The 288,358-nt window shown below is 36.0% G+C and overlaps 2 long non-coding RNA genes and 3 pseudogenes across 4 annotated transcripts; 2 read left to right on the plus strand and 3 right to left on the minus strand.

Annotated features, from left to right (window-relative positions):
• Positions 1 to 47,591: 47,591 nt before the first annotated feature.
• Positions 47,592 to 71,284, minus strand: LOC134761524 (uncharacterized). Of its 3 annotated transcripts, none has more exons than XR_010140224.1 (4): positions 71,079 to 71,284; positions 68,186 to 68,284; positions 55,597 to 55,708; positions 47,592 to 47,901 (listed from the first exon to the last, which is right to left on the minus strand). It is a non-coding gene; the product is annotated as an uncharacterized LOC134761524 (long non-coding RNA). The 3 variants fall into 3 exon arrangements; XR_010140226.1 differs by having other exon boundaries at positions 55,597 to 55,674; positions 71,079 to 71,283; XR_010140225.1 differs by having other exon boundaries at positions 55,597 to 55,677; positions 71,079 to 71,283.
• On the plus strand, positions 71,285 to 204,012 carry LOC134761525 (uncharacterized). Its single transcript, XR_010140227.1, has 4 exons — positions 71,285 to 71,370; positions 186,248 to 186,392; positions 198,311 to 198,363; positions 203,545 to 204,012. It is a non-coding gene; the product is annotated as an uncharacterized LOC134761525 (long non-coding RNA).
• LOC112133812 (methylosome subunit pICln-like) lies at positions 76,845 to 78,213 on the minus strand (annotated as a pseudogene).
• LOC100460253 (large ribosomal subunit protein uL16-like) lies at positions 197,722 to 198,378 on the minus strand (annotated as a pseudogene).
• A 14,512-nt stretch (positions 204,013 to 218,524) lies between the features above and the next one.
• LOC100460621 (small ribosomal subunit protein uS2B-like) lies at positions 218,525 to 220,603 on the plus strand (annotated as a pseudogene).
• The last annotated feature ends 67,755 nt before the right edge of the window (positions 220,604 to 288,358 follow it).

Genomic DNA, 288,358 nt, shown 5'->3' on the forward strand with positions numbered 1-288,358 from the left:
TGCTAACAACAATTTTATCATCATATATGTTAGAGTACATTTGTTACCTCCTTAAGACCTGTCCAGGCAATATTATGCTGATCATTCTTCAAAAATGCCTATGTTCTCCTAAGTACTTGAGGTCATCTTTTAAAAATGCTATTCCCCCAATTCACTTATTTTTACTAGTAAAATCTGATTATCTTGCAAGACTCAGCTTATATGTCACTTCTCTCAGCAAGACCTCCCTGATGACTGTGGTTCAAGAGACCTCTACTTCTAATGTAATCTTGGTCAAGTCTCTGCTTTTTTTCTTGAAGCAAACAAATACCTAGCTCACAAAGCTAGGTGTCAAATGACATAATAGGCAGAGAAACACATTATGAATTGTATTTCTTTTACAAAGATAAGCTTTTTTCACATCCTCATTATTCATGTGTGTAGGTGATGTGGTAAGATTCATGTTGACATATTCATGGGGACATGGGATAAGTGTCACAATTCAGATAATCTTACTTTCTGATTGAAATTTTGCCTTCTTATTAAAATTTCAGAATCAGTATTAATAAAACAAAACTACTGACTGTAAATGTCATAGCCAGATTGCCTGAAGGAATTATTGAATGGAGTAGATGAGCTAATTGCTCTTGAAATTTTTCTCCAACTCTAGTTTCTATTATTCTTGCTAAGTATTGGTTAAGAGTTTGGAGAAAGAGACAAAGTTTTACTCTTAAAAAATGTTGTAATCATTTAATTTCTTTAAAGACTTATAACCAAAGTAAGAGATACTAGTATTTATAACTGCAATAAAATATATGTTTATGGTAAAATTTCTGACTTTTTAAAGAATTCTTATTAGTTATATACCCAATCAAAACAATTATCCTGTGAAGTGTATCAAGATACTAGATAGTTTTAGAAATAGTAATTCTATAGGGTATCAAATTTGGAATCTGATAGGAATTAGAAATCACACCTGGTAGAATATGGGCAGTTGCTTAGCAGCTGAAGAGTTTAGTAATTAATAGCACGGACTGTTTGAGTTTTAGCCCCAACTTTGCCAGTGACTAGCTGTGTGACCTTGGGCAAATTACTCTAAGCCATAGTTTCCTTTATCAGTTAAAATGGTATAATAACAATAAGGAGTATTAATAAGATCTGTGATATCTTGTAGTGATTTTGTGTGGTTTTGATATTAGGGTAATACTGGACTCACAAAATAAATTGGGAAGTATTCCTTCCTTCTCTATTTTCTGAGAGTTTGTTAGTTGTTATAACTTTCTGAGATTTTTGATAGAATTAATAGTGAGAACATCTGGGCCTTGTTTTCTTTTTGAGAAGAAGCTAGATTATAATTCAATTTCTTCAATGATATAGGGCGATTCAGATGTTCTATTTCTTTTTATGTCAGTTTTGGAAATTTGTGTCTTTGAAAGGATTTATTTATTTCAACTAAATTATTATATCAATTTTATTGGTACAAAGTTGTTAGTGACATTTCCTTTTATCATTTTAATATTTTTAGTTTCTATATCCAAGTTGCTTTGCTTCATTTATTTTTTACTGTGATATTAACATATAGCATGAAATCTACTTTCTCAATAAATTTTTAAGTATATAACACATTATTGTTAACTATAGGTACAATGTTGTATAGCAGATCTCTAGAGCTTATTCAACTAGCTTGACTGAAATATTAATTTCTGCTCTAATCTTTATATTTCCTTCTTTCTGCTAACTTTGAGCTTAGTTTTTCTTTTCTCCTAGTTCTAGAAGGTTTAGAATTTAGAAGGTTTAGAATTGAGATCTTTCTTGTTTTTTTAATATCAGCATGTATCACTATAAATTTCCATCTTAGCACAACTATTGCTGCATCCCATAAGTTTTGGTTGTTGTATTTTCATTTTTGTCTATCTCAAGATATTTTCTGATTTCTTTTAATTTTTTCTTTGACCCATTGGTTCTTCAAGAGTGTTGTTTATAAATTTCCATATGTTTGTGAGTTTTTCATTTTTTAAAATTCTGTATATGTTTGTTAGTTTCATAGGTCTATAGTTTTATTCACACCCTCTGTTTCCTTATTGATTTTTTGTCTTGATGTTCTGTCAATTATTAAAAGTGAGATATTGAAATTTCCTACTATTATTGTGTTGCTTTCTATTTCTCTCTTCAGTTTTGTCAACGTTTGCTTTATATATTTAGGTGCTCTGCTGTTGGATACATATATATTTATAATTTATAGATCTTCCTGGTGGATTGAACTTTTTATCATTGTAAAATGTCCTTTCTTATCTCTTATGACAGGTTTTAGCATAATGTCTATTTTATTTGATATAAGGATAGCCACCCTACCTCTCTTTTGGTTACAATTTAAATAAAATGTCTTTTCTCACCCATTCCTTTTAAGCATACTTGTGTCCTTAAGGCTAAAGTGAATTTCTTGTAGGTAGCATACAGTTGAGTTTTTTTTTTCAATCCATTCAGCCACTCTATGACTTTTTATTAGGAATTTATTCCATTTACCTTTAAAGTAACTATTGATAGGAAAAAAGTAACTATTGCCATTTTGTGAGTTGTTTTCTGTTAGTCTTGTAGTTCTTTTGTTTGTCCTTTTCTCTCTTTCTCTCTTTGTATTTTGTTAATTTTTTGTATCTGAAATGCTTGAATTTCTCTGTGTGTGTGTGTGTGTGTATGTATGTACATTCTATAGGTTTTTTTATGCCTTCCTTGGCACTTAAGTAAAATATTTTATAATAGTCCATATTAAGCAGGTAACAGCTTATGTTCAATTGTATCCAGTAACTCTAACTTATTTTCTCCCTACACTTTATATTATTGTTGGCACTATTTTCATTTATTCATATTGTATATCTTTTACCATATTTTTATTTATAGTTATTTTAACTAATTTTGTCTTTTAACATTTATATTTGAATTAAAAGTGAGTTACCCTCCATCATTACAGTAATATTCAGTATTTGTCTATATATTTTTATTTACCAATGAGTTTCATACTTTTCTATGCTATCATGTTGCTGTCTAGCATTTTTCTATTTCAAGTGGAAAAACTCCTTATAGCATTTTTAAAGGCCAGTCCAGAGATGATGAACTTCTCAGTTTTTGTTTAATTGGGAAAGTCTTCATCTCTCATTCATTTTTGAAGGACAGTTTGCCTAGTATAGTATTATTATACTATTATTGATTGGCAGCTTTCTCTTTCAGCTCTTTTAATATATCATCCTACATGCTTTGCTTATTCATTGTTCTTTTAAACTTGGTGGACATATTTATGAGTTATTTTTAATTATCTTTCAAGAAAATAATATAATTTCATTTCATAAAGACCTGTTTTTGGAGGTCATTTTGTTCCTTTCTTTGGAACATTTCTCCCTAATTTTTCATTTTTCTTGACTCTTTTTTTCTTGACTGGTTTCTGTGCATTAGCAAAACAGGCCCCTCTCCAAGTCTTTATGAACTGGCTTTGTACAGAAGAAATCCCTATCAATATGTCTGGTCAGAGATTCTGGAGGACTCTACCATCTGTTTCCCTCCCTAGGAAGAAGCATGTGGCTATGGTTTTTGTCCACTCACTCTGCTGAGCCAGAAGCAGAGCTATAGCATGTACCAGCCCAAACCTCTATCTCCATTCTTCCCTGGGAAGCTAGACTGTAGTGGCTCATCTGAACTTCAAGACTGGTGAGATAGATGCTAGTTCATGGATAGCCTCAGAGAAATTGGCATACTCTACGTACTGACAAACTCTTTCCTACCCAAGAGAAGGCTGAGAGCTGAGATTTTTTTATCCACTGTCTCTGTGCTGAGCAGTGGCAAGGATGAAGATTACCTACCATCCCAAGCCATTATGTTCATTCTCCCTGGCTAGCTACATTGTGCTGGACCCATCAGAGCTCCAGGACTGGTGAAAAAGTTGCTAATTATTTGGACAGTCCTCAAGAAACTTGAGGTGCCAGACAAAGGGGTTAACTTTTTCCTCCTCAAAGGGAAGCTGAGAGCTGGAATTTCTCATCTGCCTGCTCTGTGCTGAGCAGAAGGGAGGATCAACCGTGTCTATCAACTCAAGTTGCTATCTCTACCCTCCCCTGAGTGACTAGACTATGCCACACCTATCAGAGCTCCAAGACTGGCAGGACAAAAGCCAATCCTCTAGGGAGGCCCCTTAGGAAATATGGGGAACTAGACACAAATACCGACATGTTCATTCTCCTGGGTGAAGCTGGGCACTAGGAGGTCTCTTCCTGATTATATGGTGCTATGCAGGGAGTAGGGATTCTAGAATATGTCATAAATCTCCCTACCAGCTACAGTGAGTCTGGTTTCACATTCTCCTGGGGTACAAGGGCCTTTTAATTGATTTCTGTTTTCTCATAATGAGACTGTATCTGTGAATTGTTGTGGAATCAGTATGTTTGTCAGGGAAGGACAGAGTTCAAGGCTTCCTTCTCCACAGTCTTAGTGACATCACTTGATTCATTCATTCTTAATATTTGTATCATTCATAACTTCGCATTGTGCCTTCTTTTTATAATAAATCTTATTTAGAGTTTGATAAAAATTTTACAGATCTTTATAAACAAATTTATGTTTCACTGATTTTTTCTTTAATATTGTCATTTTCTATATAATTTACTTTCATTCATTTTTATTTGTTTCCTTATACTTATTTTTGGTTAAATTTGTACTACTTCTTAGTTTCCTGGGGTAGAAGCATGATCTATAATTTTAAAACTTTGTTTTTATAAAATAAGCACTTACAGTTATAACTTGTCTTTAAAAAGTATTTTAGTTACACTCTACAAATTTTGTTCTGTAGATTTGGTTTGAAATAATTTCAAATTTCTTTTTAAAAAATCCTTGATGGCTTATTTATAAGTGTGTTGATTTCCAGATATTTGCCACTTTCCAGGTATTATTTTGTTAACGGTTTTTAACTTAATCTCAGCCAACTCCTGGTCAATCTGCAAGTTGACTAGGAGAGTAAGTGCAAGTTTTTTAAAGCTATTAGGCTATGGCCTGGGTTTCCTTCAATTTCCAGTTATCAAAATCAGTCAGTCAATGATTAATCCTTTCATCATTTTTTGCTATTAGATTTCTATTAAAATTAATGAGATATGTCTCCTTTCTTCTAAGTTTTATCTTTCCATTTGTAAACTAGATCTCATTTTCTTTAACCTAATCAGGGACTTTGTTCTAGCTGTTATAATAGTTTCTCCTGCATCTTCGATCTCTCCATTTTTGTGGTGAATTAATATTAGCATATCAACATGCTCCAGTATGCTTTGTTCTAAAAAAAATTCCATGTCCCCTTCCATCTACTTCTCTTTATTTTTACATTTTCTTCATAATCAAATTTCATGAAAGACATATCTATATTCATGGTTTCCACTGTATCAAACTATTCAGTCTTCAGTTTGCTGCAGTCTGGCTTCCGCTCTGACAAGTCCACAATTAGCCAGAGATTTAACTCCTTGTATATGAAGTCTTGACATAAAAATATTTGTATAAACCCCACAATGTTCCATAAATGCTTCCAAAACAGACAGAAAAGGAAAAAATAAAAACTACCTACAATTTCCTATGCCTATATCGATAGGCTTTTAAAACAAACTTTTCAAACATTTATAAAATTTAAAGACCTTTTAGAGAAAATTTAATCAACAGAATATGGTCTAACTTCTCTTTACAGGTAAAGAATCAACATTCCATAGGGGTAAAAACTGTGTAGTTATACAGTGAAAAATCAGGACCATAATTTTTATTTCTAGAAATCTGGATTAAATGTGTTCCTACTCTTTCAATCCAGACATGTTCATTAGAAACATTCACAAAATATGAAACAATCCTTGGCAACCTAACAGATTTATAACATATACTACACTTACATAGACAGTAAGGCAGATAAATCTATAAAAAAAGAATTTAAATAGTTTGCAATGAGAACACTTCAGAAGATGTTTAAGTGAAAAATCTGCCTTTTGCTCTCACTATCCTCACACACCAATGTAAAGATACACAAAGGAAATTAACTCATAAAGGCAATGAGAAAGTGATAAGTTGAAAATCATCAGTGAATAAGAGATTACCAGAATATTAAATTAAAATGACCAGAATATTAAGTGAGAATAATACAATGACCAGTGAAACAAACAGAGCAAACAGCTACCAAGAATATGCTGTAAGAAACTATAAAAGAGATGGAAGCCAAGCATGCGTGAAACTCTGGCATTTTGGGGGGCTAAGAATCAACGCATAGTGAGAGGGATGTGAGGCTAAAAAGAGGTGACTAATGTAAGTTTATTCATGCAGTAAATGAATATTGGAGTCCCAAGAGAAAATATGCAAACATCTTGGGGGAACTTGGTTTCAAATGTAACTCCTTGGCTATTGCAGTATTTTGGAAACCCATAGCATGATAACCAACTTCCTGTCTTGTTATTCTATAGTAATGCCTGATTGTTGACATGCCTTACCATATTGAGTTTCATGACTCCTTAAAGATGTAAACAGGTCATTAAACAGAAATGGTGGTCTAAGCAAGAGGAAGTGATGGTGGAACCACTTCGACTCTTGGTGTTTAGCATGCCAAGGACTTGAGATTTTTCAGATATTTACTTGAAGTGGGTAAATATTGGAAAATAGGTGAATGTGGATTCGCTTGTGTGTACTCAATCTCAGGTAAGCGGTTATCTAGCAGGAGAGCCCAGCATCAAGAAGCTGTCTAATTCTAGCACAGAAGGAAACTGGTATGAACCTATCTCCTAACCCAAAACAAATAAAGCATTAGACAAAATATACAAAATTGTTTTCAGACATGGAGACAACAGATAGTATAAGAGTATTTCCCTCGAAAAGAAAAACAAATAAAATTAATTCTATTATCACTTTAACTTTCTGTCTAAAGGCAATTTCTTGAAGAGAGAGAGGGAGGGAGAGAGAGAGAGAGAGAGAGAGAGAGAGAGTGTGTGTGTATGTGTGTGTGTGTGTGTTGGGGAAAGTCCAAGCAGAGCATGAGGCTCTTGCTGAAGTGAGGAGACAAAGAGTAAAGTTAAAGAAGCTGGACCAGCTAGAGTTTACAAGGCAGAGAAACAGAAATGAGGGAGTTATACATAGAAAGACCTCCAGAAATCTACATGCCAGTTTTCTCGAATCTTTGGCTGAACGCTAATCTGTGCATACCTAGGGTAAAACTTCAGAAGACTTGGCAAGAACAAATGTCGGGAAGTTATAAGATGATCAGTTTCTCAAGTTCATACAGAATTAGGAGATATTTAAATTTAATCCAATCAAAATAGAGAAAGCTCATTGAAAACTTGGGCAATCAGTAGAGGTCATAGAAGGGTCATATTTTAGTAGGTACAACTTTTCCCTAGAATAAAGACTACTAATACTAAAGTACTAAAAAAATAAATCTTTTTAAAAGATTTTTAAGTTCAGGGGTACATGTGCAGGTTTTTTATGTAGGTAAATTGTGTGTCGTGAGGGTTTAGTGTACAGATTATTTTGTCACCTAGGTATCAAGCCTAGTATCCATTAGTTATTTTTCTGATCCTCTCATCATTCACCCTCCAATAGGCCCCAGTGTGTGTTGTTCCCCTCTATGTATGCATGTAGTCTCATCATTTAGCTCCCATCTGTAAGTGAAAACATGCGGTATTTGGTTTTCTGCTCCTGAATTAGTTTGCTACAAATAATGGCCTGCAGCTCCATCATGTTCCTGCAAAGGACATGATCTCATTCTTACTGATGGCTGTGTAGTATTCCATGGTGTATATATGTATCACATTTTTAAAATCCAGCCTACCATTGATGGGTGTTTAGGTTGATTCTAAGTCTTGGCTATTGTGAATACTGCTGCAATTAACATATGTGTGCATGTGCTTCTACGATAGAATGATTTCTATTCCTTTGGATATATAACCAGTAATGGGATAGCTGGTTTGAATGGTAGTTCTATCTTTAGGTCTTTGAGGAATCTCCATACTGTTTTCCACAATGGTTGAATTAATTTGCACTCCCTCCAACAGTGCATAAGCATTCCTTTTTCTCCACAACCTTGCCAGTACCCGTTACTTTTTGACTTTTTAATAACATCTATTCTGACTAGTGTGAGATGGTATTTCATTGTGGTTTTGATTTGCATTTGTCTAACGAATAGTGATGTTGAGCTTTTTTTCAGATGCATTTTGGTCACATGTATGTCTTCTTTTGAGAAGTGTCTGTTTGTGTCCTTTGCCCACGTTTTATTGGGGCTGAAAACACAAGACTCTTAAGGATTAATCTTATCTACAAATAACTTTCTGCCAAAACAAACTTCTATACTCTTTAAAGAAACACAAATATATGTAAACACTCAGCAAGGTAATATTTGCTATGTTTGAAATTCAATAAATACTTTCTAAATACATTAAGAGGTAGTAAACTGCCACTCAAAACTGAGAAAAAATTTAGTTAATATAAACAGACCTAGAAATGACACAGAGCGTGGAATTAATAGACATGGCCTTTAACATAGTTATTATAATGCCATCCATAAGTTCAAGCATTGAAAGAAAAATATAAACACAATGAAGAAAGAAATGTATCATAATAAAAACAACCAAATGGAACTTCTGGAGATGAAAGTCAAAATACATAAAGAAAAAAATCACTGGATGGCTTTAACTGCTAATTAGACTACAGAATAAAAGGTCAGTGGACATGAGAAGAGTCTATTTAAAATTAAGCAGATAAATGAGAATGAAAAAGACAGTGCCTCAAGGACTTGATATTAAGTGGGCTGATGTCTACGGGATTCGAATTACAGAAGGAGAGGAGAAGAAGGTAGAAGCCAAAAATGCTGAAGAAATACCGGCTGGAAATTTTCTAAATTTTATGAACAATATAAATTCATGATGCTCAGAAGACTGACAAACCCCAAGCAAAATAAACACAAAGAAAATCACATAATAGCATATAATAATAGAATTGCTGAAGACCCACGATGCCTCACTCAGGTATCTGTGCTCAACCAGCCGGTCATCTGTGGATTAGCTTGCTCATCTTGGCTGTGTTCTTTCAGATACCTGCAGCTTGGCTAGCACGAATTCACTACTCAGATCCATGTGGTGGTTCATGCTTCAGCAGGCTAGCCCAGGATTCTTCACATGGTAGTTTTTGGAGTCCGAGAAAAAAAGTAGAGATGGACAATGCCGCATGAGGCTTAAGCTCATAATTGGAACATTGGCTCTTTGTTTCCTATTGACAAAATCATGTAGGAAAATATACAGATTTTTATATGTATGTGCACACATATATACACACACATATACATATATATGTGTATGTACACATATATACACATATACATATATATGTGTATATACACATATATACACATATATATACACATATACGTATATGTGTATATACACATATATACACATATACGTATATGTGTATATACACATATATACACATATACGTATATGTGTATATACACATATATATACACATATATACGTATATGTGTATATACACATATATATACACATATACATATGTGTATATACACATATATACACATATACATATATATGTGTATATACACGTATATACACATATACATATGTGTATATACACACATATATACACATATACATATGTGTATATACACACATATATACACACATACATATGTGTATATACACACATATATACACATATACATATGTGTATATACACACATATATATACACATCTACATATGTGTATATACACATATATATACACATATACACACATATACATATATATGTGTATATACACATATATACACATACACATATACATGTGTATATACACATATATACACATATATACACATATGTGTATATACACGTATATACACATATACGTGTATATACACGTATATACACATATACATATATGTGTATATACACATATACACATATACATATATATGTGTATATACACATATACACATATATACACATATACGTATATGTGTATATACACATATATATACACATATACATATATGTGTATATACACATATATACACATATACATATATATGTGTATATACACATATACATATATAGTGTATATACACACATATACATATATGTGTGTATATACACATATATACACATATGCATATATGTGTGTATATACACATATATACACATATACATATATGTATATACACATATATACACATATACATATATGTATATACACATATATACACATATACATATATATGTATATACACATATATACACATATACATATATGTATATACATATATATGTATATACACATATGCATGTATATGTATATACACATATATACTCATATACATATATATGTATATACATATACACAGGCAAAACATATTTTTAGAAAAAATTTGTTTAGAAAAAAATTTCTCAACTGGTGAGATAGTATGGGAAATACTTGGAGGTTTGAAACAGAGAGAAAATTTAAACCCAGAGAGGTAAACTAGTGCCAAGAGCATATAGAGATCCAGTGATGTGCCTGCTGGGTTGGAGACAGGTGACAAACTCCAGGCAGCCAAATAGGAAACATCTCTGCACATTGTATCATACCTGACCCACAGAAGATGACAATTGCAGTGGCTTAAAAAGCTGCCTTTCACATGGCAATGGTGAGACTGCCCATTTGTCCTTGTTTTTGAATAGGAGAATAAACTTTTTTTTTTTTTAAATGAGGATCTCCTTAAAATTCTTTTTTTTCTTTAAAACTTTTATTTTAAGTTCAAGGGTACAAGTGCAGGTTTGTTATATAGGTAAACTTGTATCATGGAGCATTGTTGTACAGATTATTTCATCACCCAGGTATTAAGCCTACTACCCATTAATTATTTTTCTTGATCCTCTCCCTCCTCCCAACCTCCACCCTCCAAAAGGCCCTAGTGTATGTTGTTCCCCTCTGTGTGTCCATGTATTCTCATCATTTAGCTCCCACTTATAAGTAAGAAAATGCAGTATTTGGATTTCTGTCCCTATGTTAGTTTGCTAAGGATAATGGTCTCCATCTCTATTTATGTCCCTGCAAAGAACATGACCTCATTCTTTTTCATGGTTGCACAGCATTCCATGGTGTATATGTACACAAGCCATGCAAATCCAAATGAATGAGAGACGTCAAAAACATCAAACAAAAGAATCAAACCCTAACATTAGAAGTTTAAAAATCTAAAATAAAAAGAAACAAATAACTTATAATAATCAGATAATATTAAGATAATTATCAGAAGAAATAAGATAGCCCCAAATAAAGGTTAATATTGAATATATGATACAAATATGAAGTTGTCAAAATTACCCTGATAATTTTGAAAAATAGTTAAAATATTAAGTGTATAATTATGATATAATAGAGAATAGTGAATAAGTTAAATAGCAAGTTAGACACAATTGAAGGTATTAATAAATTGGATAAAGTACATATATATATTTCTTGAGACTGTCTCGCTCTGTTGCCCAGGCTGGAGTGCAATGGCGCAGTCTTGGCTCACTGCAACCTCCACCCCCTGAGTTCAAGCGATTCTCCTGCCTCAACCTCCTGAGTAGCTGGGATTACAGGCACGTGCCACCATGCCTGGCTAATTTTTGTATTTTTAGTACAGACGGGGTTTCACCATGTTGGTCAGGCTGGTCTTGAACTGCTGACCTCGTGATCCACCTGCCTCTGCCTCCCAAAGTGCTAGGATTACAGGCATAAGCCACCATGCCTGGCCTAAATTGGATAAAATATCTAAAAAGAAATCCAGAAAAGTTAGGAAAAGTGATGGGAAATATCAAAAGGGGTAAATTACATGGATAATAGAATGACAAATTTTGGTGACTATTTAATCTAAATTCCAGATGAAGCAAATAGAGAGATGTGGAGGAAATAATATCTGGCTGCAGAGAGAAAAGGCAGGCTATCTACAAAGGAAAAGCAATTAGAGTGATGCAGGAGCTATCTTTTTAAAAGATATCTCTTTAAAGTATTAGAAGCCAAAAAATAACGAAGTTATGAAATGATAACTTCAAACCCTGAGCAAAAAACACTTATAATCTAGAAATACTAGAGTTCTATAACAAATGAAACTACAGTTAAAATAGAAGTAGAATAAAGATATTTTCAGACAAATAAAAATGACTTTGTCACCTACATATGCACACTAAAGGAAATGCCAAAGGATGTACCTCAGGAAGAATAAAAATAATCCCAGAAGGAAGGCCTAAAATGGAAAAAGGAATGGTTAACAAAAGCTGGAATTTTTGTGGGTAAATGTAAATAATTATTGACTGTATAAATTAGTAGCTGTTCCTAATTTCTGGAGTTAAGACTAAAAAAGTTAAATCTGAAATATTAGTTATTAGGATATAATGGAGAATGGATGACAAGAGTTATGGCATTCTACCATCCATGTATTGCTTGCACTATTGGTAAGACTGTTGACTAACTTTACATTTTGTTAAGTTAAATGTACATTTAAAATTTTAAGATAACACTAAAATATAGTAATATATTTTATAATGTGAAAACCTGTAAAAGGAAAAGTAACAAGAAATATCAATATAGAAAAAGAAAAATAAGAATAAAAAAGCATAGTAAAAATAGAAAGGTCAACATAATACAATATAACAAAACAAAATATGTTATCCTAATAAATATAAATGGCCTAAACTCTTTAATTAGGAAGACAAATTTGACAGGCTAATCATTTATTGAGCACCTACAATGTGCAAGGGAATATGGAATATAAAGCAAGCCTGGCTGGGATGGATATATAAAATACAATCCCTACATTCAGCATGAAAATATTCTATTCATAATTAACCATATTTTTATTTGAGTAGGGTCTATACTGACTCTTATGCAGATTAGCTAGAAAAAGTTCTACAGCATTACAATGAGTTATTCCTGCAGGTTCATGGACCATAACAATTCATACAATGTATCTTTTGTAAAACAGAGTAAAGCTAACATTTGGAGGCTTCTTTGAAGCAGAAAGAAAATCTCTATGCAGCAGCCTAAAAGATGAACACGGTTGTTGCTTCAACCATATCCTATGGAACTATATAGCTGTTTACTGCCTCTTTTTCTCCCGTCTTCCATGGCACAAAATGAATATAGATGGGAGATAAAGAGAAACATTTAGAGCAGGAGACTTGAAGCTGGAAGATGTGATCATATTTCACATTTATTGAGGCCTCTATAAAATATAGTGTCTTAAACTTCTTAAAAAAAGTCTTATATCTAAAATAGGAGCTCAATGATTGAAGTATAGCTCTACATGGAATTTTGACTGCAGTTGAAAGCACAGCAAGTATGACAACTTGTTTTGGAAGCTTTTACTTTCGTCTGATGCAACAAAATTTGACTCATGCTGGAATCAGCATTGCACATGCAATAGAGCAATGATCTAATCCAGCATGACAAATCCTATTTTCCTCTGTGGCGGTGATTTGAACAGAAAATGTGGGTCATCCTGGGTAAAAATATAGATAGGTGATTTTTAATAAGACTTCTGCTTTTTATCTTCCTTCTATCATTTTAGAGTGCACAGAGTGTATCTTCCTGTAATAACTTACTCGCTAGAGCTTTCAATCATATCCAGTGAATACTTACCAATATAATAAAGTCTGCTTTAAAAAATACATTCTCAACTCTCATTATAACATAGCACAAATGTATCCTATAAATTACTTTTTTTTAAAATTTTATTACTCTCACTTATGTACTTTGCCTTTTCTAAACCTTTTCTTTACCAAAATGTTTCTGGTTTAAACCAAATGCTGGTACAAAGTTTAAAATTTAATCAGGTCTGAGTTAAAGTTTACTTCCTAAGGGATGCCTTCCTCAATAACTTTCTTCATAGAGCCCTTTACTCTCAGGTCTACTTCCTGTCTATATTACTATCCATTTTTTATATCCTTCTTAGACCTTATCGCAATCTAAATTTTTTTTGTTAATTTATTTTATTGAATTTTTCTCCCACAAGAATGTCAGTTTTTTAAGATCAAAAACATTTTCTTTCTTGGTCATTCTGTACCCTCAGAACCATAAACAATGACTTATATGCACTAGGTTTTCTGTAAATATTTATGAAATTAATAAAATTGTTAAATCAATTTTATTTAGGGCATATATATGCTATTATTGTTTAACAACTTTTTAAAAATTTTTTAGCTACAGCCTCCTAAGACCCTAAGGTAATATATCTCAATTAGATCAGCTGAATTTATAGAAATATAAATTCCTAGCATTTATAGAACTATAGCTTGCTCATACAGGTGTCAGTATAGATCTTTGAGTGGTCTAGTTTAACAATCCTACTTTAGAAGATTTTCCCCAGGATAGACTCTGATGTGAAGTGTTAATGGTCCACCTTATAGGAGCACATCATCTAGCTGGTGGTTGAAATTAAAACATTCTCAGCCTCTGTCCTGTGGGTTCTCAGAATGGATTTTAAAAACTAAATAAACCGCTGTTATGCAGGTCTTAAAGTTTAAATAACTTCAAGTGTGACGTTATTTGAAGATTTTGCCTAAAATATTTTGACTTTGAATCCTACATTAAATAAATTGTTGATTTATCTGGAGGAAGTGAGAGGTGAATTCAGACAAGAAGGCACTAATGCAAGAGGGGAACGAAGAAAGATTCAGAAATGTCTGATAATTTTGAAGAAAAAGAGAAATATCAAAGAAAAATTAAGAGCTTGTATATCCAAAAGTCCAGCACAAAAGTTGGAGGTGTTTGGGGAGGTTGATATTTTTTGTTTAATAGGATACTAAAGTAGAAAACAAGTACAGAGGTGTCTCTAAATTCTAAAGTCTTAGACCTTGTTATCCTAATGATATTCAGCTACACCATAGGAATACATTTTACTATAGATAAATTCACAGAAACTTACAACCTACTAAGACTGAAGCATGATGAAATATAAAATCTGAAGGGATCAATAACCAGTAAGGAAATTAGATCAGCAATATATAATCTTCCATCAAAGAAAAGCCCAGACTGGATGGCTTTATGAGTAAATTCTATCAAAAGTTTAAAGAAGAATTAAGGTCAATCCCTCTCAAATTTTTTCAAAAAATTGATGAGGAAACACTTCCAAACTCATTTTAAGAGTATGGGATTACCCTGACACCAAAAGCCAGGCAATGACACTAAAATAATAATAATAATAATAAGAAGAAGAAGAAGAAGAATGATAATAATAAAAGTACAGGCCAATATGCCTGAAAACTTGAAGCTTTTCCTCTAAGATTAGTAAAAAGACAAGATGGCCACTCTCACCACTTCTATTCAACATTGTACTGGAAGTCCTAGCCAGAGCAATTAGACACAAGAAAGAAATAAATCAAGGCATCTAAATAGAAAATAAAGAAGCAAATTTATCTCTGTTTGCAGATGACATAATCTTAAATTTAGATCATAGACTATATATAAAGAAAATTCTAAAGATTCCACCAAAGAACTGTTAGAACTAATAAACAAAGTTGCAGGATGTAAAATTCACATATAAAAATCAATTGTTTTCTGTACACTCACTAGGAACCATTTGAATAAGAAACTAAGAAAATAATCCCATTTACAATAGCATCTAAAAGAATAAAATACTTAGGAATAAACTTAACCAAGGAGGAAAAGTTTCCATACACTGAAAACAATGGAACATTGATGAATGATATTGAAAAAGACACAAATAAGTGAAAAAGTATCCTATGTTCATGGATCAGAAGAATTAACATTGTTAAAATGTGCATACTACCTAAAATGATCTCTAGATTTAAAGTAATTGCTATCAAATTTCTATTGTCATTTTACATGGAAATAGAAAAAAAAATTCTAAGATTTGTATTGAACTACAAAAGACCCCAAATAGCTAAAGCAAGAAGAACAAAGCTGTAGCTATTACACTGCCTAACTTTAAAATATACTACAAACTTAGTATGCAAAACACTATGGTCCTGACATAAAAACAGATACATAGGCTGATGCTCAGAATAGAAAGCCCAGAAATAAACCCACATGCACATGGTCAGAGTTACCTAGAATACACAATAGGGAAGGAATAGAAGGAATATTATCATTAGTAAACGGAGCTGAGGAAACTGGATATCTGCATGTGAAAAAAAAAAACACACACACACACACAAAAAAAAAAACTAACAAAACACAAGGATGTTTATTTTACACCATACACAAAATCAACTCAAAATTTATTGAAGACTTAAATGTAAGATCTAAAACCATAAGCTTCCTGGACAAAAACTTAGGGGAAAAGTTTCATGACATTAGTCTTGGCAATGATTTTTTGGATATGACACAAAAAGCATAGGCAATAAAAGCAAAAATAAATACATCATACTACATCAAACTAAAAAGTTTCTGCACAGTAAATAAATTAATCAACATAGTAAAAAGGCAACTCGTGGAATGTCAGAAAATATTTGCAAACCATATATTTAATTAGGGATTAATATCCACAATATGTGAGGAACTCATGCAACTCAATAGCAAACAAAAACAAAAAACTTGATTTAAAAATGAGCAAAGAACCTGAACTGACCTTTCTCAAAAGAAGATGCACAAATAGCCAACAGATATTGTATATGAAAAAGTGCTCAACATCACTAATCATCAGGAAAATGCAAATTAAAACCACAATGAGACATCAGCTCATAATCATTAGCAGGACTATTATCAAAAAGTCAAAAGATAAATGTTGGCAAGGACATTGAGAAAAGGGAAACTTTATACATTGCTGATAGGCATGTAAATTGGTACAGTCATCATAAAAAAAGAATATGCTAGTTCCTCAAAAAATTAAAAACAGAACTATCATATTATCCAACAATCCCACTTCTGGGTATATATCCAAAGAAAATGAAATCAGTACATAGAAGATATATCTGCAATCCCATTTCTTGCAGCATTATTCACAATAGCCAAGACATGAAATCAATCTATGTGTCTCTGAGCAGAAGAATGGATATGATATGAAATCAACCTATGTGTCTCTGAGCAGAAGAATGGATAAAGAAAATGTGGTATGCAATGGAATACTATTTAGCCTTAATAAAAGAAAGAAATCCTGCCTTTGCAACCACATGGATGTATCTGGAGGATATTATGCTGTTAAATAAACCAGACACAGAAAGACAAATACTGCATGATTTCACATGTTTACATGTGGAATCTAAAAAAGTTGAACTCATAGAAACAGAAAGAAGAAAGATGGTTTCCAGGAGTCAAGTGATGGAGGAAATAGGGAGATGTTAATCAAAGTGTGTAAACTTGCAATTTCAAAATGAGTAAGTTCTGGAGATACCATGAACAGCTTCGTGACTATAGCTAATAATAATATACTGTACACTTAAACTTGAAATTTGCTAAGAGAATACATCTTAAATATTCTTATCATACAAAAATGTAACTATGTGAGATAATGGATATGTTAATTAATTTGATTATAATTATCATTTCCCAATGTATACATATATCAAAACACCACAGTGTACACATTGAATATATACAATTTTTGTCAACCGTACCTCAATAAATCTGAAAAACAAACAAAAATTCCTCACAAAACCCCAAACAAGCAAAAGAATAGATTTTGCTGTTTCAAGGCTAATTCAAGGAAATAATATTTTGCTAAGACTCTTAGCCATGATCTCCGTCCTACATAAATATTTCTCCGTGTTCTCTACCATTACCATAAATCATAACATTCTAAAATTTGAGTAGATTTATTGGGACAAAAAGCAGTAAAATCAGCTTCTAATGTTGTCATTTGAAGGCCTTGCCTCCTTTTTGACGTTTCAGGACTACAGCATAACAGGGAAATCATGTGGATTACAGATGTTTCCCAATAGTTCAAGCTTCCCTTACTTTATATTTTAATTTTGTGTATGTCTTCCCCAACAGCCAGTAGCCATTCATCAAAATTACTAGAGGAAAACTAGGTTCCTTCTCCAGAGAGCAGTAAACATTGTGGATAAAAAGAAATGTAGAATGTGGTGGAACCAAAGAAGGTCATTATGCAAATGATAGGTCACCCTGGTCTATTCCATTTCTTGTAGATTCCTAAGACACAGAAATCAGAAAACTATTTTGGGGGGAGAAGGTTTATGTTGCCCACCAACATAAACAATTTCAAATATCTTTAAGTATCAAGACTCCAGGTGGTAATATTATGCTGCTATAATATTAATAATTTTTACAGTGATGACCTGAGTCATTAAAAAAAGGTTTCCATTTCTTTTAGTAGCCTCTATTTAATTTGGCTGCACTACTTCAGTATAAAGCTCTTGATTTAATAAGAGGCAGCACTGAACTGTTAAGATATACCAGTTATTGCTCCACAAAACACAGCCACTATGCCAGGGAGGCTGGTGTGCTAACATCATCTCTCCTCCTGTACACTCTGGCCCTTAGGTTGAGCGTCAGACTTACTGCCATTCAAGTGCATCATTGGTGTCCATCTGTACCAGCAGACTTGGCCAGGAGCCATGAGGGCAGGGCATTGTTTCCTGCTGTGTTCCTAGTATCTAGATTTGTTTGACTCTTAATGGATAGATGAATGAATGAATGAATGCATGCACGAATTCACCCAGTTATCCCCCAACATTGGATGTCATGAAGCATGACTGGAAGTCTTGGACTTTTTCTCTTCCAAAATTATTTAAGCAAATTGTTCTAGCCCTTCCTCCAAGATTAGCTCTATATACCAAAGTGATTATATTATTTTAGGCTGTAAAAGTTAACATTACATTCTTCCTATTGGACAAAAATGCTCCTCACTCTCATTAAATAGACATTATTTCTTAATGAGATCACAAAATGTATTCTTCTCAAGAAAGAGAAATTCTGCTTTAAAATGATGGCTTGTTCTTGTTTTTATGAGGAGGCAGCTAGCAGTTTATCTCACCTTCATAGGGCAGGCTGTTTCTTTGCTGACTTAGCAGACATGCTATTTCAAAGTCAGTTACAACTGTTACATTCATAAAGAGTGCCACTAAAATTGTTTAGTGTTATTATAATAAGGGGCATTTGTATTTATCTGGAAATGTAATATATGAAAAATATTTTATATTTCATGATGCTGGATGAATGCTGAACTAAAATATGGTTTCAGAAAAGAGAATGTTAAGTTGCAAGGTATTTATTAGTGCTTTTAAAATACCAGCAACCCTTGGGTAGTCACATATATACCCCAAAGTTATGGTCATTTATGGCCGAATTGCATGAAAATAAAATGAATCATAGGAATAAAAAATATGCAAACAGAATATTTCTTTTAATTCTATGCATCATCTTATAGGACAGTCAGCTTATGATCAAACTGTAAGAGGTGCCTAAAATGGGTATATCGTTGACAAAATGATATGACAAGGCATTTTTATCAAATTAAAACAAAATTTTCTGATGATTTATATTACTAAAAAGAGGTCAAACTGCCTCTTCTGCCTATGTTCAACCAGAGGCTTTGGGATCACTTACCATGGATGCTGGAAAAGGAGTCTCTGTGTTGGTATGAAGATTTGAATCCATGTCCATTAATATCCTTTGCAAAACAAAAGTCTATGATGACTCTTGTGGCTTTCAGTGTAGTTAGTATTGTTTCTAGTTTAAATCCTAACATGTTTCCAACATATACTGCTGCTTAGAATTAAAAATAAATAAAAATTTTTAACACATGCCCATCTGAATCTTTACACAATGCAGACAGTTACGTATGTATCAACCACACTGCCAGATATTTTTGTGGTGGTTGTCAGTAACATTTGTTTTTCAAGAAAATAAAGTATACCCAAGATGAAACTTAATTTTAGTTTTCTTACCACTTCCTTGAAGAATCTTTCTTCCCTTAGTATGACTCTATTCATCTTTTTTCTTTTTCTTGCTTTTTCATTTATAAACCTTTTTAACTTTTTGTTTGTTTGTTTGTTTTTGTTTGAGGGCATTTGCTGTAATCACAAGAAGTTTCTCTTTCAGCCTGAATCATTTTTTTTCTATGAGTGCATTTTGGTGTATTTTAAATCTGAAAGACAGAAACAGGTATAAACATTTCAATAAATAATATGTAGCATAATGAACCATCCTAAGTATTTTGGATGAATCAAAATTTACCTTTTGAAGGTATTTTGAACCTATTATCTATTGTTTTGTTGTGTTCCTGACATAGTGAGGTGGTGCTCTTATAGGTACTTTATATTATTAGTTATTCTCTAGGTGTGTATAACATAGTCTAGTGAGACCAAGTTTTAATACATCAATGAAATGCTATGCAGTTGTCCAATTTTATAAAATTTGTATCAATACTGTATTTATTTACTTGCCTATTTTTACCTGCCTTGATCCAAGGGACTGTCATGTAGACAGGTTGGTGTTACAGAAAGTCACAAGATTTATGAGGCTAAAAATAACTGAAGACTTACTTCATCATTTTTTGGTTTGGGGCTACTACTATTCTCTCTACTGGGGTCATTATGTGCTCAGAAAATGGTTATGGTTGAGTTGTTAGAGGGAAGGTTTCAGTGACTCCTGCTGAGGGAGCCTGGGGAAAGGCAGTAGGTGGCAAACTTTAGTGTAACTCAGAATCATCTGAGGGCCTTGTTAAACCAGAGTGCTGAGCTCCCTCCCTGGAGTTTCTAATTTGGTAGTTCTGCCTGATAAGTTCCCAGGTGATATTGACACTGCTGGTCCAAGCATGCACTGTAAGTATGACTTTGCTAAGCGCCTTCATCTCACAATTGTGTCTGAGTCTAGCTTTGACCTGTAGCTATAGCTCTTTTCACAGCTTCAAAGTTCTTTCTATGTAGCAATACCTTCTGAGTGTTCACATTTTTCCTTAATCTCATGCACATTTACAGTAAATTTAGTTCATGTCTTCATTTTTCATTGTGAATCAGTCAATGCCAAACACATTTATGTTAGGGTGGGAGGGGATACGTGGGAGAGAAGCAGAGAAATACAACTTTCATCTTGTACTTTGATGGCTTTCAGTGATTCAGTTGCAGGTCATAGAGAATTACCATGTCATTAACAGGGAATGTTTTTCCACAGGAAGATATTTCTCCTTTCAAAGTCATGTTGCCTTAGGGATTTGAAGGTCTACTGAATTCTGAATATTTTACTTGGCCTGGATACATAACTGAATATTTTATTTTGTCAAGTATATTCTTGTCTATTCAGTGCCTTCACTAGCTCCCTCTCCACCTATGCTGACTCCAAAGGTAACCTATAAAAAGCACTTCAGCAAATCCCCAAGTCCCTGGGCACCTTTTTCAAGTCTGGCTCTTTTAATACAAGTTTTAGACCTTCTGGTACTGGTTTAGGGGTCTGTTTGGTCTTTTGCTTCGTTTATATTCTGACTTACTGTTCTCTATAACTTGATGCTCATTGGACTTCCTGATTAGCTTGAAAATTTCAGTTTTCCTCTTTTTTCTGTTCCGTGAAGCCCATATCAATCCCATTTCACTTCTTCCTGTTCACTTCCCAGGACTCCACCATAAGTCTAGGTCTCTAAGTTCTTATTTCTCTCTGTATTTAGATACATCTTAGAATATTTTTTCCATTCGCTAGATTAAAAGATGTTGTAATCTTAATGGGAAAAAAGTCTAATATCTAGTGTTATGTATTATTGAATTTATCATTCATATTCAAGATTGTTTGAACTCAATATATATCCATTACCATATTTTCAGTTTCAAGTGACAGAAAACCTAACCCAGTGTAGCTTCAAGAATATATATTTTATGGGTCACACAAAGTGAGATGCTGAGAAGACTACCTTTAGGTGTAGCTCAAAGCAAAGTTTCAGATTATAACACCAAGGTCTGATTTCTCTCTTTCAGTTTTTCAGTTCCACTTCTGGGTTGATTCTTTTTTTGTAAAGAGGATTTGCCTTAGTGCACCAACTCTAGTCAATTTACATCTTAGTGTTCAGTGGAAACAGAGGCACACTTTCTCTCAGCTGCCCATAATTCCTGAGATCAGCTTTGACTGTCCTGGCTGGGGTCATGTGACCTCCTCTGAACCAATCACTGTGGCCAGTAGAATGTTAAGGCTAATAAATTTAGACCTGTGTTTTATGATCCATCCCAGGAACTAAGTTCTAAGAGTTTCAGTCAGACCATCTGATGAACTGATTGTTGAAGGGCAGATCCACACACAAAAGGTAGAGGTGGCCCTCCCATGTCTACTGAAGCTTTTAGAAAGTATCTCTTCTTTATCTGTTGATCTATTATTCTTTCCCTTTCAGATCACAAGTCAGCAATATTTCTGATGCTTTTTCAGAGTTGAATGCAAAGAAAAATGCTCTTTGTTGCATCAGGATTTATAAGAGACATCTAGTATTTAGAAGGAATGTATTCATACCACAGAATTTTGTGGTTATTTTTTCCTGTTAACTTATTTAAAACCAGATCAAGTCTAGAGTTCAAACACAAGAATTTTGGGATAATAAAAAATAATTACATCAATGACAGTTTGGAAAAAAAGACGCTTCACCTTATTGTTGGCATCAACAGAACATCATATAAGCTTTGTGATCCCTCATGCCAAAAATGTGCAAAAGGGAAGATCAACAAAATTAATTAACTAATTAATCAGGATAACTAACTAGCAAATAATAGCATTGTTTTACAGGAATATTCTCACATCTTAGGAGATCTTTCACATCTCTGCACAGAGGTATCAGAGTGGTGTCTTTTAAAAGAAAGTCAGATTTTGTTGCTTACCTGTTGAAACTCCACTGACATACTTCCCATTTCACTTAGAATGAATCCCAAGTCCTTACTGTGTCTATACAGCCCTGAATGTTCTGGCCCTGTTATGTTGCTAGGTGAGATGTCTGCCTCCTCCTGCTCACTCACTGTGCTAGAGCTACACCAGGTGGCTCTCAATAACTATCAGCGTTACATGCACCAAAAGTGTGAGTGCTACAGAGCTTTCATGTGGCCTACTCTCTCCATCCCTTTATGATATCTGTTTGGCCCCCTGGCTTCCTCCTTCATTTCACAAGTCTCTGCTCCAGTATTGTCTCTGAGACACCTTCTCTTTCCCCCTTATCTAATGTGGCACCCCTAACTTATGCCTCCTTATTCTTGAAGTCTGCTTTATTTTTTTCTCCATTTACTGTTAGCTCTAGAAAGCAAAGGTTTGGTCAGTATCATTAGTGCTGTACACTCAGTCAGAACAGTTCCTAGCTTGTAGTTGGCTCTCCATAACTAATCATTTAATAAATTAATGAATTGACTTTAAATTCTACCTGGTTTTCTAGTAGCTTATAAAGGTTTTCAAAGTAATATTTTACTGTAGGTGAAAATTTGTGAGCTGTATAGAAATATCTTCAGCAGCTAGAGTGATGACAATTCTGGCTCAAGTAGGTTTCCTAGGAGACTGATATTTTCTTCTGCGATGAGGTTTAGTCACAGTTTGAGACTTTGCTGTTATTTTGACATCTGGACCTGGGAAACACTTATTTTCTCCTTTTGAAGGGTTTGGTTGTTTTGTAAGGGCAGGAACTTTTGTAAGACCAGTCTTGAAAAGAAGAATGGTGAAAGACTGCCTTCCAGAAATTCATTTGTAAATTGAATTGCTTCAAAATTGGAATGCTTTTCCCCATACAGACAAGGTATCTGTACTAGTCAGGGTTCCCTAGAGGGACAGAACTAATAGTGTGTATATATATATATATTATATACACACACACACATATATATGCACATATACATATACATATATACACATATACATATACACACACACACACACACATATAAAGGCGAGTTTATTAATTATTAACCGGCATGATCACAAGGTCCCACAACAGGCTGTCTGCAAGCTTGAAGAGCAAGGAGAGCCAGTTCGAGTCTCAAAACTGAAGAAATTGGAGTCCGATGTTTGAGGGCAGGAAGCATCCCAGCATGGGAGAAAAATGTAGGCTGGGAGGCTAGGGCAGTCTTGCATTTTCACGTTTTTCTGCCTGCATTATATTCGCTGGCAGCTGATTAGTTGGTGCCCTCCAGATTAAGGGTGGGTCTGCTTTCCCCAGTCCACTGACCCAAATGTTAATCTCCTTTGGCAACACCCTCACAGAGACACCCAGGATCAATACTTTGCATCCTTCAATCCAACCAAGTTGACACTCAGTATTAATCATCATAGTATCCATGCTGGTTAGGCTCATAGTCCAGTCTCCAGAGGCTGCTCACCCCTTAAACGTTTGAAGTATTATTACTATGATTAAGTCTATACTTGAATCTCCTTCATTATATCATTTTTTGTGGGATATTTCATTGCTAATTATGGATTTCAGCATCAAGCCCCTCAGCTTCCCTCTTTTTGTGTTGCAGGGGACTGGGATTAGAAACCCTTGCACACAATATTTAGGTGTTCACATCTCTTATAACTGTGTAAAGGACCCCGAATGTTCTGAAGTGATTAACACACCAACTGCACTTTTCTTTCCAACTGGAGGATTGAGTGAGAGATGGCTGAGAGTTTCTCCCACAGGAAGCTCTAGACTTGAACCTACATAGGTAAGGATCCGTTTGTAGAATATTTGAGAATTTGCCTGTACATATAAAATAAGAACTAAAAAATTGTCAAAGATTCAAAAGAAATACTTCTGGCCCATTCAAATTGTAATCATATCATACAAGTTAAACAGAAGCATAGGATTGACATGAAACATTGAGTTGGGAGTCAAGGGGGCTAAACTTGTTTTAAGTGACAAGCTGAGGAATGAAATGGCTGCTTTGTAGGTTTTCCAAACTTTTAGGACTTGTCCATTATTAGATAGTGTCTCAAACCCTGCAGCTGACCCCAATTTTTAGGAAACATAGATTTCAGAAAATCAGTCATTTGTTTGGAGTGTGAATCTTTGCCAACACTAATTCATAGCAGATTGGAAAACAAGCTTTAGGCAATAATATGCCAAAAACTTCCTTTCATTGTCATCCTACAAGTCTATGAGGACAGGGATTTGGGTTTATTTTGATCACTACTGTATCCCAGTGCTTAGAACTGGTGCACAGCATATACTCAATAAGTACTTGTTGAATAATTTAGTGGGACACAGTGTGCTCCTTTCACTAAGGAAGTGAAAGAGGGGTAGTCATCTCTATTTCCATACCTGACATCAAAGACACGAATATGTGGCCTAGGCAAAGCCACAACACACACCTTTCAGGACATTTGGACCTGGAGGGAAAGATGCAAGTCAGTTTAGATAATATTCACAGAGCAATATTGGCATCAGTCCCCCGGAGCGGGGGTTCCAGGTCTCTGCGTCAGTGGCTACAGTGTTCTGCAGCATCATGGCAGCAGAAGAGAAACTGGTTTCTAATCAACCCCTTATTGGTTCTGGGATGTGGTTCTCACTGCACAGCCTCCGTGGGCGTCTGACCCTTTCCTAAATCTGATTTTCTGGCTTTCCTACTTAGTCTTTATGGTACCTGTTATTATTATGTTACTGAATGCCATATGTTAGCTCAAGTTGGCTTCTGTTGCATACAGCCAAGAATCTTAACTGATACTGGTCAGGAGATAACAAGAGATCAACAAAAATGAGGAGTTAGGATTAGGAGATTTTTTAGTCCCTTTCAGCTGCTATAAGAAAACATCCTAGACCGGGTAGCTTCTGAACAACAAAAATTTATTTTTCAAAGTTCTAGAAGCTGGGAAGCCCAAGACGAAGTCACTGGCAGATTTGTTGTTAGGTGAAGCCCATTTCCTGGTTCACAGATGGTACTTTTTCACTGTGTCCTCTTGTGGTGAAAGTGGCAAACAAGCTCTCTCAGGCTTCTTTATAAGGGCAGTAATCCCACTCCTGAGGGCAGATCCTCCTGATCACCTCCCAAAGGCCCACCTCTTAATACTCTCACATTAATACTATCACTATATTTTTGTTGTTTAACCCTATTACCTAAGAGGTTAGGAATTCAACATGAATTTGGGGGACACAAAAACACTCAGACCATAGCAGAGATTAATAGGTAGCATATTTTCAATGAACTCCGAAGAAGGAAGCATAGAGGAAACATCTTAATCTTCAGAATTGGAGGAAAGTCTAATGGGTATTTAGTAACAGGATCAGTTGGGTAAAAGTCTAGTTACTGAATCCAGGTACTAGGTCAAGGGAGGACTAGAGGAAAGTTTTACATTAAGACTGATTCATTACTTTACTAGCCTCTATTTGAATCTGTAAGGCAAAGTGCTGGTTCCTGAGACACTTCAAATCAACATATGAACACCATTATCTCTTGCTATCATTTTCTATGATAATTAATGCCATTATCATCCCGCAGTTAACCAAGATAGAAATCCCAACATCATCTTAGACAGCCTCCCACCTCCACCTTCTTTGGCCTATTATCCAATTAATCATCTCTCAATTCCCACTCGAACTGCCTTAGGTCAAGTAATTATCATCTCTCCTGTAACTATTACAATCACTACTTAGCAAGAATTGCCACACCCTCCAAAAACAATTCTCAAATGTACAAGTATACTCATTAGTTCCAGAGTCATTATTCTAAAACAATAATAAGATATTTTTCCCACTTTCTGAAATATTTTCATGGTTCTTTCTTTTTAATAAGTCAACAGGAACACTTTATTATGAAACTTAATATTAAAGCTCTCATTAATTTTTAGTGGGAGGTGGGAGTATGTGAACTATCATGGACACTTTTCAGTTTTTGATATTGCCAGAGAACTATATGGTCAAATATATTTAAATATTTTTAGTATTCATAATACATTTCTAAAATAAAAGAATCAGGCTGTTGGAAATTATGAAGTGGCAAAACTTCTAAAAAATGTACTAAATTGCAGAATAGAGGTGACCTGACTTATATTAAAGTTGAATTCAATGTACGATGATTTAAAAAGGACAAGAATATATAATATAATGAAAAATCCAAGGTAAAACAAACCATGAAGAAGTGACAGATAAAACTTTATATAACAAAGAAAATAGGATCAAAACAGTCAAGGCAAAACTGTTAGCTACACAAAGAGAAACTAGCAATGTGAAAATCCTAGTGGAAATCTTTAACATGACTCTCAGAATTTACAATTCATGCAGAAAATAAAGAATACCTTGTTCAATTTTCTTTAAGCTTCTGATGTTGCTGATAAATTGTGTTATTTTGTGTGAACTCACTTTTTTTTTCTCTCTCTCTGGAAGTGTTCCAGTTCTATTTATGTATAGTCCTGTTAGTTTTAGTGATGGTGTCTATTAATGTGGGTCTTTTTTCACTGTGCTGGTCACTCAGTGGGCCCTATTCATTTTGGAAACATATCCATCAGTTCTGAAAAACTGTTTAAATTATTTATTTGATAATTTCTGGCACTACTAATGCATATTGAGTGTTCTAATCTTGTAATAATATTACTTTTTTTCTGTTATTTTCATCCCTGTATTTCTGTTGTTATTTATTTGCTCTATTTCTCCTATTGAACTTGTTCTCTCATATTTTTATTTTCCAGAACCTAGTTCTTGTGATTTGGATACCCTACTTTGAAAAATTAACATCCTGTTTGTGTTTCATAGATAAAGCATCTTTTCTTACTTTCCCAGTATAGTAATTATTGGTATTTTTAAAAATTTCCTCACCGTCTGTTTTTAATTTTTTTTAATTTTTAATTTGTGTGGGTACATAGTAGGTATATATAATTATGGGGTACATGAGATGTTTTGATATAGGCATGCAATGTGACATAAGCACAGCATAGAGAATGGATTATCCATCCGCTCAAGCATTTATCCTTTGTGTTACAAACAATCCAATTACATTACTTTAGCTATTTTATGTATAATTAAGCTATTATTGACTAAAGTCGCCCTGTTGTGCTATCAAATAGTAGGTCTTATTATTCTGTGTTTTCATACCGATTAACAATTCCTGCCTCCCAGGCAAACACAACTACCCTCCCCAACTCTGGTTACCATTCTTCTCTCTACATCCATGGGTTAAATTGTTTTGATTTTCAGGTCCCACAAATAAGTGAGAACATGTGATGTTCGTCTTTCTGTGCCTGGCTTATTTCACTTAACATAATTGTCTCCAGTTCCATCTACGTTGTTGAAAATGACTGAATCGCATTTCTTTTAATGGCTTAATAGTACTCCATTGTCTGTATGTACTACATTTTCTTTATCCATTCATCTGTTGATGGACACTTAAGTCACTTCCCAATTTTAGCTATTGTGAACAGTGCTTCAACATGGGAGTGCAGATATCTCTTCAATATACTGATTTCCTTGCTTTGGGGTATATACCCAGCAGTGGGATTGTTGGATCATATGGGTAGCTCTTTCATAGTTTTAAGGAACCTACAAACTGTTCTCCATAGTGTTTGTACTAATTCACATTCTCACCAACAGTATACAAGTGTTTTCCTTCTCCACATCCTTGGCAGCATTTGTTATTGCTTGTCTTTTGGATATAAGCATTTTAACTGGGGTGAGATGATATCTCATTATAGTTTTGGTTTGCATTCCTCTGTTGAGCACGTTTTCATATGCCTGTTTGCCATTTATATGTCTTCCTTTGAGAAATGGCTATTCAAATCTTTTGCCCATTTTTGATCAGATTATTATATTCTTTCCTATAGAGTTGAGTTCCTTATATATTCTGGTTATTAATCCCTTGCCAGATGGATAGTTTGCAAATATTTTCTCCCATTCTGTGGGTTGTCTCTTCACTTTGTTGATTGTATCTTGTGCTGTGAAAAAGCTTTTTAACTTGATGAGATCCCATGTGTACATTTTTGCTCTGGCTGCCTGTGCTTGCAGGGTCTTGCTCAATATAGTTTTTGCCCAGACAAATGTCCTGGAGAATTTTCCCAATGTTTTCTTATAGTAGCTTCAGAGTATGTGGTCTTAAGTCATTAATCCATTTCAATTTGATTTTTGTATATGGTGAGAGATAAGGGTCTAGTTTCATTGTTCTGCATATGGATATCCAGTTTTCCCAGTACCATTTATTGAAGAGACTATCTTTTCCCCAGTGCATGCTCTTGGCACCGTTGTCAAAAATAAGTTCACTATAGCTGTGTGGATTTGTTTCTGGGTTCTCCATTCTCATTGGTTTATATGTCTGTTTTCATGTCAGTACTAAGCTGTTTGGGTTCTATTGTTCTATAGTATAATTTGATGTCAGGTAATGTGATTTTTTTTCTGTTTTGTTCTTTTTGCTTAGGATAGCTTTGGTTTTTCTGGGTCTTTTGAGCTTTCATATAAATTTTATGATTCTTTTTTCTATTTCTATGAAGAATGTCATTGGTGTTTCAATAAGGATTGCATTGAATCTTGCTTTGAGTAGATCACTTTGGGTTGTACGGACATTTTAATAATAATGATTCTTCCAATTCATGAACATAAAATATGTTTCCATTTCTTGGTATCTTCTTCAATTTCTTTCACCGGTATTTTATAGTTTTTATTACAGAAATTTTTCACTTCTTTGATTAATTCGTAGGTATTTAGTTTCATGTGTGGCTATTGTAAATGAGATTACTTTTTAAACTTATTTTTCACATTATTCACTGTTGGCAAATAGAAATGCTATTGATTTTTTGTGCTAATTTTGTAACCTGCAACTTTATGAATTTGCTTAACAGTTCTAATAGTTTTTTGGTGGAGTCTAGGTTTTTCCAAAATAAGATCATATTATCTTCAAACGAGGATAATTTGACTTCTTCCATTCCAATCTGGATGTCTTTTATTTTTTTCTCTCTTGTTTGATTGCTCTAGCTAGGACTTCCAGTTCTATACTGAACAGTGGTGAAAGTGGGCATCCTTGTTGTGTTCCAGATTTTAGAGAAAAGGATTTCATCTTTTCCCCATTCAGGATGATGGTAGCTGTGGGTTTGTCATATATAGCTTTCATTATGTTGAGGTATATTCCTTGTATAACCAGTTTTTTGAGGGTTTTTCTTTGTCATGAAGCAATGTTGAATTTTATCAAATGGTTTTCAGCATCAGTTGAAACGATCTTATAGTTTTTATCCTTCATTCTCTTGATATGATGTATCATATTGATTGATTTCTGTGTGTTGAACCATGCTTGCATCCTTGGGATAAATCCCACTTGGCCATGATGAATGACCTTTTTAATGTATTGTGGAATTCATTTTGCTGGTATTGTTTGAGGATTTTTGCATCAATATTCATCAGAGATGTTGGCCTGTAGTCTTCTTTCTTTCTTTGATGTGTCTTTGGTTTTGGTACCAGGGTAATACAGGCATCGTAGAATGAGTTTGGAAATCTTCCTTCCTCCTCTGTTTTTCAGGATAGTTTGAATAGGATTGGTATTAGCTCTTTTTTTAATGTTTGATAGAATTCAGCAGTGAAGCCATCAGGTCCTGGGCTTTTCTTTCCTGGGATAATGTTTATTACAGCTTTTATCTCATTATTTGATACTGGTCAGTTCAGGTTTTGGATTTCTTCTGGTTCAATCTTGGTGGGGTTTATGTGTCTAGGAATTAGTTTATTTATTCTAGATTTTCCAATTTATTGGCATATAGTTGCTCACAGTTGCCATGAGGGTTCCTTTGAATTTTGGCAGTATCAGTTGTAATGTCTGCTTTTTCATCTCTGATTTTATTTATTTGGATATTTTCTCTTTTTTCTTAGTTGGGCTAAGTTTTGCCAATTTTGTTTAACATTTGAAAGAACCAACTTTTTCTTTCACTGATCTTTTTGTATTGTTTGCTTCACTTCAATTTCATGTGTTTCTGCTCTGATCTTTATTATTTCTTTTTTGTCTACTAATTTTGGATTTGGTTTGCTCTTGCTTTTCTAGTTCTTTAAGGTGCATTGTTAGATTGTTTACTCGGAGTTTTTCTCTTTTTTTGATGCAAGCACATTATTACTATAAACTTTCTTCTTAGAACTGCTTTTGCTGTATCCTAATAGGTTTTGGTGTATTGTGTTTCCATTATTATTTGTTTCAAAAAATTTTCAATGTCTTTCTTAATTTTTTCACTGATTTATTGATCATTCAGGAGCATATTTTTAATTTCCATGTGTTTGTACAATTTCCAAAATTCCTCTTGTTATTAACTTCTAGCTTTATTCTATTTTGGCCACAGAATATGCTTGATATTATTTCAATTTTTTGCATTTTTAAGACTTTTTTGAGGCCTAACATATTGTCTATCTGTGAGAATAATCCATGTGCTGAGGAAAAGCATGTATATTCTGCAGCTCTTGGATAAAATGTTCTGTAAATATTTATTAGGGCCTTTTGTTCTGAAGTGCAGATTAAGCCTGATGTTTCTTTGTTGTTTTTCTGTCTGAAAGATATGTCCAATGCTGAAAGTGGGGTGTTGAAATCTCCAGCTATTATTGTATTGAAGCCTATCTCTCTCTTTAGCTCTATTAATATTTGCTTTCTATATCTGAGTGCTCCATGTTGGGTGCATGTATATTAAGAATGGTTATGTCCTCTTGCTAAATTGGCCCCTTTATTATTATGTAGTGACCTTGTCTCTTCTTATAGTTTTAGTCTTGAAATAACATACAATATATATTTTCATATTATTATGACATATAATATGCTTGTATATAATGCATATTTTAATATATTTTGTCTGATATAAGTATAGCTACTTCTGCTCTTTTTGTGGTTTCTATTGGCCTGGAATATGCTTTTCCATCCCTTTATTTTTAGTCTATGTATGCAATTTTAGGTGCAAGATGTTTCTTGCAGGCAATAGAACAATGGATTTTGTTTTTCATCCATTTTGCCACTCTATGTCTTTTTTGTTTGTTTGTTTTGTTTTGTTTTGTTTTGTTTTGTTTTTTGAGACGCAGTCTCGCTCCTGTTGCCTAGGCTGGAGGGCAATGGCGCAATCTTGGCTCACCGCAACCTCCGCCTCCCAGATTGAAGTGATCTCCTGCCTCAGCCTCCAGAGTAGCTGGGATTACAGGCATGTGCCGCCATGCCCAGCTAATTTTGAATTTTTTTTTAGTAGAGACAGGGTTTCTCCATGTTGGTCAGGCTGCTCTTAACTCCCGACCTCAGGTGATCCACCCACCTTGGCCTCCCAAAGTGCTGGGATTACAGGCATAAACCACCACGCCTGGCCCTATGTCTTTTGATTGGAGAGTTTAGTCCATTTACATTCAATGTTATTATTGAAAGGTATGGACTTACTCCTGCCATTTTGTTATTTGTTTTCTCATTGTTTTGTGGCTTTCTCTTCCTTCTTTCCTTTCTGTCTTCCTTTAGTGAAGGTTATTTTCTCTGGTGATATGCTTCAGTTTCTTGCTTTTTATTTTTTGTATATGCATTGTATTTTGGTTTCGGGTTACCACAACGGTTGCAAATGCTATCTTATAACCCATTATTTTAACCTGATAACTACTTAATACTGTTTGAATAAACAAACAAGCAAAAAGAAAACTAATAAAAACTCGATGCCTTAATATTGTCCCTGCTTTATAACTTTTTGTTGTTTCCATTTATGTGTCTTGAAAAATCACTCTAGTTATTATTTTTGATCAGATCATTTAGTCTTTCTACTTAGGATAAGAGTAGTTTATACACCACAGTTACAATGTCATAATGTTTTTGTGTTTTCCTGTGAACTTACTATTATTAGTAAGTTTTGTACCTTCAGGTGATTACTTATTGCTAATTAACGTTCTTTTCTTTCTGATTGATGTACTGTCTTTAGCAGTTCTTGTAGGACAGGTCTGGTGTTAATGAAATATCTCAGCTTTTGTTTGTGTGGGAAAGTCTTTATTTCTCTTTCATGTTTGAAGGATAGTTTTGTTGGATATACTATTCTAAAGTATTCTTTTTTCTTTGCACATTTTAAATATGACATATTATTTATACTGGACTGTAATATTTCCACTGAAAAGTCTCCTGCCAGACATATTGGAACTCCATTTTATGTTGTTTCTCTTCTTTTGTTGCTTTTAGGATTCTTTCCTAATGCTTGATTTTGGGAGTTTGATTATTAAGTGCCTTGAGGTAATCTTCTTTGGGTTAAGTCTGCTTGGTGTTCTACAACCTTCTTGTATTTATATATTGATATCTTTCTCTAGGTTTGGGAAGTTCTCTATTATTATCTCTTTGAATAAAATTTGCACTCCTATCTTTTTCTCTACCTTGTCTTTAAGGCCCATAACTCAGATTTGCCCTTTTGAAGTGATTTTCTAGATCCTGTAGTTGTGTATCATTGTTTTTTATTCTTTTGTCTTTTGTCTCTTCCGACTGTGTATTTCCAAATAGCCTGTCTTCAAGCTCACTAATTCTTTCTTGTGCTTGATCAATTCTTCTCTTAAAAGATTCTGAGGCATTTTTCAACTCCAGAATTTCTGCTTGATTCTTTTAAATTATTTCAATATCTTTGTTTATTTTTTTCTGATAGAATTCTGAATTCCTTCTGTGTGTTATCTTGAATTTTTTTGAGTTTCCTCAACACAGGTATTTTGAATTCTCTGTTCAAAAGATTACATTTTCTGTTTCTCCAGGATTGGTTACTAGTGGCTTATTTAGTTCATGTTGTGAGGTCATTTTCCTGGATGGTGTTGATGCTAGTAGATGTTCTTTGGTGAATGGACATTGACAAGTTAGGGATTTACTGCAGTCTTCACTGTTTGGGCTTGTTTGTACCTGTATCTCTTAATGCTTTCCATATATTCTAAAAAACTTGGGTGTTGTGATCTGAGCTGCATCTGCTTTAGGGAGTACCGCAAGCCTGGTGACACTGGTTCTTGCAGACTTGTAGAGGTACTGCTTTGATGTTCTTGGACAAGATTCAGGAGAATTCTCTGGATTACTAGACAGAGACTCTTGATCTCTTCCTTCCACTTCTCCCAAAAAAATGGAGTATTTTTCTATTCTAAGCCACCTAAAGCTGGCGATGGAGTGACACAAACACCCCTGTGGCCACCACCCCTATGACTATGTTGAGTCATATGTGAAGCCAGCACAGCACTGGGTCTCCCTCAAGGCCTACTGTAACCACTCGCTGGCTACAGCCTATGTCTGCTCAAGGCCATGGGGCTCTGCAATCAGCAGGTGGCAAAATCTGCCAAAACTGTGAACTGTCCTTCCCTTTGGGGTGGCAAGTTCCCCCAGGACCCAGGTGGGTCCGAGGTCCAAGGTGCCATCTGGAAGACAGGGACTAGGGTCAAAAACCTTAGAAGTCTACTTGGTGTTCTATTGTACTGTGGCTGAGCTGGCACTCAATCCAGAAGACACAATCCTTCACACTGTTCCCCACCCTTTCCAAAGGCAGAGGAACCTCACTTTGTAGCCACTGCCACCCAGGCCACAGGGAATACTGCCACACTACTGCTGATGTTCCCTTAAGGCCCAAGGGCAGTGAGCTCCCTTCTGGCCCAGGGCACATACCAAGATGCTACCCAAGGGCTCTGAAGTCAGCTTGTGGTGAATACTATCTGGCCTGGAGCTCACTCAGGGCAGTGGGCTCCCTTCTGGCCCAGGGAGACCCAAAGATGCTGTCTAAGATTCTAGTCCTGAAATCAGGGACCCCAAGAACCCACTTGGTGCTCTACTCCCCTGTGGCTGTGCTGGTATTGAAATGGGAAAAGTTCTCTTGTCCCCCTTGCAGGGTGTGTGATGAGGGTGTGGCTGACTTCTTCAGTGTCCCGCTGCTCAAACCTCTAGGGGAGCATACAGACGGGCAGGCTGTGGAGCTCTGATCCCATGGCAGTGTCTAGGGGTGAATGTTTACAGCTGAAGCCCCAGTGGGCATGTGTTACAGGGTGCTCTTTTAGCTTAGCTGCCCATCAGCAGCTTCTGTTAGTCAACTCAGTTAGATCCCTGTCTTATTGCAAGGATAGAGGGCTTTCTGTATCCCAGGGTTCTTGGCTTCGTGTATGGGAAGAACTGGATCACATGTGGGCTTGGAGAATGACTGCAAGGTTTTCATGAGTGGAATTAGCTCTCAGCAGACTGTGGAGCCAGAAAGGACATGGTTTTCCCCTGGGGTCGGGCCACTTGGCAGCCTGGGCTCTCCTACGACTGCCCCAGCCAAACTCCATGTTGTTCCACCTGTCAATGGCCTGCTGACGTGGTGGTGTGCTCCTTTGGTGGTGTGCTCCTACGCCAGTGTGTTCCTCTTTACGTCTAGCTGCCCATGTGTTCCTCCACTGATATGCTCCTCTAGATGTCCAGCTGCCTCTGTGTGTGCCTGCTAGGGTCTCAGGGTTTTTATAGGCACATAGTGGGGACATAACAGGCCAGGTGGTCTTGGGAAATGCAATATTTGGGCACCAAGGCAGGAGTGCCCATCTTCACCTAGGTCCATGGGCACAGGCCCAGGGGTGGAGCCCTTGCCAGGGACTAGCCCTTCTCCTCCCAGCACCTCCCTGCCCCGCTTCCGCATCAGTACCTAAGGAGCAAAACAAAGTCCCCTTTACTTTGCACTCTACTGTTCTCAAGCTGAAGGAGTTTGGCTCCATAGCCACCACAGCTAGAAATGTGCTGAGTCTCACCTGAAGCCAGCAAGTCTCAGAGGCTCACCCAAGGCCCTCAACTTAGTACTTGGTTATCACTGCTGATGGTTTAGGGCCCAAGGGCTCTTTAGCTAGTAGGTGATGCCAGTACTGGGCCTTTTCATCCAAGGCAATGGCCCAGGGTGTGTCTAGAAATGTCATCCAGGAGCTGGATCCTGGACTGTGGGCCTCACAACTCTGACTGGTGCCCTGTCCTGCTGTGTTTGAGGTAGTATCCAAGATGCAAGACTAGTTCTTCCCACTCTTCTGTCTCCTCTCCTCAAGCAGAAGGAATGGTTCTCTTTTGGAGTCATGAGCTGTGCAGACTAGGGTTATGGGAGCGGAGATGCCAGCACTCTCTTAGCCATCTTAGGTGGTATCTTAGTAGGTCATATGCCCCTCAGGTCCACTGTCTCTGAGTCCAGTTTAGTACTAGGACTTTCCTATGAGTTACAATACTTATGGCCTAGCCTGCCTTTCCAGTTTATTTAGAGCACAAAGCACTTAGCCCATAGTAGTAAAGTTTCCTGGAACTCAAGTTTGGTTCTCTGGGATCAGCGATCCCCTCTGGCTAGGGCTGGTTCAAATGTTTTCTCCATGGGCAGGCATCAACAGAGTATGGTCCACTTTTCCTTTCTGCTGTAACAGGACAGCAGTACTGAGTCCAATGCCTCACCATTACTGTACCCTCCCCCAGTACCCAGAGATTCTCTGCATACCACATTGCCCCTGCCGTGGGGGTGGGGGAGCGGTGGTGTCCGTGATTCGAAACTGTTTTTTCTATCTCTTCAGTGCCTCCTTCAGTGATACAGAGTTAAAACCAGTCACTCACCTGATTTTTGGTTCCTATGAAGGTGTTTTTCTCTTTGTAGACAGCTGTTAACTTGGTGTCCTTGTGGGGATGGAAGACAATCAGTGGAGCCTTCTATTCCACCATCTTGCTCCCTCAATCTCTTTGATTACTTCCTTTTTGTTTGCTTGTTTTTATGTTAGAATATTTCCTTGATGTCTAATGTTTCTTGGATATCTGCTCACATTTATGAGTGAGAAACTTAAAAGTTGTTTGAAGCTTTGGTTGTGTAGGTATTGTTTATTGACTATTGGGTAGGACACTATAGAGTGATTTAACAGAGAACCTGTTGCTATTTTCTGTGTGACCTTCAACAAGTGACTTAATCTTTTCTCTTTTCATTTGTAGAAACTGGTGGATAATGGAGCTCAGTTCAAAGGTTGATTTGGAAATTATATAGAACAATAAATTTACAATGCCTCAAGTGCCTCCCACAGTCAATGTATGATGCCGAACCCCTATTAACCTCAATAAGGAAGGCATCAGGTTCAAGATACCCAAGAAGAGGCCCAGAGCCAGCTAACGAGACATGGGGTTTTATTAGGGGATTATATACAGGGAAGAGAGTCCAGTAGCAGAGAGCAGGATAGGAGAACTGCCTTACATACAGAAACAGTCCAATGGCAGCAGGCTGGACAAGATATCCACCTTATATACAGTCCACTGGTGGTGGGCCTTATGTATCTGCCTTCCTATAGTCCAGTGGTAGTGGGCTATACAAGATAATGGCACAGCCAAGTGGCAGTGGGCTGGGCAGGAAAATGACAACCACTTACAAACAGCTTGCAGTTTATGTAGCATTTTCACTTAATACCTACCCGTTAATGACCTCCAACTGACAGCCTCCATTTAACCCAAAACTCAGGGCCCTAATCCCCTGTATGGCCTGTGTTCCACAGGATGGGGTGAAGGCTCAGATGCTCTTCATGGACAAGGAACAAATCTCCAGGTTGGCCACTCCTGATTCCTTAGCTCAGAACACATATTCAGGTGCATCTACCATACAGGGTTATTTTAAGAATATGCTTAAGTTATTGTTATTGTTATCAGATATGTTTACTCTCCAGATGTATTTGTTTTGTTTGCAATATAAACAACTGTTTAGACAGCTTACTGCAGGATCAGGCAGAAATTGAGTTTTGTATAGTCCTTTGTTTCTCTCCCCAGTTTGTAGGGTTGTCTACTGAACATATGGTTTAGAATATGAATTGCAGATTTGAATAGATTTGTTTTTTGACTCCTGCCCTACCTGTTCTTTAGTGTGTAACTCTGGGCAAGTTACTTTAGCTCTTTGCTTTTCAGTTTCATCATTTCAAATATTGACATTATAATAAATAGTATCTATGTTACAAAGTTTTTTGTGTGGAATAAATGAGATACTGCATATAAGGTGCTTGGCACATAATAGAACTTAATAAATTTGACCAATAATGATAATACTACAAATTACAACAGTAGCCACGTATGTTTGATAAGAATTACTAGTTAATTCATTACAAATGCACATTTTTCAGTCCCATTGTCTTTTTCATTGATGCTCCAAATCCCTTGATAAGGATAGAGATGGCATGTATTCATCAGGTAAACCCCAGATTAAGAATGTTACATAATATATTTTAAAGTAGAGTTTGGTAAACCTTTTGTATAAAGGGCCAGATAGTAAGTATTTTAGATGTTGCTGTCTCTGTTGAACTACTCAGCTCTACTTCTGTGTTGTGAAAATGGCTACAGACAATATATAAATTAATGGATGTGTCTATGTTCTAATAAAACCACTTACAAAAACAGGTGAAAGAGAGGAATTTGGTCCATGGGCTATAGTTGGCCAAACCCTGCTTTATACAACGTGGTTCTAGATTAGAATAACAACAGATTTGACATAGTCCTGTTGCTATTGCAGACAAAGAAGTAGACATTCTTGACACTTTTCTGCATATCTCATTATTGGCTAGATAATTCATTATTGGCTAGATAATTCATTATTGGCTAGATAACTGTTTCCTTTCTAATATGTTCTAAAGTGTTTTCCTATAAATGAACATCTTCAGAAGCTATTTACATTAAGACGCATATGGTGTTAAACCAGTAAGTGCATAGCAAGACCATTAGCAAACAAAAGTTTGTTTCATTTTTTCCCTTATCTTTCTATCTCTAACGATGATGTCAAACCCATGTATCTCAACAACCACTTTGAATCTTTTTACAATTGATGGTAAATGCACAAAAGTGTTTTTCCTCTCAAATTTGTTCTTATAAAAGAGATTCTGATTTTAATGGACTCTGTAAAAGATTATGAATCATTATGAAAAGATGACTCACCTAGAAGGAAAGCAAATCTCTGTAATAGTGCAATTTGGGAAAACATTTTTTTAAAAAGTAAAATCCATATATATAAAACTTAAGTGTCTGGTATAGTTGTATGGGAAATAATTTATATCACATTTGTGAAATATTTTACCCATTTAAGATACAGTTTGACTTAATATCTTTTAAGAAATTATATGTTAATTTGGCATCCTTATGAGAAAATGGGTATGTTATGCCTATTAACCATAGGCCTAGAACATAGACTTCTCTCTGACTACTGTTTATGGTAATAATAGTTTACATGTTGTTAGGCTATATTTTTATAAAATAAAAATATGATAAAATAAAAGGAAAAGTATGCTTATTGATCAATCAACCAACCAATAAGTATTCATTATTAAGTCCTAGACAGAGGGCCAAACACCACACAGGATTCGGAAGTACATGTCATGGTCCTTGCAGTGATCATGCAATAATGGTAACTGTAGGAATTTATAGGAGAAAGAATATGGGGATTGAAATATTTGAGTAGACTTCATGGAGAAGATGAGACTTGAAAGAAAGAGTTCAAATGAATACAGAAGGAAGGACGTGATAGGAACATCATGCCCGAATATGTAAGTATGTCATGACAGGTTTGCTGAAGAGACTAGAACGACTAGAGCATTTGGGGCATGTAGGGACAAGTGGAAGATAAGCCAGATAATTGTTCTGTTCTAAAGAACAGAAGATAATAAAGAGAAGACACATGTCCTCCTGCCTTCAAGAAGCTTAGTCCCCAGGTAGAGAGACAAATTGCATACTCTGGAACCATTTGTAAAAAAGCACAGAATCTGCTGAGTCAACTGAGTGATACAGACAATAGCTTTACCTGTTAAATGGTTACAGAGGAAGAGTAGCTTATTCACTGAAAAATGGATAAGGCTTTAAGGAAGAGGCAGAATGAGATAATTACTTTGAAGAATAATTAGAATTTGATTATTTAAGGGGACTATAAAGTGTCATAGAAGTAATTATGTGGGAAGTCATTGAAGCCTAAGTGTGCCAGACAAATTTATAAGGCAGCAAATAGACTTGACTGCTGAAGTAGAAACTGCATTTTAGAAACTGAAAATAGTTTATGTATTTATTGTGCATTTACTATGAGCCAGATATCTATTTTATATCACTTAATCTAGTCTTCTGTCTCAGGAATTAGAGTATATTACTCCCCTCCTTTGCAGATGAAAACACTGAGACTTTAAGGAATGAAGAAATGTGGATGTAATCATGTACAAACTGATAACCACTGAAGGTTATAAAAAGGAGAGTGATAAATAATTTAGGATTAGTTGTCTGTCATCAGTTTCTCAGGGTGTTATACAAGGTAGCGTTGTAGGATTTTAAAGACCAGACTCAAAGAGGTTAGGGCATAAACAAGTGCTATGTGTCATACGCAGAATACAATCAAGACTGTTGACTAGTATGGGAAAAAGGTATGGTTACTGGTAGAATGGAAGCTAAAAAAATGATAAAATTAAGGGGTTTCCGTTGATAATAGAATATTCAAGTAAAAAGGTCTTTTATGAAATTATACACAGTATAATTTTGAAATGAGGTATTATTTGAAATATAAATTGGGAAATTATCATAAAATATCTAGTTGAAGCATTGAGATGAGATGAAAGCAACGTGAGTATTGAGTTTTGGAACAGGCTTACGAGTTAAGCGAGAGGTATGAAATGGTAGGAGAGGAAGGGGGTGGTTGGATGGGTAGGGGAAGTACTAATCTTAATGCCACAGAAAAAAGTACTTCAGCAAGGAATGTCAATAATAACCAGAGTTAAATTGAATTCAGTGAAAACACACAAGCAAGTATCAACAACAGCAATAACAACAACAACACACACACACACACACACACACATACATATAACCACTAGACAACTTAGCACAGGTGTTAACAAAATGGTGAAGATGAAATTCAAAAAAATAGGAGTTGCAACAAAACTTGGAAAATTCTAAGGATAAATTTGAGGATGTTTGAGAATAAAAAGCAAGTTAAAATATAACCTAGAAGAACATCAAGGTCAAGAAAATGTCTTCTTCCTACCTCCAACTTACTTTAACTATAGGAGACCCTAGCTTGCTTATGTGCAAGGGAAAAGAAGTCAGTTGACATAAAATAGAGTATTAATAGTAATAATAACAATAGCGGCTATAATACAAATAACAAACTGAGTCAGGATCCACCTTTCTATGTATGGAATAAAGAGCATCTATTTGAAAATTGGCTTTATAATTTATAAGCTGTGAGATATTGAATAACTCCCTGATTCATTTTGTCTTAATTCTCTAATCTATAAGATGAAAATAATACTCATTTATTTGCCCCAGATATATTAATTAAGCAATCATAATGTTTCAGACACTGTGCTAGGGTTCAAACACTGTAGTAAGGATATGGGCTTCAGGACATTAATAGTTTAGGGAATGAGATGATGGGTAAATAAACAATTAGATTACAAGGTTAAGAGCAACAATATATATTTGAACAAGGTGCTGTGAGAACACAAAGGCAGCACATTTAAATTTAACTAGTGTAGTTAAATGAACAAAAAATAGAGAGGTTAGTCAAGTGATCATATTAGGGGGCCACTCAAGGCAGAAGGCAAGTTTACAAAGATACAAAGGTTTGAAATAACATGATCTTTTTTTTTTTTTAATACAAAGATGTACTTTGGATGATTACACAGAAAACCACATTAGAGATGTTGTGGAAATTTAGAAAATTGTGATAGGTAGTTTCTAAGAGGCCCTCAATAATCCTACCTCCTAGAATTCACACATTCATGTAATATTCTCTCTATGAGTGCAAGTTGATTTAGTGGCTTTCTTCTAACCTATACAATACAGCAAAGTGATGATATGTCACTTTCATTATTCGATTACAGAGAATTTTAACTTCTATCTTGCTAGAGAGTATCTTTCTACGTTTCATGAAACAAGTTGCCATGTTGGAGAGGTCCACATAGCAAAAAATTGAGGGTAGCCTCTGGCGAACTACGAGCAAAGAACTGAGACCTTTAATACAACAATCCACATTGAACTGAATCTTGCCTATAATGAATGTTCTTGGAAGAAAATTCTGCCCCAGTTGATCTTTGATTGCAGCCTTGTGAGAGACCCTGAAGCAAAGTATTCAGCTAAACATTGCCAAAATCCTGATAGAAAATTTTACAGTTTCTATTTTACATAATAAGTGTGTTTTTAAATGTTCTTATTTTTGTAAAACGTACATAACATAAAATTTACCATCTTAACCATGTTAAGTATGCAGATCAGTGATATTAAATAGACTCATAATGCTGTGAAACCATTGGCATCATCCATTTCTCTAACACTTTCATCTTGTAAAACTGATACTCTGTACCCATTAAACAATCAGAGTCCGTTCTCTCACATCCACCCAACCCTAGACAACCTTCATTCTACTTTCTGTTTTTATGATTTTGATGATGCTACATACCTCATAGAAGTGGAATCATACAGTATTTGTCTTTTTCTGACTGGTTTATTTCACTTAGCATAATGTCCTCAAGGTTCATCCATGTTGTAGCATATATTTGGATTTTCTTCCTCTTTAAGCGTCAATAATATTTCATCATATGCATATACTACATTTTGCTTACCAATTTATTTGTTGATAGTGTCTTGGGTTGCTTCCATGTCTTGGCTATTGTAAAAATTGCTACTATAAACATGGGTATACAGATATCTCTTAGAGGCCCTGCCTTCAATTCTTTTGTATATCTACCCAGAAGTGAAATTGCTACATCATATGATAATTCTATTTTTAATTTCTGGAGGAATCACCACATTGTTTTCCAAGCAGTGGTACCATTTTACCTTGTCACCAGTAATGCAGAAGGGTTCTGACTTCTCCACATTCTTGCCAACATTAGTTGTTTTCTGGGTTTTGGTTTTTTTGTTTTGTTTTTGTAGCCATTCTGATGAGGCTATTATCATTAGTCTCATTATCATAATGTGAGATGCTATCTTATTGTAGTTTTGATTTGCATTTTTCTAGTGATTAGTAATGCTAAGTATTCTTTCATGTGATTATTAGCCATTTGTATATCTTTTTGGAGAAATGACTACATAAATCTTTTGCCTATTTTTGAATCACGTTGTTTGTTTTGTTGTTGTTGTTGTTGTTGAGTTTTATGTTGTTGTTGTTGAGTTTTAGGAGTTCTCTATATACTCTGGTTATCTATCCCTTATCACATATGTGATTAGCAGATATTTTCTCCCATTCTGTGGATCACCTTTTAATTCTGTCGATAGTGTCTTTGATGCATAATTTTAAAAAATGTTCATGAAGTTCAATTTGTTTATTTTTTCTATTGTTGTCTATGTCTTTGGTATCATATCCAATAAATCACTGCCACATCCAATCTCATGAAGCTTTTACCGTATGTTTTAGATATTACATTTAGGCCTTTGATGCATTTTGAGCTAATTTTTGTATATGATTTTAGGTAAGGGCCCAATTTGATTGTTTTGCATGTGAATATCTAGTAACCTAACACTATTTATTGAAGATTGCCCTTTTCCCATTGAATGGTTTTGGAACCCATGTCAAAAATTATTTGAAGAAAAATGAACAGAGCCTAAGGGACCTGTAGAATACCATCTAACAGACCTAATGGAACGATATATATATATATATATTTGGGAATTCCAGAAGGAGAAGGGAGAAGGGGGCAGAGAGAATATTTGAAGAAATAATGACTGAAAACTCCCCAAAGGATTGATAGAAGACATTGAAATAATCATCCAATTAGCTTAACAACCTCCAACTAAGATGAACTCAAAAAAGAAAACCCACACCAACACATATAATAATTATTTGAAAAACGAAGACAGAGTCTTAAAAACAGAGAAGCAACTCATCACACACAAGGGATTCTTAATGAGATTATCTACATATTTCTCATCAGAAACTTTAAAGGTCAGGAGGTCAGTGGGTCAATTTATTCAAAGTGCAAAAAGAAAAAAAAAGTACCAGCCAAAAACCCTATATATAGTAAGACTGTCCTTCAAAAGTGGAGGAGAAATTAAGGCATTTGCAGATAAACAAAAGCTGAAGAAGTTTGTTACCACTAGACCTGCCCCATAAGAAATGCTTGGGGAGCCCAGCAAGTTGAATTGAAAGGACACTAGACAGTAACTAGAAGGCATATAAAGAAATAATAATCTTAATAAAAGTAAATACATGAACTATTATAAAAGCAAGTAGTATTGTAATAATGGTTTATAACCACTTCATTTTCTATGTGATTTAAAAGATTAAAACATTTTTAAAAATTTTAATCTAAAAGCTGTTACTATTGGTTCATAAATCCACTTTTTTATATATAAGTGGCTAATGCATTTCAAATAAATATTAGTTTGGGGCACACAACATATAAAGATGTAATTTTGTGATATCCACCAGAGAAAGGGGTGGGGACAGAGCTTTTAAAGGAGTAGAGTTTTTGTATTTTGTTGAAGTTAAACTGGTATAGATTCAAGTTACAATGTTCTATCTCTAGGATGTTAAATGTAATATCCATGGTAACCACAAAGAAAATAGCTATAGAATATTTACAAAAGTAAATGAGAAAGAAATGTAAATGTTTTACAACAAAAAAAAACCACTAAACACAAAATAAGCTAGTAATATGGGAAACGGGGACAAAAAAGCTGTAAGGCAAATAGGAAACATAGCAAAATGAGAAAAATAAGTCTTTTTTTGCCCAAGCGTGTTTTTTTCCCCCCAATCATATGTTTACCCTATACACAGCACAATACAAGAGCAATCATCAACTTCTACATCCTTTGGTAGGAAGAATTCAAAAATATGTTATACATGGTTCCTCAGAAGGTCACAAGTGGAGAATCTCAGGGGTCCTCAGTTACCCACAGCCATAAATGCAACCTTTAATAACTTTCTTCCTCTTTTACTTTTCCTACTCCCTTACTCTGCCTTCAGGAATAATTTGCCAATAAACTATTTGCACTTATATCTTTGTCTCAGGAGCTCAGATTTGGACCTTTAACAACTGCATACTGAAAGTAATTAAAAGATGATTGAGCAGAAGCCAGCAAAACTAAAGAAATTAGAGTAATCAGAGTGAAAAGTGATGAGAACCTGAAATAATACAGTGGCAGAAGAGATACAAGGAAGGGATTAATTTAAAGATATCAAAGAGGTAAGGAGCAGTGAGAAATTGTGAAATATTGGAGTGAAATACTAACAAGGGAGGAAGAATCAAGGATAATTCTAGTTCTGTGGCTTAGGCAATTAGTTGGATGAGTAATGGGGGAACCACAACAGGAACAGGTATGTGTATATATATGTGTGCTTGTTAGTGGAGACCACATAATGAATATTATTCAGATACCTGTGGAAACTTCACAAGGCAATCTTAAGTAAACTCTTGACCATCTAGTCTGATACTTGAAAAATTTCAGAGATATATATTAAGGAGCTGATGTCTGTGGGACCACCACTGACCAATAGGAGATGGAAGTTGGTAGACAAATACTTTTAACTTTTGTCCCCTGGGTGGACAGTTGTATTTCTCAAGACTTCTGAGAAGACTGCACATGAACAAGAAACAGTTGCTTGTTGGGGTGACCAATTTAAAATTATATCTTTGTACTTGTTTTTCCTTATTCTCTGTTTCATTCTTCTGTTTCTCATATCCTGTCTCTCTCTGGGCATAATCCCAATAAACTATCTGTACAAAATCCTTTATTTCAAGCTCTGCTTTTGGGAGAATCCAGGTTAAGACAAAGAATAAGTTAATGCAGAGATGGAATTGGAAGTATAGATGGGATAATTAGCTTGGAGCAGGAGCAGAGGAGATGTCTTTCAATACATAGGTGAAAATAATGGGTGTAGCCATAGGTGATTTTTCTAAGTGTATTAGTTTGTTTTCACACTGCTAATAAAGACATACCTGAGACTGGGCAATTTACAAAAGAAAGAGTTTTAATGGACTTACAGTTCCACATGGCTGGGGAAGCCTCACATTCCTGGCAGAAGGCAAGGAGGAGCAAGTCACATCTTACATGGATGGCAGCAGGCAAAAAGAGAAAGCTTGTGCAGGGAAACTCCCATTTTTAAAACCATCAGATCTGCTGGGCACAGTGGCTCATGCCTGTAATCACTGCACTTTGGGAGGGCGAGGTGGGTGGATCTCCTGAGCTCAGGAATTGGAGACCAACCTGGCCAACATGATGAAACCCTGTCTCTACTGAAAACACACACACACAAATTCACAAATTAGCCAGGTGTGGTGGCAGGTGCTTGTAATCCTAGCTACTCAGGAGGCCTGAGGCAGGAGACTCACTTGAACCGAGGAGGCAGAGGTTGCAGTGAGCTGAGATGGCACCACTGCACTCCAGCCTGGGCAATAAAAGTGAAACTCCGTCTAAAAAAAAAAACAAAAAAACAAAAACAAAAACAAAAAATCAGATCTCATGAGATTTATTCACTATCACGAGAACAGAATGGGAAAGAGCCACCTCCATGATTCAATTACCTCCCACTGGGTTCCTCCCATGACAAGTGGGAATTGTAGATAAGATTTGGGTGGGGACATAGTTAACCATATCAGTAAGGGATAAAATACTTTTTGTTTCTGCCTAAATATTTTTGGCAAAATAGAATGCAATTTCACCTGCTGAGGTTAAGGGAGGATGTGGCTGTGTAAAGATTTTCTGAGAAATGTGAAAATTTGGAACAGCAACTGAGGGTAATGGAGTAGATACTACCTAAAGATGTGTAGAAGGTTGCCCAGGAGAATTTTAAGACCTAGCTATGATTTATTTATTATTGTTTTTTTTGTAGCATCAATTCTCCCTAGTAGGTCCTTTTCTCCAGAAGAAACTTTAATCACTAGAAAGTAGTCTTCTCTGGGGATTACAAGGTTGGTATGGTGGGTAGAATGGAGAATAGGGTTATGAAGCTTAAAGAGCTGGGTCTTGAACCAAGGCTGCATAGTGAAGGGAGTGAACACAGAACTACACTGATAGATTTGTAACAAATGATATAGCTCTGATGTGGTTGTTGTGTAGAATGACTAAGAAAGAGAAGAGGCTATATAGAGACAAGTGTATCTCTGTGAAAAACTTCAGGAGTGTAGCAGATTTGAGTTGTGATAAGTTCCAGGGTGTGGCTGTGTAAGTGGATTTGGGGAAAGTCATTGGACAAAAAGATAGGCTGCTGAATAAGCCCTGATCATAGACTTTGACATCACCCAAAACACTTGTGAAACTAGAGATGGAATAGACAACTCTAGGCCATATGTAGACCATAAATCCCTGTGGTTGGCAGATGATAGTGCAAAAAAAGGAGGAAACAATAGTGATTCTACCAGACAAGAACCCCAAAGGGGGTTTGGAAATGGTAATGAGGGGCAAGAAAATAACTGAATTTCCTCTTTATTGGTTTCTGGTATCCACAGACTTGGATGGTAGGAAAGGTACAGTTAAGTCTCATTTTGAATATGGGGGCCTGGTATTATTTCTAACTTTAGGACTGTTATGAGGATTCAGTGTATGTGAAAATATTTTGCCAGCAGTAGATGACTACTCTTACATAAGTTAATAAAATACAGAGAGGAAGCAATTGAAAAAGCAAGGTCAAAAAGGATACTGGATGACATCAAGGAATATAAATAGAAGTTGAGAGCAGCATTGTAAAGAAATATGACTATTTTCTCTGGGACTGGAGGGTAATTTGAGAATGTAAGAGTAGAAATGGAGACATTGCTATCCTCATCGATTCTAGAGCACATTCAGGTTCATTATGTGGAATTTGAACATACCTGTCAAAGTGACTGTGTTATGAAATCATTAATTCAGGAGACTGGCTTAGATTTTAAAGCCATTTTGTTTTTGAAATTTATCTTTAATACCGTATTTCTACTTTCAGAGGTAATGAAATAGCTTTGTTGTGTAGCAGTCCAGATATTTAGGAAACATTTAGGCATACTTTCTAGTTATTCATCATTATCCAAGTCCTGGGTGAATTTTGTAGCAGGTGATCATTAAATGCTAGTAGGACGTTAACAATAAGATGGAAAGCTGTGCTTGTGGCGATTGCTGCAAGGCAGGACAGAACTGATCCTTTCCAAAACTGTCAGATTGACTCATTGCATCCTCCTCTTCACCTTGTTTGCAACTGTAAAAATACAAATAAATGGAGAAACTCTGGAAAGAATATTAAACGATTCAGAACAATTTTGTCTCTGTATTTCTTGATATTTTAAATAAAGGTAGAAACATTTTTAATGTTTCAAAATGATTTTAAACTCAAAATATTGCCTGCTTTATACATTATTACTATCATCAAAATATGAATTACGGGATTGGGCAAACACCTTTTCTTCAGAGACTCTTTCAAAAATTTTAATTTTAAGTGATGTCTTGCTTTATTCTTTTCAACAGAGTGAAGGGGAGATCCACTAAATAGAATATAAGGCCCATTTGTCACTTGTGTAAATGCCCTGTTTTGATATAGACTGAAAAAGGTACAGTGTGCATAAATTCAACTTTACAGAGAAGAATTCAAGCTGAAATGTAACAGTGACTCAGTACAGTTCATTACATGTGGTGTAACTAGTTGGCACCATTGGTTAAGTCCAGGAACAAGTGAAGCCTGGGATTACATGATTTGTAACCTAGGACAAATCATCTAATCTGTTAGTGCTGGGGTTTCCTCATCTATAAAATACAACACTGTAAAACTCATAGAACTGTGATAAGGTTAAGGATAAACTGAGAGAGAAAACAGGAGAAGTCGTCAAAAACAGTACCTACCACATATAAGTATTAACTTTAATGTCCACTTGGCTCTCTTATGTATGGTGAGATATATTTGAAACTATTTTTACTTTACTTAATGCTCAATGTTTTAGTATTATATAGCTATTAAATAATATTCTTTTGATGCTTAAATTCAGAAAAAAAATATATTAAATGTTGTAAAAAGCAAAAATTATCCAGTTATTTTAATATTGATTAACACTAAATATATAATCATGTCATCTGCAAACAGGGACAATTTGACTTCCTCTTTTCCTAATTGAATACTCTTTATTTCTTTCTCCTGCCTGATTGCCTGGGACAGAACTTCCAACACTATGTTGAATAGGAGTGGTGAGAGAGGGCATCCCTGTCTTGTGCCAGTTTTCAAAGGGAATGCTTCCAGTTTTTGCCCATTCAGTAACATATTGGCTGTGAGTTTGTCATAAATAGCTCTTATTATTTTGAGATACGTCCCATCAATACATAATTTATTGAGAGTTTTTAGCATGAAGGGCTGTTGAATTTTGTCAAAGGCCTTTTCTGCATCTATTGAGATAATCATGTGGTTTTTGTCTTTGGTTCTGTTTATATGCTGGATTACGTTTATTGATTTGCGTATGTTGAACCAGTCTTGCATCCCAGGGATGAAGCCAACTTGATCATGGTGGATAAGCTTTTTGATGTGCTGCTGGATTCTGTTTGCCAGTATTTTATTGAGGATTTTTGCATCGATGTTTATCAGGGATGTTGGTCTAAAATTCTCTTTTTTTGTTGCATCTCTGCCAGGCTTTGGTATCAGGATGATACTGGCCTCATAAAATGAGTTAGGGAGGATTCCCTCTTTTTCTATTGATTGGAATAGTGTCAGAAGGAATGGTACCAGCTCCTCTTTGTACCTGTGGTAGAATTTGGCTGTGAATCTGTCTGGCCCTGGACTGTTTTCGATTGGTAGGCTATTAATTATTGCCTCAATTTCAGAGCCTGTTATTGGTCTATTCAGGGATTCAGCTTTTTCCTGGTTTAGTCTTGGGAGGGTGTATGTGTCGAGAAATTTATCCATTTCTTCTAGATTTTCTAGTTTATTTGTGTAGAAATGTTTATAGCATTCTCTGATGGTAGATGGTATTTCTGTGGGATCGGTGGTGATATCCCCTTTATCATTTTCTATTGCATCTATTTGAGTCTTCTCTCTTTTCTTCTTTATTAGTCTTACTGGCAGTCTATCAATTTTGTGGATCTTTTCAAAAAACCAGCTCCTGGATTCATTGATTTTTTTGAAGGTTTTTTTGTATCTTTTTCTCCTTCAGCTCTGCTCTGATCTTAGTTATTTCTTGCTTTCTGCTGGCTTTTGAATGTATTTGCTCTTGCTTCTCTAGTTCTTTTAATTGTGATGTGAGGGTGTCAATTATAGATCTTTCCTGCTTTCTCTTGTGGGCATTTAGTGCTATAAATTTCCCACTACACACTGCTTTAAATGTGTCCCAGAGATTCTGGTATGTTGTGTCTTTGTTCTCCTTGGTTTCAAAGAACATCTTTATTTCTGCCTTCATTTCATTATGTACCCAGTAGTCATTGAGGAGCAGTTTGTTCAGTTTCCATGTAGTTGAGTGGTTTTGAGTGAGTTTCTTAATCCTGAGTTCTAGTTTTATTGCACTGTGATCTGAGAGACAGTTTCTCATAATTTCTGTTCTTTTACATTTGCTGAGGAGTGCTTTACTTCCAACTGTGTGGTCTATTTTGGAATACGTGTGGTGTGGTGCTGAGAAGAATGTATATTCTGTTGATTTGGGGTGGAGAGTTCTGTAGATGTCTATTAGGCCTGCTTGGTGCAGAGCTGAGTTCAATTGCTGGGTATCCTTGTGAACTTTCTGTCTCGTTGATCTGTCTAATGTTGACAGTGGGGTGTTAATGTCTCCCATTATTATTGTGTGGGAGTCTAAGTCTCTTTGTAGGTCACTCAGGACTTGCTTTATGAATCTGGGTGCTCCTGTATTGGGTGCATATATATTTAGGATAGTTAGCTCTTCTTGTTGAATTGATCCTTTTACCATTATGTAATGGCCTTGTCTCTTTTGATCTTTGTTGGTTTAAAGTCTGTTTTATCAGAGACTAGGATTGCAACCCCTGCCTTTTTTTGTTTTCCATTTGCTTGGTAGATCTTCCTCCATCCTTTTATTTTGAGCCTATTTGTGTCTCTGCACATGAGATGGGTCTCCTGAATACAGCACACTGTTGAGTCTTGACTCTTTATCTAATTTGCTAGTCTGTGTCTTTTAATTGGAGCATTTAGCCCATTTACATTTAAGGTTAATATTGCCATGTGTGAATTTGATCCTGGCATTATGATGTTAGCTGGTTATTTTGCTCATTAGTTGATGCAGTTTCTTCCTAGCCTTGAAGGTCTTTACAATTTGGCATGTTTTTGCAGTGGCTGGTACTAGTTGTTCCTGTTCATGTTTAGTGCTTCCTTCAGGAGCTCTTGTAGGGCAGGCATGGTGGTGACAAAATCTCTCAGCATTTGCTTGTCTATAAAGGATTTTATTTCTCCTTTGCTTATGAAGGTTAGTTTGGCTGGCTGTGAAATTCTGGGTTAAAAATTCTTTTCTTTAAGAATGTTGAATATTGGCCTCCACTCTCTTCTGGCTTGTAGAGTTTCTGCCGAGAGATCCACTGTTAGTCTGATGGGCTTCCCTTTGAGGGTAACCTGACCTTTCTCTCTGGCTGCCCTTAACATTTTTTCCTTCATTTCAACTTTGGTGAATCTTACAATTATGTGTCTTGGAGTTGCTCTTCTCGAGGAGTATCTTTGTGGCATTCTCTGTATTTCCTGAATTTGAATGTTGGCCTGCCTTGCTAGATTGGGGAAGTTCTCCTGGATAATATTCTGCAGAGTGTTTTCCAACTTGGTTCCATTCTCCCCGTCACTTTCAGGTACACCAATCAGACGTAGATTTGGTCTTTTCATGTTGTCCCATATTTCTTGGAGGTTTTGTTCATTTCTTTTTACTCTTTTTTCTCTAAACTTCTCTTCTCACTTCATTTCATTCATTTGATCTTCCATCACTGATACCCTTTCTTCCAGTTGATTGAATTAGCTGCTGAAGTTTGTGCATTCATCATGTAGTTCTCGTGCCATGGTTTTCAGCTCCATCAGGTCATTTAAGGGCTTCTCTACACTGGTTATTCTAGTTAGCCATTCATCTAATCTTTATTCAAGGTTTTTAGCTTCTTTGCAATGGGTTCAAACTTCCTCTTTTAGCTTGGAGAAGTTTGATTGTCTGAACCCAATCATCTCAGCCCAAAATCTCCTTAAGCTGATAAGCAACTTCAGCAAAGTCTCAGGATACAAAATCAATGTGTAACAATCACAAGCATTCTTATACACCAATAACAGACAAACAGAGAGCCAAATCATGAGTGAACCCTCATTCACAATTGCTAGAAAGAGAATAAAATACCTAGGAATCCAACTTACAAGGGATGTGAAGGACCTCTTCAAGGAGAACTACAAACCACTGCTCAATGAAATAAAAGAGGACACAAACAAATGGAAGAACATTTCATGCTCATGGGTAGGAAGAATCAATATCGTGGAAATGGCCATACTGCCCAAGGTAATTTATAGATTCAATGCCATCCCCATCAAGTTACCAATGACTTTCTTCACAGAATTGGAAAAAACTACTTTCAAGTTCATATGGAACCAAAAAAGAGCCCGCATTGCCAAGTCAATCCGAAGCCAAAAGAACAAAGCTGGAGGCATCATGCTACCTGACTTCAAACTATACTACAAGGCTACAGTAACCAAAACAGCATGGTACTGGTACCAAAACAGAGATATAGACCACTGGAACAGAACTGAGCCCTCAGAAATAATACCACACATCTTCAACCATCTGATCTTTGACAAACCTGACAAAAACAAGAAATGGGGAAACGATTAGAAGAAAACCTAGGCAATACCATTCAGGACATAGACATGGGAAAGGAATTCATGACTAAAACACCAAAAGCAATAGCAACAAAAGCCAAAATTGACAAATGGGATCTAATTAAACTAAAGAGCTTCTGCACAGCAAAAGAAACTATCATCAGAGTGAACAGGCAACCTACAAAATGGGAGAAAATTTTTGCAATCTATTCATCTGTCAAAGGGCTAATATCCAGAATCTACAAAGAACTCAGACAAATTTACAAGAAAAAAACAAACAACCCCATCAAAAAGTGGGCGAAGGCCATGAACAGACAAAAAGAAGACATTTATGCAGCCAAAAAACACATGAAAAAATGCTCACCATCACTGGCCATCAGAGAAATGGAAATCAAAACCACAGTGAGATACTATCTCACACTAGTTAGAATGGAAATCATTAAAAAGTCAGGAAACAACAGGTGCTGGAGAGGATGTGGAGAAATAGGAACACTTTTACACTGTTGGTGGGACAGTAAACTAGTTCGACCATTGTGGAAGACAGTGTGGCGACTCCTCAAGGACCTAGAACTAGAAATACCATTTGACCCAGCCATCCCATTACTGGGTATATACCCAAAGGATTATAAATCATGCTGCTATAAAGACACATGCACACGTATGTTTATTGTGGCACTATTCACAATAGCAAAGACTTGGAGCCAACCCAAATGCCCATCAATGATAGACTGGATTAAGAAAATGTGGCACATATACATCATGGAATACTATGCAGCCATAAGAAAGGATGAGTTCATGCCCTTTGTAGGGACATGGATGAAGCTAGAAACCATCATTCTCAGCAAACTATCGCAAAGACAGAAAACCAAACACCGCATATTCTCACTCATAGGTGGGAATTGAACAATGAGAACACTTGGACACAAGAAGGGGAACATCACACACTGGGGCCTGTTGTGGGGTGGGGGGAGGGGGAGGGACAGCATTAGGAGAGATAACTAATGTAAATGACGAGTTAATGGGTGCAGCACACCAACATGGCACATTTATACATATGTAAAAAAAAAAAAATCTGAAACTTGAAAATGAAGTAAAAGGGTGAGTACCATGTCCTTTAAAAAAATTGATTAACACTTGCTTAATTAGATTTCTGAAACATGTAATTAAAATCATAAGTATATTATATCACATTTAAGAATTTCAGTCACTTAAATAAAGCAGGAAAACATGTGAAATTATCTCAAAATTTTAAAAGATTTATACCTAACCCAGTTACAAAATTATCAATACAGTGGATGTAGCCTTGTTTTCATTGTATTTTTTTTTTATTATTCTCATTCTTGTTAACATGTTCACTCTTAAATTTCTTCTTGGGTCTTCTTGGGGTTACAATAATGTCATCAGTCATACTGTTTATTTCCTAAGGATATAGCCATCTTCCAAGCCAAAAATAAAAGATTATTGTCTCATTGCAGCTGAAGTTGCAAGTTCTGGATGATCCATTGATTCTTTGTTAGCATATGGACTTAGTTGTATTTTCAAAACCTTGGCAGTAATGCTCCAGGCTGGACAACATTTAATTTCTCATCTTTACTTGCTACATCCACAGAACTCCCTGAGCCCAAACACTTCCACTGAGCTTTAGCTTTGTAGATCCTGTTCCCTTTCCCAAAATTGTTTAGAGAAATTTTACTGGGTCATTATTACATCCCCACTGTTTGGTCCTCTTCTATTAATCTGAAGTGTTAGTATAACAGAAAATTAATGTTTGACCCATTAATATGTCATTATAAACAATTTAACCATGACACAAAGGATTGAGTCTGCATAATTACTTCTCCTCTTAAGAACATTTTTAAGCCATTATTTGGGAACACATTGCTAACTCCTTTTTGTTTGGTCTTTGTGTGTACAATGATACATTTTTCATACAGTTACTACATTTCCCAGGAATATTTAGCATAGAGTGTCCTGTTATCATTTATTTATTCAATTGGTAGAGAAAGTTTTCTTCTTGATGAGTGAAAATGTACTTAATAGTAGAAACTGAATACTCAAATACTCCCATACTAATAAAAATCAATGAATCTAATTATATATTATTTGAGCTGCCATTCTTTTGCATTATAAATAACTGTTTAAATGCCTTATATTTATTTTCCTATTTTAGACTTGTGAATTTTCATAGATTTAACTTGTTCTATTTAATTATGATTTTCATTGTGGCTGGGCATTTGACAATCTGATATAGCTCCTTTACAATTTGAGCAATACCACTAAAACCCATGAAATAATTCTTGCTTTTTCTCAAGCTAGTTTAGCTTACCTTGAATGTTCCTTGCTATGAGATACAAAATAAGCTTCTTTCCTTGTTCTCCTTCTTTTAGAAGTATTAGGGTGCACATAAGATGGTCTTAGTCATATTGCTGGTAGCCAAAATGATGCTGTGCCAGGGTATGTTAGTGAGAGGGGTGCAAAAGAGACTTTTTTCTAAAATCATGAATGCACAGTGTTTCCAACTTAGTAGTGATCTCCCTGTATCTCTCATTGTTCCAATATGTATTTTATTTGCATTTTTAACAAAATACCTATTTAACTGATTAACTCCTCAAACAAGCTTTAATTACATTTCCTTTTTATACTCCTTTGAGGCCTCATTGACAATTATTTTTGGTTATTGTATTTGCTGCTGAAATTCCATCTTTTATAATTTTGTATTTTCTGTACCACATTCCATTTTCTATTACTTTTATTGGAGAATCAAGGTATTTCAATGAGATGTTATAAAATATGAAAATATATTGTTAATTTGTCCCAAATTGCTGTATATATGAATATATTCTTTTATAAGTGCTTTCCCCAAAAGGATTGAAATTTCTTTTATACTATGCATGTATTTTATAGATGAAAGGACTTTCATTATCTGCATATTATTTTTGATTGAATAACTATGTTTCTTGTTAAAATAGATTTCATATAGTATTAGCAGAATATTGTACACCTGTGAGTGAATGAATAAAACGTGTACCTGCTCTACACTCTAATTTACCAGAAATTTGAAACAATTTGGGATTGAAATTGTGTAATTGGTTTGGCTTCAGCACAAACACGTTTTAGACATGAAAGAACAGAACTCACCAAGAGTAATAACGAGCTCACAATGGGCCTATCAGTTGGACAGACGGTGATAATTCTGGTTAAGTGTCCTCTTCTGGACTGCTTGGAAGCACAACAGGTATAATATTTAAAACTAGAATGAAACACAAAATCTCAGAACTATGTGGATGTTGAAAATAACAGAGTAAGACTCTACAATAACATCGAGCCTAATTCATAGATAAATTTTAAGTATTATTCTCAATGACAAATGATAGTTTTGAAATCATAATTGAAAATTTGATTTGATCTGATTTGAAATCATGATTTGAAAATTCAGTAAGAGTGGTTATATTTGTGACTATAACTGCCTAGCATTTTATTTGTAATCTTTTGAGTTTAAATGTCTTTCTGAATCTGAAAACCTAAAATGAGAAAATCCTGACATTGGTCCTTATTTTATTCACTGAGAAACATTTAATGGAATTTTATTTTGCTTTGAAATATGATGTTTTATTAGGCCCTGTATCTGACAGGATAACTTCCTGTTCTCTCTTTCCTTCCTCTCACTTCCTCTCCCTTGTTCCTTAAAATAGGAAGACCTATCACTGGGGAGAATGAAATACCTCTCTACCTTCATTTATGATCTAGAGAACTGTTGCTAGCACTACTAATAACTCAGTGGTTGTAATGAGAATGTCTATAATTGAAGAGAGAAACTAGCAGCTTTGCACCTAGTCCAGCCATAGCAGTAGCAAGAATGCAGAAGTCTCTTTAGACAAAGTGTAAGTTGTATAATCGATATTGACTATGTGAGTTTGCTTTGCCAACATTTTAGTAATTTTTCTGATATAGTTACTTGTAGCAAAAAAGATTATATTCTACCATATTTTTTTTCATCACACAGCTATTCAGTAAGAGTGAACAACTACAAGAATGAGTGATTTGTCTTGAGATGAATTCATCTACATCATATAAAGAGCCATGCTTTTTCTCAGTAACACAAAGCATATAGTTCTACTTTTGGTTTGGGTTTTTTAAAGAAACAATTCTTTCTTTTTTCTTTGAGCAGCCAGTGTGCTGAGACTAAATGGGTTTTCTCACCTCTCCTGCATGGCCTTTCTTGCAGCATGGTAATCAGTCACTTTGCAGTTGTTTGTGAAAGGAAATCTGTGCTTTTCCCTACAGATATGAGAAGAGACTATGCTTTTTTAGACTACTTGAGTCAATATGCATTTTCCATGACTTTCTGAGAAGTCCTAGATAAGGAGGGAGAAAACGGAACATATTTCCATTGCAATTAATTTTCAGTTAGCTGGGGTGAGAAAATTGGTCCTAATTAACACATTCAGCTGAGTAGGGAGTAGGCTGTGGTTTTCAAATGTTAGTGTGCATCAGAATCATCTGGAGGGCTGTTAAAATACAGACAGCTGGGCCATCCCTAGAATTTCTGATTCAGTCGTTCTAGGGTGAGGCTCAAGAATTTGCATTTGTATTAAGTACCAGGTGATTCTGATTGTGCTGGTCTGGAGATCCACACTTTAGGAACCACTGCATTAAAAAATACATGCTTCGTGAATCCACTAGATTGTTAGGTTGTGGCCCTCACAGAGCAGTAACTTTCTCTCATCACTCCTCTTCTCACCTAGTATGCTGCATTGAACATGATAAATTCTCACCAAATCAATATTTACTAAACATGTAACTCAGGTGGCCCCTAGATTCCCATCAAATTCCAATTTCCCCCATTTTGCCTCTTGTATTAATCTGTTTTATTTTCTTCATAGAATTTATCAATATATAAAATTATTTTCTCATTATTTGCTTATCTTTTATTATTTGTCCCCCACTCACACACTTACACTAGTATTTAAAATATGCATCTATATTGTTTAATATTGTACTCCAGTGCCAAATAGTAGGTATTAAACAAATGCCTGGGGAATAAATGAATGAACTGTGAAATCTGTTTAACAACTGTCCATTTATTCATTCATTTATGGATATTTATTTATAAAATGCATTCATTTCCAAAATGTCAATCTGACAGTGGTTGCAGCTCATGTTGTTTTGACTCACAAAAAAATCAAGTCAGCTTTAACCAAAATTGAAAAGTACTTAATAGCAAATAGCTCAATCATGTTTAAAATAATGCAAAGATGGGGTTATGGTAAATATGTGAATGTTTATTATTTGCATTCCCTATCCTTTTCCCTACCTTATAGAAACTTCCTGTAGCTTAATGTCCTTCTCTCCCTTCTAGTCATCTTCCTCGCTACTCCCCCACCTCTGCCCTTATTAATTCCATTCTTGATTTCTTCATTCTCACTGGGATATAAAGCAGCTGATTGCAGATTGCTATGTTAACTTTTCCAGCAATGCCTGGATTTTAAAATCAAAGTTTAATCATTCTTAATATAAAGTTAACACACATGTTCATGAAGAGAACAAATGTAAAAAAAAATTGATTCGAAGAAAGAAAAAAGTCACTTCTTTATACAGAGTTGACTACTGTTAACACTTTGATACCTTTTCTATCAAATCTTGTGATGAATTTTCTACCTAACGATGACAAAATAGTATCTATAAAATTATACCATTTATAAAGCCTTTCAACTGAGCATAAATGCAATGATAATCACAGAGTATAAAAATTCAATAATTCGTAAAGGGGAAAAACATGAATAATTTTGTCATTTAGCAGTAACACTAACATTTTGGTGAATTTCCTTGCAAAGGCTTGTTGATGACACATAGAATCTGCCACAGTGTAATTTATAAGTCTTCCTGAGTTAAAATGAAAATAACTTTGTGTTTGAAGTCATTCAAAGATAATGAAAATTATCACTTAAATTTTTAGGTAATGAAAATTGCCATTACGGAGCTCTATCAATCTCTTCTTAATGTGGAGGAAGAAGAGAGAAACAGAGATTTTATTCCCTCCACTGTTACAATATCAAAAATAGTTGAAGTTTGGAACTATATAACCAATTATTGTTTTGATTGGTTGCCATTGTGGGCAATATATTGCATTTGAAACATAAAGTTTGTATAATGAGAAATTATTGGTTGCAAAAGAAGTTGTTTTTTCAAGCATTTCTGCCTCTCAATGGCATCGGAAAAGAAGACTGATTAGTGGAAAGAGGAGTAATCTACTAGCTGCCTTAAACAAGTGGCCACAAAGTAAAATAATAGAGGTCTTTTCTTCTGGTTTATCCAAACCTGAGTCCAAAAGAATGAGAGCTTACAGGATTTTTCAATATATTTGAAGGCAATAATAGATTTACTGGCGTTATATCACAGTTTCTATTGATTGGGCTTTCTAATCCATTTCTCTTTTTTTTTTTCTTAATTTAGTGGAAATTTTGCCATGATTCTGTGAGTGAATGGATAATCAGTCCCACTTTATATAGGGGTCTGTTTTCAAATTGTGTGTGTGTGTAAGTATAACTTCCTAAGTATTTCAGAGGAACATTAGCTGCCTGCCAAACAAATATCAAACTGCAATTCTCATCCTAAACCTGCTTTTCAGGAATCAACATTTTTAACTAAAAAACTGAGACTCTCAATATGCAATTTTGCATATGAGAGAATGGGTGGAAAGTTGTAAATATGGAATAGAGTGGCCTCAAAAGACCTGAAAACATACCACATGGGTGGGTACACACACATAAATCTCTCCCAGAAACATATACATAAAATTATGTGGTTATATGTATATGAAGATGGGCATGTTTATATAAATTAATACTTTATTTTTAAAATATTTTCCTACATCCAGAACAAATAAACAAAACAATATTAAAATTATATCATCAAGAAATTGAAACCAAACTATTAGCAGACACTAGGTAATGAAAAAAGTGGAATAATTTTTAAAAGTAGAGATAAAGTTTGATAAATACCACACAGGTCTGTTAAAAAATGGTAATCAGATGAGTAGGTTGCAAAAATTTTCTCCCATTCTGTAAGTTGCCTTTTCACTCTGATGGTAGTTTCTTTTGCTGTGCAGAAGCTCTTTAGTTTAATTAGATCTCATTTGTCAATTTTGGCTTTTGTTGCCATTGCTTTTGGTGTTTTAGACATGAAGTCCTTGCCCATGCCTATGTCCTGAATGGTATTGCCTAGGTTTTCTTCTAGGGTTTTTATGGTTTTAGGTCTAACATGTAAGTCTTTAATTCATCTTGAATTAGTTTTTGTATAAGGTGTAAGGAAGGGATCCAGTTTCAGCTTTCTACATATGGCTAACCAGTTTTCCCAGCACCATTTATTAAATAGGGAATCCTTTCCCCATTTCTTGTTTTTGTCAGATTTGTCAAAGATCAGATAGTTGTAGATATGTGGCATTATTTCTGAGGGCTCTGTTCTGTTCCAGTGGTCTATATCTCTGTTTTGGTACCAGTACCATGCTGTTTTGGTTACTGTAGCCTTGTAGTATAGTTTGAAGTCAGGTAATGTGATGCCTCCAGCTTTGTTCTTTTGGCTTAGGACTGACTTGGCGATGCGGGCTCTTTTTTGGTTCCATATGAACTTTAAAGTAGTTTGTTCCCATTCTGTGAAGAAAGTCATTGGTAACTTGATGGGGATGGCATTGAATCTATAAATTACCTTGGGCAGTATGGCCATTTTCACAGTATTGATTCTTCCTACCCATGAGCATGGAATGTTCTTCCATTTGTTTGTATCCTCTTTTATTTCGTTGAGTGGTGGTTTGTAAATCTCCTTGAAGAGGTCCTTCACATCCCTTGTAAGTTGGATTCCTAGGTATTTTATTCTCTTTAAAGGAACTGTGAATGGGAGTTCACTCATGATTTGGCTCTCTGTTTGTCTGTTATTGGTGTACAAGAATGCTTGTGATTTTTGTACATTGATTTTGTATCCTGAGACTTTGCTGAAGTTGCTTATCAGCTTAAGGAGATTTTGGGCTGAGACGATGGGGTTTTCTAGATATACAATCAAGTCATCTGCAAACAGGGAAATTGTCATTCTCAGCAAACTATCACAAGGACAAAAAACCAAACACCGCATGTTCCCACTCATAGATGGGAATTGAACAATGAGAACACATGGACACAGGACGGGGAACATCACACACCGGGGACTGTTGTGGGGTGGAGCGAAGGGGGAGGGATAGCATTAGGAGATATACCTAAAGCTAAATGACGAGTTAATGGGTGCAGCACACCAACATGGCACATGTATACATATGTAACAAGCCTGCACGTTGTGCACATGTACCCTAAAACTTAAAGTATAATAATAATAAAATTAAAAAAAAGATAAAAAACAATTTCTGTCTTCACTTTGATCAACATATTTGCCTATTCTGCAGTTTAAAAACTGAGCTTATAATTTTGATTGGAATATGAAACTGATCAATTTCTTTGGCAGCATCCACAAACAAGTTGAGTTATTCCTCAAGAAATCATAGGAAAGTAGCTTTTGGGTAAGAGCAAAGGGAGTAACCAGTAACTTATATGCTAGAGGAAGTACACAATGGGTTCTTTCAGTGCTGGATATTGAAGAGACAATGCTCTTGAAGTTCCCATAAAACATTTTGTAAATTAAGCTAAAATGTCAATGACTTATAAAAACAAAGAAAAATGCCTCCTCTCTCTAATTACCTTTTGGAATCATTAAACATTCTGCAATTTGTTTTTAAGAATTACCTTTTCCACTAGATTTTCGAAGAATTAATGAGAAAAAACTGTGAAATTCTTTTGGTGACTATTATTAAAAAATAATAGGGACTGTGTTTTTGTGTATTCCTGCCTTCCTCTGAGTTCCCTAGGTATTGAAGTGGAGAGCTGGATAAAGTGGACCGAAATAACTATGAGCTTTGTTTTCAGGCACATCCAGAGAAGTTTTAAAAAAATTATTTATACTTAATTCATGTAACATGGGAATGTGACATTCACTCCCCCTCTATCTCCATCTCACCTGTCTGTGGCCTTAAGTGAAAGAAAAACACTTTCCTTTCCTTTTGTTCAAAGCAAAAATTGACATCACCATAGCTTGTTTGTGCCAGTTAAATGATGCATTTGTATAAATAATTAGAAGATTTTTCTGAGGAATATGTAGGAGAAAAAGCAAGATAATCAGAAATACTGTTGTTGCTTTTAGTACACTTTCTTTAATAAAACGTTGTTTAGTATTCATATTATCAGCAGTTATTTGCTTAGAAAAATTTTCTGAATCCTACATAAAAACAATGAGAAGAACATAGATGTGAAGGATATAGAATAACCCATATTATGACCTACCTATCCTCAACTTTCACTTGATATCTCGATATTTGGTAGGCAAAATATTTATAATGTTCAAAATATGTTAGACCATGGAACATTACAGGGTTTGACAACAATGCTATGGGAACTTGACGGTTGTTTCCATTACTTTTATGAGCAAAGTAACAGAACACACTTACCATCAAGATACAAATGGAGTACAATGAATACTGAAGGCTCTCTTACAAACTATAATTTCCACCCAGCTTATATTCTCTCCCAATAACACCACCATTTTAGTCACTCAAAGCTTTTGCAAAAATGACTATCAAACTAAAAAGAGTAATAAGTAATATTTATTATGCATCATGAACTATTCTACTTACTTTATACAAATAAGCTTTTAAAAAAATCAGCCCAAGGAGGTATGTATTGTTATTATTCCACAGCGATAGGCAGAATTATAAGATGCCCCCTGTGATTTCTGCTTTCTGGTATCCATACTTTTGTGTAACCCCCTTCTCATTGATTGCAGGTAGAACCTGTAACTTTTTTTCCTTCTTCTTTTTTTTTTTTTTTGAGATGGAGTCTCGCTCTGTCACCCAGGCTGGAGTGCAGTAATGTGATCTCGGCTCACTGCAGCCTCTGCCTCCCGAGTTCCAGCAATTCTCCTGCCTCAGTTTCCCAGGTAGCTGAGATTACAGGCACATGCCACCACACCCAGCTAATTTTTTTATTTTTAGTAGAGACAGGGTTTCACCATGTTGGCTAGGCTGGTCTCGAACTCCTAATCTCAGGTGATCTGCCTGCCTTGGCCTCCCAAAGTTCTAGGATTATAGGTGTGAGCCACCGTGCCCAGCCTAGAACCTATAACTTCTAACCTGTAAACCAAAAATAAAATTCTAAGTTTCCTGCAACCATTCAAATGAACCCCTCCTTTTGGCCAAGGCATTCCGAAGCTAACCTGAAAAACTGGTTCAGGTCATGAAAGGAGGGTCAGAAATGATTCATTATACCCTTCTCCCTTTTGGAGTTCAGGAAAAGCTGACCAACATTAACATTAACACAGACCTTAAGTCTGAAGAGAAACATTTACAATCTATTTCCTCTGAAGCCTGCTACTTAGAGGCTTCATGTGCATGATAAAACTTTGGTTTCCATATCCCTTTACCATCCCAGACATTCCTTTCTATTGATTCCAGGTCTTTGGATAACAGCTTAGCTCAACCAGTTGCCAATCAGAAAATGTTTAAGTCTACCTATAACCTGGAAGCCCCTGCTTCAAGTTGTCCTGCCTTTCCAGACCAAAACAATGTACAACTTACATGATTGATGTCTCATGTCTTCCTAAACTGTATAAAACTAGGCTGTTCCCCAACCACCTTGGGCACATGTTCTCATGGTCTCCTGAAGGCTGTGTCATGGGCCATGGTAACTCATATTTGGCTCAGAATAAATCTCTTCAAATATTTTACAGAGTTTGACTTTTGGTTGACAAACCAATAAAATATGGCAAAGGTGAAAGGATTTTCAGGAGGCAATTAAGGCCTCTAATCAATTGACTCTGAGTTAATAAAAAAGAATATTTTGGGTGGTAATGACTTTATCAGGTGAGTCCTTTAAAAGAAGACTTATACTGTCCCTGAGAGAAGAAACTGGAAGTAGGAGATACACTCTCATGCTGGCCTTGAAACAAATAGCCACTGTGTACTGCCTATGGAGAGGGGCAGTCTATAGATGCTGAGGATTTCAGTCCTACAACCTCTGATATGGTTTGGCTGTGTCTCCATCCAAAATCTCAGCTTGAATTATAATCACCATTAACCCCAATAATCCCCACATGTCAAGAGAGAGGCCAGGTGGAGGTAATTGAATCATGGTGGCAGTTTCTCCCATGCTGTTCTCCTGATAGTGAGTTCTCACGAGATCTGATGGTTTCATAAGTGTTTGGTAGGTCCTCCTGTGTTCATTCTCCCTCCTGCCACGCCTTCTGCCATGATTGTAAGTTTCCTGAGGACTGCCTCAAGCCATGCGTAACTGTGAGTCAATTAAACCTCTTTCCTTTATAAATTACCCAGTCTCCGGTAGTATCTTTATAGCAGTGTGAAAACAAATTAATACAACCTCCAAAAACAAAATCTTGCTAATAACTTCAGTAAGCTTCAAAGAGGACTCTGGGCTCCAGAAGAGAATGAAGGCTGGCCAATGCCTTAATTTTAGCCTAATAGGACCCTAAGCAGAAGATCTTGGTAAACCATGCCCAGACCACTGACCCACTGAAACTGAGATAATAAATGTGCATTGTTTTAAGCCACTATGTTTATGGTAACTTGTTATATAGTAATAGATAACCAGTATACCCCTATTTTACAGATAAAGAAACTAAAGAAATAACCTGCACTCCATTGTAGCTGGTTCATTGGGAAAAAACATGATTCAATCCAAGGCAGCCTGAATCCAGAGCTGCATGGATAATCACTTTATTATTACTTATTGGAAAATTGGTTGAGGACTCAAAAGGCAACATCAGCAGCAATATGAAACATACAATATTGAATGTATAATGCATACTTAAAATTTTTATATCAAATAGTAAATTCTCCATGGGAAATTATTTTGAGGAGTAAGAAATCATCTAAAAATCTGATTTGAGCACTATAATCAAGGTTTTCCTGATTGCAAATTATTGTGACTTAGAATATTCTGCAAATTACCTGTTGCTAATTAAATCATATTCTTAGACCTTCGTTTTTTCAAAATAGTTTAACTTTCTATATATAGAATCTCATTTGGACAGTTTTAGTAAAATTAGTGCATGCTTTGTTTAAAACTGTGTTTTATATAATGGAATAAAAATTTTTTAAATAGAAATATTTGTGGCAAAAACTTCAAGGTTAAGAAAGAGGTTTCTTTGGGAATGAAAGAGTTAACTACTACTGCAATATTTTTAAATTGTAAAGTTTTCAAGGGAAGTTGAGTTTCACAAAGGATTGCTCTTGACATTTAAAATCCCCTCATATTTAAAAATTGAAAGACCCATCTTTATGTCTATTGATATATTACTGAAAGTCTTAGTTGATTAAAATTAAATGATCTATTGTAAAATGATAGGCTGTGAGCAGTTTTACTTCCACTATAAATTTCTTGAATTTAACATCTAAGTAATGTTTTTGTGTGAAGTTGTTAATTAAAGCAAGCCATTTTGATTTATATGTGATATTTATGGTTAGTGAATTTTATTTAAAAAAATCAAACTGATGTTTCAACCACCGGACTTTAGAATTAGAATGGTTAGGATGATCAATCCATTAGCATGACAAAGTAACTCCAAAATCCTGGTACAAATGTCTTTATATAATGCACATGTGTTTAAAGCCATAATCTAGTTAACTACTAACTTAATACACTTTTGATAAACCACTAACCTCAGTTCCATTTGCAATAAAATTTTAATTAAACATTTGTGGGATACCTTGTTTCCTATGTAAATGAAGTGGTTATTACAAGTCACCAAATGTGCTGTAGTAAGAAGACAGTAACTCAAACGCTTAGGAGACCCTTTGCAATACTATAGAAACCCAATTGAGATATGTAAGATAACTCTTCAGACATCAGTAGAGGGAGGTAATTTGATGATAAAGAGTTTTTTCCTGGTCTCCTGCTTATTGAATTCATAACCAAGCCTTTTTTGAATATCCACTCTTTGCATATCACTATATTCTGCTGCTTTTTGGCAAAGATTCATTGAATGGGTGGAGAGTGCATAAACTGGTATCTCCACGAGTTTATGGCAAGAAGATTCTATCACATTTGCACAAAATAAATTATTCTCCTGAATTGTAGGATATTAAAGATGGTTCACATCAAGGTTTCCACCCACCCTCACTCTTCTTTTGCTCACTTAACTTTTCTTATACTGCTTTACCCACTCACTCATTTATCCCAACCCCTAATTTTGAAAAAAAATGTATTTTTACTACCAGGGCCCTAGGTTAGGTATGAATAACTAAGAAAGAAATCTTGAATTCATGGTGAGGAGTTTTCTCCAGCATATTAAGTGAGAAAAACAATAAAAAACAATGAAGCCTCTTAATATGCGGGTCATAAGAGGGCTTTTTGATGAATAACTCGATATAAGATTAATGTAAACAACGAATCACTTCTTTACTTTCATGCTCAATTGTGGCAAGCCATAGGCCACTGAAATCTTTGATCCATTTCATTTTATCTATGAAACAGACCCGTGGCTTTGAATTTTTGAAAATTCGTTTTTTAATGCCTTGGAGATACAGCTGTGGATGATAACGTGGACTCTAGCCAGGTCTTTCTAATTTAATGCTTTCCGTCAATCAATATCAACTCTCCAAGTGAAAAATGACATAATGCCATTTGAAAACAAAGTGAAGCACATTTACAAAGCCAAATACAGAGATAAAGTAGGATCACGCAAAAGTAGGTTTTAGTTCTTAAGTGCTTTGCACAACTGTATTATCAAATACAGTTGCCCTTAAGTGAGAAGTTAGCCTAGAACATAAATGGCTTGCAAAAATCTTGTAGAGGTATAGTTTTTCATGTGACATTTCCTTTTTTTAATAACAAACCCTAAAGATTTGAGGGAGATACCAGAAGTTACACTATCATCTCTGAGGTAGATTTCACTTTTAAATTGCTGGGAACCAAAACAAAAGCCTTTATTTTAAGCAAATTTTGCTTTATTTATTTGCCTATAGATGTCTGTGTTTCTTCTATTCATCAGTAGCATGAAATTATGTTCCAGTTATTTTATGGTTTATCATTTCTGTATCATTCCTGTATTCATTTTAATTTGAATAATAAATCAAGTTGCTAAGTCATAGGAAGCTCAATGTTCTGTGCCAAGGATTCACCAAATAGTGCTTCTCTATGAAGACTGCCTCACGTTTCACAGTGTTTCTCAAATACCGGTATGCAGCAAAATTAACCGGAGGGCTTGTTAAAATGCTGACTGTTGGGCCTCACCCCCAGAGAGCTGTTTAAATAGGTCTGGGTGGGACTCAATAATTTGCATTTATAACATATTTGCAGATGCTGCTGATTTGACATAAAAATGAGAACCATTGCTATATCAACTTCACTGCATTGCTATAAGGTAATATTTTTAAAAGTTTTACTCAACAATACAATAAGTCTGACAACTCAAATCTGTTTTTAAGATATTTTCCTATATGATGTACGTTACCCTAATAATACAAGCTAATATTTATTGAAAAAGTACACCTGCTATGTATATTTATCACAGCACAATTCACAATTGCAAAGATGTGGAACCAACTTAAGTGCCCAGCAGTTAATGAGTGGGTAAAGAAAATGTGGCATATATACACCATCGATTACTATTCAGCCATTAAAAGGAATGAAATAATGTCTTTTGCAGCAACTTGGACGCAGCTGGAGGCTATTATTCTAAGTGAAGTAACACAGGAGTGGAAAATCAAAAACTGTTCTCACAAGTGAGAGATAAGCTATGAGTATGCAAAGGCATGCAGAGTGATATAATGGACTATAGAGACTCAGAAAGGGGAAAGTAGGAGGGAGGCTAGGGATAAAAAAACTACACATTTGTTACAACGTCCACTACTCTGATGATGGGTATACTAAAATCTCAGAATTCACCACTGTATCATTCATGTAACAAAAAACTACTGATACGCCAAAAGCTTTTGACATTTTTAAATGTTCAAAATAAAAATAGTTAACATGTGCTATGTAGTCCTATATGTATTCATTTAATTACAATAATTCTATGAGGCTGGTACTATTATCTTACTTTACAGGTGAGAAAAGTGTATCATAGAGAATTTAGGGTCCTACAGTTAAGAGATGGTAGATTGGTGGTCTAAATCTGGTTATTAACTCCAGAGCTCCCTCTTTTAACTACTACACTGTTGCTACAGACTAACTGTGTCTCCTCAAAATCCATTCATATATTGGAGCCTTAATCTCCAACGTGACTGTACTTGGAGAGAGGGCTTTGGGGAAGTAATTAAGGTTAAATGAGGTCATAAGGGTGCGGTATTAATCTAATAGAATTGGTGGCCCTTATAAGAAGGTAGAGGGAAAGAGATCTAACTCTCCCCACATGTACCTAGGAAAGACTATGTGGGTACACAGCAAGGAGACAGAGAATCCCACCTTGCTGGCACTCTGATCTCAAACTTTCAGCCTCCAAAACTGGGGAAAATAAATTTCTGTTTAAGTCACTGAGTCTATGGTAGTTTGTTATGGCAGTCTAAGCAGAGTAAAACCACTGTTTATCTATCATACAAATATTTTTGGCAATCTTCTTGAATGAAATTAGTCTCTTACTTTCTATATATTTGTCTTCAATGAAGTAATGGCAAAGGGCACACAACTTTCTCACTTACGACAAAAGATTAGGCCAACCTCCTTGGTTTCCTGGGCTCGTCAGAGTATGGGAGAGTCTGGGTAACGAAGGCATTAGAGATCACTTTAATCTGGTACTACTAGAAAGAGTGATGAGAAGATATTAGATTCATTTCCTCTCTGCCACATTGCTTTACTAGGGATTTGATTGCCATTTCTGCTGTAATTTAAATCACACTCTTTGAATGCCATAGAAATGCTTAGTCGTTCAATGGATTTTTGAGCTTCAAAGTGATGCCTTGGTTTAGGCATATTCAGACTATTTAAAACTCTAAATGATCGTTAAGCTGTTGAGAATCAGAAAAAAATTCTCAGAGAAAACAGATCAGAGTAATGAAATAGCAGATAATTAGTACGTAAGTTTCCTACGCTTATCTGGGTAGAAAGAGAAGAAACTGGCAATGTTTGTTAAATATAGGTAGAAAACTGCTTAACAGCAATACAAATTAACTACCTGGAAACAGCAAAAACAAGAAATTTTTAGTCAATACATGTACTGTTTGTGGATTAAAATATATTTTTCATTGAAGTATATATCATATCTGGAGTAATGTATATAAATCTTACATATTATATATAAAATCAATGAATTTTACACCTAGACTATATACTATACAGTATACCCAGACTATACAGTAATCACTATAGTTTTGCTTGTATTTGAGCTTCACATACATGTTCTCCTGTGTGGCTTTTGTTCAACATTATGTCTCTGAGATTCATCCGTGTTACATGCAGCAGTTGTTCATTTAAAAAAATTACTCTAATTTCTGGTTGTATAAATATACCACACTTTATCCATTTCTTTCTAGATGGCTATTTTCAATGTTTGAATGTTGTAAATGAAACTTTGAATATTTTTTATATGCCTTTTATGGGACATAGATTCATTTCTTTTGAGTATATCTTTAGAATTAAAGTTTTTTTAGTTGTATAGCAGGCATATATTTAGCTTTATTAGATACTGCCAGTTTTCTAAAGTGCTTATAAACATTTTATAGTCCCACCAGTAATGTATGAGCATTCCAAATATTTTATATATTTACCAACACTTGGTTTTGTCAGTTTTTACCATTCTGGTTGGTGGCAGTATTCGCTATGATTCAACTTGCATTTTTCTTTATGACTAACGATGTTGAGTATCTTCCCATGTTTACAGCCAATTTGTATATCTTTACCCTTTTGTGAGAAATCTTTTGCCTATGCTGACATTTGTTGACTCCTCTAGGACTGGACATCATCACAGTAGATTATTTTCCATTCTTGTGGTGGCTGTTCCTCTCCCTTTCAGGTTTTCAACATCCACACAGATTTAAACATTCCTAAACTTAAATGTACATAGGAATTTCTTGGGATAGAAGGGAAGTTTATTGAAATACAGAATCCTAAGTCCCACCATACCCTCAGTGAATAAGAATCTTCAGGAAGAGATTTACAAGCTCTCCGAATGATTCTGAATACAGATGTTTTACAAACAAACTTTAAACATATCAGTCTCTATTTTATTGTACATGTTTGTTTCATATAGTGTTTCTTAAAATTTAAAAGTCGATTGTGATATGTTTATCTATTCAATTCTTATTTACACCTCTGATATTTGGATTCTTACTTTCCTTTACAGAAAGATTGTTTATTATATTGGTTTCTGGTTGATTCTATTAAGGTAAATTTTTAAAACTAATTGTTAATTTCTATGTGTTTCATTATTCCATCTATTGAGTGTGCTGGACATAGTTCTAGGTGCGGGAGATGTAGTAGTAAATAAGACAGAAGAAGTAGATCCCTGTCCTCATAGAGGTTATAATCTACCCTCTTCTGTCTATTTTACGGTTGTTTTCTCTCTACTGTTTGCATTCAAGATTATGTTAAATGCATAGTTAATGCATTCTCTCCATTCCCTCTCTAATGAAATTTCTTGAGACTACGATTTTTCTCGTTGAGTACTATTTCAGCCATAATACATACGTGGATTTTTTGTGTGTGGTTCATCAACTATGATTTCACTTCACTTTCAGTTTACATGAGTGTTTTAACTTTCCAGTGTGTTAGATATTGGTGTCGTTTTGTTACTGAGGTCTAGCTCTATACTGGGAGAAGTGTATTAATATTTTTTACTCTAATTATAACTTCATCTGGCTCTCTTTGTATTTCTAAGATTTATGGTAGAAGTATCAAGATGAACTATTAGGAGTAGTATTTATGTGAATTCTATGTATTAAGATGAATATGACCATTATTATATATTCTTTGAGGACTAAACCTTTTACCAATATAAAATGTTTCTTATCTTTTTTAATGCTTCTTTAAATTCAACCTTGCCTAAAGGCCTAATGTTTACATTTTCCTGTCTTTTTTGTTTGTTTGCTTAACATATGCCTGGTATACGCAGGTTTATCCTTTAATTTACAACTTTTCTGCATCATTTTATTTTCAATTTTTTTATTGTAAGCAACCCATAGCTCAATGTTCTTCTTTAATCCATTAGGAAATGTTTGTCTTATATTGCAAAAATTCAATTATTCACATAGTCTGTGGTTAATTAACATTTTCTTTTCCCCTCCCTCCCTTCTTTCCTTCCTTTTTGCTTTCCATGTCTTATGTCTATTGTTTCCTTTTAGTTATTTCCCGTTCTTACAGTAATTACTAAACTTCTATGGTTGCTTATTGTGGTAGTAAACCTATAAGAGCCCAATGATTCCTCCTGGTGTTTACAACTTTGTTTGGTTCCTTCTCACAATGAACCAGGATCAGTCTGTGGGGTGAACAGAACAAGGGAGAACTGACAGCATATCACCTCCAATAATAGGTTGGGCACCCTTCTCTCTCTCTCTCTCTCCCCAGCCCCCGATCTTTGTTCTTTCTCTTATCACTCACTGGGAAAATCCAAATGCCATGTGCTAAAGACACTCAGGCAGTCAACGCAGAAGTAGATATGACAAAGAATTGAAGTATCTGTCCAACAGCCAGTGAAGAACTGAAGTTTCCAAGCAACTATGTTGGTGAGCCTGGAAATGGAGCCTCTGTCCCATATGAGGTCATTCAGCACTGGTTGACAGTTTAACTGCAACCTCAGAACTTCTGAGCCAGAACCACTCAACTAAACCATACCTGGATTTGTGAGCCATGGAAACTGACAGAATGTTATTTTAAGCTGCAGAGTTTTGAGGTAATTTGTTATGCAGCAATAGATAACTAATTGTTGTTTTTGTTTCTTCCTCTGTTGGATTTGAAATTCTATAACCTATTTAAATTTTATGTCTAGTTACTCATAAATTTTTAACACATATTTTAACCCCATTTTTTTATCTGTATTCCTCTGAATTTGGTGGCATTTTTCATGTTTTTACTGTTGCTTCATTGTTCATATGCTAAGATTTCTTGAAATAATTGGAGTTTTATTTCAAATAATAGTTGATTTTATTACACCACATTTTTCCATTTTATAATTCTCTTCAAAATAGTTTTATTTACTAATACATATTTTACATTAACAATTATACATAAAAAGGCTTCACTAACTTCTTTTATCTCAGCTTTTTGTCATTTCCCATTTTAAAATATTTTGATTTCTTATTGTCCTGAGTCTTTCAAATTTTTTTCCCTTAAAATACATTTCAGTGTCATATACTTTGATTCTTTCCTCATTTAATAATTTAGCTAATTGGTTCTCATACATCGGTGATTTTTGTTTATTTACTTGTTTGAATATAATTCTTTCTTTTGTTGTTTTAATTATACTTTAAGTTCTGGGGTACATATGCAGAATGTGCAGGTTTGTTACGTAGGTATACGCATGCCATAGTGGTTTGCTGCACCCATCAACCTGTCATCTACTCTCCTAATGCTGTCCTTCCCCTAGACTCCCATCCCCTGACAGGCCCCAGTGTGTGATGTTCCCCTCTGTGTCCATGTGTTCTCATTTTTCAACTCCCACTTATGAGTGAGAACATGCGGCATTTGGTTTTCTGTTCTTGTGTTAGTTGCTAAGAATGATGGTTTCCAGCTTCCTCCATGTTCCTAAAAAGGACATGAACTCATCCTTTTTTATTTATTGCTGCATAGTATTCCATGGTATATATGTGCCACATTTTCTTTATTCAGTCTATCATTGATGGGCATTTGGGTTGGTTCCAAGTCATTGCTATTGTGAACAGTGCCGTAATAAACATACGTGTGCATGTGTCTTTATAGTAGAATGATTTATGATCCTTCGGGTACATATCCAGTAATGAGATTTCTTACATCACAATTCTTGTCTCTTGATAATGAAATAGGAAAAGTTCCCTTTCAGGGTATGCGATGGGGGTGTGACTCGCTTCTTCAGTGCCCGGCTGCTCAAATCTCTAGGGGAGCATAAGGACAGGCAGGCTGTGGGGCTCCGATCCCACAGCAGGTTCTAGGGGTAAATGTTTACAGCTGTTGAAACCCCAGTGGGCATGTGTTACAGGGTGCTCTTAGTTTGCCATCAATAGGTGGCTTATGTTAACCAGCTCAATTACACTCTACACCTTGTCGCAAGGACAGAGGGCTTTCTGTATCCCAGGTTCTTGCGTTGGTGTACCAGAAGAATCAGATCACACATGGGCTTGGAGAATGAGTGCAAAGTTTTATTGAGTTGAAGTAGCTCTCAGCTGATGGGGGAGCCAGAAGGAAGATGGTCTTCCTCTGGAGTTGGGCCGCTCAGCAGCCCTACAGCCCTGGCTCTCCTCCAACTGCCCTGGCCAAACTCCACTTCGTGATGGCCGGCCGGAGTGCTGGTGGTGTTGGTGTGCTCTTCTGCTGAGGTGCTGCTCTCCACCACCAGCAGCTTGTGTCTTCTTCTGCCTATGTACTCCTCTGGAAGTCTGGCCACCTGTGTGTCTGCCCCTTAGGGTTCGGGTTTTTATAGGCCCAAGATGGGGGTATGGTGGGCCAGGGTGGTCTTGGGAAATGCAACATTTGGGCAGGAAATGCCTGTCCTCACCTAGATCTGTGGGGATGGAACCCTACCCAGGGACCACGCCCTCCTCTACCTAGCATTTTCCTTCCCTTGCTTCCATATTATTTAAAGGGACCATGTTCTTCCCTTCCCAGCACTCCTTTATCAATAACAGGTAGGAATTTTAATATATTTTATTTTGAAGATAATCTAATTTTATTCTGTTTGTTGTTAACCTGTTTATTCTCTCTGGAAACTTACATAACAGTTGCCCTCTTGAAATTTAATAAAATTTATCACATTTTTCTAAAAAGAAATATTCTTTTCATGTCTCCCTCTTTTGCCTTCTTATAATCTTAAAACTTGACTCTTTAGTCACCTTAAGAAAAAAAATTAATTTTATTATTTTCTTGATTATTGCTTCTACTTTCACATCTTTGCCTTCACATATCCAATTTTATAAATATTCCCTTGGATCACCATGTCACATTTTCACTAATTCCTTTTTCTTTGTTTTTTGTTTTACATTCAGAAATAATTCAATTTGTCATTTCAAACAACTAATTTGAGCAGAGTTTTTATTTTTATTTTGTCCCTCTTGAGTTTTTTATAAGCATATTTAATATTTTTGTTCTGAATCTTCTCTCTAGCAAATCACTCTCATTTCATGGATGCAAATTTCTTTGCATATCATTCTGTTGGTAACAAATAGAGATAAAAATAAGCCATGTTCTTTTTTCTGCATATCGTCTATTTTCTTGAGGAAGTAAATTTTAAAAATTTAGCATGTTACTATTCTCTCGTGATATCGATTTTTCCTCAAGTTAATTCTGTATTTTCCATCAATATGATTAAATGTAGGATTAAATTAATCCATATTAATCATTGATAGTTGTTGCTACTTCCTAAAAAATCACGTGGATTATTTTAACATAAATTCCACATAATAAATATACACTTTAAAGTTTGGGAAGTTCTGGCCCCAAAAATATGGTTCCTGGTGGCATTATCACTTAAAAATTTGTTAGATATGCAAATTGTAGAAGCTCACTACAGACCTGCTGAATCAAACTCTGAGGTGGAGCCCAACAATCTGTGTTCTAATAAGCCCTTCTGGTGATTCTAGTGCATGCTCAAGTTTGAGAACCACTGATCTAAATGATACTCTAGAAGGTGACTATGGATTTTCCGATGGTGTGTTCAGGTAGGCAACAAGTCAAAGTATTTGTTGCCCCATCACCTTCATCAAGGAATTAGGAAAAAAGCTGCTATGGAAACTAAGCACAGTAGATTTCCCTGCTTAAGCTACCTGATTGTATCCTCATGCTTCTCATGGTCCAACTTTAGGTAGAGGCCATACCCTGTTTCTTTTTCTGGTCTGTAGTGGGTTCAATTGTGTCCCTTAAAAAGATTTATTCAAGTTCTAATTTCTAATACCTATAAATGTGACCTTGTTTGGAAATAGGCTCTTCTTAGATGTAATCAGGCTAAGAAGATGTCATATTGGATTAGGGTGGGCCCTACATCCAATGAATGTTAGTATCCTTAAATGAAGAACAGAGGACACAAAGATACACAGAGGAAGATGTGACCATAGAGACAGGGATAGGAGTGATGCAGCTACAAACCAAGGAACACAAAGGGTTGCTGGGAGCCACCAGACACTAGAAAGAGGCAGGGAAGAATTCTTCCCTTGAGAAAGAGGACAACCGGGTCCCACATTTTGATTTTTTTTTTTTTTTTTTTCACTTCTGCCTCTGTAACTCAGAATAAACTTATGTTGTGTTAGGTCACCAAGTTTTCGGTATTTCGTTGTGTCAGCTGTAAAATACAAATACAGGCAAAATCTGCCTCCCCACTTCTTCTTGAACCAAAGTCAAATGGGATGTTGGGTAGAACTCTAGTTATAGTACATTATGTCCAGCTAAGTCATCAAAAACAAGGCCATTCAGCCATCTCTTGAAGATATTCCTCTAAAATGGCAGAGATCATTTCCCCACCTCCAGTGAAAACATCTGTTCCCTTTCCCCAATGCTGAGACCTTTGATTCCTTCCATTTTTTTCCTTGCTTCCTCCACAAATATCCTCCAACCTATGTCCCAATTCCCCGACTGTCAACTTTCCCTTATTCTCTTTAGAAATAAAAACCTTGAGGCCTCTGGCACAGCCATGATTTTTTTGACCCTTGTGTAGGATGCAAGTAGGAGTGAGGGTGGTAACAGTCTAGAGAGCAGGAAAAATGAAGGTCAACAATGTCAGCTTGACTCTGGATGGCAGCTTGCCTTTCTTTCATGAGGAATCTAAATATTTTTATTTAAAAAATTAAAGCATCTTATACCCTAGAGTTAATCTCTGTCAATATTTCCATAGCTTCTTGAAATTATGGTGAAGAGTTATCTGTTCCTCTTCCCAACTTTATATTACATTAAAAACACTCATTCTTTTGTCTTTTTCTGGTCTATAAATGGGATGAAGATAGCTTATCCTGCCATAATATTCATTTATGATAATAAAAATATGTAGATTCAATGAAGAACATTTTGAAGTATATAAAAGTGAAAAGCAGAAAATGATTTATTCAATCTCATTTACCTTGAAGTAAACAGTGTTGTATCCAGGGTATACATTATTTAGACCATTCAGAAACATTATTTTAATGGCTTTATAATATTTCCTTACCTAGATGGCTATATAATAATTTATATCACTGAGAAAATAAAAGCTATCATACAGGAGTAAAACCCTAAACTTCTTGTTTCCTGCTTGCAAGTTACCCATTGGCCCTTACCCTGTTCCTTTTTTTGTATTAGAGGGGACATAGAAGAGTTATAAACTTATTCCAAGTTTTATCTAAATTGATGTCCCAAACATATTTTTTCCCCATAAACTCAGGGTACTTCTTGATCACTTGCAGCCTTTCAAGTTTCCCATAATTTCCCCATCTGTCAAGGTTCTCAAAAGAGTTTTGTTATTATTATCTTGTATATGAGTTTGGCATTTATTTTTCTTTTTTTAAATATAGAAAACTTAGGTTTATTAAGCTATTACAAAAACAAAACAATTACCATTTGAAGTACTTTGAGGACTTCATCCCAGACTCACTTGTTCTGTTACAGAAACTAATCTAGAAGGTTGGAAATTAAAAGATATAACCTTATAAGTTATAAGATACTTTGAGGACTTCATCCCAGACTCACTTGTTCTGTTACTGAAACTAATCTAGAAGGTTGGAAATTAAAAGATATAACCTAAGAGATTATAACAGAGCAGCCTGGTAAAACATGATGAAAGAGCCCTCTCTTTCCCACCCAGTCTACCTACACCTCCAAGCTACTGTGCATTTTCACCACATAGGTCTACTAGCTTACAGAAGATGCATACAATGAAGGCAGGAATTATAGGCCTACTCAGAGGGTACTCAGACACATAAAGTTTTGGGGTAAATAATAAACTACAAATACCATCTTGGTTAAGTTAACTCATCAGGTTAATAAAAGTCATAGTATCTATCTTCTGTTGGTGACAACTTGTTATCTCAGTATAGTCTGTCTGAAGAAAGAACTGGTTCAGATTGGGTTTTGGAAAAGGAAAAAGACTTTCATCAACTTTGCTCCAGAGTGGAAAAGGCACCAAGTTCTCTCCTATAGTTAGGAGCAGAATTTTTTTTATTTTCAATTTTTTTTTTTTTTGAGATGGAGTTTCGTTCTTGTTGCCCAGGCTGGAGTGCAATGGCACGATCTCTGCTCACCACAATAGGAGCAGAATCTTAAACCTGCATAAATTATTTTCAGTGATCAACATCTGTATCCTCAAACTGTCCAGCAACTGTTGGTGTGGTATCCACCTCCATCCCATCTTCATAATCTTATTGAATCTTCTGTCCTGACCCCAGCCATATTATACTGGCTGCTCACAGACTGAACATTTCTTCTAATCTCTCCAATGTGGCTTGGCCTTCTGCTGTTAATGGGATAATCCTTCTTCATAGGTGTAAGATTTAGGGATGTCCCCTTGTCCTCGTTCGTGTGCTTCCACATCATATTCTTCTCCATCGTAGTCATCTGAATCTTCATCCTTGGGATCTGGATGCAAGGCCTGGCATTCACACATTGCAGTGAACATTGCCCCCAAGGCTGATTTATCACTAGGTACAAATATAAATTCAGTAATAAGTTCAACATCATCACTGTCTTCCTCTTCTTCATCAGCAACAGATTCTTTGGATTCTTCAAATTTGTCATTCACCATAACATACAAATGTTCTCCTAGACAGTCACTTTGGTCCCTGGATAATGCAAGTAAACTAATGGTGGGTTATTCCAGTGAGAATCCTAATCCAGAGCTATCTAACCAAGACAGGTGGCTCTCAGCGATGTAAAGGGTACCTGTGCGGAGGCCGTTCCTGTTCAGCACAGCCTTGGTGTCTGGCTGCTGCTGCAGGTGCCCCTCTGCCGGCTCAGGTAGCAGGAAACTATTTCGGCATGTATTTTTCAATGTACCACAATGTTAACATTACAGCACCAAAACTACAACTCAGGTCAACAGAAACCTCACTGCAAAATCCAATGGTTACTTTTATAACATATCTGGTTTTATTTTTCTGCAGTATTTAAAAGAGTTTACTATGACCTTTGTCTGCAAATATTTCTCCCTCTTAGCATCTATGGACAGCTATCTCAAAGTATTCCTATGACCTTTGTGTTGTCCTCCCCACACTAGACCCTCCATTTTCTTTGCTGACTATGTACTGGTATTTGTAGGGCTTCAGTTGTGCTTATTTGTTTAGTTTCACTTGACATTTCTATGAAATGTATTAATATTTCGTCTCACTAACTTAAGCCTTTTTCATTTGTAATATGGATTATTGAAACAATTCTCAGTGGTATTCCTTCTCCCAGTCTTCCTCAAATTAATCATCTATATTGCTGTAAGAGTAATACTTCTATGTTAATTAGACCACTAAATTACTCCCATGCTTAAAAAATGTTAATGGGCTCTATACCCTCTGTAGGATAAAAGCCAAATGCCCTCATGGATCTCTCTTGCTAGCCTTTACCCTTCGTCTTCATCTGGTCCCCAATTTGAACTCATTAACCATGCATCAGAATGCCTAGAGCATCCTTTTGACAATTTCTTTTTCCTCAAAAGTTCCCTATAATCTGTCAGAGCTCTGATAAAATTTTATATGACCCTATTTCTACATCCAAAGTTTAGGTTAACTATTTCTTCATATGGCTACCCATTCATAATCATCATAACATTTTGTATACCATATTGCAGTTGACAATTTACTAGTCTATATTGCCCACCAGAATGTACATTTTTTGAGGACAAGGACTTTGTCTTATCTTCATATCTAGTATGGTACCTGGTACAAATTAAAATTTCTGATAATTTAAAAAACTTTTAAATTGTTGTGGGCGCATAGTAGGTTTGGGGTATATTTTGATGGAAGCATGCAATGTGTAATAATCACATCAGGGTAAATTAGATATCTATCACCCCAAGCATTTATACTTCATATTACAAATGATCCAATTACACTCTTTTGACTATTTTAAACGTAAGATTAAATTATCAATTATAGTTACCATGTTGTGCTATCAAATACTGGATCTTATTCATTCTATTTTTTGGTACCCACTTGCTATCCCCACTTCCCTTGCCCCACTATACTTCCCAGCCTCTGGTAACCATTATTCTGTGCACTATCTCCATGAGTTCCATAGTTCTAGTTTTTACCTCTCACAAATAAATGAGAACATACAAAGTTTGTCTTTTTGTGACAGGCTTTTATCACTTAACATAATGACCTCTAGTTGGATTTTTGTTTATGGCAAGAGATAGGGAACTAGTTTTATTCTTCTGAATATGGATATCCAGTTTTCCCAGCACCATTTATTGAAGAAACTATCCTTCCCCAACTGTGTGTTCCTGGCACCTTTGTCAAAAATAAGTTCACTGTAAATGTATGGATTTTTTTCTGGGCTCTCTATTCTGTTCTACTGGTCTATGTGCCTGTTTTTTTGTTTTTTTTTTTGTTTGTTTTTTTTTTTTTGCCAGTGCCATGCTCTTTTGTTTACTATAGCTGTGTAGTATTATTTGAAGTCAGATAATGTGATTCCTCCAGTTTTGTTCTTTTTGCTCAAGATAGCTGTGACTATTCTGGGTCTTCTGTAATTCCATATATATTTTAGGATTTTTTTTTCTATTTCTGTGAAGAATGTCATTGGTATTTTGACGATGATTGAATTGAATCTGTAGACTGCTTTGGGTAGTACGGATATTTTGACAATATTGATTATTCCAATCCATGAACATGAAATACCTTCCCATTTTACTGTGTCCTCTTCAGTATCTTGCATCAGTGTTTTATAGTTTTTATTGGATCTTTCACATCTTCGGTTAATGTCCAGGTATTTAACTTGCTTTGTTCCTATTGTAAATTGGGTTATTTTTTTAAATTTCTTTTTCAGATTATTTGCTTTTGGCATATAAAAATGCTCCTGATTTTTCTATGTTGATTTTGAATACTGCAACTGTACTGAATTTATCAGTTCTAATAGCTTTTTGTGAAATCTTTAGTTTTTTTTCCCCAAATATGAGACTATATCATTTGCAAACAAGGATAATTTGACTTCTTCCTTTCCAATTTGGATGTCTTTTATTTCTCTTGTCTGTCTGTTCTAGCTAGAACTTTCAGTGCTATGTGGGATAACTGTAGTGATAGTGGGCATCCTTGTCATGTTCCAGATATTTAAGGAAAGGTTTTCAGTGTTTCATTTTTTTTTTCTATTCATTATGATACTAGCTGTGGATCTGTCATACATGGCTTTTATTATGTTGAAGTATGCTTCTTGTATAGCCATTTCTTAGGGTATTTATCAAGAAGGGATGTTAAAATTCATTAATTATTTTTCAGCATCAATTGAAATAATTCTATGGCTTTTGTCCTTCATTCTGTTGATAAAATGTATCACATTGATTTGCATATGTTGAACCATCCTTGTGTCCTTGAAATAAATCCCAAAGACGATGATGAATGATCTTTCTATGTGTTGTTGAATTTGGTTTGCTAGTATTTTATAAGGTTTTTACATTAATATTCATCAGGGATAATGGCCTATAGTTTTTATTTTCTTTGATTTATCTTTGGTTTTGGTATCAGGATAATACTGACCCTGTAGAATGAGTTTGGAAGTACTCCCTTCTCTATATTTTGGGATAGTTTGAGTGGGATTGTATTAGTTTTTTTTAATGTTTGGCAAAATTCAGCAGTGAAGCCATTGGGTCCCAGGCTTTTCTTTGGGAACTATTTCTTACGGCTTTGATCTCATGACTTGTTATTCATCTGTTTAGATTTTTGATTTCTTCATGATTCAATGTTGGTAGCGGTATGTGTCCAAAAATTTATCCACTTCTTCTAGGTTTTCCAACTTATTGGCATAGAGTTGCTCATAGCAGCCTCAAATTTTTGAGTTATTCGTTGTAATGTCTCCTTTTAAATTTTTGATGTTATTTGAGTCTGTCTAAATGTTTGTCAATTTTATTTTATTCTTTGTCTAAAGGTTTGTCAAATCTATCTTTTCAAAAGCATCTTTTTGTTTCATTAGTCTTTTGTATTGTTTTGTTCATTCAAATTTATGCTCTAATCTTTATTATGTCTATTCTTCTAAATTTGGATTTAGTTTGCTCTTGCTTTCCTAGTTCTTTAAGATGCCTTGTTAGGTTTATGTGAAGTGTATCTTTTCTGATGTAGGCAATTTTAGCTATAAACTTCCCTCTCAGTACTGCTTTTGCTGTACCCCATAGGTTTTGGTATGTTGTGTTTCCGTAATTATTTGTTGCAAAATATTTTTCAATTTCTTTCTTAATTTTTTCATTGACCCACTGGTCATTCAGGAGTATAATGTTTAATTTTCACGTGTTTGTACAGTTTCCAAAAATTTCTCGTTATTGATTTATTGTTTTATTCCCTTGTCATCAGATAAGGTTTGATATAATTTCAACATTTTGAGTGTTTAAGTCTTGTTTTGTGGCTTAACATGTAGTCTATCCTTGAGGATATTCATGTGCTGGGGAGAAAAATGTTTATTCTGCATGTGTTGAATAAAATGTCCTGTAAATATATGTTAGGTCTATTTGTTCCATGGTGCAGATTAAGTCCAATGTTTCCTTGTTAATTTTTCTTTCTTAAATAACCTGTCCACTGCTGATAGTGGGGTGTCGAAGTCTCCAGCTATTATTGTTTTAGTCTATCTCTCTAGCTCTAATAGTATTTACTTTATATATCTTGGTGCTTCATGTTGGGTGCATATATTTTAAATCATTATGTCCTCTTGCTAAATTGATTCCTTTATCATTATGTAATAATGTTCTTTGTCTATTCTTCAGGTTTTAAGTGTATTGTCACTGGATATACTATTCTCGGGTAGAAGTTTTTTTGTTTGTTTTTTCTGTCAGCAATTTAAATATGTCACGCTACTCCCTCCTGGTCTATAAGGTTTCCACTGAAAAGTCTGCTGCCAGACATATTGGAGCTTTATTGTTTGTAATTTGTTCCTTTCCTTTGCTACTTTTAGAATCCTTTATCCTTGACTTTTGGGGGTTTAATTATTAAATGGCTTGAGGTAGTGGTCTTTGGATTGAATATGCTTGGTGTTCTATAATCTTGTATTTGAGTATTGATATCTTTCTCTAGGTTTGAGAAGTTCTCTATTATTCCTTTGAATAAACTTTCTACCCTTAGCGCACTCTCTCTCTCTCTGCCTCTTCTTTAAGGCCAATAACTCTTAGATTTGCCTTTTGGGGTCTATTTTCTAGACCTTAGATGTGCCACATTCTTTTTTCTTTTTTCTTTTGTCTCCTCTGACTGTGTATTTTCAAAGAGCTTGTCTTCAGGCTCACTAATTCTTCTGCTTGATCAGTTCTGCTACTAAGAGACTCTAATGCATTTTTAGTATGTCAGTTATATTTTCAGCTCCAGAATTTCTACTGGATTCTGCTTAATTATTTCAATTTCTTTGCTAAATTTACCTGATAATATCCTGAATTTCTTCTGTGTGTTATCTTGAATTTCTTTGTTTCCTCAAAACAACTATTTTGAATTCTCTGTTTGAAAGGTCACACGTCTGTCTCTCTATTGGTCCCTGGTGCCTTAGGTGAGGTCATGTTTTCCTGGATACTTGTGATGCTTGTGGATGTTCATTGGTGTCTGGGCATTGAAGAGTGAAGTATTTATTATAGTCTTTATAGTCTAGGTTTGTTTGTACTTGCACTTCTTGGGAAGCCTTTCCAGGTATTTGAAGGTATTTTCATCTTTGCTTCGGTTACTGTAGCTGTATCTGAATTAGAGGGTACCCCAAGCCCAATAATGCTATGGTTCTTGCAGACTCACAGAGGTACTGCCCTGGTGATCTTAGATAAGTTCTGGAAGAATTCTCTGGATTACCAGGCAGAGACTCTTGTTTTCTTCCCTTACTTTCACTCAAACAATGGAGTCTCTCTCTCCATGCTGAGCTGCCTGGAGCTGGGGGAAAGGTGACATAAGTACCCTTGTGGCCACCAATACTGGAACTACACTGGGTCAGACCTGAAGCTAGCACAGCACTGGGTTTTGCCCAAGGCCCACTGTAACTACTACCTGGCTAGCACTTATGTTTACTCAAGGCCCTAGGGCTCTATAATCAGCAGGTAGTGAAGCCAGCTAGGCTTGTGTTTTTCTCTTCAGGGTGGCAAGTTCCCCTGGTCCCAAGTGAGTCCAGTGATGCTGTCCAGGAAACAGGACAAGGAGTCAGAAACCATATAAATCTACCTGGTGGTCTATTTTACTGTGGCTGAGATGGCACTCAAGCCACGAGACAGAGTCCTTCCCACTCTTCCCTTCCCTTTCCCCAGGCAGAGGAGTCTCTCCCCACGTCTGTCACCACTACAGGCCCATGGGGAGTACTGCCAGGGTACCACTGATGTTCACTTAGGGCTCAAGATATCTTCAGTCAACTTGTGGTAAATGCTGCCATTCCTGGGACTCACTTTTCAGAATAGCGGGCTTATCTCTGGCCGAAGGTAGGCCCAGAAACACTGTAAGAGCCAAGGGAAGAATCAGGGACCTTAGGGGCCTGCTTGGTACTCTTCCCCACTGTGACAAAGCTGGTACCTCTGCTGCAGAACAAAGTCTCCTTTATTCTTCTCTCTGCTTTATTCAAGCAGAAGGGGCCTTTCTCTGTAGCCGTCACAGCTGGGACTGTGCTGGGTTATACCTGAAGCCAGCATGACTCAGTTTCATCCAAGGCCCACAGTATGTACTACCTGCTTACTCCTGCAGAATATTTAGAGCCTAAGGGCTCTTTAGTCAGCAGGTGATAAATTTTCTTTTTTTTAAAATTTTATTATTATTATACTTTAAGTTTTAGGGTACATGTGCACAAAGTGCAGGTTTGTTACATATGTATACATGTGCCATGTTGGTGTGCTGCACCCATTAACTCGTCATTTAGCTACGACTCGGTCCTTCCGTTTAAGGAAACAGGTTCTCTGCTGCCCCAGGGTCTGTCCAGAAATGTCATCCAGGAGCTAGGGCCTGAAATAGGGGCCTCATGACTCTCCCTGCTTCCCTACCCTACTGTGGTTGAGCTAGTATCCAATTTTCAAGAAAAAGTCCTATTTACTCTTCCTTCTCTTCTCAAGCAGAAGGAAGAAGTCTCTTTTGAAGCTGCAATGCCTGGGGTTGGGAGCAAGTCATGCAAGCAGTCCCTTAGCTGACTTGGCTCATGTCTCACTAGGTATGTGTGCCCTCCCCAAGTCCAGTGGCCCCAAGCCCAGCACAACACTTAATCTTGCCTAGAATTTGCAATCCTTATGGCCTAGGTTGTCTTTCAGATTTATTTGAGACCCCAGAGTTCTTTTGCCCATTGTGGTGAGGCTTGCCCAAATTCAAGCTGTGACTGCTAGGATGGGTGATTCCCCTCTGGCTAGAGCAGGTCAGAATACTCCTTCCCTAGGTTCCACCTGAGTTTTGTCCAGTGTTGCTTTCTGCTGTGCCACAGCAGCATTGTATTCCAACGCAAAGTCCCACAGTTGCTATCTCTACCTCCCCCAAGGTCACAGACTGTTTAGGGCATACATACCCCTATGACTATAGTCAGTCCAAGCTAAAATGCTTTCTCCATAGACTGAGTCCTAATAGCTTCACGTCTAGCCATTTTACACAGCCTTCTTGTTTAATGCTTAAATATCCTCTGTAGTAACACTTTGGAATTCTTTATCCCTATGTTTTTCATAAAATGCTTCTAATATTAATATTTAGATTTTTAGACTTTTACTTTTTCTTCAAATTTATTTTTATATCTTATATCTGTATTTTCTGTCCATTCCTACTGTTAGCATGTGAACTTCTTACTCGAGGTATTTTTTTAGTAAAAATTCTTTAATGACATTTCATCATGTCAATATTTTGTTTTATAGTCTACCTTTGCCTTAATGGTTGCTTTTGCAGAGATTATTTTAATCAGCTGAGAAGTTTTCTCAATATTTCAATAGTTTTAGTAGGAACATTTTATAGATTTTCCTGTGGTTTTATGCTTATTTTTAAACGGTTTTATTTTTTATGGACCAGAAATAACTGGCATTTCTGCATGGGGTGGAAAAGGTGTGAGCTATTTGTGTGGCTTACTACATTTTCTTTTTCTAGAAAATGATGTTTTTATAGGTACAGTAAAAGATAGCGCCTTTGATTTGAGAGACAGTGTTTTAATACCATGACACTCTTCTGTTTCATTACGATCCTTAATTTCTGCCATTTGATTTTTTTTTTCTTTCTCATTTCCATGATGCCTCCACTTTATAACTTCCCTCTCTCCTCAGAGGTGATGCCTTTCCAAGACTGTTTCTCTCCTCTTGCATATGCAAGCTCCTATCCTTTGATTTCGTAGCAGACAATTCTGATTCACAATGACTCAGTGTTTTCCCCAATCACTGTGGAACTCTCTGAGTGTGACTTTATCTTTAGCTCACTACTGCTAGATCTTTGCTGCATTCTCATCTTTACTGTGTAGTTTCCTTCTAAATTTTTGCTTTGGAATGGGCTCCTGAGCTGACTCTGCTGCTTTTGAGTTTCCAATATAACAAATTTCAAATGGGAATGGAAATTTGTAATATTATATTTTCTTCTAATGGAATTATAAATGTAAGTGACTATTAATGCTCCTTGTTGATTTTTGTAGGACATGTGGGGAGATTTATAATTCAGTAACTTTTTTTCTTTTTCTTTTCTTTTCTTTTTTTTTTTTTTTTTGAGACAGTCTTGCTCTGTCACCAGGCTGGAGTGCAGTGCCATGAACTTGGCTCACTGCAATCTCCACCTCCCGGGTTCAAGCGATTCTCCTGCCTCAGCCTCCCAAGTAGCTAAGATTATAGGTGCCACCACACCCAGCTGAGTTTACAGGCGCCATGCAGCTAGTTTTTGTATTTTTAGTAGAGACGAGTTTCACCATGTTGGCCAGGATGGTCTCGATCTCCTGACCTTGTGATCCGCCCTCCTCGGCCTCCCAAAGTGCTGGGAAAACAGGTGTGAGCCACTGTGCTCAGCCTACTTATTTCTTAAACATCTTATTTTGAAATAATTACACAGATTTTCACAAAGGTATAAAGAACATACAAGGGGATCCCAACACCCTTCACTAGACTTCCCTAATGTTAACATTTTGTACAATTATAGTACACCATCAAAATCAGAAAAATGAATTTGCTACACCACAGAATTTATTCAGATTTTACTAGTTATACATGTGCTTGCTTATGTGTGTATGTGGAGGGGTGTACTCAGTGTAATTTCATTATATAGCCACCACTACAATCAAGACTATTAATTGTACTTCATAAAAATTCTCCCTCATACTACCACTTTATTACCACACATTTCCCCCACCCCTCAAATTCATAATCCCTGGACACCATTAATCTATTCTCCATCTCTATAATTATGATGTTTAATGAATGTTGAACAAATGGCATCGTGTGGTGTCTCCATTTTGTTCCACTGAAATGCAGCCGGAAACACCCCAAAAGTGGTGGGAGAAATGTTTCCACAAAAGAGTGCTTTGAACTGTCCTGTGATGTGGCTGTTCGAGACTCCAAAGAAAGAAGCACTAAACACCAGAGTAATCAGTCCAAAGCATTTATTAGGAGAACTTACAGTGCTACAGCAATCCACATGATAGAGAGCAAAAGAAAAGGGATGTTCGACGTAGATACTATCTAGGTAGTAGATACTAGCATTCGATGGGTAAATGGCTACATACCTAGATATGTTTGCATCAGGAAGGCCAGGTATGGAATTTTTATGAGGGTTTAAGGAATTTGACTCAGGGACAAAGCCAATATCTTTCCGTGTTTGGGGCAACAACCTACATACCTTTATCAGTGTTTGAGAATGTTCAAGGCCTTGATTTGGGGTCAAGCTTGCTGGGAAATACCTGCCACTGTCTAGGTCACAAAGTAGTCAAGGTACTCTGGGAATTTTTAGTCAGGACACAGAAAGTAGGAAGAATTAGGGAACCTTACAATTATCCTTTTATGATTGACTTTTTTCACTCAGCATAATTTCATTGAGGTTTATCTAAGATGTTGCATTATCAACAGTTTTTTTTTTTTTTTTATTGCTGAGTATGAATTTCCTTTCCTTTGTTTAGCCATTTACCCATTGCATGGTAGTATCTAGTACCTAGTCTTTGGCTATTAAGAATAAAGTTTCTATTAACCTATGTATATAAAGTTTTACACGAAAACGTTTTCATTTATTTGGGATATTCTCCAGCCAACCTAAAAAGTTATACCCACACTAAAACCTACACATGAAATTTTATGTCAACTTTATAATTGCCAAAAATTGTAGTGATAAATCAAAGCTGGGGGAGTTCACACCATTAGATCTGCCTTATAAGAAATGCTAAAGAAAATTATTTCAGTTTAAACAAAAGATTACTAAGTTACAACATAAAAACAAATGAAAGTATTTACTCACTGGTAAAGGTAAATATATGTAGCCAAATTCAGAATAATACTGTAATGGTGGTGTGTAAATTTAACTCTAGTATAGAAGTTAAAAAGTATTAAACATAGCTATTGCTACAAAATGTGTTAATGCATAATACAGAAAGGTTAAATGATGGTATCAATAGCATAAACTTATGTGTGTGTAAACTAAAAGTGTGGAATTTTAGTATATGATATATCAATTTTGAGCTAATTATTTAAATAACTATAACACATTTTATGGAAACTTCTTGATAACCATATATAGAAATAAAGTCTTCTATATATACAAAAAATTAATAAAAAGGAATCAAAGCATATAACTGAAACATAGCAAATCACAAAGGAAGACAATAAAAAGAATTACAAAAGCAGAAAACAGAATGAAAATAATGAATCCTTACCTATAATAATTACTATATAACTGAATTAAATCAAAAGATAAAGTGGCTGAATGGATTTTTCAAAAAAGATTCAACAGTATGATATAAAAGAGACTAGCTTTAGCCTTGAAGACACGTGTAGGCTGAAAGTGAAGGGATGGGAAAAGCTATTCCATGTAAAATGGTAAGTAAAAGAGAGCAGGGATGGCTGTACTTATATCAGACAAGATGGACTTTCAGTCAAAATCTGTCATAGGAAGCAAATAAGGTGACTAATTATAAAGGAATCAATTCATCAATAAGATATAACAGTTGTAAATATATATGCAGTCAACATTAGAGCACCTAAATATATAAAGCAAATATTGACAAAAATGAAGGGAGAAATAGCAATACAATAATAGTAGAGAACCTTAATACTTTCAACAATGTATAGATATTCCAGAAAGAGTATAAACAGCAGACTTGAACAACACTATACAAAAAAGTGAACTTAACAGACATATATAGAATATTCCATCCAACAGCAGCAGAATACACTTTTTTTCTCAAGCACCCATGGGACATTCATCAGAGTAGAACACAAATTGGGCCACAAAACAAGTATTAACTAACTTAAGAGGACTTAAATCATAACCAAGTATTTTTCTGACCGTAATAATGTGAAACTAGAAACTAACAAGAAGAATGTTAGAACATTAAAATATGTGGAAATTAAACAATACACTACTGAAATAGATAAAGAAGAAATTGAAAGAAAATCAAAAAGTATCTTGAAACAAAAACAGAAACACAACATACCAAAACTTATGGGATGACCAAAAGCAGTACTAAGAGGGAAGTTTAACAATAAATGCTTAGATTGAGAAAAGAAGACAGGCCAGGTACAGCGGCTCACGTCTGTAATCCCAGCACTTTGGGAGGCCAAGGCAGGTGGATTGCTTAAGGCCAACAGTTCAAGACCAGCCTGGGCAATATGGTGAAGCCTCATCTCTACAGAAAAAAAAAACAAAAAAAACAAAAAAAACTAGATGTGGTGGCATGTGGCTATAGTCCCAGCTACTTGGGAGACTGAGGTGGGAGGATAGCTTGAGCCCAGGAATTTAAGGCTGCAGTGAGCCCAGATCGTGCCACAGCACTCCAGCCTGATCAACAGGTGAGATACTGTTCTCAAAAAACATAAATAAAATTTAAAAAACCTGAATGGCTCAATGATGAGTAAAGAAATGAATCAGTGACCAAAAATCACCCAACAAAGAAAAGCTCAAGACCAGATGACTTCACAGGTGAATTATACAAAGAATGTAAAAAAGAATTAATATTAATTCTTCTGAAAATGTTTCAAAATCTTTAAGAGAAGGAAATACTTTTTTTTAATTTTGTTAATATTATACTTTAAGTTTTAGGGTACATGTGCACAACATGCAGGTTTGTTACATATGTATACATGTGCCATGCTGGTGTGCTGCACCCATTAACTTGTCATTTAGCATTAGGTATATCTCCTAATGCTATCCCTCCCCCATCCCCCAACCCCACAACAGTCCCCAGAGTGTGATGTTGCCCTTCCTGTGTCCATGTGTTCTCATTGTTCAATTCCCACCTGTGAGTGAGAACATGCGGTGTTTGGTTTTTTGTCCTTGCAATAGTTTGCTGAGAATGATGGTTTCTAGCTGCATCCATGTCCCTACAAAGGACATGAACTCATCATTTTTTTATGGCTGCATAGTATTCCATGGTGTATATGTACCACATTTTCTTAATCCAGTCTATTGTTGTTGGACATTTGGGTTGGTTCCAAGTCTTTGCTGTTGTGAATAGTGCCACAATAAATATATGTGTGCATGTGTCTTTATAGCAGCATGATTTATAATCCTTTAGGTATATACCCAGTAATGGGATGGCTGGGTCAAATGGTATTTCTAGTTCTAGATCCCTGAGGAATCGCCACACTGACTTCCACAATGGTTGAACTAGTTTACAGTCCCACCAAAAGTGTTCCTATTTCTCCATATCCTCTCCAGCATCTGTTGTTTCCTGACTTTTTAATGATGGCCATTCTAACTGGTGTGAGATGTTATCTCATTGTGGTTTTGATTTGCATTTCTCTGATGGCCAGTGATGATGAGTATTTTTTCATGTGTTTTTTGGCTGCATAAATGTCTTCTTTTGAGAAGTGTCTGTTCATATCCTTCTCCCACTTGTTGATGCGGTCTTTTTTTTTTTTCTTGTAAATTTGTTTGAGTTCATTGTAGATTCTGGATATTAGCCCTTTGTCAGATGAGTAGGTTGTGAAAATGTTCTCCCATTTTGTAGGTTGCCTGTTCACTCTGATGGTAGTTTCTTTTGCTGTGCAGAAGCTCTTTAGTTTAATTAGATCCCAGTTGTCAATTTTGGCTTTTGTTGCCATTGCTTTTGGTGTTTTGGACATGAAGTCCTTGCCCATGCCTATGTCCTGAATGGTAATGCTTAGGTTTTCTTCCAGGGTTTTTATGGTTTTAGGTCTAATATTTAAGTCTTTAATCCATCTTGAATTGATTTTTATATAAGGTGTAAGGAAGGGGTCCAGTTTCAGCTTTCTACATATGGCTAGCCAGTTTTCCCAGCACCATTTATTAAATAGGGAATCCTTTCCCCATTTCTTGTTTTTGTCAGGTTTGTCAAAGATCAGATAGTTGTAGATATGTGGCATTATTTCTGAGGGCTCTGTTCTGTTCCATTGGTCTGTATCTCTGTTTTGGTACCAGTACCATGCTGTTTTGGTTACTGTAGCCTTGTAGTATAGTTTGAAGTCAGGTAGTGTGATGCCTCCAGCTTTGTTCTTTTGGCTTAGGATTGACTTGGCAATGCAGGCTCTTTTTTGGTTCCATATGAACCCTAAAGTAGTTTTTTCCAATTCTGTGAAGAAAGTCAATGGTAGCTTGATGGGGATGGCATTGAATCTATAAATTACCTTGGGCAGTATGGCCATTTTCACGATATTGCTTCTTCCTACCCATGAGCATGGAATGTTCTTCCATTTGTTTGTATCCTCTTTTATTTCATTGAGCAGTGGTTTGTACTTGTCCTTGAAGAGGTCCTTCACATCCTTTGTAAGTTGGATTCCTAGGTATTTTATTCTCTTTGAAACAATTGTGAATGGGAGTTCACTCATGATTTGGCTGTCTGTTTGTCTGTTATTGGTGTATAAGAATGCTTGTGATTTTTGTACATTGATTTTGTATCCTGAGACTTTGCTGAAGTTGCTTATCAGCTTAAGGAGATTTTGGGCTGAGACGATGGGGTTTTCTAGATATACAATCATGTCATCTGCAAACAGGTACAATTCAACTTCCTCTTTTCCTAATTGAATGCTCTTTATTCCCTTCCCCTGCCTGATTGCCCTGGCCAGAACTTCCAACACTATGTTGAATAGTAGTGGTGAGAGAGGGCGTCTCTCTCTTGTGCCAGTTTTCAAAGGGAATGCTTCCAGTTTGTGTCCATTCAGTATGATATTGGCTGTGGGTTTGTCATAGATAGCTCTTATTATTTTGAGATACGTCCCATCAAACCTAAGTTATTGAGAGTTTTTAGCATGAAGGTTGTTGAATTTTGTCAAAGGCCCTTTCTTCATCTATTGAGATAATCATGTGGTTTCTGTCTTTGGTTCTGTTTATATGCTGGATTACGTTTATTGATTTGGGTATGTTGAACCAGTCTTGCATCCCAGGGATGAAGCCCACTTCATCATGGTGGACAAGTTTTTTGACGTGCTGCTGGATTCGGTTTGCCAGTATTTTATTGAGGATTTTCACATTAATGTTCATCAAGGATATTGGTCTAAAATTCTCTTTTTTTGTTGTGTCTCTGCCAGGCTTTGGTATCATGATGATGCTGGCCTCATAAAATGAGTTAGGGAGGATTCCCTCTTTTTCTATTGATTGGAATAGTTTCAGAAGGAATGGTACCAGCTCCTCCTTGTACCTCTGGTAGAATTCGGCTGTGAATTCATCTGATCCTGGACTTTTTTTGGTTGGTAGGCTATTAATTATTGCATCAATTTCAGAGCCTGTTATTGGTCTATTCAGAGATTCAACTTCTTCCTGGTTTAGTCTTGGGAGGGTGTATGTGTTGAGGAATTTATCCATTTCTTCTAGATTTTCTAGTTTATTTGCATAGAGGTGTTTATAGTATTATCTGATGGTAGTTTGTATTTCTGTGGGAGGAGGAAATACTCTTAAACTAATCTTTAAAAAGCCAGCATCACCCTCAAATTAAGGCAAGAAGATAACACTGCAAGAAAAAATTACAGGTCAATATCCCTGATTAACAAAGATGCAAAAATTATCTAGAGAGTACTAGAAAACAAAATCTAATATCACATTAAAGGACTTGTATACCACAATCAAGTAGGACTTAACCCTGGGATGCAAGGGTGATTCAACATACAAGAATCAATAAATGTGATACGCCACATGAACAGAATTGAGAATAAAAAGTCATGTGGTCATCTCAATTGATACAGAAAAAGTATTTGACAAAATTCAACATTGACAAAAACTCTCACCACATTAGATATAGAAGCAATGTACCTCAAGACAATAAAGGCCATATGTCAAAAGCCTACAGTTAACAGCATACTAAATGGTGAAAAACTGAAAGCATTTTCTGAGATCAGGAAAAGGGCAAGGCCACTCACTTCACTCTCACCAGTTCTATTTAGCATAGAACTATAAGTCTTAGCTGGAGCAATTAGGCAAGAAAAAGAAATAAAAGGCTTCCAAATCAGAAAGGAACAAGTAAAATTGTCTGTTTGTAAATGACATCATCTGCAAACATACAGAATACCCTGAAGACTCCACTAAAAAACTGTTAGAACTAATAAGTGATTTTAGTAAAGCTGCAGAATACAAAATCAACATATAAAGATCAGTTGCATTTCTATATACTCATTACAAACTATCTGAAAAAGAAAGGAAAGCAATCTCATTTATAATAACATCTAAAAGAATAAAATACTTAGGAATAAATTTAACTAAGGAGGTGAAAATCTATTCACTAAAAATTACACAACTTTGAAAGAAATGGAAGACCCAAATAAATGGAACGGCATCATGTGTTCATGGATCAGAATAATTAATGTCAAAATGTCTGTACTACCATACATGATCTACAGATTAAGTGTAATGTTTATCAAAATTCAATTGTCATTTTTCACAGAAATAGAAAAAATTTAAAATTAATAAAGAAACACATAAAACCTCAAAAGCCAAAGCAATCTTGAACAAAAAGAGTAAAACTAGAAACATTTCCTAATTTCAAACTATATTTCAAAACTATAGTAATCAAAAGTAGCATAAAACAGACACATTAGATCAATGGAACAGAATAGAAAGCCCAGAAATAAACACATGCATTAGTTAACCAGTCTTTGACAAGGGCCACAATAATATCCAATAGGGAAAGGATAGTCTCTTCAATAATAGTGTTAGGAAAAATAGATATCCACATACAAAAGAATAAAATTGGATACTTTATCACCATGTTAAAAAAAAGACAAAAACACCTTAAATGTAATACGCTGGATTAAAGACTTAAAAGTAAGGGCTGAAAATGGGGTAAGACCTATGCCTAGAAGACATAGGGGGAGATCTCCTTGACACTGGTTTTTATAGGTTTTGGATTTGACACCAAAAGCACAAGCAACAAAAGCAAATATAAACAAGTTTGACTACATCAAACTAAAACTTTCTGCACAGTAAAGGAAATAACATAATGGAGAGACAGCCCACAGAATAAGATAAAATATTTGTAAACTATATATCCAGTAATGAGTTAGTATCAAAATAAGGAATTCATAAAACTCCATAGGAAAAGAAAAACAAATAGCCTGGTTAACAAATGAGGACAGAATCTGAATAGGCTTTTTTTTCCCCAAAAAGTCATAAACATGGCCAACAGATACAGACTTACCTCAGAGATATTGCAGGTTTTATTCCAGACCACCACAATAAAGTGAATATTGCAATAAATCAAATTACAAGAGATTTTTTGTTTTCTTGTATATATGTTTACAATATATTTTAGCCCATTAAGTGTGCATAGCATTATGTCTAGAAAGACAATATACATACCTTAATTTAAAATAGTTTATTGCTAAAAAAAATGCTATCAATCATCTAAGACTTCAGCATATCATTATCTTTTGCTGGTATAGAGTCTTGCCTCCATGCTGATGTCAACTGACTGATCAAGGTGGTGGTTTTTGAAGATTAAGGTGGCAACAACTTTTTATAATAAGACAACACTGAAGTTTCTCACATTGATTGAATTTTTCTTTTACAAAAGACTTCTCTGTAGCATGTGATGGTGTTTGATAACATTTTACCCAAAGTAGAACCTCTTTCAAAATTGGGAGTCAATTTTCTCAAACTCTGCTACTGCTTTATCAATTAGGTTTATATAATATTCTAAATCCTTTGTTGTCATTTCAATGATGTCCAAGTCATCATCGGGAGTAGATTCCATCTCAAAAAAACAAAAACAAAAACAAAACTTTCTTTGCTCATCCATAAGAAGCAATTCCTCATTCATTCAAGTTTTATCTATCATTAGATTGCAGAAATTCAGCACATTCTTGGGATCCACTTTTAATTCTAGTTCTCTTGCTATTTTCAATATAGCTGCTGTTATTTCCTCTATAAAAGTCTTGAACCCCTCAAAGTTATCTATGTGGTTGGAATCAACTTCTTCCAGGCTCCTGTTAATGTTGATATTTTTACCTCCTCTCATGAGTTACAAATACTCTTAATGGCATCTAGAATGGTGAATCCTTTTCAGGTTTTCAACTGACTTTTCCCAAATCCATCAGAGGAAGTACTATCTATGGCAGCTATAGCCTTACAAAATGTATTTATTAAATAATAAAACTTGAAAGTTGAAATTACTTCTTTTTTTGAAATTACTTCTTGATTCATGGGTTGCAGAGTGGATGTTGTGTTAGCAGAAGTGAAAACATTAATCTCCTTGTACATCTCCAGCAAAGGTCTCAGATAACTAGGTGCATTGTTGATGAGGAGTAATATTTTGAAAGGAATTTTTGTTTTCTGAGCAGCAGGTCTCAACAGGAGTCTTAAAATATTCAGTAAACCATGCTGTAACCAGATATGCTGCCATTCAGGCTTTGTTGTTTCATTTATAGAACACAGGCAGAGTAGATTTAGCATAATAAGGCCCTGAGATTTTCAGAATGGTAAATGAGCACTGGCTTCAACTTAGTTACTAGCTGCATTATCCCCTAATAAGAGGGTCAGCCTGTTTGTTTGTTTTTTAATATTTGAAGCTTAGAAACCAGGCGCAGTGACTTCTCCTCTCTAGCTATGAAAAAAAGGAATGGTAAATTCTTGAAATAGAGATTGTTTTGTCTAGACTAAAAATCCATTTAGTATAGCTATCTTTATCAATTTTCTTAGATTGTATGGATAACTATAAACTTTTATTTTATAGAGATGTCTTCTTTCCTTAAACCTCATGAACCACCTTCTGCTAGCTTCAAATTTTGCAGCTTCCTTACCTCTTACAGCTTTCATAGCATTGAAGATAGTTACAGGCTTATTCTGGATTAGGCTTTAGTTTAAAGGAATGTCATGGCTAGTTTGACCTTATATTCAGACCACTAAAATTTTCTCCATATCAGCAATAAGGTTGTTTCACTTTCTTTTCATTTGTGTGTTCACTAGAACAGCACTTTTAATTCCTTCAAGAACTTTTCCTTTGCATTCACAACTTGGCTGTTTGGCAGAAGAGGCCTAGCTTTCGACCTGTCTTGGCTTTAGACATGCCTTCCTTGCTCATCCTAATTATTTCTTATTATTTAGAGAGCCATGGGACTCTTCCTTCCACTTTACTACTTAGAAGCCATTGTAGGGTTATTAATTGGCCTAGTTTCAACACTGATGTGTCTCTGAGAATAGGAAGCCCCAAGGCAATAGAGAGACACAGGAATGGCTGGTTGGCTGGTTGCTGGAGCAGTCATAACACACACAATATTCATCTATTAAGTTTGCTGATTTATCTGTGCCTAGTTTGTGGTGCCCCCAAACAATTCCAATAGTAACATCAATGATCAGTGATCACAAGTCACCATTAAAGATATAATAACAATGAAATGTCTGAAATATTGCAAGAATTAGCAAAATGTGACACAGAGATACAATATGAGCATATGTTGTTGGAAAATGGCACTAATATACTTGCTTGATGCAGGGTTGCCACAAACCTTAGATTTATAAAAAGTGCAAAATCTGTAAAACTCAATAAAGTGAAGATCAATAAAATGAGGTATGGCTATATATGAAAAGGTGCTCAATATCACTAATCATCAGGGAAATGCAAATGGAATAACATTCCACTCCTGTCATTCTGGCTATAATCAAGAAAAGGATAACAAGAGTTGAGGATATGGATGGATATAAGGGAATCTTTATAGACTCTTGATGGGAATATAAAATGGTCCAGTCATTATGGAAAACAGTATGAAGTTTCCACACACAAAAAAAACAGAACTACCATAGAATCCTTCAATTCTACTTCTATGTATACATCCAAAGAAAATGAAATTATATCTTCAAGAGACATGTGCAATCACAAGTTCATTTTAACATTATTCACAGTCGCTAATATATGAAAACAGCCTAGTTCATGCTCCTAGATAAATAAAGAAAATTTGAGGGTGTGTGTGTGTGTGCACATGTGGGTGTGTGTGTGTGTGTGTGTGTGTGTGTGTGTGATTGAATACTACCAGCCCAATAAAAAGCAAATTCTGCCATTTCAACAATGCAGATGAAACTGAAGGACATCACACTAAATGAAATAAGCCAAACAGACAGACAAATATTCTATTATCTAACATACATGTAGAATCTAAAACACTCAAACTCATAAAAACTGAGGGTAGCACAGTGGTTGAATAGACAAATATTTTATGATCTAGCATATATGTAGAATCTAAAACAATCACTCTCATAAAAGCCGAGAGTAGAAAACTGGTTGCCAGGAGCTAGAGGACTGAGGAAATGGGGAGATATTAGTCAAAGGATCAGACTTTCAGTTTTAAGATGAATAACTTCTGGAGACCTAGTGTACAGCATGGTGACTATCATTAACAGTACTGTATTATTTACTTGAAATTTTCCAAGAGAGTAGATATTAACTGCCCTCACCACACACACACAATGGTAACTATGTGCTGATAGATGTGTTAATTTAATTGTGGCAACAGTGTATGCATATATCATCACATTGGACACCTTAAAAGTATATGGTTTTTATTTGTCAATAATAATATCTTAACAAAGCTGATAAATTCAAATAAAACAGGTATTACATGTATAAAATGTAATATTATTCAGCAATAAAAAAAAAATTAACTTCTTTTACTTAGTGAAAGAAGGTAGTCTGAAAAGGTTACTTAGTAGATGATCCTATTAATGACATTCCTGCAATAGCAAAGCTGGGCAGACAGGATAAAAGAGTGATTGCCAGAGAATGAGAGGCAATGAGGGGGCTGGGGGTGGGGAGTGGGGAGAAGTTTTAGTAAGTGATGCAAAAGAATTTTAGGGTAAAACTATTCTGTATGATACTGTAATTGTGTTTAATTAACATTATGCATTTATCAAAACACGGCTCTGTAACACAAAGAGTCACCCTTAATGTTTGCAAATTTAATAAAAGGACTCCCTTCCCCTAAGAATTCACCATGTTGTCTTTCATCAAGAGGTCCCTAGCCAATCTGCCTTTGTCTGCCTCAGTGTCAGAATCTTTTTACTGTGGTATGTTGAATACTTTTCTAGGTTAGTTAGTTGTGTTTAGAAAGGAGGAACAGGGAAAAGTGAATCTTTTCCAACTTTTCTGGATCTAGAAATTCAATAATTCAATTTTAAATTTTATTTTTAAATTATTGCCAAGATTTTTTCAAATATTATCCTTTTGAATCTTTAAATTGTCTGCTCATATCTGCGCTCCATTTTCTATTGGGAGATTTATTTTCCTTGCTTTGACATGAAAATTATCTGTGTATTGTTTGTTCTGTAGATTTTATAGATTTTCCAAGTGTGTTGGTTATCTTTTAAGTCTTTTTTTTCCACAGAAAGAAGCTTTCAGTTTATAGTATCTTTTATATAGTTTTATGTAGTTTCATTAATTTTGTTGTAATACTTGACAATTTTCCCAAAATACTTTCTTCTAAATCTATTTTTTTCCCAAACTAGGTATCTGAGAAATAGCTCTCACATTTTCTTCTCGTTTTTAATATCTTGATTTTTATTTAGAACAGTAATAAAAATCTGCAAAGAAGTACAACTCTTTCCTCTAGTAGAAAAGGGAGAGTATATCAGGTTAGGTGGGGAATATAAATTTTAAAAACTATATTAGCCTTTCCCTGGATATTTTCATAGGTCTTCTGGAGAATGTGTTATCCTGCTTCTCTTTATGTGAATTATAGCAGATTATGAGAGCTATTACTGAGTATAATGTGTTACACAGGTAAATGTAGATGAACAAAAATAGTTAAGAATCACTGATCAATCTAATCCATTAATTTATCCAAATAGTTAATCAGTTGTAAAATTTTTTTGATTTTTTTCCTTAATCTCATGCTAACTTCATATTTATTTCTATATATGCCAAGATATGTTTTTCTGGATATTTTTTCCATACTACTGATAACATTCTACTTCTAAATCAGTACCCAATTAACTTAATTATTTACGTTACTTGTATTTAATATGTCTTATGGTAAAATTTCCTTATTCCTCTTTTTTTTCCAAATAATTGTATTAAAAATTCACTTAAATATGGCACTTTGAGTTTATTACTTTGATTTCCTGAGATCCAACTAAAATAATTGTGAAAGAATAAAAATGGTATAAACCCAAGAGTGAAAAAAATCCATATGGCAATGGAAGTGAACACAATATCATAAATAAAGAAAGTGAAAAGATAAATGATTATCAATATGACAAGGCAGAAAATCTCAGTCTTAAATGAATGGCAGGGTAATACTATGATAGCTAATTAACTCTGCAGAATTCATGAGATATTAAATATTTGGATGTATTAATTTAGTGAAGGTAGGGTGGAGGCACAGGGCAGAAAATGAAGGGAACTGGTCAAAGGCATTTCACCATGGAGCAGAATATCAGCCACATCCTCCACTAACAGATGATTCCCTCTTTTCCACCTACAGAATGGAAGTTCAGATCTCTTAGGAAGCTGTGAGGGGATTCTCCCAGCAAATCTAGTAGCACAACATAAAGGAGAAAGAGGAGAGCATGGGATCTAGAAAACATGTGTTTCAACCTAGAAAGTGTTAAAAGTTTTAGAAAAAAGACTTGTACAGTAGGCCTGAAACATGAAAACAGAAAAGAGAGAATTCATAGATTCTCAGATAAATATGAGAATTTTGAAGAACAAAATTGCTATTCTTTTTGTAGTGGATCCAATGGAGCACCTTGAAAACTTTACAGAACAGCTTAAAATTATACACTGGGGGAAACAAATAATTAAACTTATTAAAAAACAAAAGCAGGAGGAAAAATCTAAGCACAAACATACAAAGACAATATTTATCCACTCATGATGTAAACACCAAGTTTATTGTATCTCAAATTATGACTATTATAAATGAACTATTATTATATTACATTAAATAACAGGATGGTAGGTTGATTTATATTTGTAGAATTACTAGATTCTTAACTGTCAAAGACTGCTATTTTGTATAGTATGACACTTAATACTTTTATAGCTGTGTTTTGTTTGTTTGTTTGTCTGAGACTGAGTCTCACTCTGTTTCCCAAGCTGGAGTGCAGTGGCATGATTTTGGCTCACTGCAATCTCTCTGCCACGTTCAAGCAATTCTCTTGCCTCTGCCTCCTGAGTAGCTGGGACTACAGATGCATGCCATTATGCCCTGCTAATTTTTTATATTTTTAGTAAAGACGAGGTTTCACCATTTTGGCCAGGCTGGTTTGAACTCTTGACCTCAGGTGATCCGCCCGCCTTGGCCTCCCAAAGTGCTGGGATTACGGGCGTGAGCTACCGTGCGGGGCCTCTTTTAGCTTTCTGATATGTACATGTATTAGACTTTTTAAAAATAAAAACTTTTAGATATTCATACCTATTTAATATTCTAAATGAACTTTAAAATATTTCTATGATAAAATCCCATTGGGATATAGAATTGAATTAAATTTAACTAAACTAGAAAAGTAATTTGTGAAGAATCAACATTTTTAAAATATTGTCTTCCCTCCAGCAATTGTATATTCTTTTTAATTATCTGACTTCAGTAGAGTTTTACATCATTCTTTTCTTCACTGCATGCTCTATATTTCATGAATTGTTACCTAAATATTTATCCTTATTTCTGTTATAAATAAACTTTTAAAAGATAACTTCAACTTTAGACAGGGAAAAAAGAACACTAAATACTATATTACAAGCTTCAACTATTTTTAAACCCTATAATTTTCTAACATTTATTTTGTTCTCAGTTGCTTTACTACATACTTATCAACTCCAATTTTAGTTATTTCCTTAGATTTTGTAAGTATAAAATAACATGGCCTGCATGTGCTAATTTGGTTTCCCTATCTCTAATAGCTTTGTGTTATTTTGTTTTCAAGCCTTATTGCATTGCTATCAAACATAATGAAAATTGACATTTTAATCCTGATTCTAAGTCTATAGCAATGCTACACAATTAAATTATGAATTTACACTGAATTTTTAACTGTTTTCTAAATTTATACTGAATTTCTAGTTTGTTTTTTAAAGAAAAAATTTTTGCCTACTTCCAGCTGAAGCTATCTACTTCATAGCAATGACATTTTTATTCTGTAGGATTTCTAATAGCCATCAATTTTCTTCCATACTAGCTATATTGTTTAAAAGGATAGGATTCAATATCCATAGCTTTCTAGCAAAGAGGGAACAGTTTTGATTTTTTTTTTCTATGTAAGGCTTTCTAACTTTTGAAAACCATAAACCCTACAATATTTTGGGGCTCTCAGGCACATAGTAATATCAATTAGCTATTGTATTCCCACTGTCTATATGATGTGCATTCACATTCATTCATTCACTGAACTACAATAAGCCAGGCATTATTCAAGGTGGTGGAGATACAGCAGTGGGTAAAAAGGCACTCTAAACTCATGGAGCTTACATGCTAGTGAAGAGAGACAGAAAATGAACAAATAAATGTGTGAATAGTTAGTACTTTAGATGATAAGGATTAAGGAGAACAACAAGGCAGAAAAAGCAGGAAAAGGAAAAGATGGAGGATAGATTTAATATTAATATATGGATCAGGGAAGGCCATTCTAATAAAATGATATTTGAAGAGCAAACTCAATTAAGGGAGAGAAAGAGCCGTCCAATTCTCTGGGGAAGAAATAATGTAGACTGAGGAAATGTCTAAGGGCCTGAGTCTGTCTGGGTAGCCTTAGAGTAGATGGAGAAGGGAGACTCATGGGTCTATGTAGCTAGTAACCAGATCACTGGGGCCATGTAAGGCTTTGGATTTTACTCCAAGTGGGATGATGTTTCATTTGGAATTACATTTTTCTTCATGTGATGCAAGTCTAAATATCTGTGGCTAAATCCAAAGTTCAATTTTCTCTCACATAAAAATGTGGAGGAACACAATCCAAGGAAAGAATTTGAGCTCTGATCTGCAAAGTTCTCTGGGAGTTGAGCTCCTTCTAGTTCATGGTTCCAGTATCCCTCAGGCTCTAAGCAGCAAAATGGAAGAGGGAAGATATTTGTAATACAGATTATATAGCAAACCACATTTTCTGTATGTAAACCTGGAAGGTGTTGGTAGAACTCACCTTATTTCAGTTCTAACATTTTTGCTCACAGTTATCAGTCTTGAACTTACCTGCAGTTTTATTATTAGTATGAGGTTTTTCGTTTTCCTTCTTCTTTTCTTTTCTCTCTTCTCTTCTCTTTTTTTTTTTTTTTTTTTTTTTTGACAGAATCTCACTCTGTTGCCCAGGCTGGAGTGCAGTAGTGCAATCTCGGCTCATGGCAACTTTTGTCTTCTGCGTTCAAGCGTTCTTCTGCCTCAACCTCCTAGGTAGCTGGGATTATAGGCACGTGCCACTACGCCTGGCTAATTTTGTATTTTTAGTAGAGATGGGGTTTCACCATATTGGCCAGGCTGATCTTGAACTCCTGACCTCAAGTGATCCACCCGCCTCAGCCTCCCAAAGTGCTAGGATTACAGGCGTGAGCCACCGCTCAAGGCCAGCATGAGCATTTTCTTATATGGATGGATTGGGTTGATGGAGGTTCCAGAACTAAGTATTGATTGACTCCTTGACCTTACCTGCTGTCTGAATCCAGTTTGAAGAAAGTGCCGGCTTTTTTGGGAAAAACTGTATCTTTCATTGAATCCTAACAGTTATCTTGGGAACTCTGTGGGATGGGGTATTGAACTGGAGCATTGAAAAGCATAGATACATTTTCCAATTGGCAAGAGATTAGGCAAAATATAAATGTTAAATCAAATTGAGAAACAACTTCTATTGTTAAATAAGAGAGCGGCTCTTTTGTTAGAAAAACACACATGAATACTTATCCACAGACCCTCACAAACACACATATAAGGCATTCTCTAATTTTCTATGAAAAATCAAATGAAAATATTATAATTTACAAAGGAGTGAATGATTGACAGACTTCATAATTTCAGAAGTTATCTGACTCCTTAAGATAATATATAGGTATCTAGAAATATAATTTAAAGAAATACATAAAATATTAAAAATCATATATTCATATATGTTCATATATAAAAATGTCTGATTATATAAAATATCTGAAATATATATATCCAGATTGATGATACACATATAGATATATATAGAGAGAGATCCGCACACTAGGAGGTTCTCAGGTTTCCATTATTCACTCCAGGTGGCTCCCTGCGATAACTTATCCAGAAATTGACTACATGCCCAGAACTGGCATCCTTTTGAAAACAGCAGCTTTCCTCAGCCTTGAACTTGCTCTATATCCCATGGCTCAGTAAAATTTAAGTGTCATCCCTGTAGGGTAAGAGTGTATTAGCATGTAAAATATTTTAAACCATGAATAAAGGACCTGAAGGATCTCTCATTTCTTCTTTTATAATAATTTAAACTTAAGATATTAATTTTAAGGTCAGCAGATGTGTCACAATAGTGTGTCACATAATCAATGTTCTTGAACTTTACATTTAGGTAATATACCAACTTTTCTGTTCACTGAACTTGCTAAAAGTATAACATACTTTTTTTTTAAATTTGCTGTTTTCTTTGGATTTCTAGGTTTGCTTCATTATTCTGACAACACCCTATAAAACTGTAAAAATGCTAAGGAGTCCATATGTTTTTGCCAACTTTTCATATGAAAGAAGACCACTCCTGAATTCCTTATATTGTTGACAGTAGTAGAATGAACTATTATTTCAGATTATTCTCAGATATCAGGGAAGAGATGGTAACCTAAAACCAGCAAATTAAGAAGACTCTTGAACTTCATTTGAAATTGGCTTAACAGGCAAAGTGTGGGGGCAAGGTACTCATCAACATAATGCCTTACCTTTACAGAGAGGGTGCTCTGTTCCATGTCAAGTGTTCCCACGTGACAAAAAATAAATATATAACTTTGGGTCTGGTTAGAATTTTCTTCCCATTTTTTTGTGTGCACTGTGCTTGTGAACCACTTAAAGGTAATGGCTCAAGAGGCATTAAACGCTGTAATTCTAAAATGTTGTGCCACACATTTTAACTGAAGTGTATACTTGCTCACTTATCCATAAGTCAATTTGATTCATAATCACTGATGGATTCCTATATACTAGACATTGTGCTTGGTTCTTCCCTTATGCTATTTACATTTTAGGGGGCAGCAGGAAACTTGCAGGGTTAAAAATGAATAGCCAAAAATCCAAAGTAGGTAAGTGCTGATAAAGATGACTAGGGTCAAGGAAAAAACTGAGTGGGCACCTATTTTATATATTTTGTTAGAAAAAATGCTTTTATCAGGTGACAATCAATAGTACTCATAGTATTTCATTAATAAAATAGACAAGAGATAGAAATATGGTCCGTACAATCTCTACAGGGAGGGAGAATTTGTTAGTGCACATGCAAAAAGAGAACATGAAGTCAGTGATTTGTTTGCAATCTAATGGTGGAATAGTTACATGTTTCACAGTGGCAGCCCAAGGCTGCTATAATTGAGAAAAAGAGGTATGAGGCACGGAAGCAAAGGAATAAATCAAATTTGTGGATCATGTCTAAGAAAAATATTTTCAGTATTCCTGCTGGCACCAGAAACTCATTAGAAACAAATAGAGTAAAAGCCTACTAAATTTTTTAGAGAATCATTTTGCTAAAGAAATCACAAGCCTAGGTAAACACCAAACTAAACCAAACTAGGTAACAACAACAAAAAAATCCCTAACTGTTCTAGCAACAAAGCAACACTAAGGCCCCCAGATTTACATGAGCAAGGATAAAAAATCATATTCCCAGTGATTATTGCAATTGCGGTCAAAGAAAAAAATGAGCAGACAAAAAAATCTTCCAGAAAGTGGAGCTAAGAGCCACAGAAAGATTAAAAAAATACACATGTGCACACGTGCACACACACAGATATTTATATTAAATATACAAATTTAATTATATAAATATATATATAATACATAGATCACCAGATCTAGACCTCAAGGTTAACATTTGGCATCACCCAGAGATCCAGGATTTGAACTGGGTTCAGAGACAGGATGAGAATATGCATGACTTTTTTCTTTCTGGGAAGAGATTTCTACAGGTTTGAAGAAGGGATGCATGGACATCTTGTGGCCAGATGTGTAACCCTTTATTTTATTGATGGATACGTTTGATCTCTTTGAAGATCATTTGTTAGGCTGGCTGTAAAGTAGTCATTACTTTTGGGCTACAGTAACTCTGTTTCTATAAATAGAAACAAATAAATTGGGCTGTATTAACAAACGAATATTATAGCCTCTCTGATGTTGAAAAGCTGAAAAAAAGAACTAACATTTAGGACATTTTAACATAATATTGGGATTATATTCTCTCAGGTTAAAGAAAAAAGAACTCTAAACAATTATTGGAGTCCAGCTGGTAGGCTTCTTTTTATTCAGAGGCCTGGATTAGTAATTCTGAAACTATTTTCCATATACTTTGGAATTAAATACGTGGATATCTTGAGACTAGAAGACAGATTTCTATTGTTGGTAAAAGGATTTACAAACATGGAAAGGAGAAGATAGAGTGAACCCAGTGATGGTAGATTAAAATTAGAGATACCAAAATCTACTCAAAACTTTTAATAGGTAGACACATAAATGTAGACATAGATATGTATGTCTGTTTGTATCATGTGTGTGTGTGTGTGTGTGTGTGTGTGTGTGTTTTATAGGTGCTTTGTACAGAAGATTTAGAAACAATAATGCTCCAGAAGCAATGAGCACAACTTACCTGGATCTCAGACCTAGGTTTCCAAACACCATTTTCTATTAAAAAAACGAGACTCTTAGAAGAAATGGCTGATTCTACTGCTGGAGAATGGGAAGTTCATGATGAACTTGGAATATTTTCATTTGCCAGAACATAGCAAAATGTTTAAAGAATGATGAAGAGATGTAAAAGCATTTATGATTCAGTTTCAGGGAATTCCCACTTGCCAAATCTTGGATAATTTGAGCATATCATAATATTTTTAAAATATAACTCACCAAATAAGAATTCATAAGTCCACCTAGACAGAAAGACTAGATGGAAGGGAAGAAGGGAGGGAAGGTAGGTAAAATCTTTTGTTACAGTACCATGGCAAAAAATAAATGTGAAAAAGTATAGAATTAAAAATCACCATTTAGCGAACATAATCATCTATTCAGGCAAGGATCATCAGCCAGATGGTTTAATTAGATTGAAAGTTTGAAAAGCAACAGGGATTTACATAATCTCAAAGTATCTTCCCACAAGGTTCTTATTAGTTACAAAAGGAGTAGTAATACCATTATAGTAGAAATAACTGGCAAACATTATCTAAACCAAGTGATCAAAGTTAACATCACTAGTAAATGGGATAAATCAGCCTCATTTGCCTCTTGATAGCATGCAATAATATCAGATCACTTTTGTGGGATACCTGCCAAACGCCTGATGCTACTCATGAGGAAACATCAGACAAATTGAAATTGAAGTACATTCTACAAAATTACTGGCCTGTGTCTTGAAACACATTAAATGACTGCTGAAGTGTTCAAGATTAATTTAGCAGTCTAAAAAAACATGACAACTGAATGTAATGTGGACCACATATTTTCTTTTGCTATAAAGGATGTTATTGAGACAATCAGAAAATTCAGAATGAGGTTCACAGATTAGATAATAGGATTGTATCAATAGTATTATCCTGATTTTGAAAATAATTCCTTAACTATATGATAAAGACTTTGTTTTTAGGAAAACCACACTAAGAAATTTAAAAATAAAGAGGCATGATGGCTGCAAGTCAGTCTCAATAGCTCAGAAAGAAATCACATAGGTATGGATAGAGCAGAATAAAACAGACATGATAAAATAGTCATATTAGCATTTGTGAAACCTGAGTGAAGGACATAAGGAAAATTTTTGTACTATTGCAACATTTTTGTACATTTGATATCTGTTAAAAAAAAAATGGCAGCCTTCTTCACTGTCCTCCCCTGAAAGCAAGTAGCCAGCCTACTACAGATTCTATGTGAAGAGGCTGGCAAAGGTACATCCTTTGAGTACAGATTGAAGTATTGCTTAATATATTAGTCTTGACAATATAATTTCTTTGTCAAGATTGTTTACAACTCAAACCACAGAGTTTTCTATTACCTGCAAGTCTCCAGAAAATCATGGATCCTGTCAGTTTGGTCTTTCAGCAGAGAAAATCTTTCTCTAATGAATAAATTTTAGGCAAACAGTAGAAGACAAAAAGTTGCATTTAGATTCCAAAAAAATAGATAGATACCAGGTACATGTGATTTCTGACACTTGTCACTAGAGTGATATCCGATTGGAAACCCTTTCTAAACTTATGTACATTTGATGACCTGCTCAAAATTGTAGTTGCTACTATAAAAGTCATCCACATAGTTTATATTAAGTAATATCAATTTATTAAACATTTATTAATTTTTTCCTTCACAGAGAAACCAAATCCATAGCATGAAAATCTGACACCTTGTTAAAATTAAGGCATGTAATCTTTCATCAAGGATGAATCTTTTAAGGAGGCATTCATTCAAATAATAAATGTAATCACTTATCTTACCACTTTATTTTATTTATATCTGTCATTTCCACAGGAGTTTTGCCTAACTAAAAAAGAAGAAAAAAAACTACCTCCCCATCACCCCCCCAAAAAAATCTCCCCTGAAACAGGAGCAGTATTCCCTTCATTTTATTCATAAGGAAGTTAACATAAGAGAAATTTGACTTTCCCAAGAGCCAGTAGGTAAAGCCTTATGTTAAATCCAGTCTTCTATTCCTTTCTTCTTGTTCTGAGAGTTGGTTTTGTTCCACTTCAATATCCTATTTTGAATATAAATAATCATAATAACTATATGCTGTTGTAGATATCCACTTTTAATCTGTTTATATTTTGGTTTTTTAAATATAATTTTGATGCTGAGAAGGCAGTTTAAGGAATGCAGCTATCTGTAAGTATAAAAGGAGGTTATTTGTTGAATTTTGTTTATCTAAATGTGAAACAAAGATCTGTGTTTCAGTAATTACTACATTACCCATCTGTCCGTATCTTGGCTTAGAAGATTCATATTCACATTAGATTAAAAATCTTAATCAGTTAGTTTGCATTCAATTTTGTTTTTTAAAAAGATGAGAGAATTGGCACATCAGAAGTCTTAAAATACAGAATGGAAAAATTAGAGGCCAGCCCACATTTGTGTTCTTATTTATAGTACTTTATAGAATGTCATGTTTAAAATGTCATCTAAAAAATAGGATAACTAGTAAGAAAAATGGATATTTCATTTATACTTCTAGTTTAAAATTTAAAATGCATTCTGTAATTCACGTCTTTTTTTTAAGCTTTTATCATGTTTTTTGACAACGTAGTTAAAGAGACTTTACCTTAATGTTGAGGTAGGATCATGTCATTTATTAGAACATGTTATATTTGCAAGAGAAATAGCAAAGAAAATGTTAATATTGGCAAAAAATATTTTGAGTAACAATGCAATCTCAAAAATGAAAAAAAGTAGAGTTCTTGAAAAATAAGTGTGCCACTTTTTTTTTTCTCAAAATTACCTGTATAGTCACCTTATAGCAGTAGAATTCTTTTTCATATCAGTACATTTCATGGAGCCCATCAATAAAGTAAATAATGGCTGGGTGTGGTGGCTCATGCCTGTAATCTCAGCACTTTGGGAGGCTGAGGCGGGCGGATTACTTGAGGTCATGAGTTCCAGACCAGCCTTGCCAATATGGTGAAACCCTTTCTCTCCTAAAAATACAAAAATTATCTGGGCATGGTGGCAGCCACCTGTAATCCCAGCTATTTCAGAGACTGAGGCATGAGAATTGCTTGAACCCAGAGGTGAATGTTGCAGTGAGCTGAGATGGCAACATTGTACTCTAGCATGGGAGAGGGAGACTCTGTCTCAATAAATAAATAATAATAAAAAATAAAGTAAATCATACAATTAGTGTAGTTTTATTTTATAAGTTAAAATTTGAAAGTCTCTTTTAATGTTAATAAAGGTCTTGGATATAATCAAAATTTTGCAAGTAGAATTCTGGATGATAGTTCATTATTCTAACTTGAACATCTAATTTGTTTTGCTGTTATTGTTGTTATTCTGTTTGTAAAGCTTCATAATTCAATTAAGATTGGGTAGTAATAGAATAGACATATAGCAACTGGGGCAAGGAACTGATCATCTGAATCCTGCCAGTGAGTAACAAAGTCTATCTAAATGGTGCCAAGAAAAATATATCCTCAGCTGTCAAATAAATAAAGGAACATTTTATTACCAGCTGATGTTCTAACTTTTATCTTCAGAATAAATCTCTAATGAGCGATGTTAGATTCTAATGAAAACCTTTGTTTCATTTAACTTTCACTCCCACTCCACACTTACACCAAAATTGCTCTCAAGACGATCACTATCATGCCTTCCTGCCTTTGGGATACTCTATTCTGATTCTTTCCTTGCTATGCACACACATGCTACATTCCATATTTCCCAGTCATTTCTGCTGACTCCACCTTCTCTATTAAGTTTCTAAACATTTAAGTTTCCCACCTTTGGATGGGGTATACCCAGGATATTTTTTCAATTAAATTAATGTTTGCTTTCTACATGATTCCCTCATCCAGTATGTGATGTTAAATATCACCTCTGAGCAAATGACTTCCACATTTGTAGCTATCCCTGGTGTTTCCCTGGTATCCAACCTCATAATCAAGTTTTATCCAAGGAGCCAACTTCAAATCAACTCAACATGTCAGAAAAAAACCTCTTCATATTTTCATCTTCTATGCTGTTCTCTACTATCCCTGTTCTTCTCTGACTCTTTACACAACACCTTGATCTAGCTGGAGGCTCAAGCACAAACATAGGAGTCATTCTCATTTATTCCTTTTTCTTATCTACTGGTGACAATCATATTGCAAAGTCCTCTAATTTTACCTTCAAAATACATCGCTTACCTATTTATCTCTGCTGATGCCATGCTAGTTCAAGTCACTTCTCTTCTGGACACCTGCAGCTGCTTCATAACTCCTCCACTTATTTGCTGTCAGGGTCCTGGTAAGAAATAGATGGTACATCACAAGATGAGGGCGTCATTGAAGAATGAACAAGGGATGAGAAAACAGTGTCTGGGCCAGCTCAGGGCCATATGGAACAAGGAAAGGAAGTAGTTACTGAAATCTGGCATGAGCAGTGACTATAGGAAGTCCCCCAAACCTGGGCCACTGACAGCATCTGAGGCCTTAGGTATGGGAGCATGAGAAATGTCAAACCTCAGCTCAGCAGATATGTTATTGGGGGGACAAGTTCCTTCAATTTCTTTCTCCTTTCGGCCAAATCCAATGGGAAGAGAGATGGCTAGGGTGTCTGGTACTGTCTATAATGATCAGCCTTCCTGGATGGATAAAGGAGGAAGGTAGATTGGGAAGGCCAGGAATATCCAATATACTCTACCACAATCCTTTTTCTATACATTTAAAAATGCAACTTTTAAAAAAATACCATTCAGACCTTGTGAATCAAATACGTAAAACACCCATTGCAATTAGAATGAAATTAAAAATTTTACCATGCTGCCTTGTGTTTCTTTTCATTTAAACCTGTCCCTTCTCCCTCTCTCTTTTCACATGCTCGTGAACACACACACACACACACACACACACACACACTGCATTCCAGCTTCACTGGCCCAGAATGCAGATCTGTGCTGACTAAAAGTCCTTACACTTACACTTCCTCATGTTCAGGATGCTCTTTCCTCCTCTTTAGCAAACCACAAAAAAATAAGTCAACATCTAGAGCAATCAATAGCAATTGACATCTATGATGAATAACAAACAAGGCAAGGTGGAAAGGGACAGAGGTGCTTTATTATTTTATATACTGTAGTCAGTGAAGAAGTCTCTAATAAACTGATGTGTAGTAGAGACCTAAAAAGGGAGAGAGGGAGACATTCAGGAACACTCACTGAATAGCATTCAAGGCAGAACAAATATAAAATTTGTGATATGAGAGTAAGTTTGTCATGTCTGAAAAATAAACTATAGAATGACTGGCTCAGTGGTGGGAGGGAGAGCCATAAAAGACACATCAGAGAGGTAGCCAAGGCAAGATCACACAGGGCTTTAAAGGCCATTGAAATCATGTTGGCTTTTATTGTGAAAGAAATGGGAAGTTATTGGAAGGTTTTTAGTGGGAGAATTATAGGACCTACCTTAAATTTTATGCAGATCACTGTCATAGCTGTGTTGAGAATAGGCAACAGGAAGACGAAGATGGTGGCTAGGTGACTGGATAGATGCCCACTGCTGTACCCAGGCTAGTGAAGATACTAGCTCAGACAAGAGAGGTCACAAGAAGCACTTGAGTTTTAAATATTTTGAAAGAAGTGCCTGCAGGATTTCCTGATGATTGGCTATGGAGTTTGAAAAAAAAATATGTCAAAAATGGCTCCAACGTTTCAGCACCAGATTGCAAATCCTAACATTGCTTTAGTACTTGGTTATATGCTCTTTTATAGATTTCAAATTGTTTTATGTGAATAGATATTTATCTCTAATGACATAGCCAGCATCCTGAAAGAGAGGACTCAATGGGGTTGGCCTTAATTGCCTAACACAGTGTGTGGCACTTTGTAGACACTCCGTAATTGCTTGCTAAATGGATGAATGTGGTTTTTCTTTTATTTTGTTTGTTTCTTTGTTTTTTGGGGTTTATTGAGACAGTATCATTTCATCACCCAGACTGAAGTGCAGTGGCGTGATCTTGGCTCACTGCAACCTCTGCCTCCTGGGTTCAAGTGATTCTCCTGCCTCAGTCTCCCAAGTAGCTGGGATTACAGGTGCATGCCATCGCCTGGTTAATTTTTGTATTTTTTAAGTGGAGATTGGGTTTCACCATGTTGGCCAGGCTGGTCTTGAACTCCTGACCTCAGATGATCCACCCACCTCGGCCTCCCAAAGTGCTGGGATTTCAGGTGTGAGCCACTCTGCCTGGCCAGATTGCTTTTTCTTTTTGATGTCAACCTTGATGATGTACTATTACTGACATAGTATTCAGGCTCTTAGATTGTGAACTAACAAAAAACAAACATAACTTTCCAGGTAGTATCCAGAGAAGATATTATAATTAGCAGCTCTTTCAGGCTAAGAGAATTTTATAGTAGTAGAAACATAAAGCTCTAAAAGTGAGTATGACTTTCATTTCTCCTAAAGTATCCAACAAGTACCAGGCTCAAATAAGGTACTCAATTGTTATTTGCTTGTATTTAAATGAAATAGTTAATAGTAAGAAGTTTAAAAATGTCTTTGACATACATTCCAGTGAGTTTATTTAAAATATTTTTTTGGCTTCTTTCTGGATCTCTACTTGTGAATCATACTTGATACTGACGTGGTTAAGGCACGACCGATACATACGTCACTCTGATCTGGTTAACGAAAGTTGGCATTGTAGGAGAATATAACAGTGGATCAGAAAAAAAAAAAGCATTCATAAAAAAAGTCTGGATAGTCTTTGGGGAACAAGTGATTCAAACATTTTTAATCTAAGCAGGTTCTTATAACCTGTAGTGAAACACATGTACGTATCCAAAATTATTTTGAAAAATTTCTGTGCCTACTTTGAGTTATTAAAAAAAATCTACTTTCTACCTGAGGTTATTGAATGAAGAAAACTTTTTAATCATTGACAGATTTTGTCCCATCTTTTAAAAAACCAGGTTTAAAAAAACTACCTTTAAAAGCTACATATATAATATATATACCTTTGTATGTGCGTATGTGTGTGTATGATTTTAAAGCTTCATAGTTATATACGTATACATAAAACATACACATTTATATATTTATATATAGAGAAGGAATATTGTGTTAATGGTTTTATTTTTTATATAATTCATACTTCAGAAATTATGCAGTTGACATTTAATTTTAGTTATAATTGAGCTGTTTAGACAAAAAAACCTGATGTGTAAATGAGCTTGAATTTAGTTATGTTGAATAGAAATTAATGATTAGTAATACTTTTTTGTTACTCAAAATAGCCTCAAGAATTTCAGTATAATAATCACAAGATCCTTGTTATTGAAATTACATATGGAATCATTAGTTATATTGACAATAAATGGTAAATAATTTCAATCTTCTTCTTACTATTTTATGACATTTTTTTCTGATAATATAATTACAACTAACTTTTGAATTTTTCAGTACACAATAACATATTTATCCTTTTTAAAAATGTATTTATTGGCCGGGCGCAGTGGCTCACGCCTGTAATTCCAGCACTTTGGGAGACAGAGTGGGGCAGATTGCTTTGAGCTCAAGAGTTCGAGACTAGCCTGGGCAACGTGGTGAAATGTCATCTCTACTAAAAATACCAAAATGAGTTGGGCATGGTGTGTCACATGCCTGTAGTCCCAGTTACTTGGAAGGCTGAAGTGGGAGAATTGCTTGAGCCTGGGAGGTAGAGGTTGCAGTGAGCTGAGATTGGGCCACTACACTCTAGCCTGGGTGACAGAGATCCTGTCTCAAAAATAGCAAAAAATTAAAAATAAAATTGCATTTCTTTTCATCATGCAACTGATTGTTTTCAGTGTTATAGAAGTATGAGGGAAATGTATTTCGTTCAATTCACTGTTTACTATTGATTAAAATCCTGAGATTTAGTGAAGTTACATATTAACTTTGATTTTTATCCTATAGAGATCAGATTATTTCTGTCTGGTAGAATAATTTCAAAGCTTCTAGTTTATTGCCTTTTAAAATTCATCTAGTTTTTAGATCAGCAATTTTATCTTAATATTGCCTATCAATATTGAGCATCTCAAATGCTTTGGGGACCAGTTGTGTGTGTGTTTGTGCACGTGTATGAGTGTTAACAACAAAACATTATTTGAAGGCAGGCGGTAGGTTAGATTTGGCCACAGCCTGTAGTTTGCCAATCCCTGCGGAATAGTTTTCCATTGTAGCACAAGATTTTTATCAATCATCTGAAAAATAGCTCCCCTTGTCCAGGTTTTCTCCCCTGCTACCAGGCAGTTAGGGTAGTTTGGCTTTCTCCTAGACATATGAGCTCAGAATTCAGTCTCTTCAGGGGAAAGGCATATAGTGACTAGGGGCCCCCATGACTTTTAGACTCCACATCACCACAGCACTTTGGCACTGATGTCTGTGTCTGCTCTTCTCTCCCCATCTCAGCCATAGTGAAGGCAGGGGCATTGTCCTGCTCTTTGGAAATATCTTTAAGTCAGTTTTAACATATTACTACTACTTTATTAAATGAATTGAATAAAATATTTGACGTGTTTTTAATTTGCCTAGGACTCATGCTCTTACATACATAAACTTATTCTGTAACAGCATAAAGAAAATCAAACTTTTAATATAAAGAATCTGTAAAATGCATAATCTCATATAAAATACACTCCTAACACAATAGCCACTGTTTTCATTTTGACTTTTTTTTCTCTAATGGGTTGAATAGTATCCTCCCAACATTCATGCTTACCTGGGACTTCAGATAATGACCTTTTTGGAAATAGTATCTTTGCAGATATTAATATATCTTATATATAATATGTAAATTGTATGTATAACTAATATCAGATATAGTTAAGGATTGTGAGATGAAATCATCTTGGATTTAGAGGGGACTGTAAATGTATTGAGTGCTTTACTTATAAAAAGAGGAGAAAACAGAGACACAGGGAAGAAGCCCATGTGAACTTGAAAGATTAAAGTTGTGACACCATAAAACAATGAAAGCAAGGAGCCATCAGATGCTTCAGGAGGCAAGAATGGATCCTCCCCTCATACCTTCCAAGGGAGCGTGGTGCTGCTGAAAGCTCGATTTTGGACTTCTGGCCTTTGGAACTGTGAGAAAATAAATGTCTATTATTTTCAACTGCTTAGTTTGTGGTAATTTGTTATGGTAGCTTAAGGAAACTATACACTATTCATTTTGTCTTTTTATTTTCTATGATTCTCTTTATTGTCACAGGAAAACCTGGGGGCTTTCTAAATCTGTGAAATAATCCCATGTATTTTAAGACAGCCAACTTTTACCTTTAAAATTGACCTCTACCCATTCTCTTCAAATAAGATTTTATGATGTCAAGATTATAATTGTAAATTCAGATCTAATTATAAAATTTTCTTTTTTATTAAAAAAATTAGTTTTCATAATAGAGAATCCAAAAATAAAGCCATATACCTACAACCATCTGATGTTCGACAAAGTTGACAAAAATAAGCAATGCGGAAAGGACTCTCTATTCAGAAAATGGTGCTGGGATAGCTGGCTAGCCATATGCAGAAGAATGAAATTGACCCCTATCTTTCATCATATACAAAAATTAAGATGAATTAAAGATGTAAATGTAAGACCTTAAGCAATAAGAATCTTAAAAGAAAACTTAGAAAACACCTTGGGAAAGAATTGATGACTGTCTTCAAAAGCAATTGTGACAAAAACAAAAATTGACAAGTGGGACCTAATTGAAGAGTTTCTGCACAGCAAAATAAACTATCAAGAGAGTAAACAGACAACCTACAGAATGGGAGAAAATATTCTCAAAGCATACATCTGAAAAAGGCCTAACATCCAGAATCTATAAAGAACTAAACAATCAAGCAAAAAACATCTAACCCCATTAAAAATGGGCAAAAAAACATGAACAGACACTTCTCCAAAGAAAACATACACATGGCCAACAAACATGAAAAAAATGCTTCACATTACTATTCATCAGAGAAATGTAAATCAAAACCGCAATAAAAGAACATCTCATGCCAGTCAGAATGGCTAATGTTAAAAAGTCAAACATATGCTGGCAAGGCTTCAGAGAAAAGGGATTGCTCATACACTATTGGTGGGAACATAAATTAGTTCAGCCACTGTGGAAAGCAGTCTGGAGACTTCTTGATCTGAAAACCGAACTACCATTTAACCAGCAATCCCATTATTGGGTATCTATCTAAAAGAAAACAAATCTTTCTATCAAAAAGACACTTGCAATCACATGTTTATCACAGCACTATTCACAATAGCTGAGACATGGAATTGACCTAGGTGCCCATTTTAATGGTGGATTGGATAAAGAAAATGAGGTACATATATACCATGGAATACAGCCATCAAAAAGAAAATCATGTCCTTTGCAGCAATGTGGATGTAGGTAGAGGCCATTATCTTAAGCAAATTAAGGCGGGAACAGAAAACCAAATACCACATGTTCTCACTTAAGAGTGGGAGCTAAACATTGGGTAACTGTGGACATGAAGATTGCAACAGTAGACACCAAGGTACTATTAGAAGAGAGAGGAAGAGGTGGGCAAGGGTTGAAAAACCATTAAGTACTAGGCACAGTAACTGGATAACAGGATCATTGATACCCCAAACCTCAGCATCATGCAATACACCCAGGTAACAAACATGCACAGTTACCGCCTCAATCTAAAATAAAAGTTAAAAAGTAAGTAAAAAATTAGACTTTTTCTAGTAGTAGTAAAAATTGTTTTCTTTAATATCATTTCCATTATCTATAAACTAGTCTGTCTCATAAAAAATACTTCAATTTCTTTAACTCTTTTCTTATTTTTGGAAATTTGTGTTTTATTTGCTATTATAAGGGTTGTCATGTACATCAACTTTTGCTTGCCTATTTTCTTAAATGGATATTTAAAGAAATGGAAAATAGTCAAATGTATGAGCATTTTTAAGTCTCTTAATTCATGTTGAAAAATGCTGTTTCCTCATACACACCCAAGAGCATTCAGTATTAACATTTTAATTGCCAATTTATTTTGTGAAAAATAAAATTGTATTACTTAAATATGCATTTTCAAATTATCAGTAAATTTTAATTTTAAAACATTAGTTGTATAATTATTTTGAAAGTTTATCTGCTTCTTGCCCATTTATGATTTGGAGTCTGTATTAGTTTGTTAGGGCCGCCTAACAAACTATTGCAGACTGGATAGCCTAAACCGGAGAACTTTGTTATTTCACAGTTCTGAAGGCTTCAGGTCTAAGATCAAGTTGTAAGCAGGTTTGGTTCCTTCCAAGGGCCGTGAAAGAAAGATCTGTTCCACACCTCTCTTCTAGTTTTCAGAGATTTGCTGGCAATCTTTGGTGTTCCTTGGCTTGAAGATACATCACCACCTCCACTCCTCCATCTGTGCCTACGTGTTCACATGGAGTCTTCCTTGTGTACATGTTTGTACCTAACTTTCCCTTTTTTTAATAAATGCTTCTGTAACATTGGATTAGGGCATACCCTAATGATCTCATTTTAATTTATTTACTCTGTAAAGATTGTTTTCAAACAAGGTCACATTCTCAGTTAATAGGGGTTAGGGCTTCAACATATCTTTTTGTTGGGGGGCCATAGGAGTGATGATTAAACCCAGAATGGAGTCTGAGTGTTTTACTTTCCTTTTTAAAATGCTAAAGACATTATATCTTTGTAATATTTTTGCAAATATATTTTTGCAAAATATCTTTGTAATATTTTTGCAAATATATTTTTGCAAAATATCTTTGTAATATTTTTGCAAATATGTTGTCCAGGCTTCTTACTTGAATTTTGTAATTTAAAATTGTTTTTTAATTTTTACTGTTGTCTCTGCTATCTTGTTTGTATGTATTTTACTCAAAGAATTCTTATTTTTGTGTGGTCAACTTCATTTATATTTTATTGCTTTATCAATTGATCATTAAGTGGAAAGTTTTATCCTACACAGAGATTTAAAAATTAATTTGTTTTCCCCTCTCCGTTAATAAAAGTATAAGTTTTTTTACATTTCTTTCTGTTTTTTTTTTTCTTTTTAATAATTTAAGTTCTAGAGTACATGTGCTCAACGTGCAGGTTTGTTACATAGGTATACACATGCCATGTTGGCTTGCTGCACCCATTAACTCATCATTTACATTAGGAATTTCTCCTAATGCTATCCCTCCCCCAACCCCCCACCCCACGACAGGCCCTGGGATGTGATGTTCCCCGCCCTGCATCCAAATGTTCTCATTGTTCAATTCCCACCTGTAAGTGAGAACATGCGGTATTTGGTTTTCTGTCCTTGTGACAGTTTTCTCAGAAGGAAACTATCCTGCATGCATCCATGTCCAGCTGCATCCATGTCCCTGCAAAGGACATGAACTCATCCTTTTTTATGGCTGCATAGTATTCCATGGTGTATATGTGCCACATTTTCTTAATCCAGACTATCATTGACGGACATTTGGGTTGGTTCCAAGTTTTTGCTATTATGAATAGTGCCACAATAAACATACGTGTGCATGTGTCTTTATAGTAGCATGATTTATAGTCCTTTGGGTATATACCCAGTAATGAGATCACTAGGTCAAATGATATTTCTAGTTCTAGATCCTTGAGGAATCACCACACTGTCTTCCACAATGGTTGAACTAGTTTACACTCCCACCAAAAGCATAAAAGTGTTGTATTTCTCCACATCCTTTCTAGCATCTGTTGTTTCTTGACTTTTTAATGATTGCCATTCTAACTGGTGTGAGATAGTAGCTCATTGTAGTTTTGATTTGCATTTCTCTGATGACCAGTGATGAGCATTTTTTCATGTGTCTGTTGCCTGCATAGATGTCTTCTTTTGAGAAGTGTCTGTTCATATCCTTTGCCCACTTTTTTTTTTTTTTTTTTTTTTTGAGACGGAGTCTTGCTCTGTTGCCCAGGCTGGAGTGCAGTGGCACGATCTTGGCTCACTGCAAGCTCAGCCTCCTGGGTTCATGCCATTCTCCTACCTCAGCCTCCCAAGTAACTGGGACTACAGGTGCCTGCCACTGCACCCAGCTAAGTTTTTGTATTTTTAGTAGAGACGGGATTTCACCATGTTAACCAGGATGGTCTTGATCTCCTGACCTCATGATCTACCTGCCTCGGCCTCCCAAAGTGCTGGGATTGCAGGTGTGACCCACCGTGCCCAGCCTCGTTTGCCCACTTTTTGATGGGGTTTTTTGTTTTTTTTTTTCTTGTAAATTTAAGTTCTTTGTAGATTCTGGATATTAGCCCTTTGTCAGATGGGTAGATTGCAAAAATTTTCTCCCATTCTGTAGGTTGCCTGTTCATTCTGATGGTAGTTTCTTTTGCTGTGCAGAGGCTCTTTAGTTTAATTAAATCCCATTTGTCTATTTTGGCTTTTGTTGCCATTGCTTTTGGTGTTTTAGTCATGAAGTCCTTGCCCATGCCTATGTCCTGAATGGTAATGCCTAGGTTTTCTTCCAGGGTTTTTATGGTTTTAGGTCTAATATTTAAGTCTTTAATCCATCTTGAATTGATTTTTGTATAAGGTGTAAGGAAGGGATCCAGTTTCAGCTTTCTCCATATGGCTAGCCAGTTTTCCCAGCACCATTTATTAAATAGGGAATCCTTTCCCCGTTTCTTGTTTTTGTCAGGTTTGTCAAAGATCAGATGGTTGTAAATGTGTAGTGTTATTTCTGAGACCTCTGTTCTGTTCCATTGGTCTATATATCTGTTTTTGTACCAGTACCATGCTGTTTTGGTTACTGTAGCCTTGTAGTATAGTTTGAAGTCAGGTAGTGTGATGCCTCCAGCTTTGTTCTTTTGGCTTAGGATTGACTTGGCAATGCGTGCTCTTTTTTCGTTTCATATGAACATTAAAGTAGTTTTTTCCAATTCTGTGAAGAAAGTCATTGGTAGCTTGATGGGGATGGCATTGAATCTATAAATTACCTTGGGCAGTATGGCCATTTTCACGATATTGCTTCTTCCTAGCCATGAGCATGGAGTGTTCTTCCATTTGTTTGTGTCCTCTTTTATTTCATTAAGCAGCGGTTTGTAGTTCTCCTTGAAGAGGGTCCTTCACATCCCTTGTAAGTTGGATTCCTAGGTATTTTATTCTCTTTGTAGCAATTGTGAATGGGAGTTCATTCATGGTTTGGCTCTCTGTTAGAATCCCACACAGTAATAATGGGAGACTTTAACACCCCACTGTCAGTATTAGACAGATCAATGAGATGGTTAACAAGGATACCCAGGACTTGAACACAGCTCTGCACCAAGTAGACCTAATAGACATCTACAGAACTGTCTACCCCAAATCAACAGAATATACATTCTTCTCAGCACCACATCACACCAAAATTGACCACATAATTGGAAGTAAAGCACTCCTCAGCAAATTTAAAAGAAAAGAAATCACAACAAACTGTCTCTCAGACCACACTGCAATCAGATTAGAACTCAGGATTAAGACACTCACTCAGAACTGCATAACTACATAGAAACTGAACAATTTGCTCCTGAATGACTACTGGGTAAATAAGGAAATGAAGGCAGAAATAAAGATGTTATTTGAAACCGATAAGAACAAAGACACAACATACCAGAATCTCTGGGACACTTTTAAGGAGGTGTGTAGAGGGAAATTTATAGCACTAAATGCCCACCAGAGAAAGCAGGAAATATCTAAAATTGACACCGTAACATCACAATTAAAATAACTAGAGAAGGAAGAGCAAACAAATTCAAAAGCTAGCAGAAGGCAAAAAATAACTAAGATCAGAGCAGAACTGAAGGAGATAGAGACACAAAAAAACCCTTCAAAAAATCAATGAATCCAGGAGCTGGATTTTGAAAAGATCAACAACATTGATAGACTGCTAGCAAGACTAATAGAAAACAGAGAAGACTCAATAGACGCAATAAAAAATGATAAAGGGGATATAACCACCGATCCCACAGAAATACAAACTACTATTAGAGAATACTATGAACACCTCTGTGCAAATAAAGTAGAAAATATTGAAGAAATGGATAAATTCCTGGTTAGATACAACCTCTCAAGGCTAAACAAGGAAAAAATCTAATCTCTGAATAGACCAAAAACAGACTCTGAAATTGAGGCAATAATTAATGTCCTACCAACCAAAAAAAGTCCAGGACCAGATGGATTCACAGCCAAATTCTACCAGAGGTACAAAGAGGAGCTGGTACCATTCCTTTGGAAACTTCCAATCAATAGAAAAAGAGGGAATCCTCCCTAACTCATTTTATGAGGCCAGCATCATCCTGATACCAAAGCCTGGCAGAGACACAACAAAAAAAGAGAATTTTAGACCAATATCCCTGATGAACATCGATGCAAAAATCCTCAATAAAATACTGGCAAACAGAATCCAGCAGTACATCAAAAGGCTTATCCACCACAATCAAGTCAGCCTCATCCCTGGGATGCAAGGCTGGTTCAACATATGCAAATCAATAAACATAATCCAGCATATAAACAGAACCAATGACAAAAACCACACGATTATCTCAATAGATGCAGGAAAGGCCTTCGACAAAATTAAACAGCCCTTCATGCTAAAAACTCTCAATAAACTAGGTATTGATGGAACATATTTCAAAATAAGAGCTATTTATGACAAACCCACAGCCAATGTCATACTGAATGGGCAAAAACTGGAAGCATTCCCTTTGAAAACTGGCACAAGACAGGGATGCCCTCTTTCACCACTCCTACTCAACATAGTGTTGGAAATTCTGGCCAGGGCAATCAGGCAAGAGAAAGAAATAAAGGGTATTCAATTAGGAAAAGAGGAAGTCAAATTGTCCCTGTTTGCAGATGACATGATTGTATATTTATAAAACCCCATAGTCTCAGCCCAAAATCTCCTTAAGCTGATAAGCAACCTCGGCAAATCTCAGGATACAAAATCAATGTGCAAAAATCACAAGCATTCGTATACACCAATAACAGATTTTTTTACATTTAATTTTGCCTGTCAGTTAATCTGAAACTTATTTGGGATCCTTTTTAAAGATAATTTTCCTAGGCATATTTTCATGTGTTATACTTGAACAAAATCTTAATGCTCTAAATTTAATATTTAATGCTCTAAATTTAATATTTTTGCTTCACTCAGTATCAAATACAAGGTTCTTTTCATTATCCTAAATCATAACTCTTTATGCTTCAGCTGATTATATTATATGATGTCTAATAGGGAAGTTCTGTATCTGTCACCATTTAGGTGTATGACTTTCAGTAAGACATTTACCGTCTCAGGATTTTGGTTCCATCATTTGTAAAATAAGAAAAATAAACAGTATTTCTATTGATATCTCTCAAGACCTAAAATTTTATGATTTTACCTAACGAGTGTCTTGTAAAATAGAAAGGGTGCATTCAAGTATAGCCAAACACAGAAATAGGGTACTATATATTATGAAGGGTGATAGACTGAGAGTTACAAGATAGGTTGTCTAATTTCAGCTGTTTTGGTGTGCATTTTCAGAAAAGATATTTATTCCTTTTAGAGCCTCCATTTCTTCCAATTTAAAGTAAATGGAATTATTTAAAATATGGTAATCTAAGCAGGTTAGAAATGTCTTTGGAAATGTGGAAAAAATAACTGTTCATAGCATTGAGTGCTTCAGTGATCATTATGGAATGTTTGATGGATAAATGAAACAGAGGAACAATAGATGGGAAAACATCTTTCGACACTTTAAGGGTTGAGTTCATATTTCAGCAAACAGCATTGCCAATTGGATTGTACTTTCTCTAGGTTTTCATATTTACTGTAAATATGTTTCTTCAGCCTTGTGACAAATTGGCCAAATATAAAAAAGAATAAATGAAATCTAGTGGTCAGATTATGTCACGTCTGTCAGAAAAGCTGTTACCAATTATGAAATTAAAAATTCATAATGCATAGGTTTCTTCCAGTTACTCAAAGGAAAAGATACAAATACAAATCGGATAAATTATCCAAATGGATGTTCATTCTATTTTTTTGCCTTGTCACCAATAAAAACAACCTTAAACATCTTATGTGCTCCTCATTAAAATCCTAACCTTGAGTAGTACTTTCTGTGCGGTTCTAAGGGGAGAATCTGTGTCATTGCTCTATCAGTGATGTCAGGCAAGTCACCTCCTGTGGTGGAGCTGACTCTTCCCGCTCTTTTTCTCTCATCAAAGAGGTAGTTTATTAAAAGCCCTTAAAATAGAGTAAATACGATCAAGTGGAAGAAAGTTTGGTGCTTATGATGTATTAGAGTTTCTTCTTTCTCACTTTCTTTTTCCTAGCTCTGAGATTTTATTTCCAAAATTATTTTCCTTATTTTTCATCTACCCATGTGAAGTAAGGGGAAGAAGACTGGAAAAACCATGTAATGCCTGTGTTTTTTTATTCTTTTGTTTTACCTTGTACATGACCTTTTCCTTAATCAGCATGAGACCCATTGTTTTGTATGGTTAGTGGATTGGGGATAGAAACTAGAATTTATTGCAGGAAAAATGCAAAAAGAAAGACATAATTCATTTTTAGTTTCAGACACTCAAAATAGGATTTTCAAAACTCCAAGAAAATTGGCTTGGATTCCATGATTGTATGAATACAACTTCTCATCTATTATATCAAGAAATAGACTTGAAACAGAATTTTGTGTAAGGAAGGTTATGGTCAAAGAGAAAATAAAATCATGGTCTCAATGGACTGAGAAAATAGAAAAACTGGTTAAATGTTGGGATTATCACTATTTGGGCTAAATTATAGGATAATGGTCTCTAAAAACTTATAGATTGTTAAGAGTGAGTTGAAAAGCACAGTTTTCTGCATTTTCTATGGGAAGCCACAACCTCCAGGCAAAGCCCTGGCTGGGAGTCCTTCCCATCTTTGCAGGAACTTAGTGGTATTAGAGGAAGGCAGCTACACAAGAGACTCTGGAGCACTGCTCCTGCTTCCCCAGGGTTAGTGTGTGGTGCAGATCCCAAAGCATTGCAAACCCCACTGATAAATGTAGAGGAGTGCAGAGACAGCTGGTGGGGAAGCAGAGACCTGAGGTTGCAGCAAAGGGAGAAAAACAGCCACAGTATTTAGGAACAAATACTCTTGCATCAGGCAAGTTTCTCCCAAAGGCCAGCTGGGGCCATTCACACCAATGCAACCCCAGGAGCTCTGTCACAGAGCATCTTGAAAACACCACAGACAGTTGAGGCCTCCACCCCAACTAGAGCTGCAAATTCACATTAGCCACATCCAGGATGAATTTAGCCTTTGTGTTGCCTGAAACTTAAAGATTTTTGGAGTATTTTTAGAAAAATAAGAACATTAGGGGTAAAAAATTAGGAATGAAAATGAACACATATTCTGAATGAAAAAACTAATTTACAAAAAAATTAAGTTTCAAAAGTTGTCAAAAGCTTTAGAAAATAGAGGGGGAATGGATATAACTGTTATAATTAGCTGCCTGATTCAACCCTATATTATATTTTCTCTCTATGTTATTGGATGCTTACATTTTAATTGCCTCGTCATGATTTTGGAATACCCCTCTACAGAGAGAATACAAAAGAAACTGTCTTTCCTCTGGCAAGGTTAATAGAAATTTTTTATGAAATTATCAATTTAAAATTCTTAAACTATCAGTTTAGGAAAAGTTTCTTTCAGCTTTACCACTTATAATTAGTAATGCCATGTGCATTTTTACCATTGCTGTCAAGTCTGGAAAGCCCTCTGAAGCTTCTGTCCTATGTGAGCTTTAAAATTTCAGGACATTTCAGGTTTCCTTAAATACTCTTTACACTGACTACATTATTCCTAGAAGACTTTCAAGATTGCCAGCAATAATTTAACTTACACGCAGTGACTGCAAACTACAAAAATATTACTCCAAACTTTACACTGCATATATTCTTAGCTAAATATCCCCATAGCCTAATTGCAGAATTTCCCATGGCCACTCCAGTGCTACTAAACAAAAGGGAGACTATGACAGAGAGGAAATCAGAGTGGAAATGGACAGTCATTTTCATTGGTTGAGGTTAATATATATTAATTTTGCAAGTTTTATAAAGCTGTATCAGCTTGTGAATAGATTCCAGATTCCTGGAAGAGATTCCAGAGTCCCTGCAAAGAGAGATTCCGAGGCTTAAACTTAGGTGATTTTCCCAGTCACTCCAGGTCTGTCTTGGAGAGGATCCCCCAGATTTCGAGAGGAGCAAAAGAACAGGGCATTCTGAGAGAACTGAATTATCTAAAAGAGAAACGTTTAAAATACTTCCAATTTATTCTAGTGGACCAGTGTTATATTGGAATGAATGTGTTCTTTTCTACTTGTTTCCACCACTCTCCCCCTCCTAGCTGTCCCAGAGGTAGGGGATTGGGTGAATATCATATCTGTACATTGAAAATAAACAGCTGTGTTTTCTTTGTGCTTCTGAATATAATATGAATAAATGTGGGACTCTATTACACATATTTTGCAAGTTAATATTTACTTTTAATGTGATCACAGTATTTAGTTGTATTCGTACTTTTTGGAATTTTCTGATTTCCTTTTTGTGTTTGTTACTATGAGACCTGTAGCATAAAGGCTTTAAATTGCTCTATCAAAATTGCTTGATATAATTTTAATGTGAATGTCAAAGGTTGGTACCCAATAACACATCAGGAGTGTGATGAGAACTGGATTCCAGGTGCAAAATTCTAATAGTTCATTGTCCTTTGCAACTACTCCATCTTCTTTCCCCCCAAACTCATGAGCAGATTGAGGTAAATTCATGATGTAGACCAAGTTGTTTCTCCAACTTCTCTTTTTGCTACCCTGAACTTATCTGTGTTGTAGACTTGACAGCTAAGTTAGACTCCAAAATATACAGATGAACTAGTAAAATCACATTGATTAATCCTGGTAAGTTTTCAAGTTGGGTTGCTGACTTAGCATATTCTCTTCATTATGAACATATAAGGAGGACAGGAGAAGAGGTCAATAGCACTATAGGGATGGATTTAATTAATAAGTGTTGAGTACCACATATATGTTCTTATTTACTGAGCACCTACTTTCCCCAGTGATAACAGAGTAGAAAATAAAATTGTAAAACATTTAGTTTTGTTTAGGAAGGGTGTGATGTTCAGGCAAGGCCTTCTAGAGCAGGTGTTATCTAGGTTGAGATTTGAAGTGGAGGAATTAGGTAGTAGAATAATAGGTGATTCAAGGCAAATGGAATAGCATTTCAAAAGTGTGGGGGCGGGAACATTCACATTTTCAGTTGAGAAAGAAAACCTGAGCTGCAAGCTGGACATTAGATTGAAGGGGGTGATTGCAAAACAATTGGAAATTGACTTTTTTTTTTACTGGGGAAGGTGTCCTTAGTGGTTGGTGGAAAGGGTTAGTCCTTCTCACCCCATAGAGACTTGAATACTTGATTAAATAAGGAGAGAGCAGAGTAACAGTTATATCTTGCCACTTGATTACCATAATTCTCCTCTAAACTTGAAATCTACTATTTGTATACATTCAGAGTGAAAAAAAATGGTTAGGTTTTGTTCATAAACTCTAATTTCCCTTGACCTTGGTGATTTACATAGTTTGTATAGCATTTAAACAGGTTAATACTTTGCAGAAACTAACGTGGAAAAAAACCTATCTTAGGTAGACACTTTCATATGTTATCTCATATAATCCTTACAAAAGGATGCTGAATCATCGTGGGTCTTTTCTAGATTAAAAAAGAAGCTTAAAGAGCTTGAGCTTGAGGTTAAACTAACACATAGAAGAAGAGTGAGAATCTCAACTCAGGTCATCCACATTAACCTGTCTAATAAAGAAAAATGTAAATTTTGGACAAAGTTTAATTTAGTTCAGTACCACAAAGCAAGCCCCTAATACTTTTTTAGTGTTTCAAATGCATGTGCTTATGAACTAAAGAGCATTCATAATAAATTTTTAGTTTAATAATTTTCAAAATGTTTACATTTTGACTGCACAACCTCAAATTCAAAAGAAATATTTACTAGGGAAAATGTATTATGTATACAAGGCTGCATCCCAAATTTCCAGTTATTTTGATGTGGTATGTACTGTGTCTTCAGAACAATCAATTAGACTCTTCCCTCCTGATGTGAATATCTGAATATAAATTAAAAATGAGAAGCATGTATACAACATCAGAATATAGATCAAAACCATTCCCCAGGTTAGTTTGTAATGTTCCATTTAGGACATGATTTTAATCAGAGAAAAAATTACACGTACTCATGATAAAAATGACAAATACCTGCATCACTTAGGAAAAACATAATTTATAGATTAGGAGATATTTTAGAGATGGCTCAGATAAATGATATAGTGTAATATTTAAAGGCACATATTAAGGAATCTCATATAATATATGCTATTGTAATCCACTTCTTTGATCAATGGAGAAGTACATATTTCAAATAGAAATATAAGACTCAGCAGCCCACTGTACATAAAGCACCTGACCTCATGCCCGTCATGCAGTAGTCACAATAGAGTTAATTTCCTTCTTGTATAACAGATGGAGAAAGCATTTCAAAAATCGTCTAAAACCAAAGCAACCACCAAACGTGTTTAAAAAGCAGAAGTTATAGATAGAATTCTATTATGATGGAGATTATAGAATTCTATTATGATGGAGAGAGATTATTAAAGTTTAGACATATTTTATATTAACTTTACTTAATAAAGACTGCTTGAAACAATATTAAACATATACATTTACTACCATGTTAATATATTGCTGCCTCTTATGTGTATTTGTTTTTACATGCCTCTGATTTGAAGGGTAGCTGAATTTAAAAGACTCTTTTTTTTTTTAACTTTTGACTGTCTTTCAAGCCACTCAAAGATTTCAGTGAGTATTGATAGGCCCATCTGTTATATGATCCTGGGGAATTCACCTCCTCTGATTTTGTTTCTTCACCTGCACAGTGGTGATATTACAACTTCCATGCTAATTCATTATGTGACACACTTAGCATGCTGACTAGTATAAAACAACCATTCACTAAACGGCTGCCCTTAGTGCTTCAAATTGGTTCAGAAATAAAGTCTAGCGTGCATTTGAAATTCACCATATTCTTCTAAAAATATTGTTTTAACAATAAACTGCTGAGATTATGCCACCTATGTTGAATAAAACTAATCTTGACAGCCTAGCCACAATTGACTGGATCAGAATTAAAATTCATGACTCAAAGATAACCACCAGTATCTGCTCTGGAAAGAGGCCAATCCATGCTGATGTGGCCAAGATAAAACTCTGCCCAGCATGTGTCTGCATAGTGAATGGTGACAAAATAATCATTTTTAGGATCTATACTAAGTAAAGAGAAGGCAAGTCACTTGATCTCATCCTGCATAGTTTGATGCATATTTCACTCATCCAAACTGAGACCCGAATGCAGGATGACAGCATAGAGACATAAGACATTTTGGGTCACTCTTATAACAATTGTCCTGTACCAAACCCTACTCTCTTCTCTACCTTACAACTTTTTGCAACATATTGGTATGTGGTACTTATATAGTTAGGTCTCAAAGAAGAGACTTCAGACATGAAATGGGATTGGGTGGAACAAAATGGGCAACATGAGATATTCCCATTAATAATGGAAACACATAATTTAGGTTTTGGTAGTAAATAAAAAATAAGGCTATCACCTGATTATGCTGTTGTTTCAGGCGACATACCCAACAAAATCAAGGCTTTGGGCCACAGAGTAGACATATTAGAATGCTTTGGAGAGATTATAATGTGAAAGAATAACAAGATACACTAAAATTTTATGGTAACCCTATGTTACCTATATGAATAAATTCTAATGATAGACAGCTAACAAAATCGAGGACCATTATTGTGTCAGATATGCTTACAGATTACCCAGCAAACAACCTCTCCATTTTTACATTTTTAGGACATTTTTGGCCAAAGATTAAAATGTGAGATAATCATTTTGCCAGCTTTATCTGTCACTAGGTTATGGCCAGGCATCTTAACCCATTGTAGCTAAAGTCTGGTTTGGGATGTGAAGGGCTATCTGTTTGGGTTATGGGAAAGTTTCTTATCCACAATTATATAAATGCTTAATAACCCTTCCTTAGACGGAATGCTATATTGATTGTCATGATGCTTGAAACAGCAGTAACAATCTTCTGACTGTTGAGGGGCAAGCCTAAAGCTGGCTGAGTATGATAGAAAAGGAAGATGGGAAGACATTTGTTCCTCAGTGATGCTGCTGAGCTCTCGGAGCAACACTGGGAGCTCCCTTACCCCAGACCTTCATTGTATAAGGAAGCAAAGTCCCATTATGGAAGCTCATTTAGTTAAATTTCAGACCTTTGTACTCAAAGGTATCCTAACTGGTACAACCACGTCACTCTGTGGAAGAAAACACTTTCAGCTTGAATTTAGTGCTGGCAATGCTGTACTCCAGGCAGTGCAATAGCATAGTGCATAGAGGGCCATGTACAGGTAAGTTGAATTCCCAGTTGCCTTAACTTTTCATGGCTAGGGCTCTGACTGGTAGAAATTTAGAATTTTGATCACTTAAGTATAAACTTTTAGAAGGCTTAAGTGAGCTTTATGGTTGAGATGTCTGACACATCAGGACATTTCTAATCATTTTTTTTTACCACATAACCCCACCTACCACCCTATCTTCCTTTTTTTTTTTTTTGCAGTTACAATTATCTTCCCAGTTATGAGACATATCCAGTAACTAGGGTGGAAGTTTGTCACTGACCTTAGAATCACTATGCAAAACCATACTCAGAAGGAGTAAAAATGTTTCCAGGATGAGTTGTATAAGCTGTCAGTATATTGACAGAAGCTAGAAGAGATGGAATGGACTTTGATTTTAAAGATGTTTTGAATAGGAGACAAGAGCACATATTTGGAGTAATTTGGAGTATGCTTCATTTGGGTTTTTCTTTTTTTTTTTAACTCATTGGAAATACACATTAAAGCACAATGGGCAGATCTGAAAAGTTTTAACAGGTTGCTGGTTTAAGCAATGATATACAATTATACTAAGCCCTGGTTCATGACTACTGTGAAGAGCCAGCATTTGGCATAATTTGGGCAAAGAGATTCAATGGTTTGGGGAGAAAGGATTTATATAGTAGGTATATTATTAAATCTAGCTGCTGGAGCCACGTTATATTTCCTCCACAACGTTTCCAACCCGTTAGTGACTAGAAGGAGAGGCTTATAAAGGAACGAATCTGAAGAGCTAAATGGGCCTCTTTTCCATTCTCCACTTGCAGGAAAGGCTATAATCACAACAGAGTTGTTGATTATAGTGGAAATGGTCAGAGTCAGTAGACACAGGTAGTGACTATCAGCAAAAGCAAAAAGTGGAGATGGTAATCCAATTTTGGGGAATGACAATGCTGGAGACATTTGGTTATGACTTACAAAGCATGAAAGAAAATTTAAGAGTATTCCTTAAGATTCTATTTGATCTGTATGAGAGAAATTGCAATGACTGATAAAAGTGGGAGCCGTGTTTCTCTCATACTAACAAGATATGACCTCAGTAGTGTAGACACACAGCCTTGGTTCAGGTTGCATGTGTGGCTCCATCTTCTACTTGTGGGATTTGGGGCCTCAGATTCTTCAGTTGTGAAAAGAAGATAAGAACACTACTCAAAACAGTTGTTGTGAGATTAATGATAATGTGTAAAAAATACTCAGGAAATTTCTAGGAATAGTAAATATTAAGTTTTGTTATTATGATGTGGATACTTGATCTCCTTGTTTACAATGAGACTAAAGATTGAAGGCCAGAAAATGAAGGTCCCTTGATAAAGGCTACTATAGTGGCTTTATACATACCTTGACCATTTTACTTTGTCTTCTTCAAAAAGTCAAAAAATTATAAAAGAACATGATCACTCTATAGAGAATATTTTAAAAGTTTTCAGACATTTACCACACTGGCCCACTGGAAGCTAATACTGTTAAGCAATAAAGAATTGAGACTTAGCTTATCTCACAATAGATGGGACAAGTGGTTCATATTTTATGCAGTCATCATATCCCAAATTTAGGAGTATATACTTAGAAAGGATATTTAGTAATTAAAAATAAGATCAAGCGGGTAATTCCCTAACTATGTAGTAAATGATAATGAATGGAGTTAGGATGTTGATTACCAGGAGGATGCCATTGGTGCTTCTCCTATCTGTGAAATTTTTAATCAAAATAATATTCCTTCTCCCTCAAAATTCTTAAGATTTTAATCACCAGTGAGGATTTTCCAGACATGGTGATTCTATAAGCTCTCTTTTATTTCTCAAGTTTGATCTGGGTAAAACATATTGAAAGTTCTGGAATATTGCCTTACTTTATCCAAAATTTAACATAAGTTCTTTCTAGAGGTGTTTAGAGACCTTTTTATGGAAGCTGACTAAATACAACACCTGTATATGGCAGGGGCAGATTTCTCTCATGAATTAGTCATGAAGAATATGGACCACATCTTAACCCCAGGACATGATGCTTCTCCATGAATGCTTGGCTGTATGGAATAGAAAGTGGTAAAAATTCTAAATTAAAAAAAAAGATTAATAGAAGTTAGAAATAAAGCCTATGGGAATATATACCTAAGCAAAATTCCTGTCAGTCTAAAGATGCAGCATAAATTTAATTCCCTCCAAAGTTAAGGACGGCTTTTAGTCCTTTTAAACTAGAAGGTAGAATAACATTTAATTGACCTCTTATTTTGGAGTTATCTTATTTTTCTTTCTAGAAATGCTTCACTGCTTAACAATTTATTTTGGCTGTTCTCCTGTACTTCACTGTGCATACTTTATAGAACCACTGAAGAATTTTAAGTTGGTTCAGAATGAAGTATGAGCTGTCCTTCCACTCATTCCCCAAAGTATTGCTCATTTTCAGAGGCCTGAAGTCTTGAACAGAGCTTAATTCCCAAGTGGTAAAATCCCAAAGGACTTCTGGTTGTGTTCCCTAAAATTTAGGCACAAAGTTAGACATCTTGCAGCAGAATGATGCTTTCCTTTTGAGGATGAATATTTGACTTACCACAAGCCTCTAGAAAACAAATGCCTAGTCATGAGATACAAGTGATCCCAAGACATGGGTTGACCATGGTGATCCACCAAACCACAAGTTCGAATATGACTAGATGAAGTCCACCATTAAATGGAAGTGGTCTGTTTAGGATTGAGACTTTCGATACATTCAGTGAACAAACTCTCCCTATATATTCATTGCCTGTATAGGGATCATATTGGCATTCTTCTCTCAACTTATGTCTGTGGATTTGTAGAATATTCTTTCTGTTCAACTTAAAGAGGATTGAAATATTAAGGGATATTTCTAGGGAATTCTGCAAAGCCTGCTAACACTATACACAAATGTATTCCTCTAGCATTAGAGCACTCATAAGAATAACCCTGAAAGGTAATGGAGTAAGGAAATCTTTCCACTCAGCAGAACTTCAAGGAGGACATTTTGTAGTTTGCTGTGCCTGAAAGGAAGCCTAGATTGAGACCCACATTTACTTTGATTTGGAGACGGTGGCAGACAGTTAGCTAACTTGTCAAAGGCTTAGAAGAAGTATAGTTGGAGGGTTTGTGTAGGGTTTTAGATAAGAACAATATGGATTATGCTTTTAAGAGAAAACCCAGAGACTAGTCATTTCAATGGAACATTGTTAACATTTGAATTGATCAGATGACCCACATTTGGCAGTACTTTTTTTCCTCAGCTAGCTCATTTCCTTGCAGTGAACTCAATAATATAGTGATGAAGATGAACAGGGACTATGATTGTGTCTAATTACTTGTTCTCTTATTACTACGGCAATTCTGTCTACAGCCAAATTGGAGGGCAAAATTTATTAAAGACAGCTTTGAATTGTTGATAGAGTACCATACTTTATTGAAAAATAGCTGCTGATGGCATGTTGATTACATCAGATTTTGTAGCATTGCTATGACACTTATTTACCCTCACTGGAAAATACTATTTGTTTCCATATGTTTTGGGGGAACAGGTGGTATTTGTTAGATGAGTAAGTTCTTTAGTGGTGATTTGTGAGATTTTGGTGTACCTATCACTCACACAATATACACTGAGCCCAATTTGTAGTCATTTATCCCTCACCCCCTTCCCGCCATTTCCTCCTAAGTCTGCAAAATCCATTGTGTAATTCTTATGCATTTGCATCCTCATAGCTCAGCTATCACTTATACTTGAGAATATATGATATTTGGTTTTCCATTCCTGAGTTACTTCACTTAGAATAATAGACTCCAATCCCTTCCAGGTTGCTATGAATCCCAATAATTCATTCCTTTTTATGGCTAAGAAGTATTCCATCTTTTATATATGTCACAGTTTCTTTATCTGCTCATTGATTGATGGGTTTTGGGGTTGGTTCCATATTTTTGCAACTGTGAATTGTGCTGCTAGAAACATACAGGTACAAATATCTTTTTTGTATTATAACTTATTTTCCTCTGAGTAGATACCCAGTAGTGGGATTGCTGGATCAAATGGCAGTCTACTCTTAGTTCCTTAAGGAATCGCCACACTGTTTTCCACAGTGATTGTGCTAGTTTACGTTACCACCAGCAGTGTAAAAGTGTTTTCTGTTCACTGCATCCATGCCAACATCTATTTTTTTTTATTGTTTTGATTATGTCCATTCTTGGGGGAAGAAAGGTGGTATCACACCGTGGTTTTGATTTGTATTTCCCTAATCATTAGTGATGTTGACATTTTTTTCATGTTTATTGGCCATTTTTATATTTTCTTTTGAGAATTGTCTATTCATGTCCTTAGTCCACTTTTTGATGAAATTGTTTTATTCTTGATAATTTGCTTGAGCTCGTTGTAGATTCTGGATATTTGTCCCTTGTCAGATGTATAGATGTGAAGATTTTCTCCCACTCTGTGGGTTGTCTGTTTATTCTGCTGATTGTTCCTTTTGCCTTGCAAAAGCTCTTTAGTTAATTAAGTCCCACCTATTTATCTTTGTTTTTATTGCATTTGCTTCTGGGATCTTGGTCAGGAAATCCTTGCCTAAGCCAATGTCTAGAAGTGTTTTCTAATGTTATCTTCTAGAATTTTTATAGTTTCAGGTCTTAGATTTAAGTCCCTGATCCATCTTGAATTGGTTTTTGTATAAGGTGAGAGATGAGAATCCAGTATCACTCTCCTATATGTGGCTTGCCTATTATACCAGCACCATTCATTGAATAGGGTGTCCTTTCCCCACTTTGTTTTTGTTTGCTTTGTCAAAGATCATTTGGATGTAAGTATTTGGGTTTATTTCTGGGTTCTCTATTCTGTTCCATTGGTCTAAGTGCCTATTTTTATACCAGTACCATACTGTTTTGGTGACTATGGCCTTATAGTATTTTGTTAAGGATTTTAGCATCTATGTTCATCAGGGATATTGGTCTGTAGTTTTCTTTTTTGGTTATATCCTTTCTGGTTTTCATATTAGGGTGATGCTTGCTGGCTTCATAGAATGATTTAGGGAAAATTCCCTCTTTCTCTATCTTGTGGAATAGTGTCAATAATTCTTCCTGGAATGTCTGGTAGAATCCTGCTTTGAACCCATCTGATCCTGGACTTTTTTTGTTGGCAATTTTTTTTATTACCATTTCAATTATTGGTCTGTTCAGGATATCTAATTCTTCCTGATTTAAGCTAGGAGGGTTGTATCTTGCCAGAAATGTATTCATTTCCTCTAGGTTTTTTAGTTTATGCGCATAAAGATGTTCATAGTAGCCTTGAATGATCTTTTGTATTTCTGAGGTATCGGTTATAATATCTCCTCTTTCATTTCTAATTGAGCTTATTTGCATTTTCTCTTTTCTTGGTTAATCTTGCTAATGGTCTATCAATTTTGTACATCTTTTCAAAGAACCGGCTTTTTTTTTCATTTATCTTTTGTATTTCTTTTGTTTCAATTTCATTTAGTTCTGCTCTGATCTTGGCTATTTCCTTTATTCTGCTGGTTTTGAGTTTGGTTTGTTCTTGTTTCTCTGGTTCCTTGAGGTGCAATCTTAGATTGTCTATATGTGCTCTTTTGGACTTTTTGATGTAGGAATTTAGGGCTATGAACTTTCCTCTTAGCCCTGACTTTCCTGTATCCCAGGGGTTTTTATAGGTTGTGTCACTATTATCATTCCACTTGAAAAATTTTTAAGTTTTCATGTTGATTTCATTGTTGACCCAATAATCACTTAGGAACAGATTATTTAATTTCCGTGTATTTGCATGGTTTTGAAAGTTCCTTTTGGAGTTGATTTCCAGTTTATTCTACTGTTGTCTGAGAGACTACCTGATATAATTTAAATTTTCCTAAATTTATTGAGACATTTTTGTGGCCTATCATATGGTCTATCTCAGAGAAACTTCCATGTGCACTGATGAATATATATTCCGCGTTTGTTGGGTCGAATATTCTGTAAATATTTGTTAAGCCCTTTTGTTCCAGGATATAGTTTAAATCCATTGTTTATTGTTTCTTTGTTGACTTTCTGTCTTGACGACCTGTCTAGTGCTGTCAGTGGAGTATTCAAGCCCCCCACTATTATTGTGCTGCTGTCTATCTCATTTCTTAGGCATTAGTAATTGTTTTTATAAATTTGAGAGCTCCAGTGTTAGGTGCATATATATTTAGGATTGTGATATTTTCCGTTGGACAAGGCTTTTATTATTATATAATGTCCCTCTTTGTCTTTTTTTTTTTTTCTTTTTTTGAGATGGAGTTTTGTTCTTGTTGCCCAGGCTGGAGTGCGATGGCATGATTTCGGCTCACTGCAACCTCCGCCTCCCAGGTTCAAGCAATTCTCCTGCTGCAGCCAACCAAGTAGCTGGGATTTCAGGCATGAACCAACACACCTGGCTAATTTTGTATTTTTAGTCAACTTGGGGTTTCACCATGTTGGTCACGCTGGTCTTGAACTCCTGACCTCAAGTTATCCACCTGCCTCAGCCTCCCAAAGTGCTGGGATTACAGCTGTGAGCCACCACACCTGGCCCCCTCTTTGTCTTTTTTAACTGCTGTTGGTTTAAAGTTTGTTTCCTCTGATATAAGAATAGCAACTCCTGCTTGCCTTTGGTGACCATTTGCATAGAATGTCTTTTTTCACCCCTTTACCTTAAGTTTATGTAATTCCTTAGGAGTTAGGTGAGTCTCTTGAATGCAGCAGATAGCTGGTTGGTGAATTCTTATCCATGATGCAATGCTGTATATTTTAAGTAGAGCATTTAGACCATTTACATTCAACATTAGTATTCAGATGTGAGGTACCGTTCCATTCATCATGTTATTTGTTGTCTGTATACCTTGTTGTTTTTTATTATTGTATTTTTGTTTTATAGATCCTGTGAGATTTATGCTTTAAAGAGATTCTGTTTTGATGTGTTTCCAGGTTTTGTTTCAAGGCTTAGAGCTCCTTTCAGAAGTTCTTGTAGTGCTGGCTTGGTAATGGCATATTCTCTCAGCATTTGTTGGTCTGTAAAAGACTGTATCTTTCCTTTATTTATGAAGCTTTGTTTCACTGGATACAAAATTCTTGGCTAATAATTGTTTTGTTTAAGGGAGCTGAAGGTAAAGCCCCAATCCCTTCTAGCTTGAAGGGTTTCTGATGCGAAATTTGCTGTTAATTTGATAGGCTTTCTTTTATAGGTTACCTGGTGCTTTTGTCTCACAGCTCTTGATTCTTTCCTTTGTGTTGACTTCAGATAACCTGATGATAATAAGCCTAGCCAATGATCTTTCTGTGATGAATTTCCCAGATGTTCTTTGAGCTTGTTGTATTTGGATATCTAGGTCTCTAGCAAGGCCAGGGAAATTTTCGTTGATTATTCCCCCAAATATGTTTTCCAAACTTTTATATTTCTCTTCCTCAGGAATACCAATTATTCTTAGGTTTGGTCACTTAACATAATCTCAAATTTCTTGGAGGCTTTGTTCATTCTTTCTTATTCTTTATTTCTAAATTTGCTTCCTGTGGCCATGTTGCATTTGCCTATGATATAGATTTATTCTCTCATGTACCACTAAGTTCTTCCATCAATGTAATTTCTGTTTGTAGAACTCATTTCACAGAAAAGAGGTAAAGCAATCAGCTGATGCTTGTGAAAGGAACTACTCCTATTATTTTCACACCATGGATAAGTAGTCAGCCTTTTACAATGATAACTTGACCTATTGAAAACTTATTTGCACTTTCTCTTAATTAACCATACTAGACTGAAGATCTGCCTTGTCTTATTTTGTATGGTATATGATCTGTGACAATAATTTATATAGAATGCTGCCTCTTCCATAGCTAAATGCATAGGTCTAGAAATTGAGGAGGAGGAAGAGTAGTAGCTTTTAAAATCTTACCTGATATGCCACTTTTGGAATAATTCTATTTTAATCCCTTCATTCTGAGACCTTAGGCATGAAAGTGACAGTATCCAAAGGAGGCAGCCATATTTTATATAAAATATGAAAAAGGTTTTACCAAATTGCAACCTGTGGTTGGCATCTGTCAATCTTGGACTACTCATGTCATGATAATAGCGAAAAGAATCATTACCACCTTGAAAGGGACAATAGGTCTAATTACTCCAAAATAGATCTTGAAAAAAATCATGGATGAACTAAAGGATTATTTGGGCACTTCCTTTTATTTCCTGCTGAAAGTCATTAAGAAAATACAATATCTCTAGACCTTTTAGAAATTATGGTTTGTGCTATTCTGTGAAGCAAGGGTCCTAGATCAACTGAGCAATTAGCTAAATAAGAGACAGAGAATAAAAGTCTAATATTAAAAATGGCCTTGTGGCAAATTGCATATATGAGGTATTACTTTAAAAATTAGAAAGCAAGTGAATATAGAGAGAGTAGATTTTACTTTTAGTTTAGTTTTATTGTAAATTAACAAATTATAGGTGTATATGAGAGTAATTTTAATATTAGACATTATCTTCAGAATAATTTAAAGATACTATCTTTGTAGAAGTAAGCCATAATTTTGGTTGCTATTCAGATGTGACTTTGGTTAGGCATGAACTAGCAATATTACAATGATAAATTGATGATGATACTTTTAGAAGTGTAGACCTAGAAAAAAAGATGCTGAGCCTAGCAATTGGGAGATTTAGTGTAGGAGACAATGAAAATACCTGCCAGTTACATTGCTACCTTTTTAGGAAAACTTCTAAATGGTGCTCTTTGTTTAAGCAACTGTGACTCTTGTCACATATGTGTTGACTGAATTGAAATCCATTGTCCTAGTCAAAAGTAATTTTGAAGGCATCAGTGTGGTAATAAAAGTGAAACAATTTTTTTTTTTTTTTTTTTTTTTTGAGACAGAGTTTCACAATGTTACCCAAGCTGGAGAACAGTGGCACCATCTCAGCTCACTAAAACCTCTGCCTCCCGGGTTAAAGCAAGTCTTGAGCATCAGCCTACTCTAGTAGCTGGGACTACAGACATGTGCCACCATGCCTGGCTAATTTTTGTATATTTAGTGGAGACAGGGTTTCACCATTGTAGCTTTACAGGACAAATATAATCTGACAACTTCCAAATTCCTATGTCCAGACACAAACTACAAATCCTACATTTTCAACTGCCTACTTGACATTTTCATTTGGATGTCTAATAGAAATCTCAAACTCAACATGTTTGCAAGGTTGGTCTCGAACTCCTGGCCTCAAGTGATCTGCCTGCCACAGCCTCCCAAAGTGCTGGGATTACAGGAGTGAGCCACAGCACCCAGCTTGTGAAACAATTTTTATCCAACACAGTTTTTTTGCATTGCTTGGCTTCAGTATCATACAGGTTCTCTTTACCCAATGGCAAGGTGGCTGGAAATTGATCATACCTTCCTCCATGAAACCACTCTGTCCTCATTTGCCTCCTACCTTACTGGTTGCTCTTTCCTTGTCTTTCTCACATGTTCTTCCATGTCTCCCCAACCTCTTATTTTTGAAAGATCTAAGGCTTATATCTTTCCCCTAAAAAGGAAAGATCTAAGGATCTAAAGGAACACATCTAAAGATCTGTTCTTTCCTCTCCCTTTTATAATATTATTCAGTATTGTAGCTGTACAGGACAAATATAATCTGACAATTTCCAAATTCCTACATCCAGACACAAACTACAAGCCTAAGTTTTCAACTGCCTACTTGACGTTTTCATTTGGATGTCTAATAGAAATCTCAAACTCAACATGCCCCAAATCGATGATCCACTAAGTCTGCCCATAAGATAGACTTCCCCATATCATTTAATGACTATTCTATTATCACAGATACTTAAGTCAAAAATTTTGAAATTCTTCTTGGTTCCTTTTTATCATATAACTCATTCAGCACATCAGAAAATCTCCTTGGATCTACCTTCAAAACTTACCCTGTATCTCTCAGTTTCTACCATTTCCAATGCTGCTACTCTAATCTGAGCTTCAATTTTCTCTTCTATGTTAAAGTTTGTTCTCCACTTAGATGTCAGGCTGTTCTTTCCAAAATATATCAAATTACATTCCTCTTCTACTCAATATCCTGCGATGCTTCCCATTTTACATATGGCAAAATCCAAAGTCTGTAAATGGCCTACAGAGCACCACGTTTTTCTCCCACGGCCTCTCCGACCTCAATTCTATCTGCTGTACCACCCATTGAACATTTTGTAACAACCTAATTGGCCATTTCACCATTCTTTGAACATTGCTTTATTCTTGCCTCAGGAATTTTATGGTGGCAAATATTTCTGCATGCTATACTTTACACCCATTTATCTGCATGGCTAACTATTTTCTCTTTTAAGTCATTGCTTAAATGTCTTTTTTTTTTTTTTGAGACAGAGTCTCGCTCTGTCACCCAGGCTGGAGTGCAGTGGCGCGATCTTGGCTCACCGCAAGCTCGGCTCACCGCAAGCTCCGCCTCCCAGGTTCACACCATTTTCCTGCCTCAGCCTCCTGAGTAGCTGGGACTGCAGGTGCCTGCCACCAGGCCCGGCTAATTTTTTGTATTTTTAGTAGAGATGAGGTTTCACCGTATTAGCCAGGATAGTCTTGATCTCCCGACCTCGTGATCCGCCTACCTCAGCCTCCCAAAGTGCTGGGATTACAGGCATGAGCCACTGTGCCTGGCCTTAAATGTCATCTTTTTAATAAGACCTATCCTGACCACCAATTCTGCTTACCTTGTCCTATTTTTTCATTTTCATGGCTCTTGTTCCATGAAAATGTGTGTCAGTTATTACTTATGCATTTTATTTACTGTTTATTATCACTCCATGATTAGAAAGTAAACTCCATAAGGCATGACCATTTACCCTATTTGGTTCACTGATTTATGTCAACAGACCAGACCAGAGCCTAGCATATAAAAATACTCATTAATATTTATGTAATGAATGAATGAATAAATGAATGAATGAAGAGCCTGAAGTTAAAGAGAAAAATGTTGTGCTTTTCCTGACAATAAAGTCTCTGGGAAGAATTCTAGTCTCCAAGATATGGCTACATGGTTATATCTAAACTAATCGAAGGCCAGGGATTTTGGCCAGGTCTGGATAACATGATCACTTCTGGCCAGATGGTGGCAGGATAAACTCTAACCAAATTAAGTACCGGAAATGATGTTACTATGGAAGAGGGAAGACGTGATGTCCCAAAGAAGGGAATCTGGACAACCAACTACCTGTGTAGTCTGTGAAGGTCAACTACTTCTAAAGTGGCTTGAATAAAACTTTATCCAAAAAGGAAATTTCACATTGACTCATGAAAAACATGTTCAATTAAATTATATCCCCTGAAAGTAAAAGTTGTAGATGAACAAGGAAAATAAAAAAACAAGGAAAATAAATGTTGTAGGTGAACAAGGAAAATAAAAGTCTTTGGTGGTAACTTAAACTATTAGTTGCTGTTACTGTATTAATTTTCCAGGGAGCATGTGTATACTCCAGAAACACAGAGTGCAGGATAACAATATGGCCAGAAATATCTATGTTCATCAAGGATATTGGCATGCAGTTTTTGTTTGGTTGTGTCTCTGCCAAGTTTTGGTATCACAAAAATCTTGAAAAAATACTAGCAAATCAAATCCAGCAGCACATCAAAAAGCTAATCCACCATCCATAATGGAGTAGGCTTTATTCCTAGAATGCAAGGTTGGTTCAACATATGCAAATCAATAAATGACTTATCACATAGAAAGAACAAAACCAAATAATATGTAGGTATCTCAATAGAAGCAGAAAAGTCTTTCAATAGAATTCAACATCCTTATATGTTAAAAGCCCTTAACAAACTAGGAATCAAAGAAACATACCTCAAAATAATAAGAGCCATCTATGAAAAACTTACAGCCAACATCAAATTGAATGAGCAAAAGCTGGAAACATTCCCCTTGAGAACCAAAACAAGACAAGGATGCCCTCTCTCACCACTCCTATTCAACATAGTACTGGAAGTCCTAGCAGGTAAGTCAGGCAAGAGAAAAATGTAAAAGGCATTTAAATAGGAAGAGAAGAAGTCAAACTATTATTGCTGTTTGCAGACGATAAATTTTCTAACTAGAAAACCCCACAGTTTCTGCCCAAAATCTCTTAGATCTGATAAACAACTTCAGTAAAGCTTCAGGATATAAAATCAAAGTAGAAAAATTAGTAGCATTTCTATACACCAATAATGTCTAACATGAGAGCCAAATAACACAATGCCATTTACAATCACCACAAAATAAAACAAAAAACCTAGGAATACAGTTAATCAGAGAGGTGAAAGATCTCTATAGCAAGAATTGCAAAACAGTACTGAAAAAAATCAGAGATGACACAAACAAATGGAAAAATGTTCCATACTCACAGATAGAAGGAATCAATATTGTTAAAATGGCAATACTTCCCAAAGCAATTTACAGATCCAATGCTATTCCTGTCAAACTACAAATGACATTTTTCACAAAGCTAGAAAAAACTATTTTAAAATTAATATGGAACCAAAACAGAGCCCAAATAGTCAAGGCAATCCTAAGCAAAAAGAACCAAACTGGAGGCATCATATTAGCCAACTTCAAACTATACTAGAAGCCTACAGTAACCTAAACAGCATAGTACTGTATAAAAACAGACACATAGACCAATGGAACAGGTTAGAAAACCCAGAATAAAGCCTCACATCTCTAACCATCTGATGTTCCACAAAGCTGACAATAATAAGCAATGGGGAAAGGGCACCCTATTCAAAAAAATGGTGTAGGAACAAAAGAAAAAATTGACAAACCTAAGAGCTTTTGCACACACACACACACACACACAATAAAAACTATCCACAGAGTAAACAGACAACATACAGAAAGGGAGAAAATATTTGCTAGCTGTGAAAGGTCTAATGTCCAGTATTAGTGTAAGGGTCTTAAATTTACAAAAAAAAAAAAACTGCAATAAAAAGTGGGTAAAGGACATGGACACTTTTCAAAAGAGGATATACATGTGATGTGACCAACAAACATATGAAAAAAAAGCTCAATATCATTGATCATTAGAGAAATGCAAATTAAAACCGCAATGAGATACCACCTCACACCAATCAAAATTGCTATTACTAAAAAATCAAAAAATGGTGAAGTTGTGGAGAAAAGGGAACAACATATGCTGTTAATAGAAGTTTAATTCAGTTGAACCATTGTGGAAAGCAGTATGGCAATCCCTTGAAGAGCTAAAAGTAGAACTACCATTTGACTCAGCAATTCCATTACTAAGTATATGCCCACGGGAATATAAATTATTCTACCATAAAGACACATACCTGTGAATGTTTATTACAGCACTATTCATAATAGCAAAGACATGGAATCAACCTAAATGCCCATCAATGACAGATTGTATTAAGAAAATGTAGAAATGAATCCTCACCCTTCGGTTGAGGGAGCCAAGATGGCCATATAGGAACAGCTCCGGTCTACAGCTCCCAGCATGAGCGACGCAGAAGATGGGTGATTTCTGCATTTCCATCTGAGCTTTGAAGACAGCAGTGGTTCTCCCAGCCTGCAGCTGGAGATCTGAGAACAGGCAGACTGCCTCCTCAAGTGGGTTCCTGACCCCTGACCCCCGAGCAGCCTAACTCGGAGGCACCCCCCAGCAGGGGCAGACTGACACCTCACACGGCCGGGTACTCCAACAGACCTGCAGCTGAGGGTCCTGTATGTTAGAAGGAAAACTAACAAACAGAAAGGACATCCACACCAAAAACCCATCTGTACATCACCATCATCAAAGACAAAAAGTAGATAAAGCCACAAAGATGGGGAAAAAACAGAGCAGAAAAACTGGAAACTCTAAAAAGCAGAGTGCCTCTCCTCCTCCAAACGAATGCAGTTCCTCACCAGCAATGGAACAAAGCTGGACGGAGAATGACTTTGACGAGCTAAGAGAAGAAGGCTTCAGACAATCAAATTACTCCGAGGTATGGGAGGATATTCAAACCAAAGGCAAAGAAGTTGAAAACTTGAAAAAAATTTAGAAGAATGTATAACTAGAATAACCAATACAGAGAAGTGCTTAAAGGAGCTGATGGAGCTGAAAGCCAAGGCTCGAGAACTACGTGAAGAATGCAGAAGCCTCAGGAGCCAATGCGATCAACTGGAAGAAAGGGTGTCAGCGATGGAAGATGAAATGAATGAAATGAAGCGAGAAGGGAAGTTTAGAGAAAAAAGAATAAAAAGAAACGAGCAAAGCCTCCAAGAAATATGGGACTATGTGAAAAGACCAAATCTACATCTGATTGGTGTACCTGAAAGTGACGGGGAGAATGGAACCAAGTTGGAAAACACTCTGCAGGATATTATCCAGGAGAACTTCCCCAATCTAGCAAGGCAGGCCAACATTCAGATTCAGGAAATACAGAGAATGCCACAAAGATACTCCTCAAGAAGAGCAACTCCAAGACACATAATTGTCAGATTCACCAAAGTTGAAATGAAGGAAAAAATTGTTAAGGGCAGCCAGAGAGAAAGGTCGGGTTACCCTCAAAGGGAAGCACATCAGACTAACAGTGGATCTCTCAGCAGAAACTCTACAAGCCAGAAGAGAGTGGGGGCCAATATTCAACATTCTTAAAGAAAAGAATTTTCAACCCAGAATTTCATATCCAGCCAAACTAAGCTTCATAAGTGAAGGAGAAATAAAATACTTTACATACAAGCAAATGCTGACAGATTTTGTCATCACCAGGCCTGCCCTAAAAGAGCTCCTGAAGGAAACGCTAAATATGGAAAGGAACAACCGGTACCAGCCACTGCAAAATCATGCCAAAATGTAAAGACCATCGAGACTAGGAAGAAACTGCATCAACTAAAAAGCAAAATAACCAGCTAACATCATAATGACAGGATCAAATTCACACATGGCAATATTAACCTTAAATGTAAATGGACTAAATGCTCCAATTAAAAGACACAGACTGGCAAATTGGATAAAGAGTCAAGACCCATCAGTGTACTGTATTCAGGAAACCCATCTCACGTGCAGAGACACACATAGGCTCAAAATTAAAGGATGGAGGAAGATCTACCAAGCAAATGGAAAGCAAAAAAAGCAGAGGTTGCAATCCTAGTCTCTGATAAAACAGACTTTAAACCAACGAAGATCAAAAGAGACAAAGAAGGCCATTACATAATGGTAAAGGGATCAATTCAAAAAGAAGAGCTAACTATCCTAAATATATATGCACCCAATACAGGAGCACCCAGATTCATAAAGCAAGTCCTGAGTGACCTACAAAGAGACTTAGACTCCCACACAATAATAATGGTAGACTTTAACACCCGACTGTCAACATTAGACAGATCAATGAGACAGAAAGTCAACAAGCATACCCAGGAATTAAACTCAGCTCTGCACCAAGCAGACCTAATAGACATCTACAGAACTCTCCACCCCAAATCAACAGAATATACATTTTTTTCAGCACCACACCACACCTATTCCAAAATTGACCACATACTTGGAAGTAAAGCTCTCCTCAGCAAATGTAAAAGAACAGAAATTATAACAAACTGTCTCTCAGATCACAGTGCAATCAAACTAGAACTCAGGATTAAGAATCTCACTCAAAACTGCTCAACTACATGGAAACTGAACAACCTTCTCCTGAATGACTACTGGGTACATAACGAAATGAAGGTAGAAATAAAGATGTTCTTTGAAACCAGTGAGAACAAAGACACAACATACCAGAATCTCTGGGACACATTCAAAGCAGTGTGTAGAGGGAAATTTATAGCACTAAATGCCCACAAGAGAAAGCAGGAAAGATCCAAAATGGACACCCTAACATCACAACTAAAAGAACTAGAAAAGCAATAGCAAACACATTCAAAAGCTAGCAGAAGGCAAGAAATAACTAAAATCAGAGCAGAACTGAAGGAAATAGAGACACAAAAAACCCTTCAAAAAATTAATGAATCCAGGAGCTGGTTTTTTGAAAGGATCAACAAAATTGATAGATTGCTAGCAAGAATAATAAAGAAAAAAAGAGAGAAGAATCAAATAGATGCAATAAAAGATGATAGAGGGGATATCACCACCGATCCCACAGAAATACAAACTACCATCAGAGAATACTACAAACACCTCTATGCAAATAAACTAGAAAATCTAGAAGAAATGGATAAATTCCTCGACACATACACCCTCCCAAGACTAAACCAGGAAGAAGTTGAATCTCTGAATAGACTAATAACAGGCTCTGAAATTGTGGCAATAATCAATAGCTTACCAACCAAAAAGAGTCCAGGACCAGATGGGTTCACAGCCGAATTCTACCAGAGGTACAAGGAGGAACTAGTAGCATTCCTTCTGAAACCATTCCAATCAATAGAAAAAGAGGGAATCCTCCCTAACTCATTTTATGAGGCCAGCATCATCCTGATACCAAAGCCTGGCAGAGACACAACCAAAAAAGAAAATTTTAGACCAATATCCTTGATGAACATTGATGCAAAAATCCTCAATAAAATACTGGAAAACCGAATCCAGCAGCACATCAAAAAGCTTATCCACCATGATCAGGTGGGCTTCATCCCTGGGATGCAAGGCTGGTTCAATATATGCAAATCAATAAACGTAATCCAGCATATAAACAGAACCAAAGACAAAAACCACATGATTATCTCAATAGATGCAGAAAAGGCCTTTGACAAAATTCAACTACCCTTCATGCTAAAAACTCTCAATAAATTAGGTATTGATGGGACGTATCTCAAAATAATAAGAGCTATCTATGACAAACCCACAGCCAATATCATACTGAATGGGCAAAAACTGGAAGCATTCCCTTTGAAAACTGGCACAAGACAGGGATGCCCTCTCTCACCACTCCTATTCAACATAGTGTTGGAAGCTCTGGCCAGGGCAATTAGGCAGCAGAAGGAAATAAAGGGAATTCAGTTAGGAAAAGAGGAAGTCAAATTGTCCCTGTTTGCAGATGACATGACTGTATATCTAGAAAACCCCATCGTCTCAGCCCAAAATCTCCTTAAGCTGATAAGCAACTTCAGCAAAGTCCCAGGATGTAAAATCGATGTACAAAAATCACAAGCATTCTTATACACCAATAACAGACAGAGAGCCAAATCATGAGTGAACTCTCATTCACAATTGCTTCAAAGAGAATAAAATACCTAGGAATCCAACTTACAAGGGACGTGAAGGACCTCTTCAAGGAGAACTACAAACCACTGCTCAAGGAAATAAAAGAGGATACAAACAAATGGAAGAACATTTCATGCTCATGGGTAGAAAGAATCAATATCTTGAAAATGGCCATACTGCCCAAGGTAATTTACAGATTCAATGCCATCCCCATCAAGCTACCAATGACTTTCTTCATACAATTGGAAAAAACTACTTTAAAGTTCATATGGAACCAAAAAAGAGCCCGCATCGCCAAGTCAATCCCAAGCCAAAAGAACGAAGCTGGAGGCATCACGCTACCTGACTTCAAACTATACTACAAGGCTACAGTAACCAAAACAGCGTGGTACTGGTACCAAAACAGAGATATAGATCAATGGAACAAAACAGAGCCCTCAGAAATAATGCTGCGTATCTACAACTATCTGATCTTTGACAAACCTGAGAAAAACAAGCAATGGGGAAAGGATTCCCTACTTAATAAGTGGTGCTGGGAAAACTGGCTAGCAATATGTAGAAAGCTGAAACTGGATCCCTTCCTTACACCTTATACAAAAATCAATTCCAGATGGATTAAAGACTTAAATGTTAGACCTAAAACCATAAAAATCCTAGAAGAAAACCTAGGCATTACCATTCAGGACATAGGCATGGGCAAGGACTTCATGTCTAAAACACCAAAAGCAATGGCAACAAAAGCCAAAATTGACAAATGGGATCTAATTAAACTAAAGAGCTTCTGCACAGCAAAAGAAACTACCATCAGAGTGAACAGGCAACCTACAAAATGGGAGAACATTTTCACAACCTACTCGTCTGACAAAGGGCTGATATCCAGAATCTACAATGAACTCAAACAAATTTACAAGAAAAAAGCTAACAACCCCATCAAAAAGTGGGCGAAGGACATGAACAGACACTTCTCAAAAGAAGACATTTATGCAGCCAAAAAACATGAAAAAATGCTCACCATCACTGGCCATCAGATAAATGCAAATCAAAACCACAATGAGATACTGTCTCACACCAGTTAGAATGGCAATCATTAAAAAGTCAGGAAACAACAGGTGCTGGACAGGATGTGGAGAAATAGAACACTTTTTCACTGTTGGTGGGACTGTAAACTGGTTCAACCATTGTGGAAGTCAGTGTGGCGAATCCTCAGGGATCTAGAACTAGAAATACCATTTGACCCAGCCATCCCATTACTGGGTATATACCCAAAGGACTATAAATGATGCTACTATAAAGACACATGCACACTTATGTTTATTGCGGCATTATTCACAATAGCCTTGGAACCAACCCAAACGTCCAACAATGATAGACTGGATTAAGAAAATGTAGCACATATACACCATGGAATACTATGCAGCCATAAAAAATGATGAGTTCATGTCCTTTGTAGGGACATGGATGAAATTGGAAATCATCATTCTCAGTAAACTATCGGAAGGACAAAAAACCAAACACCACATGTTCTCACTCATAGGTTGGAATTGAACAACGAGAACACATGGACACAGGAAGGGGAACATCACACTCTGGGGACTGTTGTGGGGTGGGGGGAGGGGGGAGGAATAGCAATGGGAGATATACCTAATGCTAGATGACAAGTTAGTGGGTGCAGTGCACCAACATGGCACATGTATACATATGTAACTAACCTGCCCATTGTGCACATGTACCCTAAAACTTAAAGTATAATAATAATAATTAAATAAAAAAAAGAAAATGTACATATACACCACAGAATACTACACAGACATGAAAACCAAGACTGTGTATTTTCTGGGAACATGGATGGAGCTAGAGGCTATTATCCTTAGCAAACTAATGCAGGAACAGGAAACCAAATACCACATGTTCTCATTTACAAGTAGGAGCTAAATGTTGAGAACTCATGAACACAAAGAAGAGAACAACACACACTGGGATCTACTTGAGGGTGGAGGGTGGGTGGAGGAAGAGAAGTAGAATAAAATAACTAATGGGTACCAGGCTTAATACGTGGTTGATGAAATCTGTACAACAAACCCCCATGACACAAGTTTACCTATATAACAAACCTTCACATGTACACTTGAACCTAAAATAAAAGTAAAAAAAAAAAAATGGTGTTGGGATAACTGGCTAGTGATTTGCAGAAGAATTAACCTGGACCCCCATCTTTCATCATATAAAAAAATTAACTCAAGATGGATTAAGGATTTAAGGATCGAAATGTAATACCAAAAAGCATAAAAGTCTCTAGAAGAAAACCTAGCAAATACCATTCTAGACATAGAATCTGGCAAATATTTCATGACAAAGACTCCAAAAGCAATTGCAACAAAAGCAAAAATTGACAAGTAGGACCTAATTAAACTAAAGGGCTTCTGCACAGCAAAAGAAACTATCAATGAATAAACAGACAAGCTACAGAATAGGAGAAAATATTTGCAAACTATGCATCTGACAAAGGTATAATATTTAGTATTAGTATAAGGAACTTAAATTAACAAGTAAAAACCAAATAACCCTATTTTTTAAAATGGACAAAGGACATAAATGGAATCTTCTCAAAAGAAGACGTACACATGGCCACCAAGAATATGAAAATATGCTCGGCATCACTAATCATTAGAGAAATGCAAATCAATACCACAATGAGAATTCATCTTATACCAGTCAGAATGGCTATTATTTAAAAAGTCAAACAGTAGCTGCTGATGAGGCTGCAGAGAAAAGGGAACACTTATACACTGTTGGTGGAAATGTAAATTAGTTTAATCACTGTGAAAGCAGTTTGGAGATTTCTCAAAGAACTTAAAACAGAACTACCATTTGACCCAGCAATCCCATTACTGGGTATATATCTAAAAGAAAACAAATATTTCCACCAAAAAGACATATGCACTCACATTTTCACTGCAGCATTATTCACAATAACCAAGATCTGGAATCAATCTAGGTGCCCATCGATGGTGGACTGGATAAAGAACATGTAGTACATATACATCATGGAATACCATGCAGCCAAAAACAAATCATGTCCTTTGCAGTAATATAGATAGCAAGAGGCCATTATCCTAGGCGAATTAACACAGGAACAGAAAATCAAATACCGCATGTCCTCACTTATAAGTGGGAAGTACGCATTAACTATGTATGAACATAAAGTAGAGAACTCTAGACACAGCAGTCTATTGAAGGTGCAAGGTGAGAGGAGGGTGAGGACTAAAAAACTACCCACTGGGTACTATACTCATTACCTGAGTGACAAAATGATCTGTACACCAAACCCCAGTAACGTGCAACTTATCAATGTAACAAATCTGGACATATATGCCCTAAACCTAAAATAAAAGAAGAAAATAAAAAATAATGTGGCCACAGACAATAATATATACTTTACTATATTAAATATATATCTAGGTAATAAACACCCAGGACTGAAGACAAACCAAATGTCCCTCTCCCTTCAAAACTTAATGTTCTCGAGATATTCTCCAGATTATGTTGTAGGGTTTAAAATAACTGCTGATTCATAAAACAAGTTCTTAGAGACCAACAAAGAGACTTAGACTCCTACACAATAATACTGGGAGAAGTTAACACCCACTGTCAATAGTAGACAGATCAACAATAGAGAAAATTAACAAAGATATTTAGGACTTGAACTCAGCTCTGGATCAAATGGACCTAGTAGACATCTACAGAACTCTCCACCCCAAATCAACAGAGTATACATTCTTCTCAGTGTCACATAGCATGTATTCTAAAATCGACCATGTAATTGGAAGTAAAACACTCCTCAGCAAGTGCAAAAGAACAGAAATCATAACAGTCTCTCAGACCATAGTGCAATCAAATTAGAACACCGGATCGAGAAATTCACTCAAAACTGCATAACTACATGGAAGTTGAACAACTTGTTCCTGAATGATTACTGGGCAAATAATGAAATTGAGGCAAACATAAAGAAGTTCCTTGAAACCAATGACAAAGAGACAACATGCCAGAATCCCTGGGAAACAGCTAAAGCAGTGTTAAGAGGGAAATTTATAGCACTAAATGCCCACAACAGAAAGCTGGAAAGATTAAAATCGACACCTTAACATCACAATTGAAAGAACTACAGAAGCAGGAGCAAACAAATTCAAAAGCTAGCAGAAGACAACTAAGATCAAAGCAGAACTGAAAGAGATAGAGACAAAAAAACCCTTCAAAAAATTAATCCAGGAGATGTTTTTTGAAAAGATTAACAAAATAAATGGACCACTAGCTAAAGTAATAAGAGGGAAGGATCAAATAGACACAATAAAAAATGATAAAGGGGAGATCACCACTGATTCCACAGAAATACAAACTACTATTAAAAAATACTATAAACATCTCTATGCAAGTAAACTAGAAAATCTAGAAGAAATGGATGAATTCCTGAACAGATACACCCTCCCAAGACTAAACCAGGAAGAAGTCAAATCCCTAAATAGATCAATAACAAGTTCTGAAATTGAGGCAGTAATTAATAGCCTACCAGAAAAAAAAGCCCAGGACCAGACAGATTCACAGCCCAATTCTACCAGAGGTACAAAGAGGAGCTGGTACCATTCCTTCTGAAACTATTCCAAACAGTAGAAAAAGAGGGACGCCTCACTAACTCATTTTATGAGGCAAGCATCATCCTGATTCCAAAGCCTCGCAGAGACACAACAACAACAACAACAAAATTCAGGCCAATATCCCTGATGCATATCGATGCGAAAATCCTCAATAAAATACTAGCAAACTGAATCCAGCAGCACACCAAAAGCTTATCCACAACAATCAGGTCAGTTTTATGCCTGGGATGCAAGACTGGTTCAACATACACAAATCAATAAACGTAATCTATCACATAAACAGAACCAATGACAAAAACCGCATGATTATCTCAATAGATGCAGGAAAGGCCTTAGATAAAATTCAGCATCCCTTCATGCTAAAAAGTCTCAATAAACTAGGTATTGATGGAACATATATCAATATACTAAAGGCTATTTGTGATAAACCCACAGCCAATATCATACTGAATGGGCAAAAACTGGAAGCGTTCCCTTTGAAAACCGGCACAAGACAAGGATGCCCTCTCTCACCACTCCTATTGGCCAGGGCAATCAGGCAAGAGAAAGAAAAGGAGGGTATTCAAACAGGAAGAGAGGAAGTCAAATTGTCTCCGCAGATGACATGATAGTATATTAAGAAAACCCCATTTTCTCAGCCCCAAAACTCCTTAAGCTGACAAGTAACTTCAGCAAAGTCTCGTGATACAAAATCAATGTGCAAAAGTCACAGGCATTCCTATACACCAACAATAGACAAGCAGAGAGCTAAATCTTGAGTGAACTCCCATTCACAGTTGCTTCAAAGAAAATAAAATACCTAGGAATACAACTTACAAGGGATGTGAAGGACCTCTTCAAGGAGAACTATAAACCACTGCTCAAGGAAATGAGAGGACACAAACAATACTATTCCATGCTCATGGATAGGAAGAATCAATATTGTGAAAATGGCCATACTGCTCAAAGTAATTTATAGATTCAATGCTATTCCCATCAAGCTTCTAGAGACTATATTTACAGAATTAGAAAAAAAAATACTTTAAATTTTATATGGAACCAAAAAGCACATATAGCCAAGAAAATCCTAAGCAAAAAGAACAAAGCTGGAGGCATCATGCTACCTGATTTCAGGCTATGCTACGAGACTACAGTAACCAAAACAGTATGGTACTGGTATGAAAACAAGATATATAGACCAATGGAACAGAAAAGAAACGTAAGAAATCACACCACACATCTACAACAATCTGATCTCTTCAACAAACCTGACAAAAACAAGCAATGGGGAAAGGATTCCCTATTTAATAAAAAGTGCTGGGAAAACTGGCTAGTCATATGCAGAAAACAAACTGGACCACTTCCTTACACCTTATACAAAAATTAACTCAAGATGGATTAAAGTCTTAAATGTAAAACCCCAAACCATAAAAACCCTAGAAGAAAACCTAGGCAATATCATTCAGGACATGGGCATGGGCAGTCTTCATGACTGAAACACCAAATGCAATTGCAAGAAAAGCCAAAATTGACAAATGGGATCTAATTAAACTAAAGAGCTTCTGCTCAACAAAAGAAACTATCATCAGACTGAACAGGCAACTTACAGAATGGTATAAAATTTATGCAATCTATCCATCTGACAAAGGGCTAATATCCAGAATCTACAAGGAATTTAAATTTACAAGAAAAAAACAATCCCATCAAAAAGTGGGCAAAGGATATGAACAGACACTTCTCAAAAGAAGACATTTATGCAGCCAAAAAACATATGAAAAAAGCTCATCATCACTGGTCATTAGAAAAATGCAAATCAAAACCACAATGATATACCATCTCATGCCAGTTAGAATGGCAATCATTAAAAAGTCTGGAAACAACAGATGCTGGCGAGGATACAGGGAAATAGGAATGCTTTTACACTGTTGGTGGGAGTGTAAATTAGTTCAACCATTGTACAAGACAGTGTGGCAATTCCTCAAGGATCCAGAACCAGAAATACCATTTGACCCAGAAATCTCATTCCTGGGTATATACCCAAAGGATTATAAATAATTCTACTATAAAGACACATGCACACGTATGTTTATTGCAGCACGATTTACAGTAGCAATGACTTGGAACCAACCCAAATGTCCATCAATAATAGACTGAATAAAGAAAATGTGGCACATATACACCATGGAATACTATACAGCCATAAAAAATAATGAGTTCTTGTTCTTTGCAGGGAGGGACATGGATGAAGCTAGAAATCATCATCTTCAGCAAACTAACACAGGAGCAGAAAACCAAACACCACATGTTCTCACCCATAAGTGGCAGTTGAACAATGAGAACACATGGACACGGGGTGGGGAACATCACACACTGTGGCCTGTCAGGGGGTAGGGAGAAAGAGGAGGGAGAGCATTAGGACAAGTGCCTAATGCATGCAGGGCTTAAAACCTAGATGATGGGTTGATAGGTGTTGCAAACCACCATGGCACATGTATACCTATGTAACAAACCTGTACATTCAGCACATGTATTCCAGAACTTAGAGTGTTTTTAAAAAATGATATTTCAATGATTATCTTACTTGGGAAAAAGAGGTCATAAGAAAGTATACAATGCATATAGCTGGAATATACCCTTTTAATAAAGGCATCAGATAAAATGTATTCATTAGCAGATGTTTCCCTATTTGTTTTAGTTTTGATAAAATTTGCTTTATTATTCAAGATACAGCAGCTGAACAAATTAAAAAATAGATGTCCTTTTAATAAGTTAGTCTTAGGTGAATTAGCCAAATAGGATTAAGCTACTCATCCTAAAATATCAATCATAGATAACAGGGGCCATGGAAGACAAGTCCCTGATGCTGATATTAGAAGTGAAATGAAAAGATTAAACCAGGAGTCAGCAGACTTTTTCTGTAAAGAGCCAACTTTGATTTATAGGCCCTACAATTTCTGTCTTAACTGCTTAACGCTGTTGTAACATGAAAGAAGCCACAGATGTTATATAAACGAATGGCCATGGCTATTTCAATAAAACTTTCCTTAAGACACTGAAATTTGAATTTCACATAATTTTCATGTGTTATGCAGTATTATTCTTCTTTTGATTTTTTTCTCAACCTTTTAAAAATTTTAAAACCATTTTAGCTCATAGGCCATAAGAAAACAGGCAGTGGGCTGAATTTGGTTTGCCAACCCTTGTACTAAACCGTGGATTTGCTCAGGCTCAGAATGATTGCACATCCTACTTGTTTGGACGATTTTTCTAACTTGAAAAGATGCAAGTTTCAGAAATATGCAAATAATGGTCCAAGATGAGTCACTGGTTTTCCATCTTAATCCAGTTGTATTCTTTCCAAAGAAAAATGAAAGCAAGATGGGAGATTAAAGGATACCAGTAGTTGGTAAGATCACTGGATCCTCAACCCCTCAATCCATAATACAGATCTTTGTGTTGAGCATGAGTATTGAGTGCTTATTTTGATCGGCTATATCAGAGGCTTTAGCAGGTCTTTAATCCTCAGGCTGACTGTGAGACCGTTGAGAAAAATAGGCTCATTTCTGGTTCTTTAGTGTTTAAATCATACAATTCCTTGCTTTTAAGTATGATAAACATAAGTAAAAACTAGAGCAAAATATAAACAGTGGTTATCTTTGACTGTTGGAATTATGGTTCTAAGTTTATTTCTTTGTTTTTGCTCATCCGTATTTTTATCTTTATGCAATAAATGTTTATTGTTTAGTAAAACATAATCATTAAAATTTAAAAATTTTAATTGACCAAACTCATTACACTCCAAATATACCACTTTTCTTTTGGCATTTTTGAAAGTTAGACATCTTCCATACATATTTAATGAAATGATGTTTTTCTTTGCTTGAGAGAGAAAGAGAACGCTCATTCAGAGGAAAGCCAGGCAAACATTTTAACTTGCAAATGCCATCTGCACAATAAATTAATTTCTCCTTATATCTTAGGCTAAATTGAAATTAATCTCAGCAAAGGGAAAAACCTCACCTGAATGTAAAAATATAGTCTATTAAGTTTTTTCAGAAGTATTTTTTCAGGTATTTAATTTCCTTTTCTTAGGAGTCAAGATGTGTGAGGCAGTTATCTAGGCACCATGAAAGAGATAAGGATGAATAAGACATGGCCCCTGTTGTGACAGGAGTTTTCAATGTCCTGAATCATGATTGATTAATTAGGTAGTTCATGTGAGCTTTACAAGTATTATTGTTTCTAAGCTGCGAGAAATGAAACTACAGATAATTTCTTTCTTCCTAGAGGAGAAACTAATGACTAACACCTTTTATTTTCTTTATTGTATGAAAGTTTTTGTTTTTAACTTGGCTTATTCAGTTGTATCTTTGTATGGAAACTAAGTATCAAGTCTTAAAGTACATGTCTGTAGGTAGTGCTCTCTGATGTTGATAAAAGCCATACCAAAATAGGGATAATAAATAGAAATAAATATAATTGAAATTCTAGCAAAAAGCTTCATTCCATTAAATGGTAAACAGGCTCTGAAAGGTGTATTTTACTTATTTATTTGGTCTAATCTTTTTATTTTGTGAGATAAAATCTTGAGAACCTGAGTGGTTTAACAATTAGCTTTGGGTCAGATTGATATAATAGAATGAGAACGAATATGTCAATTAAGAATATGTACTTTAATAGTAATTATCTCAGTGGCAGGATTAAGGATGATTTTTAAGTTGGGATTTCTATTTAAAATCTCTTCTAGCTTAAGCACATTAATTTTTTAATAAAAATACATTATTATAAAACAAGATTTACAATTTCAAAAAAAGTATAGTGAACATATCTTTTTTTCTTAAAAAATTATCTCAAGAAAAGGAGAACAAAGAACAGAAATATGAATTCTGAATTCAATGAAGCCAGGGGAATTCTATAACCCTCTTATCCCAATGCATGATGATGCAAGGCAGATGGGAGAAGATAAATATTTACCAATGTTCTTGAAATTGTTGGGGTGGTTTGGTGAGAATCATGGCAATCTGCTCTATGGAACCCCAGAAAGGCCCAGGAAGTTGGTGTAATATTCAGTATAAAATTTGTGAATGTTTGGGGGCTAAGAAATTCCATGAAAGACTTTATTAGGAACAGTTGTACCCTTTGGGTTTCCACTGTAAACAAACATAGCTGACTCCCCTTGTTTAACCCCAAGGAGACAACGTGTTTAATCTCTGAAGAAAACTGACCAGAGAAGTTCTAAATATAAAGAAGGTAAGCACACAGGAAGTCAAGGAGCAAAGTGGACAGGGAGAAATTAGGTAAATGTGTGCATACAGAATAGTGTGAAAACTTCCTCTGTCTTTCAGAAGGTGGCTTTAAAATTGCTTGTGATAATACTGGAGAATCCTTCTCTGGAAAAGCTGAACAACCAAAGGAAACAGGATTTATAGATATTGACATAGGACATCCTTAGAGAAAAAGTAGCTGTTCACCCTGTCACCCTGCAGGGAAGCTTTCTAGTCCAGGAGCCGTACCCACTGACAGAGCTACCAATTTAGTTTGGCATCTCGCTCTTAAATATATCCACATAGTCAAGAATCGCCAGTCAAATGAGGAAATTCTTTAACACCAAAATAGCCACATAATAAGTAAACAGAGAAAATACTTAGGGAAAACAAAGAAAATGTAAGTCAAAGCAATTGTATATACTATCCTTAGAAAGGTAAGAGAAAATATAACATTCGTTGAAAAAAGCATAAAAAGGAAAATTACAAAAGAAAACTCTTTGTGAATTAAAAATATGATAACTAAAATAAGAAATTTTGTATAGGAGATAAAAGACACAATCTAGGAACTCTTTAAGAAAATAGAAAAAAACAAAAGACAAAGATTAGGACAATAACACAGGCCCCTGCATGACTCCTGACTCCTGACTCCTGACTGGCAGCTCAAAGGAACATGAAAAAAGGAATCTCCAGGTATCCCTTGGCCAGAGGAAGGGGGAACTATTTGTTTTTAATCTCTTTATGCCCAAAGCTTGCCTCCTTTTCTCACTTTTCTATACTGGTACTGAGAACTCCCATTTTCTTAACTGAATATTCTGGCATGCATGAATCACAAAAATTAATCTTAATACCAAATAGTAAATTTCTCTCAACTCTACGTATTCAGGTTTTAGTCTGGGGGCATCAACAGTCATAGGTTTGGAACTTCCCCCAAAAGCAATGATCAGGTCTCTGTTTAATAGTGCATATTTATAGATGCCTACAGAAATACAACCATTTTCCCATTTCAAAGGTGTCTGCCAGAACTCCAAATGAGGCTTTTCCAATGTCAACAATTTTACTATCTAATCTTAATCAGGCAACTTGCTATTTTAAATGCAATCAAGCAATTTTCTGTAATATCAGTAATTATCTCTAAACCATTGGTAATATTTTTTACAAACCCAATTCAATAAAAACAGAATCATAATTTTCAACTTAGAATAAAGGTACTGAGAAAATATAATTTTTAAATTTTATGTATCACTAATCGATATTTCCCTGCCAACCCCCATGCATCGGGTAGTAAAAAAATTAGTTGTTAATCCTATCCAATTTAGAACTAAGTTCATACTAAAAAATTTAAAAGGTGGCTTTTTATAATGCTAGCCTTTCTTTGAAATAATTCTAATCTGTCGTATTTCTCATCTTCTACCCTTCATGATCAGCACTTTCACAAGATGACTCCTGAGCAGCTAGGAAGAATTGTGTAGTTTTTATAGCCTTATGGGGGAGGGGAAAAGTAACAATTATAGGGTTTTGTGTATTCTGGCTCTTTGTCACATTATATTTTCTAAAAATGGCCTAAGATATAGCCGATCTCATAAAATATTCTTACGTATGACATTGAAACAGACATGCCTCCATCAAAATGTGTCATCTGTGTTCCCTTTAACCAGGGTATGCATTTGAAACTACCTCAACCTATAGAATGTGGTGGAGATGATGCCACGTGACTTCCACGGCTAGTTCATATAAGGCAAGAAGGCTTCCTCCTGGTTCTCTCGATGTATGTCCATAGAACCTAGCCACAATGTGGTAAGAAAAATTGGGGCATATGCTTCAAAGGTCACATATAGGTTTTCCAAGTGACAGCCCAACTAGGGCCTCAGCTGACAGCTGACATCAGATGCCAGTCTGAAGGAATCTTCAGAAGATTCCATCTCCATGTAGGCAAGCAGTCATTTTCATGGAAAGAATAACACTGTCTTTAAGTGAAATTGCCATAATGCCAGTATTTGACTCCTACACACCAGTGTTCTTGCAGAGAGGTCAAGAAACAGTACCTGTAGCATAGATAACCCCTCATAAAGATATTTCTCGAACCTCTCCAGTGGTCAGAGTTTCACAAGAGTGTCTACGACCTGAGCAGCTTCGTTTATTTACTAAAAGAAGTTTCTATAGAAGAGGTACTTTATGGAGGGCAAGTTCAGGGATTCATTTTCTCTCAGTGGCCTAAGGTCTCACTTCCGTTTTAAGTCCCTGTTAAATGTTTCTCTCTGAGGGAAAAAAAAAAGAGAAAATTTCAGTCTCCAGCCTACAAGTGTTCCATCTGAGCCCTAAGAAAGACAGTATGAGCGATTGTCACTTCTGTGCCTTATCTGAATTCCTAAAGCTCAGAAACTGTGGAAGCAAAAAAGAATAAAATACCTAGGAATAGAGCTAACTAAGGAGGTAACAGATCTCTACAAAGAGAACTGCAAACCACTGATCAAATAATAAGAGATGACTCAATATCGTAAGAATGGCCATACTGCCCAAGGTAATTTATAGATTCAGTGCCATCCCCATCAAGCTACCAATGACTTTCTTCACAGAATTGGAAAAAACTACTTTAAAGTTCATATGGAACCAAAAAAGAGCACGCATCACCAAGTCAATCCTAAGCCAAAAGAACAAAGCTGGAGGCATCACACTACCTGACTTCAAACTATACTACAAGGCTACAGTGACCAAAATAGCATGGTACTGGTACCAAAACAGAAACATAGATCAATGGAACAGAACAGAGCCCTCAGAAATAACACCACATATCTACAACTATCTGATCTTTGACAAACCTGAGAAAAACAAGCAATGGGGAAAGGATTCCCTATTTAATAAATGGTGCTGGGAAAACTGGCTAGCCATATGTACAAAGCTGAAACTGGATCCCTTCCTTACACTTTGTACAAAAATTAATTCAAGATGGATTAAAGACTTAAACATTAGACCTAAAATCATAAAAACTCTAGAAGAAAACCTAGGCATTACCATTCAGGACATAGGCATAGGCAAGGACTTCATGTCTAAAACACCAAAAGCAATGGCAACAAAAGCCAAAATTGACAAATGGGATCTAATTAAACTAAAGAGCTTCTGCACAGCAAAAGAAACTACCATCAGAGTGAACAGGCAACCTACAAAATGGGAGAAAATTTTTGCAACCTACTCATCTGACAAAGGGCTAATATCCGAATCTACAATGAACTCAAACAAATTTACAAGAAAAAAACAAACAACCCCATCAAAAAGTGGGCAAAGGACATGAACAAACACTTCTCAAAAGAAGACATTTATGCAGCCAAAAAACACATGAAAAAATGCTCACCATCACTGGCCATCAGATAAATGCAAATCAAAACCACAATGAGATACTGTCTCACACCAGTTAGAACGGCAATCATTAAAAAGTCAGGAAACAACAGGTGCTGGACAGGATGTGGAGAAATAGGAACACTTTTACACTGTTGGTGGGATTGTAAACTGGTTCAACCATTGTGGAAGTCAGTGTGGTGAATCCTCAGGGATCTAGAACTAGAAATACCATTTGACCCAGCCATCCCATTACTGGGTATATACCCAAAGGACTATAAATCATACTGCTATAAAGACACATGCACACGTACGTTTATTGCAGCACTATTCACAATAGCAAAGACTTGGAACCAACCCAAATGTCCAACAATGATAGACTGGATTAAGAAAATGTGGCATATATACACCATGGAATACTATGCAGCCATAAAAAATGATGAGTTCATGTCCTTTGTAGGGACATGGATGAAATTGGAAATCATCATTCTCAGTAAACTATCACAAGGACAAAAAACCAAACACCACATGTTCTCACTCATAGGTTGGAATTGAACAATGAGAACACATGGACACAGGAAGGGGAACATCACACTCTGGGGACTGTTGTGGGGTGGGGGGAGGGGGGAGGGATAGCATTAGGAGATATACCTAATGCTAAATGATGAGTTAATGGGTGCAGCACACCAGCATGGCACATGTATACATATGTAACTAACCTGCCCATTGTGCACATGTACCCTAAAACTTAAAGTGTAATAATAATAATAATAATAAAGAATCAGAGATGACACAAACAAATGGAAAAACATTCCATGCTCATGGATAGAAAAAAATCAATATCATGAAAATGGTCACACTGCCCAAAGCAATTTGTAGATTCAATGCTCTTCCCATTAAACTACCAGTGACATTCTTCACAGAAATAGAACTATTTTAAAATTCATATGGAACTAAAAAGAAGTCTGAATAGCCAAAACAGTACTAAGCAAAAAGAATAAAGCTGGAGGCATCTCACAATCCAACTTCAAACTATACTACAGAGCTACAGTAATGAAAACAGCAAGGTACTGATGCAAGAATAGACACATAGACCAATAGAACAGAATAGAGACACCAGAAATAATATTGCACACCTACAACTATCTGATCTTTGACAAACCTGACAAAAACAAGCAATGGGGAAAGGATTCCCTATTTGATAAATGGTGCTGGGATAACTGGCTAGCCATATGCAGAAGATTGAAACTGGATCCTTTCCTTATACTATATACAAAAATTAAGATAGATTAAGACTTAAGCTTAAAACCCAAAACTATAAAAACCCCAGAAGATGACCTATGCAATACCATTGAGGACATAGGCAGGGGCAAAGATTTCATGATGAAGATGCAACAAAAGCAAAAATTGATACACGGACTCTAAAGAACTGCTTCACAGCAAACAAAACTATCAGCAGAGTAAACAGACAACCTACAGAATGGGAGAAAATTTTTACAAACTATGCATCTGACAAAGGTCTAACATCCAGCATCTGTAAGGAACTTAAATTTACAAGAAAACAAAATGTCCCATTAAAAAGCAGGCAAAGGACATGAACAGACACTTATAAAAAGAAGATATACATGCGGCCAATAATCTTATGAAAAAAAGATCAACATCACTGATCATTAGAGAAATGCAAATCAAAACTACAATGAGATACCATCTCACACCAGTCAGAATGGCTATTATTAAAAAGTCAAAAAATAACAGATGCTGGTGAGGTTGTGGAGAAAAAGGAATGCTTATACACTGTTGGTGGGAATGCAAATTAGTTCAACCATTGTGGAAGACTGTGGCGATTCCTCAAAGACCTAAAGACAGAAATACCATTCAACCCAGTGATCCTACTCCTCAGAATATACTCAAAGGAATATAAATTGTTCTATTATAAAGGCAGTGCATGTGAATGTTCATTGAATTTGCTATTGTGAATGTTCATTCACAATAGCGAAGACATGGAATCAACCCATATGTCCATCAATGATAAACTGGATAAAGAAAATGTGGTATATATACACCATGGAATACTACCCAGCCATAGAGAAGAATGAGATCATGTCCTTTGCAATGACATGGATAGAGCTGGAGGCCATCATCCTCAGCAAACTAACACAGGAACAGAAAACAAAATACCACATTTTCACTTACAAGTGGGAGCTAAAGAATGAGAACACGTGGACACCTAGAGGAGAACAACACACTGGGGCCTATTGGAGGGTGGAGCGTAGGAGGAGGGAGAGGATCAGAAAAAGTTACTGATGGGTACTAGGCTTAATACTTGGGTGATGAAATAATCTGTACAATAAATCCCCATGACACACATTTTGCCTATGTAACAAACCTGCACATGTACCCTTGAACGTAAAGTTTTTTTAAAAAAAGAAACTGTGGAAGATGGTGAATAATTATTGTTTATACAATGAAGTGTAATTTCTGATATAGCAATAGAAAGTAGAAAATAGGCTTCTTTAGTTTAGTAGCTGCTTCTCCAAACAACACTTGCATTGAAGTTTATGGCTGGTCATGGCACTGGGCAGTTTCCTAACCTACTCAGCCTCACTTTATCTCCTTTGGATACTGCAGACACCCCCTGAGGGCTGGCTGTGACTTCCATTTAGCCCTATTCCTAATGAAAATATATATTTTCTAAGGGCTTTATCTGCTTGTTTCATATTGATCCTTTAAACAACCATAAGAGGTTTCTATAACAGGTATTATTAATCCAACTTTAAAATGATAAAATAGGTTTACAGAGTCAACGCATCAGGAGACTCCAGTAATAGGTGACATTGTGGGCATTTGACTCCAGATCGCCTGACCTTACATTTATTGCTTCTCCATCTGTTGACAATTTGTAATACTTAATATATCAAAATACTGTATTGTGATATAGTAAGGTCCCTGCCACTTGCCTTTATTTTTTTCACAGATACAATTTCTTATATTTTCTCATCAATAAATTCTTACCAACTGGACTTTAACAGCTTAAGTAATGAGAGAAAAGCCTTAATAATATGCATACTTGTGGGTCCAGAATTTGCACTTTTAAGAGTTGATCTGAAGAAAATAATGAGGACTGTGTAAAAATATTTAGTTTAAGAATGTTTGAGGACTAAAACATCAACATTTCAAAAATAGTTTGATAGCTAAATCAATTATGATCCAATGCAGATATCAAAAATGAATGATGAGTATCTTTGACAACATACCAATATGTTAAAAGGTTTATAAAACATTATATAGGACTTAGGTGAGGGGAAATAAAGAGTTGTTTAATGGATATAGAGTTTCAGGTTTGCAAGATGGTTCTGCAGACTGGTTGCACAAAAGTGTGAATGTATTTTAACACTACTGAACAGTGCATTTTAAAATGGTTAAGATATTTTGTTATGTGCATTTTACTACTTAAAAATGTATATACTGCATTACATCAGTTTTGCTATGTATCTATATCTACATAAATAAAATTCAGAGGTACATCTGACAAAATATTAGCAAATGTTTTCTCTGACATTGAGAATATAGATTATATCTACTCCTTCATTTTGGTTTTCTCTATTTCATATGACATCTATTAATTGTGTATTAATAAAACAACCATGGAGATACTTTAGAAAGTAAAAAAAAAAATTTCTATGAAGAAAACAATTCTGTGTTTGAAGGCTCTAATTTGTTAGAAAGGTCTTCCTAAGTTATATTTGTGAGCATAAAGCTGGTTCTCAGTATTGCTTTATTTTCCTTTTAGTGTCCCTAGAATCTATGGTGATGACTCCTCTTTCATTTCTGATGTTAGTAGTTTGTAGCTTCTTTCTTTTGTGTTAGTCTGTTTAGAAGTGTATCAGTTGTATTGATCTTTTCAGAACAAGCTATTTTTTTTTTGTTTTTCTCTATTTTTTTTTCTTACCATGAACTTCTCTGATTTTTATTATTTCTTTGCTTCTGTTTGCTTTAGACTTCAACTGATCTTTGTGTTTTTTCCTATAGTGGAATCTTCGATATTTATTTTTTTAAAATATATATTTGAGTCTATAGATTTTTCTCCAAGCACTGCTTTTGCTGCATATGACAAATTTTGATACATTGCATTTTTATTTTCATTTAGTTCAAAATACTTTTAAATTTCTTTTGATATGTTCTTCAGTCATGTGCTATTTAAAAGTAGGTTCTTTGTTCTACAAATACTTGGAGAATACACTAGCTTTCCTTTTGCTATTGATTTGGAATTAATTCCACTGGATATGATATACATACTTTGTAATATTTCAGTTCTTCTATATTTGTTAAGGTGAATTTTAAGGCCCAGGTTTTGGTAAATCTTAATGAATGTTCCACGCCAGCTTGAGAAGTATATGTATTCTGCTGTTATTAAATCAAATATTCTATAAATGTCAGATCAAGTCAATTAACTGTTTTGTTCAAGTCAAATAAATCCTGATTTCAGCCTGTTTGATTTATCCATTACTGATTTTTGAAATCTCCAACTATAAAAGTGGATTTGTCTATTTCTCTTTGCATGTTTTATCAGTTTTTGTGTCACATTTTTTTTTCTACTTTTTTTTTTTGAGACAAGGTCTCACTAAGTTGCTCAGGCTGGCTTCAAACTCTTGAGCTCAAGTAATTCTCCTGCCTCAACCTCCTGAGTAGCTGGGATTTCAGGTGTGTGCCACCACAGCTGTCTCACATGGTTTTAATCACCTATTGTTAAATGCACTTGTATTAAGAATTACTATGTCTTCTTGGAGAATTGACTCCTTTATCATTATGTAATACCCTTCTTTATCTTTGATAATTTTGCTTGTTCTGAAGTCTGCTGTGTCTGAAATTAATATGAGTATTTCAGCTTTCTTTTGTTAGTGTTAGAGTGCTAAATCTTTATCCATCCCTTTATTTTTACTATATCTGTATCATTATATTTAAGGTAAGTCTCCTGGAGTCAACAAATACTTGGGTCTTTTTGTTTGTTTGCTTACTTGTTTGTTTTTAATTCACTCATACACTCTACACCTTTTAAGTGGTATGTTTGGATTACTCACATTTGGTATAATGATTGATATAGTTGGACTAATATCTACTATATTTGTGACTTTTTTCCATTTGTTTTGTTTCTATTTTTTTTTTTTGTCTTTCACTATTTTTCCACTTTCTCTGGTTTTAATTGAGCGTTTTACATGGTTATATTTTCTCTATTCTCTTAGTATATCAGTTATACATGCTACTTAATAAAAAATTAATTGTTGCTATACATTATACATTTTGAATGAATCTTAATCCACTTTGGAATAACACCATTCTGCTTCACATGTCATGCAGATATATTTTAATAGAGTATTCCCAATTCCTCTTCATCACTACTGGACTTACTGTCATTCATTTTACTTAACCATGTGTCAAAATCATACAACACCTTATTATTCATTTATTATTACTATTACTCCTTTAAACGGTTATCTTTTAGACCAACTAAGAATAAGAAAAGTAAAATATTTTCTCTTATGTTCATTTCTTCTTCTCCAAAGTTCTTCCTTTCTTTATGTAGATCCTCGTTTCTGACCTATATGCTTCCTTCTCCCTGAAGCATCATTTCTTTTAACATTTCTTGCAAGGCAGGTCTGGTCTGCTTGTTTGTTTGTGTTTTCTGAGAAAGACTTTAGCTCTCCTTCATATAGATAATTTATCTGGATAGAGAATCCTATCCTGGTGTGGTCTCCCAACCCCTCTACCCCACGTCTTAGGACTTTAAATATTTTATTCTACTCTCTTCCTGTGTATATGGCTTCAGATGAAAGTCTTGAAATTCTTTTCCTCACTCCTCTATAAGTGGGTATCTCCCCACCTGCCACTCCACCCCACTCCTTGCCAGCTTCTTTCAATATTTTCTGTTATCTTTCATTTTCTGCAATTTAACATGATGTGCCTAGGTGTAATTTCTGTGGGTGTGTTTATCCTGCTTGTTCTCAGAGCTTCCTGCATCTGCTGTAATTCTTATCCTTGTTCCTCTATAAGTAAAGTGTTTTTCTCCTACCTTCTTTTAAGATTTTTACTTTGTCTTTGGTTTACTGCCATTTGAATATAATACGCCTACCTACAGATTTGTGTGGTATTTATCCTTCTTAATATTCTCTGAGCTTCTGAGATCTATGCTTTGATATCTGTAATTAATTTTGGAAAATTTTTGGCCAATATTACTTCAAATATTTCTTTGCCTCTGTTCTCTTCCTTCTTCTGGTGTTCCAATTATGTGTATTTATACCTTTTGTGATTGTCCTCCCATTCTTAGATATTTGGTTCTTTTTTTTTTTTTTTTTAATTTGTTTTTGGTTGTTGTTCTTTGCATTTCAGTTTGGGAAATTTCTCTTGGTGTGCCCTTAACCTCACTCATTCTGCATCTATTTCCAGTCTACTGATAAGCCCTCCAAAGACATCTTAATTTCTCTTAGTGTTTTGATTTGTAGTATTTCCTTTTGATTCTTAGTTTCCATCTCACTACTAAATTAGCCATCTCTTCACATATATTGACTATTTTTTCCTTAGAGGTCTTAAAATATTATAGTTATTTTAAATTCTCTGTATGATAATTCCCAAATCTGTGTCATATCTGAGAATTCTCTTTGCTTTGTCTTCTCTGCTTGTGTTTTTTCTTGCCTTTTAGCATGTCTTTTAATTTTTCACTGATAACCACACATGATGTATTAGATAATAGGAATTGAGTAAATAGACTTCAGTGTAAGGTTTTAAGTTGATCTGTCTAGGAGTTAGACTGTTTTTAATGTTTGTTGTAGCTGCAAGTGCCAGGGTCTTCAAATTACTCTAGTGCCCTTGCTTTTTTCTCTCCTCCTGTCTTTGGAATTTTCTGAGAGCCTCTTCTTAAATACAGTCTGTGTCTTGCAGCTCTTTCAGCTTTAATCCACTGTGATTGTACTGGAGCTCTTTTAATACAGTGGTAAGTTATAGGGAAGGGGAAGATTCTACAGCATAATCTTATAATTGAATCTCAGTTTGTTACTACCTCTGTGTCCATGGGTTGTGACTTTTACAAGTGTTTATTGTAAAAAACACACTTATAAAGAGTCAATAAGAGGGGAAATGTCTTTCTTCCAGATGGGTAAGGATCTGATAAAGTACCTTCCCATGAAGAATATACCTTCATTATGGAGAATTCTCAGGATGCACTTCACAAAGATTACTTTTCCTCTCTCTTTCTCTCAGAGACACAAGGGAATCTTTCTGGTTCTTTGCTCTGAGGACCTGGTGGGTTTCCTGGAGGTAAAATGCATGAAAGTGTAGTGGTCCCTCTAAAACTGTGGCCCCAGGAGTTTCTTACTCTCACACTGGGTTAAACTCAGCCTCCAGCAATTTATCAAAATTACCATTTAAGTGTTCCCAGCAGTTTATAGTTCCTGATTTTCTGCTCCAAGTAAGCAGATATCTGCTGTGTCTCTCTGGGTATGCCTTTCTCTTTAGATTTTGTCCTACAACCTCCGTATCCCGATGGGGCCAAAACAGGTTTTTGATTTTCAACTTTTAGCTTTTTCTAATGGTAAGATCAGAGCTGAAACTAGAGGTCTCCTGGTGATTTTTTTATAGATCATTTACTTATTTTGAATTTTAACTAATGCTTGCCTGTATTTTACTTTCTATAGTTTCAAAAGGTTTGTTCTTGTCCGGGAAGTACACAATAGAAGTCTAATATTCTCTTTTTCCTTTGCTTTTTAAAAATCTTTTTCTTGTATTTCAATAGGTTTTTGGGTAACGTGATGTTTGGCTACATGGATAAATTATTTAGTGGTGATTTCTGAGATTTTGCTGCACCCATCATCCAAGCAGTGTACCCTGTACCCAATGTGCAGTCTTTTATGCCTCACCCCCCTCCTACTCTTGCCCCAAAGTCCCCAAAGTTCATTGTATCATTCTTATGCTTTTGCATCCTCATACCTTAGCTCCCACTTACAAGTAAGGACATACAATGTTTGATTTTCCATTCCTGAGCAATGGTCTCCCCTTCCATATAGGTTGCTGCAAATGCCATTATTTTGTTCTACCTTATAGCTGAGTAGTATTCCATTTTATATGTGTATATATATATACATACATACACATATATATTCATATATATATACACACACACCCCCCACATTTTCTTTATCAAACCCTTGTTGATTGATGGACATTTGAGCTCATTCCATATTTTTGCAATTGCAAGTTGTGCTGCTATAAACATTGTGTGCTAGTATCTCTTTCGTATAATGACTTCTTTTTCTCTGGGTAGATATAGTAGTGGGATTGCTGGATCAAATGGTAGATCTACTTTTTTTTTAAATTTTTTTTAAGGAATCTCCATACTCTTTTCCATAGTAATTGTACTAGTTTACATTCCCACCAGCAGTGTAAAAGTGTTACCTTTTTACCACATCCACACCAACATCTATTTTTTGATTTTTTGATTATGGCCATTCTTGCAGGAGTAAGGTGCTATCGCATTGTGGTTTTGATTTGTATTTCCCTGATAATTAGTGATATTGAGAAGTTTTTCATGGTTTTTGTTTTTGGCCATTTGTATATCTTCTTTTTAAAATTTTTTTTTATTATACTTGAAGTCCTGGGATACATGTGCAGAACATGTAGTTTTGTTACATAGGTATACACGTGCCATGGTGGTTTGCTACGCCCATCAACCCGTCATCTACATTAGGTGTTTCTCCTAATGTTATCCCTCCCCTAGCCCCCCACCCCCAGACAGGCCCTGATGTGTGATGTTCCCCTCCCTGTGTCCATGTGTTCTCATTGTTCAACTCCCACTTATGAGTTAGAACATGCAGTGTTTGGTTTTCTGTCCTTGTGATAGTTTGCTGAGAATGATGGTTTCCATCTTCATCTGTGTCCCTGCAAAGGAAATGAAGACTTCCTTTTTTATGGCCGCATAGTATTCCATGGTGTATATGTGCCACCTTTTCTTTATCCAGCCTAACATTGATGGGCATTTGGGTTGGTTCCAAGTCTTTGCTATTGTGAACAGTGCTGCAATAAACATGCGTGTGCAGGTGTCTTTATAGTAGAATGATTTATAATCCTTTGGATATATACTTCTTTTGAGAATTGTCTATTAATGTTCTTAGCCCACTTTTTGATGGTATTGTTTGGTTTTTTTCCTTGATGATTTGAGTTCCTCATAGATTCTGAATATTAATCATTTGTTAGATGCACAGTTTGTGAAGATTTTTACAAACTGTTTACTCTGCTGATTATTTCTTTTGCTCTTTTTTTTCTGTTTACTCTGCTGATTATTTCTTTTTCTGTGTAGAAGATTTTCAGTTTAATTAAGTCCCATTTATTTACCTTTGCTTTTGTTGCATTCACTTTTGGGTTCTTGGTCATGAAGTCTTTGCCTAAGTGAATGTCTACAAGGGTTTTTTCCAATGTTATCTTCTAGAATTTTTGTGGTTTCAGGTCTTAGATTTAAGTCTTTGACCCATGTTGAGTTGATTTTCATATAAGGTGAGAGATGATGATCCAGCTTCATTCTTCTACATGTGGCTTGCCAATTATCCCAGTATCATTTGTTGAAAAGAGTGTCCTTTCCCCACTTTATGTTTTTTGTTTTTGTTTGCTTTGTTGAAGTTCAGTGTACTATAAGTATATTGCTTTATTTCTGGGTTCTCTATTCTGTTTCATTGGTCTATGTGCCTATTTTTATACCAGTACCACGCTATTTTAGTAACTGTAGCCTTACAGTGTAGTTTAAATTCAGGATGTGTTGCCAGACTTGTTCTTTTTGCTTAGTCTTTGGCTATGCGGGCTCTTTTTTGGTTCCATATGAATTTTAAGATTGTTTTTTCTGAACAATCTTTCTGTGAAGAATGGTGGTGGTTTTTGATTGGAATTGCATTGAATTTGTAGATTGCTTTTGACAGCATGGTCATTTTCACAATATTGATTCTTGCTATCCCAGTCAGTGTTGTATCTAAGTCTTGTAAAGCATCTTTCCACAGGTCTTCAGAAGTCTTTTGGTAGATTTAGGTGTCCACACTCATTGCACACCTTTGCCGCCTTTACCACTGCTGTGTTATAATATATATTGGTTTTCATTCATGTTTCCTGGTTCATAACAGATATAGCCCTTGTTACAGTCTTTTATTATAATGTTGAGTGCGTTGGGTCTCAGGTTCAGGCCTCAAGAAACAGAATCTCCTATTTTCCTCTCACCTGCTCCAAGGCAGGACTCTAATCTTCCCCCCCCCTTTCTGATTGTGAGTCTTAAGACCCTTCAGAGAGGGTCCCGTCCTGTACACTTAGGGAAGGAATGCTGACATCATGAAGCTTCATAAGAACCCAAGAGACTGCGTTCAGAGAGCTTCGGCATATCTGAATGTGTGGAGGTACCTGGAGGGTGATGCCCCTGGGGAGGGCATGAAAGCCCCATGCCCCTTTCCCTATCCCTTTAAAATATCCTCCTTAATAAACCAGTAAACATAAGAAAGTGTTCCCCTGAGTTTTGTGAGCCCCTCTACCACATTAATTGGACTCACAGAGAGGATTGTGGGAACCCCAACTTGAAGCCAGTTGGTCAGAAGTTCTGGAGGCCCAGACTTGTGACTGAGGGAAAGAAAGGCGTTCTCTTGTGAGGCTGAGCTCAACCTGTGGGATCTGACACTATTTCCAACTACGTAGTATTGGAACTGAAATGAAGAACACCCCGCTTTTGTCTGCTGTGTGGTGTGTAGGGGACAACCTCCCATATCTTTAGTCACAGAAGTCTTCTATGTTGATAATTGTTGTGATGGTGTGAGAGCAGAAGAAAAACACGGTAGGAGAGAATTTTTTCCCCACAAAACTACTGATTTTCAAATTCTCATAAAATAAAATCAGAAATAAATTACAATAATGGATAAATCTAATGCTCATTTCTTTTAAAATATGCCATAGAGTCCTAGCATAGACAATGCCACGTATCATACTTGTATCTGAACATGCAGCTTGACTGCAGGTCCTTAAATCCAGTGTAAATATCCTCCTAAGCTCAGGTGTTGTATGACTCCAATTTCTTGCTTCATTGCTTTAAACCAGATATGTCCCAAAGCCTCAACTAGTAGGTCACAAATGTATATGGTAAAAATTTATTTTTATGGTATATCTTTATCTTAAATATGGAATGATGGAAAACTTTATCAATAAGATAATTAGATATTTGAGGTTTAGTGAAGTTAATCGAAAAGATTTTAAAGATTTTGAGCTTTAGCCACATACTTCCAAGAGGAGTTGTAACTGCCTCATCCAGTTTTTCAAGTTCAGTGTCTTTTCTTCTTCATATTATACACATAATTTAAAAGGCAATTATTGCCAAATTTAACTTTAATGTCATTTTTCTTTTGTGTGGCAACATTAATCTTATTCCAGATTCTTATTCTTATGCTTTCCTTCTGGACTTTCACATCATTCCTCTGTTATCACATTCCTGCCTAATGATCTTTTATAGGTGTCCTTTAAAAGTCCAAGCCGATCAGTCCCATGGGATTTCCCTATTTGTCTTTTTTATATGTACCCCAGTGTTTCTCTCAGATTCTTTCTTTTTTTTAACTGATTAATTTTTCCTTTTTCTTTGAAGAGTGTCTTAATCTTCAATTACTTTCCATTTTGGTGTCTCAGGTCATGAGTTCAGATGTACTTTCTCAAGTTTTTTTCTTTTTTAAAAAAAATTTGTCTAAAGTCAGGCACAGAGTGAAAATTAGAGTAACATTGTGCTATTTCTGTATAAAGTAAATAGAAACTGGCTGTTTCAAAGAAAGGAGCAAGATGAAGCTAGAGTAAAATGTCATTGCCTAATTGCCATATGTAATATTTTCTTGATTGGTTTAGCACAGGGTTTTTGTAGAAAATGATGTTTTCTCTGATTTTTAATTCTATTTGTGAAATATATTAACAGATGAAAGCAGCAACAGAATGACCTCTGATATGGAAAAATATCAGGGATTCTGGATTCCTGGGAGAGTAAGAAGTTTGAATTATTTAATGTTTTAGGTATAATAAGCAGATTATATATACTTAGAGATTTTTGACAGCTGACTCAGGTCAAAAGATTACACAAGGAAGTTCTGGAATATTAAAGCTTGAAGGATTTCTAGAGTTCACGTAAGAACAAAATCTTCTGTAGATAGGAAAAACTAAGAGACTATTTGCAAAAATGCCAGATTAATTCCAGGTGTCAGTTTATTATAACTAGGTAGTTTGTGCCTTTCAATCAAACTCTATACTTTATTTTTATAAAATAAGGTGATTGTTATGAAATATATAATTTATGCAATTGAGTGACTTCCAGTTTACCAAAATACAGGTTGATTAAGCAAAGCTAGGTTTATTCCTACCACCATCAGGGGAACACCATTTTGACAGCCTTAAAACTTTCTCCAAAGGGGTGTAGTGGTCAAGAAGGATATTTATAGGGTGTAAGGGCCTGAGCTAGAAATTTAAAGCCCAGTTTAAAAGCAAGAGCTGATCGGGATTTAGCAGATTTTATCACATAATAGCTTGGACTTCTGAGCACAATAAGGGAAGAGTCTTCAAATAGTAGAAGCTGTTAGTCTTGATAAGTTAGCTTTTATTTTGGTTAGTTCACAAACATATTCTCAGTGCAAATATTCCTTGAAGTAAGTAGCTAAATTATTTTTGCTTAAATCCAGTGTTTTTTAGCATAGAAATGGTAAAGTATACCCGGTCCCAATATAATTTAACACAGAGACCAAATTATATTTATTTTAGTTCTCACTACATTCTCGAGAGTTGCTCTACTCCAGTAGTTCTCAAGCTGAGCTACACATCAGAATCATGTACGCCACTCTAAATATTTACAGGTGTAAAGGCTCCCCTGAAGATATTCATTCAGTAAGAAAGGCTTCTGTATGCTTACAAATCTCCATACTTTATTCTAATAAGAAACCAGAGTTGAGCATTTCCAGATATTGCATAAACCTTAGGCATGGCTTAGAGTTAACTCATGGGTCATGGAGGCAAACCAGCCACTATAGAGTGTGCTAGCATGGCCAAGTCCATTAGGTGCAGACATCCATAAATTTGAAGATACATTTGCAAGTAATAAGAGAAGTACCAACACTTATCACAGTCTTATCCAACTGGCCTGGGGTTCTCCCACTGGGACAGCAAAGCCAAATGCTGACATGGAGATAGCAGTAAAAGTGAGGCATTTATTGCAGGGCACCAAGCAAGGGGAATCAGGCAGTTCATGCTTCAGACCTGAACTCCCAGATAGCTTACAGGTAAGGACTTTTTTTTTTTTTTTCCTTTTTTTTTTTTGAGATGGAGTCTCGCTCTGTCACCCAGGCTGGAGTGCAGTGGCGCCATCTCGGCTCACTGCAAGCTCCGCCTCCCGGGTTCACGCCATTCTTCTGCCTCAGCCTCCCAAGTAGCTGGGACTACAGGCGCCCGCCATCACCCGGCTAATTTTGTTTCTGTATTTTCAGTAAAGACGGGGTTTCACCGTGTTAGCCAGGGTGGTCTCAATCTCCTGACCTCGTGATCCACCCGCCTCTGCCTCCCAAAGTGCTGGGATTACCGGCGTGAGCCACCGTGCCGGGCCACAGGTGAGGATTTTTAAAGGCAGGAAGGCAGAGGCCACAGGAAAAGTTATAAATCAATACATGGAAGGTATACATTGGTTTGACCTGAAAAGGCCAGACATCTGAAAGAGAGGGCAGAAGGATGGGTCACAGATGGATTCAAAGATTTTCTGAATTGCGATTGGTTAAGGATATAAAATGTTGCCTAGAATTTGGGATCAGCAGAAAAGAATGTGAGCTCAGGCGGGTGGGCATGACCTCCTCTAGACCCCTCAGGAGGAAATTACAAATAACCAGTGGTCAGAGTTCAGTGCTCAGTTTCCTCTTATCTGAAGTCTACGTGCCAGCGAATCTTCTGTTTCGTGGGATTTGGGTTTCTGAAGAACACGTTGGGGACTATACGTTAAGATGTTATCTTCAGTTTCTACAGGGAGCAGAAAATTTTCTGATTCTAACTTCCCTGGCTATTGTTTTAAGATACTATTTCCTTCTTGTTTATTCAGTTGTTCATTTACTTCTCACAGCTAGCTAGTTGCCTGATATTTCCTTTGAAAGAGCTCAAAATTTTTATTTCCAAGAGATACTTCAGCTCCAGTAATATATGCTATCACTGGCATTCTTTCTTCTAAAAATTCTTTTCTGTAATGATAATGATAAATTACAGGTGGGTGCCTTGTATAATTTATTTTTTAGTAAGCATTACAGAGTTGATATTAATCTAAATATTCCTGAGCAACTATCATTTTGCCTTTTTATAACTAACATTCATCCACTTCTAACATTTTTATGAGCATCTGAAATGATATTTCAGTTTTTCTTCTTTTAGAATCTGATGTATTTCCCCACTCTTGAAGATCAACTACATAAAAATAAATAATAAATGAAATCTCCAGACTTTCAGAAACAATACATAAACTATGGTCAAATGCTTTCTTATTGTGTTATTACATATAATCGGCACCTAAAAAAATCTGTTGAATTAAAGCTAAGTGACTCGGTTTAATGTCTGAAGTTCTTCATAAACTAGCTTTTCACATCCTTTTCTTTGTCGTATGATCTACAATAGTGAGGCTTAACTTGCTGCATATAGAAACTATTTTCTGCTCATAAATGTTATCCAGGTTGGAACATGTTACACTCTTGTTGGAAGGTATAGTTTTTCAAATCTACAAAGCACTGAGATTTAATTCTGTGAATGAGGGTTGCTAATGGCCCATTCAGTTCAAATTAATTAGTAAGCATCTAGCATATCTTCTGGGAGGGGAGCTTAAGGCAATTTAGAAGCTGTCTGCCAGAGAACTTGCTGGTTGGGAAAAGACAATTACAGAATTTTCATTCAGACTAGAGGCTTCATGCTGCTGCGTAATTTTTGTCTCCTTCTGTTTTGCCAAGAGGAGGGGGAAGAAACGTGGATGTCAGGGGGAATACAGCAGGGATGCTTGGTGTTGAGCAATCTAATTTAGAATGCTAAAAAGACAACTTAATGCCTACTCTCTGATGAGGATGGAATTGATCAGCTCTCTCCCTAGAGAGAAAAAAATGAAAGAAAGCTACCTTTAAAAAGTTGGGAAGAGGTTCTGGAGTTTTGGGAAAAGGCAGGCATGGAAAACATTAAGAGATAAGAATGAGTTTTATTATAAAAGGTGTTACATTTAAATATAAAAAGAAGAATACGGTGAAAAAGAAATGAGTGAAACAGAAGCGTTCCAAGGTATAAATATTTTTACAAAATATATTTAACTTCTAAATTAATTGTTTAAAAAATTAGTAATTGTGTTTGTTTATAAATGTCTAAGTATTGTAATGAAAAAGAAAGGTAGCTTTGTTAAAGACAAAAGAGTGATTTACTAAAGCTTTTGACACCTTATGTGGCAGGCCAGGTCTCACTAATACAGGCCTCCATTACAACTGTCCCAGCGCTGACTGAGTAACTAGGTCAAACATTAAAAGCTGATTGAGCCAGTGCTCTTATACAAAGGCTGGACTGTAACAAAGAGCCCACAAAGAGTTTTGCCTAGGCTTTTCCTGGGCCTTGAAGCATGACAAGATAACAAAGGAATTCTTAACAGGATTCTTTAAGAATTAAACAAGTTTTATTGGGGGTCTGAAGAAACTTCCCAGGCCTGCACAAACAAGTTTATTGGGGCCTAAAGAAACTCTCAAAACCTTTATGATTTAGTAGGAGAAATGATAAGGGTAATCACCCCAGCATCAAGACCCATTTAGATTAAGTAAGCTTACTGAGGCTCCAGAGAAAGTTCTTCCAGACTCAGACCTCAGTTATAGGTTAAAAGAAGTTAATCACTTATGTCTTTAGATGAATGCACACTTAGATGTAGACATATAGCTTAGAAGGTATATAAGCTCTGGAGAAGTTTGTAATATTGAGTTGGTCTGGCAATAATTTCTAGGCCTTCTTAACCAGTTGCAGTTGCAGAAAATAAAACTTTCTTCATCTACATCTCATTATTGGGCCGCAAGAAATAGCAGCCCAACCCTCAGTTTGGTCTGGGAACACTTGGACATTCATTGGTATCTCACTTTTCTATGAATCCCCCACGATGCCTGTTATAGAGCTTTGCACTTAATAGAAGCTCAATACACATTCTTTCTTATGTATGTACATGTGTATGCATGTAAACTTTACATACAATAAAATGTATAGATTTAAAACACACAATTCTATGTAACCAACACTCTAATCAAGAGATAGAACAATTCCATTACCAAGTTAATTCCTTCCTGTCCCTTTCTTGTCGGTCCTCACTACCCATAGGTAGCACCACTGTTCTGAATTCTATGGTCATAGATTAATTTTGTCTGCTTTTGTATGTCATCCAAATGGAGTATAGTATGTTTGGCTTTTTTTGTTCAGCAGGTTTTTATATATATCCATGTTATTGCTTTTATTAGTTCATTGCTTCTTTTATTGCTGAATAGTGTTCTGTTGAGTAAATGGACCACAATTTGTTCTTCTATTCTCTGTTAATGGAACTCAGTTCGTCAGGTTGTTTCTAATTTGGGACTGTTTTTAATAAAGTTCCTATAAATATTCTTGTATTCTTCTTTTTATGAATGCATACTTTCACTTCCCTCGGGTAAATACCTACAATTGTAATTGCTAAGTAGTAGGGTAGATGTATGTTTATAAAAAAACTTTGAAGAGTTTGGTACTATTTTACATTCCCACTAGCAATGCATGAGAATTCCAGTTTTTCCACAGCCTTGCCAATGTTTTATGTTGTTAGCTTTTTAAATTTTGTTTCTTCTAGGGGCTATGAAATGATATCTCGTTGTGGTTTCAATTTGAATACCTATGATGATCAAAGCTATTAAACATCTTTTCATGTGCTTAGTGGCCATTTAAAAACTTTGTTTTGTGAAGTGTCTTTTTAAAGCCTTTGCTTCTTTTTAATTCGGTTGTTTGTCTTCTTATTACTGACTTGAAAACATCCTTTATATGCAGGAAACAAGTCTTTCATCAAATATGTGTATTTAGAATGTGTTTTTCCAATCTTTAGCCATTCTTTTTTTATTTTCTTAACACTGGTTTTTGATAAGCAGAGATGTTTACTTTTGGTGAAGTCTAACATATTATTTTTCTTGTAGTTCTTCCTTATTTTTATTTTTTTAGAGACAGGGTCTCATTCCATCACCCATGCTGGGGTGATATGGCACAATCATAGCTTACTGCAGCCTTAAACTCCTTAAATCAAGCATCCTCCCACCTCAGCCTCCCAAGTACTTGGGCCTACAGGTGCAAGCCACCACACTCAGCTAATTTTTTTATTTTTTGTAAAAGTAGCAGTCTCTCTTTGTTGTCCAGGCTGGTCTGGAACTCTGGGCCTTAAGCAATTCTCCCTTCTTGACCTAAGTACGGGAATTACAGGTGTGAGCCACCATGCCTGGCCTATAGTTCTTGTTGTATTCTAAGAAAACTTCAACCAACCCATAGTCACGTAGTTATTGTCCTATGCTTTGTTTTAAAAGAATTATAGCTCCCACTTTTGTCTTTACATTTATGCTTCATACTGAATCAAATTGTGGATTGTATGAGTTAGAGCTATCTACTTGTTCTAGAACCATTTGTTGAAGAGATTAATTTATCCTCTGAATTTGGGCCAGTACCTTTGTTGAAAATCAATTGACAATCATTATTTTTTCTCTTCCATTAGTCTATATCTCCATTATTTTGCCAACATCATGCTGTTTTAGTTACTATTGCTTTTCAATAAGGCTTAAAATCAGAGAACGTGAGTCTTCCAATTCTATTTCTCTTTCATTAAAAATCTTTGTTAGCGTTTTCTAAAGTTTATTTTCTCTGCTGAGATAGCTCATCTCTTTATTTATTATGTCCATTTTTTAAAGTCCTGAATATGTCTATAATAGCATTTTGAAAAATACATGTCTGCTAATTCTAACATCTGAGTCATTTCGCAGTATCTCTTTATTGACAACTCTTTTCTCTAATCATGGGTCATCTTTTCCTGGTTCTTTGCATGTCCAGTAATTTTTATTGTAGACTAAATATTGTGGCTGATTCATTGAAGGGAGTCTAGATTGTATTGCTTTTCTTTAGTGTTAAATTTTGCTCTGGCAGACAGTTAAATCACTAGAAAATAATTTTGATTCTCTTAGTTTGGATTTACTTGTTGTTGGGGTAAGTTTGTTTCAGTTCTTCCTAGTCCTTGGGTATTGTCATTGTTTCAGTAGGTGATTCTTACTCAAAGTATGGTCTTTCCAGGTTTTCCAGTGGAATTCCCATAGTGCTCAGTAAGGTCTGTCTATCCGAGCTGGGTCAGAACTCTAACATATCCTCATCCTACAAGTCTTCTGGTATTTTTTTTTAGCTCCCAGACCCACTGCAACCACCCTATGCTACGTATTGTAAACCCTTTTCCTGGATGTGTGCAATTCGGTCCTCAGCCAAGGACCTACAGGGAATCACTTGCAGACTTCTAGGGTACCTTGTGTGAAGATTCTTCCTCCTTGATTGATACTCCTACTAATTCTCTAGTAGCCTCTTCCGCAGTCCTGATCTCTGATCTGTTCTTCTCATCATGAAGTGCTCCATTCACTGTTTGAGCCTCACCTCCCATTTGGGCTGTTTGGGAAATTGATCCCAGATGAAAGCTTGAGTGAATGTGGGCTTATCTCTTTTAATTCCTTTCTCTCAGAAAGTTAATTCCTTTCTCTCAGAAAGTTCTGAACTGCCCATATTCAATGCCTGAAAACAATTGCCTCATATGCTTTGTCCAGTTTTACCGTTTTTAACACTGGGAGAACAAGTCTTTTACCAGTTGCTACATCCTGGAGAGATGAATTCAATAAACACTTTAAGCATTTTAAGGGAATCAATGCTGTGATTGTAAATGGAAACGCCAGAGGAAAGCAACCAAACTTCTATGAGCATCCATTGTAAGCACATTTTGTAAAATAGCTCAGTGTCCACTGAACTTGTATTACTACAAAACAATATTCAGTGTCCTTAAAAATACTTCGTTTACCTAAAAACTAAATTTATAATTAAAATTCACCTTTACCTCAAAGACTTAAAGCTCAAAGTTTATCTTCTCCACAAAGATTCTCAATACTAATCACTTATGTTGCATTATTTTTGTTTTTTTCTTCCTTAGATGTCAAATACTTGCTTTTTATCTCTTTGTTTTGTATATAGGTTGCTCCAATTTTTCCTCGGTTTACAAGTTCCGTTAGATAAATTCATTTTGTGTAGCCTGCACTTCATTCAAGAGGTGGCCTTGTTTAGAATATTTGTGAAAAGGGCAGCTCTAACTCTTCTTCCATGCCTATGATCAATGCAATACTTTTGAATGCTTCATTAGTCTAGAAGCAAACAGAATCAATTCCCTGTTCTTAACTAGTACTGACACTTGGAAAATTCATCATATGTTTTAATCTGTAGGTCTCACCTTTCTACAGGGCTGAAGACAGATTTTTAAATATCTGCTGAGTGACTTTAACTGGATGTTCTGCTGGCACTAACTCAAAAGTCCAAAACCAAAATTTCCTCTTTCTACTCTCCAAGATTTCCTTTCTTCCTATGATTTCTGTTACATCCCCCTGGAAATCCAAATTAGAAACCACAGAATGTTTTTTTTTCTCATCTTCTCACTTACTCCTCACTTGCAATATGATTTATTCATTGTATTTTGGAATTTTTTATCCATTATCTTTTCATTCCTATTGCCATAATCCTATTTGAGGCCTTATCACTACTTCCAGCAGGATCATAGCAATAATTTCCTGAATAAATTTGTACCTCCCTCCTTCACATGCTGCCAGGCTATGTTTCTAAAGTAGATTTATAATATCATCTTCTTACACAAAAATTTTTGCTAGCTCACTGTCAGTTGTGGGAAAAAGACCAAGTTTCTGAACATAGCATTTTCACTTTTAAAATTTCACTCATACCTCTTTTTCAGGCTCACTTTCCACTCTGTTTGTTTTTCCTCTCTATCTGGGATGGCATGTTCTTGGCATGCCTATTATCAGTTCTAAGTTTTGCTACAGGTGTTACTCATCACAGTGCACACTGCTATATTCTGGGAGTCCACTATCAATGAATTAATTTGCTGCTTCTCCTCTTACTATAAGTTGCTAACCAGGCACTTCCAACCCATTCCTCAACTCTGATTAAACTGATCAACTTAATAATACAAATGCTCTGAAATCTTTGCTATTGTACTTCTACTTCTGCTGTTTTCTTATACCAGAAAAGTATTTTTTCAATGTGTTCTTCATCCAAAACCCTCATAGTATTTTTTAATGTAACTTTTTATGTTTTCACTGTTTTCTTCTAAAAAATATTTATTAAATTAATTAGGCTTTATCTGTATGCCAGGTAATATGCTAAATGCATCATGCATTTTTATTATTTCATGAAATTCTCAAAAGAATACAAGGTACTTGATATGGTGTGGCTCTGTGTCCCTACCCAAATCTTGTCTTGAATTGTAATCTTCAAGTGTCAGAGGAGGGGCCTGGTGGGAGGTGTTTGGATCATGGGGGTGGACTTCCCCCTTGCTGTTCTCATGATCGTGAGTTCTCAGGGGATCAGATGGTTTAAAAGCGGCACGTTCCCCTTCTCTCTCTCTCTCTCACCTGCTTCTCTGTGGTAAGACATGCTTGCCTCCCTTTCCACCATGATTAGACATTTCCTGAGGCTTCCCTAGCCATGTGGGACTGTGAGTCAATTAAACCCTTTTTCTTCATAAATTACCCAGTCTCAGGTAGTTCTTTATAGCAGTGTGATAATGAACTAATACAGTACTCTTTATTGTTTTTTGTATCATATTTTATTTAGTTAGGTAAATGTCCTATATTTACTCCTAGATTAGAGATTCTTCCAGAGCAGGATTCAGGTCAAGTTTATTTTTTTCCCTCCCATGTAACTGTGACTTGCAATATACAACTTGCTGAACTAAATTTGTCTTCCTCTTTTTCTTGCTACCTTATTGCTTTCTCTCTCTTCCCCTGTAATTTTTTCCTCTATTTCTAGTGCATTTACTGTTTGGAGATTTTTTGGGTAATTTTAACTAAAGTTTCCTGGGGTTTCACCAGTCTATGAACACAACCTGTGAAACAAGTTGATAATCACTTTTCACCAGCTGTTATAATCATCGAGTTGATGTCACAAATTTCTATGTATACCCAAGGTGACTCATTAGTTTTTGAATAGTCCTCTTATGTTCTTTGTTATTCTCTGAAGTTTTTTAGGGCCATCTTCCCACTAATGATGCTCCCAGAACACATTATTTCCTGGCTCTACTCAAACTATATATCTAAAGTACACATCCTATCCCTCTACTGAAACTAACTGGTATTCTGAGAAGATGAGTGGAGAATATACTTACAATACCTGTTGTGACCTACCTTGCCACTTTTGACATCAAATTAGAACTGCTTTTACTTTTGAGAAAGTGTCCTGTTAACACAATTACTGTACCTTCTGCTTATTACTTCTCCATAGGGTATTATTAATAGACTTTTGTGTTTGCCTTTTCCAGCCTCCATTCCACAATTTTCTCCCAATAACCCCAGTTTTTAGATGAGCATCAGTTATTCAAAAAATTTTCAATATCTTCTGTGTGGGGCTCCATACCTCTGCTACCTGCTTGAGCACCTGACTCAAGCCAAAGTCAATCTAAACTATCCAACGTTATTGTAGTCACACTATCAGTTTCACATGTTAAAATGTAACTTAAGGCAGTCTAACTGGAATAAACCTTTATATTTCCATGGGGGCTACTAGGAAAGAGGCTTGCCATTTCCAGTGGATTTAAAACTACAAAGATGGAGTTTCTGCAGCCATTTTGGCACCAAAATGAAAGTTTTTGTTTAAGAGAAGAAGCCCAAAGTGAAGCGAAGCCAAGAAATGGAGAGAGAGAGAAAGAAAGAGAATACTAGAAACGGATGGTATCATGTTAACACCTTTGTATAGCTGAATCTAAAACTAGACTTTTCTGTAATGCTGGACAATAAATACCTTTTTGCCCAAGCCAGTTTGGTCTGAATTTCTCTTACTTGTAGCAAAGGAGGCTAACTGAAATGGATTTAGGCATGAATCCACCAGGCTATTCTCTAATATGGAAATCACTGCAACCACATGGTACAAATTGAAAATGCCATATTCTTACTAATACCATTTCAGACCATCCGACCATCTACTCTCAGAAACAGACCGTTTTCTCTGAGATTGGTGCTTAACTTAAATCAGACAATTATAAAATTTTTTCCTGGATTCAAAATTGGGGCCAGAGATAATGAGGCAAAGTCACCTCTAGTAGCAATGTTTTCAGCCATGTGGCACAAGCCTGTCTGATTGAATAAAACCTAGAAGGAGAAGAGAAGCAAAGTCTAGAAACATGTGGACTTTTCAATAAATTCCTTTTCCCCAAGCCAGCTTGAGAACAGATTAAGACAAACAACAAGGAAGTGATTAAGCAAGAATTAAATCCACGTCTGTTGGATCCCAAGGCATATTACATCATTACTTTAATACAGTGATACTTCCTTATGTTTGCTTAGTGCCTGATACGGTGCTTGGTAAAGTGAATCATTTTTGTTAGATTTGTATGCTACACTTACATTTGATAAACTGTTTTCAAAAAGGTTTATCTAAAACTGTGTAGGAATCCCTGGAACAAATGCCACTTGGTTATATTTTCTATTACCCACTTTACTGGAGAAGCACCCTGGCTATAAGGATGGCATTTGTGTCTGTTTCCTATTGGGAATACCCTTTGGGGCCATATTGCACTCCCTGAACTATAAGCTGAGATCCTGCTCTCAGGTAAAATTTCATATATTGAACAGCATCAAGTGATTCTATATGGAGAAGTAAATGCATGATAATGAAAAGGAAAAAAAAGCTTAGAATGGGAAGAGTCTACCTGCTCTTTTGCAGAAAGGCCACAACTTTTAATAGAGCAATTTTTTAACAAATATTTTTTCTCCTCCATAATTGAAAAAGTATGTTTAGTCTGAACTTCCAACACTGGCAGACTCTGAGTGATATGTATCATTTTTATGACCATAACTAGGTCCAATGATAAGGTATAATATAATTTCTGTAATTTATTTCTTTTTCTGCTTCAGCATATAATGATCTGGAGAAGAAAATTAAAAAGTTGTATTTACATTAAACTTCTAGCCTTACACGATCTATTTAAGTTCCCTGGAGAAAGAAAAAAAAGTTCCTGAAAATGAGTGATTAATGCTTCCAAGAAAGGCATATTGAGGGGTCAGCTCACAAACAGGCATTTTTATAGAGAGGGTCTGAAATAAATTTTTAGAACCTCCTTCTGTCTCAATTTAATCGTTATGGAGTGGGTAAGTAGTATACTTTGTCCAAGAGGATTAAACCTAGTTTTTCTTCATTTTTTGTAGCAACTTATAAAAATATCTGAAGAGGAATTGAGTTAAATTTTTAAAATTCTGTATCTCCTGCCATTCTGATTAGTAATCTTCACCCATTCTTACCTAAGGGGCAGGGGTGTCTCTCAGGAAATCTTACTCCCGTTTTTCTCCATGAGAAGATTAGCAATCAGAGCAAGGGTCTCTTGGGAAAGCAGGTTAAAGTGGAAAAGCTGATGAGAATCCTCCGGATGGAGTTTCCTTCTCAGTGAGCTTCTCAAACATAAATATGTTATGGTTGATAATTTGGAATAAGTGTTTAATGGAGAAAAAATTATCAGGGAGGAACATTCTGTAATGAATTTCAATAGGTAATACACAGATTTTTCTATTCTATTTTTTTCTGCCATATCAAATTTCAGTAGGCCTGATGCAAGAGAGAGAACATGAACAAAAAAAAATGCTAACTTAATTTCACAGAGAACCAGGATATATATATATGTAGTTTTAGGGGAATGTTCTAATTTCTCATTTTTTAGCAATCAATGTTAGCTACTTATTTAGCATCCACTTTTTTTTGACTCTTGAGATATCTCTATTAGAATAACTGAAATGAAATCTTTATAAGGAAGTAGAAGAGACTTTGAATGTGTTGCAGAAGCTGTCTTTATCATCATATTTTTAACAGGGAATTGAAAAATAAAGATGTGAGGATCATCTTTTACGTTCTGCAATCTGAATATCTGAATCTGAAAGCAATTAATTTTTACCTAATTGCAGTTAATTCTGGTCTAGATTGCGAAAATAAGTTTTCAAACAAATTCCTTACAGTAGTCTATGTTGCAGCATACTGGCTCAATCCTAATCTCTACTATTACAATTTAATACAAAAATACGGACTTGGCAGAAAAATTAAGATAGCATCAAAAAAACAGGCATAGAACTCTTATTTCACAATGCCCATGTCCCACTGCCCCGACTCCCACTGACTGAATTCAAGCTCTGTTTCTCTCCGGAAATGGAAGGTTAGTATAAAAATCTAAGGGCACACATTTGATTCCTTCTCTTTCACAACTCCCTGTGAGAATGCTCAGCTGAACTTTATCACAACAGTGCAAGACACAAAGGAACTAAGGGCTTCTCTGGAGCCAGAGCAGGTGAGGGGTGGGGAGCCCATCCAACTCCTCACTGCCTGCCTATTCTCCTTGTCTGGAGCTTGGTCGTGAACCTTCACTGCCACCTGTTTACCTGTTGACAATCTCTTCTGGACCCCCAGAGTCCTTTAGGAATTTACAAGGACATAAGGACATGATGAAGTCACTCATATGTGTTAATAAGAATTCATATCGATTTCAGTCTAGAAAGAGATGTTAAATATAATAATCATAATAGCTAACCCTTGTGTCGCTATTACTATGGGTCAAGTAGTATCCTAGCACAAAATTATACATTTTAATAGTGTGTGTGGGTTATAATTAATTACAGAGTATGACTAAGGCTGATATAGTTAGCATTTATTCTCTTTTTTGTGTCTTTCTGTGCTATGGAGTCCAGAACACTAAAATTTATTTTCCATACTCTGAAGTCATGGTTTTGGATAAAGCTAGTTTCTACCAATTAGATGTATTCATATGAGATTTTGAAAGCAAAATAAAACTGAAGCTCTATTTTTGCTGCCGCTTCTACAGGCAAACCATGTTGTAGTGATATGGTGATTCATAATAGTTTTTCCTTTGATACCTGAATTGTTGTAACAATGGTATACCCTCGAATTCAATAATTATAGTGATAGCCTCCTGGTCGCTGCTTCTCTAGCTCTTCAAATGATAGGACCTGTTTCTTTGCACTAAATTCCTTTCTTCTTAAAAAAATTTAGTGTAATTTCTGTTTGAGTTGGAACTTGACTAATACCATATTAGATATGAATTATCTAATTCCATGACTAATACCATATTAGATATGAATGTCTTCATGCAATAGACCTGTAGGAAAGGACATCTGTAACTGGTATCTAACCTGGTAGGAGCTGAAGACAATGCTAATTAGCTTGCAGTTGGAAAATAACATATTGGCCCATAGAATGCAAAGGCAAAAAAGTTACTGAAATTATTGTTAGTGATTGCCTGTAAGAACATTCCCATGGAAGGCAGGTTAAGTGAGAGTAAATATAGGACATAGTGTGAATGGGGATCACAGGTACTGTGGAGTGGGCAGATTCTCACAACACTGGCAAAATAAAAAAAAAATTATTTAAAGAGGATGTAAAGAAAAGCCACGGACTGGGAGAAAATATTTACAAAATATATATCTGATAAAGGACTGTCATCCAAAATATCCAAGAACATTTAAACTCTAAGAACATTAAACAATAAGGAATCAAAGAACCTGCTAAAAAATGAGCAAGAGATCTGAACAGACACCCATCTCACCAAAAAAAAATAAAGATTGCAAATAAGCACATCAAAAGATGCTCTATATCATATGTCATCAGAAAACTGCATATTAATCAGCATAATATAACACTCTACACCTATTAGAATGGCCAAAATCTAGAACACCAACACCACCAAATGCTTGTGAGGATGTGGAGCCACAGGAACTCTCATTTGTTATTGGTGGGAATGCAAATGATACAACCACTTTGGAAGACACTTTGGTAGTTTCTTACAAAGCTAAATATATTCTTACCATATGATCCAGAAATCATGTTTCTTAGTATTTACACAAAGGAGTTGAAAACATACATTCACACAAGAAACTATGTATATATGTTAATAGCAGCTGTTTTCATAATTGCCAAAACTTGGAAGCAACCAATATTTACTTCTGTAGATGAGTGAATAAATAAACAGTGGTGTGTATCCAGACAATGGAAGAATATTCTATCCTAAAAAATTAAAAAATGAATTGTGAAAGAAAATGGGGGAAACTTAAATGCCTATTATTAAGTTAAGAAGCCAATCTGAATACATACTATATAATTCCAGCTGAATGTCATTTTAGAGAAGGCAAAACTATGGAGACGCTAAGATAAGCAGTTGCCAGGGGTTAGGGAGGAGGGAGTGATGAATAGGCAGAGAGTGAAAATTTTTTAGGGCAGTGAAACTATTCTGTATAATACCAACATGGTGGATACATGTTCTTATGTATTTTTCCAAACCCACAGAATGTATATCCCTAAGAGTGAACTCTAGTGTAAACTATGACCTTTGAGTGATAATGATGTTCCGGTGTAGGTTCATCAGTTATAACAAATGTAACACTCTGGTTTAGGATATCCATAGTGGGAAACCTATGCACCTGTGAGGATAGGGGAGCATAATGGAACTCTCTTTACTTTCTGCTCAATTTTGCTGTGAACTTAAACTTCTCTAAAAAATAGAGTATATTTAAAAAACAAAAACAAAAGAAAAATTCATAACTCTTTGCATGATCAGAGGACTAGGGATTTTCTATCGATGGTCTAAAGGAATCTTACAGCTAATATTTCTGAAAATGAGACCGTCAGATACAATGGATTAATGAAACAATGTAAATTGAATTAATAGCTTCACTATATCTTTTATGTGAATTTTTGGATATCTATTGCGAAGGATAGAAATACTAAGAAATTGAATTTGAGTATTTTGATAAATAAGTCTGAGCACTGTGAACCAAAATGTCCTATTGAGTCCTCCTTGATAACAAGAGTGTTTTTTTTTTTCTTGTTGTCTTGGTGTGCTAGTCTGACCTGCCTGAAGACTCTTCAGTGACATCAACTAATATATTTTCTTGAGGAGACATGAACTTTCCTCATGCCCATGTCTTACCACTCATTGCCTCCAACATGCTCCTCTACCTCCTACTTGGCCCTGAAGGCCAAATATAAGGTATGACCCAAAATAATTACAAAATTTTTCTAAATTATGTGTGTAGAAACTTGAGAAATGTGAGAATCGATTCTAAGAGTTCCAGACCTAGGAAAAAGGAACATAGGTTTCAATTAAGTTGAGTTTAATATGGGAGCACATGCCAGAGAGATTATGGATTTGTTGTACTAGCCCAAGTGGGTGAGAGTGGCTCCATATGCTTTTTGGTTGACTCAAGTCTGGATTCAATGGTGATCTGCACTAAATACAGCTCAAGTACTGCAAGTCCCAATAGGAGAATTATAGGGCAAGACACAGGGTCATGAAAAAAAAGCCGTGACCTCTTTTACAGATGACTGTCCCGTTTTGAGAAACAATTCCTGGCTTGACATTGGTTCCTGACAGAAGCCAAATGCCTGACCATGAGACATCAAATGATCACATGACTATACGGGACCACTATCTGATCCACAAAGTCACAAAGTTAGGTATCAGCAGCAGCATTCCATTTGAAAGTGAAAATTCAATTAAAAAATGGTCAAATTCAAGAAATCATACAATACCAAACAATAACAATGAAACAAGCAGCACCAACAATAACAAATTAGAAAATTTTAAAAATAAAAAATATAATAGATAATAGAAAAAAATAATTACAAAAGCAAATAATTTCAAAAAGAAAAAGAATAACAATCATAACAATCAAATGCCTAGGAATAAAGATAACAAGAAATGAGCTGGGCTGATATTTTAAAAAATCAATTTCTTTGGAAAAGGTTAGTGTTCAAAGACATTAGTTTTAAAGAAAAAATATACAGGCAAATACTAAGGTAAGCATTGAGTAAGCTATCAATTTTTGTCAAATTCAGCTATAATTTTACTGGAATACTAATATGAATACAGAAGAAAGAGAATGAGAGAGATAGCAGAGAGAGTCATAAAAGGAGGGAATTAATGTTTCAGGATGAGAAGCTTCAACACCTTGATATGTACATTGTTACCAAAGGTAAACTAAATGAATTTCTCCAAAAATGGCAGTAGATATGAGTTCCTCTTTCATCATTCTTTCTCTATTTTTTGTAATTTTTGTCTTTCTTCCTTTGAGGTAAGGGATTTCACAAAGTGGTTATTTAGGTGAAGACATTCGTTGAGTAACCAAGTTAATTGTCAGAAAGATATCAATAAATATTATAAGGTGCTAGCAAGTAAATCACTGTGGTATGTTAATATAGAAATAGAAACACATTAGCAAACAAAATGTAAAGTCCAGAAACAGGTCCAATATAGATATGAGAATTTAATATTAGATATATCTGACATTACCAATAAGTGGAATAAAAATGGATTACTGAATAAATGGTTTGAGGATATTTGACTATCCACTGGGAAAAAAGTATCTTTTGCAAATACAGAAGAGAAAAAATGAATTTCAGATAAATTAAAAATTTAGAGAAAAAGTAGAACTGTAAATGTCATGTACTTGAACTGTAAATGTTCAAGGATATGTTTATAATCGTAGGTTAGAAATAGCCTTTTTGTTCTGACTTCAAGGTGCATATTTTTTTAAATGCTGCATTTGGTTCATATTTTTAAATTATATTTTTCAGGAGACATGAACAAAGTTGAAAAATCAATGAAGAAGTGAAAATATGTATATTTATTTTAAGTGTTACAAAATGTGACTCTCCTTAGAATATGAAGAGTCTCTACAAATTATTAGAAGAATGACAAATAGCCCAAAAGTAAAACAAAGAATTTAACTTTGAGAAGATGTTTGTCCTGTTTTTTGTACAAATGAGTAAAAATAACAGAAGTAAATATAAATATCAAATAAAACAGATGAAGGGTTGCTATTAACTATGGGAATGTAAATCAAAATAAGAAAATATGACTTTGGATAAAATTGAAAATCGTTTTCATGCCTCGTATTATTAAAGGTGATGGGAAACAGACACTCATACAGTTGGGTTGGGGGTACAAATTGGCTAAAAATTACAGAAGGACAATTTTGATAAGTGTAATAAATGTAAAATGTGACTAATCAATTATAGATCTAGGAATTTCTTAAAGGGATACTGATAGAATCTGTTCAAGATGTTCAGGGCTATTCATCATAACACTGATAGCAATAATTAAAAATTTTAAATATTCATCTATGAAGAATTAAAAACGTACAATACATCCTTAATATAAACTAGTCTTTAGCTGTGAAAAAATAAGATATAGCTGTTCCTTATATACACAAATGGAGACATGTATACAATAATTAAGGCAAGAAAACATGGTGCAGTATAGTAAATATGTATGTATACACATAGGTAAATTCATACACATAGGTGTCATAAATATTTTATATACATAAAATTCTCGTATGATGTATATTAGACTGGGAACAGTAATTTATATTACTGTTGAGATTTTAGGGGAACATGTTACTCTATTACCAATTTTTGTAAAAATCTGTTTTACATATATAATTGTAAAATTAAAACAATTAAGTATTTTAGTTATTGGGAAATGAACCTCATTCCTAACTAATCCAGTACTGTTGAGAATAATGTTAGCTAACATTTATTGATATCCAGTTGTGAAGCACTCTTGTCAAGTTTTTGTTTGTTTTATTTTTGTTTTGTTTGTTTGTTTGTTTGAGACGGAGTCTCACTGTGTCGCCCAGGCTGAAGTTCAGTGGCGCGATCTCGGCTCACTGCCAGCTCCACCTCCTGAGGTTCACACCATTCTCCCACCTTGGCCTCCCAAGTAGCTGGGACTACAGGTGCCCGCCACCACGCCTGGCTAATTTTGTTTCTGTATTTTTAGTGGAGACGGGGTTTCACCGTGTTAGCCAGCATGGTCTCGATCAGGATCCTGACCTCGTGATCCACCTCTCTCGGCCTCCCAAAGTGCTGGGATTACAGGCGTGAGCCACCGCGCCTGGCCTCTTCTCAAGTATCTTACATGCCTAATCTCATTACTCCTAACAATAGCACTGGGAGTAAACTCCCCAGATTTCAGAGAAGAAAAATGAGTCACACAATACTTTAAAAGTTTGCTTGATCGGCCCGACACGGTGGCTCATGCCTGTAATCCCAGCACTTTGGGAGGCCAAGGCAGACGTATCAAAAGGTCAGAAATTGGAGATCAGCCTGGCCAACATGGTGAAACCCCGTCTCTACTAAAAATAAAAAATAAAATAAAAAAAAAATTAGCCAGGCATGGTGGCGAGCGCCTGTAATCGCAGCTACTCGGGAGTCTGAGGCAGGAAAATGGCTTGAGGTTGCAGTAAGCTGAGATCATGCCACTGCACTCTAGCCTGGGCAACAGAGCAAGACTCCATCTCAAAAAAAAAAAAGTTTGCTTGATCAAACAACTAGGAAGCTTGGGAGCCAGAATTCAAAACTAAGCAGTTCAAATTAAGAGTTATTTTCTAAACATCTATCTTGTATTGAGGGTGAATAAAAAATATCATATTTTATTTATAAGATGGAGTTAAGAGGTGTCCTGTCCTCACCCCAAAGATGTATCTTCTTTATTTAGATGATGGCGCAACCTTTGTTAGAAAATATGCAGGAAACCAGTGCCTACATAGTCACATAGACTGACATAGGCCAGGCATGGTGGCTCATGCCTGTAATCCCAACATTTTGGGAGGCCGAGGTGGGAGGATTGCTTGAGGCCATGAGTTCGAGACCAGCCTGGGTAACATAGCAAGATCCCATCTCTACAAAAATAAAAAATAAAATTAGTGGAACGTGATCATGCGTGCCTGTAATCCCAGCTACTTGAGAGACTGAGACAGAAGGATTGCTTGAGCCCAGGAGTTTGAGGTTACAGTGAGCTGTGATTGTACCACTGCATTCCAGCCTGGGCAACAGAGCAAGATTCTAATCTCTCAAAATAATTAAAATTAAAAAGAACTGACATATTTAATTGTAGTGTAAGCTAGATTCTCCCTATAGTTCTCACCTATTGATCCAAGTTCTAATGTCTAAAACAACAATGAATCGAAAATAAATATACTCCTTTTATATTAGTCTTTTAATCTCTGGATGAATAGATAAATAGATTTCTTCTTTGTCTTAACTTCATGCTAAACAAACATATCTTTATTTCTAATATAATATTGTTTCAAAATTGTACAGCCTGGTATCCTTCCTGGATATGCCAGTTTGTCAAGTCAATAATCCGGAGGAGACAATTCCTTTCCTTTCACCACAGTCCTTAGGCTGAACAAAACGAGTGGAATGGCAAGTAGACAGAAAAAATAAATACAATCTCAGAGTCATATAAAAATACAGTTAGCTCTTTCCACTGCCAAAATGCACAGACACCAAAATTCACTGAAACATAATCATTAAAGTAACATCTGACAGCATCGGTGCACGTGAAGATTTGCAATGGATGTTTTCTAGAGTAAAGAGAGACCAGTATTAAAGGAATTCATCTGTCTAAAAGTAAGCAAGGAAACAAATGGAAGGCACCTCTGTATAGTGTGGGGTTAGTGGAATATACAGGAAATTAGAAGCAATAAAAAGCACAGTATATCTGTGATGCTAGAAAGTATTCTTGTAGAAATTACTCATGTATTCACTATACATTGATCATCTTCCATGTGCCATACACTATACCAATATCCCAAAGAGCTGATAATCCGGTGGGAGCAGATGGATGCATATAAGTAAACCAAAGTGCAATGAAAGGTGGGAATACAAGTATAGACAAAGTACTGTTGGAGCCCTGAGAAGGCACATGTACTTGCCCAAGAAGGTGGGGTTTGTTGGTAGAGAAATAAGAAGCCATAATCAAGAATTATCATTATATTGAGAAAGAAGTTTAGAAGTCATTCCCAAGTTGTGAGCAATAGGGTGATGAAATGAAAATTGCAACTCGGGAAATACTTCTACGATTGGGTATAGGGATAAGCAGAAACAGGGAGACAGCTTGTGGCCTTTTACAAAATAAACACTAGAACTTAAAGTAAAACTATATAAATGGAGAAAAAGTAGAGAATCAAACATCAGAGTTGGGAAAACAAAGAGTATATTTAAACCTATTTAAATTATAATGTAGAATTTTAATCTAAATGTTTACTTAGGCAGCCAAATTACCAACTATATTGGTTTTCTTTTGCTGATGCAATAAATGACCAAGTATTTAATGGTTTAAAACAGCACAATTTTATTATCTTCTAATTCTGTAGATCAGAAATTTGGCATGGATCTCAATGGGCCAGTAAGGCTATGTATTTTTCTGGAGGCTTGAGAGGAAAGTCCATTTCCCTGTCTTTTCTGGCTTCTAGAGGTCACCCACTTTCTTTGGTGTATGGCCCCTTCCTCCAGCAACAACTGGTGGAGTCCTCATGCTGCCACCCTCTGATTCTTCCTCTTCTGCTTCCCTCTTCCACTTTTAAGGACTCCTGTGATTATATTGAGCTCACCTAGATAAACCAGGATAATTTTGCTACTTTAATATCAACTGATTAGCAACGTCAATCTATCTACAACCTTAATTTTTCTTTGCCAAATAACCTAACATACAGAATAAGACTTGAATATCCCTGGGGGCTGTTGTTATACTTTCCATCCCAGCAAACCAATGAATCTTAATAGCTCTAATACAGGCTAAATATACAATGATAACATTTATTTAAAAACATGACTTCTTTTTGTCAAGCTGAAATACAATAGTTACCCCTTATCCACAGGGAATACATTCCACGAGCCCCAGTGGATACCTGCAAACTGAGAATACTGAACTGTATATATACTATGTGTTTTTCCTACTCATACATACCTATGATAAATTTTAATTTCTAAATTAGGCACAGTAAAAGATTAGCAGCAATAACTAGTAGTAAAATAGAACAATCACAAAAATATGTTAGCATCACTACTCTTGTGCTTTGGGGCCATTATTAAGTAAAATAAGGGTTATTTGAACACAAGCACTGAAATATCATTATAGTTGATCTAATGACTGAGAGGGCCACTAAGTTATTCATGGAAAGGGAAAGTCTACAATGTGGATCTGCTGGACAGATAATTCATGTCCAGAGGGGGAGAGTGCAGGATAGCCAAAATTTCATCATGCTACTCAGAGTAGCACAATTTAAAACTTGTGACTTGTTTATTTCTGTAATTTGCCATTTGATTTTTTTTTTTTTGACAGTGAGTGACTGAAACCATGGAAAGTGGAACCATGGTAAAGGGAGACAACTGTTTAGGAATATTTAAAATAATAGATCAGGCCGGGCATGGTGGCTCATGCCTGTAATCCTAGCACTTTGGAGGCCAAGGCGGGTGAATCACTTGAGGTTAGGAGTTCGAGACCAGCATGGCCAACATGGTGAAACCTTGTCTCTACTAAAAATACTTAGTAGAGTAAAAATACCAAAACTTAGTAGAGCATAGTGGCGCATGCTTGTAATCCCAGCTATTTGGGAGGCTGAGACATAAGAATCGCTTCAACCCAGGAGGCGGAGGTTGCAGTGAGCTGAGATCATGCCACTGCACTCCAGCCTGGGTGATAGAGCGATACTTTTTCTCAATAATAATAATAACAAATTAATAGTTCAAATAATTGCAAAAGGCAGAATGAATTAAATTGATATACAAATAAGATCATATAAGAATTCTGGACCTCCTGAAAGAAGTTTAATGCTCTAACATCTTCATTAACCGAGCTGCTTTTATTTCAAAAATTCTAAAAGCTACACATTAAAAATTATTTACAAGAAATAGGGAAATAAAAGTCTGTGAGCACTAGAAAAAGGAACTTTATAATGTTAAATCTATTTCTCCAACACTGACAAGTTATAGTTATTAGAATATGGATTTCAAAGATTAAAGAAAACAAATTTTAGGCTGGGTGCGGTGGCTCACGCTTGTAATCCCAGCACTTTGGGAGGATGAGGCAGGTGGATCACGAGGTCAGGAGTTCGAGACCAGCCTGGCCAAGGTGGTGAAACCCCATCTCTACTATGTAAAAATACAAAAATTAGCTGGGTGTGGTGGTGGGCACCTGTAATCCCAACTACTTTAGAGGCTGAAGCAGGAGAATCATTTGAACCCTCGAGGTGGAGGTTGCAGTGAGCCAAGATGGCGCCACTGCACTCTAGCCTGGTCAACAGAGTGAGATTCCATCTCAAAAAATAAATAAATAAAAAATAAATAAATAAATAAATAAATAAATAAATAAATTTAAACATGGACACTCATTAATTGCCATAATTTTTCAATGTGTCTTCTGAGTCATTCATCCTGTAGAAATGGCACATAATTTTATTTAGATAAAAAATAAGCAGTCCAATGAACTTGAGCTATAAAATTCATAGTAGAGTGATTTCAATAAGCTTATTTTGAAGTGGTAGTGTAAGATCCAACTTTATATGTTTATAAAGATAGTTATTCAATTTTTATAATTTGATATTCTATCTAAGGAAACCATTTCCAAGTCAACCTCAAATGGAATGAGGCTGAAGATATATTTAACGGATTTAAATGACAAAAGGTTTTCTCCTAAGGAAAATTAAGCTGAATGATCTTATGAAAATGAGTTCATAATTGATGTTGTAGGCCACAGTGAAAAATTATAATATTGACATATAAATAGTTTAGAATTAAATAGCATATTAGCTAAAATCAGATGTGATAATTAAAACTTGAAAAGTGGCTTAAGATAGAGAAGAAATGCAGTGTATCCAAGAGAGGAAAAAAACTTAGTTGGAGGAATCCCTAAGCAGAGTATAGAGACTGGTTTGCCTTTACGGGCTTTGGGAGAGCAGTTTCCACTTGATGTAAAGTGAACTCAAATATCTGCGCACGTGCTCTCTCTCTCTCCACACACATACACGCATGCACATGTGCACGCACACACACACTTCAATTCTAGCACAAAATATTAATGACCTTGGTGAATGTGTGTCTTGAGAAGCAGCCAGCTGGATACAGAAGAGTGAAACACAGTGTGAATGAAAGACATTGAATAATGCTTTGAACCTGTGCCCAGTAAATTGAGCAATGAGTGACTATATTTTTATAGATCATCTAATCTCTATTCTATAAATTATTTTGCAATCTATAATAATAGGCTAAGTGTGTGCTCTGTTCTGTGGTGGTTAGGTAAGAGAAGATATAATCCCAAGACACTAAATGGGAGATACATTATGAATAATTAATATTTCTAACAATATTTTGGGATTATCAGCTTGTTGGAAGATTAGTATGAATTATCATAATTTCTAACTTTATGAAGAGTTCAGAAAGTGTTAGTTCTGAAATTAATAGACTTATAAACATTCCTAACACCCATAGCATTTTTCTATCGATGTTTTCTATGTTTGCATAGATTTTCATGATTTTAAAATGCTTTTATAATCAAACTCTTGAGAGAACAAATTAGCCCTGACATTTCAAACTTGTATAGCAGAAATTTCCTGAGAAAACCAATGATGGGAAATTTCATGGGAAGTCATGAAGGAGACTTTTAGGGACTCATATAGTAAAATCACATTGGACCTAAAGTCTTCCAAACAAACCCTTTCTTCATTCCAGTGATCTCAGAGTTGTGATTTATCCAACATTTGGAGGTAATGGCCTCCTTTTCTTCCAATTTCTACTCTCACTATTCCCCCATCCCTGATTATATGCTTCCCTCTTGATTTTCTAGTATATACTCTGAAGAATATAGTGGACCATAGGTTTTGATGAGGCGTCAAGTAAAAGAGGACCCTTAAACATACTTGGTGGAAGTATAAATTGATACTATTCGGTTGGTGCAAAAGTAATCACAATTTTTTGCCATTGAAAGTAACCACTATTACTTTTGCACAAACCTAATATATTTCTGAAAGACAATGTGTCAGTACCTATTGAAAATCTTATTTATTTATTTATTTGAAACAAGGTCTCACTCTTGTTCATCCAGGCTGGAGTGTAGTGGTGCAATCATGGCTCACTACAGCCTCTGCCTCCTAGGGTCAAGTGATCCTCCCACCTCAGTCTTCCAAGTAGCTAGGACCACAGGTGTGTACCACCACACTTGGCTAGTTTTTAACACTTTTTTTTGTAGAGATGGAGTCTCTTCATGTTTCCCAGGCTGGTCCTGAATTCCTAGGCTCAAGTGATCCTCCTGTCTCGGCCTCCCTATGTGCTGGGATTACAGACATGAGCCACCATGGCCGGCCAAGAGGTTTTTATATGTTGACCCAGGAATTGGTATTCTGAGAATTTATCCCAAAGACACAGAAATATGGACATAGTATAGCTACAATGGTGTTCATCACAAAATTGCTTCTAAAGCTAAATATTGGAAAGCAGCCTAAATTTCTAATACAGGACAAATTAGAAAATAAAGAAGAAACCATGGTACATTCATACAATTCATACCAGGTAGTCATTAAAATTTTGTTGTGGTATAATATTTAATAAAATGCAAAGATACTTAAGATATTATAGTAAAAAATTCAGCTCAAAAATAATATGGTTCAGTGGCTCCTTAAAAAAACTGTACATATGAAAGACACGAATATAGACAGGAATATTCTTAGAAGGAAATACGGCAAAATAAGTATAGAGTTCTCCAAAGTGGTGTGTTATATCATTTTTAAGTTTTCTCCATGTTAACTATCAGAATTTTCCAAATTCTTTATGAATAATGAAAACTGTAAATCGGGCATATAAAAGTGAGTATTGAAAAGGAATATAATAGAAAACCAATTTAGAAATGATAACTTTGACAATACCAACCAACATTTCAACTAACAAGTTCTTTGAGGTTTATTTATTGTAGGTGCAGAGACAATGTTTTTCCATAGAAATACTATAACAGGTATTCATCAGTTCACTGAAGCAGGCTGACAATAAGATCTTATAAATATTATCAAGGTAGCAAAGCCATGACCAAACAAGTATGCTCACTCTTGATTGCTGATGACAATGGTGGAGATATTGAAGAGTTTGGTGAGGGTCTGGTGTAGATAAAATATGGAGTGTTATTTTTTTTAGCAAATGATACATATGGCTTCAATAGCAGCTACCTATACTATAAATAAGGAATATTTGAGTACTACATTTATCAGCAATTACATACATTTTAGTTAAATGAAAAGATAGCTCTTAAATATTGTTTTATTTATAATAAACTGCAAAACAAAACAGCATACAGTAAGACTAAATTAATATTTTATTCTTAAGAAAAAATGGAATTTTCTTTTTACCAAGTTTCTCAATTGTGATTCACATGTATTCAAACTAATTTAAAAATGACTTTTGATTATATTGCTATATTCAACCCATTACTGAAAACAGTTAAGTCCATTCAAGTTAAATTAATAATGAGATGTCATATTTAAGATTTATCCTTCAGAATACCCATAAAAATAAGATTGTTATATGATCTAACCACTAAAAGGTTGATAAATAAAATATAAACATAAGAGTAAGATATTATTAGAAACCAAAAATTGATTTAAAAGATTTCTTATCATTAACATCAAAGATAATATTTCTAAACATTAAGAAATTTTTATGGTTCTAAAAATAAGATTGACCCTCTTTCATTTGCATTCTAACTTTTGTAATATGTGTGACACATTGCTGCAAACAAGTCTGTCTGCTCAGAATAATCAGGAATGAATAATTCATCACAGATGCTGCAGATGTTGAGGACATCCTCTATTGTGCCCACCCTTTAACAAAAATAAACTCCAAAGCTGTTTGACTTGCTTCCAGTTCCTTCCAAGCAGAGCCCAGCGAGAAACTGCCATTGATTTTTTTTTAGAGCGAGTTGTGGAGACGGATCAATGCCAAGAAGAATAAAAACTGATTTCACCTTGAAGAATTCAGAAAGTGTTAGTTCTGAAATTAATAGACTTATAAACATTCCTAACACCCATAGGCATTTTTCTTACTAATATGCTACTCATTGTATAAAGCCAACTCTGTAATAGTAATGGGAATACTTCTTTTTCCAGCCAAGGCTTAAGAGTAAAGTTCCTGCTTACTCTTTCTGAAATTCTTACAGTTATCTATCCCAGCTGCTTTGCTTGATTCTGTTTCTGCTGTTGATTTACTTTTGGGCTCAGTATTAACATGTATAATAGGGTTTTGGCTTTTCTTTTATCCCAGGCACTCTAACATAAAACACTAACATAGGACATTTATGGGATAGGTGTTAGTTCACCCTTATCTAAAAGTCTGGAGACTTTTAGGTTTAAGGAAATCACAAGCCCAGCTTCACGAGGCTATTAAATGGTAGATCCATATTTGCTTAAATTTAAGTCTTACTTACTATTTATTTATAGGAAGTAACATTTATTGGTAGGCAGAAAGAGGAGGGGGCACAGTGGAAAGTCTCATGAATGTAGCATCTGCCACTGGTCCAGGAGGCCACAGTTGAGGATGTATTAGGGTGGTGCAAAAGAAATTACTTTTAATGGCAAAACCCACAATTACATTTGACCCTACAGCCATCTGGGATGAGCTGCTTCTCAGCCACCATGCCTTCAAATTAATCTAACTTAAACTTGGTAAAGCCCCACTTCTTTGAGATGTGAATCACCTGCTGGTGAGGTAACTTGAACTTGGCGCTGCATGAGGCTTCAGTCACATGCTCCTTGTTCTGCAGTTTGGTGTGAATGGACATGTGAATTGGCTCATGTGAACCCTGGCCACAGTGCCCTGTGGCTTTCCAAAGGCATCTTCCCTACCCATCTGGAGCCTGTCACCTCTAGCACAGGACAACATCTTGCTGTTATGGATGACTTGGAAGGGGTGGAACCACACTTGGATATGAAAGCAAATTTTGCTGCAAGTTTTTATCATGTATCTGTTGGCCCAAATGTGGGCATCCTCCAGGGCTTCAGAGAAGAACTGCTCATATTCATCTGACGCCATGTGGCCTCAGAGTGTAAACTCATCCATTTTTGCTTTCTTCTGTCCCAGGTCAAAATGTGAATCTTGGCATCAGGAACACCTCTGCAGAAGCCAGACTTTGGGTATGTTTTGTTTTTACAATATCAGTAATACCTAGTGGGGTGTTCCATGGAGATACCAGAATTTTAAGTGGCATGCTAAATGAAAAGTGAGGAAGTCTTATTTAATGTACACTTTTTAATTTTATTTGTGGCATCAATATATTTTATACACTTGAATTTACATAGTATATAAAATAAGCCTTTTTGGGTATCATCTCTTTCTACCAATCCGCCAAATAGCAGAGGTATAGGTTGATTCAGTTAAGAATAGAATAACCTTGGTTAATAGGTGGTTGGCTGGTATCATAGATTTGTATATTTCTCATGATGCCAGTATTTCTCTATTTTTTATTAACTACAATAATTAGAAAATACAGATTTTTGAGAAAATCCTAATTACTCTATGGATAAAGCTTGAAGTAGCATCCTCTAAATAATGTAAACATAAACAAATTATTTGAAGTCCATTATTTAAGCAAGAATATCTCCTTTTAAAAATTATTAGTTTTCATTATTATTTTTAGAGAGAGGATTTTGTTCTGTTGCCCAGGCTGGAGTGCAGTGGTGCGATCATAGCTCGCTGTAACCTCAAACTCCTGGGTTTAAGAAATCCTCCTGCCCCAGCCTCCTGAGTAACTAGGACTGCAACAGGTGGACTCATGCATTCCTTTTGCCTGGCTTCCCAAAGTGCTGGGATTGCAGACGTGAGCCACCTTACCCAGCCCGCTTTTTAAAAAATTGATTTTATCTTTAGAGTAGTTTTAGGTTTACAGCAAAATTGAGCAGAAGGTAAAGAAATTTTCTGTATAACCCCTGCCTTGACATATAAGCAGTCTTTTCCATTACAGCATCAACATCCCCCATCAGAGTGGCACATTTATTACAACTGATGAACCTACACTGACACATCTTTGTTACCAAATCATAATTTATATTAATTAGGGTTAACTTTAGTGTTGTACATTCTATGGGTTTAGGAAAATGTATAAGGACAGGAATTCACCATTATAATATTATACAGAGTAATTTCACTGCTCTAAAAATGTTCTGTGTTCCACCTATTCATTCCTTCCACCCGCCTAGCCACTGGCAACCACTAATCTTTTTACTATCTTTATAGTCTTGCCTTTTCCAAAATGTCACATAGTTGGAATCATAGAGTATGTAGCCCTTTCCTACTGGCTTCTTTTACTTAGCAATATGCATTCATTTCTTTCATGTCTTTTCATGGCTTGATAACTCATTTTCTTTCAGTGTTGAATCACATTCCATTGTCTTTATGGGCCACACTTTACTTATCCTTTAATCTACTGAAAGATATCTTGGTTGCTTCCATGTTTTAGCAACTATGAAAAAAGCTGTTAGAAACGTTCATGTGTAGGTTTTTGTGTGGACATATGTTTTCAACTCTTTTGAGTAAATATTTCTAAGTATTGAGAAATTATTGCATAATTTCTTAATAATAATTAGCAAGGAGCATGATTGCGGGGTCATATGGTTAAGAGTATATTTAGTTTTGTAAGAAGCTGCCAAACTGTCTTCCAAAGTGGCTGTACCATTTGCATACTCACCAGCGGTAAATGAGAGTTCTTGCTGCTCCACATCGTCACCAGCATTGGTGGTGTCAGTTTTTTGGATTTTGGTCTTTCTAATAGATATCTCATTGGTTATTTAATTTGCAGTTTTCTGATGACATATGATGTAGAGCATCTTTTAATGTGCTTATTTGCCATCTGTATATTTTCTTTGGTGAGGTGGGTGTCTGTTCAGATCTTGTGCCCTTTTCTGTTTGTTTGTTTTTTTCTGTCTCTCTCTCTCTCTCTCTCTATATATATATATATATATGTATATATATATATAGTTCTGCACATATGTGCAGAACGTGCAGTTTTGGTACGTAGGTATATGTGTACCATGGTGGTTTGCTGCACCTATTGACCCATTATCTAAGTTCCTCCCATTTCCCTCCAGCCCCCAACAGGCCCCAGTATGTGTCATTCCCTTCCTTGTGTCCATGTGTTCTCATTGTTCAACTCCCACTTATGAGTGAGAATATGCAGTGTTTGGTTTTCTGTTCCTGTGTTAGTTTCCTGAGGATGATGGCTTCCAGCTCCTTCTATGTCCCTGCAAAGAACATGATCTCATTCCTTTTTATGGCTGCATAGTATTCCATGGGGTACATGTACCACATTTTCTTTATCCAGTCTATAATTGATGGGCATTGGGGTTGGTTCCATGTCTTTGCTATTGTAAATAGTGCTGCAATAAACATACGTGTGCATGTGACTTTATAGTAGAATGATTTATATTCCTTTGGGTATATGCCCAGTGATGAGATTGCTGGGTCAAATGGTATTTCTGGTTCTAGATCCTCGAGGAATCACCACACTGTCTTCCACAATGGTTGAACTAATTTACATTCCCACCAGCAGTGTAAAAAGCATTCCTATTCTCCACAGCCTTGCCAGCATCTATTGTTTCCTGACTTTTTAATAATTGCTATTCTGACTGGCATGAGATGGTGTCTCATTGTGGTTTTGATTTGCATTTCTCTGATGATCAGTGGTGTTGAGCTTTTTTTCATGTGTTTGTTGGCTGCATAAATGTCTTCTTTTGAGAAGTGTCTGTTCATATACTTTGCCTGCTTTTTTATGGGGTTGTTTATTTTTTTCTTGTAAATTTAAGTTCCTTGTAGATTCTGGATATTACACCTCTGTCAGATGGGCAGACTGCAAAAATTTTCTCCCATTCTGTAGGTTGCCTGTTCACTCTGATGACAGTTTCTTTGGCTGTATAGAAGCTCTTTAGTTTAATTAGATCCCATTTGTCAATTTGGCTTTTGTTGCAATTGCTTTTGGCATTTTCATTATGAAGTCTCTGCCCATGCCTACATCCTGAATGGTATTGCCTAGGTTTTCTTCTAGACCAGTGGAACAGAACAGAGACCTCAGAAATATCCTCACACATCTACAATGAACTGATCTTGAACAAATCTCACAAAAACAATCAATGGAGAAAGGATTTTATATTCAATAAATGGTGCTGGGAAAACTGGCTAGCTATATGCAGAAAACTGAAACTGGACCCCTTTCTTATACCTTATACAAAAATTAACTCAAGATGAATTAAAGACTTAAATGTAAAACCCAATTATAAAACTTTTGCCCATTTCTTAAGTAGGTTCTTTGTTTTCTTATTGTTGAGTTTAAGTGTTCTTGGATATTTTGGATAACAGTCCTTTATCAGATATAGCTTCTGAAAATATTTTCTCCCAGTCTATAGCTTGTTTTTTCATTCTCTTGACAGTGTATATTTCATAGAACATAAATTTTTAATTTTACTAAAGTTTAACTTTTTTCATGGATCATGCGTTTGGTGTTGTATCTAAAAAGTCATCTTCATACCCAAAGTTATCTATATTTTCTCCTATATTATCATCTAGGGGTTTTATAGGTTTACATTTTTATGTTTAGGTCTGTGATCCATTTTAAGTTAGTTTTTGTAAAAGGTGGAAAGTCTGTGTCTAAATTTACTTTTAAATATGATTGTCCAGTTGTCCCAGCACCATTTGTTGAAAAAAAAAACAAACTATCTTTGCTATGTCATTGGCAAAGATCAGTTGATTGTGTTTATATGGGTCTATTTCTGTGTTTTCTACTTTGCTCCATTGGTCTATTTGTCTATTCGTCTATTCTTTAGCCAATATCACACTGTCATTATCACTAGAACTTCATAATAAGTTTTGAAGTTGGGTAGTGCCAATTCACTAGGTTTGTTCTTCTCCTTCAATAGTGTGTTAGCTAATCTGGGTCTTTTGCCTCTCCATATAAATTTTAGAACCAGTTTGTCAATATCCCCAAAATAACTGCTGGGATTTTGATCGAGATTGCATTGAATCTATAAATCAAGTTGGGAAGAACTGACATTTTGACAATACTGAGTCTTCATACCCATGAACATGGACTATCTCTCCATTCATTTAGTTCAGTTTTCTGCATGTAGATCTTGTATGTATTTTGTAAGATTTATACCTAAGTATTTTACTTTTGTGCATACTAATGTAAATAATATTGTATTTTGAATTTAAAATCCCACTTGTTCATTGCCGGTATACATAAAAGTGATTGACTTTTGTTTATTAACCTTGTATCCTACAACCTATTTTAACTGTTTGTTATTTCCAGGAGTTTTTCTGGTCAATTCTTTTAGATTTTCTACATAGACAATAATATCATGTGTGAACAAAGACAGTTTTATTTTTTTCCCCAATCTGTATACCTTTTATTTTCTTTCCTTTTCTATTTCATTAACTATCACTTTTAGTACAGTGTTGAAAGGAGTAATGAGAGGAAACATCCTTGCCTTTTTCCTGATCTTGTGGGAAAGATCCAAGTTTCTTACCATTAAGTATGATGTTAGCTGTATATTTTTTGTAGATACTCTGTATCAATTTCAGGAAGTTCCCCTCCGTTCCTAGTTTAATGAGAGTTTTTTTTCTTTTTTATTATAAAAGTCATGAATGGGTGTTGAAAATATTATTTTAACAATTCTCTTTTCTCAAGACTTCAGTAGAAATGTTCAGACCTTAGCAACTAAAGTGTAGTCCACAAACCAGCACCATCAGCATCACCTGGAAGCCCATGAAAAAATGCAGAATCTCAAGCTTTACCTCAGACCTACTCAATCAGACCTGCATTTTAATAAAATGCTACAGGTGATTAATATGCATATTACAGTATGAGGAGCAGTGGCCTTGGTCATTTTCTTAATCTTACTGTCTAGATTGTTAGTCCCCTTTCTTTATCCTCTGCTGTTTCAGTGGAAGGATCATTGACATGGAGCCATACTGACATTGAATTAGGAACCCAGCACTTGCCAATTACATAAGCTTTAACAATTAACTCATTTTTTCCAAGCCATGATGCCTCCCTTGTAGAATTAGAACAATACCTATGTTTCACAATTATTGGGTGAATTAAATGGTGTGATGTATGTAAAAATTCAATATAGTTAGTATTTGACAAATGTTACTTTCCTTTCTATCTGTCCGTCATGTGTCTTATGCTAGAAAGACATTGTTTTATAAAGGTTTTGACTCTTTCAAGACAATCTTTTATTCTTCCTTGTCCTTCTCTCCTAATTTTAGTTTACTAGTCTTTCCTTGTATGGCGTTTTGTGTATACTTCTTCTTTTGTTATGCAGGGTTTTGCATCGTGTTTCCCTACCTATTCCAGCCTCCAAAAGTAGACAGCTCTGAACACACTCCGATCTTTTCTGCTTCCGAATTTTCTCCAAATCTTGGCAAGACTGCTTAACACAACCTGCAGCATAGCCTGGGACTACAGGGAAGTTAATATCTGAAGGGGTAATGCTCATGGGGTATGGGAGTCAATGGGCTAAGTATTCTTGTCTTCTGTACTTTAGAGGAACAATATACATGCATTCTACACATTTTGTCAGAGTCATAAATGAGATTGCCTCATTATGTACCACAGTAACCAGCTCTGTAGCTTTCCTTCTTTCCTTTCTTGTCTGACTCTACTCACTCACCTTGGTTGCTGGAATCACTTTCCATTAAACTATCTACATCCAAGTCCTTGCTTCGTGCTCTGCAGTTAGGAAGATCTAAACTAAAATAAATCATGTGGTTTTTTTGCTCTCAGCATATACAGAAAGGGGAATACTTGTCCATCAAAGTATTTGTGTTGGCTCTACCGTAATACAAAAGTGTGATTTGGAAAGGCTGCTCAGCCAGGGATTAAATTTCATAGCACTTTCCTCAACTTGCATGTAGGTGAAGCCAAGAGGATTAAACTCAAGAGGGTTAAAAAAGTTTGCAGCCAGGTTCAGTGGCTCATGCCTGTAATCCTAGCACTTTGGAGGCCAAGGCGGGTGAATTGTCTGAGCTCAGGAGTTTGAGACCAGCCTGGGGAACACAGTGAAACCCAGTCTCTACTAAAATACAAAAGAAATTAGCTGGGCGTGGTGGCATGCACCTGCAGTCCCAGATACTCCGGAGGCTGAGGCAGGATAATTGCTTTAACCCAGGAGGTAGAGGTTGCAGTGAGCCAAGATGCCACCACTGCACTCCAGCGTGGGCAACAGAGCAAGACTCTGTCTCCACACACACAACAATAACACCAACAACAACAAAAAAAACGAAAGAAAGAAAGAAGGTTTGCTTTCTCTACACTTTTGTTTTAACCATTTCTTCTGAATTTTTACACATAAGCATAAACTCATGCCTGTAATCCCAGCACTTTAAGAGGCCAAGGCAGGAAGATCACTTGAGGCCAAGAGTTCAAGACCAGCCTGGTTAGCATGGTGAGACTCCGTCTTAAAAACAAAACAAAACAAAATAAGCATAGAGAACTTGTAAACTGTGTGGTAAACATGACAGAGTCACAAAAGGCAAGGAAAGAACACCATTGGGAGAGGAGCTAGCTGCCTGTTAGGTACAGCTGTTCTGAATGTTCCATTATTAAGAAATAAACATTTATTATGTTTAAAGCAGTATACATCTGGGAATTTGGGTCTGTTTATTACAACAGCTGTCATTATTCTGATTTGGTCATTAACATATTTTTATGCTCCAAACCATTTATAACTGCTTTAGTGGATGCTTATCACTAAGGGTACTCTATCCACTCACTTTTCATAGTACTCCACACAGTGCTCTTTGCCGGATCTGTTATTTGCTTAAGAGTGATAATTGTGTGGAATAGTTTCAAATTTCTGTTTTTACCAAAGCTAAACAAAGTCTTCTTCATTTCAACTAAAAAGAATAGGCTTTGTGACAGAGTTACCAGGAGCTCCACTTGACATCAGAAAAAATGAGCCTTGATCCCTCCATTCATTCATGATGCTTTATTCTGTAAATAGAAATTGAGAATCTCTTGTATGCCAAGTATTATACTATGCTCTGAACTCAAAAAATAAATAAGACATGGTTGGGTGTGGTGGCTCATGCTTGTAATCCCAGTGCTTTGGGAGACCAAAATAGGAGAATCACTTGAGTCCAGGAGTTCAAAACCAGCCTGAACAGCATAGTGAGACCTGTCTCTACAATCAATCAGTCAATCAACCAATCAATGTTGCTGGAAATGATAGTGTCCATCTGTAGTCCCAGATACTTCGGAGGCTGACTGAGAGGGTGGCTTGAACCCAGAAAATCGAAGCTGCAGTGAGTTGTGATCATTCCACTGCACTCTATCCTAGGTGACAGAGCAAGCCTTGGTCTAAAAAAAAAATTAAATTAAAATTAATTAAAAAATAAGACATGGTCCTTCCCTCAGAGAGCCTAAAACCTAGTGTTTAAAGAGAACAATTATAACAGAGAGTTCTGGGGAGCCAGCACTATGAGTTGTCTAGTCAAAATGACTGAGTGTTATTTTTGGCTCCCTGATGTATTCACAGAGTGATTTTAGTAAATTTATGTCTTTTCTGTGCCTTTTTGTTTAATTGTAAAAGGGAGATAATGTCCCTTTTACATTTTGTGAGGACTGACTCAGAGTTTGTAGAGTTCTTAGAATAGTTCTTAGTAACTTGCTACATATCAATAAATGTTAGCTTATTATTAAATATTGGGGCCAATATACATGCAGGACCAGATCATATAGGGTAGTGCACATCAAACATTAGGGTTTATATGAGTTACCTGGAAATCTTATCAAAGTTCAAATTTTTACTTAGTATGTCTGTAGTAGGACCCGAGATTCTACATTTCTAGCAAGCCCCAGGTGATGCTGAAGCTTCTGGTCTTGAGAGCACATTTTGTGTAGCAAAGACAGTGCTGCCCAATAAAACTTTGTGTGATGGTAAAATGTTTATATCTGCTCTTCTAATATGGCATCTTCTAACCACATGTGGTAACTGAAATGTGGCTAGTGCAACAGAGGAACTAATTTTTAAAAAAATGTATTCAATGTTAATAAACATAAATTTAATTGGACATATGAGGCTAGTAGCTACTTGTATTCAACCCCACGGTTCTAGACCAGTAGCTTTTAGGACTGGTCACATGTTCAAGCAAGGATCAGTAACCCAGAATAATACTCAAGATTGGGTTACATCATCAACATAATGAAAATATCTCTAGAAGTTTGAAATTGGATTGAAGACTACGAGGATAACTATTGTTCTTTAGAGGTTCCATTTACACTAGTTTTGCTTTAATAGAAGACAAGGTTAAAACTGGCTATATTCAATGTCAAACTATATCAGTTCAGCTCAAGGTAATTGAAAACCCAAACTGATGTGGCTTGAACACCACTCATCTCAAATAACAAGCATTTTAGAAGCTGACAAGTGATGATGCTTGGTCCAACTGCTCAGTGGCCAGGTACTATGTTTTCTTCTCCAACATTCCTAGCCTGTTAGCTATTGTCTTTAACCTTCTAAGATTCATGGCCCAAGAACACTGAATATGTTTGTGGTGTACATATTCAAGAGAAGGTTGAGAGGGCCAATCAACCCGCATGTGTACTCTTTTATCATACTACAAATATCTTATTATCTCAGAAGGTTGAAAAAAAAATACTTAGCTGGGTACATCGCCATCCCAAACAAAACAAAAATTTTGGTGGCAAGTTAGAAGATAAAATAGATAATGGTTAGATAGCCAACAATGTCTGACACACAAACCTAATTATGATTCACATGTGAAGAAAAAGAAATACATTTTTCCAAATAAGCAAAACCTCAGTAAGGTACATCAATCATTCATATTCAATATGAATTTAAAATATAAACTCATGAATAATAAAATTATGACACAAAAGAACTGGCAGTGAGCACTGACTCCGTTTGAATGATAGATATAAATAAATGAAATTATTATGGTTATTATATTGAATACAAATGCTAAATTTTGTTGTGAAAAGCCTCATGATATCAAATGATAATCACTATTAATATAATGGGGATAAAATTACAACCAGTTAATGTCAGAATATTGGTTGAGTGGTAGGCAGGAGAAATGTAGCTTGCTATTATGTTATGGTGAGAAATGTAGTTTATGTATTTAAGTAATTATTTTAAAGGAATAAAAGTAAATACAAGTAGAATTTAAACAGATTATGTACCTTCGAGATTACTGCAGGGACTGAGGGGTCTAATTTCAGAGATCAAGAAAATGAATCCAATTTTTAAAAAATAAATTAAACAAGACAAAAAGAAATCAAGGAAGCATTTAGCAAAATGTTTGAAATAGAATGATAATATGCCAAGTATATCTGTTACAGCAATAAATATAAAAGGAAAATGGCCACTGGAAAAAAACTCAGTTGAGTTTAAAAATGAAAACTCTATTGTATGTTATATGTAATAATCATATCACACAGAAAATTATTTAAATATGTGGACAATAAAAGAATAAGCAGAGAAATGCCTAGCAAACCTACACACAAAATAAGAAATAATACTGGTAAAATAATTTATAATATATAATAATATATAATATATACTATAATAAAGTATTAACTAGCATAAAGCTATTTTATAATTCTGAGATGACTTTGCAAACATTACAATAACACTGAAGATTTATGTGTCGTTTAGCATCACACTGAAATATAGATGAAAAACTACTAGAAATACAAGGAACTGTCCTTGCATCCCAGGAATAAACCCCACTTGATCATGGTGGATGATCCTGTTAATGCATTGAATTTAGTTTGCTAGTATTTTGTTGAGAATTTTTGCATCTATATTGAATAAGGATATGGGCCTGTAATTTTCTTTTCTTGTAATGTCCTTGCCTGGCTTTGGTATGAGGGCAATGCTGGTCTCATAAAAAAACAAGTTTGAAAATATTCTCTCCTCTTTGATCTTTTATGAAAGTGATTGAGGAAGATTGATATTAGTTATTCCTTATATGTTTGGTAGAAGTCAGCAATGAAGCCATCACATCCTAGGCTTTTCTTTAATGTGAGACGTTTATTAATATTACTAATTCAGTCTCCTTACTTGTCATTGGTCTGTTCAGATTTTCCTATGTCTTCATAATGCTAGGTAGGGCATATTTATCTAAGAATTTATCCTTTTCTTCTGGGTTATCCAGTCTGTTGGCATATAATTGTACATAGCAGTCTCTTATGGTCCTTTGTATTTCTTGGTACAAGCTTTCTTTTTCATTTTTTATTTTATTTATTTGTCTTCCCTCTTGACAACATTTTTAAAGGACCACAGTTCACATTTTCTGCTCTGTACTATCCCATCAAATGTTGAGCCCAGACAAATTCTGTTGAGACTATTTCCAACCTTTTAAGCATTTCAACTATTGTGTATGTTTATAATGCTATTTACACTTTTATAATTTCAAGTAAAACAAGGAATATTTTCTTTTGTTTGTTGAGTACTAAATAACACTAAGAAAACATCTAATGAAGGGATGGAACAATCGTAGCAGGGCACTATCTATCTAAATACATACTTGATTTGTATGTAAGTTATTGCTGTGGTCAAAGATGCCTGGGAAATACTGGCATGAACAGATTTCCTTACTGTAGAACCACTTAGAGATCTAAAATATTTTAACAGGTGTGGGGAATCCTCAACAGAGGGCTTTTATTGCTTGTCCTCATCACAAAACTTAAAAAATAATTTTTTAAAAAAGCAAGATCTTTTTTCCCCCTTAGATTTGCTGTGGCCTGGCTTTTCACTGAATAAGTGTTGAAAAATTATATACCAGGAATAAAAAGCCTGGAATACCTGGTGAATTCGTATCTCAGCTAATTTGGTGTAACTTTAAGAGGACACAAGCAGATAAACAAATAAAAAGAAATAATGTCTTTAGGCAAGAAAAATACTCTTCAGTTCTTTACAGCCTTGACTGCTCTTGTTTACATAATACTTAGCCTTTTCACAAATTTGTTACCTAATTTGCTCTGAAATATGTGAATTTATAATTCTGACTAAAAATAAACATCATGGTTGATTAAAATGAAATATGATGCATGCTATTATCAAATGAAATACATAAAAGAACAGCTCATTATGACCTAATGGGTTTCATCCCAAGAATGTATACTATAGTTCAAAATTGGAAATTGTACTAATAAAACGCATTTGCACTGTGTTTTTAAGAGAAGAAAATTACTTCAATAGCCCTCAAAAAACTTTGGATAAAATTTAACACCTAAAAAAACCCCTAAATAAACCCATGATTAAAATACAAATAAAAAGATGCATGCCATGGGTTGTGGGGGCCAGGGCCAAGGCTGCTGACTAGAAGCAGCACCGTTTTGGGGCTTCCACCGAAAAAAACCATAATAAGCATGTGAAGCCTTCACCAGCAACCAGGGTATCCAGGTTCTCTCATCAAAATTGACTATAAGGCTGGTATGACCCACAGAGAGAAGGAAGAACAGTGTGGTGTGGCAACCCACCTGAGAGCGACACAGGGAAGGGGAACCCCCTCCTGACAGCCAAGGGAGGCAGTGACTTAGCACACTACCCACCTGAGAGCGACACAGGGAAGGGGAACCCCCTCCCGACAGCCAAGGGAGGCAGTGACTGAGCACACTACCCAGCCAGGGAAACCGTGCTTTACGGAACTGTGCAACCCATGGATCAGAAGATCCCACTCATAAACCCACACCAACAGGGCCTGGAATCCCAATCCCAGAATGTCCAGATTCTTACTGACTCTCAGCTGGAATCTGCTTAAGCCTACCAAACTCCCCAGGGGGAGGGGTGACTAGCACCTGCTGCCCCTGTCTGCTGTCTAAGCCTTTTGAGCTCCTTGGGGGAGGGACAGCAGCCAGCACTGGGACTAGCAACTGCCTGATACACTAAGCTTCCCGGGCAGGGGAAGGGTGGCACCCATTTCTGTAACCCTAGGCTGCACTTTTCCAATGCTGGAGCCAGGGAGGCTGGACTGCTTGGTCCCAAGACTTTTCCCCACAGCTCAATGCACTGGCTGTGGCAGTCTGCAGCCAGAGTGCCTCTTCAGGTCTAACCCTGACCCATCCTTCCTCAGTGGGTGGGGCTTCCCTGAAGGATCTCCAATAACTCCAGCCAGAGGCTCAGAGACAGAATTCGGATCTCCCTGGGCCTGAGCCCATTGGGGAGGGGTGGCCACAGTCTCTGCAGACCAGCAGACTTAGCCTCTCCTCCTGGTATTTCTGAGAAATCCAGGCAGCCCAGAGGAGTGGTTTTCCTCTGAGCAAAACACACTCTCTTCACCAAGGGACAAAGTGCTTCCTTAAATGGGTCCTGCTCTTCATGCCACCCAACTGAGTGAGACCCCCAACAGGGATAGTCAGACACTCTCTACAGAAGCAATCCTACTGGCATTAGGTTGGTGCCCCTTGAGGTCTGAGGTCCCAGAAGAAGTAGCAGGTACCCATCTTTGCTGTTCTCTAGCCTCCTTGAGTGACATCTCCAGGCACGGGAGCAAATCAGATGAATAAGACCTGAAGTGAACCCCCAGCAAACTGCAGCAGCCCTACAGAAGAGGGACCTATTGAAAGAAAAACAGACAAGCAGAAAACATCAGCAACAGCATCAACAACAACAAAAGCCCCCACAAAAACCCCATCCAAGGGTCAGCAGCTTCAAAGACCAAGACTAGACAAACTCATGAAGACAAGAGAGAATCAATGAAAAAATGCTGAAAACCTAAAAGGCCAGAGTGCCTGTTCTCCTCCATATGATCACCATGTCTCTTCATCAAGGGCACAGAACAGAACGGAGAATTAGATGAGTTGACAGAAGCAGGCTTCAGAAGATGGGTAATAAAAAGCTATGATGAGCTAAAGGAGCATGTGCTAACTCAATGCAAAGAAGCTAAGAACATTGATAAAAGGTTAGATGAATTGCTAACTAGAATAACCAGTTTAGAGAGGAATACAAACGATCTGACGGAGCTGAAAAACACAGCATGAGAACTTCGTGAAGCCAAATCGACCAAGTGGAAGAAGGGATATCAGAGTTTGAAAACCACCTTACTGAAATAAGACATGCAGACAAGAACAGAGAAAAAAAGAATGAAAAGGAATGAACAAAGCCTCCAAGAAATATGGGACTTAATAAAAAGACTGAACCTACGATTGATTGGAGTGCTAGAAGGAGACAGGGAGAATGGAAACAAGCTGGAAAACACATTTCAGGATATTATCCAGGAGAACTTCCCCAACCTAGCAAGGCAGGCCAACATGCAAATTCAGGAAATACAGAGAACACTATTAAGATACTCCACGAGGAGATCAACCCCAAGACACATAATCGTCAGATTCTCCAAGGTAGAAATGAAGGAAAACCTGTTAAGGGCAGCCAGAGAGAAAAGCCAGGTCACCTACAAAGGGAAGCCCATCAGGCTAACAGCGGACCTCTCACCAGAAACTCTACAAGCTGGAAGAGATTGGGGACCAATATTCAACATTCTTAAGTCAAATAATTTTCAACCCAGAATCTGAAGTTTGAAGACACTTTGAAAGACACTTTTAAGAAAATGAAAGGCAAGCCACAAACTGGGTGAAAATATTTCCAAATACATATATATCCAGCAAAAGACTTGCATTTAAAATATATAAATAATTCTTACAATCCAGTAAGAAAAACATATTAACTTTGAAAATGGACAGAAGATTTGATGGGCCTTTTGTAAAGTATAATTTTAAAATGACTAAGAAAACAAGAAAAGGAGCTCAATACACAGTAGTTTTTAAAATGCAAGTTAAAAGCGGAATTAGATACTGCTATTCATCTACCAGAATGAGTAAAAGAACTAACGATATCAGATATTGGCAGGAATTTGAAGGAACTGGTATTCTTTTCTATTGCTGGTGGATTTATAAAATGATACACCAACTTTGCCACACAGTTTGGCAGTGCTTTAGAAAGTCAAACATGTAGGTACTATATGATCTTGCAGTTCCACTCATGGCCATTTATCTAAAAGAAATGGAAACCTATGTTCACAAAAAGACTTATGCCTGGACGTTCATAGCAGCTTTATTTATAATAGTCATATTCTGGGGAAAACCCAAATGTCTATCAACAAGAGTATGCAAACTATTATATATTCATATGGAATTCCTCAACAATATATAAAGGAACAAACCACTGATACACGCAAAAACATGGGTGAATCTCAAAAATATCATGTTGAGAAAAAAGTCAGATGCAAAAGAGTACATTCTGTATAGTTCCATTTATAAGAAGTTCTGGTTTGGGTAAAACTAATATATAGTGGTAAAAATCAGATAATCAGTTCTTTGGGGATGGTGATTAGGGTGGATTAATTGGAAAGAGCTATGAGAGAACATTTTAGGGTGATGAAAGCATTCGAGATGAGAATTGGGTTAGTGATTACACAGGTGTGTATACATTCACCTTGGAATTTCAGTTGGGAGTTAGATGGCAGAAAGGTGGGCCTGACACTGCTGGGAAGATCGTGACTAGAAATAGTGGGTTTGTACAAATATAGGTTCCATTGATTTACAGGTAATAGTAGAAAGCGAAGGAATAAATATTGCTGGAGCAAAACATAAAGAATGAGAACAGGACCAAAGATAGAAGGCCCGGGAGCACCTCCATGTGAGAAGAAGGGAAAAAAAAAAAATAGAGCCAGCAAACAAGAAATAACCAAAGGTCAAGGAATTCTACTTCCCAAAGCCGGTAATCTTTCTTATCCCCTAGGATGAATCATTGTTTGAAGAATTTAAATTAGAATGCCTTTACTAAGTAACTTAGTAATCAGAACCATATTTGGCATGGAAAAAGAGCACAGGCCAGAACTCTGTTCTGCTTTTGTGATTCTGTATGAGCTATATCCAACATTTTTATCATAGTTACAATCATCAGTAATTTGTTTCTGCTATTAGTAATTACAGCAGAAAAATCAGTGATGGAGATGTCACAGCTGGAGGGACAGGGGGATTCTTTTCCTGATGATTTTCTTCATCTGTCATGGAAAGAAGGATACAGAGAGATTCAGAAATAAATGGTGCTTTAAACATGATAAAGCTCTTTTTAAGTGTAGTAAAAAGTTATCTCACACAGGTGTCTCCATGAAGGTCTAATGAGTTCCATGAGAACAAAGAGAGTGTGCTTCATTCATCTTTGCTGTCCTCTTAATAACTAGTATTGAAAACCTACTATGGGCCAGTGTTCTGATAGGTATTCAGCTAAAAAGGTGAATAAAATCGTACCAAGTCTTCCATTGCTACAAGTGTGAAAATCCAAAAACCCATCCAAACATGCCAGGACAATTTTTTTACAATGGGAATAGAGCCAAAAATGTATAAAACATTGAGAAAATATTTCACTGTATAGTCTTCTACATTAGAATTTAGCCAGAATGAAGACCCAAAATGATAAAAACCATTCTCTTCCTTTCTCTTATAGCAAAGAGATATATAAAAGTATTAGATTTGGTGAGATTTTCTTCTTGTTTGTATAGGTTGGAGAGGATTTCTAGAATTGTGGATGTCACATAAGATTTCATAAAACAATTCTCAGTTATTCTATGCTTCAAAATAGAGCATGCAGTCATCACAAACTTAAGTAAATACCAAATTGTTGTTTCAGGAAAGATTTATTACTCTAGTTCACTGTAGCTGTTATTGTGACTTGTGATGCATAGCAGAGAAGTCTGCAGCCCAGTCCCCAGCAGACCATAATTGTTGCCTGTGCACCCACATGGGACATTAACATTAAGAAATAGCTCTGTCCTTCATAACACCTGCTATCATCTAATGATGAACATGCCGAAGCAAAATTTTCCTTTACCAATACAGCTTTATGAATTTTCATTGTTTTGAATTTTAATAAAAGATGGTTTTTTCACTGATTTTGAGCAAAATTTGTTGAATACTTTGGAATCTCTTGAATTCATCTTACAAATGAATTGCAGCAAACAACATGCATGCTAATTGATAATGTTGAGAAAATGACAATCAAAATGATTAAGTGAATAAAATGAAATTGTTTCATGTTTTTGTGATTAACATTTGACATATGTCAGTTGAAATATCTGATATATGTCAACAAAACAATCATTAGACTCCTCTTAGCAAAGTAATGCCACAAAGTACATCAGGCCATTATAATTCTGCCAATATATTCAGTGTGATTTCTAAATATAGAACACTCTATAGGGCACTTGCTATTCAAATCACTATGTAGCTTCCTTTGGTTCTATATCCAGAGGTCAACACATGGTGAAGGAAGAAACCGAGTTTCTAATTCCAAGCTTCCATTTACTCCCTGGGAAAGTCTATTTAGATCACACAAGTAGACTTTTCTCAAACTATGGCCCTAGCACATGCCCCACCGATTTCATATTTATCCTTGGGAAAGCCACATTATCCGTCTTTGTGATATTGCCTGTGTTAGTAACCGGAGTTCATAACTATTGTCAGTGCATGTGTATTAGTAAAGTAATTTGTTTGTTGCTGTGTGCAGGCAAGTTCAGCTCTTTGGGATGAATATGCTGCAAAGCTGTGTTCTATGGACAAGTATTTCTACTAAAATACATTTTTCCAGTAATCCGATATGAAAGAATTAAGACTATTTATTTATATTCATGTTCCCAAACAGACTCGATTTTTGTAAGTGATATGGGGTTTAATCACAATGTAGAAGAAAAACCATCAAGTCTAATGTCAGAAGTCTGAATTCAGCCTCAATTCCACAAATTAGTTCTGTGAACTTTCATGAACTGTTAAGCAGTTTGGGCCTCATTTTCTTTATATATAGTAACTAAGTAATACTCTTAACCTTCTTATTTCATTATTACATATTGGATTTTTTAACTGTAATAAGGTATTTGAAATTTTAGGTATTATTATTACCATTGTTGCTTTCATTGGTAATAGCAGTAGAAACAATTGATGGCAGAACACTGGTATTGAATGTTTTGTTTTGTCCAAATAAGACTATGCTGTTAAAAAATCTCAGCCTAGTTCTGTATAGAATATAACACTGAGGTAAATTAGATTTTAATATCAATGTTTCACAATCTTTTTAGATCTTACCTATAGAATTAACAGTCCAGCCCGCTTGAAATGAAGCTTTTCAGCCTGAGAGAAATGATTATTACTCAAACTAAGGATTTATTTTTTTTTAAATCAGAAGTGAGTGTTCTATATTAGTTGCTGGATCTTTTCTCACCTAGGCTGAGAGATTACTGGCAGTGGTATGAAACAGGTGGAGGAAGTGAAATGAGGGAGTAAAGTGGGTGCCCTTGGCTGTGCTTTGAATCAAATGTTCCTCAAAGTCTTTTAAAAAGCAGAGAGGAGCTGGTTTGCAGCTTGAGTTCTCTGCAGAACAAACTGAGTTGGAGTTTAACTGAAAGTTGTTTATCAAAGTATCCTTTGGATCAATCTCTGTAGAACAGAGAGAAGAAAGCAACATTGAACAGAGCAAGATATTGAGTTGTGATGCCGGCCTAATGAACTTAGGTTAAAAAAAAAACTTATGATAAACTTATTATGAAAGAACACAGATGAGTTTGGGAGCTAATCCTATTAAGGTTTTATACTGACTGCTTTTGCAGTCTCCCCTCTTGTGGTGGATTGGGTACTGGTTAATGATGTGAATTCTGCACTAAAGCCACCTTTCTTTGACCACCTTCTAGCTGGGTGATTTAGTGAAGGCTAGCTTGCTTCTCTGGACTTCGATTTTCTCATCTGTAGAATAAAAGTAACCACCTGCACACATAGAGTGTGCCTCAGAGACCCCACAGAGAAGCTCTGGATCTAGAATGACCCTTCAGAGCGACAAGGATGTGGGCAGAGATGGCCCAGCCTCAGTATGCAAGGAGTGGTCTGTCATTTCTGCCCTGGGAAAGGGTCTGACTTTTATTAAAGCAGTTGGCGCATCCAAGGCAATCGCTGGAGGGGCTGGCAGCTGAAGGCTCTCTACCAATGCACACCCATAGCAGGGGCAACAGGTGTCTTCCTGAGAGGGAGTCTAGGCACAGTGTATGTTCCACAACAAGCCCCTCCGAGCTGAAAACTTTCATAGCTGGAGGGAAGGCAAAGGAGAAGTAGTAAAGGAGTGGGAAAAAAGAAAATGAATGCTTATTTAATATTTATTATGTTCCACACACTGGACTAGGCACTCTCTTGGTTATCCCATTTAATTCTTAAAACTCTCTATGTGTGCAGATGGTTACTTTTATTCTACAGATGAGAAAACTGAAGTACAGAAAGCAAGTTAGTCTCACTAAGTCACACAACTAGAAGGTGGCCAAAGAAAGGTGACTTTAGCGCAGAATTCACATCATTAACCAGCACCCAATCCTGCCACAAGAGGGGAGACTGCAAAAGCAGTCAGTACTCAAATCTTAATAGGATCAGCTCCCAAACTTATCTGTGTTCTTTTATCATAATATAACCTAATGCCCTATCTGATCTATTTGACAAGAAGATTATCGTTGAATATTGAACAAATGTTTAATGGCCATCCAGCTCAATATGCATTCTAGAGTAGCTTTAGTGTTTTGTTTTTTTGTTGTTGTTGTTTTTGTCTGTCTGTTTACAGTGCAGAGAATTTCTAAAAATGTTAAAACACTTATCAGAGAAATGTTATATTTTGTTACAAATCAGGATAAATACCTTGGTTTTTTGAGTAATTCAAGCAAAATCTAATGGAAAAATGATGGAGAAGAGAGTTCATTCAAGTACTCCCAGTCCAAAAGCCAATTAACATTGTTATCCTGATATTATTCACTGTTTAATACAGCAGAACAGTTTTATATTTCTGAATGAAGTTATGTTTTGTGAAATGAAAAAGATTCTTATCAGTTAAATCAAATGAGTTCCAAATTGCAAGCTGCTGATATTATGGCTTTCATAATATGTCTTCAATAACACAAGGAAATAGGAGAGGCAAATATTTTCATGTGAAAATTGCAGTAATGTTCAGCAACTCGTAATAATCAACTCTCTCAAAAGCTGGTGCAATGCCAGATAAATTATTTCAAAACCACACTTTCTTTTTTCATTTATTTTATTTAAACTTATCATTTATCATGTTAATAAAGCATTTTCACTGAGCCTGTTCTTTAAAACACTAAAACAAAGATTATTAACCCAATTTGTCCAAATGATAGATTTTAAAACATGTCCTGAAAACAAACAAACATAAATAAAAATAAAAGCATCTCTTCAAGATTTTAATAAGGAAAAAAAAGGAATGTTCTCAATATTTCTACAGCAATTCTACAAACTTAGAGACAGGACAAAACCAGCACATTATCTAGGTAATAAAATATAGCATCTTTACATTCATTGCGTGAAATAGTGACAAGCATTGATGTACAAAACACATGTGTTTCAAGGTAAGTCAACTCTGATTAATGAAAATGTAACTGAACTTGAAATTCAAAGTTAAGGGCTCTATACCAAGTTATGCCACTTGCTAGTTATATGACCTGACTGGATAAGCCATCTATCTAAACTCTAGGTATTTTATTTTTAAAATGAGAATATAAAATAACTAATTCTTGTGGTGTTGGTAGAATAAATTTAGGCAATATATGTAAAATACACTTTATAAACATTCAACATTAAATCCTAATGCCTGTGTGTGATATTATGATTCATTTCCATCCATGGTTCCTAGTTCATAACTTCCATAATCATTGTCACAGACTTGGTTATAATGTTGGAGAAATTTAGGGCTCAGAAGCAAGCCTGAGGAAATGAAAGCTTTCTCTCTGAACTTCTGTCCTCCTTTTACCCACCCGAGATAGGACTGTAATCCAATTATAGGTCATAAAACTCTCATTCTAGAGAGCGTCCTGCCCCGTACTCCAGAGGAAAGAATGCTGCACAGAAGGATCAAGAAGAATCTGAATGGACAAGGCTTGCTGAGTTTAGACCACATCCTTTTTGTCCAATCACATTTTGACATAGTTGTCCATGCTTTAATCATTGACAACCAATGAAGTCTCCATAAAAGGCCCAAAGGATGGAGTTCCAGAAGCTTCTGGAGAGCTGAACACATTGAGCATGACAGGAAGGTGAAAAACTCACATGCCAGGAGGTTGGTGCACCCCAACTCTACAGGAGCAGAAGCTGCTGCACTTAGAAATCCTCCCAGACCTCACCCCATGTATCTCTTCATCTGGCTGTTTATTTGTATCCTGTAAAATATGCTTGATAATAAGCCAGTAAATATGATTCCCTGAGTTCTGTGAGCTGCTCTAACAAATAAATCAATCTCAAAGATGGGATCATGGGAGCGCCAACTTGAAGCCAATTGGTCAGAAGTTCCAGAGGCCTGGAATTGCGACTTCAGGGAAGGAGAGGATGATCTTATGGTAATGAGTATTAACCTGTGGGATCTGACACTATCTCTGGGTAGATAGTATTGGTACTGAATAGGAGGACACCCAGCTGGTGTCCACTGCTTGTTGTATGGTTTAAAAACCCTCACTTTTGGTCAGAGAAGTCTTCTTCTGTGTTGATTATTATTGTGGTGGTGTGAGAGCAGAAGAAAAACCCATTTAAGAGAGTGCTTCCCAAAGCACTGTGTATATGGTAAACTGTGGTCCAATGGGAAAATACAAATTAATACAGCCAATAACAGTGTATGAGAAGCTCTTTCTCCCAAAACTCTTTCCAACACAGTACATAGCCAAAAATCATCTCTTTTTTATTTGATAGAAGTATGACATATTTTGTTTTAATTCATGTTTCAATAATTTTGAGTGAAATTGGACAACTTTATACACCTTTAAAATATCTTTATTATGAACTGCCTGCTCTTCACCTTTGCTGAATCGATGTATTTTACATGTTAATTTATAAGAGCTCTTTAAAAAATAAGGACATTAATATATTTAATATGTCTGACAAATATTTTAGACATTTTTTTCTCTTCTCATTTGACATTATTATTTGTCATGTAGTTATTTTATGTTTTATGGAGTTAAGCTTTCTTTATGACATCAAGCTTTCAACTATCACTTAGAAACAATTTCTCTGATTCTGTTTTTACAAAATATGTTCTACATTTCTGTCTAGTACTTTTATTGTTCCCCTTTTTAAACTTATTGACAATATCAAGGATTGGCAAAGATTTTAAAAAACTGGTCTGCTCATATATTTCTGGTGGATTTATAAAATGATACATCAACTTAGTAACACAGTCTGACAGTGCCTTATAAAGTGAAACACATACTTTCTAAGTGATCTAAAATTCCACTCCTGGTCATTTACCCAAGATAAATGAAAGCCTATGTTCACAAAAAGACTTATGCATGGATGTTCATAGCAGTTTTACTCATAATAGCCAAATCCTGGAAACAACCCAAATATCTATCAATTAGAGAATGGGCTTTTTTGTGCTACCCAGAGAGGGGTCCATATGGCAATGTTCTAGATTCCTGTTGTAACTTAAAGGGAAACTTTTACAGTGTACAGTGCCCTTGATGTCCTGCAAATGGAGGAGGAGGATGTCCTTAAGTTCCTTGCAGCAGGAACCCACTTAGGTGGCACCAACCTTGACTTCCAAATGAAACAGTACATTTATAAAAAGAAATGTGGTGGCGTCTACATCATAAATCTGAAGAGGACCTGGGAGAAGCTTCTGTTGGCAGCTTGTGCCATTGTTGCCATTGAAAACCCTGCTGATGTCCACATCATATCCTCCAGGAATACTGGCCAGAAGGCCACGCTGAAGTTCACTGCTGCCACTGGAGCCACTCCAGTTGCTAGCCGCTTCACTCCTGGAATCTTCACCAACCAGATCCAGGCAACCTTCTGGGAGCCACAGCATCTTTTGGTTACTGATCCCAGGGCTGACCACTGCCTCTCACAGAGGTATCTTGTGTTAACTTACATACCGTTGCTCCGTGTAACAGAGATTCTCTGCTGTGCTATGTGGACATTGCCATCCCATGCAAGAAGGGAGCTCACTCAGTGGGTCTGATGTGGTGGATGCTGGCCTGGGAACTTCTGCACATGTGTGGCACCATTTCCTGTGAACACTTGTGGGAGGGGATGCCTGATCTCTTCTTCTACAGAGATCCTGAAGAGACTGAAAAAGAAGAGCAGGCTGCTGCTGAAACAAGGCTCTGACCAAGGAGGAATTTCAGGGTGAATGGACTTCTCCATCTCCTGAGTTCACCGCTACTCAGCCTGAAGTTGCAGCTGGTATGAAGGCATGCATGCAGGTGCCCTCTGTGCCTATTCAGCAGTTTCCTTCTGATGCCTGGAGTGCTCAGCCTGCCACAGAAGACTGATGTGTGGCTCCCACCACTCGGGCCACTGAATAGGTAGGAGCAACCACTGAATGGTCTTAAGCTGTACTTGCACCGGCTCTTAAGCAATATGGAAATAAACATTATTTTTTTAAAAAAGAGAGAGAGAGAGAGAATGGATATGCAAACTGTGATACATTCACACAATGGAATTACTCAGCAGTATAAAGGAACAAAACACTGTTACATGCAAGAACATGGGTGAATCTCAAAAACATGAGAGAAAAAAAGACACAAAGGAGTACCTCCTGTATAGTCCCATTTATATGAAATCCTGGGATGGGTAAAAACTAATATACAGTGGTAAAAATCTGACTTCTGTTGACACCCAAGATAAAAGAAGCTCTCTACAGCCTTTCTCTCTCACCAATGCTCACCAAAAACTCTAGAGAGAATACAGAAAACAGCTACTTAAAGACTGAAGTAAGCCCAATGGGAAGGGAGTAAAATCTCGAAAACCAACTGGTATCATGGGGAATTTGCTGAATTCTTGTTTCCTCTTTTATCTTCTAGCTATGATGTGAGGACAGGTGGGGTCCTAGAACAGTGCAGCCAGCATACAGAGTAAAAATGGGAATAAATACCTCGCATCAAGCAAAAATAAACAGCATGGCAGACATCTAAATATAAAGTACACTTAGCCCTTGAATAATACTGGTCTGAACTGTGCTGGTCCACTAATATGTGGATATTTTTTAATAAATATATTGAAATTTGTTTTCAAGATTTGCAATAATTTGAGAAAACTCACAGACAAACCATGTAGCCCAGAAATATAAAAAAAAGTGCTGTAAAAGTTAGGTATGTTATTAATGCGTAAAATATATGTAGGTACTAGCTTATTTACTATAAAATATACACAACTCCATGATAAAAAGTTAAAATGTATCAAAATTTACACAAACACAGACCATATATGGCACTATTTGCTGTTGAGAGAAATGTAAACATAAAAATGCAGTATTCAATTATAATTGGATAAAATTACAGCACATACCATACTACTGTAATAATTTTATAGCTACCTCCTATTGCTATCGCAGTGAGCTCTAGTGTGGAGAGCATCCACTTAAAATGCTGTGTGATGCTAGTCATCTCCACATGAGCAGTTTGTCTCTCCAATAAATTGTGTATCACACTAAAAAGTGATCTCTTGTGGTTCTTGTGTATTTTTCACGTTTGCTGCAATACTGTAAACCTTGAATAACACCATGGGACCTATACAGAGTGTCACTAGTGATGCTAAAAGTGCTCCCAAGAAGCAGAGGAAAGTTGTAATTTTACAAGAAAAAGCTGAATTGCTTGATACGTACCATAGATTGAGGTCAACAGCTGCAGTTGTCCACCATTTCAAGGTAAGTGAATACAGTGTAAAAACAATTGTTTAAAAAATTTTAATTTTAAAAAAAGGAAGTTTGTGAAACCATCCCTGCAGCTACGCCAGCAGGTATGAAAACATAGCACATTTTGTGAAATACATTTTATCTCGTATTGAAAATATAGCTTTTATGTGGGTGCAGGATTGTTATAAGGCATACCTATAAACTCTAATATGATTCGAGAGAAAGTCATTATATGACTACTTAAAGCAAAAGGAAGGTGAAGGATCTAAAGCTGTAGAATTGAACGCCAGTGAAGGGTGGTTTGATAATTTTAGAAAGAGGTTTGGCTTTTAAAATGTCAAAATAAAAGGAGAAGAAGCTACTAATGACCAAGAGGCAGCAGGGAGTTTCCAGATGCCATTAAGAAAATCATTGAGGAGAAAGGATATCTGCCTGAGCAGGTTTTCAATGCAGATGAAAGATAATGCTCTATTCTATGGGGAAAAAAATGCCACAAAGGACATTTATTAGTAAGGAAGAGGAGTGAGCACCAGGACTTCAGGCAGGAAAGGACAGGCTAACTCTACTGTTTTGTGCAAATGCAGTCAGGTTCATGATCAGGATTGTCCTTATCTATAAAGCTGCTAACGCCCAAGCCTTGAAGGGAGAAAATAAACACTGGGCAACAGGAACACTTCTTCTGGATGGGTTACATCGATGCTTTGTTCCTGAAGTCAGGAAGTGCCTTGCCAGTAGGTGACTGCCTTTTAAGTTCTTATTTGGCAAAAATACCAATAAATTGATAATGAACAACGCCCCCGGACACCCAGAGTGTCATGAATTCAACACCAAAGACGTCAACTGTTCTACTTGCCCCCAAACACAACGTTATCTAATTCAGCCTCTAGATCAGGAGGTCATAAGGACCTTTAAGGCTCATTACACACAGTATTTTATGGAAATGATTGTCAATGCTATGGAACAGAATCCTGACAGAATATCACAAAAATTGTGAAGAATTACACCAGTCAAGATGCCATCATCTTTATGGAAAAAGCTGTAAAAGCCTGTTAAGTCCCAAACAATAAATTCTTCCTGGAGAAAACTGTATCCAGATGTTGTACATTACTTAACAGGACATACAACAGAGCCAATCAAAGAAATCATGTAAGAGATTGTGGATGTGGGAAAAATGATGGTGGGTGGAGAGGTGACAAAGGGTTGTCATATATGAATCTTGGAGCTAATAGATAACCATACCAGAGGAATTAACAGAAGATGATTTGGTGAAGATGAGCACTTCAGAACCAGTGCCAGAGGATGAGGAAGAAGACATAGAAGAAGCAGTGCCAGAAAACAAATTGATATCAGATAATCTGGAAGATGGGTTTGAATTACTTAGCACTGCTTTTTATTTCTTATATGATATTGAATACTGCATAATATTTTTAGAGAAATTTTGAAAAAGCAAAAAAGTCAATTAGAAATTATAGTGTAGTTCCCTAAAATTATACTGAGTATGGCTGCCTCTCTTGCCTCCCCTTCTACCTCCCCCAGTTCTTTGGCCTCTGCTACCCGTGATACAGCAAGACCAACTCCTCCTCTTCCTTATCTTCCTCCCCAACCTCCTCCTCAACCTACTCAACATGAAGATGTTGAGGACAAAGACCTTTATGATGATCCACTTCCACTTAATGAATAGTATATTTTCTCTTTCTTATGATATTCTTAATGGCATTGTCTTTTCTCTAGCTCACTTTATTATAAGAATACAAAATATATAATATAGCATACAAAATATGTGCCAATCAACTGTTTATGTTATTAAGGCTTCTGGTCAACTGAAGGCTATTGACAGTTAAGGTTTGGGGGAATCAAATGTTATACACAGATTTTTGATGTATGGGGGTTGGTGTCCATAAACCCCACATTGTTCAACTGTAAAATTTTAAAAATACGTCTCAAGATATAATATTTATGACCTTGGGCAAGACAAAAATTTGAGCTCTAATGAGCAAACTAATTCAAAATCAATGGAATGATTCATAAATAAAATGAATAAATTGGACTTCATCACAATTAAAAAACTCTGCTCTTTGAAGAGTTTTAAGAACTTTCAAAATACATTAATTTTTAAGCCAGATTGGAAGAAAATATTTCTGAATTAAGTAGCTAGTTAAGGACATGTGTTGAGAATATGTAAGTGACTCCCAAAATTAATAATAAGAAAACTTAAAACCCAATTGAAAACTGGGAACAATTTGAGCAGACATTTTACCAAAGAAAATGCATGAATGGCTAATAAGCACATGAAGAGGAGTTTAACAGCATTTGTCATTAAGGAAATGCAGCTCAAAAACACAATGAGATATCACTACATACCTCTTACAATGGAAATAAAAACACCAAACAATACCAAATTCTAGTGATGATGCACAGCTACTGGCGCTCTCATACATTGCTGGTGGGAATGCAAGATACTACAGTCGCTTTTGAAAACAGTTTTACAGTCTTCTAAATTAAATACATCCTTACTATATGACTCAACAATCCTACTCCCAGATATTGGTCCAAGAGCAAAAAAAAAAAAAAATATTCACACCAGGAAAACTATACGTAAATGTTTGTAGTAGCTTTATAGCATAATCATAACAAACTTCAAACAGCCCAAAGGTTCTTTAGCTGCCAGATTGATAAACAGATGACGGTATATTCATTCATACAATAGAATACTATTCAGCCACACAAAAGAATACATTATTTATAACTCACAACAGGAATGAATCTCAAGTACATTACATTCAATCGGAGTCTGGACTCATAAGGTTACATACTGTGTGATTCTCTCTACATCACATTCTGCAACAGCCAAAACTATAGCAATAAAGAAGACATCACTGGTTATCGGGAGTTAGCAATGGGGAAAGTGGCTACAAAGGGCAACCTGAAGGAATTGGTAGGATAATAAAATTTGTTGATTGTGATGTTGGGTGAATATGGGCTTACATGACTCCGCATTAATCAAAGCTCATTGAACAATACACCACAAAGTAATTATTTTGGTATAGATTAATAAGCCAGTGCTCCAAGTTAATTTCTTCCCCTATGACTGTCAAATCTCAAAAAGAACAAATGGTCTAGGCATGGTGGCTCATGCCTGTAATCCCAAGACTTTGAAAGGCGGAGACAGGTGGATCACTTGAGATCAGGAGTTCGAGACCAGCCTGGCCAACATGGCGAAAGCCTGTTCCTACTAAAAATACAAAAAAGCCAGGCATGGTGGCACACTCCTGTAATCCCAGCTACTTGGGAGGCTGAGGCAGGAGAATCAATTGAGCCCAGAAGGCAGAGGTTGAAGTGAGCTGAGATCGTGCAACTGCCCTCCAGTCTGGGCAACAGAGTGAGACCCTGTCTCAAAAAAAAAAAAATCATAAATGAAATAATTATATGTAAATTCTTCAAACATAAATTTAGAAAAAAAGTTAATTATTTTACATACTATGTACTACAGCTTTAAGCAGTGCTTGTATTTCTTTTTAATGAGATGAGGTCTCACTCTGTCACCTAGGCTGATAACAGCTCACTATAACCTCGAACTCTGGGGATCAAGCAATCCTCCCACCTTAGCCTCCCAAAGTGCTGGGATTACAAGTGTGAGCCACTGTGTCCACATATAGAATGCATTTTTTACCTATATATGTCTTTTTATGTTTTCAATTTTGGAATAAAATGTTTCTCAAACATGTCATTGACTGAGCTAAAGGATGCTCAGATAGCTGGTAGAACATTTCTGGATTTCTGGGGTGTGTCTGTGAGGGTGTTTCTGGAAGAGACTAGCCTTTGAATCAGTAGACTGTCAAAAAGATCACTCTCACTTTACTGGCATCATTCAATCTCTTGAGGTTCCAAATAGAACGAAAAGGAGGAGGAAGGGCAAATTTGCTCTACTTTTTTGAGTTGGGACATTCATCTTCTCCTACCCTTTGACGTTGGAGCTCTTTATTCTCAGGCCTTCGGACTCCAGTAATGCATCCCTCCCACCCTTGTTCTCAGACTTTCTCCCTTAGACCTGGAATTACACCAATAGGATATGAATCTATTTATATAACACACACACACACACACACATAACCTGAATTATGTGTGTATATATATATTTTCTATTGGTTCAATTTCTCTGGAGAACCCTAACTAATATAAAATAGTCTCAGGGCTCAAAGAAAATAAATCATTATGAAATAGAGAAATGAATAGTAAGATGTAAAATTGTACATATGTGTATGTGTATGAATCACATATATTATTAAGTTCTTGTTAACTTTTTAGACTGGTGTATTAAGAGCAGGGGGAATAGTCACTGAAGAACATAAGATCGATATAGCTTGTATATTTCCCTCCACCCAAATCTCATGTTGAATTCTAATCCCATTGTTGAAGGTGGGGCCTAGTGGGAAATGATTGAATTCTGAGGGTGGATTTTTTATGAATGGTTTAGCACCATCTCCTTTGTGCTCTTCTCATGATAGTGAGTGAATTCTTGAGAGATCTGGTAATTTAAAAGTGTACAGTGCGCCCCCTTTGCTCCCACTCTGCCTTGTGAGACACCTGTGCTCCCTTCACTTTCCACCATGCCTGGAAGCTTCCTCAGGCCTCCGCAGAAGCAGATGCCATTATGCTTCCTGAACAGCCTGCAGAGCCATGTGCCAATTAAACCTCTTTTCTTATAAATTACCTAGTCTCGGGTATTTCTTTACAGCAATGCAAGAACAGCCTAATACATATACTGAGTTTTAGAATATATATTATGTTATGTATGTAAATATGTACCATTTACTTCTTGGGCAATACTTCTTGACATTAAGAAAGTATCTTGGTTATGAATCAGAAGGGCCTAATATGACATGAGGAAGACTGACAATAAAGTCTACCCTGAGAACAGGGCATTACCATTTCTTAGATGTTCAGGGCTATCCAAAGCAAAATAGTTGGATAATTTCTATGTTTTGTGTAGTCCTTGGCATATTACTACATTGTAGAAATATGAAAATGTTTTGTAATAATCTAGTTTATCCATCCCAAGTGGATTATTTTAAATTTCTCTGTTTATAAAAGGATCGTAAACTGACTTTATTTGCAAACATTTGTAGAAAAATAAAGCCAGATCTTCTCTTGTGTTGGAGAAAACTCCTGATTGTCATTGAAAAGGTGACCCTGCTTAATACACAGTGTTCCATTCAGCTCAAACAGGCTCTCAGAAAGGTGACTCTGGGTCAGGAATTTAAAAAAAATGTCACATCATTTATATTAGTGCTCTTCTTTTTAGAAGAACTTACTGGCATGTCTTCTCATTGTTTGCTGTGGGTGAGGTTTAATATTTAGAATTTCAAGATATAACTATGCCATATTTTATATATATATATAGCATCATACACTTTATATATACACACATATATATAGCATCATACACTTTACAAAATATAAAGATTAGTTTTTCAACACCCAAATCCCATGTAAAATACATATTGCACTGAACACTCAAGGAATTAATTGTTGGGTAATTAAATTCTCAGTTCCTTTATTTTCCATCCAGGACTCTTTCTCCCCATTTAGTTTGCAATTTCTAATATATTATGAACTAGGAAATTAGAAAGCAAAGCTTAATAAAATTTTTGATAAAATAAGAATAGATAGTCTCTGAATGCTGATCTAAACGAACTATTCTATAAGTGAAACACACATGTATTTAAGACATCTATTATCTGTACAGAAGAATTTCAGCATTATTTTCAGATTCCCTGGATAGGTTCTTTATGGTTTTATCCTGCTAGAGGACAAACACAATCTGTGCTTGTATATTTGATTGTAACTATTGTTCAGCATTTTGTTGCCCTTATAGTCATTTTTTCCAGCATATAAAAAAATTAACTTTGTGGTAATAACTATACTTCATTTTGTACCTGATTCTATACTGTTCAGCTACAATTTAAGGGGTGACTACTATGCCTAATCCTATTCTAACACTCACAATAATTCTGCAAAATAAAAATATTTTCCTCTCTTAATACATAAGAAAACTGAACTTAAAATTATTGAGCAATTTTTCAAACAGGATACAACTAGGAAGTGGCATTGTTGAGATTCATGCCCTCTGTCCAATCCAAAATTCACAGATTTCTTAGCATTTAGCCCCATGCTGTCTGACTGTTTCTTCTGTATTTGGAGAGAATGCTGTAGCCTTTAATCAGTCTCCTTTTTGTCAGTATCTACTAACTGAGCAACACTTCTAGGGAAATCTTCAGAGAACCTATTCTCATTTTCCCTTCAAAGGAGAAAGAAGAGAGGATAGAACATCCCCAGTGCTGGCCAAGGTTGCAGTCTGCATTTTGTGCTACCAGACCTGGAGTTGCACATGCTTGCTGAGACAACCTAGGAAGCTCAGAATAAGAGTGACAGACAAGTTGGTTGGATCGCAAGGTTCAAATACCACTGATGCAAAGTACTATTACTAGATTAGGCAACATAAACCATGAATCTAGTGGGTAGCTCAGGATCAAGAAAATGAAACCAATAAAGATGTTAGGTGAGGGCAGATATGGTCAACACTGAGTAGGAGTGGGATTCAGGGTATTATTAGCACAATCACAGGCATTTGCAACTGGCAGTAAGATCCTAGAGGGAAGAGATTATGTCTCATTTTTTCGTAGACTCCTCAGCACCCAAGAGAGTGTCTTTTTTGTTAATTGCTGTATTTAAGGGTAATCATGGAATTGGGCTGGACTGCAAACATGCAGCAAAGGTCTACTTGTCTTAAAATAGATAAGAACTAGAATTCCTGTGCAGGGGTGGAGTGGGATGAGAACACAGAGCTAAGACATTTCCTTCCGTTTTTATGCTGTCACCCTCGGAAAATCTGGCAAGGACTCTGTCACAGTGACATTCACAGTAACTTACATATCAACTCTTGGTAGCCTTGATCAGACATTTTAAATCCTCCCCATTTCATCATAGCTAGTTTCTCAATGAATATTGATTTTTTTGTTTGCTTTTATTTAGTTTTGCTTGTTCTTGATGGACATATACAGCAATTAGATGTCTAGAGGCTCTGCAAAGGTTTGCCTGTGCATGCAGTAGAAAGAACAAGTGGAGAGCTTTTTTCTCACTGCAGTGCTGGTGCCTTTGGCTATCATTTTTATTTCTGCTAAGACTATCATAATTCTTTTTTATTTTCTCAGCTTAGCCCCGGACTCTCAGGCCTTTTATGATATATGTAACTCAATGGGATAGTACGAAACAAATGCATCTGCATGAAGTCACTCAGCTTTGGTTCTAGTATTCTATTCTACCTGGAGTAATTTACTAAAGTGTAAAATTATTAACAAGTTTTTGAGAGCTAACAAATATGATTCCCCAGATTCAGAGTCAAACACTTCTTCACCGTAAACCAATTCTTCACATAGGCCCTGGGCCAGTGTACTTTTGCAAGATGTTCAAGGTATAAGATGTCATTTTTGATAGCACATGTTGATAGTTAGCAGTGGTCAAAAATAATTGTCTCCCTCAAAGCACAACTATTGTAATGTGACATGCACCTTTTTCTGTCAACTATAAATTTGAAAACAAAATTACGCTGCTTTGCAAATGTTGAAGCTCTTTACGTTGCACTTTAAATAAATGGTATTTCATGAGGAGAAACTGGGTGTTTTCTTATTGTACTTAATGAGTTACCAGGGTGTTCCCTTGTCACTTATTATATCCCCTATACAGTGATGATATGAATCATCATCATTATAATTTTATTTTAGTTTTTGTAGGTTTAAAAATTAATTTCCCTTAATTGGTATCTTTTTCTTTTAAAAATATTAGTTTTCTACATGAATTTGTTCATATCTTAAAATGCTAAGAATGCCTATAAATAAAGCAAAGTAAACTTTTTCTAGTCTGCCATACTAACCTGAAGACTTTGTCTAAATTTACAAAGAAGAATGCTGTTTCCTTCCAAAATCAATCCCATCATTAGGGTGAAGAAAGAAAACCTGGAAAGGTTTTTCTACAATTGTATCATTAGTACCACGTGGAACTAAAATAGTTGTGAGAAAGCTGCTTCTCTCCGCTACAGGAGGAAACAGATGTGAGATTTAAGAGGACAAAGGAAAAAGAGGTAGGTGCTCTGTGCATTAGGTGTGATTGCTTCTGTATTAGATCTCTAACGCTTCATAACAAATTACTACAAACGGTGGCTTATAAAAATATTAATATATTATCTCACTGTTTCCCTGAGTCAAGAGTTTGGCGTTTTAGCTAGGTCCTCTGTTCAGTGTCTCTCAAGACAAAGTAAAGATGATGGCTGTCTTCATCTGCATTGGGAGACTTGACTAAGGAAAGATCCACTTCAAAGATTTCTCAAGTTGTTGGCAGAATTTGTTTCCTGTAGATGTATGACTGAGGTCCTGTTATCTTGCTGACTCACTGCTAGGGATTAGGATTACTCTCACCATCCACAGACCTCTATCAGGTCCTTGCCATGTGGCTCTCTAACATGGCAGATTGGCTCCTTTGAGGCAAGCAAGAGAGTTTCTCTCATCCTTTGAATCACTTCTTTCAGCAATGCCCCTGCTCTCTTTTAAAGGATCACTTGATTAGATTAGGCCAACCTAGGATAATCTCCCTTTTAATGAAAAAGTTAACTGATTTAGGACCTTAATTATATCCAAAAAATCTCTTAGCCTTTGTCATAAAATGTGACCTAATCGTGGGAATAAAATTCATTGTATTCAGAGTCCTGCCCTCAGAGAGGGGATGATACAGAGAATGGACATCAGGAGGCAGGAATCATGGGTGTCATCTCAGATTCAGCCCACCACAGCCTCTTTAATTAATGCTTGTTCTAAAAAGAGCAGTATGCATTCTGCTGATTGCTATCCTTGAAGCACATAAGATTTTTTTTTTTCCTAGAAATCAGGGCTGCTATTTCAAAGTTGAAGTAAATGTGTGAGATAAAGGACAAATGAGAAATAGCACTGAGGAAACAAATTATCATTTTACTTCCAGTTGTATGGTGACCCTGGCTAACCCTCTAACTCCCCCAAAAATAATACCTAAAAATGCACAGCATTTAAAAATATCTCTAATGCATCAATGAGCTATCAATTTAATAAGAAATACTTAAAGGCTTAAAGCTAAATGAAAACACACACCCATGATGGTAAGCTAGGCATTGACATTGGTGTTTATTTGCAGATTGTTGAACGCAGAGACTGAATGTACTTGAAAGCAAGGAGACAATGAATACCCAGGAGCTTCAAAATGGAAAGTCAAATAGAAAACTCTTCACATAAAGCTAGAATCCCACCATGTAAGAAGCTATTTATTTTCTTTTGTTGGAGTTCTTCAGAGAAACAGAACCAACAAGAGAAGAAAGAGAACTAGAGAGGGGGAGAGTTATCTTAAGGAATTGGCCCATGTGATTGTAGAAGTTTGACAAGTCCAAAATCTGCAGGGTAGACTGGAAGGCTGGAGACCCAGGTAAGAACAGCAATATGAGTTCAAAGGCAGTCTACTGGCAGAATTTCTTCCTACTTAGAAGAGGTTAGTCTTCATTAACACCTTCTACTGCTGTGAGGCCCACCCACATTATGAAATGTAATTTGCTTTATTAAAACTTCATTGATTTAAATGCTAATTTCATCTAAAAATACCTTCACAGAAACATCTAGAATAATGTTTGACAAAATATCCGATTGCTGTGGCCTAGCCAAATTGACACACAAAAAGTTAACCATCATGTCCCTTCAGGTTTGTGTGAACTAGAATTAAACATGCCAACTTAAGGGAGACAAAAAAAATTGTCTCAAATTCTGTCACAGAATAGAAAAAAGACAAAACATTTGAGTATAAGATAATTCATAGGCAGGTTTGTAGTCTGTATTAGTCCGTTCTCACATTGCGATAAAGAACTACCTGAGACTGGGTCATTTATAAAGAAAAGAGGTTTAATTGGCTCCTGGTTCTGTAGGAGGTACAGGAAGCATGGCTGGGGAGGTCTCAGTAAACTTACAATTATGGCTGAAGGTAAAGAAAAAGAAGCCACATCTTACCTGGCCAGAGAAGCAGGAAGAGAGAATGAAGGGGAAGGTGCTACACACTTTTAAACAACCAGATCTCGTGAGAACTTACTCACTGTGATGAGAACAGCAAAGGAGAAGTCTGCTGCCATGGTCCAAACACCTCACACCAGGCCCCTCCACTACATTGGGGATCACAATTCGACGTGAGATTTGGGTGTGGACACAAATCCAAAACATATCTTAGTCCAACCAAATTTACCGTAGCTTGGTGTACTGAAAATAACTGAAAAGTTTAAAGCAACCCCAAGTACCTGATAGAAATGAATACAAATCATCTCCCTACTCTTCAAAGTAAGAAGAGTACCTTCACATAGGCCTCAAAGTATATTACATAATATTCCCCAAAATATGAGTTCACCATCGCAAATCACACACACACATGCATATACCAAGAAGGCATGATGAAGAAGAGTGAGCAGAAAAAAAACCCAAAGTAAAATAAGAGGTTCTGGCCATCACTGTAAGAGGAGTAACTGAAATAAAACAGGTACAGTTTGGAAAGAAGAATCACAGCTTTCATTATTTTGGGTTATATGATTGTCTATATAAAGTACCCCAAAGAGTCCACAGATAAATTTTCAGCACCTATAGAAGAATATAACAAGTTTGCTGGACACATTGTCACTGCAGAAAATTAATTGAATTCCAACTGAATTTCCTGTCAACAAAAAGGTAGAAAATATAATCATAAAAATGCATTACTTACATTACCATAAAAATATACATATCTAGGAGTAAATCTAGAAAGATGTATAAGACCTTCATGAAAAAATATAATACTATAATAAAATATATTAAAGTCTAATAGCAAGATATAACAAGTTCACACATTCAAAAATTAATGCTGAAAGATTTCAATTGTTATAGATTCAATGAAATTACAGTAAAAATTCTAACATCCTTAGAGTTACTTTAATAAGATAGTAATTAAGACTGTGGAGTATATGTGCAGAGATTTAAGTTATAAATGAAAACAGACTGGAGAGTCTCAAAACAGTGCCCCAAAATATACAGAAACTTGACTTATGACAGAACTATACTGTAGATCAGTGATGGAAATATTTATATGAAATTAAAAAATAAATTGATCGCTAGCTACTTACCCCCAAATGAATTCATGAGTGATTAAAATCTAATGTAAAAGGTGAAACCATAAAACTTTCTCAGCAGGCATATAGGAAAATAATTTTGCTATAGGAGACATATCTTACAAAAGATATAAATATATAAACCATAAGGAATACTTAAGAATCTTCTGCTCATCAAGATCCCAGAAAGAGAATGAGAAGTCTACCAACCTATGGGAAGAAGATGATTGCAATGCAAATAATTTACAGAGGACTATTATCCAGGATAAACAAAGAACTCACATAACTCTACAAGAAAAAGATCAGCAATAAAGGTAAGCAAAATATTTGGATTGACATTTGACAGAAGAATCACCTGAGTGATCAATAAACATGTAAGATGATATTTAAAATCACTGGTAACCAGGGAACTACAAATTTAAAAAGCACACCTCCAGGATTTATAAACATTTAAAACCATCCAAGTGCTGGCAGGGATTTGGAACGAGTACATTTGCACTTTGCTGCTTGGAGTGGAGTGTAAATTGGAAAACAATTAGGCATTGTCAATGAAAGATTATGTTCATGTCATTTAACCCAGAATTTCTATTTCTAAATACATACTGTAGCACAATGCTTCCCAGGTTTTCAAATTATGACACATGTAAACAATGAGAGTATGCAAATAATGTATACTGGTGTAAACTTTAGGGATTATGAGAGCAATCATAATGAGGCACAGATTTTAAAAGGTTTGTTAGGTTCTCTTTGGATTATACAATTAATATTTTTAAAGTAAATTTTTAAATATATAGAATTCAATATTAAATTTATCTGAAAGTTCTATGATTTAAAATATTTGAGAATGTTCAACTTTTTCATGATTATAACTTTATCAGACTTATACTTGAAATTGCCATATGCAATCCTTTATCGTGACTCCTGCATAATGAACACTACACATACTCAAAAACCAGCATCAGCAATAATTCACTCAAATAGGTGGTAAAAAGTTTAAAATTAATTTCTCAAAATCAATAAACATGCACAACAGTTCTAACTATATTTAGAGTATAAAACAGATCTTCCTTTTCTTCCAAGGTAAAGTTGCGAATAATGCAAAAATGTGAACATATTTTGAATTCAATTGGTCTTTTTCATGTCAACAATTTCAAAATCATGCAGAAGTATGAATACGTATAAAGCCAATTGAAGCAAGCCTTTTTCTTAATAGAAGTGCACATTTGTCATAATTAAACAGAACTATCTGTTATATTTGAAGGCAGGAATTCAGGAATAACATCTGGTGGCCCCAAAACCCAAGTCTTGACCAGTCTCACCTCTGCTTTTTGGCTGTGCTTTTTGGCCATCTGGAATACGAGCTCTCAGCAGTTCCTAGGGCCCCTTATCCACCATGGGCAATGGTTCATTTTGAAGCCAACGTTTAAAATGGATGTCCATGTGACAAGCATTTTAGCATCTAAGGACGCTTAGCGTGCTCACAACTGAAGGAGAACATGGAGTACCATATCTGACTCCATTTTGCTCTGGTAATCCTCTGAGGAGAGTGTAATGAAGCAGCCAGTGTTTGGAGCAACTTGTCCAGGGATTCTAGCTAATCCAGGCCTCACTAGATACTGTCAGGATGGAGACCACTATTTTGTAGCACAATCTGTAACTTAACGTGGCACAACTCTTGAAAAGCTCTATTACAGAAAAACTCTTTCACATGTAATCAAAAACACATCACATGTGTACCAAAAATGTTCATTGAAGTACTATTAGTAAAAGCAAAAATTATAGGAAACAAACCAAATGTCAAAGTAAAAAATATGAGACAATGGGATAGTTTACTCCATTGAAAATAAACATATTCTAACCGCATGCAACAGCATAAGCCAAGAGTACAATGCAGAGCAAAGAAGCAAGTTACAAATATAGACAAATTAAGCAATATATTATAGACATTTACTTGGATTTTATAATATAATATACATAGTACATGTTATAAGTAAGAATAAATTTTAAAAGAAAAAAACACAAAAATTTATGATCATGATTCATTCAAGAATGGAATGGGAAAGAATCAGAAAGTGACACAAGAGGGACTTCAAAGTTAACCATAATGTTCTTCTGTCCCCACAAGATGGAGGGTGGCTACTCAAGTGATCATCGTGTTCTTTATGTCTTACTATTTATGTCTTTATGTCTTACTATTTATGTCTTTATGTCTTACTATGTCTGTTGTGCTTTAAGTCTTACTGTATTTTATGTTATTTTATTAATAATCTAATAAAAACAAACAATGATAAGACATATCCTGGATATTTTTAAATCTAAGTGGTCCCTAATATGAAAGCAATTATGTAAATAAATGCAGCCATTACACTTAAAATCTCTACTATTTACTATAACTGGAATACAGAACTGTACAGAATGTTGTTTTGTTCTTCTCAAGAAGGTAATATCTCTAATTCTTATTAAGAAAATGGTATTTTTTAATTTTTTGTATAAAAGTATCTTCTCTATTATTGTATCCTAATGCTTGGATGTCCACACTCACATTGCTAATTAAGGCTGGATCTGTCACACTGGAGTAAATGTACCCCCAAGATGTAAAAAAAATAGACCAGGGAGCACTCAAATCCATAGGCCCAACATTTATCTATTTCTTCATTAACTTTATGATCGACTAATATTGGCTTATCATGAGGCCAAAAGAGGTGACCAAATCTAACAAGATCTCAGCCTTAGGAGAGCTCATATTCCAAAGGAGGGAGAAAGCATAAACAAATAAATGCTGCATAGGAGTGAGCTCCTATCTACACAGTAGACCCTGTAAAACAAAAAGGGCTTCACTCTTAAAATCTTGAAAGTCTACGTAAGAGTTGTGTAGCCCCCAGATGAGAAATCAGATAGCTGGAAGGAAATTACAGACCACCAGGAACTCTTGCTGGAAAAAGTGTAGCTCAAAAGCAGTTGGACCCTCAGGTTTTTACTGTATGTGGATGTGAGATCCAATTTTATAATACTTACGAAATGTCGGAACCCTAAGACAAGAAATTCATATAGGAATATATAAAATCAATGAAGCTCTAGGAACTCTGCCATGCAAAGCTGAAAGGGAGATTGCCGTGTGGCTATGTTTCCTAGCACAGAGTGTGTGGGATTCTCATGAAAAGTATGATAAACTTACAAGGATTACAAAAGATTCAAGGAATAAAGCTTTATAAAGAGGAGCTATAATATGGTAACAAACAGAATTTGAACACAAGGAAATAGAAAATGAGCTTAATAGGTAAGTTTAAAATGCTCAAAGCAATTTAAAAAGAGGATTTTTAAAAAATAAAAAGCAGGAACATAACAAAAAAGAAGCTAGATTTTTTAGAGTTGTATGACATGAGTTGATCAGAAAGACTTGTTCGAGGCATTGTTAAAAACTAAAAGAAAATGCTGATGGTAAAGTAAATAATCACATAATTTAACTTTCTTTATTATAAAGTTCCGTTGGAAAGAATTTTGCTAAAATGGTAAAGGAAATCCAGAGAATCTTCTAGGCTGCTGAGGAAATCAAACGATACTACCTCACCGCAAAGTAATGCATTTACTAACATTTTCACCAATATCACCTTAAAAAATTGCAACACATTTTTTCTTTTGGTATTTAGAGAATCCCTCTTCTGTGGGTCATACGTTATAAAGCAACTAAGCTACCACTGGGACTTGCATGTTGGTCTGAGTGTGTGTTCTTTTAATATTGTGACACCAATACAAATCTCCAGAATGCTAAATGTCAACTGCATTTTTACTCTTTTCGATTTATTATGCTTCTATGAAGCTGTTATTAATTATTGCTACCATATTTTAGTATGGCTTGACTATCAGGAAATGAGATAAATACTTTACATTAATCACTTTATTTAAATCTCCTACAGTGCAAAACGCAAGTATCATTCTCATTTCACAGATGAGACAGACACTGAGAAGTTAGTAACTTGCCCAGACAGCTGGAAAGAGGTAGGTCAGATTCAAACCTGTGAATTTTATGTCCTGCATCCTCACACTATAAAGCAAGAGGATCTCGATCTCTCTCTCTCTCTCTCCCCCTCCCTCCCCCTCTCTCTCTCTCTCTCTGTCTGTCTGTCTGTCTTTTAAATTGAGACAGGGACTTGCTCTGTCACCCAGGGTGGAGTACAGTGGTGCAAGGCTCACTGCAGCCCCAAATTCCAGGGCTCAAGCAATCCTACCATTTCTGCCTGTTAAGTGGCTGGGACCGAAGGAGCATGCTACCATGCCCAGATAATTTTTTAAATTTTTTTTGTAGAGATAGGGTCTCACTATGTTACTCAGGCTGATCTCAAACTCCTGGCTCAAGCAATCTTCTCATCTCAGCCTCCTAAAGTGTTGGGATTGCAGACCTGAGCCACTGCACCTCCCAAATGATCTTTCTCATCAACCCCCATGACTTATTTCAATAGTAGTATTCTCATTGTCTGATTAAAATATTTTGTTTTTATTTTTCCCTCTCTTTAAGTAACTTAAAACATTTTTCTGTTGACGTAGCATGGATGCACTATGAAGCAGAATACAAATTTGCATCATTTAAAAAATAATTCACGAGGCTTCTAAAGAATGTTGGGTCTTTGGGAAACTGCCTTGCACTATGTCCCCAGGCAGCTGGAGGAGAAGTGCCATTCACTCTCCTTTGGCCTCGGTTTCTTCAGAGGAAGCCTGAGGATTCCCATGCTGCGGCGTTTCCTACAGTCCTGTGCATGTAGTGCTGTAGGCATTATGGTCTATCAGCTAACACAGAAGGACAGGTGAGTTTATTTCTTTACATTGCCATTCACCATCTCCTCAGAATAAACATGGTGGGCTCTAAAGAAGGAATTTTAACCAATGAGTCTGCAGCACTATGAATCCTTGTGAGTTAAGACAGACCTAGGACTGAGGAGTCCCAAAGTGGAATGTGGAGAGTTACTGAAAAACAAACAAAAAAAAAACATCTGTCTGCCTCACTCTTTTGATTAGCAGTTTCTGATGGAAAAAGGTCATTTTATTTTTTTCTTCAACAGTGGGTCTATTGTGGCCAAAGAGAGAGGTGAACAGTTTTTGTTTTGTTTTTTTATACATTCTCACTGTGTAAATCAGGCTTGTCCACTTACCTTGCTACTAACTCCTAAGCTCAGAGTCCTTATTTATTTTTATTCCCTTTTATATTTATATTTAATTTTATAAATTTATTTAAATTTGAATATTTTCTGTTGGAATAAGAGTAAAACTATTCCTCCTGTGGATATTGTGTGGGGGTAAAATTAATATTTAATGCAAAACAATATTGAGAGAACACTCTTGAATGTGAAAACATCACTTAAATGAAATTCAATTCCCATTCTCTTTCATTTGTAGGTATCTTTAAGTAAGACATTAGATTGTTTTCTTTTAAATTTATTTATATTAAAATTATTCTAATAAAAGTTCTTCAAGGGTTAGCCCTCTTTATATACTGTTGGTGATTTTATTTCTTTGTTATAAATACTCACTTTTAGACTATATTAAGAAAATAAGTGAAAATTGCCCATAATGCTCAGTAAGAAATAATACTATTTCTGGTTTCTTTCATGCCATTTGTAATTTTGTATATACTACATATGTACACATATGCTTTTACAAAAATATTTTCAACATCAATAAACATAGTTACAGCACCATCTTAAATGACTACATATATTCCAGTATATAGATAGGTTTTGCTCCCAAATTTGTATTATTATAAATGTTTTGATAAATACATGTATATAACATATGCATGTATATATATTTATCACGTTATTTATATAATAATATAAATGTTCCAGAAAGCATAGATGATTATTTGACAAATAAGATATTTCATAGCTAAGATAATAAGAAATGTTTGTGAGCTAAGCAAGAGACTGGATGTCTAGCAGCGCTAAATGTGTGTTTCAGTTGGGAATTAGCCTACCTTTTACAGTAGAGTTGGGTAACCATGTCAGTATGCTTCATAGATTCTTTAACAGGATTACTTTTTTCTAATAACTGTAAAACATTAACTTATGCCATGCAAGCCATAGTCTTTTTTATTATTATTACTATTATTATTATACTTTAAGTTTTAGGGTACATGTGCACAACGTGCAGGTTTGTTACATATGTATACATGTGCCATGTTGGTGTGCTGCACCCATTAACTCATCATTTGGCATCATAGTCTTATGCTACTTACCTGTGAGCCCTTCAAAAAAAGGTAGCAAACATGTAATGTATTCTCATTATACATCTGCAAGAAAAATAGGACATAGCAATCATAGTCCTTGATTTTCCTGCCTAAAGTTGACAGCTGATTATGTGAAAATTTAACTTTGGGCTGAGCATTCTTGATGTTTGCATCTAGAAGAGTAAGATTATGGTTGAGACATGAGCTATTTATAAGAAGCTTCTCAGAAACCTGACATTGGACCCCTCCTTCTATTCCCATCTTGTTTGCAATCAAATACATTTGCTTCAGGAGAAGTCTAGGCAAAATGCTAAGGAAGGTGAAGTTCTGGCCTTCTGCATTCTGAGCTTTTCCTAAGGCCCTTAGGAAAGGCCTTTGGGGTCATTGTATGGGATAACTAGTAACAAACTTATCCCATACAATGACCCCAAACACTCATACTCTTGCCTCAGAAGTCAAGGCCTCCCCCAGCAACTCTGAGAGAATATGTGGCCGTTCAATCAATTAATCCATGATAGTGTGCAGAGGGAAAAGTCCTAGGAGCTGTAGCTTATTTCCAAAGAAAGGTAAATTTTAATGGTGGTTTTCTAAAACAAACAAACAACAACAACAAAACACATCCAACCAGGAGGTAAGGCCTTTTACATGGCCCACCAGAGTGCAGAAGGAAATAGATTCAGCCCACTTGAGTTATGTCATACAGAAACCATCTCCTTCACCTAAGGCTTCTTGAAGATACATCTGCACGCCTAGCTGCTTCTGACAGAACCAACATTTTGATAGAGTTGTATCTGAGTGGCTTTTGACTCTATTACAGGAGTACCAGCTGTGGGACTTCTTCAAGCATGATTCTAACCCCACTGCTTTAGTACATCTTAGTCTCCCCTTTCAGCTCTCTTTGATGATTAGCACAATAACTAACACGTCATAAGCAGTGTTGAACATTGAGAGCTTTCTGGGATTCTTCATTTCCCCGCCCCTTCTATTTTTAATTAAAATAACTCTGATTGTATGTGTTCAGGCTAAAAATGGTATTTCTAAGCCATCCTTGCAGCCATAGATGGATATGTTACATCATTCCAGCCAATGAGATATAAGTAGGCACTTGCTGAGGACTTCTGAGAAAGTTTTACTTTCTTTTTTTTTTTTTTTTCCTTTTTCTATTTTTATTATTATTATTATTATTATTATTATACTTTAGGCTCTATGGTACATGTGCGCAATGTGCAGGTAAGTTACATATGTATACATGTGCCATGCTGGTGCGCTGCACCCACCAACTCGTCATCTAGCATTAGGTATATCTCCCAATGCTATCCCTCCCCCCTTCCTCCACCCCACAACAGTCCCCGAAGTGTGATGTTCCTCTTCCTGTGTCCATGTGTTCTCATTGTTCAATTCCCACCTATGAGTGAGAATATGCGGTGTTTGGTTTTTTGTTCTTGCGATAGTTTACTGAGAATGATGATTTCCAGTTTCATCCATGTCCCTACAAAGGACATGAACTCATCATTTTTTATGGCTGCATAGTATTCCATGGTGTATATGTGCCACATTTTCTTAATCCAGTCTATCATTGTTGGACATTTGGGTTGGTTCCAAGTCTTTGCTATTGTGAATAATGCTGCAATAAACATACGTGTGCATGTGTCTTCATAGCAGCATGATTTATAGTCCTTTGGGTATATACCCAGTAATGGGATGGCTGGGTCAAATGGAATTTCTAGTTCTAGATCCCTGAGGAATCGCCACACTGACTTCCACAAGGGTTGAACTAGTTTACAGTCCCACCAACAGTGTAAAAGTGTTCCTATTTCTCCACATCCTCTCCAGCACCTGTTGTTTCCTGACTTTTTAATGATTGCCATTCTAACTGGTGTGAGATGGTATCTCATTGTGGTTTTGATTTGCATTTCTCTGATGGCCAGTGATGGTGAGCATTTTTTCATGTGTTTTTTGGCTGCATAAATGTCTTCTTTTGAGAAGTGTCTGTTCATATCCTTTGCCCACTTTTTGATGGGGTTGTTCGTTTTTTTCTTGTAAATTTGTTTGAGTTCATTGTAGATTCTGGATATTAGCCCTTTGTCAGATGAGTAGGTTGCGAAAATTTTCTCCCATTTTGTAGGTTGCCTGTTCACTCTGATGGTAGTTTCCTTTGCTGTGCAGAAGCTCTTTAGTTTAATTAGATCCCATTTGTCAATTTTGGCTTTTGTTGCCATTGCTTTTGCTGTTTTAGACATGAAGTCCTTGCCCATGCCTATGTCCTGAATGGTAATGCCTAGGTTTTCTTCTAGGGTTTTTATGGTTTTAGGTCTAACATTTAAGTCTTTAATCCATCTTGAATTGATTTTTGTATAAGGTGTAAGGAAGGGATCCAGTTTCAGCTTTCTCCATATGGCTAGCCAGTTTTCCCAGCACCATTTATTAAATAGGGAATCCCTTCCCCATTTCTTGTTTTTCTCAGGTTTGTCAAAGATCAGATAGTTGTAGATATGTGGCATTATTACTGACGGCTCTGTTCTGTTCCATTGATCTATATCTCTGTTTTGGTACCAGTACCATGCTGTTTTGGTTACTGTAGCCTTGTAGTATAGTTTGAAGTCAGGTAGCGTGATGCCTCCAGCTTTGTTCTTTTGGCTTAGGATTGACTTGGCGATGCGGGCTCTTTTTTGGTTCCATATGAACTTTAAAGTAGTTTTTTCCAATTCTGTGAAGAAAGTCATTGGTAACTTGATGGGGATGGCATTGAATCTGTAAATTACCTTGGGAAGGATGGCCATTTTCATGATATTAATTCTTCCTACCCATGAGCATGGAATGTTCTTCCATTTGTTTGTATCCTCTTTTATTTCATTGAGCAGTAGTTTGTAGTTCTCCTTGAAGAGGTCCTTCACATCCCTTGTAAGTTGGATTCCTAGGTATTTTATTCTCTTTGAAGCAATTGTGAATGGGAGTTCACTCATGATTTGGCTCTCTGTTTCTCTGTTATTGATGTATAAGAATGCTTGTGATTTTTGTACATTGATTTTGTATCCTGAGACTTTGCTGAAGTTGCTTATCAGCTTAAGGAGATTTTGGGCTGAGACGATGGGGTTTTCTAGATATACTATCATGTCATCTGCAAACAGGGACAATTTGACTTCCTCTTTTCCTAATTGAATACCCTTGATTTCCTTCTCTTGCCTAATTGCCCTGGCCAGAACTTCCAACACTATGTTGAATAGAAGTGGTGAGAGAGGGCATCCCTGTCTTGTGCCAGTTTTCAAAGGGAATGCTTCCAGTTTTTGCCCATTCAGTATGATATTGGCTGTGGGTTTGTCATAAATAGCTCTTATTATTTTGAGATACATCCCATCAATACCTAATTTATTGAGAGTTTTTAGCATGAAGGGTTGTTGAATTTTGTCAAAGGCCTTTTCTGCATCTATTGAGATAATCATGTGGTTTTTGTCTTTGGTTCTGTTTATATGCTGGATTACATTTATTGATTTGCGTATATTGAACCAGCCTTGCATCCCAGGGATGAAGCCCACCTGATCATGGTGGATAAGCTTTTTGATGTGCTGCTGGATTCGGTTTTCCAGTATTTTATTGAGGATTTTTGCATCAATGTTCATCAAGGATGTTGGTCTAAAATTCTCTTTTTTTGTTGTGTCTCTGCCAGGCTTTGGTATCAGGATGATGCTGGCCTCATAAAATGAGTTAGGGAGGATTCCCTCTTTTTCTATTGATTGGAATAGTTTCAGAAGGAATGGTACCAGCTCCTCCTTGTACCTCTGGTAGAATTCAGCTGTGAACCCATCTGGTCCTGGACTTTTTTTGGTTGGTAAGCTATTGATTATTGCCACAATTTTAGCTCCTGTTATTGGTCTATTCAGAGATTCAACTTCTTCCTGGTTTAGTCTTGGGAGGGTGTATGTGTTGAGGAATTTATCCATTTCTTCTAGATTTTCTAGTTTATTTGCGTAGATGTGTTTGTAATATTCTCTGATGGTAGTTTGTATTTCTGTGGGATTGGTGGTGATATCCCCTTTATCATTTTTTATTGCATCTATTTGATTCTTCTCTCTTTTTTTCTTTATTAATCTTGCTAGCGGTCTATCAATTTTGTTGATCCTTTCAAAAAACTAGCTCCTGGATTCATTGATTTTTTGAAGGGTTTTTTGTGTCTCTATTTCCTTCAGTTCTGCTCTGATTTTAGTTATTTCTTGCCTTCTGCCAGCTTTTGAATGTGTTTGCTCTTGCTTTTCTAGTTCTTTTAATTGTGATGTTAGGGTGTCAATTTTGGATCTTTCCTGCTTTCTCTTGTGTGCATTTAGTGCTATAAATTTCCCTCTACACACTGCTTTGAATGTGTCCCAGAGGTTCTGGTATGTTGTGTCTTGGTTCTCGTTGGTTTCAAAGAACATGTTTATTTCTGCCTTCATTTCGTTATGTACCCAGTAGTCATTCAGGAGCAGGTTGTTCAGTTTCCACGTAGTTGAGCGGTTTTGAGTGAGATTCTTAGTCCTGAGTTCTAGCTTGATTGCAATGTGATCTGAGAGATAGTTTGTTATAATTTCTGTTCTTTTACATTTATTGAGGAGAGCTTTACTTCCAAGTATATGGTCAATTTTGGAATAGGTGTGGTGTGGTGCTGAAAAAAATGTATATTCTGTTGATTTGGGGTGGAGAGTTCTGTAGATGTCAATTAGGTCCGCTTGGTGCAGAGCTGAGTTCAATTCCTGGGTATCCTTGTTGACTTTCTGTCTCGTTGATCTGTCTAATGTTGACAGTGAGGTGTTAAAGTCTCCCATTATTAATGTGTGGGAGTCTAAGTCTCTTTGTAGGTCACTCAGGACTTGCTTTATGAATCTGGGTGCTCCTGTATTGGGTGCATATATATTTAGGATAGTTAGCTCTTCTTGTTGAATTAATCCCTTTACCATTATGTAATGGCCTTCTTTGTCTCTTTTGATCTTTGTTGGTTTAAAGTCTGTTTTATCAGAGACTAGGATTGCAACCCCTGACTTTTTTTGTTTTCCATTTGCTTGGTAGATCTTCCTCCATCCTTTTATTGTGAGCCTATGTGTGTCTCTGCACGTGAGATGGGTTTCCTGAATACAGCACACTGATGGGTCTTGAGTCTTTATCCAATTTGCCAGTCTGTGTCTTTTAATTGGAGCATTTAGTCCATTTACATTTAAAGTTAATATTGTTATGTGTGAATCTGATCCTGTCATTATGATGTTAGCTGGTTATTTTGCTCGTTAGTTGATGCAGTCTCTTCCTAGTCTCGATGGTGTTTACATTTCAGTATGATTTTGCAGTGGCTGGTACCAGTTGTGCCTTTTCATGTTTAGCGCTTCCTTCAGGAGCTCTTTTAGGGCAGGCCTGGTGGTGACAAAATCTCTCAGCATTTGCTTGTCTGTAAAGTATTTTATTTCTCCTTCACTTATGAAGCTTAGTTTGGCAGGATATGAAATTCTGGGTTGAAAATTCTTTTCTTTAAGAATGTTGAATATTGGCCCCCACTCTCTTCTGGCTTGTAGGGTTTCTGTCGAGAGATCCGCTGTTAGTCTGATGGGCTTCCCTTTGATGGTAACCCGACCTTTCTCTCTGGCTGCCCTTAACTTTTTTTCCTTCATTTCAACTTTGGTGAATCTGACAATTATGTGTCTTGGAGTTGCTCTTCTCGAGGAGTATCTTTGTGGTGTTCTCTGTATTTCCTGAATCTGAATGTTGGCCTGCCTTGCTAGATTGGGGAAGTTCTCCTGGATAATATCCTGCAGAGTGTTTTCCAACTTGTTTCCATTCTCCCCGTCACTTTCAGGTACACCAATCAGACGTAGATTTGGTCTTTTCACATAGTCCCACATTTCTTGGAGGCTTTGTTCGTTTCTTTTTATTCTTTTTTCTCTAAACTTCCCTTCTTGCTTCATTTCATTCATTTCATCTTCCAGGGCTGATACCCTTTCTTCCATTTGATCGCATCGGCTCCTGAGGCTTCTGCATTCTTCACGTAGTTCTCGAGCCTTGGTTTTCAGCTCCATCAGCTCCTTTAAGCACTTCTCTGTATTGGTTATTCTAGTTATACATTCTTCTAAATTTTTTTCAAAGTTTTCAACTTCTTTGCCTTTGGTTTGAATATCCTCCCGTAGCTCGGAGTAATTTGATCGTCTGAAGCCTTCTTCTCTCAGCTCGTCAAAGTCATTCTCCGTCCAGCTTTGTTCCGTTGCTGGTGAGGAACTGCGTTCCTTTGGAGGAGGAGAGGTACTCTGGTTTTTAGAGTTTCCAGTTTTTCTGCTCTGTTTTTTCCCCATCTTTGTGGTTTTATCTACTTTTGGTCTTTGATGATGGTGATGTACAGATGGGTTTTTGGTGTGGATGTCCTTTCTGTTAGTTTTCCTTCTAACAGACAGAACCCTCAGCTGCAGGTCTGTTGGAGTACCTGGCCGGCCGTGTGAGGTGTCAGTCTGCCCCTGCTGGGGGGTGCCTCCCAGTTAGGCTGCTCGGGGGTCAGGGGTCAGGGACCCACTTGAGGAGGCAGTCTGCCCGTTCTCAGATCTCCAGCTGCGTGCTGGGAGAACCACTGCTCTCCTCAAAGCTGTCATACAGGGATATTTAAGTCTGCAGAGGTTACTGCTGTCTTTTTGTTTGTCTGTGCCCTGCCCCCAGAGGTGGAGCCTACAGAGGCAGGCAGGCCTCCTTGAGCTGTGGTGGGCTCCACCCAGTTCAAGCTTCCAGGCTGCTTTGTTTACCTAAGCGAGCCTGGGCAATGGCGGGCGCCCCTCCCCCAGCCTCGCTGCCGACTTGCTGTTTGATCTCAGACTGCTGTGCTAGCAATCAGCGAGACTCCGTGGGCGTAGGACCCTCTGAGCCAGGTGAGGGCTATACTCTCCTGGGGCACCGTTTCCTAAGCCCGTCGGAAAAGCACAGTATTCGGGTGGGAGTGGCCCGATTTTCCAGGTGTCGTCTGTCACCCCTGGAAAGGGAACTCCCTGACCCCTTGCGCTTCCCGAGTGAGGCAATGCCTCGCCCCTGCTTCGGCTGGCGCACGGTGCACTCACCCACTGACCTGCGCCCACTGTCTGGCACTCCCTAGTGAGATGAACACGGTACCTCAGATGGAAATGCAGACATCACCCGTCTTCTGCGTCGCTCGCGCTGGAAGCTGTAGACCGGAGCTGTTCCTATTCGGCCATCTTGGCTCCTCCGGAAAGTTTTACTTTCTAAAGAAAAGCATCATCCTTTTGTCTTTATTATTGCCCTCCTCTTCCCTGAAGGTAAAGTGGTTATACTGGAACCACAACTGTGAAAGCTACATGCTAAAGGTAGAAATAGGAGCCTAGGCCTCTCATATTACTTTGGCACAAGCCCTGATCTATAAATCATATAGATTTCTTATTGCTTGGAAAACACACATACACACACACACACATGCACACACACTTGGCTAAGCCATTGGAGTTGTTTTTCTGTTTCATGAAGCCAAATGCAATTATCTTGCTTAGAATACTTATCCAAGGCAATTGAGATGCAAGATTCTCCATACTCTGCACGCTCAGGAAATACAAGGTAAAATTTCATAATTGCTTAATCAAGAAAATTTAGGAGGTAAGCCTCTTTCTAAATTAAACACATGCATTCCAAAAACCAGTTATTTTATTTTTTGCATTTTCTGTTTCTGTCTCCTTCAGCAGAGAAGATAACATTTAGTTCGCTTTGAAATCTCAAGTATATAATTTGTACAACATTTGAAAATTGAAGTTACATTTGATGCTGCATGAAGAAGCATTAAATTATGAGCCAATCAGGATTTGAAATGGTGTGTGATTCTCTTAGAATATTTGATTAAAAAATAGATGCAGGTGTAATCAATAATGCATGTATATTCAATCAGGAATCTTGATTTTTACTCAGTTATTTAATTAAAATTTCAGAAATTAACACATTTTTAAGTTCTGCTATGCTAAGAAACTGGTTATTTCTCCATAGATACCTATTTTTAATGTCCCTAAAAATGTTCTCCTAAGAAGAGAAAAGTTAAAAAAAGTTTACCCTTTTTAAATATCCGTGTCTCTGTGCTATAGCAATGGAGCGACAGCAAAACTGAATGTTCTATTTGTTCTCTGCCTCTAGTGTTAGTCATGTTATTCATGGGACAAGAAGCAAATGTAACTAGAATGTAAAAGAGAAAAATACTCAGGCAAGAGAAAACTCAAGAGCACATAAAACCAATATTGGTAGAAAAGGCTTACACTCACTTTTCATGTACCATATAGTTAATACTTACACAAAGTGAGGTGTGATGGATGGAAAATCTCTATTCTTTCACATACTATAAATGCAGTCTATTTTGAGGAACTATTCCCTCCACATTCTATCCCTGCAATTTCGTTAAAAGAGGCCAATCACAATCCTCTGCCCTCTGGTGTCTGGCTTGTGTAAATGTGAAAACTGGGTCACTTGAAGTTTCCAGCTTCCATTTTTTAACTACAGCTCAAGGAAAACAGATCCATTATTTTCTTTCTTTCATAAGGTTGTGATTCTAGAGATGTTTGTGGTAAGGTCTAGGCCCCTAGGAATAGCCATCTTGAGAAAAGAACCACAGAAAGGACAACAGAAAAGAAAGATATGTTCAAACTGAAAAAGAATGGTTGGCTTTTCATGAATAATGACGATCTGAATTCACATTCCTGACCCCACCCCAACCCACCCTTTTTTTGCCAGGACTTTGCTGGACATTTCAACACATAAAATAACCCCATTAAATGAATCTACAGGAAATCCCTTTGCTGCCAAGACTTGAGCTCCTGAGAAGTAAAAGAAAAAAAAAAAAGGCTTTCATTATTTGTGAGGATAGCAGAACCTGGAGTGAAGACCAAAAATTATACTACTTCCCTAAAATCAGTTAGATAAAAGGGGAGCTGTGCCTTCCCACCTGTCAAGTCCTGGAAGAGGTTGCACAATATTCTTGGTACCAGTGGCCTAGGAAAGAGTCTCCCCTAGTGGGCTACACAGATAGTCCATGTGGTTGGAAGAAGATAGTTCTCCCCAAGAGCACTTAGAAAAGTCTAAAACACTAAGCAGTCTTCATCACGTGCATACAGTCTTCATCACATGCGTGCTTCATTAAAAGGGGTCCCAGTTTTTCAGCTGACTCTATACATTGTCTCATAAGGAAATGACTCCTATCTTCCAGTTCCTGCAGTTTTGCCAGTCACTATAATACCCCCACATCCTAGCCCTATGCTAGGATATGGGATTATTTTAGGCGTTAGCCAACAGGTACTGGTCAGTGACCAGTTAGGAACCAGGCTACACAGCAGGAAGTGAGTGACCAATGAGTGAAGCTGAGCTCAGCTTCCTGTTAGATGAGTGGGGTCATTAGATTCTCATAGGAACCCGAACTGTATTATGAACCACTTATGCAAGCGGTCTAGGCTGCGCACTTCTTATGAGAATATAATGATAAATGTGCTTGAATCATCCTGAAACCATCCCTTCACCTCCCCGCTGTCCGTGGAAAAATTGTCTTCCATAAAACTGGCTCCTGGTTCCAAAAAGTTTGGGGACAGCTGTCCTAGCATATAGGGATGTAGAGATAACTTAAACTCATAAGAAGGCAAAGAGAAGCAATGCTCCATTTTGAAAAACACTCACTAAAAATAGGGAAAGAGACTTAATTGAATAATAAAAACAGGAAGTTTCTATTCAGGTAAAATAAATGAAAAAGATAAAAGCTTGAACAAAAAATACAGCTTTTCAAGAGGGTGCAATTAAAGCACAAAGAGAGCTTTCTGGAACCAAGGAAGCATTATATTTGAATTACAAAATTTAGTTCAGCAATAGAAAAACAGAATAGTTTCTTTAGTTGTCTGAAAAAATAATGGAAGAACTATCTAACAGGCCAACAACAACAACAAAATGTGGAAATCACAAGGAAAAAGATCTAGAGTACGGAAGAGAATTCCAATGCCTATAGGATCTTGGCATATAATATAATTTTGTGGATTAGTTTAGTAATAAGACAATAGGAAGAGGTATAGACTGTGACTAAAATGGAGAGCCAATACCCTACTGAAGAGATATTTAAGTTTTTTTTTTTTTTTTAAGCACTCAACTGGCCAAAAGTATAATTGTCTCGTGGTACAAATTTGTAAAGTATATCACATTTTAAGACCAGTAATATAGAAGATTTAAATAAGTACAGTTCACACACACAGAGAGTACTATGTTTATATATATAGAAGAACATATATTCATTATTTATAAAAAATATTCATATATGTTTATATGTACTTAAAAGCATACATTTGAAACTATGTTCTATATTGTCTAACCAAATCCAATAAACCAGAAATTAACAAAAGTACTAAAAAAAATTGAACAGCTTGAAAACACCCAACCTAAGTTGAACCATATGAAACTGCTGATATTTGACATTTTAATCTATGTAAATGGTAATTCATATGGATCAACCTGATAAAACCCTTCATCAAGAAGGTAGGACATTCCCTTGTTTGACTTCAATTGGGAACATATGTGTTGGGTGGCCCAAATTTTACCTTGAAAGTACTCTGTTTTTTAGGGTTGTAAATAAATATTAGTGAGTAAACTAATACACACAGTCAAACCTCCTTATTTGTGGATTTTGTGGATTTTGGATATATATATATAGAGAGAGGGGGAGTAATGTTTATATCTTAATTAAATCAAGTTTATTTGTGTTCAAATCTTCTATGTAAATCACATTACTAACAGAATATTTTTTAAAACTACCATTATGATGATAAATTTATCTATTTTCTTATTTAATTTTGTCAATTTGTTCCTTATATAATTTGAAGGTATGTTATTAGGTCCATATGAAATAGGTTTGTTATATCTTCCTGGTGAGATGACTCATAATTATACTAAAATCGGTCTCTATCTCTCTTGCCTAATGTTTGCTTTGCTTATTCTGAGGCATATAAAACCAAAGTCATGATCTTTGAAAAGAAGAACTGATAATCTATACCTCATTAAAATTAAAAATTTCTGCTCTGTGAAATACACTGTCCAGAGAATAAAAAGACAAACCACAGACTGGGAGAAAATATTTACAAAAATTATAACTGATATGAACTGTTATCCAAAATATATCAAGAACACTTAAAACTCAGAAATAAGAAAACAAAAAACTTGAATAAAAAATGGGCCAAATACCTTTGGTAAGGGTAACAGACAGAAAGCCTGAGTGTTTACCAGGGCCTTTTCTTCTGGGTAGATGCTGATTTTCAATATTTTTCCCAAACAATAAGCTGCTGTAAACTTTGCTCCACTTCTCAGATTCTCAGCCATTGCTCTAGAATTGGCAAATGTCTCAAAATCTGACATTTCTGGGACATCCTTTCTCTATGAGATTTTATACTCTCCAGTCCTTGACACCTTTGTAACTATCTGATTTCATCAAATAGGATATTTTAAAAGATTGTAGTTTTTAGAGTAATTTTAGATTCACAGAAAAATTAAGTGGAAAGTACAGACATTTCTCACATAGCCCCTATACCCTCATATATATAGCCTCTCCCATTATCAACACCCCCCACTAGCGTGGCATATTTGTTACCATTGTGAACCTACATGGCACAGTATTATCATCCAAAGTTCGTAGTTTACATTAGGGTTTAGTGTTATTCATTCTATGAGTTTGGACCATGTAAAATGACATGTATTCACTATTATGATTATCATACCAAATATTTTCACTGCTCTAAAATGCTCTGTGTACCACCTCGCTCTTTCTTACCCTCAGCCACTACTTTCTCAGTAGTTCTGCCTTTTCCAGAATGTCATATGATTTAAATCATACAGATGTAGCCTTTTTATATTGACTTCTTTTCACTTAGTAATAACATTGAAGTTTTCTCCATATCTTCTCATGGCTTGATAACTGATTTGCTTTTAGCTCTGAATAATATTCCATTGTCTGTATTTACCGCACTTTATTTACACATTCACCCACTGAAGGACATCTTTGTTGCTTCCAAATTTTGGCAATATGAAGAAAGCTGCTATAAACATCCATGTGCATATTACTGTGTGGACATAAATTTTCAACCCCTTTGAGTAAATACTAAGGATCACGATTGCCAGATCATATAATAAGAATATATTTAGTTTTGTAAGAAACTGCCAAACTGTGTACTAAAGTGGCTGCCTCATTTTTGCATTTCCACCAGGAATAAATGAGAGTTCTTATTGCTCCACATCTTCATCAGCATTTGGTGGTGTCAGTGTTCTGGATTTAGCCATCCTAATCGGTATGTAGTGGTATGTTATTGTTGTTTCAATTTGCATTTCCCTGGTGACATAAGATGCGAAACATTTATTCATGTGCTTATTTGCCGTCTATGTGCTTCTTCGGTAAGGTGTCTGTTACCCTTACCAAAGGTTTTGGCCCATTTTTTATTCAAGTTTTTTGTTTTCTTATTTCTGAGTTTTAAGTGTTCTTGATATATTTTGGATAACAGTTCATATCAGCTATAATTTTTGTAAATATTTTCTCCCAGTCTGTGGTTTGTCTTTTTATTCTCTGGACAGTGTATTTCACAGAGCAGAAATTTTTAATTTTAATGAAGTATAGATTATCAATTCTTCTTTTCATAGATCATGCCTTTGGTTTTATATCTCAAAAGTCATTGTCAAACCCAATGTCATCTATATATTCTCCTATGGTATCTTCTAGGAGGCTTATAAGTTTGTGTTTTATGTTTAGGTCTGTAATCCATTTTGAGTTAATTTTTGTGAAGAGCATAAAAACATAGATTTATGTTTTTGCATGTGGATGCCCAGTTGTTCCAGCACCATTGTTGAAAAATCTATCCTTATTCTATTGTATTATTCCCTTTGCTCCTTTATTGGAGATTGATTAGCTGTGTTTAGGGGCTTTCTGTTCCATTGATCTCTGTCTGTTTTCTTCACGTATAACACACTGTGTTGATTACTGCAGCTTTTTAGAAAGACTTGAAGTTGAGTAGTGTCAGTCCTCCAGCTTTGGTCTTCTCTTCTCTTTCAATATTGTACTGGCTAATCTGGGTCTTCTGCCTCTCCATATAAACTTTAGGATTAGATTTTTTATATCTACAAAAGTATTTGCTAAAGTTTTGATTGGAATTTCACTGAATCTACCATTCAGATCAAGTTGGAAAGAACTGAAATCTTGAAAGTATTGAATCTTCGTATCCATGATTGTGGAATATTTCTTCATTTATTTAGTTTTTTTTTATTTCTTTCAACAGAGTTTTGTAGTTTTCCTTATATAAATCTTGTACATATTTTGTTAGATTTATACCTAAGTATCTCATTTTTGTGGGTGCTAATGTAAATGGTATTGTATTTCTAATTTCAAATTCCACTTGTTCATGATAGACTGGATTAAGAAAATGTGGCACATATACACCATGGAATACTATGCAGCCATAAAAAATGATGAGTTCATGTCCTTTGTAGGGACATGGATGAAGCTGGAAACCATCATTTTCAGCAAACTATCGCAAGGACAAAAAACCAAACACCGCATGTTCTCACTCATAGGTGGGAATTGAACAATGAGAACACATGGACACAGGAAGGGGAACATCACACACCGGGGCCTGTTGTGGGGTGGGGGGATGGGGGAGGGATAGCATTAGGAGAGATACCTAATGCTAAATGACGAGTTAATGGGTGCAGCACACCAACATGGCACATGTATACATATGTAACTAACCTGCATGTTGTGCACATGTACCCTAAAACTTAAAGTATAATAAAAAAAAATCCACTTGTTCATTACTGGTACATAGGAAAGAGATTAACTTTTGTATATTAGCCTTGTATCTATCCTGCATCCTTGCTATAATCATTTATTAGTTCCAGTAAGTTTTTTGTTGTTGTTGTTGTTGATTCTTTTGAATTTCTACATAGACAATCATCAAATAGGTTTTAAAAAAATTGGGCCAGGTGCGGTGGCTTACACCTGCATAGCAATATTTAAAATAATAGGTCAGGCCGGGCACAGTGTCCCAGCACTTTGGGAGGCCAAGGCAGGTGGATCACCTGAAGTCAGGAGTTTGAGACTAGCCTGGTCAACATGGTGAAACCCCGTCTCTAATAAAAATACAAAACAATTAGCTGGGCATGGTGGCAGGCACCTGTAATCCCGGCTACTGGGGAGGCTGAGGAAGGAGAATCACTTGAACCTGGGAAGCAGAGGTTGCAATGAACTGAGATCATGCCATTGCACTCCAGCCTGGGTGACAAGAGCAAAACTCCATCTCAAAAAAAATTATTGTTTAACCTCCAGTTCTCAGTGGGAGATTTTCTCTGATATGAACCAATGACCAGAGCTGGGAATAGAAAGCCATTTTCAAGATATATTTGCCTAATTAATTTGTAGCATGAATTAAAGAAGATAATGGACATAAAATTCTCAGTGTAAACTTGGCTATGATACTCACTAAATAGCTGGTATCTTTTTCAAAATTATTCTTTTAGAACTTTGATTAAGATGAAAAGGAGAATAGCTGCATGCCAGGGAAGGGGATTCAATGGAGAGCTTTTGAGAGTCAAGGATACATGAATAATTGTATGTCCTCAAGATAAAACAACTTTATAGAAAGAGAAAATGAAATTACAAAGAGATATGTAGGAAATGTATGAAAGTTCTGAATCACAGAAAGGAAATTTAAAAAATATATGTAACACCTGTTATATCTTAGAGTTCTGTCAATGGAAACTCAGACTGCCCATAAACAACTTTTATATCTGGAGAAAACTGACCGATTATTATCTCTGAAGGGGTCAGGAAAAGTTATGATCTTGAGTAAAAATGAAAAAGTGTAGTTTTAGAAAGAACTATGCATACTTCTTATACTGAAATAGGTAGGAGAGGTGCTTAACCTAAATAAATAAATAATAAATAGCTGAATTCCAGTTAATTTCTTGGACAATAACTTGATTGAACAAATAGTATAATCTTTACTCATTTACTTGCCAAAAAAAAGGACACAAGGAAATAGAGTACAGTGTTTAGAAGCTTAACCTTTAGAAATACCAAGACCTGAGATTGAAACACAGGCAAATTTCTTACTTTTTCTATATCTCATTTTTTTCATTATTAGGGAGGAAAAAAAGTGGTATTCTTTACAAAAAAGAGTAGTATTCTTTACAGTCTACATTCTAGAATTGCTCTGAGAATTTCTCTGTGCCCTAGGATTTAATTTCCTGAACCATCCTACTTCAGTTTCTTTTTCTAATTCATTCCACAGCTTGTCCTCTCTCATTGAAATTATACTCTCATATCCCTTAGGTCTTTTCTGGTTTTCTCACTGTTTCAGGGCTAGAGTGTTCATGGAATCCACTGGGAAATATCCATTCTTGTCATGTCTTCTCAAACTTGATTCCAAGGACGCTTCTACCTTTGAGTTTCTTTTGTGGGTGTTCTCACCCCAACCCAGTTTGGCTTGAGTATCTGTGTGGGTCACATATAACCAATATTCCTTTATTTATCTATCTTTGTCAGTTTTATCTTTTAAAATGTTTTGTCTATATCATATTTCTAGACTAACAATTCATGTATTAATAAAAGACAACTAATTAACAATCAGTATTTGTAATTACCATGAGACAAATAGCATAAAAGCATTCAAGTGGTGTAATCCTAATCAAAAGAAAGGAAACAAGGGGCTTGGTTTAAACTAGTAAGGCTCATAATATGGGTAGATAACTTATTTTCCTTAAGTTTGGAGCTCTCTGTGGTAAAATACAGTCTTTATACTTGGAATTATTGGAATAGATGACCATAAAAAAAAACTCTCACAATCTGAAAAGTGGGTATTTAATACTTATCATAACAATACCAAAAGAAAAAAAAACAAATACAAATAGCAGTACGATTTTAGTTTGATACTCGCCTTTCAGAAAGGCTTATAATATACTTGAAGTGACTAGATCTACAGAAAGATACATATTACGTTGATATAAAAACTTTTATGTCAAAAAGAGTATAAGACAAGTGTATTTAGAAAAACTATCCAGTAGGGGATCATGTAGCAAGTGAGGTGAGTATTGAAAGTGAGCTGCAATTAGGGTAAGTAAAAACAGAGGGAAAATACAGTTATTTAAGGAGAAAAAGTGATACCAGAAATAAATGAGCAAAACAAAGATTAGGATCTGACTAGGGATCATTTTAAGACTGAGTTGCGCAAATATATTTCAACAGTGGATTTGCCACGTAGAAATCACTCATTTAGTATTTGCCAAGTGAACATGGAATAGACTATCTGTTACTCCTCCTTACTGAAAGTTATTTATTAGTTTTTTTATTGTTGCTATTGTTGGTTGCTCCCCTTCAAGTACTTGACTTCATGACTCACTGGCTTCTTTTCAATCCTTTTCTCATCTCTTTTTTCATATTAAATCACTAGGTGAGCTCCTGCAGACTCCTGGCTTTAGATACCATCTTTATGCTGATGACTTACAAATATTATTTCCAATCTGACCTCTTTGTCAGTCTCTCTCTCTCTCTCTCTCTCTCTCTCTCTCTCTCTCTCTGTGTGTGTGTGTGTTTGTGTGTGTGTGTGTGTGTTTACTATCTCCTTAGCGTCTCCACTTGGATATCTGATATAGACTTTAAATTTGACATGTTCAAAAGAGAACTCTTGATTTTCATTTATCATTCCCATGAAAATTTATTTCTCCCCCAGTCTTCTCCATTAGTAGAGAGTACTGCCATTCATCCAGCTGACAAATCCAAAAACCAAGGGGTTGTATTCAATACCTAATTCCCTTAAACTCCACAATCAATTTATTAGTGAATTCTGTTGACTCAACTTTCAACATGTATGTAGAATCTGATAGTTTCTCACCATTTCCAACACTATTTTTCTATCTCCTCTAGACTAGAAGATTGCAGTAAACTTCCTAAATAGTCTCTCTGTTTCTATTCATATATGCTTCAGTCTCTACTTCTTATTTTACATATTATAGCCACAGTGATCCTTTTGCACTTAGAAGCAGATCAGTTCACTTCTGTAGCTCAAAACTTTTAACCGTTTTCCATCTACTTAGGACAAAACTCAAACTCATTTTCTTGGCCTTAACCAAACAAAAGCCTGGCATTATCTGGCTCCTCTCCACCTTACAACTTTCCCCTTGCTTAATCAGTTCAGGTACACTGGCCCTATCATGTTTTACTAACATACCACATGTTGTTTACACACCTCTCATCTGCATCTCTAAATAGCATGCTCCTTTCACATGCTGGTCAAATCACTCCCTATTCAGGTGTGTCTTTCCAAAGCAAATGATCTGAAACAGGACCCCTTATTGCTATGCATGTTCTCTACCTTTTTGCTATGTTTATTTTTTGAACTATTATATAAACTTGTATTATCTCTTTATTATTTCATTTACTTATTATCTGTGTATCAAACCCTCATGGAAACTCTATCAAGGTAGGTGCTTCTGCTTTGTTCTCAACTGTGTTCCCAGTGTCTAGAACAGTACAATATAAGTGCTTAGTAGATACATGTTCAATACATGAATAAGACTAAATATTGCTTATTTTCTTGTATATTGTCTCCTTTGGTAAGTTGGGTAAGAGACCTTTATCTGTAAAGCAATAAATTAGGGTTAGTATAATCATTGAAATTGTATGCCCTAGAGTCCAACTGCTTGGATTTAAACAAATCCAAGCTCCTTCAGATGTGATCTTACATTATTTTGAATACTTGCTTAAGTTGCCTATGCCTTAGTTTTATTTCAATGTAAAAAAGAGGACTAATAATGATGCCTGTATACAGAGTTGTAAGAATTAAATGAGGAACACATCCAAAGCATTTAGAACAGTGTCTGACATGCAGAAGCATTAAGTAGATGCTAGGTTTTATTTCCCCTTAATTTGTTTTATTCTAATTTGATTTCCTCAAAGGTATGGTTATAGATATTCAGTATTTTTTTTTCAGGTAGGGGACTCACTCTGTTAGCCAGACTGGAGAACAGTGGCACCACCACAGCTCACTGCAGCCTCAACATCCCCGGGCTCAAGTGATCCAACTGCCTCATCCTCCCAAGTAGCTGGGACTACAGACACACACCACCACACCTGATTAATTTTTATTTTTAATTTTTGTAGAGATGGGTTCTTCCTACGTTGCCCAGACTGTTCTTGAACTCCTGGGCGCAAGCAATCATTGCATCTTGGCCTCCCAAAGTGCTGGGACTACAGGTGTGAGCCACCATGCCTGGCCCATCATGCATATTAAAATCCCTCATTGAAAGGGAAGAGCACGTTTTTTTCTCTTTTTCCCTGACTTTTTCTCTGGCTGGGCCACTACTAAGCAATTATCACTGAAGTTATAATTCCTGCTCTTCCTATCAGGATTTTCAGTGGACCCCTTGATTTGATACTTTATCCTTTTACTCCCTTGGTTATGATATAAGTACATTAGAAGAATCTGGCTTCCTTTTTGCTAAATCCTGTTCTTCAGTTCATCTTATTATTTGGCCTTCATGAAGGTAATTTAATTCATAAGACAATTTGACAGGGCCAATACACATTCTTTTTTCACATCCAACAGATTCAGATAACTGAATGCATTAAGCAAGGCTTTATCCTTAGAGTCAACATTAATCCAATCCTCATACAGAAACTTTGTGATAGCAAAAACTTGCAAATCAGGTTAATTAAATTAGTAAAGTTTTAGAACCACAGCACTTTCTGTAGCATGTCAATATACTAAAAATATTAAAAATTACTGGTTAATGGCCGGGCACGGTGGCTCACGTCTGTAATCCCAGCACTTTGGGAGGCCAAGGCGGGCAGATCATGAGGTCAGGAGATCGAGACCATCCTGGCTAACACGGTGAAACCCCGTCTCTACTAAAAATACAAAAAAATTAGCCGGGGGTGGTGGTGGGCGCCTGTAATCCCAGCTACTCAGGAGGCTGAGGCAGGAGAATGGCGTGAACCTGAGAGGTGGAGCTTGCCGTGAGCCGAGATCGCACCACTGCACTCCAGCCTGGGCAACAGAGTGAGACTCCATCTCAAAAAAAAAAAAAATTGCTGGTTAACACATAGGACAATTTGAATAATTCATTAAGTATTGTGAAGGAAATGAAGATATATAGGTTTATGAAATTTTTCTTCAAATACTTAATCGCCAGAAGGGAAAATATATAACTACATTTACAATAAAAGAAAAAAATAGATACTTAAAGGAAATTTCTACAAAGTACTATAGGAGGTGAGCTGAAGCAACAATTATTTCTGAATGATTGCATTATGGGAAATTTCATTGATAGGTAATGTTTAAGGAGGTCCTTGAAGGAAAAATCATTTTGAGACATGAGAACGTGATCTGGGAGAAGGAATAACATTCCAATATGGAGGAGCATCATAAGCAAACCCATCAAGGCTGAAAATTTGGTACATGTGTGAGGCAAAGGAAGAAGTTATTTGGATTGTAGCCTTTAAATGGATTCCTAAATAAATTTGGAAAAGTATGTTGGCATATATTATAGCATATTAGGAGGAAAGTTTGGGTTTTATAGTCAAAAGAAAATGACTGCAGATGAGGAAAATTGGTCAAGAATAATATGTAAGGTGCTTGTACGTGGGAAAGACGGGAGGCAGAGTGACCAGAGAAGGGAGTATTCCTATCCCTAAGACAAAAGAGTTTGAACTAGGATTTAAGCAGTGACAATGGAAAACAAAGGAAATAGAAGTAAAATCAGTGAGTCTTAGAAACTACTAACTTCTGTAGGGTGGGCTAAAGGAAAAGATGCAGTGATCCTGAGGGCTTAAGACTGGGAAATGGAGTGTTGGCAAGGACACTTAAAGAGGGGCCATTTGGACAGGCGAGTGAAGAGTTGCTTTTTTACAGGCTGGGTTTGGGCATCAAGCATTCATCTAGAGATACTTAATTGGTAGTAAGCTTTTGAGTCTGGTAACATAAAGCAATGGTTAAAACTGAAGAGTCTTAAAGTCTGTAGGCAGTAAGAGCTGAATTAAGGATGAAAGTGATTCTCAAGGGAATGTGGAGAAGAAAAGCTAGAGACAATCCACAAGAAGCAACCACATATATGAAGCAATGGAGGAAGAGAAGACAAAGAAAGTAGTCAGATTATTTAGAGACAGAGAATACAGCCATTAGTTTTGTAAGTAACACTCATCTGATTCCCACCTATGAGACATGCAGGAATCCTGTACCAATGGGAATTGGTGTGTGGAGCCAGAATGAACAATTCGAAACAAATCCTAGAAGGCCAATCTAGTTAGTCTTCTATCCAATCTGATGGGGTGAAACAGAAAATTATAATAGAAGGTAAGAGAAAACTGAAACCAATGACATCCAGTGAATACAGGAGGGCTCAGAGCCAGGTGATTAGTCTAGAAGCAGAGGTTTGTTTTAAAGGGAGTTTTACCATGAGCTTGGGCAAGAGGAAAATCCCTAAGTACATAGTCCTGATCTGGATGGTGGTGAATAATCTGATTATAGATAGCGAATACCACCATTTTAATCACATTTTTTTCCATTTGTGACCTCAGCTTCAGCCTAGGGTTTGTCTAAGGCCAAGTACATGGCTGGGAAATCAGGAGATGTGATGAGGTTGTCCAATAAAAAAACATTTGAATGAGGGTTTAAACACTTTCTGAAGAACATCTCAAACTGCATTAACTGCAGGAGTTCATATGGAAACAAGTATGCTTGGAAAATTATTGGCCCGAGGGAAGACTTTCTGCAAGACTGAGGAGCCTTCTGGGAAAGAACTCACCCCAAGTGAAGAAACAGCCTATAAATAGATGCTATACACTTTAGTGGTTGAAGGCAAGTCGTGATTCAAAGCACAAAATCATAAATAAAAGAGTGATTTTACAAAAATCTCTTAAAATAGTCAAGCTCAATAAAAACTTTAAAGGACTATGCCCAAAGTGAAGGAAGGAATTGCCTTCCACCTCTTAGATACATAATGTGGGCAGCATGACAGCTCTAGCACATCAGAGCTGGTGCCCTGTAGGGGTGATACTGGGTCAGAGGAGAGGCTGTGGAGCACTGTGGGCCACTGGCAGTAATTGCAGTTCCTATAGGAGCAGCAAGGGCTCAATGGAAGTGGGTTTATTTGTGAATACATGTGCAACACTTGTACAATATTCAGTACTAAAAGCTGTCCTCCCCCAATCCCAAATTCTAATGTGTATATGTGTATGTGCATGCTCACACACACGTGCTCTCATGTGTTTATTACATAATCATTTCAAAAATAGATACAGATGCAGCTTCATGTAGTAGAATCGATACATCAGTGAAATTTGAATTATTTCCATTAATGTGCCGGGTTTGCCACACAGATTGGTAAATTACATGTACAATTAAATAAATGTTCTCAGATTTTCCAACAACTCCTGACACACAGTGGAACTACGTTATAAATAATGATCACTGCCTTTTAAAAAATAGATGAACTACAGCTGCAGCTGCTGTAAGGCTTCTGGAGGGGTTTGCAACGACCCACTCATTTCCTAAACTAACTATTTGGCTAAAGTTTCAAATTCAGAGAGTTTGCTCTAGCTGTCATCTTGAGTTTGTCTCTGATATTGCAATATCTTTAGTTCAATGAAACCTCTAAATCACAATCCTTTTTGCTTAGATCAAATCGGACTTCCAGGAATTATGTGCAAAACAGACATAGCATATAAGCATTATATAACTATAAATTATGATTCAATGCATGTATATATTACATACACAATTCAATACATGGCACAAAAATAAAAATAATTTGAGAACTTTCTGATATCTTCAGGCCACTGGCAGTCCTACTCCTAAAAATAAAAATAGATTATTTTTAGGGAAAGAGGTTAGAACAGCTACAGGAAGTAATTCATGAAGAAAATAGTTTAAAGTGGAGTGGACTGCCTCCAGATGGCAATTAAACATTTGTTCAGTGACTTGTGAAGTGACCTGCTTGTTTTGCCCTTTTTCAGATGAGAAGAGAACAGCAATCACACTATCCACTACCTCCTTTGTAAACTTTCCTGTGGTTGGCTTTGTAAAGGTTATCTGGCCTGTGTAAAGAATCAGGAGGCCAGGCATGGTGGCACACCTGAAGTCCCAGCTACTTGGGGGTGCTGAGGTGAGAGGATCACTTGAGCCCAGGAGTTCAAGACCAGTCTGGGTAATATAGCAAGACCCTCGACAATATAACCAAGAGGACATAAAACTAAGAAAGTATGAATCTAAGTTAATGTGTCCCTATGTGTATCCCTGAGAACACTAGTGTCAGATGCTAATTTGGATATTCTTGCAAATGGGTTTCATGGTCAAATATATATGAGAAATAAAGCGAGTCATATTTATTTACTGAAGCTTTTTTTCAGAGTCTTTCATATGCTAATTGTTAATAGACTTTAAGGGTACAATATGGGGAGTTTCAAGACTTCGGCAATTTCAATCTTTGTTTTATAAATTGTACATTAACAAAATATAGTTGTATATATTTATGGGGTACAAAGTGATATTACGTTTATGAATGCAATGTGGAATAATTAAATCAAGCTAATTAACATATTTGTTACCTTAATTTTTTTTTTTTTTTCGTGAGAAGAAGTACTCTCTCAGCAGTTGGAATGTGCAATCCAACATATACACCATGGAATACTATGCAGCCATAAAAAAATGAGTTCATGTCCTTTGCAGGGACATGGATGAAGGTCAAAGCCATCATTCTCAGCAAACTAACGCAGGAACAGAAAACCAAACACCGCATGTTCTCACTCATAAGTGAGAGTTGAACAATGAGAACACATAGACACAGGGAGGGGAACATCACGTACCAGAGCCTGTTGGGAGGAGGTGGGAGGCAATGGGAGGGAGAGCATTAGGACAAATACCTAAAGTATGAGAGGCTTAAAACCTAGATGATGGCTTGATAGGTGCCGCAAACCACCATGGCACATACATACCTATGTAACAAACCTGCACATTCTGCAAATGTGTCCCAAAACTTAATATACCTTTGTTAAAAAAAAAAAAAAAGATGTGCAATCCACTGTAATTTACTACATTCACTCCCACTGCATAATATGTCTCAGAGAAAAATATTATTCTTTCTGTCTAATTGAAGTTGTGTATCCTTTGGCTATAATTTCCCCATTCCCACCACTCCTCCCACTCCCCCCATTTCCAGCCTCTGGCAACCACTTTTCTGCTTTCTGCTTACTCTAAGTGCTACTGCTTTAGATACCACATATAAGTGAGAACATATTTGTCTTTCTGTTCCTGGTTTTTTTCACTTAGCATAATGTTCTCCAATTTTATCCATGTTCTTGCAAAGGACAGAATTTATTTCTTTTTAAGATTGAATGGTACTGTGTATATATAGTACCTTTTTATATTTATCTGCTGATGGACATTTAGGTTGATTCCATATCTTGACTGTTGTGATTAATGCTACAGTGAACAAGAGAGTAAAAACATCTCTTTGACACTCTGATCTCAAATCTTTTGGGTTAAGACCCAGAAATGGGGTTGCTAGATCATATAGTATTTCTATTTTTAGTTTTTTGAAAAACCTTCATACAGTTTCCTATAATGGCTATACTAATTTACATTCCCACCAGCAGTGTGCAAAAGCTCCCTTTCTACACATTCTTGCCAACACTTTGCCTTTTGTCTTTTTAACAATAGCCATTCTGACAGGTATGAGATGATATATCATTGTGGTTTTAATTCGCATTTTTCTAATCGTTAGTGACATTGAGCATTTTTTCATATATTTGTTTATCCATTTGCATGTCTTCTTTTGAGTAAGATCTGTTCTGGTCCTTTACCTATTTTTTAATCAGATTATTTGTTTTCTTCCTCTAAAGAGTTCAGTTCCAATGAGAACACATGGACATAGGGAGAGGAACAACACACACTGGGGCCTCTCATGGGAGATGTGGGGAGGGAGAGCATAAAGATAAATACCTAATGCATGTGGGTCTTAATACCTAGGTAGTGGGTTGATAGGTGCAGCAAACCACCATGGCACACGTTTACCTATGTAACAAACCTGCACAGTCCTGCAGGTGTATCCCAGAACTTAACATAAAATTAAATTACAATTTTTTATAAAAGAGTTGAATTCCTTATATATTTTGGATGCTAACCCCTTATCAGATAAATATAGCTTACAAATATTTTCTCACAAATATATCTGTTCACTCTGTTGAGTGTTTCCTTTGTTGTGCAGAAGTTGTTTATTTTGATATAATATTGTCTATTTTTACTATTGTTGCCTGCACTTTTGCTATCAAATTCCAAAAATAATTTCCCAGACCAATAGGTAGTTTTTCCCCTATGTTTTCTTCCAGTAGTTTTACAGTTTCTGATCTTACATTTAAGTTTTAAATCCATTTTGAGTTGATTATTGTACATGATGTGAGGTAAAGGTCCAATTTTATTCTTCTGCATATGGATATCCAGTTTTCCCAGCACGATTTATTGAACAGACTGGCCTTTTCTCATTGTGTATTCTTGGTACCTTTGTCAAAAATCAACTAACCATACATGTGTGTACATGCACCTACATGACCATACATGCCTGACAGTGCTGGTTTAATTACTATATCTTTGTACTATATTTTGAAGTCATGTAATATGGTGTCTCCAAATTTGTTCTTTTTGCTCATGGTTGCCTTGGCGATTTGCTTCTTTTGCGGTTCCATATAAATACTAGGATTGTTTTTTTATTTCTCTGAAAAATGACATTGAAATTCTAATAGGAATTACAATGAATCTGTAGATTATTTTGTGTTGTATTGACATTTTAGCAAAATTAATTTTTTCTAATTCATGAACATGAGCTATCTGTCCATTTATTAGTGTCGTCTTCAATGTCTTTCATTAAACACATTATAGCTTTTAGTGTACAGGTCTTTCACCTCCTTGGTTTATAGAACATTTCAAGGAACTAGTTTTCCACAGAATAGTTTGAGAAATGTTCCTCTAATTAGATGTAAATTACCTTGCAGAGAAGGCTACCTGCTGTTCTTTAATTCCACCCCCCCAAAATCTTTAATCAGAGTGCAAGAGTGGAGAATGGCAGGAAGATAGAAAATTTTACAAAGTAAAATGGGTAACAATGAAATTTAACTAAAAGAGAACACTAAAATTCAGGAATGTTCAGAGATGAAGAAATTTACTATAAATAGATGCCATATACACAGTAGGTATGCAATAATGCTTGTCGATAGAATATATAAAATTGTACAATGCTCAAATATTGTTTATAGGATCTTATTCATTGGAAATTGTAAATATTATTTCTGTTGTCTATTTATAGACAAAGTAGAATTAAATATCCAACTTACAGATTGTAAAATTAAGACTGATAAAAAGCTGTGTAGATCATGAATCAAAATGAATTATGAATGAACACAGTGTCAGATAATGTTAATTGAGTATTCTTGAAAATGGGTTTTATGGTAAACAGAGACAGAATAAAAAAGAGTTTTCTCTTTCTGATAACTTTATTTTATAGGGCTTTCCATTCTCTTCATATTGGTTGTTCACATTCTCCTCTGAGAGATACCTTCATTATTTTCCAATAAACTGGCTTATATAAATTGGATGTTTTTGTTACCTGCAACCAGAATATCTTTAATTAAGATAGAGCTGTGATGGATAAACATGTCACCTCTTTTTCTTATTAGGAAAGGTCTCGTAAGGACACAGCTGAATGACTATGGTTGTTGCTTTCCAGGCACTGTAGCAGACTGGCAGGAGGTCATCTTGAGGCTTTTCAAATTTCACTGTGTAGGCAGCTGTCTTTTCCGTTTCCACCTAAGTCTGCTGAGGATTATAAAGAATCAGATCCAGGCAGTCCTCAAGCTGCATAAAGCACATATAGGGTAAACATGACCAAATATGCCCTTCCAGAACTCAGATTACATTATGTGAGCCTATATAACATCCATATTTTTTATGCTCTTTCTATCTTCCTCTGCACAGCTTACAGAGCCCCTGAAATTGTGATCTCATCCCCAAAGCTAAGACAGTCTCCTGTGCTGAAGTGTATTTTAAAATATTTTAAGCATAACTACTAATTGTTGAGGCAATGGTTAGGCAAGAGATGCCATGGGCACCTCAGGGACTCAGGATTCCAGAAAACAATGGATCCAGGGAAACCTCAGGATGTGTACGTAAAGCACCCACACTTCAGGACTTCCAGTTATTTTTTGCTGGGTACTTCCATGAGGATGGAAGTCATTCACTGGTGTCTATTGAGGCCAGGGCCCTAGATTTGCAGGCCACATCATGGACCTTTCTTCCTTCTGAAGTCCAGAATTGAACGCTCTAATCAATGATGCGTACTGCCTCCTGACATCTCTGTATTGTACTTTACTTCTGTATCTAGGCTTATTTAGCTTCCTGTACATAGGCTTGTTCTCTCAGAATCAAATTATGAGATGTGGAGAAGAAAATGTGTTCATCAAGTTTCCTCTAAGAGATAATCGGGTCAGGATTTTGTCCCAGGCTACTGTGATCAATTATATATTAAATGTTTTAATATATTAAAATAATATAACACATAACTTAACTCATGCACATTTTAAGTGCTATCCTGTTTCCAAAATTATTGCTTCCTTTTTTTTCGCCCTCTCACACCCATATTCTCCCCTTATTCAGCCTCAGATACCCCTGAGAAGCTCACCTGTTGCCAAAGGCCATTTGGTAAAGAGAGATTAAAGAAAACATGGCCACACAGGGGGTCCCTGCTCCTCTCTTTCTCCCTTCGTCTGTGAATTTGGGAAGTATTTTATGAACGCTTAATTTTATTTTTTTTCTTTTTAGTATTAGATACCTTGTTTGGTACTTTATTAATGTTAATCAGAGACTCTGACAGATTGTTATTAGATCCTCCCTCGTGCCAAGCACTGAGTTAGCCCATGAACAAATAAATAACTGAACCCACAAGTATTACAAAGGAACAGAGAGAAATATGTTACAAAGTAAAATTGAACATCATTATTAACATAGTCTCTTGCACAGAAATAATTTATACACTTTTTATTTCATTGACAGGGAAAACAAGAGAAGGGGAAGAGAGCAGAGTTTAAAAACAATTTTATATCTTTAGACAAATGGTATCTTTTCTTTCAGAATCATCTGACTTCTGCCCTGTTTTCTCTGTCTCAACAATGAAATTGCTTTGCACTTCTCTTTAGCCAGATGCCACAGAGAGGAACTAATTCAATAGTCATTGCAAAGGGAAAGGATTTGCACTACTACTTAGCTTGACAGCCAGTTACATGTAAACAGGTCAGAAAACTTCAGCAAAACTTGAGCAAGCCCCAAACATCAATGGACATATATCACTGTGCTGGGAGGAAATGAAGACTGTGGGGTGTTGGGAGGAGGGAGTTCCAGAAAGGGAATGCAGCCTGATAATTTAATTCAGAACTGCATTTTTCATGGCAGTTCATGAATGAAGCAAATGTAAGGCAGCGCTGGGCATGTCAGAAAGAGATAGCAGTAAGAAAGTATAAGAGAAGGAGCATTTATTGAATATTGAGGCTCTTCAAGACTATCTTAACTGAAGTTTGTCCCCTAAGGTGTGAAACTCTGATGAAGAAAACAGAAATTAAACCCTCTGAAATGGTAACTTTTCTTCCAATAGAATACTATGAATGTTGAAAGAGAAAGTAGCCAATGAAAATGCTTTAAATAAATGATGAATTTTCAGCATATGTGATGAAATGCTTTAGAATTTTTTTATTTTAGAATAGAGGGCTACTTATCAAAGCCTGCTTTTTATGGTCCAGCAAGTTCATTGCATCAAAATGGAGGAAAGTGATTTAATAATCCTAGATTTAATCATTTTGTTCCCTTTTAATTTGCTTTGACCCATTTTGGAATTCTTTGACTATTTTCATCAAACTCCTATTTTATGTTGTAATATAAGGAAGCTCTAAGCACTTAATCCTACTGGGTAGAAAAATAAGTGAGGGAAGAGGAAAAGACAGTAATGATTTCAAGAGAGAAAAAAATTGAAGGAGTAAACAGGTAGGAAATTTCTTCAAAGGCTGGTAACTTTATGTGATGTTCAAGCATTGTGTGAAGAGTTTGAGAACAATATTGAAGAATGCAACACGAGAAATACAGAAGTCAAGTTATCTGCCTCTGGCAGTGGGAGAGTTATAGAACCTTGGACTGAAAACATCTTTACAAAAATTATAACTGAGAAGATTATTACAGTGAAAGAGATCTGATCTAACCAACCCCCAACTGGCCTTTAACCTCCAGATTGCCTTTGGTCATTCCTGGGCTTGGGCCAAGCTAACGTGGGAGAAAATTTAGCCTATAGTTTAAATGATAATAGCCCTTCCCCAAAACTAAACCACTTTTATAAAACTAATGAAAGGCCACCAGATTAGGAGGATGAGAGGAGCCTGAATTCTGCTAATATATAGGGTAGATAAATGATTACCAATCATTATTCTAGAGGTAGCAAGATTTGGAACTTCCCTAATTCACTATTGTAGAACTTAAGATTGGCCTTTTGAGATGTCTTTTCAGGCTTTTGCATTTCTGACAATCAGATGGCCCTACCTGGACCCTCAACCAGTCCTGTGGCCCCCAGTCGGAAGCAAACTCAGTGTATGAGGACCATTTTCCCCACACCATGATTGCATCCCCTACCAATCAGCGGTACCCATTTCCCTGGCTTCTGCCCACCAAACTAGTCTTGAAAAACCCTGGCCTCCAAATTTTCAGGGAGATCAATTTGAGTAATAACTTTATATCTCCCACATCTCAATTAAACTCTTTCTTTATTGTGATGCCATGGTCTCAGTGGACCATGTCTGTCTGTGCAGTGGACAGGAAGAACTCATCAGTGATTACAGCACTTGTTAAAAATCAATTAGATCAGAGGCTATAGCTGGCTGTCTACAGATACGTTGAATTTAATCCTCAGATATCTTTGACGTTTTTCTGAATGTGAATGTCTCTAGACAGAATAGATGTGCTCCAATTCCAGCCCCACCAGCACTTACAATTCCATATCTAGCTGGCTGTTTCACTTACTTTTATAACCTGTTCTCTGAAGATATTTGAATTTGTGACTCTTGATCTACCCCAACCCTCTCATTTTTAAATTGAAGTAAACAATGGCTAGTGAGAACAAGTGCTTCTCAAGATTACCCAAATGCAAACAACATGAGAAGTAGAACACTAGTGACCTAATTTTCTGTGTACCTGGGTGTGAGTATAACAGGTCCACAATCCTCCTTCAACAATTCTTTAAACGTTTTTTTTTTTGTGTGTGTGTAACACACTTAGGATAGCAACAGGAAGCAGCCAAATGCCTAGGCAGATAGGGGTGGGTCCCCTGTGAAATACCACCTTCAAACCAAAAAAACAGCCTGAAGGCAGAAAGAATGGACTACTGGTCCCAGATGAAACCCACGACCCAGAGTGAGAACTTCTGTTCCTGTTTGCCTGCCCTTCTCCTATTCTGAGCCCATAAAAGCCCTGGACTCAGCCATATTGTGGGGACTTTCCCACTTTTGGGTGGGGGACCACCCCCATGTCCCCTCTGTGCTGAAAGCTGTTTTATCACTCAGTAAAACTCCTGCCTTGATCACTTTTTGATTGTCAGTACATCCTCATTCTTCTTGGGTGTGGGACAAGAACTAAGGAACTGGTGCATAGGCCAGACTTGGCCTGGGTGGGCTGATTGGGCAAGGCACCTCCTATGGCTGGTAGCATGCCCTGGGCAAGGCCAGAGGTCCCCATCTGGCAAAGGAACCGAGAAAAATCCTGCATCATTTAGACACAAACCTATCTTGAACAGATGCTGTGTATTAGTGAAAATATTCATATCTCACTGCAAAAATTTATATATAATGAATTTTGGGAGTAGGTATGCTTAAATGTAATATTGATGGTGTTATACTTTTCTAGAATCTTTAAGTGATGTACTTTTGAAGTAGTTCTAGCACCAAAGTTTAAAGTAGAAGGCTTGCACTAGACACACAACACAGAAAATTGAAAGCCAAAGGGATGAGTTAAAATTCATTTTTTTCCCCAAAACTGTAAGGATAGATTCAGCAACTAATATATATCATATATTCTACTAGGCTCTAGACTGGGTGAAGAACTCATTTGTAAATTATTTTTGTTGGCTTAAGAAGTTACTTAAGTTCGTGGTTTGAATACAGAGGTAGAATGATTGACCAAACTTTTTACCTGTAGTTGTTTAAAATATGAAATTTAAATTTTGAGTTACTTTTCCATCACCATTAGATTTTTCTCAGAAAAATAAAAATTAGAAAAATTTCTGAGTACAATATAATATTAGATGGCATACACAAGAGTGATTATTAGCTGTCAAGATCTCCCATAGACCTGAGATGATTTTCTGCCACAGGTGGAAGTTGTATAAAACATTACCAACATTTATATGTCAAATAATAGTTAAACTTCTATTGCTTCTGTGAAGCATATTCAAAAAATGAAACAAGAAACAAGTACAAATAAATCTTAAGCTCTGGAGATCTGGATGGAAAGAGGGCTTTTGTATATCTAGTGATAAGTGGGCTGGGCCATTTCTAGTTTGTGGAAAGAGTATTTTCTGGTAGCTTGGAAAGGCGAATATGATGTGTCACTAATCAGTGGCCTCTGCAATTGAGGATAACAGATGCCCGAAATAGAGGAACTGTGGTAGCAGGGTAAGAGACAGAATGGTACATGGAAAAATCTATTTCTCTCTTTTTCTTGATTACACAGAAGTAGTTCTTGATCATACAGCTCTTGAGACTTAAAAAAGGACATCATCAGAATAACCAAACGGGTGTTACTGATTTAGTCATTGATGGGCCAAGAAGTGAATGTGGAGATTTAATCCAAGGATGAGCAGCTTTTTTAACTTTATTTTATTTTATTTTGAGACCGAGTCTCGCCCTGTTGCCCAGGCTGGAGTGCAGTGGCGCGATCTCGGCTCACTGAAAGGTCCACTTCCCGGGTTCAGGCCATTCTCTGGCCTCAGCCTCCCGAGTAGCTGGGACTACAGGCGTCTGCAGGATGAGCAGCTTTTTTTCATATATGGTTGAGAGTTTCATAATCTTTTGACAGCTCCATGGAGAAAGAATCAGAAAAGAGGCCAGGCACTGTGGCTCATGGCTGTAATCCCAGCACTTTGGGAGGCCGAGGTGGGCGGATCACCTGAGGTCAGGAGCTGAAGACCAGCCTGGCTAACCTGATGAAACCCCATCTCTACTAAAAATACAAAACTTAGCTGGGCATGGTGGTGCATGCCTGTAGTCCCAGCTACTCGGGAGGCTGAAGCAGAAGAATAGCTTGAACCCGGGAGGTGGAGGTTACAGTGAGCTGAGATTGTGCCTCTGCACTCCAGTCTGGGTGACAGAGTGAGACTCTGTCTCAAAAAAAAAAAAAAAAAAAAAAAAAAAAAAAAAAACAGGCCGGGCACAGTGGCTCACACCTGTAATCCCAGCACTTTGGGAGGCCAAGGCAGGTGGATCACGAGGTCAGGAGATCGAGACCATCCTCGCTAACATGGTGAAACCCCGTCTCCACTAAAAACACACAAAAAATTAGCTGGGCGTGGTGGCAGATGCCTGTAGTCCCATCTACTAGGGAGGCTGAGGCAGGAGAATGGCGTGAACCCGGGAGGCAGAGCTTGCAGTGAGCCGAGATCGCACCACTGCACTCCAGCCTGGGCAACAGAGCTAGACTCCGTCTCAAAACAAACAAACAAAAAAATGCAAAAATTAGCCAGGTGTGGTGGTGGACACCTGTAATCCCAGCTACTCGGGAGGCTGAGGCAGGAGAATTGCTTGAACCTGGGCAGCAGAGGTTGCAGTGAGCTGAGATTGTGCCACTGTACTCCAACCTTGGTGACAGAGTGAGACGCCATCTTAAAAAAAAAAAAAAATTCAGAAAAGAAAGCAGAGCCACTAATTCAATCATTCAACACGTGTGTGTGTGTGTGTGTGTGTGTGTGTGTGTGTCTATGTGTCTGGATGTCTGTGTGTGTGTGTGTGTGTACCGGGGGTTACCTGCTATGTGCCAGGCCATCATGAAGTCTCATTTTCACCCTGTTCCTAGCTGGCTACAGTTTTCAATTTCAGACAAGAGATATGTGGAAGCAAGAAAAATTATGGTGAATATCAAGTTATTAATCTTCTTTTATAGCAATTAATTACATATGGAATATGCATTTCCCAGAACCCAGAAGCAGGGCATTATATGCCATTTGTGAGAAATAGTACAAAATTAAAAACTCAATAGAGCTGTTACCCTTAGTATGAAAACTTTACTAATAAAATTGATTATTGAGATTCTTAGGAAGAGATAATGGGTAGTTTTCCTTAAATAAGCAAATGAGTATAATTTTCCTTTCCAACTAATTTTTCAAGAAGTATAACTTTAATGCATTTGTAAAGGACTTTAAAGTTATGCTTTATAAGTTAAAAAAGAAAAAAACTGATGCCATTAGGATGCTGATTATTTTATCAATAGTGCTATAAATTCTGCCCTCCTGAGGAGAATTAAAATAGTCATTCCAGATTGCTCTTTTAGGAAATCATAATATATGTTCCCTATGGAGCTAGGGAAAGATGTCCAACCCCATGAAAATCCCCTAGAATTAAAAATATTCTTTCCTAGTGGCATATTGCTTTTAATATGTTATGGCCTTTGGAGTGGAGTAGCAGAAGTATCTTTCTTTCCTTCCTTGCTTTTTGTTATTGTTGTTTTTAGATAGTAATGAGTCTACTTAAATGAAACAAAGACATAAAATAGAAATCATTATTCACAGAAGCAACACTGTGTAAATTTAATGCATATCTTTTTAAAAAGGAATTTAATATGGACTCTTAAAAATTCCCTAGAGATTAACAGAACTCTGCCTTTTCCCCATTCTAGCTGTCAGAAAGAGCAGTAGGTGAAAGCAGACTTATTTCAGTTTAATTTGCTGTGTCCTCTGCAGGATAATGGTAGTCATTTGCCATTAGAAAGACCACTGGTATTTTCTACTCTACTAACTCTAAAAGGTGATCCTGGCTAGAATTAATATAATTTCATTGAGAGAAGCTTGTATCAAATTACTGACATAAATAGCAGATAGAGGTTACAAAGTTTCTAATTAGGATTAGAAAGGATTTGGCCAGGTGTAGTGGCTCATACCTATAATTTCAGCACGTTGGGAGGCCGAGGTGAGTAGGTCACTTGAGGCCAGGAGTTCAAAACCAGCCTGGCCAACATGGTGAAACCCTGTCTCTACTAAAAATACAAAAATTAGCCAGGCTTGGTGGCGTGTGTCTCTAGTCCCAGCTACTCAAGGGGCTGAGGCATAAGAATCGCTTGAACCTGGGAGGCAGAGGTTGCAGCGAGCCAAGATCGCACCACTGCACTCCAGCCTGGGTGACAGGGTGAGACCCTGTCTCATAAGAAAAAAAAAGAAAGAAAAAAAGAAAAGATTGTCATTTTATCCATGTAGAATTTCCTTCTGCTGTATTTCTATCAGATAATGGTACAGATTCAATCAATTTATTCAATATATGAATGCACACTTTTTGGGGAACATGGGAACACTGTTGAGTGCTAGAAAGTTCTTCCTGTATTGAACTGAAATGTCATTTTTAATAACATGTTCTATTTCTGGTTTTGGAAGAAAGCAGAGCATGTCACACTCTTCTGAGAATACTTAAAAATGGCAATCAAACAACGCTCAGTTCTTTCCTTCTTTATGCTAAACTGCCTTGTTTGTTTACATTTTGCTTATAGTATCTGGGTCTCAAAGCCTCCTCACCTTCCTTGGTTTCCTTCTGGATTTACATTGATTAGTGTGTCATAATAATGGGAGACTTTAACACCCCACTGTCAACATTAGACAGATCAACGAGACAGAAAGTTAACAAGGATACCCAGGAATTGAACTCAGCTCTGCACCAAGCAGACCTGATAGACATCTACAGAACTCTCCACCCCAAATCAGCAAAATATACATTTTTTTCAGCACCACACCACACCTATTCCAAAATTGACCACATAGTTGGAAGTAAAGCTCTCCTCAGCAAATGTAAAAGAACAGAAATTATAAGAACCTGTCTCTCAGACCACAGTGCAATCAAACTAGAACTCAGGATTAAGAACCTCACTCAAAACCGCTCAACTACATGGAAACTGAAGAACCTGCTTCTGAATGACTACTGGGTACATAACAAAATGAAGGCAGAAATAAAGATGTTCTTTGAAACCAACGAGAACAAAGACACAACATACCAGAATCTCTGGGACACATTCAAAGCAGTGTGTAGAGGGAAATTTATAGCACTAAATGCCCACAAGAGAAAGCAGGAAAGATCTAACATTGCCACCCTAACATCACAATTAAAAGAACTAGAAAAGCAAGAGCAAACACATTCAAAAGCTAGCAGAAGGAAAGAAATAACTAAAATCAGAGCGGAACTGAAGGAAATAGAGACACAAAAAATTCTTCAAAAAATTAATGAATCCAGGAGCTGGTTTTTTGAAAGAATCAACAAAATTGATAGACTGCTAGCAAGACTAATAAAGAAGAAAAGAGACAAGAATCAAATAGGCACAATACAAAATGATAAAGGGGATATCACCACCCCCTTCTGTGTATTCCACAGAAATACAAACTACCATCAGATAATACTATAAACACCTCTATGCAAATAAACTAGAAAATCTAGAAGAAATGGATACATTCCTCGACACATACATCCTCCCAAGACTAAACCAGGAAGATGTTGAATCTCTGAATAGATGTTGAATCTCTGAATAACAGGCTCTGAAATTGAGGCAATAATCAATAGCTTACCAACCAAAAAAAGTCCAGGACCAGATGGATTCACAGCCGAATTCTACCAGAAGTACAAAGAGGAGCTGGTACCATTCCTTCTGAAACTATTCCAATCAGTAGAAAAAGAGGGAATCCTGCCTAACTCATTTTATGAGGTCAGCATCATCCTGATACCAAAGCCTGGCAGAGACATAACCAAAAAAGGGAATTTTAGACCAATATCCTTGATGAACATCGATGCAAAAATCCTCAATAAAATACTGGCAAACAGAATCCAGCAGCACATCTAAAAGCTTATCCACCATGATCAAGTGGGCTTCATCCCTGGGATGCAAGGCTGGTTCAACATATGCAAATCAATAAATGTAATCCAGCATATAAACAGAACCAAAGACAAAAACCACATGATTATCTCAATAGATGCAGAAAAGGCCTTTGACAAAATTCAACAACCCTTCATGCTAAAAACTCTCAATAAATTAGGTATTGATGGGACGTATCTCAATAAGAGCTATCTATGACAAACCCACAGCCAATATCATACTGAATGGGCAAAAACTGGAAGCATTCCCTTTGAAAACTGGCACAAGACAGGGATGCCCTCTCTCACCACTCCTATTCAACAAAGTGTTGGAAGTTCTGGCCAGAGCAATCAGGAAGGAGAAGGAAATCAAGGGTATTCAATTAGGAAAAGAGGAAGTCAAATTGTCCCTGCTTGCAGATGACATGATTGTATATCTAGAAAACCCCATTGTCTCAGCCCCAAATCTTCTCAAGCTGATGAGCAACCTCAGCAAAGTCTCAGGATACAAAATCAATGTACAAAATTATATTAATTAGTGTGTCAGGGCCTCATCTAAATCATTTAATGTTCTCTTAAGTTGAAAATAATTTCAGTTCTGGCATGATAAGATCTTCTTGCCTGTACATGTCTATGTGAGCAAAATATTTTGAAGTGACTTTAAATCCTTTAGGAAGCAAAGTTGAATATGACAAAATAGAGACATAGCTCTGTGGTTTGAATGTATTTTCCTTCAAAAACTTATGTTGAAATTTTATTGCCATTGTTAGAGTATTAAGAGGTGGAATTTTAGAGAGGTAATTAGGCCATGAGGCCTCCACCCTCATGGGTAGGATTAATGACATTATAAAAAGGGAAGTTTGGCCCCATTTTGCCTCTTTGCCTATCTGTCTTCTGCCATGTGATGGTGCAGCAAGAAGGCCCTGACCAGATGCTGATGCCTTGATTCTGGACTTCACAGTCCCCAGAACTTTGAGAAAATAACTTTCAGTTCTCTACAAATTACCCAGTCTCAGGTGTTCTGTTGTAAATGCACAACATGGACTAAGTCATATAGACACACAGATAGGCAGATATAACACACATTTTATTAGCATAAAATATTCTTTGGAAAAGCATTCGACTCCCCAGAAGGATAAAAGCTTGCATATAACTCCAATATGTTGCAACATATCCTGAGGAATAAATAGAAGTTCATTGCATTGGACCAGAGTTTAGAAAGCAAAAACATAGGCCAGGTGCGGTGGCTCATGCCTGTAATCCCAGCACTTTGGGAGGCCAAGGAGGGTGGATCACCAGGTCAGGAGTTCAAGATCAGCCTGGCCAAGATGGTGAAACCCCGCCTCTACTAAAAATACAAAAAATTAGCTGGCCTGGTGGTGGGCGCCTGTAATCCCAGCTACTCAGGAGGCTGAGGCAGAGAATTGCTTGAACCCGGGAGGTGGAGGTTGCAGTGAGCTGAGATCATGCCACTGCACTCCAGCCTGGGCGACAGAGCAAAACTCCATCTCAAAAAAGAAAGAAAGAAAGGAAGGAAGGAAGGAAGGAAAGAAAGAACATATATTCTTTAATTCTCAAATATTGTACATAGCTCCAAAATATTATTATACAAAATAATTTTTTAGACTATATCAAGGGCTCCATACTAATAATCAACAATAAGATCATCTGTGTTTGAATACCTTATCTTTTACAAGAAATTATTTCTATAATTCTTCTTTATTAAAATGATTAATCACAAGTACTAAGAATACACATAGAAAAAATTGGTCATTCGCCTTTTATTATGCTGCCTCTGTTGTATGTCAGCCATGTACCCAGTTGTTGGCATTAATTGATGCAAGACAGTAGGTCTCGGTTCAAACAGTCTCAGTGCTAACCTTTCAATACAAATATTTTCTCACACCTTCTTTATCTTAAAATGAGAATTGCCTACTCATTTATTCAGAAAAAAATTGATATAATGCTTTAACTGTAATGCAAAGGATAAAATAATGTGATTTTTAATACTACAATACAAGGTTCAATATGTAAATGTTCAGTCTCAACTAACCTAGAGACGTACTCAAGTAACTAAATTGTTATGCTATTTTAAAATGAAGAAATTCAAATTTAAGAGAATTTAGAAGATGAGAAGCCATTCCATACAAGTAAACTTGGAACTTAAAGCAAAACTATTGTTAGGATAAGTGATCAAGGGTGGGTAGTCATTTTTATTATACATAATTTTCTGTATAAATGTCTAGGAGGGTATTAGAATGTCTTGCAGAACTCTCAAAAATTCTTCCTTATGAAGGATTATTTTGTGTATGACTTTTAGCATCTTTCACCTTCCCCTACCCTTGCTTACTAATGCCTGTAATTCTATCAAATCATCAAAACAGTTTTTTTAAAAGAGAAAAGCTTCTTCAAATTTCTGAAAGGGTTATTCTGCTTTTGCTGAGATTCATTGATCTAAGCTAGTCAAGGTTAATTTCATCCCTTATAAAGGGGAATTAAATCAAGCATCCCAGTCTAAATCCATGGGTATGTGAATTCTCATGCCACCAGGATGATGGTGCTGAGTCAGTGCCATCTTCAGAATTTTGTTAGCCTGCTCTCTCTTCTTCTAATTGGCCAATATATGTAGCCTGGAACAAATGCAGACAGTTTGCTGTCATTAATGAAGGCATTCTAAATTTGAAGCACATTCACATGATAACAGATGGAAAAATATTGCAAAAAAAAAAAAAACACATATAAAGTCAAATATGCCTGATCTACCCTACCTATAATAATCTTGATTCTTGAGAAAAAATTCTTTATCATTTAAACTTGTTGGAGTTTGGTTTTCAGTCATTTTCAATCATCCTTACCGATAAATATTATTTTACAAGTCCAAAATCGTGGTTATTAACCAAGTTCAGATCACGTTAATGATTTTTTGGTAAACTTCCAAGCTCATAATTGTCTACATCATCATCTTATTGTTGTCAACCCATTATATCTAAAGAACAATCTATTCTTCTTATCAGTTATTCTTATCATATTAATTTGATGTGCCTTTTCCCATTTTATACTAAATTAAAGTTGTTGTTAAAGTTTAATGTTAATTCTTTGTTAACAAATGCTGTCATTCTGGTAGTAATAGCATATTATAGCTTCATAGTGCTTTATAGGTTATAGATCACTTGCATATGCAGTAGCTCATTTAATCTTCGTAAATTTTATATGTGGTATCATCTAATTATTAGTAATTAGAAACAGGGTCATAAAAGTTAATTTTCTGGATCAATGTCACACTGCTGGATAGGAAGCAATTCTGCTGATTCTGAGTTCTGTAATCTTTCCACAGTTGCTCCACTGAGTCTGCTGTTCCTATAGCTTTTTCCTCCTAATGTGTTCCCTAAAGGGTATTAAAACCTGCTTGATATTTCATGCCTCTCTTCCAGAGATCTTTTGAGTGAGCTGATTGGCTTTAACAACATTTCTTTCCTCATTATCTTTAGTAATCCATCTATATTGTTCTATCATGCTACTTTTGCCTTCCATCTGAGGGAAAGAGCTTACACAGAAGATTTGCACTAAGATATGTGGAAAAACAAGATGCCTGGTGAGCTGTTCCTTATTGATCAACTTTTTTTCTTATAATCATAATTTCTCCATCAACAATATAATTTTAGCACTTCATATTCTACTTTTTCAACACATGAAACACCTCCTAACAGAAGTAGATGAAATGGATATTTAATGTTTGGCAAAAGAAGAAATAAGCAATAAACAAAAAGGCAAATCTATTCCCATGACTCAGTTTTTTAAGCTGCAGATTAAAAAGGTTAAACTACATGATTTTATAGCAATGTCGTAGGTCTCTGGGGAAGACCAATGGCTGTGATAAAGTATTATGTTTCTGAAGTTTGGAAATATATTTAGGCCAACCAATAATGCAATAATAAAAAGTGAAAATAAAGACATCTAAAATCTATTCTTTTTTTTTTTTTTTTAAGACAGTCTCACTCTGTCGCCCAGGCTGGAGTGCAGTGGTGCAATCTTGGGTCACTGTAACCTCCACCTCCGGGGTTCAAGCGATTCTCCTACCTCAGCCTCCTGAGCAGCTGGGATTACAGGCACCCACCACCATGCCCAGCTAATTTTTGTATTTTTAGTAGAGACTAGGGTTCTTCCATGTTGGCCAGGCTGGTCTTGAACTCCTGACCTCAGGTGATCTGCCCACCTCGGCTTCCTAAGGTGCTGGGATTACAGACATGAGCCACTGTGCCTGCCCTCAAAATATTCTTAATTAAAAGTAAGACATTTTAAATAACGTATTCTTAATTGAAATTCTTTCAAAAATCAACTTTTTATGAATAAATGTGTGTAACCATTAAGTGATTCAAGTTTAAAATTTTAAGATGCTATTTGTTTACAGGAATTAGAGGGCCCCTTTTGGCATGCATACAGGACTTCACCAATAGAATGATGTTAGTATTCAGAATATCTGACCACAAAATATCAAAGTGCATTTAATAACTCAAGATGAGTTCATTTGATATGAAAACTAATATCCAATGAATAAGTTAAATTAAAATGTAACACCACTAACTATAAAAGGCTATGATATTAAACAGACACAGTGCAAGAGTAAAATCAATAAGATAACATTGCAGTTGGTTAAACATGACTCAAAATCTCCTCAGAAGCTACAGAATACATTGCCCAAATCATCTATGACTACAACATTGTTATTCTGACATCATAAATTAATAGTGTCAAAACCTATATAAATGAAATTGGTGTCTGATGTCAAATGAGAATAGCAGTTTTAGATGCCAAATACATTTTGTGTCATCAGTCAATGTTGTTGTTAGCTGTGTAAAACTAAAAAAAAAAAAGATTGACACTATCCTCAAGATAATTGCTTCAACTGTTAATATCAATCTAATTAGAAGTAAACAAGATTGAAGTAAGGCAATCAAAAGATACTGAATGACTGGGGTGCTGACATGAAGAAGAATGGCAAAGAGCCATCGGTGCAAATCACTGCATAGTCTAATAGTCTGATCAGTTAAAATGTGCAAACTGCAGAGGAGCCACAGCAAGCAATGAATAATAGAAACAACTTGTGTAGCTGGATCAAGAAAATATGAATGATCCCTGCTGAGTGTGTACTCAAGTACCTTAGGAAGCAGCTTGTTATTTTAGAAAGAACATGGAATTTATAGTCACTAGTTATTAATATTGACATTTCCACCTACTACCTGTGTGACCTTGGAAAAATTATCTTACCTCCATAAGACACATTTTTATCAATTTTATACTGGACATAGTGATATCAGCTGTTCATAGGGTAACTCAGAAGAGAACACATATGTCAAAACAGTGTGAAATCTGTAAGGTGACACTCAAATGATGGTTTATTATTATTTCTTTGCAAGTGTTCTACATGATTCAGACATTACCTTTGTCCTAACTAGGGGAAGTACAGTGTTGGAATCCTGCCAACCAGCATGGAAATCCCTACTCAGTTCTTTAGCCACTACACAGCGTACATGTCTTTCTTAGACACAGAGGAACTCTGAGAACTATAAATCATTCTTTTATAATTTGATAATTACTGGACTTCTTCGTTGCTATAATAGAAAAATCAAGTAGCCATTTCTTCTACAATGCATAGACACAATCTCTAGGTCAGTTCAGTGCATGTACTAATAATTATTGTGCCATGTACAAGGGGCTAATTTGAAAGGACGGAATTAATTGTTTTTTGAATGTTCCTTTTTTATGCCTCATCACGAATTCCTAAGGTTTAGGATTCATGTGTGCAAATTCCAAGCGCAAATAAACCACTGACAGCCTTAAAAACATAATTTAAAAACTTTTTTTTCCTAAAACATGAATTGTGAAATGGCCAAATAAAACCCAATGTTTTCTTAATTCTACCATCAGGTTTACTTTATATTCGTTCTTTTTCTTTACCAATAATAACACTTTACTTATTCTTATGGTAATTCCTAGTTTATTATGTAGAAGTACTTTATTTGATATTCTAGCATTATAATTTTTTCATCAAGTGACTCTTTGTACTACTTTAAGAATTAAAATAGCGGTCCCTTCATGAAAATTACTGTTGTAAATTATCCCATATAATGTGTTTCTATGTTGAATTCAACTAAAGAAAATGTTGTCAATTTAATTAGTAGAAATAAACAACGAGGTCCCAACAATGAAATGATCCAAGAGATTAAATCCTGAGGGGAATATGTAGCATAAAAATTAATACCTATTTATATTCATTAACCAGAGGATTGTCTAAAAGTAATTGTTTAGAGATCGTCTAGTAGACAAAAGAAAGCTGCAATTTAAAAACCAAATGGTATATTTACCATTTGAATAAAAAATATTTCTCAAAAATAAAATTTATCTTTACTTCCCCTAACTCTCTAGGTCAAATTATTTTCAATCAACCGATATTTATGAACACTTGTGTGTGGCAATAAATTAGAAATTTTAAAGACACACTTCTGCCTTCAGATAACTAATACTCTAACTGGAGAAGCATGACATAGACGGATAATATCTTAAAAGTTAAGTACATTCATAATAATGTAGTATCTTTGCACAGTGCTTAATCTCAAAACTCTCTGTGAATATAATTATTTTATTTGACCATTGCAGGCTGCAATTATTACTAGATAAATGTTCAATACCAGTAAGGATGTGCTATGATTCAGAAGAGAATCTCTTGCCAAGTGAATGATATTGGCAAATGGTGCTTTAAGCCAAAGGAAGGTATTAAAATGATAGTGTCTATCACAGAAATGAAGAAGCAACCTGTGTCAGCTGGTTTTAAGGAAGATGAATTCACATTTAGACATGATGAGATTGAGTTGACAATAGAACATATAATAGAAAACATGCAGCAGGTAATACTATGCATTCATTTACAATAATATGGATGAACCCAAAGAACATATGTGAAATAAACCAGGAACAGAACGACAAATACCTCATGATCTCACTCATATGTGGAATCTAAAAAGTTAAACTCACAGAAGTGGAGAGTAGAATAGCGGTTAACAGGACTTGAGGGAGGAGGTTGGGGAGATGCTGAACAAAAATACAAAATTTCAGTATTAACTATTAATTTAATTAACTATTAATTTAATTTAATTTAATTAATTTCAGAATTAACTCTGTCTCACAAAATTAGATGAGACAAATGGTAAATGATTTATAAAAATTAGAAATGAGGAAGGATACAGGAAAGGGCCCATTTTCGGTGGCAGAGTACTGTTGCTTGATGAACACATTGATGGAGCTCATTCCCAGTTATATGAGCTTTTATTTGGACTTTCTTTAGAGTATTTCTTTCCTCCAAAATAACAACTGCAAAAAAACAAGTATAGTGACAATAATAGTTTGATCTGATTATCAGTCTGAAAGCTGAATTTGGAGTACACGAGGAGTCTACTGTGAAAACCCCTAATTACCTTAAGCAACTATATTGACAAAAGAATCTATTATTTCATTTAGAATTCATTGAGTGCTCAAATCCTTTCAAAAATATTTTATTCACTGCAGCACTAGTGTTGTAGAAGTTTTAGCATTTCCTCAAACATTGCTATATGCATCTTTAAACTTTTTAAAAACATTAATTGAATTATATATATATATATACATATATAATGTGTATAAAACCTGCACATAAACTTCATATGGTAGTCATGTAATTTTTACTAATAAATGTAGTTTACACAAATATCTTCTGACAATACCATTTTTTTTTTAATTAACCAGCATTGAGGGTTAACCAGTTTTTTTTAATTAACCAGCATTGAGGGTTACACTGGGCCTGAAGAGTATGATGGCTATTTAGTAAATCTATCCTTTTCTTTTGAAAGCTGGAAGGTGGAGAAAGAACTTGTATTTCATTTGTTGTTGTTGCAACTGTAGAGAACTATTCACAATCTTAGTTATACTTTCATTTTCAATTGTGCTCATGCTTTTAACTAAGAAAATATATACATATATGGTTTTAGAATGATTGGTAAACATCTTTCGGTGTTTGGAGAAAAGACACAGAAAGCCCTAGACAACCTCTTTATTTCTAGGTAGAGAATAGCTCACTACAATGAAACAATAAGAAATTTCCTCAACCTCCACCCTCCTAGGTTCTTTGAAATGTGTCATATGTCAGCTAATGTGATGAATAAAATGTACTTTTGACAAATGAGTAAATTTTTGCTATTAACAGCATCACAAACTTTAAAATGCATGGTGATTTATTGGAAAATGGGTATATTTGTAAAAGCTGAGTATTGTTGGAGAAAGAATGGCAGAGTCAAAATCTGTAGGACCCCTACCAACTCTGTAGCACTGCGGTTTTAAAAAGTTACAGGACTTTTTAAATCTCTAAGATTCTTTGAATATGTAACCATTTAGTATTATTCTCTTGAGGGAATTCATTGAACTTTTTTGTTAGAATTACAGTAGTCCCCCTTATCTAAGGTCTTGCTTTACTCAGTTTCAGTTACCTGCAGTCAACCACAGTCTAAAAATATTAAATGGAAAATTCCATGAATAAACAATTCATAAGTTTTAAATTGCTTGCCATTTCGAGTAGTGATGAAATCTCACGCCCTCCTGCTCTGTCCAGCCCAGGCCATGAATCATCTCTGTGTCCGGCATATCCATGTTGTAAATGCTACCAGAGTATTAGTCACTTAGTAGCCCTCTTTGTTATCAAATTTAAAAACACAGTGTATATATGGTTCGGTACTATCCGCAATTCCAGGCTTCCACTGGGAGGCTTGAAAGATATCCCCTAAGGAAAAGGGAAGACTATTGTACTTTTCACCTTTCTTTCACTCGATTTCCTTTAAACTGAAAAAGTTTATTTTATAGCTTTCTTTATGGTGAGAATTAAGTGAATTGTAATACATAAAGCATCTAAAATAGTGCCTGGCACACAGTAGGTACTATATTGGTGCTTATTTTCTGTATAAACTGTACGAGAGGAGAGACTTTATTTTATATATCACCATGTTCCAAATCTAGAGCAGTACTTCTAGAAATACATGAATTGGGCCCAGAGAAGCTCACGCTTTCCTATATTGGTTCATTCACAGGTGGCATCTTGATGCAGTGTATAAAATGGTCATCATTCAACTGAGTATTAGTAAAGACTTCCTTACTTAACTATGAATTGCCCATGAAATTATTTAAGTCACTTAGCAGACCCAGGACTCAATTTACTTGTGTGTAAAATTACTTGAATAGATTAGATAATCTGTAATGTCTCTCGCAGCTCTACATTTGTTTTGAGATATAAATTGTATTTTCAGAGAAAATTTTTAGTGAGGACGGAGGACATACTAGAAATTTTGTCTTATAAATAAAGCTTCAGACTTAAAGTATTTGTATCATGTCTGCCATCAGTTTTCCTGTGAGCTTAATATTGTCTGCAGGGTATTAGTTCATCTTTAGGCCCTGATTGACAAATACTTCATTCTTTGATGTTGGCAAAGTCCAGGCAATTGCCATGAAAGAGTGACTAACTTTGGGTGGGAGGAACTAACGATTATCTTTGTGTTTCTAGGTCTCTGTGGCCTTTTGATTCATCTTTAGTGACTCTGAATTTCCTGTGAGTTTTAATGGGCTGTAGCAAGATATTGGTGTCACATCCAAGGTGGCCTTAAGAACAACAAGCTGATGGATTCTCAGAAGTGCAGTCTCTCCTTAAATTCTTGGCACACTTGTGATTTCTGTTAAGAGGATTCTATTTTTCATTAAGATCCATTTTAATGTGTCTAAGAGCTTCAATGAGGCAGTAAAAATACAACTGAGAATCATGAGGAGATAAAAAAGAAAATAAAGGTGTCAAAATTTTTTTCTTTTAGCAGTCTATTTGGAAGATCTTAAGCTAAAAATTCTATGTATAATTTAAACTCTGCACATCTATATACTCTTACATGAGTTTTTTTTTTAATTCCAAAGTTGTGTCTAGCAATGACTTAAACAGAGAAAGATAACTTGTTAGCTCAGAGAAAGGGTCAGCAAACTATTTCCTGAGAGCCACATATAGCCCACCACTTGTTTTTGTAAATAAAGTTTTATTGAAATGCAGCCTTGTATTGTCTGTAGCTGCTTTTGCCCACAAAAGCAGTGTTAAATAATCGTGACAGACTGTACAGCCAACAAAACCTGAAATATTCATTATCTGACCCTTAACAGAAAGAGTTTGTTGTCCATTGGCTCAGAACATTGCTTTTGTTTTATAGCATGAGCTTGGAGGGCTTAGTGCTACATCCAGATACATGCAATATTCCAAGGAATCTTATTTTTTCCAAGACTGCTAAAATTATTAATAAAATTATTGTTAATTATTAGTGAAGAAACTCTAACCTTTTCTATTTTTTAATTATAATGTAGAAATAAAATATAGTAGAATCTTTTTTGTATCAAATAGGACATGAATTAAGATGTTAATGAGTTATTCATAATCTCTAAAAAAAGGTGTAAGATGGTATTTTAAAGTATTAATGGATTGCTTTTCTCTAATATTTCTTTTTCTTCCATGACCTTTTCTGGTACTCAGTCTACCAAGGTATTCTATAAGATAATTCTGCATATTTGCTTTATTCTTTGACCTTCCAAAGAAGTTTCAATCCTCCTATATTTTATATCATAAAGGTATCACTTTTTCCCACTCAAGAGAGAAAGCTCTTGTTCACTCTTCATTAACTCCTTCTCATTTTTGCCTGTTTGTTTCCATCAAATTAATTTCTCCACCCTTTTACTCTCTTTGTTTTGGTCAGGTCTCCAGGCTAGTCTCGGGGTAAATCTTCTCCAAAGTTGCCAAAATTTTCTTCCTAAAGCTTAGATCTGATCATTTAATTGTCTATTTAGAAATATCAATGGTTCCTCGATGGTTATAAAATAAAATATATGCTTTTTATTATTTTTTTTTTTTTTGAGACAGAGTCTTGCTCTGTTGCCCAGACTGGAGTGCAGTGGCACAATCTTGGCTCACTGCAATCTCTGCCTCCTGGGTTCAAGTGATTATCCTACCTCATCCTCCCAAGTATCTGGGACTATAGGCACCTGCCACCATGCCTGGCTAATTTTTGTATTTTTAGTAGAGGGGGGTTTCACTATGTTGGCCAGGCTGGTCTGGAACTCCTGACCTCGTGATCCACCCACCTTGGCCTCCCAAAGTGCTGGGATTACAATTACAAGTGTGAGCCACTGCACCCGGCCAAATCTATCCTTTTTATTGTGATTTTTTGTTTTAACTTCAATAACTGGATCTCTGTCTGAAATGTTCTTTCCTTTTTCTTGGCCCTATTAATTTCTTCTTGTAACACAGGTCAGGCATCAGTTTTCCTTGGGAATTTTTTTCCGATCACTTGTCCTCATCTAAACCTGCATTAGGCATCCTTATTTTCTATTCTCCTATAACACTTCACACACTCCCTGCTTATGCAGCTCGTTGCTGTGGGAGCACTCTAAGCTCCAGTGGAGAAACAGCAGGAAACAAAGCACTCTCGGAACCAGATTTGTCATCTCATGGGGAGTCTCATGTGACAGTCAACAGACACAACTTGTGAGAAGTGTGAGAAATGTCCCTCGACTCCACAGTGTTTCGAGGAGAAGGTGGGAACAATAATCCGAAAGTTACTCAGAGACCAGATGCCAGGGACCTGAGTTTGAGTTTTGATGCTAAGGGGGTCGTGGTCACCTTTATACCTACAAGTCGAAGGGGCCTAAGAACATTCAGGTAACATTTATATCCCACACTTCATACCTCATCTAAAAATTGCTACATTTAAATTAGCAATCTGGCTCCAAACAACCTTTCTTCTTCACCTCCCATTCACCCCACCTTTTTTTCTCCCTGTGTCCTCACCATTCAAAATCACATTGAATGACTTCCCTAATGCACACTTTCATGCCTCTGTGCTTTTGGTCCAATCTAACCTCTCTCGTAATACTTGACTTCCATTTTTTTACCTCTCAAAACCTTAGTTGCTTTATAAAGCTTAAATAGTTCAAATGCCATTTATTCTCTTATTCTTGAAGAAAATGGCCTGCTCCTCTGCATTTATTGGCCACTTAATCCTTTCCTTGACAAATCAATTAACAGGTAGTATTTTAAATCATTATAGTCTCATTTTAAATCATCATAAGTAACACATCACATGATGATGTGTTACTTGCATTACCCCAGTGACTGGCACAGTGTTTGGTATATAAGCTCAATAAATAATATATTATGTTATGTTATTAAACTGAACTCTAGTAAGTGTAACTTAGTACTCACACAGCACTTATAGGTAATGTCATTTTTCCCAACTACTTCAAGTCATTTGTGTTGCTTTGTTTTGTTATTTTTTAACTGGAGAGATTGTAAATTTGCTGTAGTTTTCCAGTATGTACTCTTCGATTTCCTATCACAGTTTTTCTGTGCATTATCTTTCAAATGAATCACAACATAGCAGCCCTGACAATATAGCAGTCCTCTGAGTGGCTGAGACCAAATGGGTGTTTTCATGTGCTCATAGAGAAGTGCTTCACTTTGGCTTATTACCGACAGTAAACTCATTCAAGGCTTTTGTAAAAGGTACTCAAGTTTTATATCTCGGTAAGTTATTTTCCTTTCAGAAATATTTATTATAAGTGCCCAAAATATTAGTGGATGCTGTACATGGCTTAATTAATATCATTTTATAAGCTGCTTACTTACATCAGGAAATAATGTTGGTGATATTTAATTGAGTTTAAGTTCCTAATACAAAGAACATTCTCACAAGTCTAGTAAGAAAAAAAAATTTGGACGTGATCTTACCAAGCATCCTTCTTTCTGGATAGTTGTGGCATAGAAGTTGTACCTGCTATCTAAATTCACCTTGTTTTTCTAATGATTTATTGCTTGTGTGCTGTGTCTGTAATTAAAGCTTGAGATGACCTTCTCTACAAAGCAGCTCCATGTGATTGCCAAATGAAATGCAGTGCAGATTGACAAGATTAGTTCTGAATTCTCTAGCTGATATAGATTGGATATTTATTCCTCCAAACTTCATGTTGAAATTAGATCTTCAGTGTTGGAAGTGGGGCCTAGTGGGAGGTGTTTGGATCATGAGGGTGGATCCCTTATTAATAGTTTGGTGCCATCCTTGCAGCAATGAGTGAGTTCTCACTCTATTAGTTCTCTCGAGCTGGTTGTTAGAAAAAGAGCCTGGCACCTTCCTCCTCTCTTGCTTTCTTCCTCTCTCACCATGTGATGATGCCTGCTCCCCTTCACCTTCCACAATGAGTGGAAGCTCTTTGAAGCCCTCACTAGAAGCAGACACTAGCACAATGCTTCTTGTATAGCCTGCAGAACCGTGAGCCAAATAAACTTCTTTTCTTTATAAATTATCCAGCCTCCAATATTCCTTTATGGCAACACAAAATGGACTAAAACACTGGCTTTCTTGTATCTGCAAGACTGATTTTGACACATATTCCATTTGCCTTTTAAAATTTGGGTCTTCCCTTTGTACATTTTCAATGTCAAAAAAAAAATTCACACAAATCTGTTAGAAATGAGCCTTTTTGAAGTTTCTGTTAACAGCTGCCAGGAGCAGCTGTGCCCATGGGCAAGTTAGAATATGCACATCACCTTGGTTTCTTTTGACCTTGAAAGCTGACTTGGCTTTATAACTTTCAACAGTCATGATCAGAGTTAAAATAGAATGGATTTAATTCAGTTTTTTAAATGTGAAATACCTCCATTCATTTTATCATTCACTCATTTATTCACTCACTTATTATGTCTATAAGATAGAATGATAACAAATGCCAACTATAAATATGGCATTAAGATAAAGAAGAAAATAGTATTAGTTTGGGTGGTTGAAAAAGGGTAGGTTTCATT

This window comes from Pongo abelii, chromosome 5 (genome assembly GCF_028885655.2).
Source record: "Pongo abelii isolate AG06213 chromosome 5, NHGRI_mPonAbe1-v2.0_pri, whole genome shotgun sequence".
Taxonomy (NCBI): domain Eukaryota; kingdom Metazoa; phylum Chordata; class Mammalia; order Primates; family Hominidae; genus Pongo; species Pongo abelii.